Here is a 288,358-nt window from a genome sequence, read left to right on the forward strand (position 1 = left end):
ATTTACATTATTATTATTAAAAGGAGCCTGCAAGGAAGGAATTGCCAGGGATGTGTCCATGCGTCGCAGTTTAAGGGTGGAGTTTTATGGGAAACGGCGCTGTTTTGACTCTTGTAGGACTATAGCCCGCTTCTTCCCATGATGTTATAAATAGAACTCCATCTCTGTCTTCCTCCCTCCCTCCCTCCTTCCCTCCCTCCAAACCGCAGAGTGCATTCTTTGCAATTAACAGAGAACCAAACAACACACTGAAAGATACAGACATTTTGGCTGTCCTGCGATGTCTGCCTTCGACAAGAATGTAAACACAGGCAATGTACAAAAAAAAAAAAAACCCCTTTTGAAAATTTCAAAGCATTGTAGAAGAATGACCGTGGCAACATTGTTAGCAACATGAATATGAGTATCTTTGTGCCCTGTGAAAATGTTAATGCACACTGAAAAAGCTGTATTTTTTTTTTTTTAATCCGACAATGGGTATTTCAAAGATTTAACTCAGAAAGAAACACAACACAGTTTGTTGAGGTTATTATTGTTATTATCATTTGATATGACTTACGATGGTTATGATCATTTGGAAGGATTAGCTATGCACATTCTGTTTGCAGTCTTTTTTTTTTTTTTTTTAAATAGATTGTCTTTCAGTTTGTCCTTTTGTGGTCCTTGTAAAGTGCATCACATAAAGTTGATATCCAGACGTCATAGTTATACAGCATAGAATCCCCCCCATCTTTGTATAACTATGTTTTGTTCCCCCTAAGTTTTCTTCTTGGATTAAAAAATTATAATAAATAAATCAGCATTTACACAGAAGATTCCGGAATCCAGGCCTTCTTGTTGAACAGATGCAACACACATGATTACATGGACTAAACAGCTGAGTTACACCACAAAAATGCCACTAACGCACACACTCGCACCCCCTCATTCACACACACGCACGCACGCACGCGCACAGACACACCAAGTTTCAGGGCTCTGTTTTTGCGACAGAACCTCTCGCCCCACCCCCCCAAACACAGGATGGCCATGCCTTTTTGGGAGGGTCACTCCAGGGACCTGTCTGTAATGGTTGGGGGGGGGGGGGGGGGAAGTGGGGGCAGTTGTCCGGAGCGGCTCACAAATCAATACCGTCTCCTGGAAATAAATGGCTAGCCTGCTCCAGCCCCCTCTGCCCCAGAATCATTTACAGCCCCCACTACCCCCCCCCCCTCGCCCGGCAGCCCGGGAGACACTGACCATAACTGAGACCCTGGGCCGCTGAGAGATCGATATCTCCTCTGCATACCGAACACTTAAAAAAAACTAAAACAACAAAAACAAACACAGGCACACGCCTGCATCCCGTCTCCCTGCGTCCCTCTCTGAGTGAGAACGGGCACACGCATTCTGCCCCACTTCACTGATTACAGAATGGCCGAAAGTTCTCACCGTGACCGTGGCACGTTCAATGTGCTGTAATACTTATCGCTTGCCTTTCCTGCTTACAACTGCTTTTATGGGAGCAGCTCGCTAACTAGGCTTCAGTGCCTGTTTGTTATGTGATTACGCGCTAGCATGGTCTATGGGGAGAATGGTTACACAGAGTGGGCTCTCAGTCCTCTGCTCAGACCCTGGCAGTGTGAATTCAGGCAGGCCAGGCCAGCCCATGTAGCCTTTCAACAGAACCTCACTCACTTAATCCTGATTTTGTTTTCAGAGCTGAAACTTTTCAGTTGGTCCACGGCTGTAGCTCAGCAGAAGGCAGAGAGGTCAGCTGCGTCGGAAGGCAACATTTGAAGGCAGTATTTTTGACTATTTTGCACACTTGTCCTTTGTAGGCATGTCCCTAACCGAAATTGTCAAATAATAGTCCTACGGGGCATTATTTCAGTTAAACTCGAAGGCAGCATCGATGTACGCTTCATCTGATAGGCTATCCCATAGGTCTTTGTGCTTCTTCCTTCTGTTAAAACAATGGCGGCTGAAAACAGGAAAGCAGCAGCGCAGGCGCTTGTTTACAAGTGTGAGTACACGGTGAACTCCAATTTGTTGTAGTTGTATCTAAAATATACATTTAAATTATTTAATACACTGCAGTAATGTGTATGTAATGCGTTTAAGCCTTGGGAAGCATCCCATGAAGTAGCCAGCTTAACCTGCTAGTGATCGCGTTAATTTTCTGTGACGCTATCCTGCCTTCAAAGTGCGTTCCAGATTTGTGGTCCGTTGAGGCTCAGTTTCCGATAGGATGCTACCCTCAGAGGGAGCTCACTTTGGAGGGAGCTGCCTTTTCGATAGAGAACACCGGAAGTCTGTGTCTGATCTGCAGTGTCAGGTTTCAAATTGGACCTTTCGGTCTCCTGCGGAGGATATGATGGATACTTCTGCCGGTCCGGACACACACACACACACATACACACACATACGCATGCACACACACGCACACACATACACACGGCTGAAGAATAGAGAGCTGATAAATTTCTCCGTGGAGCCTCAGGTCATGCTGTACTCCTCCTCAGCACCAGCTCAGACTTCCGCTCAGTAACAGAGTCCCCCCGTACGCATGAGCAAGATCTGTGACCCCACAGAGATACCGAGGAAAGAACAGCTTCAGCCACACCAGAAGGTTGTCATTTTCCGGCCCACAAACTCTTGTGACATGTGACCGGGCTACGCTAAGCTAACCTAACCTAATCCTGAACCGGAGAGGCGAGTGGGCTTTATTGGCAGAGGACTAATGCTCAGCCCAGGCTCAACACAACGCACCGCTGAGCTTGCAGATCACTGCCCTTAAGGTCGTGCGGGCATAAACTCTAACACTCCGGGCCCCTGTGATAACGATGCTGCCTCCAGCTAAAACAAGCAGCAACAGTGCAGCACATTCCGGCAGAAGGTAACTTTCCCCAAAATTCAGCACTTGGGGTGCTGACCTCTTGGAAAATGTGTTTTTGTTATCGGATTTGAGCGGCATCTTGGGACAGAGATTATTATTTACACAGGAGGCAAAATCTTGGTCAAACTGGACTATTCTTGGGGCAACCCTACAATAACTCCACTCCTCATACATTTTGTTCCTGGGCAGTGAGTGTCAGGTTCTTTTGGCACTCTGTCCTCCTCCCCAAACCAAGGAAAATGAGCAACCTTCTCATGGACATTACCCAAAATCGGCCTACAGTATTAGTGTTCAAAATTATGATAAAGTAGCAAAACTTTTAGCACACTTAGTAACATAATATAAAAACACATTATTTCAATGCATGTTTGACTAAAAAAGGTATAGTATTCATAATTATTATTAGTTTTGTTTTTAACTGTTGTCATACTGAATTGCATGCTACAAGGATTGTTTTAGGCCATGCAGCAATAGATAGGTAGAATAGCTCCTACTAGTTGAAAATGGAGTTTCAGGGCAATCAATATTTCAGGTTTCACTGAAGTATGTACTGCACATGAAGATGAAACGAAATTTAAGAACAGTAATTTAGCATCGGATGGATATAAATAGAAATGACTCTCTCGAGTCAGTGTTTCTTAAACTATGGGTCGGGACCCAAAATGGGTGGTGGCAGTGTATGGGGACGGGGGGTCCTGGAATGAGCCCACTAGGCTATACTATACTAGCGCTATAGCTATACTAGTGTATTTGACGGGTCCCTTAAGGTACTAATCTTCTATTTTGGGTCCCGACTTTGAAAAGTATTTCTAATTTGGGTCCCGATATTAACAAGTTTAAGAAGCAGTGCTCTTGAGGGGGTTCGGTTGCATGTGTTGGCTGAGCCCGAGAAGTCAGGTGGCTATCTGATTCAAGGTCAAAGCAAGGTTTGAATAACGTGTCCACACAATTCCTGCCCCTGGTATCTAGAGCTAAGAACCAGCTGCATTACCACAACAGAACTCATATCAATGAGTTACCAACAAGCAGGAGGCAGGAAGACTACTTAGATAAGGGGAGGGGTGGAATTTGGGCATGGGTTTTCTTTTTTTTTGAGGGGGGGGGGCAAATGGAAGGTAGGCAGCATGTAATAAGTTCTGCGTGGTTGTGAAACACCTCCCTCCCCCCTCTTTCACGCAGACAAAGAGAGAGGAGGAGGAAGGATTACGTCCCAACTGGCTCGCATTTCTGAGCCCCACTAATTAAAATTAAATATAAATAAAATAAATAATAAATTAAATAGATATTCACTGATTTCAAAGCTCTGCAGCTGGTCTTGCGCGGGCAAAAAGAAGGGTTTGCACTGTAAATACATACAGGGCTCTTCCGACAGCAACAAAAATTCAGGATTGTGGTTAGGGCAGTAATACGCAGGTCTCATTCACGTACAATATAGTACATGGCGTCCATGTACATAATTAACTGACATTCTTCATATTTTTGATACGGCAGCTTTGGTGGGCTCAGTGTTTATTACGCTTATCAGGAGATGCCAGATTCTCCTCTGACCTCCTCTGAACGTGTAAAGACTGAGCTTTTGTCCCCATCCTAAAGAAAGAAGGCGAAAACTGAAGCACGGCATGGCCTTTGAAATTACAGGGAAATGGGGTGTGTCTACAACTGGGCGCAAGGAGACATGCAGGCAGGGTGGGGGGCGTCGGGGGTGGGCTTGGGGGGGGGGCGCATAGTGGAGGAGAGGAGAGGTGGGATCTTAAGCTGGAGTGAGAACCCCTTCATGCAGTTCATGTATGTTTTCCCTTTATATTTGTTAACTGCTTTGGCTACGGTCACAATCAGGACATTGACTATTGAACAGTCACACAGACAAGACTATCTCCATGCAGACACCAAAAAGGAATGTGGAATTGGATCCGTAAGGATAGAGAGCACAGGTGGGGGAGAGATTGGGGTTTGGGTTGGGAATGGGGGGGGGGGGGGGGGTTTAGAGGGCACAGGGTCTTTTCCTGGTTCTACCAACTTGGTTTCCAAGCCTGTCCAAATGGGAGAGTAAACCCTTACCTCTGACACCAGCTCACTAATGTCCCAGTCCCCACCCACTACCCCCATCCATGAGTATCCCAAGAGGTTATACATCCGTGAGCATCTTTGTGATGTTGACATAGTTGGTGTTAGCCAGTGTGCAGTTGGCTGTCTTGAGGTTCTCCTCCCGGAAGTCCTCAATGCTGTTGTTCACCCCTTCTTGGATCTCCATGTAGTCCGACTTGCTGAGAGTAGAACCGCTGCGGCTCTTCTTCAGATCCTCGTTTGAGTCCCCCTTAGGGACGCTGGTGACCTGAAGATACTGGGCTTGCTCCTCTCCCTCCGTCTCTCGGTGGTAGAAGTAGTTGAAGTTGGAGACTATGACGGGTACGGGCAGGGCGATGGTCAGCACGCCGGCGATGGCGCAGAGCGACCCCACAATCTTTCCGCCAATAGTGGTGGGGACCATGTCGCCGTAGCCAACTGTTGTCATGGAAACCACGGCCCACCAGAAGGCTTCGGGGATGCTCAAGAACTGGGACTCCGGCTCATCTGCTTCGGCGAAGTACACGGCGCTGGAGAAGAGGATGACTCCAATGAAGAGAAAGAAGATAAGCAGGCCCAGCTCGCGCATGCTGGCCTTCAGGGTCTGGCCCAGGATCTGGAGCCCCTTGGAATGCCGGGAGAGCTTGAAGATCCGGAATACGCGCACCAGCCGGATTACTCTGAGGATGGCCAGGGACATGGCCTGCTGTCCCTGTTGACCATCTTCTGGTTTCTCGGCCAGCTCGGTGCCCAAGGTGATGAAGTACGGGATGATGGCCACAATGTCAATGATGTTCATGATGTTGACGAAGAAGCCCGCTTTGCTGGGGCAGGCGAAAAAGCGCACCAGGAACTCAAAGGAGAACCAGATGATGCAGAGGGTCTCCAGGATGAAGAAGGGGTCGGTGAAGTAGGTGGACTGGTAGCTGGAGGTGGTGTTGGAGAAAGGCTGGTGGACCTTGTGCATCTCCTCTTCGTCATTACGAAACATGGGCAGGGTCTCCAGGCAGAAGCTTACGATGGAGATGAGGATGACCATCACGGATATGATGGCAATAATCCTGGCGGGTCCTGAGCTCTCGGGGTACTCAAAGAGCAGCCACACCTGTCTCTGGAACTCATTGTCTGGCAGAGGCCTTTCCTCTTCCTTTATAAAGCCCTCGTCCTCCCGAAAGATTTCGATAGCCTCTTCCCCCAGCTCGTAGAACCGTATCTCCTCCGAGAAAATGTCCAAGGTCACGTTGACCGGCCGCCGCAGCCTCCCGCCTGACTGGTAGTAGTAGAGGATGGCGTCGAAGCTGGGGCGGTTCCTGTCGAAGAAGTACTCGTTCCTCAGCGGGTCGAAGTAGCGCATGCGCTTTTTGGGGTCCCCCAGCAGGGTCTCGGGGAACTGGGACAGGGTCTTGAGCTGCGTCTCGAAGCGCAGGCCCGAGATGTTGATGACCACCCTCTCGCAGCACTCGTGGTCAACCTCCGGGTTGTAGGCATCGTGAGGGTTGCCAGGTTGTGCCGCCGCCTCGTCGGATGGATCCGCGGTGGCTACAGTCATTCTGAACAGGGGGGGGGCTGGATGGGGTCAGGGGGCGCGGCCTGCACCTTCCAGTGAAGCCTGGTGCTGTTGGAGACTTAGGCAGGGAAGATTCTCAACACCATAGAGAACTCAAGGCTGCTGGATTCTGCATAAATCAATCTGAAGGACATACAAAAAAAAGAAAAAAAAAAAGATTTGAATTATGTATTGCAATGTTTGACACAGCCAACTTATGCATTTAACTCTAGTTCAAATGATACCATCAGCATGTGGTTCAATACTGTATGTGGTCTTAAATATGGTTTCAAAAAATCATCCAAGGACATTTCATTGCACTCATATAATGTACATGCATTATACAAACATTGTGCCATTTAGCAGGTAGGCCTTTCGAGAGTGACTTGCACAGATCACATTTTTACATTCAGTCCATTTATACAGCTGGATGTGTTACTTAAGCTGCAAAGGTCATGTACTTTGCTCAAGGCTACACTGGCAGCAACCCAGCTGGGAATCACGCCAACAAACTTGGAGCTGCAAGACCAGTTCCCTAACCACTGTGCCACACTACCTCCCCAAATGTTTTGTTCAGACCAAAAATATATCAACACACAACGTCCATCAATCATGCTGTCTTCCGCAAACCGTAAACGTTTTGATTGCTCTGTGGTCATAGTCAGAGTCCATTTTCAGGCACACGCGTGTGTGTTTTAAAATGGGAGGCTTGCTGCGACAAGTTTTCCTGAAACTTGACCTCGCAAAATGAGCAGAAACACGGAAGTGGGGAGATGTTGAGCGAGTCACGTGTTGGTTGTCCTACCCTGCACCAGCCGGTATGATATGAATGCATACTGTACAAAACCATCATCAAACTCTGATGCAATCACATGTTCAGAGAGCACTAACACCGACCGAGTATGAGTGGTATCACTACACTCTGTAAAGATAGGTTAATTGTGCATTAGGCTCCCTGTATATGAGGTATAGCTATAGGCACGTATATATATCCCTCAGTGGCTGTGTGTCCTTAAAAAGGGGTTCACCCATCGCTACACAGGTCTGACAGCTCCACTGGCTGCATCATTGCTTTCTTATGAATGACTCCCAATTTGCTGGAGACACCCCGCATTATCGCTTGTTTTTATTTTATTATTTTTTTGTATTAGGTATGTCGGAATGCCTGCAGTCTGAAATGCAACTGCGTTTAAAATATTCAGGAGCATCATATAAAATATTAAACTGCAGACAAATAGATTTTAGTGCCATTATTAAGTGTAACTTCATCTGTCTTCCTCTGTACCTCCTCTCTCCACTTTGGTATTATTCAGATGCCTTCCAGTCTATCAATGGTTATTTAAAAAAATAAAAAAACCACACATTTTGATAAGCAGTTTGAATGCACTAAGTGTTATGAACATCAGCAGATCTACATATCTATCAAGGACAATCTCAATATCGCCTATTTTATTAAACATGTAAACATTTAATTATCGCAGTGTTATGGGCCTAGCTAGTATGTTAATTTAGATGGCCGAGCTGCCTAAATGAACGTAAAATTCTCGTCCTTGCTAATGCGATATGTCGTGAAAGTAATCAAATCACTTGCATGACACGACAATGTCTCCGGCGTGGGGAAGACTATTTGAGGACTATTTGTTTTTTTTCCAATCCTTTTCTGAACATAGTCTACTGTTGAATGATATATTCAACATATGAAATGTGGAGGTTTTATTTTCAGAACATAGATGTGAAACTTTACTTTGGCCCAATTCCACAATCCGCATAGCGACTAAAAAAAAAAAAAAGCGAAACGTAGCCTACCTGCAAATGGAGCGTCGCCTCCTTTACCTAAAAACAAGGGTGTGGGTGGCGGATGCCGCCGTTAACGTGGTTTCGGGCAGCCGGCAGTGCCGCGGATGATACTCCGGGGTCTCAGATCCCACGCCCCCCCTACGTCCGCGTCCTGAAATTCATTCAGGTGTCACTTCTTCTGTATGCAGCCACCGTTAGCTCCCCCGTAGCGCCGTGTTAAGGCGGGTGACCGATGTGGCTGAGCCGCTTCCGCACGGCTTGCCTCTCTCCCTCATCAATAGGTTGCCGTTTGGAATCAGAAGAGAAACAGCTGGGGGGAGGGGGGGCGGGGGGGGTATTGAAGAAGGTGATGCTGGCGGCGGGGACAGTGTTTTTCTTCAACCCCAAAGCTCCCTCTAAAATCCAGAGATGCTACCCTCAGCAAAATTGGACGTCCCCAGTGTCCTTAGCGTCTCCTGTAACAAACAGCAGCAAAAGGTAGTCCTCATAAACCACTGTACACTGAAGGAAGATCTGCAAATACATTAGCATGGGAGGTTGCGGGGAGGGGTTGCTGGCTGTATTTCGACATAAAATATGCAAATAACTTGTCATATATACGTATAGGATATGGAACCAGCGCCCTCTAAAAGCCCTTTATACATTCGCCCATTATAGTACTTAAAAAAAAAACAACAACGACAAATCCATCCATTGAAATTAACTCTTAATTACCCAATATTCTTCTGTGTGACAGGTGGACTCATTTGTGCATCCACGTTCATGCATCCGCAAACAAACCATCCCGGCATTATGCATGTCTTGATTTGTCGTGCTATACATTAAATTTTGTTTTATTGCTTTTTTGAGTGATGTTAGAGGACCCGGGTAAAACGCGCAGGGAGGTGACTGGCCGCCGTGACATGCTCAAGCCGTGGCTGTCTGCGCTGTCAAACTGGTCGTTCGACGTGTGTGGTTAACTCCATGCAATTTGAACAAGCACTAGACATTCGAATTCTCGCAATTACCAGGCATTGCATTTAAATGGCATGCATGTAAAAAATAAAAAATAAAAAAAATCACCCGTGTTTGACGGAACACATTGATGGATCCTCAGTTTCAATCGCCGTCTCAATTCTTGCATTCCAATCGTTAATTAGAGGAACGGCGCCGTATTTGGTTTGTAATTGTATCTGTGATTTCATTCGCAATTGCCACAAGTCCGTTTTTTTTTTTTTTTTTTTACTGCTTAGAGGCAAGTCTGCAGTCGGACATTGTTGTGCATACAAAGAGACCACGGAGACTGAGCGGGCAAGCGAACGCGCGCGTCCCCGTGCCACCACGGAGTACCACTCCTTACCTTTCTGCAGCGCGTGGGAAATTTAAAGGGGACGTGCCTCGTCCATGCGACTGTCGGTGGGTTGGGATTTTTATTCCCATGGTAATAAAAGGCAACTGTTACCACACGTTTTACAGCAGTATGTAAAAATAAAATCCGCACTGCAAAACCTTAGTGAAAATATTGTGAAGTTTAGCCTTTTTGACGGAGCTGGTGGCCTCCGTATGCTGGTTTTCGTTACAGTTGCAATCTCAGAATTTTGACAAGCTGTACATTTTTTAAAATAGGAGCTTTTCGTGTTTTGAGGAGCTATACATCATCTTCATCCTCGTTGTCAGCAATAGCTATGCATGCAATGAAGAATAAACGTCTAATTTACATTGCTTATTGGGCTATATTGCGCAATAGCAGTTCAAGCGGGGCTCCGAGTCCTAACAGGTGAACGTGAGTACACCAGACCACTAAAACTAACCACGTGGTTGATAATGAAGAATTCAAAGACAAAGCAATTGATGACAAGCCAAACTTGCACTGTGTTCATTTCAACTTTTGGGGAGACGCACTCTGCTGGATCGCCGATCCTCGTATAATTAAACATCAAAACTCCTAAGCGTACTAGCAAGTCTCGCAATTGATTCATACGAAAATAGTGGGGGTGGCATGAATGTGTTAAGTTTAAAAAAGAAACAATGTGAAATAACTTGCAACGCTATGGATTGCTAAAGGGAAATGTCTGGAGGGCACGGACGCAATACGAGCCCTTTAATGGTGCAAAATAAAACGGACGCGTTTTTTTTATTTCGAATCATTAAAGGGATCATATTGCATTCGTGTTCCCTACCTGACCTTTACCTCCTGCGATCTATAGTTTCGTCCTTCATAAGAGAAGCGCCGGATAACCCTTCGAGCAGGCCAATGTGCAGTGATTTCCTGGTTGACAACGTAGAGGGAATGTGTTGACTGTTGAACATCCTTAATTGCTCCTACAAAAGAAATCCACTAGCAAACTTTTTCAAGGAGGAAGTAGACTACTAAGTAACACATTTAGAACATAGCAGAGAAGTTCTGCTTTACAGTGCTGTATTTTTTGAGGGTTGGTGTCTTGATGGATCAAAACTAGTCGGGTTTCCTTTCTTTAAATTAAAAAAAAAAAAAAAAAAAAAAACAATTCAACGCTATGCTACCGCTTAAGTGGATGAGTCGTCGCCATGCCAACACGAGAGAGGGGAGGTGAGAAGTCTTAAGAACACTGGGTTTATTTTTTCTTGTTTTCTTCAATGCAATGTCCTGAAAGCCCAGCAGAGAACATGCAACAGATATAATGAAATTATTATTATTATTATTTTATGATGTCACTTGAAGAACAATGGCCTTTAGCACAGCTACAGGCTGGGATACTGCCGGTTCGAACCTGGACTATGTCACCACCGGTTCCCTGTAAGTGGAGTTCCACAGTGGCAGAATACACAGGAAACCCTATCACACGGGGAGGTAGCGCGAGTCTAAATTGGCCTGGTCTCCTGCAATTGGCCATACGCTGCATAGCTCCATGCTAGCAGCCTAGCGGGCTCCGACAGGTTAACAGATGGCTTCGGTTGTCGACCCACACCTTCTCCGATCAGCACAAGCTGCTCCGTAGTCCCGTATATAGCCTGCAGTGTGCAAAATGAGCACTGGCTCGCGGGCTAATGCACGGGAGGAGCTTCTGGCCGTGACTCGAGAGGCTACATTTCTGTTTCGAAAAAGGAAAATATGAGTACAGAATGGTGGCCTCGGTACTTTACCAAAAACCTTGATGCATTGAAAACAGTATGACGGTGAACTGTGAGGAAGACACAAGACAGAATATTTTGCATGCAGTCCGATTAGAATCTACCAGTTTCCAAAACCGGATATTTAGCATGCTATTACTGAACTTTTTTTTTTTAATGAACAAATTTAATACAAAGTTAAATGTAAACTGTTACATTGGGTCACCACGATCCGTTTGTAAATGTGATTTCCAGATCATTGAGTTATTCAACAGATAATATGTGCTCTGTTGGTGTTGAAGGGGCTCCCAGTGCAGTGGCAGAGGCTGGGCATGTGCAGTTATGTTATCCTCTACATAGTTACATTTCAGCAAGTTGCATTTCAGCGCCTTGCATTTCATAGGAAGCGGTTCACCACACCAGTGATTTCCATCAAGTCAAATTCTAGGGCATCGGTGCTTCCCTTCTTTTCAGTCGCGTGCGTTCATGAGTCACGTGCATTCTGCCTCCTGATAAAAACTCCTCGGCTTGCATGGTCCGGGACCCGATGCTGATGATGGAAACGCTCAATAATGTTTTCATATGGAGCCTTAGCAGTGCTTTGGAGCCTGGGTCCCCATCACATTAGCTGGCTCAGTTTTAATTAAACTCTTTTTGGATTGATTTGTGCTTCATGCCTGTAGGGACGTCCGTAAATGTGAGCTGAATGCCATTGATTTGGGTCACAAACGGTTAGGCTGAGGCAGTTAATTAATCATTATTTTCAGTCTGCTATGTGAGTTTGAAACTCTTGAAACTCCTGTCTGGTGAGAGAGAGAGTGTGCGATGGAACCCTACTCTTACCCCCTCAAATCAAAGCAAATCATTGTTTTTGTATATTGCCTTTTTTTCTTATTTTATTTAAAAAAAAATTTTTTTTTTACAGAAAACTCACAAAGATGCTTTACAGTGTAGCAGAAAAGAGCAAATAAAAAATATATTAAAAAAAAAACCAGGCCTGAACCCCCCTTATCACACAAGATAAAAAAATAAAATAAAAAATTTAAAGAATTCCCTGGTGGGGCCAAGAACCCTCATATGGTGACTAGAAAATACCCAACCACAGAGGGGGGAGCCCATCCTCCACTGCCCGGCCTGGTGTAAAGCAGCAGTAGAGTGGATGCAACAGAAATGTAATAAAGAATCTATCACGGCAAATGAAAAAGGGTCGAGCAGGTTACAGCTGGGGCAGTAAACTAGCTGGAGAAGTAGCTATGTCATCTGTGCACACAGGGAAGAAAATCACCTGAGAAACAGGAAGCAGGAGGCTGTGGCTGAAAGGCTGTAGTCCATACGACCTATAGCCTGTCATGTTTTTTTCGTTTTGGTTTTTTTTGGGACAGTGGTATCAGTGCAACACTAAAAGCAAAGAAGCGTGATAGGGTTCTGACTCTTGACTAGGGTTCTGAAATTATTTTATTTATTTTTTAAAGCCTTGCTGTGGTCCTGTTTACAATCAGACAAGTGACGACCTCTGGCTGATTTGTGTTAATGGTGAAATAACAGACATTTACCAGTCAGGCACTGTACAGATGTTTTACAGTAGCTGCCAGGGGGATGGATTCACAATTTGAAGCCGGTCTATGGCAAAGGATGTTGCAGTACCGCTCCTGTATGGCATTCTACTTTCTGGAATATTCTACTTCCTGGAATTTGGGGTGAAGGGATTTTTTTAATTTTTAATTTTTTTATTTTTGGGTGTGTGAAATGTTCTCCCTTTTACCCTCCCCAAAATAACCTATGTAATCAGCCTACCTAAAATTTCAAGCCTACTTGCGCTGATCAGGAGCTTGGTAAACAAATACGCCACTTGCTCGACACCGAATGTACGTTGTCGTACCTTTATTTTGTTGTAGGTTCATGGATACAATTCACAGACTTTCTGTTGGTCTTTTGAAAATACCAGGTGCTGTAAAAGTAGAGGAATTACACAACAATTTGGCTTTAAACAGCAAAAAATACTGTACCAATATGGCCCCTACGTTGCCTTTTGAGGCCTGTTCCACTAACTGCCATTTTCTACTTTCCGGCACCACTGATTCCCTGAGGGTGCCGGATAGCGGAGGCTCTGCCGTAGTGCTCAAAACAAATGGTCAGGGAAAGGAAAGCTGCCAGAAGCACTATTTAGAGTTTAGAGTGAGACCTTACTGGCAACGCCGGCAATAATGCCTTCATAATGCTGTACTAAAGTGAGATATAACGCCTGTCATAAGCCGTAGCTGTTTTTATGGCACGTGTAGTGCAAGTGCTACCCGCCTTATTCTTCATTTATGCTCTCCTGCTTTTGCCTTGTAATGCGTGCTCCTTATGCTCTGTCTTCACACAAGCGACGTGTAATATCTCTCATGCTGTAGACCCTGTCCGTGACCATTACATTGCATTACATTTGTACTGTAATGGTGTTACAATGGCATTAGACTTGCAATTTCCTTCAACTGCTTCTTCTTCACTCACTTCCGTGCAAAATGCTTGCTCAAGGGTACAACGGCACTGTCCTACCTGTGACCTTTAGGTCACACAGCCCCAGTTCCTTACCCATTATACTGCACTGCCGCCATTGTATACTTCAGCACCACTAAGCATACGTATAATGCACCAAAGAGCCTCACAAGACAAGAGTTGTCCTTCGCTTTATTGTAATTGTCGGTTATCTAATAATCATTTTTGGATATACAAACACCTGCAGATGCTTGACTTTATTTTAAATCTGACCTTATGGTAATTGTGTGTTGTTGCCTACACACGACATAAAATAGAATTCGAACTTGCACATAAATGCACACGCATGCACGCACGCACACACACCAGAAGTGTACATGGACAAACAAATATAAATGAATAGTATCAGTCCATGCTTGCTCTGACCGTGAACTTGAGGGGCATCGCTATCTTCTAAAATGGAATGGTGTACACACAGGAACAATGTTAAGAATAACATGTACATGTTTAAGGTATGCTATTTTTTCCCTGTGTGCCAGCTTGATCTCTGATTTGATTCCTGACATCCCGGATGTCATGTATACCTACAAGCATTTGTTAAATACTGCCAAAAACACATACTTTATATATGCAAGTATTCATGGCTTTAAGGTTCAATATGTAAGACGTTATGTAAATTTTACTAAATTACACCTTGGTGTGCCCTGAATCATGCTTTCATATCGCTCCTCAAATGTTCTGTTGAAATACACGAGACACAATGCCTCCCATTTTGTGACCTGCATTAGGCAGGATGGTGGTGCTGTAATTTCCCCTGAGAAAACAGTCCCTGGGAGACAGAGCAAAGCCTTCAACATGTTCCCTGCTCTGTGCACTATCATGTGCATCTGTGCACAGCAATTCATTCATCCTGCCGCCCTCGTCCTACTGAAACAGTGGGGGTATGTTTACACTGTTCTCCACAGTTAGTGGAAAAGTATGGAAGCCCAGATGGAATAAAAAGCCCACTGGGCACAGTCAGGTTTTGGTCCTGGACCATTGGGCCCATCCCTGCACTAGAACAGTGCCTTAACGGCGAGCCACTCAACAATCCCACAATGCCTGTCAGTTGTGCATTTCACATTTACATCGCATTTAGCTGGGCCCCTTATCCGGAGTGACTGAAGTGTTTACGTCTCCAGACCCGTTTTAGCCCTGTTAGCGTTGCAGGCGCTAATCCATTCCCCACAGTAGGCCTGCATGCGCACCCGCTGAACACAGCTCAGAAAAACATGGCCCGGGATACCTTCGGTCTCATTGGCTCCCATGCCACGTCACTGTTGCTTTTTACCTTGTTGCTATGGAAACGTCCTGCAGAAGTTCCCGGGCGGGTATGGAGGTGAATGCGGTTGATGACATCACTCGGGCAGGGGGGAAACACTGCTTACACACACACACACACACACACACACACACACACACATGCTGTGTAGAGGGATTCTCTCTGCCCTTGGCAAATGATCCTTGAATATAAGTTTTACATTAATGGCAGGAGTTTGAGTCCATTGTCAGTTTAGAAAGGACTCGGTGAACACAGATGGATTCTTTTCACCTTCTTGAATTTTATAATAGGCCATTAGGTGATATATGAAGCATGGAGACACAGCATTTTGCATGCAGAATCTCTCTGTTGCGCTATCTCCCTCTCTCTCGTGCACGCACACACGTGCACACACACCGTGCGCACGCACGCACACACGTATTTAATATAGATCCATGGATCCGTTTTCATTATTTGTGAATGTATTAAAGCTGCGCAGCTAATAAAAGCCTATTTAATGAAAACACATGTACACACACATTTTGCAATCTCTCTCTCTCTCTCTGGTTCTCTCCTTCCCCTCTTCATGCACACACTTTCCCCTCATCTTTCCGGGGGTGGGGGGGGGGGGGGCGTTTCCCGCACAGATGGCACACCATAGAAGCTGTGGTTTAAAGATCCCTGCGGTTTCCATTACAGACATGCCCGCCATTTGCAGCTTTGGTCGTGCTTAGCCTTCTGACAAAGCAAGCTTCGTGTTTTTTTTTTATTTTTATTTTTATTCCAATTTTTATTTTTATTTCGCAAGCCAAGCAGGGCGGGACCTTAAACGTTTCTTAAGATTGGTGGCCTGAGATTATTTGCCTCTGCTGACATTGTTTAGCAACTGCTGCATTCTTATTTCCCAATTCTAAAGATCAAATTGCGTCCGTCTTACCAACATACGTACACTGTCCAGCACAAAAACCAAGATGACCGGCTTTGCTCACAAAACAGTGTTTTACTTTCACTGCTAAAGGCTCATACAGAGGCTGGTAATAAGATCCAGAAAAGAGCTTAACTTACAGGAGCTCATGTCAATTAATGATTTTAAAGGAAGGATTAACGTTTTGGAGGAAAGTGAAATTTGTAAATGATTTGATCCTTAGTTGCACCATGTATTTAGACTGCTCTTGTGTAACCAGATCTGATACTTTTAACACAGTAGCAACAGCAGTGTTTGATATTGTCATTTTGTAGTGTCTGTAATCTATTGCTGCTCTCTTGGACAGGTCTCTCTTGAAAAAGGGATTTTTAATCTCAATGAGACTAACCAGTGTAGCCATTCTTGCAACGTTGCTGGAATGTTCTGTGGAACACTATGAGCATGAGCACTGGACCACCAAGGCTTCAGAAACCAGGCAGGTCATTACAGAGGGAAAATCCAATATGTATGTTTGAGCTAATGAAGTAGCTTACATTTACCAAGTTAAGGCAGTTACCACACCCGCTTTGTTGTGATTGCTACTGGCTTACTGAATTATTTGGAACAGGGTTAGCCTGCTCTGTGCTCCATATTGGGTGCTTTTCCGTATTTCCTTTACAGTATCAGTTATAGTTCTGAAGATGTGCACGGGTAGGGTCTACAGGACTGGTCCACTCTCCTGGTCCTGGAGAGCCACGGGGTCTGCTGGCTTTTTGCTGTTACTCAACACCTGAGTAGCACAGCAATTGATCGGTCAGAAGCCTTGTTGATTACAAGGCTAACTTGGGTCACCTGGTTCGTTGCTGTTGAATCTGGTGCCGATCTTAAGGCGAAAGCAGAAAGGAGCCGACTGTGTGGCTCTCCAGGCCCGGGACTGAGGGCGACTGGTCTACCGGCAGGATAAAAAATTCCTTTGCCCCTCTTCTTCCTTTCCCAGAAGGAGAGGGGACTCCCTCTTGGCGGACTGAACTAGAAGTGGGGGGGAGGAGAAAAACCCATTTAGCACCTCTGACAGCAACTGAAACAGGCTGCACATGAAGGGCAGTCAAGGTGTGACCAGAAAGATGGGGATTAATAGGTTGTGCTCTGTTCCTTTCTTGTTGTATAACTGCTCTATATGAGGGGGAGAAAACACATTTATCTCAGTATTTGGCTGACCGTAAATGTATCTTTCAGAGTCCCTCAATGTATTTTTTTTGCATGAAGGTGTCTTGTACAGAACGGTTAAAGAAAAAAAAAAAAAAAAAACATCTACAGTATATAAATGACTGTGCTCTGCTCGTACAGAGGGAACGTTGCACGTTTCCTAGGAAATAAAGCAGCTTTGGAGCTGTCTCCACAAAGCCGTCCAGCCTGGGTCAGAGTTCTCCTTTAACACTGAGATGTTTGTTTGTTTGTGAGTTAAGATCAGGAATACGTGAACTGATCTTTTCTTTCAGTCGGCTTCTTGAGGCAGGCAGAACACGACGAGTCTGTGTATGGACTTATTGGTAAATCTCTGAGCGGTATATTTTTACCCGTAATGATGTTAAACTAGGCGGTCGTCCATCCGTTAGTCGATTCATGGGACTGCTGGCGGCTCCCCAGTTTCTCTCCTTTCCGAGAGGTGGAGAAACCGTTGGTGTATTTTTAGAGAAATTTCAGCACACAAACCAATTCCCAAATGCAACACTTGCCGTCGAGTCATGACATCCCCAACAACACAACTCGAAGCACTTCCCTTAGGGTACAGTTCTCTGAGACTAAGGATAAGGGGGAAAAAGGATTCAAGATGCATTTCAGTAATAATAAACATACCCCAATAAATCAATGTGCATTTGCGCTATACATGTTTTGAAGAGGGGACTGGAAAAGGTCCTGTGGCAATTGAATTATGGTGGAGCTAAAGTATGCGATTTGAAACTTGAAACTGGAGCCATGATAATGCACTACAGTGGGCATTACGCATGGTGATTTGATGCTTCGCTCGGCTATAAGAAACCAAACCCTACGTGGTATTTTCAGTGGGTCTTTTTTTTTTTCTCTAACTGAATGTTTTTTGTGTAATTCGACAAGCTACATTGGGATGGTGAAATGACTCACTGACTCATTCACTCACTCGCTGATTCACTCACTCGCCAACCGACCGATATGTACGTGAATCTCCCACCCCGGGCCAGCCAAGGGCGGAGATTCACTTTAGCTAATGTCTTTAACATCTGTGGACACTGAAGAATCGTGGGATTCGGTCACGGGAGTCGAAGGCTGCCCAGTGTGGAACGGTGGGGCTCGTGTCCAGCAGCGCTCCCTTGGGAGAGAGGGCCTCGCGCTCACCTCCCTCTTAACGAGCTGATTAAAGCGAGCCCGTCCGCACAGAGAGAGCCTTTCCTGTTATTAGCTGCATATTTAAAATGGTGAGGCATCAAAGGAATATCGATAATGGCTCCTTCAGCCCAGCAGAATGTTAATGTGGAGGAAACTGAGGGAAGCAGGTGAGAACACACACACCATACACACACTCTCACACACACGCACACACACACACACTCTTGCGCACCACGCATGCGCATGCATGCACACCACACACACACTGTCACACACATGCGTAATCACACACACCACACATGCGCACGCATGCACACCACACACACACGCACACTGCACATGCACGTGTAGACCCACGTGTGCGCGCACAGAAGTTTCCTCTGTGGAATTTCTGGCAAGCTGTACATTAGCAGGAAGACGGCAGGCTGCCACCAGCTAGTCTGCATTAAGCAGGCATTGCTGCAGAAGGCACTAGAGCCTGGGCTCGGGACGTGCATCCCCGTGGAGTCTCTAATGCAGCTGGCAAAAGGCAGAATAGCCCAGATCTTCTGGGCCCATCAGCTTCCAGCAGCTCTTTCCAAATGGAATCTATGCCAGCAAGACATTAGTTTGGACATGTTTGGTATGCGAACATGTATGCGCATTGCATATACCATATTTTGTAAGTGGTGTGTGATGGGTTTAGAGGTGCATCGTAAATGACAATAACAAACAGAAACTGAGAATTTGTAGCTGTTGGAACTGTCAATTGTGTCTGTTCAGTGACTTCACAGCACAGAACGTATATTTAGCCCTTATAAAGAGTAGGTTTTTCTTTTTTTTTTGGAAAATTGTAAGTCTGTTCTGGAACTTCACTGCTTTCTTTGACTCGTAGTGATTGTTACATCAGCACTAGAATGTTCAGTTAAGAACATTCTAATCACATATTCCTAGACCTTAAAGGGTTTTACAAATCTTTCTATTTGTTTGCTTTGGCAGCTGGTAGTTTGAAGCTGAAGGGACTGCGTATGACATTTCAGGATAAGGGAGACAGAATATCAGTCTGAGATGATCTCTCATTTTGGTTTGCTAATGTAATAGATACTGTTTATTTCTCCTCTCAGGAACTCACAATTAATTAATTATTCTAATTTATTGAGATGAGGTTTTACTCTTGCAGATATCCAGCATTAACTACCTCAGAACCTTATATATAATATGCATTTGGTTGAGGTTAAGGCCCAAGACCAGATTCTTTCCCTGTCTAAGTGTCATTATGTTTGTAGTGCATACCAGTGTGTTCTCTCTAATAAGGCTTTTAGCACACCAGCCATGTGCTATTAATCTACTGCCACTGGAGGGCAGTGCTGAGCACAGTTAAGTAAATAAAACATCTGCTTCTCTTCATGCCTCCTTCTACCTGTATTTTCTGATCTGAAAACAGATGGACAGATCATACACTAATTATCTACAAAATCATGCACATTCTCATAAATACATATAGAAAATACATAAATGAAATCCATGCAGATCCTGCAAACTGGCCTTCTAAATGAGAGTAGACTGTAAAATGATCAAATTTAATATGCTTCTGCAAATGTTTTACATTTCATTGATGTATTCATTAGCAAGTATATGTGATGGAGAGAAATAGTGCATTTCAGATATTTGGTGTATTCATCCACAAAATAATACACTGTGTCAGCCTTATTAAAATTAGCCTTATTATTATTTTTCTGTGCAGGACTAGGATCCTTAAACCTGGGATCTATAAACCTGTAATCCATGTGTATTCATTGACAGCATTTCATAGCCTACATAATACCTCAAAACACTTAGGAAACACGATTATATTTGCAATAAAATACTTTTATTACTTATTCCACAATAAGCATAATGAAGTATTGCAAAACACAATCATTTTTGGTTGCTATTTTACAAAGCCCAAGTTACAACAGAGTGGAATCGCTGGTCCTGGGAAGGCCACAGGGGGGAGACTTTCATCCTGCCTGAAGACCAGATTGTTCGCTCTTCGCCCCTCTATGGCTAACTGGTTTAGAATGGCACGGTGGGGTATTAAAAGGATCTGCCAGGATGCTATACTGACAGCTCCCTGCAGGGGGCGCATGTGGTGAGGAAATCCTTTGGCTTCACTAATAAGGTTCAGGCAACATAAATGTATATGCGATATCAGCCTCACGGGAATGCCGTTCAATGAGTTACCAAACTGGTCATTCTGGGCTACGTGACAAGTAACAGTCTTAGAACTTAATTGTGAGACGCAAGTCTTTCTTATTAGACAGGACTCGTCACCTTACAGGGTTTAAGGTCATCATCCTGTTTGTCTGTTAAACAGAATTCCTCCGTTTTTACACACCCCCACAGACACATTCCTGTATATACGAGAGGGAGATATATAACGCTAGACAAAACCTCAGATAAACATTTATAACCCAGCTTTGCCAAGAGGCACAACATAGACAACTCCAAATTACAATTTATATTGATAGTATTATTATTAGTCATAGTAATATTAGTATTGTTATTAGCATCGTTAGTATTATTATACGCAAACTATGCTTCTTGCAATCATCTCTCTCTCTCTCAAAATCTCAAAAGTATTATTGCAGCAAATGGCACTGTTGTGTTTTATATTAGTACTCTAGATGTTGTACTACATACAACTAACTGTTGTATATAAAATGGCATGTTCCTTGTAGACTTAACCCGAGCCTAACTTGTTGTCCTCTCGACGCCATTCGAGATCCTCAGGAGGGTGTTCTGCTCGCATCCTGTCCTATTCTATCTCAGCGGGAAAGGGAAATGTAATCGCATCAAAAGCAGTCGCGGGGAGACACGGTGTCATCTGGCCTCCTGTTTATTTATAGCGGTAAAGGAAATTAATAATTTAGGCGGAATAAAGTCAAATGCACCTACTGAGAAACCCCCTCCGTCTTCTGCCGTTAAAAAAGCAGCTTTCTTGTGCTGCAATCGATGAAACGTTATGTCCCTGTCGTCGGTAATGAGGGCCCTACATAACGAAATCCCCGGAAATTACCGTGGGTATTGCGAGTTTGCATAGGACTTGGTGGTTTTTTAAAAGAGGCCTGATGACATTTACAGTGCTAATTACAGGCGGGACTCTCTTTCATCTCTAATCTATAATAAATCTAACCCCGTTCCCGAGTAAAACCACAACGGGGTGCCCACACGGACGAACGCGCGAGTTCGAGCCTAATCAGCTGTCATATCCGCCTGTTGTGGTAGACGGTGTACAGCGGTCGCTTGTTAGTGATGTAATGATAAACGTTATTTATATACCACGTAAACATTCACAAATTGCAGTGTTTTCCCATTTTGTGGACTGCGTCTTTTGCCTTAATGTGTCCTCTGCAAATATTGTCTGCAAAGTTACCTCCGTGTGTTTAATTTCCTTGGCCAACAAATCATTATGGAGCAAATACTTTAAGATATTTCATAGATAACGCGTATTTTTTTAGCGGTAGAAAATATTTTTATTACGCTTGTGCGTTTCTTTACATATATAGGCTATTTTTATATTTAACAGTCATGTAATTCTTAATTTTGATCCATTAATGCTGTTATGTCATTTATCTTAAATCCGGTTCATTATTAGTTTATTTTATCTATTTTTATTCTTTATTTTACTGGCCTTGCTAGCTCAACCATCTCTGGGGTTACTGTGGAAACGGAGAAGAATGCCATGGCAACATTACTGGGTTACCCAGGAAACCACCGTCACCATGGAGACTGCATCTCAAGGCGGGATTAGAAGCATCCTGTGAAAGACGTGCGCTTTTTTCTCGCTCAACCTCAGATGAGACCCGTTAGCGTGTCTTCGTGTTAGTATTGTTGCTTCGGGTTCAGATCCTTAAGCCAAATTCAGCTCGGAAACATCGACACACTGCCCATACTTTACATGCGTAGTCACTATAGCTTAATGAAAACATATCGCTTGCAATTCGAGAGAAATATCGATCAAATACGGTGATTGCAATGTTACGTTACGTACGCACAAAACATGTTTATTAAATGTGAGACAATTGAACTCCTAGGAAAATATACGGATATTATATTTTTTATTAATTTTTCCCACTTTTCAACCGAGGGAAACAACGCATCTTCGTAGTCTAGGCTACATTAACTTCAATTTATTTGAATTATTATTTAAACGTACAACCGACTTTTCGAATTTGTTTCACAAACACTTGTGAAAATGAATTACATACGATATATATATATATATGTGTGTGTTGAAGTTAATAATATATTTATATAATGACTGTATAAAGACACATTGAATACTAGGCAAATTTTAAGTAACATTTAAAATCCACACTAGGAGCTAACATCTTCGCTGCTTGATCCAAACAAAACAAACGACGGTTGGTGACTTCTGGCCTCAATTCAGCGAACGGAACAAGTGCGCGTGAAACTTGTCCTGACAGAGCGGAAATTAAACCTAGCTTATTTCGACTCGAGGCATCTCCACTGATTCCCAGGGGGCCTCCTGCGTAGCGTTGCCTCCATGCAATATATGCACTGACACACCACGATTAATACCAATAACTACAGTAGAGCGGACCTAACGCTCCTTGGCAGTTTCGTTTACACGTCTGTGAAAATCTTTGTGATATTTACGCAGTTCTGGTTGTTTTGAGTGGTGAAGTTTGGCTGTTTGAAAGCGCTGTTAATTCCTTCCTCAATCACCATATATTCCGATTTGCTGAGAGAGGATGTGCTACGTGTCCTTTTCAGTTCCTCCGTGGAGGACATGTGCTGGCAGCTACCGACGTGCAAGTATTGCGCGTGCTCTTCTCCCTCGGTCTCCCTGTGGTAAAAATAGTTGAAATTTGAAACAATTACTGGCACTGGCAAAGCGATGGTTAACACCCCTGCGATCGCGCACAAAGACCCGACGATTTTGCCTCCGATGGTAACTGGGTGCATGTCCCCGTAGCCAACAGTTGTCATGGTGACTACAGCCCACCAAAACGCGTCGGGGATGCTGCTAAAGCTGGAGGTAGGGTCGTCTGCTTCGGCGAAATAGACCGCGCTGGAGAAGAGGATGACTCCAATAAAGAGGAAGAAGATGAGCAGTCCCAGCTCGCGCATGCTGGCTTTTAATGTTTGCCCCAGAATCTGGAGCCCCTTGGAGTGCCGGGAGAGCTTAAATATGCGAAACACCCTCACGAGCCTGATCACCCGAAGGATGGCCAATGACATCGCCTGCTGCCCATTCCCCTGCCTCTCTGCCAACTCCGTCCCCAGTGTGATAAAGTACGGAATGATGGCCACTATATCGATAATGTTCATGATGTTTTTCGAGAACGTAGCTTTGCTGGGGCACGCGAAAAACCGCACGAGCAGCTCGAACGAGAACCAGATGATGCAGAGCGTCTCTATCACAAAGAAAGGGTCCGTAAAACTATTAGTAGGGTACGGGCCCGTCCCGTTTATAATAGGGGCTATAGTGCTTTGGTCTTTGTCGTCCCGAAACTCTGGTAAAGTTTCCAAACAGAATATAACTATAGAAATTAAAATGACCAGAACTGAGACAATTGCAATACCCCTGGCTGGCCCCGAACTCTCGGGGTACTCGAACAATAGCCAAACCTGCCTCTTAAATTCATTGCTGGGCAAAGGACGCTCCTCTTCTTTTATGAATCCTTCATCCTCGCGGAATTTCTCCATCGCCTCCTCCCCGAGTTGGTAAAACCGTATCTCCTCGGAGAAAATGTCGATGGGGACGTTAACAGGTCTCCGGATACGCCCACCTGATTGATAGTAGTATAGGATTGCATCGAAGCTGGGACGGTTCCTGTCGAAGAAGTACTCGTTTCTCAGCGGGTCGAAGTAGCGCATCCTCTTTTTAGGATCCCCGAGCAACGTGTCTGGAAACTGGTTGAAAGTTTTAAGTTGCGTCTCAAAGCGCAAACCAGATATATTGATGACCACTCTCTCGCAGCATTCGTGGTCGGGTTCGTAGCGGTCCAAGGAAAGGTGGCCGGGAAGCGCCGCCGTCTCCTCCAGCATGTTGTCACAAGCAGCGACTGTCATGACGTCCTGCTCTGTCTCCGTATAGCCGTTATTAATAATGTTGCCCCTCTGTTTGGTGGACGAAGGCGGAGGCGAGTCAAGGAGGCCGAAGTGGTCATCCATACAGGTGCTGGTGTGGAGGGGCAGGGAGAGCCGCGCCCCCTCCAACTAGCAACGGTGAGGCACAGACGCTTCTCTGCCGTCGCGTCCTCGCTCCTCTTCTCCCTTCTCTTTCCCCGTCTAGTTTCTCTATATAATATTACCGCCCCACGGAGCGCTCACTGTGGTTTATAAACACGTCTCTTCCCGCCCACGACGCGCGGACGCTTGACACACTTCCACGCTTCGCCCAATCGGAACCCAAACAGACACAAATAGAGACCCCCAGACGCGCGCCACCGGCTGTCGGTTTGGTTGCCACCCTCAGGGCGCGCGCACTTTGAATGCAAATAGATAACTGTTGAAAGAAAGGTCAATGCACATGTCGTCCAAAATCCTATGTAGTAGAGATTGCACATTCATTCCATTACACATATGCCACTGAATTTTATGTTACTTTTTTATTTACAGTATTTCTCCTCGGTACTTGTTTGATTCATTAAATTGAATTTAATCGCATTTATAGTGTACATTTACGTTCAGTTATTTACACACACGCATACACACACACACACACACACACACACACGCATACACACACACACACACACACACACACACACACACACAAATGTCCTTTTTATCGGGGTATCGTTCGGATTCCTTGAGGACAGTACTAAAAACCCAAAGACTGCACATTAAATGTAGCACGTCCGGAACGACGAATGCGCGCATCTCGAGTGTTTTCTAGAGCGGTGATCGGAATTTAAATGAAGAAAAATAAGGCTGGCACGTGTTGTATCATAGGAAATAGGTAGAGGGGAGAGGTATGCTAGTGCAAGATGCGGAAAGGTCTTCGTGGTCTACAAGAGTTTTTAAAAAAGGATACGCGTAATGCAGTGACAACACAGAAATAGTAAAACTACTCGCGGTCGCGCCCGATTTACTGGTGAAGTTGGGAAACGATTAGTTGCATAGCACGTGCGCTACGACGGCACAGGTTCCGCGCAAAGTGGCAGGCGAAATTACGCCAGAATGCACTGGACGCAGTGAGGCACATATAGGAGCTGTCCTCGGTGCTGAAACGAACACGGCCAGTTGCGAAAGCATGCAGGCAATACGCGTGCGTTTAGCCAGCGGCGATCTCACCCATGCATACATGAACCCGGGGCATAATCAAAGCATATTCTTAGCTGCATACCACGCCAGGCAAAACGGTATGGAAAATTGCTCTTAGGAAAAGACATGCTTTTTATGTTTTGGTAAAGTAAACAATAACAAATGTCACAAACGACAGTGGATGTCTGCTGAGTAGACGAACGGACATTTAGAGCGGTCACTTTGCTTTAGCCTCAGTGGCAAAGCAGTTCTGGGATCAAAGCGCGCACTCTTTGTGTTCGTTTATTGCTTTACCGGATCAAGGCTACCACACATTCTCCGTCAAACAACATAAGTGCATTATTTTAATCAAAAGTGTCCTTGTTTGTATTAGACGACGTTAGTTGATTGTGTGTTTTGATATAGAGGTTTTGTATACAAGGTTGAAAGGAAGTAAAAACTACCACACACTCGCATGTGTTCATTTTTATTTGCTTGTGAATTGTCTGAAGATAATTTAATATAGGCGATTGCCTTTTAAAATTGGGTAAAATAAACATGGTAATCAAATGCTATTCTGGAAATGAAAAGCAAATTCATATATACATTTTTTTTATTGCATCTACACCTTTAAAACTTTCCCATCGAGATGACATTAGTGTTAGCGGTTGTGTGGTTCAGGCCTTATCTGTGGATGTTGTAAGCTTTCCCTTATTTAACATTTATGTAACATTGTTCAATTGATTTCAATGTTCCTGAAATGTATTGTATTTTGCAAGAGTCAAAGCACAGGGTAATCTTAATCACTTTGTCCAAGGTTAAGAGCAAAGCATCACGGTGGTTAGACTGAATGAATGTGTCCGCTAAGAATTCGTGCATTTCCAAAGCCATCCGGAAGGAAAACTAATGCTGGGAGTGGGCAGTGTTTTTCATGATGTATAACTGCATGCCCCTCTGCTCAAGGTAACCGTTTCTTTTCATCAGGAGGATAAATAGGCTCTAAAGACGGCATTGAAATGAGACAGAATGAAAAACGGCCCTGGAGCTGAAGTGACAGCTCCTCCTTCCTTTCCATCCATCACTGGATGAACAAAGCAAAGTTTACAAGATCGGCCTGTGGAAAATCAACTTTCATTTACTTTACAGCTCTCTCTCTCTCTCTCTCACACACACACACTATCTCTCTCTCTCTGTCACTCTCTCTCTTTCTTTCTCACGCGCACGTGAACAGAGACCACAGACTAACAGTGACATTAGTATGAATGTGAGTGTGAGATTTCACACGTATTTTCTGTTTGGAATATATACTTTATGCTCGAGCCCCCTGGTCTCAGCCTAATCAAAATTATATTTCTGTTAAAGAAAAACAGAAAAGATTATTTCTCTCAGAGGAGGCTAAAACTTAGACTGCATTTAGTGATTTTTATTTATATTTTTTAGAAATATGCAGGCATAAATAGATAATGATCCTGTCAAGTATAAAAATAAAAATAATCTGTAACAGGCCTGATCACTACAGTCATACTGTTGGCATGGAGCCCAGTGTTGATGTATGCTTGGATAATATAATATTTCTCATATAGAGTGTATTACGCTCATGTAAAACATTATGATCAAACACCAAAGCTTAGGCAGAGTATTATAAACAAATACACACAAGACCAGGGGCCAGAACACTAGCCCTGTTGGCCTGAAGAATATTATTCCAACCAATGTGTTCACACAGTCAGGGCCACAAAGTTGTTCATTGTTTTTTGTTTTTTTTGGCCCCTGTCAGAAATGCACAGCAGAAGCAACAGTCAACTTAAAAAAATAATAATAGCTTTAATAGCTTTAGAAAAAAACTATTTATTTCAGTTCTATCACTAATATACTGTAAATAGTCCAGTTCAAAGTTCCTTATTGCCCTGCAAAAAAAATAAGGTGACCATGTACCTCAGACAGTCCCGTCCTACCAGAGCTTCCCCACAGTAAATTAACCACATTAAGAATAGAAAGCTTTAGTCTGACCGGATTAATTCCCCTGAAAGGGATCAGCTGGATCTACAGAGCCTTTATAGATGTGACATCATACCTGGCCTTAGTTTGTTTCAAATTGTGCCTTAAATTGTATCTTAAACTGTTAGATTGGTAACAGTGTGATCCATAACAATTTGTGTAATATAGTGGTTAGGGAACTGGGTCTGCAGCAGAGAGGTTGCAGGTTTAATTCTCACCTGGCACACTGCTATTGTAGCGAAGCTCTGAAATACTTTAGAAAAAATGTCGCAAACTTTAATAAAATGTCCAGCTGTACAAACAGAATGTTTCTAAAAAAAGAATGTAGTCTGTGTACGTTGTTCTGGACGAGAGCGTCTGCTGAAATATTTAAATGCAATCGAGTTTTTTAGACACGGGGTTATCCCTGTCTTTCAGCAAATCAATATGATAACAGCTGGCATATGCTTATTGATTAGAATAAGCCTGCTGTTGTGATCATTATGCACTGATCCCCCCCAGGACTCTGGTATGGTACAAGGTCAATGTCAAGGTCATCACAGAGCATATTTCCCAGCATGCCAATAGGGAAGTTGCTGACTTTTAGATGCTGCTGCATGCATGCATTCACTCACTCGCTCACTCCCTCACTCACTCACACCATAAGCACACATAGAACTGCCTGTGGGATCTAAGTGGGTGTCATTACTGTTCTATTATTACTATTATTATTTGATTTCTGTGGGTTTTAGCTGTGCAAACTTGTGTAATTTTCTGATTGCTTATTTTAGCTGTTTCACAGCATGAAAATGTTCTAGAAATAGTTTATTATTATTATTATGATTATTATTATTATTATATGATGCCTGAACGTCAGAGGGCAGACTGAACGCTACGGCTGATGACAGGCAGTCATGTGCGGAGTCATGCTGCTAATTAACACTCGGTTTCTCACCTCCTCCCTGATGTTGTCCTCGCCCCGAGTCTGAGTTCGTTCTGCGAAGAGAGACGCGCCTTCGGCTGCTCGCGCGACGGCTTCCGAAATTCCAAAAGAACACTCGCGCTCTTCAAAGCGCACGCGGCCAATGACTGGTAATGAAACGCTGGCATTTATAAAAGCCTTAAAATTAATTCTGAATTTGACGTGCAGCCAATGGAGTGAGGCCAGAGTGAAGTGGGCAGTATTGACATTTTATTTATTTTATCTTTTTATTCGATATATTGGAATAGACATTATTTTGGTTTTAGCTTTGAAGTTTGACTGAACTGATCAGCCCACGCAACAGGTTATGTAATGATTTGATGGAGACCGTGAGGAAGCTTAGTAAAATTGTAATAATGTATATTTATTGTCATTATTCTTAAGTCATGGACAGGCTCCGCAGAGTTCCCCACTATCAGTACTCAAAACTGTGATTTTCCAGAACATTAAGTTTTTATTTACATTATCTTTTTATCAACCTTTATTTATCATTATTGGTGACACATTGAGGGTGGAACTCTCGTTTGCAATGGTGCTGAGGTACAATGAAACCAAAAAAAGAAATAAAAATTTATAAGAATTTGGTGTAGAAATAATAACAGGCATTAGTTAAAACCGCTTATGTACTAAATAGTTGTTTGTATCCTTTTCACTCATTTGACACCAAGTAGTTTTTCCAATATTTTTATATGATTACATACATTTTAGGATTTCACAGATGCTCTCATCCAGTGTATCTTTAGCGCTGATTAAATTTTTTACACACAATCTATTTATGCGCCTTGATGATTTATACGCCTTGAAGCAATTCAGGGACTTGATTGTTGATCTTTACAAAGCATATTCAACTGATTGCTGTGCTTAAATGGGTTTTAATGAGTGATGCAATGTGTGCATCACTTAAAAATTTTTTAAAAAGCCCCTCAACTTCTAATGGAGCTCTGTACCAGTCCCACATCATTCAGAATGCAGCTTTTTAAGCGTTTAGCAGACGCTCTTATCCACGGTGGCTTGAACAGCTTACGTTCTTTAACGCACAAGCCATTCGTGCACCTTGATGAACTGTTTCCTGAAGCAGTTTAGGGTTAAGCATCTTGCTCAGGGGTTCGACGGCAGTAACCCAGCAGGGAATGAAGCCAGCAGCTTTTGGGGTAAAACCCCAGTTCCGTCCCCATTACCCTACCCTCCACACTCAGCTTGGACCACGCTGACGCCCGGGTTCTTTACCACACAATGAAACCGAACTGCTTGCTTTGTCTGGCTGTCTGTTAATCGCTCCTCTGTGCTCTGACGACCCGTCAGAGGTCGTCTTCAGCGTCTGCGATCTCGCGGAAAAGCCGCTGGGTCTTTGAGGCCCGTGGGAACCATCTGTTCACCCCGTGGACCGATAGGAGATACGAGTCTGAGCGCAGGGGAGAAACGAGGACAGCCAAACCATTTTTACGGCCGGCACCACCTCTCCTCGCGACCTCCACCTCTGGTTTTTACCACTGACCGTGCTCCGATGGAGGCCCGCGTGCGTCTTCAGCATCCATCAGTCGTCCATCCACAGCACCTCAGGGAATCAGCAGGGCTACTGATCGAGGATGTGAACCATGCTTAATTGGGGAGGGGGGGAGGGGGGGAGGGGGGGGGGGGGGTTGGGGGTGGTAACTGGGGCTTTAGGGCTTTAGGAGAGCAGGCACTGCAGTCTGGGGCAGGTGAGACAGGTGATGCTCGGATCCTTTCATTCCCACTGACGTTACATTACACGACTTGCACACCTTTTCTCATAGCGTTTACATTGCATCCATTTGTACAGCTGGATATATACACTTAAGCACTGCAGGTTTAAGTGCCTCGCTCAAGGGTACCTGTGATCTTGAGATGACAAGACCTGCTCCTTACCCATCATGCTACACTGCCCACATCAATGCCTCTGTGGCTTTGACCTGATGCAGCTGACAATGGCATCGCCAACAATCAGCGAAACCACAGGAGGAGGAGGAGGGTGGAGGTTTCCGGTCCCAGGGGGGAGGTGGTGCCATGGGGGGGGAGGGTGCCGGGGGGGAACCGGGGCTGAGCACAGCGATGCGCGGCTTCATACCGCGACCAGCGAGAATAGCGGACGGTCTGGGGACACGGGACGAGCGGAGGCACCGTTTGGGCTGCAGCTGTAATGAGCAGCGCTGGAGAAAGACCTTTTTTTTAAAATTTATTCTCTGCCCGCCAAAGTGCCGACCGATTCTCCTCCACCCAGTGCCCGTCACCAAGCCAAGGACGAGGCCACTCTCTCGCACCGACAGGTGATTTGAAGACTGCGGTTTTTAAATCACCAGATTGGACCCACAGCTCAAGACTTTCCCTTCCAATTTTCAAACCATAATTCCTCATTAACACAATGCATAGATTTCTGTGTCTTTATCTCAACACTTTACCCAACACACAAATGTGTGCGTTTTAGTTTTTACCTGAATATTTGATAGAACAGGTGTCTTTTACTTTCTCTTTACGTGAATGTTTTGCAAAAAAACAAAAAACCAATACAAACGCACGAGATCTGTCATCACATGAATATTTTACGCGAGTTTTTGATTTTCACATTTACATTTCACGATGTTTGTGGCTCCGTCAGTCAGTGCCTTAAAAAAAGGCTCTCGTCTCACTCACTGGCAGCCTCTTGTGTATGGATTTATTCGACATGGTAAAAATACTTTTGCACGGTCTTCAGTTTTAGTAGCGTGATGGAGAAAGATGAAGGGGAGAGGGAGGGAGGGAGGGAGGGAGAGAGACAAAAGGAAAGAGGGAGGGAGAGACAAAGAGGGAGAGACATGTCAGTGTTTCTCACCTCTTCACGGCTCTAAAGGACAGTCTGCGGCGTTCGCAGTGATGGGCTTTATTTTCAGAGGGTACGAGGCACACTGTAGGCTGTTAATTAGCACCTTCAAGTCCTGTTCTGTCATTTGGAGACGGGGGCAGCGGACGAGCCTCCTCTCTGTGGCGTGACTCTGGCTGTTCTGGGGAATATTTCAGGACCAGAGTCCCAGAGCCCAGCTGCCAACCACCAGCTTCTGGGAACAGCCACATCCGGACACAAAGCATGGGTGGGGGGGGGGTGCTGGGACAGGGGGCTTCAGATTCAGAGGCACACACGCATGCATACATAAACACACACACGTACACATGCATACATACACACACATGCACACGCACAGGCACACACACATGCACACACACACACGTACACATGCACACACGCATGCATACATACACACACACACACACATGCACAGGCGCGCACACACACACATGCACACGCACACACACACGCTTGCAGAGAGAGCGGTGGGGTGGGGTGGGGTGGGGGTGGGGGTGGGGGCGGGGGGGAGAGGTGGATGTTTGTGTGTGCAGGGAGACCCGGAGAAACCCCCTCTCCTCCACCGCGGCGTGTGGAGGGAATGCAGATTAGCCTGTGGCCAGATGGCCGTGCGCAGAAGCTCCTGCTTTATATCATATTATATCATGCATTATGCATTCCCCTGCTTTCCCCGACACGCTACGGCTCTCCTGAGTCACATGGACCAGAGGCAACCCACAGCGCTGTGGGAATCCCGCAGAAATACACAGAGCAGAGCCCATCGCTGCGATGCGCTGGCATCCCCCCTCTCTCTCTCTCTCTATCTCTCTATCTCTCTCTCAATCTCTCTCTCTGTTTCTCTCACTCTCTTTCCCTCTCTCTCTCTCTCTCCATCTCTCACACTCTCTCTCTCTCTCCATCTCTCACACTCTCTCTCTCTGTTTCTCTCTTAATGAGCCATAAATCATCCTGCTTTTTTTAACGCCACTCCCATAAGCTGCCTAATGACGGCCGTAATGAAGTTCACTTCAGGAAGACGAGCCCCGGTCGTCAGGGTAACGTCTCTGTCGTTCGCGGCCTGAACGTGTCCGGTTCCTCCTGCTGGTCTCAGGTTCCAGACGCTGGTGCAATTATTAGGGGTTTTTTTTTTTTTGTTTTGTTTTGTTTTTTTTTGTCCGTGCTTCCCTGTGATTTCTGACTCCCGCCCCCCCCCCCCCTCCGCTGAGCGAGAGGTTTCGGCTGAGATGAACAGGTGAAGACGGCGAGTGGCCGAGGTGTGCGCGGAGCGAAGCGGGGGAGGGGGGGGGCTGAGTGACGGGCAGGTACACCATGGTAACGCTCGACGAAGCGTGAGGACGGGGAAGGAGAAAGAGAAGGAGAAATAAACAGAAGGGGTGGCTTCTTTCCTGGGGAAAGCTGAACGAGCTCAGTGACGGTTAGACAAACAGGGATGGCATGCTGCTCGTGAAGCTGTGCTTTCCGGTAACAGCAGTGAAACCCATTCCGGTTCTTAGGAGGCAGCTGGGTACTGAACACCCCCCCCCCCCGATGTTTTAGGGGGCGTTTCCTCCTTAACTAGGTCACCCCCCCACCCCCAGCTTAGGCAGAAGACCCCATCTCGAGCTGAGCAGCTTTCCTCCATCCTCCCATTCCTCTACCCCTCTACTGCTCCCATCCCTCTCTTCCTGGTTTCTAGGGGTTCCCTTCTCTTCAGCATGAGTACGACCAGCCTGCCGCCCCCCCCCCCCCCGACAAACATACAAACACACACACACACACACACCTCTGTGCATCAATTAATTATGGCAGATTAATATTTCAGCGGGCGCTCCTGAGAACGCACTGCATTTGGAGTGCTAGTGTGTGGAGGCTGGATAGCCAGCGATTCAGTGGGAAGCTGGTGCTAAATAAATAACACAAAGGATGCAAATGGCTACAGTTACTGAGCCCAAGCTGAGGATCTGTACCTAGTGCAATATGTCATTATGATCCTGCTTATTAATAAACACCTTATTCTTTTGTATGTAGGTATTGGGCCCCAGAATCATTCCCTCTGGCTGTCTCTTTATAGGAGTCTGCGTTATCTAACGTATTGAAAATTTATAATTTACTTAATCATATAATTTCCACTTCCACTTTTGTCATTTTTGCTGTGTTGGGCTTTTTTTTTTTTTTTTTTTTGAAGAACTAAAATATATTTAATATTTAGATTCTTTTTATTTTTGAGACCACTGTTAAAAATGGACCAAAGATCCCATTTTCACATGCACGCACACAAGTAGACACAAATATACTGTACATAGGAATATTATACGAACTGATAACTGATATGAATGACATTAAGCCACTCAATATGAAAAAAACATTTCTTTATACACACTGCACATGACCATAACTGTCATGATAATGGCTTATGCTTCCAAATTCTGCCTATCATTACTGTGCCTATAAAATCCCCAGCTTCAAAGTCCTTGAATTTCTTCATTTATCTTCAAGAGATTAAAGCCTACAGTATGTCAGATTTTATCTTTGGATACAGAAAAGATAACTTATTCAACATTATATTGATATAATTTATGTAAGTCTGTCTGGATAAGAGCGTCTGCTAAATGCTGTAATGTAATAATAATTCTATTTTTCCATGAATAAACTCGTGACCTTCAACACGTCTGCATAAAGAGAAGTTAGGGAATAAAAACATGTCAAATGGAAATACTTCAGATTAAAACAACAAAGGAACCTGAGGTTGCACACACATTCATGCATGCACGCACGCACCCACACACGCACACCCACACACACTCATGCACTCTTAACTTCACTCATGAACGGTGATAAACAGGATTTCTGAGACTCAGAAATATTCTGATAAGTATGTTGTCTTTCTCGTGAATCAATTTTTCATCTTCTCTCTCAATCGACTTTAAGATTCAGCCACGGCCATTTCCCATAATGCCTGTTCTCGTCTAAGGGTCGGCCAGACGAATTCCCCCAGACTGCCGATTTGTGTTAAACTCAGAAAGACATTATTTAACTCTGCTGATTGATCACCTGCTTCTACATCTGAATGCTCTTTGATTAGAACTACAAAAATAGGGAAACTCAGTTACCTCTGTTTAAAAAAAAAAAAAAAAAAAAAAAGTGTTCACTTGCTCATATTCAATTATGAAAGGCCCAAGCTGCAACAATAGAGGTTTATTATTTCTGATATAATAATATTTGGAAGCTGATTGAGTAACCATAGGCACAGACGGGGCAGTGTGGGCATACCCATTTACCTGGGCTCAACCATTCACACACAGTTGTGAGTCGCCACCGAGGTAATTTTAGCCCACGTAGTAGTTCTACACAGGCCTACTTATGCAATTATCATAACATTGTATGTAACATGCTGTGAATTACTCATTACGTGTGCCACCATTTTCCTTTGTGTGCCACTATGCACTTCAGCAGTTTCTGACTTGCTCTTCCTTTCTGTTCATGAGTGGGGGAAACCTATGATTCCAGTTTCAGCTTAAAACAAAAATAAATTTTAAAAATCCAGCTTTTGAAAGCTCAAAGCCCAAATGTTCATTAATTAGCTCATGGAGTGCTCTGGAGGAACACTCGGAGTGAAAGGTTGAGTTATTCTGACTCATATTTCATAGTTCGTAGCTGTTTTTGTTAATGCTGCTCTGCTGATTTCTCAGGGCATGTACTATTCTTAGCTTGCTTTGAACCTGAACTGTTAATGTGACTGAGTCCATCGTAGCATGTGTAATATATTATTTTGTTAACCACTTCCAATTGTGTTTTTTTTTTTTTTTTTATAAAAATCTTTGTATATTGTGGTTGTTGTTGCTCGCCTCGCATAAAGAAGGTCGTGGGTTCGAATCCCGGCCTGGGCCTCTCTGTGTGGAGTTTGCATGTTCTTCACGTGTCCGCGTGGGTTTCCTCCAGGTACTCTGGTTCCCACCCCCACAGTCCAAAGACATGCAGGTTAGGCTAACTGGAGGCTCTAAATCGCCCACTGGTATGTATGTGTAAGTCAGTGGTGAGTGAGCCCTGCGATGGATTGGCGAACCATCCTGGGTGTATTCCTGCCTCTCGCCTCAATGCATGCTGGGATAGGCCCCAGCTCCCACGTGACCCTGATTAATTAAGGTTGCCTTTCACTTTATGGCACATCTATTGTTAAATTACTAATAGAGGAAGCGGCAGTCAACAACAGCCATTTTAGATAGAAATACAATGCAAAAATGCAGAAACAATGATGTGACTGATCTGTTAAAAGTAGGAATGACTTTCAGGCTGAAAACGTAAAGTTTTCCAGACTGTAGTGTTATTCAAATGTGCACAAGGGGAATCTGGGACGACTTCCAGGATCCTGGATTTGAATGAATATTTCATCCAGATTATGGAACCTCCTGCAGCTCAGTTTCCCCATCAAAAATCGCAGCGTAGCGATTCTGTCCAAAAATGGAGAGCTTTCATTTGAGCCACACGCCTCTCGTAGAAACGTTTTGTTTGAAAAAGGCTGTCATGATTAATTTCCTGTCTCTCCAGTGCTGATCCTACAGTGTGTGGGAAGGGGAGGTGTGTGTGTGTGTGTGTCTTTGAACAAACAGAGGGCTTCTCACCCTGAAGAAGCTCGAGTTTCCCTGCAGGCCTACAGATGGAGAGATGTAATCACTAGCACTGCCACACGACTTCTCCTGTCAGCTTCCAGAGTGTGAATGCCCCCTCTCACTTCATCTCTCTCTCCCTCCCTCCCTCTCTCTCGCTCTCTCCCTCCCTCTCTCTCACACTCTCTCTCTTTCTCTTCTAAGCTGTCTTGCACCACACTGACATATTCCTATCAACACCTCTTTCATTTTTCTCCTCCTCCTTGTACCAGTGCCTAAGCGTTCTGTAACATAACACAGGCTCATGTTACAGGCCAGCTTATTAATGTGGGCTGGACTAGTGGCAGTGATTTCACCTTGCCCTTAAAATGCCATTGTGGAGACAGATTGTTGATTGGATGCTGATTCACTTCGACATGCTTTTTCTATTCATTTTTTTTGTGGGGGGCGGGGGGGGGGGGGGGGGCTATTCACATTCTTTGATCAGCTTCTGCATATTTCATGCATGTTTCAGCCATGTTTCAAACCCCCACCTCCCCACCTCCCCTGACTATGTCCCTGATTTCAATACAGTAAATAACACTTTTTTTTTTAAACTCTGTATCTAAAAGTGTGCAAACACACGTACTGAAACATACATGAGCATTGTGTGTGTGATGCTGAACAGGGCCATTAAGTATTTACTTAATATAATCAAATATGCATGCTCAGACTCTTATGAACCTATTTAGAGGGCCGTTCTAAGTGTCTGCTCGGGCTGTTATGCTACTGGACCATGTGATCCCCTCATATTGGCGAATATGTGAAAGCAAAAACGTGAAAGTCCAAGGGTGAATTTTTTCATTGTTCAGAGGGCCGAAAAGAGTGCATTGAGGCATTCATCCGTAGTATTTCATGCTAAAGCGTAGCTATGAGCGCAAGTGGTCCGTTGGCATGTTGTTTCGCAGTATAAGGCATCGTACATGAGCTAAAAGATGCAGTCCAGTCACCAGGGCTGCCAGGTGAAATTCCCAGCCCTGGGACAGAATTATATTATTATACTTCAGTGCCACAAACACATGGAATATCTCACAAAATACACTGAAGGTGGACTCATGGCTGGCATTAAAACTACTCCAGAACTTGATTTTAAGTTCAAATGCATCTGTTTGTACTTGTTTTATGCAACGCTGTTCTGCCGTAACTCAACGCCATTGTAAAAGAGCTTCTTTTCCCCAACGCATCTCCGAGAACCGAGATTTAGATTCTGGCACATTCTCAATGAGGGTAACGTTGCAGAGACGCTTCTTCTAAGCCATTTTCTGTAATTTTTTGAACATATTAAATGGTTAAGGTTTTAAATGCATCTGGAGGGGTGCTTTAAATAAAAAATCTACTGTGTTTTTACAGAGACACCGTCACAAATACACTTTGAAGTGAAACGGGAAATATTAAAAAATTAAGCAAAACAGAATCAGAACCCCACAAAAATCCAGCAATAAAGGTTAAAATAATTAATGAATTAATTAATTAAACTTAAAAAATTACATTTGAGTATTGACTCAAAGTTTTTGTGTGGGAGAAGATTCAAACTCTTCTCCCACACAAGAGTCTTTCCTGCTTTAGTAAATTTCACAGTTCCGAAATCGAGGCTCCATTCCTTCAAAAGCATTTATTTCAGGGGTTGATGCGCTCCTGGCTTCATCGAACAATGCGAGAATTTAGAAATAAAAATGGTTTGATAATCATTCAAGAAATGTAAGCGGTTCCAAATAATTACTTTTTAATGACTTCTGCTTTCTGATAGTGGCTTGAATGTGCCATCCCTTTCAATTATTCCTCCATTTAATTTAAACTGGCAAAGGAAATGTAATTATCTACCGGAGTGAGGCAACACCTCCTAATAATCAAAAACTCTGTCCCAAAAGCACGCACGGAGATGAACCAGAATAATAACTCTTCCATTTTTTTTCCCCCATTTTCTCTGACAAAATGTCACCCATTTTTCTCACCATAAATGTCCTTAAAAAGCCTGGGACTGGGAATTAATGACGAAGAGAGGGCAGAACTTGGAGACGGGTGTGATGAATCACAGCGGTGCATGATGAATGTGCGGGACGGTGGAACCGGTGAAGGTCAAAGGTCGTGCCTCCTGGGTTCGTTTTTAACTACCGGGGCAGCTGGTTCGCGGCTTTAATGAAACAGCAGCCAAAATGGCGGCAACGGGCTGCTTGTGCTGAAATGAGCTGCTTGTGCACAATCTGCATTTTACCACCAAGCCCAACACTGCTGCAAGTGCACAATCCAGCAACATTCCTCCTAAATTGCCAGATCATTGAAGGCTCAAATCCCATCGATGGTACTACTGTTGTCACTTCAAGAAGTGCAGCAAATCTGAAGTGCTTGGGTAGGGAACAATTTCTGCTAAGAAATATGACAGTGACCATAGGAACTGAAGTGAATTGTATTTTCTCAGTTAGGTTATTTTTTGTGGGACAGTGTTGGCAGCTGGATGCCGTGTAGTCATGTGAATCCTGGACTGACAGTGATACAGTGTTTTTTTATGTGACTGAATCTTCTCAGAATGAATTCAAACCAAGAACACCAAAGTGGTAAACACGTGCAGCAGGTAGAAAAGTCTGTACCCGCAGTCCTATGATGAAGTAAAGCAATAAGCGGACATCTTGCCGCAGTTCGCTGTGGATGTTCGCTGTAGTCCGGAGCCGACCCTTGGGTTTTGCTGGCCCTTAACAAGAAAGCTGTTATGGCCCCAAAGAGCTCCAACATAAATCACACTCTGAACACTTAAACCTGAACTGTGTGGCCCAGGGACGCCTGTGGCCCTAAATGACTGTATAGAATGTTTTCGTCAGAGGCCCAGCTCTGCTGTAGTCAAACTGCTTTAAACTTTTACTAGAGAGGTTATAATCTGTTTATTAACCCTTTGAGTAGAGTAGGCTTTTTGGAATGCCTTTGTTCTTCCAATTCTAAGTCAGCGTTCTAGAACTCCGCAGCTTTAAGTCACCAGTAGTGACTGTGACATCAGCATTAGAATGTTCAGTTAAGAAGGGAGGAAACCCCCTTTCTCAGATAAGGCACAGACCCACGATCTCTGCAGCCACAGTGTAGCACTGCTAGGTAAATAAAAGTAAGGTAATTTCCCTGATGGTTACATGATATTTGAACAAAACAACGCAGCGGTTGCAGATAGAGGAGGGTTATTTTCGAAATTATTCTTTGTGCAGAATTTACCCTATAGAGAAACTCCTGATTCTCCTGATACATGAAATACACATGCTTTCACACACACACACACACACACACACACACACACACACACACACACACACACACACACACACAGGCATGCACATGCACACACAACACACCAGCAGCTGCATGAATAAAACGGATAGACCGCTGTGCCGTTATAATGCGCCTACAGTTCTATAAACACATTTTTATACTGCTGTTTCAAACGCTTCTGTTTATTGATATTTCTACTGCTGCTTTATGTCACGGCATTATATTATCTGATAGTTCTGCCACCTCGCACACAGAAACACGTGAGCGCTCTGTATGCATTAGGGTGTGAGAAACGGAACTTAGCCTTAAATCCCTTTTGTTTTTATTGATTCTGTCTGCAGAGCAGATTTCCCAGCGGGGTAATGAAGGTGGACTTGACTTAAAAAAGCGACGATGATTTACCGCCATGGTCATCCGGCGAAGCAGAAAAGACCGCCCCCCCCCACCCACCCCCCCCACCCCCCCCCCGTGCGATGGCGTTTGCACGCAGCATCTGGAAAGTTCCAACAAAGAAAAACTGGCTGGTTTTACATGCAGCTACCGGTTGGTTTCTCTCAAGGCTGTTGTGTGTAAAGCCTCTCCTGATAATGTATCTAACAGCAGTCAGACTGACAGGGCGACAGCTCTGAGATATGGCTCATCCTCAGTGACATGGAGCTGTGACACGCAGGTACGCATGCACACACACTCACGCACGCACGCACACACACACACACGCATGCACACATACACAGACACACACACACACACATGCAGGCATGCACACAGGCACACATGCACACACACACACGCACAGGAGCATGAGCAGCAGGATTACACTGGAGACCCATTAGCGAGTCTCACCCTCTCTCTGACGCATGCACACACACACAGAAATGCAAACACAATGTGTGAACACACATTTGTGCCCTAACATACACGATATCTCTTTCACCTCTGCTGAGGTCAGTGTTCATGACCCCACAATAAGCAACTTTGCTTGGTGCTGTGGTCCAAGCAAAGGAGGACACTCCTAATTTCAGACCAATCCCCCCCAGCTGCCATGGTAACTGTGTTATATCAGTCAGTCTGATGTGTGCAAGGAGAGGTGACTGGGCCAAATGGTTTTCGGTGATTGGTATTTAACTGCCATTACAAAATATATTGGTTTGTGAACCTTAAAGAAAAAAAAAAACTTCTGACATATTTTCTGGTACCTTTTTCATCCTGATCAGCTGCATACAAGGTACTGTCTGTTCAGCTTCCAGAGGCATTGTGTCCTGGACAGAATGGACCGGAATGAAAGGCAGGGACTCATTGCAGGTTCCACTTGACCGGGACCTTCTACAGGCAACAGAAGCGGTCGGGTTATTGCAGACGTTGTCGGGTCGGGGAGCCCACGGTCATGAAAGTCACACACTGTATGCATTCCCCACTGGATGCAGACAGAAGACTCCCTGATTCAGATTTCACCATGGATGACCTCACCCCCTGTCTTACTCTCTTTCTTTACCTGGATTTCCTTTCGTAAAATGTTATAGGTATATGTACTGTAGGTATATGTTATAGGTTGCATATCTAGTCATATCTTTTTTTTTTTTTTACAGTGCTAACTGTGGCTTGGGAGATTAATATTACACTTATTGATTATGAATGGGCCTCTGTGCCTTCTTGGTGATGCTGCAGTTTTATATTTCTGAGAATAACACTGATGTCCTCCACTGCTGTTCATCGCTGTGGATAAGAGCATCTGCCCAATGGCTGTGATGTAATGTTACACACTGAGAGTCCTGGGAAACAGGAAACACTCCAGCTCGCTATTTTTGGACAACAGAATCAGCAGATTGACAACTGAATGGGGGTGCGCGGCACTCTCGGGGGGGGGGGGGGGGGGGGGGGGGGGGTTCCGGGCCACCGGAGGGCCCCCTCTTTTGGGCCACGTCGTCCTCAGATCCCCACTGAGGTTGAGGGCCCTGCTGGGACCCTTGGCCAGGTGACAGTAATGCATTTATGCATTTGGGGTTTTGGCTCCTACCCATAATGCTCCCTGTGCGTCGCTCTCTCATTCCGCGAACACGCAAAGCGCTTTTCCCCTCCGGTTCTGACCGCTAACCTGTAGTGATACTGCAAAAAAAAAAAAAAAAAAAAAAAAAAAAACTGTTTACAGCAGTGATCAGTTTTCCATAATACATAAATGACAGGAACAGGCCATGCAGCCCAACGTGTGTCATAAACACCCCCCCACCCCATTTCAGAGTGTCGACTAATTGTGACAGTCGATGCTCTGAAACAAATGGAATGGAGGTGGGAGCTGAACAGGTAGTAGATCTTCCTCGCTCAGCAGACGAGCAAGCATGGAGGATGTTGAGACGCAACACCATCCCCCCACCCCCCACCCTCAGCGATTGTGCCTGTTAGGGATGGTAAAGGAGAAGCGAAGCATGGCTCTGAGAACAGATCCTCATGCACTGACCCAACATGCTTTATTCATTTGTAATGCTGGACTGAGACAACTGAGGTTAAACACTGCATTTCCTCAAAGGTACTGCAGCCAGTGCCTCGGTCGGGAATCAAACCACAAAAGAGCGAGAGAGAGAGAGAGAGAGAGGTGTGTGTGTGCAAATCTAACACAGGTTGGGTTTACAGCAAGGCTGATGGAGAGAGAGAGTGTGTGTGTGTGCGCGTGTGTGTTCTGTTGTGGGACTGATATAAACAGAATAATAATGCAAAAGGGATGGTTCGTTTCATAAGCGGATGAAAGCCTGGCCATCTATAACACGTGTGATTCTGTTTGATATGTATATCAGCTGAGGAGAAAAAGGCTTATTAATGCAGAATCTGACGACAATCAACAGCGAACACTAATTAAAAACACACAGCGGAGACTAATTAGTATTTCCGGTATTGCTTAAATTCTTCCCACGATTGTGCCCTCATCAGCGTGAGCCAGAACCACAGCTATCACCACGTGCTTGAGAGCGCAAGATCGAATAAAACTCGCCGATAATTTTTTTTTCCTTCTTTTTCATAGAAGCACTCTCATCAGAATATCAATCAAATCAATCAAATTTTATTTATATAGCGTATTTTACAACAGTTGTCACAATACGCTTTACAGACAACCCTAGCCTAAACCCCCACAGGAGCAAGCCTAAGGCAACAGTGGCAAGGAAAAACTCCCTGTGGCAGATGGGGAGAAACCTTGGAAGGAACCAGGCTCAAGGGGGAAACCCATCCTCCTCTGGTCGGCTCAGGGTGCCGACTGGTGACAAGCATGTCAGCCAGTTTATGCAGAAGATATGATATGTGATGTGGCTCAGATGATGGGTGGGGCCGGGTGGCGGTGATGGGGAACAGCAGGTGGCGGCAGATGTGGGCAGGGTGGAGGCAATGACGAAGGAGGGACTGGACCGCAGAGGTGGGGGAGACCAGACGACTCTCGAAGCACTCTCGAGGGTTGGGGCAAGAGCCCCGCCGGCAGCGTGGGGAAGAGGGTGGAAACAGCAGTTAAGGAATTTGCAATATAGCAGACAGTGAGTAAGTGCCAGTGGTATGTATTGGGAGACCCCGCCAGGAGTAGAATATGGCTGCATATCTACTAGGACAGGGATGGAGAGCCCATGCAGTCATGAGGGGTAGACAACCATACCCGCCTATCAAGAGCCAGCCCATGTAAAGTCGGGTCACAGCTGATTGACAGGTGACAGTAAGGAAAGGATTGCCACCTACAAAGCTCTATGACTACAGGCTTCTCGCACCCTGTCTCCAGACTACAACTGATTGTAAGCTTGAGCATAGAGGTGCATTTTTAATCTAGATTTAAATATTGAGACTGTGTCTGACTCCTTTATAAATATTTGAATATTGGAAGCTGGTTACACAGTAGTGGGGCCCTGTAGGAGAAAGCCCTACCACCTTTTAGGTTCTTGGAAATATATTTACAGTATATTTGCAACTGCAAGTTGGAAATATATAATCACAGCCACGTGTGCTGTTCAACTTGCGACATGGGAAAGGGGGGGGGGGGGCACGAACTTTTTTATTATTTGAAATATTTCACACAAAATAAATCCGGATCCTCTCGCGTGAGGAACCATTTCTGAATTTTCCACCAAGTTCCAAATAAAAACAACAGAGGACAGATGTCGTTTCAAAACCGAGCTGTTGCAAGTTTTTCTTCTTTTCTAATCTGTGAATAAATTTCCCCCCACACTCAGGGAACTGTGAAGAGAAACTCAACACCTAGTCTTGAAACCGGATTGGAGCAGTGTTACATAATCCAAAAAAAAAAAAAAAAAAAAACATTTAACTGTGACTGCAAAAACATATTTCGACGGATAGAGGCGAGATTAATAAACCGCACCCGCATGCTGTGTCCTCGCGCAAATCTTAGAGCAAGTGTTCTGTTATACTGCATGTCATCAGCCCACATCTCGAGAGCTGAAGTGTTTACTACCTCTATATATAGCCAACATTAGCATTAGCGACTGATCTGCGGGGAATCTGCATCAGACGCTAAGGCACGCGCACGTGTCTGCTCCTCAGTACTGTTTGTTCTTCCTAGATGTCGTTGTTTGTTTTTCTTCCCTGTAGGCTACCTGTCCTCGCTCTGGGAAGCCTATTGTGTCAGCCTCCATGATCTTCATTAAACACGCTCCTCTACCCCGGTAGATTATTTTTGGTGCTAGTGCGCCAATGGAATCGAGGTGGCTGGGCCATGTAGACGGAAGGTTTCCGAAATCGAATCCCCGTTAAGGGAGCATAAGTATCTATGCACCTTTGAGCAGGTCCCTTGCTCCAGTGAACATAGTAGCCGTATAAATTAATAATGTGTCAAATGAACGCTGTAGCTACAAGTCGCATGTCAAGTCTCTCGGTGTGGGCATTTGCTAAGTCAGTAAATAATGCATATAATGTAATGCAATAATCGAATGAACTACTTGCAACAGTATGGCTTGCCACCTGCCGCCCCTCTGTCAACAACAAATGCTACTCGGCAACAATAATAAAACTCTAAAACTTGGACAGCTTCTCCAAAAACGAGGTTCCAACTGACTCCCACATCTCCAAAACTCAATTTCATTTTACTTATTGAGCACTTAGCATGCTGATAGTACTCAACTGACACTGCCAGGTGATGAAGATTTAATCAGATCCTTTTTTTTTATTTTTATTTTTTTTGTTAACTCCCACTCTAGAGCCCTTTCTGTGTTTACACTGGGGTAGTGCGCATCCGCACGCGATCCTGGAGCGAGCCAGCCTTCGCTAGGAAGCGCATCTTAATTAAATGATTAATTAGTGGCGCCTCCAGCCAGCGAGCACATCTGCAGCGACGCGGGACTTCTGGCGCAGGAACCTTCGGAGAATTCCGTTTCCTGCCGCTAACGAGCCGACGTCCGGCCAACCGCTCTCCAGAGCTTCCACATTCCGCAAAAACAAAACCTTAACTCAATTCCCCTAAACTTGGATTCTTAACAAAGTTGTCATGATCAAAAAAACATTAAAATAAACAGCGCATTGAAATTAAGAAGTATTTCTCCTTGCACATGCTCCACATTTTCATTTTGGCCAGATTACAGCTGGCTTCTTTCATTAAAATCTGTGGACCAGTGCTTCAGAAGTAGCAATTCAACTCTACTACAGCCAATCTTCCTTATAATGGTTTTGCAGATACATATGATACACATTTTTTTTTTATATTGAAGTTAAATTAAAATAGCCTTTATGGGCTCCTGGAGCAGGAAGGATTTTTCCAGTCACTATGATTAGCCTGGTATCCTTAACATTTCAAACGGGAGCTTGTATCAGTGAAACAGCACCGGCAGACTTCTGGAGGAGGCATTCACTGCCCTCTAGAGGACATATGCAGTCATTTATAGAAATAAACGTACCTCTAATTTTAGAGGGCATTGGATATTAATACAGGTATTCACCGGTAAAGCAAATACTTACTGCGTGTTGATGTGGCTGTCTTCTCCCTGTGAAAAGCCATAAAGCTGCCTATAATATAACTTGCCAGCATATAACGACCTGATCAGCAAGGCAAGCGTGGCATCATGTGCCACCATTTTAGACGATGTCGCTGTGGTGGAAGGGCCATTTCAGATGACGGTGATGATGATGATGGAGGTGGTGATGATGATGATGATGGTGCAGGAGATGCGCAGCACCTATGTTGCATCAGAGCAAAAAGCTAAAATTTGAAAGTCACTCTGAATAAGAGTGTCTGCTAAATGTCTGTAATGTAAAGTAAAAAGATTCCCCTAACCTTCCCTTTGAGATAACGCTAGAGGTATAGTGTAAAGATAGGCTGTAACTGTAGAGTGAAATTTTGTTGAGAATACTAACTGTTTGTTTGGCTGACGTTATGCTTATTGATTATAAATGGGTCCTGCAGTGCCATCTTGGTGACATCACACTTTAGCACACGGCCGTTCTCCACTTGTGTGAGTGACTCTCGATAAGAGGGTGTGTTGAGTGGCTGTAATGCAGTGTAATTAGTGGATGTAATGCAGTGTAATTAGTGGCTGTAATGCTGTGTAATTAGTGGATGTAATGCAGTGTAATTAGTGGATGTAATGCTGTGTAATTAGTGGATGTAATGCAGTGTAATTAGTGGATGTAATGCTGTGTAATTAGTGGATGTAATGCTGTGTAATTAGTGGATGTAATGCAGTGTAATTAGTGGATGTAATGCAGTGTAATTAGTGGATGTAATGCAGTGTAATTAGTGGATGTAATGCACTGTAATGAGTTGGAAGTGGATGTAATGGTGGGGCCTCAAGGCAGAGATGGGCATTGATTAGATTCTCCCCAGACTCACGGGGAATGAAGACTTTTATTCCGCTCCTTGCTGAAAATGCCTGGACTAAAGCAACTGGCCTTGCGCACGAGAGCAGTTTTGCTGAACATTACTGTACAAGGCTAATTCCTATACTTTTTTTTACAGTTTACTGCATAGTATTAACACAAATGTGTGTATATGTATTGTGTGTGTGCTTGTACTACAATGAAATAATTTTCCCAAGAACCGGACGGTAAATAGTTAATGATTGCTTAATACATGGTTTATTAATATTTCATGCTAAAGGAAGATGTGGTTTTCAGATGGTAAAGAGAATATATCATTGTGTATGAGAGACCTGAAGGATCACAGTTGTGTTCTGTATGCAAGTCACTGAATACAGAAGAACATTTGGGGGGTGGGGGGGGGGGCATTAATATCCTGCTATCGGGGGGGCAATAAGATCCTGCTATCTAGAGGGCAGGGGGGGCACTTCTGAGCTACTGAGCTGAACTCCGAGATAAAAACAAAAATGTTATTCTCTCCTGTTTTAAACACTGAGCGATTCTAAGCTCAGTTTTCGCTGCCTGTTGTGTAGGTTATATTCCTGGCACACCGTTCCCATAAACCACGCCATTAGCCCCCTGAAACAAGATGTGCTTTTGTGTTGCTAATTAGCTCATATATATGAAGTCATCACTGGACAGAATGTTTTGTTGCACATTTACAAAGGCTCATTGTTTAAGGCTGAGCACGCTTGGGCCAAAAAACATTTTAATTTGCTGCAAGAACCGAGGCCCCTGTCGCGCTACGTATGTGTGCGCGTTTTACGGTGATCAGACGCGCGGCGTTCCCTGGAAAAGGGCGATCGTGGGATTTGCAGGACGGAGACAAACGTAGCCTCACAGAAAACAGAAGAAATCTGCTTGATGTCTGCTTGTCATCCTCCGTCCATACAATGAACAAGATCTATTCTCATCTTTATGCAAAGGCAAACCACAATTTAACATCATTTAATAAAAAATAATATTTCACTCTTCTGATAATTATGATATTTAAAAAAATGCAAAAATGGCATGTGGGAGTGTCCGTAGGGGGGCAACCTCCAGGCCATATTCGAGCCACCCCCCCCGCCCCCCCTCCCCCCCCTGCACAGTTGGGGGTTCGACCCCCCTCCCATGGCACCTTCTGAGCTGTGATTACTTCTGTCTGTTGCCCCCTCTTCTTTCTCCCTGTCTGAATAATGCCAAAAAATATGAGAAGTGGCTGGGACTGTCTGCTCTCCTTATAAATAGAAGAAATGACAAGATACACAGTAAAATTTCCAGTGTTATTTCAACTCTAACAGAGTGCAAATGAGTCCATTTGGAATCACACATACTCTGTAAGAGTTGATTTATCACTGAAGATTTTACTGTGTAATTTGTGTGTAACGGTGAAGGGAACATACTCTTCCTACTTTGTGTACGCATAGGTTACACAAGTGACAATGAAGGCTATATCACTGTGTACAATATCAAATACAACTACGCTCCGCACAGTTGTCAAATAAAGATTATATGGATGAGCATATGTAGTACTGGTTCTGTGCTGGACTAAACATGGTCCTAATATTGTACAGAATGGGGACAATACCTTATGAAAAGTATATGTGAAACTGATTTCTAAAAGTAACTTTTTTTTAGCCATTTTACTTTTTGTTTGTCTTCTAAAACCTTTGATTTCTGTATCACTGTTTTTCAATTCATTCAATTTCATCTTCTATTAACAAACATGAATTTCTTAAAATATCCACTGGGGGGCAGTAAAGCAATATCTTCTGCTTGATAGTCAGTCCATCAGAAAACACAAACTCAGTTCAAGCCCAGAGATTCTCCATACAAAACTCACTTTAATCCAAGACTATGCTTAACCTGTGTTCGTGAAACCAGCCGATTGTGTTTTAATTAAAATAACACAGACCTATTATTAATCAATCAATTATTAATCAAACGGTTTCTGATCATTAATTTGATCACTCATGTGGCTGTTACACAACCACATGATTCATTGATCAGAGAGGTGATTGGCCAGACTGGATGACATCATTTATCCTACTGAATATCAAACCTGGTGGAGATTCGACCACTGGTCCATTGATGCTACCGTCACCCTATTGTGTTTGGTGGCAAGAATTGTGCAATGCAGTTTTCTTTGACCAATTCAAACTACAAAAAAAATATACTGCCACATAACCTTAATTTTCCCATAACCCTTTATCCTGAGAGACACTGACATTTCGGACATTTTTCAGAAGCGTTTTCTGACATTTCAGTCACTGCTCCCAGCTCTAGAAGTGTAGATGTTGTAGAAGCGTGGGGGGGAGTTTGTTGATTTATAGTTCCCTGCTTTCAGGGAGTTCTAGCTGCACCACACTGAAAGCTTCCTCAGGCTTATTAATAAAATCAGTTTAAAAAAACTGCCATAATCATATTTGATATACTGCCCTACACTGAAGGAAAATCAGGCAGTCAAGGGATCAGCCCCAGCATACCTCCACAAGATATTCAAACCCTACATGCCAGCCAGATCCCTCCGTTCTGCTACCTCAGGACGCCTGGCACCTCCCCCTCTTTGCACCTGCACTTCCAGAACACGTCTCCTGTCTGTTCTGGCCCCACGATGGTGGAATGACCTCCCCGTGGAGGTCAGAACAGCTGAGACACTGACCCATTTCAAGCGACGACTGAAGACTCACCTCTTCAGGCTGCACCTCTCCCCATCCCTCCCTACCCCCCTGTAATCTCTAAATTGACTGTAAGCTTAGGGTTGTAGCTAGGTAGCTGTTTCGTAGATTACTTAGTTAATGCACCTGTCTTGACTACTGCTTGTATTTTTGCATAGACTGCGTTGTTGCTGTTCTCGTTGTGTTAGTGTTAATCAATTTAACCTTCAGGGTCCAAGCTGAACTATGCGGTTGTTCCCTGCACTTGGACCGGTGCTTCTCTCTAGGGTTTTCGTCATACTTGTTCCTGGTTATGGTTTGTTGTACGTCGCTCTGGATAAGAGCGTCTGCCAAATGCCTGTAATGTAATGTAAAATTGATTCTCAATGAGAGCATGGAACACGCATGGAACACACATGGAACACACATGGAACACGCATGGAACTGTGTGCAAGCAGTTGAATGTTAACTGCACTATCTCAGTAACATGAGTACCATGAGCAGTTTCAAAATGAGTGTTTTATTATCCCAATCAGAATTAGATTGGGATAATAAAATAAATTCTGCGATAAAGCTAAGGGAGTGCATAATCCGGTATTCCTGAAGAGTTGTGAGCCAGGCCTCTATTCAGGAACTGTGTAAGTCCCAGCGTGATATTTCCAAACAACGCCATTCTCAGGTCCAGGAATCATAAACTTTAAATGAATCACTGTTTAAAAGAATTCACTGCATATGGAATTAGTTAAGTTGTACTATTTATTAGCATTGGTTTATGACTGTGGTCCAATTTTATTCAGTTTGCCATTACTGTTAGAAGGCACCATAATGTTTTTTTTATGTTGTGTAATTATTTCCAATCAGGTTTCTGACGTTGATTTTCGGCTTAATCAACGTTTTTATTCTGCCTCATTGAATTCGAAACATTTAATTCACTGATCTCTGTCCCAAACAATCTCTGTTGGGCCAGCTTTCCAAATGTCTAAGTGGAGGAGAAAATCCCAAATTTGATCCAGGGTCAGCTTCGGTCACAGAATGTTTCGACTCTGAAAAGGGCAGAAATTAGGCAGCCAATCATTGCTCATTTACATATGAAATCAAGAGACTGTCTGGGTCCATCGCATAATCATTTAATTTAATATCCTACGGTGTTGTGCTTCTGGAGCTGGGCTAGCAAGCCAAAAGGGTTCAGCTTTAATTCATTCTGCAGGAAACCCAGTTCTGTACAAACTGTGCCACACTAATGAATACGGAAGTATAAATTCTGCACGTGATTCCGAGGTTCTTAAATGAGAGCATGTGCTAAGCAAAATAAATTTAAAAAAAACAAAGAAAAAAAAAACAAGAGCAATGTCATTCCCTCTGTATGGGTAAAATGTTCACTCCTTGTCTCTGAGATGAATAGTTTTTTTTAAGTTTGCAAAATAATTTTAAATGTAGTTTAAAAAGAACTCCTTTCATTTAATTAAATCAAAACGGTCTAAAAAAAAGTCAGAACATTTGACTGTACTTTTGGGAAGGATTAAAAAAATCTATGGTCCTAACGATATTGAACGTGCATATATTATGCCCCATGAAAACACATCCATCTATTTAGTGCACAGGTGCATGACTACAGTGACGTGTGGTATGAGTTAAGAAGCTGTCTGAGAGAGAGAGAGAAATCAGGCGCACTTCAGCGGGGACGTTTGATCGCATTCTGCATGTTTTCGGGAACGAGCCGTCACACTTCAGCAGAGCCCAGGCTGCGGATCAGAGCGATCTGCTGCACTAGCAGGGAAACTACAGAACCGTTTTAAAGCAGACGTCTTTGATCTATGGCCACCTTTCCTGCATAACCTGAAAAAAAAAAATAATAATAATGATTGCACCTAATTTTCTTAAAGGAATTAGGCAATGTCTGATGGCAGATGTTCAGCACAGTACGGATTTCTCTCTGTGTGTGTGTGTGTGTGTGTGTGTGTGTGCCTGCCTAGGTATCTACTCTTATGCCAGAGAATGTGTCCTGGGATGAAATGCCAAATACCGATGAGGCAAGCACACTTTCTGTTCTGTTGCTGTTATTTTGTATGCTGTATTGGTCATGACAAGCCACGGTGGGATGAATGCTCATCTGAAAAATTGGTCTGGCAATTTGTTGAAATTTCTCAACTTTAAATTATACAAAAACAAGCTTCACATCGACGCAGGGTGTAGCTGTTGAGGGTGCTGTGAGTTTTGGCCATCCTCGGTCTTTCCAGAACTTTCCCCTGTGATGGAAAGTGTGGTGTTGATGAAACTTTAGCCACTGTTCTGAGATCCAACACACACAGGATGTATGAAAAGTTCCTGCGTTTTGCAAGTGTTCTTTGGAGTGTTCTAAGGCATATCGGGTGGATCTCTTGTCTCTCAGTTAATACATACCTGTTTTTTGGGTCTCCCGGTCAGTCCTTTTCTCACAGAGTTTTTGTGTTTGCTCAGTAACTGCTCGCCTAACATGAATGATGTTCCGTGCCAGGTTTACCAATAAAAAATACATCCCCTCGTGACTGGAAAAAGCGTATGACAGACAAAAGCAGGAAAGCGCTTTACAGAAGGCCAGACCAGATTAATCAATCAACTCCCTGTCAAGTTTTTACAAAGAGACAAAATGAGCTCAGATCTTTATTGGAGGGATTTACTAGCGTCGGGCCACAACTCATGCTAGTTGGCAATACCACTTGGTTGTCTGCGGTCATAAATTTTATAACGATCCTTCTGAAGGCTAAAAGAAATAGAAACATCTCGGCAACTGCACCAGTCCACAGGTCCGCGCTCGAACTATGCCTCACCAAACGGAATGGTTTCTACGTAGATTTCAAAACGTTTGTTTTGAACTCCACAACGTGCACGAATACAACAAAAATATTTCCCTATCCAGTAAAAACCCGTTCATGACCTCATCTCATGTTTACATTTTTTAAACACCAACCGAAAAAGCAGCTTAGATACGATTCTAAGGAAATCCCAGAGCTGCGTCAATCGGATGCCCAAAGCTAGTGTCGCAGCTAGCTTAAATTTTTAATTGTTAAATTTAATTTCCTTCTGCTGTATCGACACGAAATCAACCCGATTGCTAAAATGCGATAGGGGATGTGTCCACGCCTGCCTGAACTCCATTAGAACGTTTGACTGAGAGACGACGTTCCGGATTTCGGTCGACGTTTATCCTTGACGTTGAGGCACGATTAGGCACAGGTGCTTTGTGTTCGGGGACTTGGCTCTACGATCTGTTAGCCAAGGAGAAAGCTGATCCCATGCTTTGGGTGAAGTCTGTGTTCCAGTCTGCCGCCGTCCTGTGATAAGACAGGGACTGTACTCCCTGGTTCAGAGAGGCGTGCGTGTCGAGGGAAATCCTGTTGAGCTGTCAATCGGCAAAATGACTCCGCCCACATGTTCACTCTCCTGAACACGCAGGTAACCCGAGGTGGGCGATTCCAGTCCTGGGAGCGCCAGTGTGTGCAGGTTGTTTTTTCCACCAATTACCCTGGCTAAGTGAGCTAATTGGCTGCACACGCCAGCGCTGGTTCACTCGTAGATTAGATCACAGTAAAGCGTTTCATACAGGGACACAAGACCTAGTCTTCAGCTGCCATTCATGCGCTTATCAAGAAATGTACCTAAAATGTTTTTGGGCTATTTAAGTAATTACAGGCGTATGTTGGCATGGAAACCAGAAATGAATAAGGCCCACTTCTGAGGTAACCGCTTTCCCTTTTGGACTGTCAGTCACCAATGTGACTCCGCCCACATGTTCACCTTCTCCTCAGCCACTCCCACTCCACCACTAACAGCTCTTCTACAGTGTCTACAGTGTAAAGCTACAAGACCACTCCTGTCACAGATGCAAAGATCAAATGAAATGAGCGTGATTTTCTATGAAGATGGTCTTAATACGCTTCTCGCCATATTCTCTTGCGCTACTATATTGCTAGAACAGACACGCAAATCCATTTATTTACTGGTGCTGTGACGTTCTTTGATCCTCAGCTGGTATTAAAGGGGCCTAATGTGTGCCAAGAAGACACTCAATTACATTACAGCTTGTTTGATCTGATCTTGCTTGCATCTGCGGCAGGATTAGTCTTTTAAGATGGCATTAAATTTCAGCATCTATCAGAGAGGGTTGTGTCCAGAGGCGCTTCCATAGCTTGCATGCTTTAGCAAACAGTCAGTTTTCCCAGCTGAACATCTTTGCTGAAGGAATTCAGGGTGAGTGTCTTGCTCCAGGGCAGAAGAACAGAGCCCCACCCTTTAAACGCAAACCTGACATTGTTCCAGGAAATGATTGTGGTACCCTCCTGCTTGTCTGACGATAATTTGAAACTTAATTAATCATTAAATTTTTAAATTATTCATTAAACTTATTATCAGTAATATTGTACAGAAAATGTGGGACAGGTCCGGACTTGTATAGGGCCCTGGTAACAACCGATGTCCACTATGAAATCCCCCCCCCCCCCCTCCCTGGGCTAAAACGTGTCAGACTGAGACACACCAGTCTCTCTGCACACTGCCCAAACACCCCAAACACACCAGTCTCTCCGCACACTGCCCAAACACCCCAAACACACCAGTCTCTCCGCACACTGCCCAGCCGCATTGCTCAATGTTGGGCAGAGCGTGCGCAGCTCTCCGCTCTGCCGCATGGTCTGCTGTACGATACCCAGGGCAGGAAACTGCCGTTTGGCACCGTTACCTGGGCGATGGGGCGCCGGGCCAGAGTGTGGACAGCGCACCTGGTACGCGGTGTTACTGATCCCCCTCCCAGATCCACCTGCGCACCCAAATCCCAAATATCTCCACTTCAGACAGAGACAGAGAATCTAACTTCCCAAGAGAGAAACATCACATCACCGTTAATGATTGAGGAAAAACGATGTTGGAGGTAATGCCGTGTTTGTCTTTGAGAGAAGGTGACTGTAAACTGATAAAACGGATAAAATTTTACCGTAACTCTGGGTCACAGCAACAGGGTTGTTGAAAAGGGTTTTTTATCTCAGGATTTTAAAAATTTACTTAAAAGGGCTTTTTGAACACCAATAAAACATCAGTCAGCAGCATTTTTTCTAACAGTGCTAATTTTTTTATTTAAATAGTGGCATGTGTGTATACACAGAAAATGAACAGAGCAGCTGTGAATGAGAAAGCATAGAGAACATTCCAGAGTTTGAGCGATGAACGCCCCCGATCTCACCTGCTACATAAACGAGCGGAAAGCCAGTCTATCAGATGTTGGGTATAAACCTACTCAGGCGAACATCAATCTTTTCGGCTACAGCAAGAAACAATGCAAACCCCTCTCTGTGTTAAACAAGCCGTTTAATTCATTACCGCTTACCACAGACTTAAAAAAAACCACACATTTAAAAAATTCGACCCCCTGTTAACATCTGAGTCCAATTAGTTCACTCTTGGCTTCGTCCGATATTAATCAGTTGGAAATTACAGGTTTGGTCGTAAACACGTTAAAAAGTGACTTCATGAAACGTGTCCTCACAGTTCCTGCACTTTGAAGAGCAGAGCCGACTCTGGGATTTTGGTGGCCCTAGACAAGATTTAACCGGGAGGAACCGACTGCGCACCGGAGGGGTTGGGGGGGGGTGGCGAGAGAAATCACAAATTGGGGGTGGAGACTGGGAAGCCGGGGCACGAATAGTACCATCGAAAAACCTATCCGCACCCTGTGAATAACGCACAATTAAATTGCCTTTAAATAAATAAATAAATAAATAAATTTAATAATGTGGCCCATGGGTGGTTATGACCCTAAATGTAGGAACATGATTTGGATTTTGGAAGATGAGGTCACTGTCAGAACGTACACAGGACTGAAGACTCTGGCTGCTTTCAGAAGCGCCATGATGGTCACCTGGATCCAGCAGCACCGCGCAGGTAAAGCAGGAGGCTCCCACCGTTCAGCCATTCCCACGACACCCTGGTAAAAATCCCACAGAAGTGGGAGGCCAGGTCATTTAAGGATCACGTAATAAAGCTGAACTTGACCCCGTACTATTCTGGGGTGTATCCTACACCGCGATAAAAGCCGAGGTTGCCATACACTGAAAAAAAAAAAATCCAACACTGCGTCCTTCGGGAAAACGAACCCGTGGCGGCTAGTGGGCGCGGCCTGGTCTCTTTCTCGCTTTTCGGACGTCTTTCAGCACGCAGGAATCTCCGCTGAACAGCGCGCGCCCTTCCTGTTGATCAAACGGAGGAAATAACTCATCTGCAAACAGGAGGGGACGCGCGAGCGAGCGAGCAGCAACGTCTTTCAGCTCGGCGGCCACCGCAAACAGAACACGCTCTCGCTACAATGAGCAGGAAAGCACGGGGAAGATGTGTAAACAGGAAGCGGCGCGTGAATGACGGTGACAGAAATGAGTGCTGTCGTTTTTTTTTTTTATTCGTCTCCCATCACGGCAGAGTACAATCTAGCACCTGCGCGTTCGATGTTTTCATTTTTCCGTCACCGCGCGGAAAAGATCAGGCCACGATGACCTCAGGAATGAGAGAGTAGCATATTTATTTCGTTGGGGAGGCACTCGCTGGGGCCTGTCTTCAGTAAAAACCCAGCTGTTTAAATGTGAATTATATGAGGGCGTAGATGGCGACGTCTGCCGAGAATGACTTATTTAAAGCCCGGGCCAGCGGATGTCGCAACGCTTGTCCGATTTTTATGGTTTCGTCTGAGGTAGACTCATCTGGCCAGAGTAAGACACACGGTCGCTATGGTAATTTATTCACATCACTTCTGTTTGTTTATGAGCATTTTATACAAGACTTGACATAACTGATCCAAATGTGATACTGTATGTCTTTTCATAATTTTCACTTAAATGGCTGATTGATAGCTAGACTACAAAGGTGGAAAATCCAGGCTCTGAAAGTACTGTAAGAGATAAATATGTGCTCTCCAGTATTTTGTTCCAGTCACTTGGATTTGCCAACTGGGACAGTTCTTCGGACAGGAGGTAGAACTAGTCCGTGAAATCAGCCGTTTGAGTTCACGGGCGGAAGAAACGCGTGGCAGGGCTTCTGGTTTGTGTGACGCATGCGCTGTCCGGTTTGCCTGCTGTTGACACATCTAAACAATACCAGGGTGTCCGAGCGCGCGCTGTCTGCTAGCTAAACATCATTCTGGCCACCTAGCTGCTGTATTCAGTCTCCATGTTGGACAATAAGAGACGTCTGTGGTTCCAACCGTGGCAGCAAACGCGTATTCTGATCTTCTGTCCCATTTTCCACACAGACTAGGAGATTTGTCGCCGTTTGTAGTCTGTTGTCTGTTGTTTGCAGTCGGCTGAAGTTGCTGGTTTTCACGCTCTTTTGGTTCCTCGTCCGTGTGCTCTTGAAACATCCAAAATAGACCGAATTTCCCATAAAAAACCATACATGGTACAGTCTGTGCTTCCTGGAACGTGGTCAAGCCAAGTGAGCTGATTGCATTAACCGTGTTCCTGCTCGCCAATAATGGAGAACACACAGGCTGGCCAGTGAGGCAGAGGATTTTTTGTGTGTGTCCTTGGCCTGTTCCCCTGGGCGAGGAGTACAGATCTGTGCCTGAGGGGGAGGGGGGCTATTTTAGGGGGGGGTGGGGGGGCGGCATCTTTGGCCTTTTCCTCTGGTCTAAGCCAGGAAATTGTGGACGTGAATGCGGGTTGCTTTTTAAGAGAATCGCTGGGTTATAAGAGTGGGTGTAGCTGGCCGGGTGATTTTAAAAAATCGGACGATACGTCGACAGATCGTTCTTGGATGGGACACCTGATATCTACAGTATTAATATGGTTTAAGAAACTAAGACTAATTTACCGTCAAAAACTGATTTTTAGGTTTACGGTCCCCTTACAGCACTGTGGTTTTCACTGTTTAAAAGCGATGCACTGTCGCCCGCAGTCTCCTTTTGCGTACAGCGGCAATTACCAGCGCTGGGAAGCTCCTCTGACTGCGGTTGTGTGTTTGCACAGCTGCCGCGAAGCAGCACCTAAACAAATTTTCTGAACTCCGGGACGCCGAAGCTCGGCGCGACCGCCGCTTCCGCTGATTCGGAGCGCGGCTTCGTCTTACGGGCTTTCGTTGAACTGCGCGGGCCCGAGAACGTCGCGGTCGGTAACGTGCCGCTCCAGAATAAATATTATATCAAGCGATACGCTCCAATAACAATCGCTACATCACTGACCACGACGCGCACCGCCTTGCGTGTTTATCGAGTTTTCTACGGACTGACACAAGTTCCGTGCCCTCGAGGGACCTCTGTTTACAGAAGTCGTTTAGAATTCCCGCTTTTTTAAACAGTTTAAAATAGCTTAAATGGATCTACTGCAAACACCGTGAATCCAGATATTATAAATCGTCAATAAATAACTGCGGATTTGTGGTTCGCGGGGCTTTAATCCTTTTTAAACGTAAAAGAATAACATCGCGTTGCTTAAGTGAAAAAGCAGTTGGGGAATTTTATCCAGGCCGTCGAGTCGTGTGTGGCACACAACCAAAACCGCAGGGCTCCCAGGGAAATACTGTACATGTGGCATTAAATATCGGTAATAAAAATACTGTATCATACAAATGCTCTGTGCTTTACATCAGTCATAATGACAAATGGGGGACAGTTATTTTAGTGCATGGAACACACTAGAAAAGTGGGTCATAGCAAATAAAAGCATCGGACTTCAGGCAGAGATATGCTATCCTTTCAGCAAGGAACAATATTTATACATCTCAGCTCTGTTTTTGTGGCTGAAGAAAAACCTACCTACCCTACAGCACAAGTGATGTGTCTCCTCTTTCTGTCCTTCCTCGCAGCTGAGCGATAGTTCACCATGAAACATTTGTTTAGCTTTTGAGCTGCTTTCTAATACTGAGGAAACGCTTCTATCGGTTACGTAAGCGCTTATGTTCCGTGGAAGGCTTTCCAGGTGTGCTTCGGGTGATGTGAATTCTGAAGAACCTGAGGCCAGCAGAGCTGCTTCCACCGTAGGACACTTCACAGACTCACAGTGAACATTAACGTGCCGCCGGTGTTTAAGTTTGTTTGTCCGAGATCGTAAGTGCATTTACTGTAATATGCCTGTTTTGTAAATCATCGAAATGGAAGCAATTACCTTGAGACTGGCGGAGGAGTTCCAGAGAAGTCAATGCCCCTACAATCACGCTTTTATCATTCTTGCAAGAATATGTAATTTCTTGAGAAGGCACTACCATACTGGCATCCATAAAAACATACTATATGGGAAATAGACATGACAACAACCGTGACCTATGCCCTCCAACGACTTACTTAAATTCTTACTTATTTGTAATGCGTACCTGGAAAATCCACTCTTCCAGCTGAGTCCACTAACCCATGTGGTGTTTTTGAAGTCTTCTTTAGGAGCTCATATTACCCACAATTCCACGCAGATTTTTAAAGAACACAATAAGCATCAGAACAATGGATAAAATCAGCATTGCACTCTAGACCAATCTTTGGGATTCAGGAGGGTGTGGCTTATTGACCTTTGATAAGGTCATTATCATGGCCAATTATGCCACAGACCCATTTGAGTTGATCAGAGAAGTATTAGTTTCACAGCGTACTTGGGGTTTTTTTTTTTTAAAGAAATGTACACACTTTCTTGTCAGCATTACGCCTGACACAAAAATTATGTATACAATGTTTTAAAAAATAGTTTTCAAGATAAACAAGTGTGGGATTGGAAGCTCAAATGGTGCTTAAATTAGCTTTTTAAGAGCTAGAATCCTCCTTTCCCTAAGACTAGCATAAGCTTGCCCAAATCTTTTTTGTTGTTCTTGTTGTTGTTAAACTGCAACTAAATGTACATTTCACAAAGAGAGAGAGAGAGAGAGGAAAAAGAATATAGCACATTACAGAACTGACACAATTTTCTGCTTTAACTTCGATGCGGGTGTGTGTGTGTGTGGCACTGGGTCGAGCTGATGGGTCGGGTGTGTGTGTGTGTGTGTGAGAGAGAGAGAGAGAGAGAGAAAGAGAGAGAGAGAGAGAGACGGCTCTCTGGCCTGACGTTGGGTCGAGCTGATGGGATGTGTGTGTGTGTTTGTGTGTGTGTGAGAGCGAGAGACCGCTCTCTGGCTTGACGCTGGGTCGAGGTGATGGGACAGGGGACCGGAAGCTTCCTGTCCTCCATCACCGACAGGATCCTCATCCTTCTGATAAGGAGGTGATGGCAGAACGGCTTCTCCTCACAGCAGGAAGCTGTCATCACCGGTGACGAGAGCATCCGCACATCAACGCCGCTTCATCGGAAAAGGCAAACGGTGAGGCCTGGAGTCTTTTTATTCATTTATTTACTTATTTAGCCATTATTTTCACCAGGAAATTCCCATTGACATGAATAACCCATATTTTGTGAGGAAGACTTGGTAAAATAGCATAGTGTAAGTAAAAACATCTCAAAAAGGAGCTTGCATACCAAATATGTTAGCACATTACAACACGTTACAACCACCGTGTGCTAACACATTACTACACGTTACAACTAATGTGTACTAGCACATTACATTACAACTAATGTGTGCAAGCACGACACATTACAACTGTGTGCTAGCACATTTCTACATGTTACAACTACTGTAATGTGTGTTGATACAACACATTACACCTGATGTACATATGTTAGTGCAGACAACACAACTGATTGCAACACGTAAAACAAGTGTATAGTACAATAGCTCCTTCAACCAGAATGAAGACAATTCTATTGAGAAACAGCGTGTGTGTGTGTATGTTTTGTTTTGTTTTTCTTTTTCCTACTGGGGGTTCTGGAAGACCTGCGATAACCGTTTGGAAGCACGGTGTTTAATTTACACAGTTTACACAGTCGTAAAGTTGAGGCAAACACTGTCTCGGGGAAGCTTTGCCAGAGTAACGAATTGGATCGGAACCTTTCAGCGTCTGTCAGGATCTTGGCCGCGTCACAGCGGGACGGAAAACTACGAACCCCTGCTGTGGAGTGACTGGACAGCACCGCCTGTCAGAAAACCTTTCAATACTCACGTATTTCATTCGGCGAAAAAACAAAAACGATACTAACTGCCGCTTTTAGAATGCAGCATTGTTAGCAAAGACACGTTTGTGGGTGGAAGTCGCGATGATTGGACTCATGACCCAGGCAAAAAATGGTGATCTCATATGGAAAGTAGGTTGTCTTTATAGAGAGTAGTCCTAAAGATTCCTCAGTGTAAAATGACTGTGTTTACATTGTCCCTGTGAAATGCCATCCGAGAAAGGCTTTGTCCATTTTCTTTGTTTGGCGTACGATACTAAATTATGTTTGACTGGTCTGTTAAATCATTAATCCTTCCAGGTATCAATGAATTCTTTCAGCAACCTAAATGCAACTGAAAGGGAATCTAGCTGTCTGAACCTATCCACACCACGACATATATCTCCACAGCTATGTTTTCACTTGTAAACTATTTATGTTATTTGAGTCCCAGAGTGCAGCAGCACATATAGACTATGCCTTGGGAAAAAAAAAAAGAAAAAAAATATATCTTTGCTTGGAATTAATTTATAATTTGTCACCCCAGGCTGTGTTTATTTTACAGACCGTCCACCCCTGCCTCTCTGAAGGCTTTAAAGCTCACGTGGTAATTTCAAACGGCTCTCTCAACTGTCGCCGTCTTCGCTACGGAAGAAGCGGCGTTCTGAGGTGGGGGTTGGCTGAAGTCTGTAATTAAAAGCGACACCTTAAAAGCCAAAACGATTTCAAGGCAGGAGCTGTCCAATGAAACGACAAGCCCGGCTCACGAAAAATAAGGGTACACAAAAACCCCAGATTAAAGAGACCGCTTACATCACAGACTTTGAAAAAACTTTAGACATGGGTGTAATTTATTATTATTTTTGCTATTATTATTATTATAATCATTATTGTTATTATTAGTATTATTAATAATAATAAGAAGAATCATATTTTTTCCTTTTGTTTTTGGTTCCAAGGTAAGATTTGGTGGCAGCAGCAGTAGTTAGTGCATGGCTTGGTTCTTGGTGGTGCAGCTTCTGAACATCAAAATGGGAACTTTTATTCTTAAATCAACTCTGTAATCGTTGAATTGTCTATTTCAGTAGTTTACATGGGTCCCAGGGGAAATAAGCAGGCTACACTCAAACCGGAGTCGAACGTATTCTTTGCACTGAAGGTTCTGCCGCGTGTGGGACACTTTAGACCCTTGTCCCGTCACGCTCGGAGCACCGCCTTTCAGCCCGAGCCTGTAAGATGACCTTTAATTGCGTCCTCTGTGTAGCCACGTGCATATCAGCTCGCCGCGGTTCATTATTTATGTGCTGCATGTCAGTGGCCCATCGTGCTCGGCTTTGCTCGGTGAATAGCCGCTGTAATCCTAGACCGTGCGGTTGTTCTTCGCTCGTCCTTGACGCAATTAATCTGGATCATCAAGGGGGTGGGGGGGGGGGGTGGGGGACGTGGCTATTACCACCTATTAAAGTCAATTACCTCTTACGCTTACATGCAGTACAACGGTGGTAACCAACCCAGCTCCTGCTGATCTACCGTCCTGTAGGTTTTCACTCCAACCCTAACATAGCACACCACATTCAACAGCTAGAGATCTACTGTCCTGTAGGTTTTCATTCCGACCCTAACAAAGCACACCTCATTCAACAGCTAGAGATCTACCGTTCTGTACGTTTTCACTCCAACTCTAACAAAGCACACCTCATTCAGCAGCTAGAGATCTACCCTCCTGTAGGTTTTCACTCCAACCCTAACAAAGCTCACCACATTCAACAGCTAGAGATCTACCGTCCAGTAGGTTTTCACTCCAACCCTAACATAGCACACCACATTCAACAGCTAGAGATCTACCGTCCAGTAGGTTTTCACTCCAACCCTAACAAAGCACACCTCATTCAACAGTTAGAGATCTACCGTCCTGTAGGTTTTCATTCCGACCCTAACAAAGCACACCTCATTCAACAGCTAGAGATCTACTCTCCTGTAGGTTTTCATTCCGATCCTAAGGAAGCACACCCAATTCGACAGCTAGAGATCTACCGTCCAGTAGGTTTTCATTCGAACCCTAAGAAAGCACACCTCATTCAACAGCTAGAGATCGAGGGGGTAAAAGCGAAACATTTAACAGGAACATTCACTTTTAGTTTCTTTGCACTTGCAAAATGTTAGATTAACTGCCAAGTGTAATATGCTGTGATGATTATTTAACTTGATACACGTGTGAAATTCCTTTTACACAGCTTGCATATCATTTAAATAAACTTACTAAGGATCATTATTAACTCTGGGAGATTTTTAGACAGCCTGATTTTTAATTAAAAAAAATACAAAAACAAATTCACATAAAAGGTTTGGTTTAGTAGCCTGATGTTCCCATTTCATGTTGCAAACCCCGTGGTCTCACATAAGGCGAGCGGCAAAATAAACACGTTCAACCGAGAGCTTTCGTTTTAGCTAGCGACGATCCTCCTTTCCCCTCTGCAGTTCCGCTCCACTGAGGAATGCTTGGCGATGCCTGTCTCGTGCGGACTGCAGATGAATAGCTCCGAACTGTCGTCTCCCGCGGCTGTGTTTACATCCGCGCGCGGGCCAGAGCTCTGCTCAGGATTGAGCGAGACCTCTGTGTACAGCGCGCCGCCTCAGACACCGATCTGGTTATATCGCCTGTGCAGGTGAACATTGACCCCGGCTCTCGACGTGAGAAACATGGTGCTTAGTCGAGGTTCGATGGTAAGAACTTACGATGTTTAGCACGTTTGGCCGTCAACACGGATGCCATCAAACTCTGGCAATTCGTGGAGCTGCCCTGACCTATCGGACGAAGGCCAGGTTTGCCGATGCACGTCACGCATTTATCGATAAAGCGAGACTGAATTTACTATCGACGTTCCTTTTCAACGTATCGTTTTCTAAGGTAGAAACTCGACTCGGTTTCTTAAGCACGAACGATTTCGTCCGCATACCGCGGAATTTCCACACGAGGCAGAGGACGCAGTTTCGGGGTGGCTTCCATCGTCCCAAACATAAATACAGACGAAGGAAAACCCTGCACTCCTAAACATGAATTACAATATTTCCGGAGTGGATTCATCTGAAAGCAGCTGCAGTTGACATGCTGCAAACCAGCCCGGTCTGGTGCTGTCCTTGCAAGGGCCTTCAAACCAACCAATCGCAGACAACCTTGGGGGTCGGGGGGAGGGGGTTAAATGGGAGAGGGCAGGTCCTGCTGAGAGTCAATATTTCATTCAAAGTCACAGATCTTGTTCAGCGCGTATACGCTTTCCAGGGAATTGTTTTTGTCGTTTTATTTCACTGTAATCACTGTTGCCTCAGACTTGAGGTACTGTTTCTACATAAAGCTTGTATTTCATGTCACGTTCAAAACTTTACACACTCATCTGTTATTTGTCATACTTTTTGCACCTTACATCTACTGTGTGTGTGTGTGTGTGTGTGTGTGTGTGTGTGTGTGAACTTTGACTTGCAATTTTAATTCAAGTCCTGCTTTCCTTCAGCGCAAATTACCACCAGTTAAATGTTGGTGTTTCCCGACCACACTAGACTGTTTGTAAAGAAAAACACAAGCCTGTATTTATTTAATTTTGGGCCAAATTTAAGGACAACGGTAAGTATAGCATGTCAGTCTCTCCAGTGGAAATGGCTGTATAGTATGTCTTTCCACTTTGCATAGCATGATAAAGGTTATACAAATATATTCATTTCTTTCAACTGAACTGACATTTCAGGGGAAAGGTTAATGGGTGTGAATTAACCTCCACTCTGGTTTAGTTGTGAAAACTCATTATTTTTCTGTATTCACTTTTAGCACTTCATCTTTATAGTTGGGTAAAACTGAAGCGAAGCGCTTGTGTCTCTTACCGATCATGTCTGCTTCTTACCCGGGGTTGTGGGGGGGGGGCGGGGGGATGTTGGGGGGGGGGATGGGGCGGGCAAAGATGAGATGACCTAGGGTTGGGAGTTCCACAGTAAAATGGGGGATTTAAATGTTAACAAAAAACAATGAGACAAATGTCCTCTGAGATTGTCTACTGTGATATCATTTATTTTTCAGTACTGCACAAAACACACACATACGCACACACACGCACGCACACACACATGCAGAAACACATACACACACACACGCACACATATGCAGACACACATACGCACACACACATGCACACATACATACACACATACACACGCACGCACACACACACACGCATATGCATACACACTCGCACACACACACATGCAGAATTCAATGTAAACTTCTGTTTCCTGATCTGCTACTCTCCAACTGGGTCAGTTTATCGGGCGATGCTTCTCATCTGAGGTAACTAACGATCAGCAGCTGTGGAGAGCGACCCCTCCCCTAACGCATGCATATGAACACACGCACACACATACACACACACTACACACACTCTGACACATACACACTACACATACTGCATGTGCACGCGCACACACACACACTACACATACTGCGTGTGCACGCACACACACACACACATTCATTCATTTGGTGTGTCAGACACTAGGGCTTGTCCTGGAGCTCGTGAGTTTCACTGAAACCCCCCCCCCCCCCCCCCCTTGTCTAGTTCAAATGTATGTATTTTATTTATTCCATTCCCCTGAGGGCTAGACTGTGCTATTGAAAGGCGTTGAGCAATATCTTCCTCGTGTTGACATTGTGCGATGTTTAAATTTACGGGTTTGATTCTTTTTTGTTTTGCTTTTTGTTGTTGTTTTGCTAGCAGTAAGGCAACCCCCAAATTACTTTTCTGGAAAAAAAAACGGCCGTTGAATTAAGGTTTCATTTCTCTGTGGTTGCCTGGGTAAACAGCACTTACATGTTTATCCACGGCTGCGTTGAGCAACAGTTTAACTTTTTATCTAAGGATCTATGAAACTATATATATATATATAACTATAGCTGTAGAGCTATGCCATGTAAAACCTAAGAAAATTTTTCTTGCATGCTCCAACATCAGTATATATATCAGTTTATTTCAGGTAACTGATTTCAAATCTTGCCATAATATATGTATTTTTTATAACTGTATAATTTTACCATTTTAAATCCAGTATATATATGCACATTAACCCAATAAACAGTTTCAAGTCCTGCCAGTATGAACTGGGAAAGAAACTTCTGGAATGAACGAATGGGTCCAACTGTGAGTCTGGTTTTCTGCAGCAACCCTTTTTCCCAAAAGCAAACAGAGACCCTTTTTCCAGAGATGAAATGTGGTTGCAGTTAGTTTGGTCAGTCTGGCTCGTCCGAGCAGTCATCGTTAGGGCCCAGATCGACGTCTTACTTAACGGACTCCAGAACCGGTGACTGCATACGGGAGGCGAACGAGTCTGCCATTTTGTGAATTGCAGCTCGTCAGGACACTGAATTTAGCAGAATCTAATTGTTCTTCTCCTGGTAGCAGTTCAGCATGAATGGAGAAAACCTATTCAGTTATTGTACGATGTTGTTGACTCGACTGGGCCGGCCCCTGGTGTATTGTACTGTATTATGTTGTTATTGCATTGTATTGTATTTTATTGTATTGTAAAGCAAACAGAGTACATGTTCCTGTTTGTCCTTGTTCATGTTCCCTGAACAGACTGTACTGGAGACTACATTGTGTGCCTCTTTGATGAATGGAGAGGTTGTACAAAATGGCAGCCCAGCTTTCTAAAGCCATGTTTATACCACGACTCCGAAATGTCCCCTTAAAACAAAAACGTGGGAAGAGAAACTGACAGAAGCATTTTTTTCCTCCACTACACCTCTTTTTTTTGCTCTCTTCCATCTCCATTCACCTCCATTCATCTGCAGTCATCCGGTCACATGCAGTTCTGTGTTCTTTAAGAAAGCGCTCCGTATTCAGAACGAGGTGCTCTGTTTTACATGAAGGGAGTCACCTGCAGTACTGCAGGGACGTACACTAAATGACCAAATGTATATGGACACCCCTTTGTCTGGGGCTGTTTTTCATGGTCTGGGCTAGACCCCTTAGTTCTACATCTTAATGCTACAGCATGCAATCACATTCTAGATGATTCTGTGCTTCCCCAACAGTTTGGGGAAGGCCCTTTCCTGTTTCAGCGTGACAATGCCCCTGGGTACACCGCAAGGTCTACAGAGAAATTGTTTTTTTTTGAGAACGGTGAGGACACCTCTGCACAGACCCCTGAGCTCAACCCCATCCAACACCTTGGGGATGAATTGGAAAGCCTACTGTGAGCCAGGCGTAATCGCCCAATCAGTGCCTGACCTCACTGTTGCTCTTCTGGCTGAACAGAAGCAAATACCTGCAGCAGTGCTCCAACATCTTGTATCAAGCCTTCCGAGAAGAGTGGAAGTTGTCATAGCAGCAAAGGGTGGACCAACTTCATATTAATGCCCATAGTTTTGGATGTCAGGTGTCCACATACTTTTGGCCATGTAGTGCATCTACACCATCTTGTGTTTACATTTCATCCTTTTTGGCAAACGCTATCCTCCACAGTGGCTTGCACAACTTGTGTTCTTCCACACAGTATCAATTTATACAGCTGGATATTTACTGAAGAAGTTGAGCTGCAGTACCTCACTCAAGAGTTAAGAACAGAACGCCAGAATGCCAAACCCACTTCAGCTTCAGCACGGGTAAAAAGGGTACACGTTTCCCAATAAAATATATTTTCCTTTGCTGTAAAAGCATAGTTTCTTTTACAGAGTTTTTATTTCCAGCATTATTAATTATTCACAGCTTAAAGTGTTTTTTCCCCGAATGAAATGGCTCATAGAACAGTAAATGTTGCTATATGGCAATGATTGTCCTCCAGTACAGCACATCTAGAGATGATGAATGAAGATAAAATGCCCAAAAAATCTTACTACTTAATTAGCTAATCATTTAATTCATTTAATATGTATATTGAATACATATACCTTTATTACAAGCTTACCAAAAAGCAAGGAAAGGGAGACTTTTTTTAAAATATGAAAGTGTTGTGCAAAGCATCATTACCTCATTTTCGGTAACGTTTAGGGAAAAAGATGAAAGACATTTGCATTTACAGTTGGCACTATAGACGCTATAATCCAGAGTGACTTACGTTAGTGCAAAAACAAACTACAAAGATCTGTTAATCTTTATCATTTAACCACTATGGTTGGACAGTGTAGTATAATGGGTAGGGAACTGGTCTCGTAACCTGAAGGACACAGGTTTGATTCCCCGCTCTTGTACCCTTGAGCAAGGTACTTAACCTGCATTGCTTCAGTACATATCCAGCTGTATAAAAAGATGTATAAAAGGATGCAATGTACATGCTATGTAAAAAGTGGTAAGTGCGTCTGCTAAAATGCCTGTAATGTGAAGTAATGTAGCGTTAAGACAGCAACCAACTGGCACAGACCGAGGAACTACAGCTGGCTTATACCAAAATGACTGTACTCAGGTCAGGCAAATTGCTAGCAAAGTTGGCCGTCCACTGCACACTAAACCAGGGATCTCAGACTGAAGTCCCAGAGGGCCGCAGTGTCTGCTGGTTTTCGATGTGTTCCTGATGTGATGTGTTTAATTTAAGTCGTTTATTGGCTGAAAGAGACTGCACACCTTGTTTCCAAAGCCGAAATTAGCTGCCGATTGAGAGGAAATCACAAAAACCTGCAGCCCTCGAGGACTGGAGTTTGAGACCCCTGCACTGGAGTGTGCACCAAGCACAGACAGGAGAGTGGCCAAGTCCCACAGCGCAAAATACACATGAGGAGGATATGAGGATTCATCCAGTCCTGCAGCCAGAAGGTTTTACAGTGAGAATTAAACTCGTTTTGCTGTGCTAATTTAGTATTTTAATATGTTTAAAAAATATTTTGTAATGTGATTGTTTCTTGAAAGGGTCAATTTACTTGACAGTTCTTGTGTTAATCTGCTATGGAAGTTATTTAGAATATGATTGCTTCAACAAACCGAATTAGCAGCATGAAGTAATCATTTATCCCAGCTGGGAAGAGTCTAGGAGATACAAGAAATGCATGTTTCAGTATTAACAGGGTGCAGGCTAGACCGTTAACCACAAAAAGAAAACATGAAGCGTAGCATGCTCTATTTTGCTCCACAGTTATGGGAACAACAAGAAAAGAGCCCCCCCCCCCCCCCAATTTAAAATCAGTAACCTATTCAGACCTTCCCGGAACATTCATGGAACATACCATGAATTTTATTTCAGCAACCCTAATCCACTAGCTGGAAATTGTTCTTTGTAGACAGTCACCAAGGGAAAGGGAATGGGGAAATGCCATTATTGGTGCCAATTTCAACATAAAAAATTGAATCACTCCAGGATTCCATTGGTTTCTCCATAACCAAAATGGCTCCATCAATATTTTCTGTTCACTTTGACAAATTACTATTTTTTAAAAAAGACAGTGTATCATCAGTACAAGTCTAAAATGAAAAAAAAGAAAGCATATATTCTGTTTAGGTATGAAGTGAGATGGGTCTATAGTACTTGTAAACGAACACGTCATTGAAACATAATGTTGTGCTCACAGTCAAGCTTATGACTGCCTTACGACTACTTAATAGCATTGTTATACAGCCTTAATAAATTAGTGAAAATATCCTTAAAGCATTATTTCACCAAGATGGTTCAATTATATTATAAATCCATGGTAGTAAAAAAAACGGCACTTATTGATATCGCAGCAGTGTTAATTCAACCCGTACATACGTTCAGAGCTCACAATAAGCTTTTGCCTTAAAACCTGGGAATTAAAATTCAAGCAAGGCATCCATGGGGGCGGACTGTGTAGACAAAGAGGGGGAACACGAACCCGCGTCCGCCCTGATATCCCCCCAAAAAAAGGGGCACTCGAAACAGCCAGGATCGCGGTGAATAAAGAATTTCCTTACCCAGGCAACTTGTCTCAAGGGTGAAGCTAGCTGAGCTTAAGCCTTTCAGCTCTCAGCACACACAGTGGCACGTACCAGGCTTAATTTAATACGACCGAACAGGCACACATAATCCAGACTGACTGCTTTGGCGCAACAAACGTCTTCCAGAGAATTTTGCCTTAGGAGACATTTCGTGTAAAGTTGATGGTGTGCTTAGCTCATACGATACCAAACAACACCCCCCCCCCCCCCCCCACATTTAGTGTTTTCTATTCCAGGCAGTGAGTACACTTAACTCTGGGGAGGTCAACAGAGGTCACAAGGCCAAGACTCCAAGGCTGTGTTTGAATTGGTGCGCTTGCCTACTTTTGAGTGCAGTTTTTGAGATCACTGGATGAGAGTTAAATAGGCAAAATTTTCCTCTAAATATAGAGTACTTAAAATGCCAGGATGATATACTTATTTTCCAGGGTTTCACTGAGTGTATTTAGGAGCATTCTTTTCAAGAAGTAAACAACCATGTTGGTTCCTGGAATATGACGTGTAGCTTCTCTTTAAAAAAAAAAACGAGGTGCAGATTCACTGATGTTCTCCTTCAACAACAACACGTGAGCATGACCACAAAAGGGTCTTATGACACTTCTACACTACGGTTGGAAAATAGTATGGAGGATATTTTTTTTACTAATATGTACACACTAAACAGTATGCGGGATGCATAGCAGTCAGTACGTATTTTGAGGATGCAGTAGTTAGGGGGCTGATTGGGACGTGGTGTTTGGAGTGAATGAGGGGGTCATAGGGGCCCTCCTTACAGTCTGGCCCAGGATGGGGTCTGTGGGGGGAGGTGGTCTGGGCATCGGTGGAGGTGCAGTGCACTGTCAGCTGATTTCAGTTTGTGACACTGCGATTTGTGGATGAGCGCAGCCAGAACTGCAACTACAGCCAGGTGTTCCCAAAATATTTACTGTCACATTCCATATCTCAGCTGCGATCGTGTGTGTGCGTGCGTGCATACGTGTGTGTGTGTGTGCGTGTGTGTGTGCATGAGTGTGTATGCATGCGTGTGTGTGCGAGTGTGAGTGCGAATGTGAGTGCGAGTGCGAGTGCGAGTGTGTGTGCGTGATCTGCACCCATTCTTTCTCTAATTCGCTCTGGCCTGGTAGCAGCTAGCACCCCCACTGGCAAACCCTACTGAATTACTGATAGAAGTGAAGATTAGCAGCACGTTGCACGTCAGCTACTGCATGCAGCTTGTGGAGAAAGGGTGTGAAAAAGACCATAAAAAATCCCCTAATTGTCTTTAACTCTCAGGAGCGAGGTTAGGTAGGGCAACGGATCACATTACCTCCCCCCCCCACCCCCCTACCCCACCCTCCCCCAATCACAAAATCTAAGGTCGCCATGACAATGACAGAATACAGTTCCAGGAATAATTTGAAAACATCCCGGATCGCAAGGGCACCGGCGGCTGCCAAGTTCAAGCCGCCTCACACACAGGCTGGATGTGCACTGCGTCTGCTAGATCAGAAACAGAAAACGACGAGAAAACCTGAGAAAAACAGTATCCGTGGCAACGCGGGGTTCCGTCATCCCATTAGCGCTACCTTCTGTGTCCAATGATCTTGCGCGTATGATTTCACATTTGGCGTAAACGTGATCTTTGAAACAGCTGGGTCGAAGCTGAACAGAGAATAGCCTTAAATCGCAACTGTCTTTAATTTCTCGTAAATTAAGACTGGATGGAATATATTTGTTCATCGGATGCTGTGTTTTCTGTGTAACATCATTATTGGCATAAAAACAGTCGGTTATTAAAAACATACAACCCCTCTGCCCGTTGAGCCACAGTCATTTGCTTTGCCTTCGACGTGGATGATCTGACAATTTCAGACTTTTGTTTTGTGTATCATATTTTTGATACGTTGTCTTTTTCAGTGGCAATACAGCACACAATGTCTTATCAACTCGAACCTCAATTTGATTTGACTAAAATGCGTCTGTCCAAAACAAACTGGTATCCAAAATGTGAAATGAAAAACAGACAGTTTCTACAGACGGGCAAATATCTTCTGATTTGATTTGGTGTTTGTTTGGATATGCTAGGTTCTGGCCCCAAGAAATATTTAGTCTATTCTGTAAACTAGATAAGAGAGGACATTTTTACGTCTACACTAGATTATTGTAGTTAAAATGATTTGCCATGCTTTTTACTAATATCCTTTTTTATATTTTATATTCCATAAATATATATATATATATATATATATATTTTTTTTAATTACAGTAAAAGCTGAACATGCCAAAGTAGATAGATTAGTTGTGACCTAAGTCATGGCAATGGAAAATTGAAATAGCCTGAAATAGCCTGCCTCACTCACTTATTCCTGGTCAGGTTATTAATATTATTTGTCCCTTTCTTTCGATTGTTTTTACATTTTTAATTCCTTGCGTATAATTTTTAATTTCTCAGATGAATGAATACAAGCATAAAATAATACATATTCTTCTCAATGTGTGCTGACAGTGTTGGCATGGTTACGTGAAGCAGACTGGCATGAGTTTTAAAGCAAAACCAGGTGATGTAATATATGTAATATATGTAATAGACTGTATGCACTGTTCTCTCTCTTAGCTCAAGCTGGCCTTCTTATTCCTCACTGATTCCAACAGCATTAAAACTCTGGGACCGTTTACCAGCAGTCGTGTTTAAAGTAGACATGTTAAGGTTGTAAAATGATCCGGTTATTCTGGAACCAATCAGCTCCTCAGAGATCCACTTACGGTCCTAAAGTTCTGACAGCTGTCGGGGCTGCTCTCCATATCGGACCCGGCATATGGGATTCTCCTTACTTACTCTACCACTGCTTCAATTCACAAACGCTTTCCCCCGTCCATTCATACAAACTCACAGGCAAAGAATCACTTGAGCAATTATCTGCATTTAGTAAGTAACTTTAGAAAGTTATCTTTCATTTTTATTGAAAACAAGAATGTTGAGTGCTGGAAGGGTTCATTTAAAATGTGATTTGAATGAATGTGAAAATGTTGTTAGGATACCCCAAACCCACTGTGTAACTAGGTCCTTCTTCTGGTCCTGTGTGTCAGCACACAAAGACAAATTCCAGTCTGTGTGGTATTCTGGAATACTGGCAAAGTTACAAGAAAAAAAAGTACTACAGTTCAGTCAAGAGACCATCTCCAAAACTAGTAAAGACCTTTCCTCACTGCTGCGCTGGACGTTATCTCAGTCCACCTAGATAGCAGACTGTGTGTGAGGTCTCACGTGCCAGGTAATCAGAAAACAAAAAATGTGGAAAAAACATTTGTGCTGTACTGGGCCAAGTGTACAAGAGGACATAGGGATGAGGGGAGAAAATGGACTGGGTTAATCTAACAGATTCAACTGAAAGAAAACAATTAATTTTTACACTGAAGAATATTCTGACGGTGCATGACATATGTGCCCTGTTTAAACAACACTTGTAGTATTAGTTCCAAAAAGTATGTGCAGTTGCTTTCCATATGTACAACAAACAAAAACCAAACGCTTCTCCTTGGAACTAACATTGGTTACAATCCAAATCAGGCAAATTACCACTATTTTCAGAGTGCTGCCAATAATAATTGCCTGGAATTTGTATACAGGGACAAAACACAGACCCACTAGTTTAACTTTTTTTTTCAAGGGAAAACAATAGGGTAACGCATCTCTTTTTGACCTCAATTGTTTTATTTATTTATTTTATTTTTATTTTTTTTAAAAGTATTTTCCTGTCCTGTTTTCTCTCCAGTTTGAACTGGCCAATCGTATACAGCCACGCTCTCCTCTGAAACACATGACGGCACTGGCTGCTTCTTTTCACACCGTAGCCCACAGTCCAAGCTCACACAGACACGAGTGGGAGGAAGACTCTTAATGGGCAGCTTTAGCCATCTGACTGCAGGCACCTAATTGACCAGCAGGGGTCACTGGAGAGCAATGAGATGCAGATCTTCACCTACTGAACCCTTCCTGACCTCAGCGAATTTATGGATTTTGGATTATCCCATGGACTAAATGTATAGTTGTGGTTATTTTACAAATTAAATTCTCAAATTAGTCCACTATACATTTGGGGCAGATGAACAGGCATCTAATTTCCCAAGACTATTAATAGTAAGACTCTTTGAACCAACTGATAGATGTAAGAAGGAAAAAAAATATTTGTATTTTGGCTAATGATCCAAACAGCAGTGTGGAGGCTAGGGGACCAAGATGTCTTGAATTATATGAGTGGATTATCTCATAGGACGATGGCGTGTGTTCATCTGCCTGCGATTGGACATATTCTCACTGGATTACACTTCCTGGAATGAGGGACAGAGGCCTGTCTCCTAAAGCCATAAATTTAAAGGTATTTTTCTCGACTGCTATTGTTCTGTTGCTTCTCCGAAAAAATCGATATCCAGCTGCTTTCTTGAGAAGGTCAACCACGAAACGGCCTTGGTATTCAATCTGTGTAAATTATAGCTATTAGGATCATTCCTAGCAATATATGTTCTTAAATATATTTAGATATATTTAAATATATTTATTAAAGGATCATTCCTAGCTATATATGTTCTTAAATATATTTAGATATATTTAAATATATTTATTAAAGGATAATTCCTAGCAATATATGTTCTTAAATATATTTTATTTTTTATTTTATATTTGCCTACAGTGAAGTAAATATTTTATGCTATTGAGTAATCTACGTCTGCACCAGATTAACCGTGTGTTGAAACAATGGGAATGTGATTGGGCACGTTCTGCAGTTTTTCTGCAGATGAGAAGTAATTAAGATCCAAGAGAAGAACCTTGATTGGCTGCTGTCAACCTTTGAAGCCTCAAAACCCCACCCATTCAAGTTTTCCATCTCCACAACATCATTTGCATGCACTTAACATTCCTGACTCATTCGTGCATCCGTGTTGTAGAATACAAAAGCATTGCAACATGTGTCACGTGTGACCGAGCATGTTCCTCTGTGTAAACATCTGTCATGTGTCTGGTAAGTAAGAGTTTATTTAGCGCATGAAACAATGTAGCGCATTCTCTTGGACGCAGACTCTAAACAGCTGCATATGGATGCTTTATTGAAAGATAACGTGCAGAGCTTTCTCGATGCACGAGGTCCAGGGGACTACACTTTGGGATAAACTGAAAGGTCACTAGTTTCATTCCGTTCAGCACAAGTCATCCAGAAAGAAAATATATTGTCGTCAGAGAATGTCTGAAAAAACCACTTCCTGCGATGAGCGTGCGCAGAAAGGATTTTAGGGAATCCAAAAATCGATGCATTGCCAAAAAAAAAGATGAGAGGAAGATGACTGACTAGTAACCAGCAAAGTAAAGAAAAACATATCTTGTTGGTTTTGGGAAATTTGATAAGTTTGACTCACACTCTTTGGAGCGCATTTGAGCCACTTTCAAACATTTTCCAAATCCGCCAGACAGTCGCTCTACGTCAGATCGGCGTGGTGCGTCAGCGGACGCGTGGAACGTGTTTATCACTCCGCGAGAAACGCATCGTGCCAACCGTGAGGCTTCTGACCATGCGTACCATATTACCAGATTTTATTGCTCATGGGTTGACTAACCAACCAAAACAGCACTCATATACCTATATATACTCATATATATTTATAAGTAATTGTGTTCAGTCACTGAATACTACATTGGATAACTGTCTCACAGGTAAGCACAGTTCTTCTTGCATTATTATCTTGCATTATTCATATGAAATATAGGAGAACCAGCCCTGTCTGATGTGACACTACATCAGGATGTTATACAAACGCGATACTGTTTGGTTTTATGTTTGGCATGTGGTTTGGCATGTGGCATGGCAGTGCAGAGGACTAGGCTTGTACACCGAAGGTTGTGGGTTCGTTTCCCAGATCACGTGATCTCGCTGTACCCTTGTGAAAGGTACTTAGCCTAAATTTCTTCAGTGAGGGGAAAAAAAAATCCCCTGTTGTATGAATAGACTGTATGCAGAGAAAAAAAATAAAAATAAAAATGTAATCTGTGGAAATTGCTTTGGGTTACAGTATCTGCTGAATGCCAAAATGTCAATCATGCCTTGTGTCCTTGGCAACGAGTGAGTTAACGCGATGGAAGGCACGCAGCTGGTTTGGGGGCAGATCGTGCAGTTCTGTGCAGGTAGTGGTTTCCATGGCACTGACACCACACCCAAGCCTTTTGTGCGGAGCGGCCTTTGAAGTGTGTGTTTTCCGGGGGGGAAACGTGATTGGATGATGGGCGATGAGCACCTCGCGCTGTACCCGGTTTCTAGCGTAGCATCCTCCGCGTACACCCAGGGCTCTGCGCGGAAGACGGCCAGAGCCACACCCGTCCACACTGAAGTTACACACTGTTATAAGAAAGGGAGGCTGAACTAACTAGTAACAAGTACGAGTAACAGCAAAAACAGAAGGAGAAAGAAAGTAAAAATAAAAAAAATTAAAAATAAAATAAACAGACCTCGATTCAAACGAGCAGTTGTCCTTAACTTTCGCTCATTTAAAGTCAAGTGTGGGCCTGAGGTCAGCGATTGCCTAACTGTTTTTTTTTTTTGAAGAATAAAAATAACACTGGCATTTATTAGAAAGGATAAATGGGCCTTGAATCAGCGCCTTTATTTTTTGTTCCAACTCTGATTTTCATTTCCTTTAAGAAATTAAATGTGGTTTCTGCATTTTTGCACTTATCAAGAATAGGTCCCGCAGGATCAAGAAAGCAAAGATCTTCCAGTCAAGTAATTTAAAAAAAACAAAAATAAAAAAATCTCTGTAGAATGAATCCAAGAAACCACTTGGATACAGGGTTTTGGTGTCAAACACAGTTCAGTAAATTTTCACATTCGAGACATCGGTCAGAGTGAAGGTCCACCAGCTGTGGAACGGTACTACAGTCCCGATGAACCAAACATCTGCCCAGATACTGCACTTATAAGCACCGTGAACTTTGACCTCCATTTTTAGGCCAGTGACAGTTCACACATTGTAAAAAAAAAAAAAAAAAAAAACACTCTTTCAGGTGGGCTCTTGTAAAGTGTGGAGCCAAGCATCAGCCCTCCAACACGATGAGTGCAGATTTCAGAAGTTATTTATTCATAAAATGTGAGGTGCAGTCCTCCCTCTCTCTCTCTCTCTTTCTCTCTCTACTTTTGTCCACAAGCTTACCAGCCAGTGCAGAAAGTTATTGTGGCTTTTTTTTGTTTAATGTTTCAAGTAAGATTGCGTACGGTTTTGATCCGTCTTATTTTAGAAACCTTTTTACAAACATTTCTTTATTGTGGAAAGTTATGGGAGCGTGATCTGAATCTCTGAATCTATTTACAGTGTAGCTTGACAGTTGTGGTTTGGGGACGGTGAAAAATAATAGGCACATTGTAAATACGTTGCTACAACATAGTTTTATCACCCTGCACAAACGTGCCACGATGCTGTAAAAGCTCGCAATAACATTTTGTGCTAGCGGGGTTGTTGTTTATGTTTCTCCTGAAACCGCACATCGCAAGCTTTTCTTCAGCTGATATGGCGGATGTAATCTAGAGGTTTTCTTTAGTTGCTTATTTCAGGAAAAAACATTAATCACAGTAACATAATTCGTCTCCTCCACAAGTAATCCTTGGCTTCTGAGATGTACTGATGTAACCCCGCGCATGGTCCAGGTTGGCACCTTTAATTCTTCCAGCGCACACTGTGGGTGAAATTCCTGTGCCGAATGCACAAATACTGAAATGAATGGAGGGTTTATGCACGGTAACCTAGTTTACGTTACTCATTTTGAGATCAGTCTGGTGGGATTGAACAGGATAAAAACCAGAACAAAAACAACCAGAGCGGAGGTGATGTGTCCAAACCAAAGAAACTGAAAAAAGAAACCCAAAGATTTAATTTCCTGTTTCAAACGGGAGAAGGAGACCTGACGGTTATATTTTGCTTATTAATACCATTGATTTGTTTGGGTGTGTCTGCAAAATATATGCTTGAAATTCTACAGAAGAATTCTACAGATCGAAAATAAATGGTAACAAGTTACTCAACAGGAAATAGGACATTGTCATTTCCAGAGAATTCACTTGGCTTCAGACATGGGTCTGGATCTCTGTTCATTCCTGGTCTTCACCACTATGAAAAACAACCACATGGTTTAATCAGATAGTTATTTCTGGACACAGTTAACACAACTTAACAAACAGACCAAGAAATTTAATTTAAAAAAAACTGATGTTGACTCTTTAGACAGCACTCGGACAATTGACTGTGCAGATTATAACAGAGTCATCAGCTGAGGTAGAAAAGTCCAGAAAGCAGAAAGTTCTCCCTGGTATTTTGTTCCAATCACCTGGATTTCTAATCACATCTCAATTCTTCAGCCAGGAAGTAGGAAAAATTAGTGAAATCAGTTGGCTGAGTTCATGGTGGAAGAAACACATGGCAGAACTTTTACTTCCTGACCCCTGGACTTTCCAGCTTTCGTTATTAGGAAATCATGTCCCATTTTTTCATGTGCATCATTTAGAGTCTGCAAATGACAGACTCATTGCGTGGTAATTCCTTTTTTTTATTTTTTTTTTGTTTGTTTGTTTGGCAAAGGCCCTTATCTAGAATGACTTTACTAGCTTGATATTCAAAATGTCCAGTCATACAGCTGGACCATGTCTGAAGTCATTTAGCCCACATACCCCCCCCCCCCCGTCCGCTTTTATTGCAGATGCCAGTTAATGAAAAACAAAAATATTCCAAGCCTTATTCATAAGCAGACTGTTGCGCAGCTGGTGTGTCAGAATCCAGGAATGCAGAGGGAAACCTTGTCGGGGTAGAGAAAGTTCGACCGGACCGTCTGACGACATGACGGTGAGTAACGCTACCCCATGACGGAGCGGGCAAAACGTGCGGGGGGAAACGTGCGGCATGTACACACAAGTGAATCACCCGCTCGCCATGCCGACGAGCGCCGATAAAGGGCCAGCGCAAAGCGGGGTGAGCGCGGCTAGCCGTGAGCTCTCGGCTCAGGAGAGGGAGCGTTGTTCTGGAGGCGGGGAGGGCGGGCGGACACTAGGACCTGGGGGACGCAGGGAGACACAGAGAGAGAGAGAGAGGGAGAGAGAGAGAGAGAGACCGCTCAGACTAACTTTCAGAGCAATCAATTTCCCAAAGACTGGAAGGGCTTGTGGAGCAGGAGTGAATAAGAAAAAGGGACCTGGCTTTTACAACTTTTTTTGTGCAACAACAAAAAAAAATTAAATAAATAAATAAAATTAAAATAACAACCTGTGGACTATCGTGTGAGGGGGAATATTCCTCAGGCTGTTGGGACTTCTCACCTGCGAGGAGCGGAGGACCAGAGGCGCAGCACAGGTAAGAGAGCTCGTTAATCCTTAAAACGTGCAGTCTGAGAGGGAGAGGAGAAGGTCCTCGGGTCTTGCCACTTGCTATCATAACACCTGCGCTCGATGGGCTGTTGTGAACACAGAGAGAAACTCTTTTTTTCCCCTTCTTATCGTTAAGACATTAAAGATTCTGCTCTGCGGAGGGAGCTCTAAATGGTCACATAATGAAATAAAAGTGTAGTCACCAGGTTTAAAGCCCTGTGGAGATGTACAGTGTGGCCCCACTCGCTAAATGGCTAATGAGTGATTTCCACAAGTGTAAAAACAGCCCTTTGTCTGCAACTGACTGCGAGAGTAAGTTTGGGGGCGGGGGGGGCTTCGGACTTTAATAGGAAAATGCACATAGCTCTGCTCCCCAGAGCCAACAGAGAACCCCACAAACTTCCCCCTTCAAAGGGGAACCAGGCTCATCGCGTTACAGTCGCTCAAAGCCCGTTCCCACTCTGGGCCACAGAGCACTGCTCTGAACCCTGTGCACACAACCGCTCCAGTTATTCAACTGGTGGCCCCACACACACACACGGAGAAGGCATCCAGTGCCTGGCACAGTTATCTGTCATCTGGAGTAACTGGTAGTCGCACACACACACACACACACACACACAGAAAAGATCTAGAGCCTGGCATAGTTATCTGTCATCTGGAGTAACTGGTAGTCGCACACACACACACACACACACAGAAAAGATCCAGAGCCTGGCATAGTTATTTGTCATCTGGAGTAACTGGTAGTCACACACACACACACACACACAGAAAAGATCCAGTGCCTGGCATAGTTATCTGTCATCTTTAGTAGCTGCTGGTCCCATACATATTCAAAAGTCATCCAGTGACTGTAAAGTTATCTGTAATCTGGAGTAACTGGTAGTTGCACACACAAACAGAAAGCGTCCAGTGACTGGCATATTTATCTGTCATCTGGAGTAGAGGGTGAGGCAGGGACTTTGTGCACATGACAGGTGGAGTGTTCACTTGATGCACTGACCATTTTTTAAAAATCAAGGCAAAAAATTACAGTTTTATGGTTTTTTCGATCGATTTGTGGAACCGGCGACTAAAGCGGTAAAATTGAATACCTGGCAGAGAGCTGACGTCTGACAGGAACTGCTTTTCCCAGAAGCCTTGATTTGAGAGGAAGGAATCTAACAGAACCTCTCTGGGCGTGTTGTCTGAACAAATCTAAAATTTGAAGCACAATAGACTCTTTTAATGCAGGTAGGAATATCTACCCCCCCCCCCCCCCCACCCCACCTCTCCCTCCTCCAACCATGTTCAAACTTCTCTAAAACATGTCTTGCTAATTACAGACGGCAATAAAGACACCCACCCTCCACCCCCCATCCTGCACTCCACCCCACCGCACCCCACCCCACCCCATGCAATGATGTGCGTGATTATTTATGACCTGGATCCAGTTTCCCATTGAGTCTGAATTAAAGCTTTGCCATTGTTGGGGGTCTCTTCTTGCGGGCCGGCATTGTAAAACCGCTCGTGTGCACCCACCCAGGACGGGTAATGAGGCACGCCGTGAGTGAGGGAGGGGCGACACTGCACCCCTACGCTTCACAGATGTTACCCCCCCCACCCCACCTGCCCCCGCCACCCTACCCTGTTTACTTCTTTATTCATTTAATTTTTTTCCCATTAATCAAATATTATTTTTATTTTTTAAATCTCACGCTCTGATCGTCTCTTCAGGTGTAAGAAGTGCTGTGTTTGGAGACTACCCCCCCAAACCCCCCCCCCCCCCCCCCTTCCAGCGTGGGGCTCTACTGTGTGCACAAGCCAGCTCATTACATGTGTGTTGACATGGCGTACATACAACTGTAGAGCCGCCAGGAAACAGTTTCAACAGCAAAATACGCTTCTGCTCTCAGACGCTGTAGCTAGACACTGAGACTGTCCAGCTTTGCAAAAGACGACGCTGTTTAGTATATTCTGTGTAATGATAGGCACAGGAAACTTTTTGACATGAAAGATTAGAGCCATTTAAGTAAGAAATGTTTGCAAAGCTCTCAATTTCAAACAATTTAAGGTTTTTGTGGTTTTTGAATTCCCTGCATCTCTTTTTACCAGCAAGGGTCACATTTTGAGGGCATGTCATGAGAAGAAAAAAGTTTCTTTATCTGCCAGTATTTTGGAAGACTTTTTTTTATTATTGTTGTTGTTATTGTTGTGGTTACTGTTGAATGAAAAGTTATGAGTCACTGAAGAAAGGTCCATCCGGACTGTGGGAGTGGAGGTGTGGTATGGAACACCAACCCCCCCCCCCCCCCCCCCCCCCAAATACTTTTATTACAGGACAGCCAAAGCCCCCCAGCCTGTTTCTGACTGATCCAGGGATTACTGTCAGGAGAGTTGGAGGGGGGGCGGAAGGGGGTAAAAAAAAAAGGGAAAATGTTGTAGCCTTCAAGGCAGAAAGATGAAAAGTCTGTTATTTTTTGCTTTGCTGTACATCATTTGATCACAGGTTCTGGGGTGTCATGTTCGTTTCATGACATTTGCCATTTATACATATACACATTTATAACAATTTAAATGTGTATTAAGCCAAAAAGTAGGCTTTCTCCATCACCTTGTGAAATCTTAAAGGTTAAGGGAAAGGGCTCTTAACTGTTACATGATTTTCCATTAATAGGTCATTAACTTATTCATTATTCAAATTCCTTAACCCAGTCCTAGACCCATAAGTCCTCAAGCTGTAAAGCCATAGTCTTAAAAGTCGTAAAAAATAACTTCTATTTATCAGGATTTTTATAGTTAATTTGTGTGGATGCTCACTGTGGAGGCAGTGCAGCATGTAAATCTGTTTAATTTTCATTGGTTTCAACTTTTTTTTTATGTAAACATTTTCAAAGTATTTACTTTCTTGTCTTTCTTTGGTAAAAAAAAAAGGTGTTCAGTGACACATGTACAGATAAGAGAGAGTTTGGTAAATTTTTGTGAATGGGTTCATGGGTAAATGGGATTGGGTTTATGAGTAAGTGTTTGGGATTTGGTTTATGTGTTAGTGTTCAGTAAGTGTTTGGGATTGTGTTTATTGGTTAGTGTTCAGTAAGTGTTTGGGATTGGGTTTGTGGGTGAGTGTTCAGTAAGTGTTTGGGCTTGGGTTTATAGGTGAGTATTCAGTAAGTGTTTGGGATTGGGTTTATGGGTAAGTGTTTGGAATTGGGTTTATGGGTAAGTGTTTGGAATTTGGTTTATAGGTGAGTGTTCAATAAGTGTTTGGGATTTGGTTTATGTGTTAGTGTTCAGTAAGTGTTTGGGATTGGGTTTAACAAGTTAGTGTTCAGTAAATGTTTGGGATTGGGTTTATGGGTGAGTCTTCAGTAGGTGTTTGGGATTGGGTTTATGGGTGAGTGTTTGGGATTGGGTTTATGTGTTAGTGCTCAGTAAGTGTTTGGAATTGGGTTAATGAGTCAGTGTTCAGTAAGTGTTTGGGATTGGGTTTATGGGTGAGTGTTCAATAAGTTTTTGGGATTTGGTTTATGTGTTAGTGTTCAGTAAGTGTTTGGGATTGGGTTAATGAGTTAGTGTTCAGTAAGTGTTTGGGATTGGGTTTATGGGTGAGTGTTCAGTAGGTGTTTGGGATTGGGTTTATGTGTTAGTGCTCAGTAAGTGTTTGAGATTGGGTTAATGAGTTGGTGTTCAGTGTTTGGGATTGGGTTTATGGGTGAGTGTTCAGTAAGTGTTTGGGACTGAGTTTATGGGTGAGTGTTCAGTAAGTGTTTGGGACTGAGTTTATGGGTGAGTGTTCAGTAAGTGTTTGGGATTGCAACATGGTGGACCCGGGGTTCATCCTCCACACACCCTTGACTTCTCCCTGCTCTCTAAAGCTCATCTTCCCCCGTGCTCGTGTCCCTGAGCGTGTGTACGTGTGTCCGTCGCCCGACAGCACGCTGCGTTGGCGGCGTTTAGCGCTGCTCTGTTCTCAACCAGCTGCTTCTGTTCACACGAGTCCAGTGACTGTGTGGCCTAAACCGCTGGACCCATTTGTATAAGAAGGGAGGATTCCACTCCACATTTGGCAAAATCATTTCTCCAGGAATTCAGGAGAAGACAGAGAGCCCTCTTGATTTTAAGTGGCGGCCCAGACAAATATATATTTCCGACATACTGGAAATCTTACACTGCCACAAAAAAAGATTTACATTTCAGAACTCAAGTGGTTAACAGTGAAATATTTCACCAAGTTCAGAAGTGTTTCTTACCGGCAAAGAGGAAAAAAGCATTCTGGGAAAATCAACATTCCATGGAATGCTGTCACTGGAACTAAAATTCCACAATATTTGCACAGAAATTACACTAACTACCATACAAGCCAAGACAGTAAAGCTGTCATTTTAGAATTACATTAATTAATTAATTTAATTTAATTAATTTAAAAAATAAGCTAAGTATATCTTCCATGTGCCCATTTTATCTGAAGTTGGCGTCAATAGATGGATTTTATGATTTGCTCAAAGAGTTTATATTGTACCTCGGTGAGAGTTTTAATGCATGTTTTTATGCGTTTTAGTGTGTTTTTACGTGTTTTAGTGCATTTTTATGTGTTTTAGTGTGTTTTATGCAATACCAATTTTGTTTAGCCCTATAAAATAATGAATTACTTCATGGTCCTTCTCTAAATGGCTTGCACATTATTTAATCTTGAAATTTGAATGCAAAGGTGCTATATTGCGTTGAGCCCTCTATGGTATAATTTTCTCATTTTTATATTTTTTCACTGCAAAAGAAAAAAAAAAACATTTTCTGAATTTTTTGAGATGTCATTTTGCTTCTCCTATCCCAACTTTTATCCTTGCCTGGCATTTATACAACACTTGTACTTCATGAGTCATAATCTACTGACTCTGTTACCCTGTTCTTCTGTTTCCCTGTTGAGTTTCAGTAAATCATCTGTTTGACTGATTTACAGTCTCAGTGCGAACCTTTGGATCAAACGTACTCCCACACTGCTTTTGTGTGCTGGGACAGAGCCAGTGCTATATCAATCACTCCAGAATTTCAGTGCATTTCAGAATGTGGACTAATAATCATAAAAAATGCAGGCTAATGCATATTTATTTATTGTCATTAGTTGCACCTCCAGAAATCTGGTTCTATTGACTTTGTATATTGCTGCCAGGACAATATTCCTGGCCTAAACAAAATACCATGTATTTAAATTTTTTATATATACATATTAGATTTATATTAGATATCAGATTAGATAAGGCCTCTTTAAAATGTTATTTTATTTTATTTATCTATTTATTCATTCATCCATTACGATTCCAATAAAGCAAAAAGGATAATCATTCTGGTTGCAGTTTCATATTCAGTAACAGTGCTACCTTGAAGAATAACTACAATTGAGAAAGGGGGGGAGGCAAACTCCATGTGAAACTCCATGTTTTTTTGCAAACATTTTTAAAAGATTCGAGAAATGGTACAGGATATTTTCATTTCATTCTATGTTCTGCTATCTTCTAGCAGCTGCTTAGTCCGAGAAAATTGGGGGGGAAAAAGCATAAAGAATTGGACCCATACGGAATGCAAAATACAATAGAAAAAATGGCCAGGCAATGAAGATCATTCATCCAACATTATCCTCGGAAATTTGGCTTCAACAGGTGATAGTCTCCTTAAGGGAAGAGATAGAAGCTTAAGACAGGCTGAAGAAAACTACAATAAACCTCTTAGGATCATTCCATTGAGTTTGGATTATCCAGAGGCAAGTGGACGAAACTTCACGGCCTCCTCCTTCAGGGCCTGGGGGACTTGGAGGGATTTTTTAAAGACTTAATTCTGCGATCTCTTTTAAGGAGCTGGCCCGCAGGCTTGTGGGACAGCAGGGGGACATTTCGAAGTCTCGGCTAATCTGCACCTCCCCTGGGTTGACCTGTAATGTAAGAAGGGGGACCAGGATCACTGGAGAGAGCATCACGGGTCAGCGAACAGGCAAAGCTGCCAAACATCACAAAGCCATTCGGGGCGATGACCCTCCGTGGGGGTGAAAGTGACGGACTGCGCAGCCTCGTTGGAATGCACCCGACACACAACTAACGGGAGATTTTATCTACGCTCGTCTTCCTCGTCTTTCACCGAACTGTGCAAGTCCTCCTATTATGGAGGCGTCTGATTGAGCGCTTGTGTCCGATACCTTTTAAGATAAAATTCTGCCCGCCGTCCCAGACTCATCAAAGTGGCAGTTTACTGAGGAGCGCTTTTCCTTTTATTTGGTTTTTTACTAGAACTTTGTGTGAACACTGCAGTAAGACTGCACTTTATATGGTAACAGCCGTAGGAGTACCCACACGTTTTGTGAACTCTGACCTCTCCCAGAATTCCCTTGCGAAGGATGTGCATTCGACTTCCACCCCATATCTTTGCTGTGTTGTCTTCATAGCAACAAAGCCACTTTATCGCAATGCCAAATGAAACAATTCCTATTCGGGAAAACTGAGGCTGAAACCAGTGCTCAAAACCTAGTACATACAGTCTGAGCAATTGCAATACTGCTGGGCAGTGCTCCTGGTGAGGCAGCCTGTTGCATGTGTCTCAGGCAGTCTAGCAGTCACACGCTCTCGCACCAAGGAGAGAAAAGAGAGAGAAAGAGAATGTTAAGTGAGCGTGCAGTGTCTAGCGGTCATCAGCTAAACCCTCCAAGTCAAAACAAGTGTTAAATAATAGCTAGCCAAAGAGACAATACTAGGCCCACCTGGACGGCTAGATTCCCGGAATGCCCCACAGGTATATCCAATGGCAGCTGCCTTTGAAGTGTCTTTCCTCTGAACAAAATATTTAAGGTATCTGGGTCTGTAACCACGTTTCTTTTTTTCTCCAGCCGTTGCCTACTGACCCTGGGATCACTTGTAACTGAACTAAGTGAACCGTATCTTAGGTCCAGCACCACCCTGCAATATTTCAGTATTAAATAAAGTTCCAGCTACAGCTGGCACAGAGCATTGGACTTCTGATTTCATGCTCTCGTTATAAACAAGATGTTTTTAAACTGGCGTAGTTTCTGCTGTGCACTGGCAACTAGCCCGGCTGAACCTGGACTGAATGGAAGAACTTCTTGTCACTGAGCCCAAATGGCTGCTAGCATCTGCACATTGCAAACCGCGCATGCCATCGTGGTGATCTGTCATCTTTTATCTGCGAATATTCAATATTCTGGTGTGATTTTGAACCACTTAATTGAATTCCATTCCTCAGTCTTCTATGCTTCAACGTTAACCACCATTTTTAATGCCATGAATGTCTGAAGATGAGTTGGTGTGAAATTTTCAACCAGGAATGGACACACACACGCACATTATGGTTCAATCCTAGAGGACCCCACACTTGGTCCCTGGGGGACCCACTTTTTGTTACAACCAACCTCTTGATCAATTAAAATTATTCAAAATCGACAGTAGTCGCCAAAAAAATTGAAAACTAATTTTCCCTAAACTTAATTTAACACAAGGCAGATTTGGACTTGTTGTGATTTGCTTTGTGTCTGAACTCATCCATTTACCACAAATGCTTAAGTCTCAGTGACCAGGTTTCCTCCCAGTCAGCAATTAGAATTAGGTGGTGCAGTGGGTAGCACTGCCGCCTCACAGCAAGTCGGTCAGGGATTCGAATCTGGGCCTTTCTGTATGCGTGTTCTCCTCGTGTCTGTGTGGGTGCTCCAGTTTCCTCACACAGTCCAAAGACATGAAGGTAGGCTAATTGGAGACTCTAAATTCCCGTAGTGAATGGTGGCCTGCGATAGATTGGCAGCCTGTCCAGAGTGTATTCCTGCCTCTTGCCCAATGCATGCTGGGATAAGCTCCCACAAACCCCCCATGACCCTGCCCAGGTATAGATAATGGACGATGGATGGATGATTTCACCTGCTGGTCTATTATTGAACCAATAAAAATGTGACCTTTTTACACAGGAGCCATTTCTCAGAAAGAATACTACAGAGAATGAAAGTATGAGAAATTATATCTGACTAATTGAATATGAATGTGTCACATTCCACTGGAATATGAATTGGAAACATTTAGGATCTCTCTTCATAGTGTGCATAGCCATTTCTGACATAATGTGGTCTAAAGGCCAGCTGGCATTAGTAAAATGTCTAGTTAACATCACTTAGAAGCTTAATGCAATTCAGAGGCCGCAGTAATGATTGGAATAAAAACCAGCAAACACAGTGGGTCCACAGGACCAAAGTTTGGAACTCTCATCCTATTTTTACAAACTCAGTCCAGATGAATCCTTAGACTCAAAGTGTGATGAAGCATTGCTGTCACTCCTAAGTAAATGTAAAACGTGCCTGGTTTCCTCAAGTCTCCTAAGTTAACATCCTTTTCGGTACCGCAGCAATTCATTCACGTTCCAAGAAAAGACCCGTATCTGTAATCGCAACACTAACAAAGCAAACAGTGTTTCTTTCAAATATTTTTTGTTTAATTATGAAATTATCCAGAACATTTTTTTTTTTTTACAGTTGCCAGAAAGTATATGAACCTCGCAGTGACCCAAAGGGATTAGGGTGTCACGGCTAATGAATTGGCTTTACTGGTTTAAGCACATTTCAAGATCTCTGTGCCTTTCATATGAGCGGGACGTATGGTGCTTCTCAAGCGATCCCTGCGCGAAGCAAGGTGAGCAACGGGGAAAAGGGGAAATGGCAGGGCGGAGACGTTGTATATCACCGCCGTACGTCAGGCGTGTGGAAAGGTAATCACCTTTGAAGTCCTGCAGTCAGAATTTAAGAGGCTCCGCGAGGCCACGGATCCAGTTTCCATATTTAAAGGAGACAAAGAAAGTTGTATACTGTACTTCAGGATGTAGCATAAATCTGCACATCTGCTGAGATGATTACCTGCTGCTGCTTACAGGCGGGCTGCGCTAAACGCAAAAGCGTGGTTTGCGTGCTCGCCGGAGTAAAAGTGTGCTTTTCGATCAACGCGTCAGCCGCGAATGTGACGCTGGTCATTTTGAATTAGAAATTCTTAAGCAACGTCACTGACCGGTAACGGCTGGTTATATAATGGCAAACTAGATCAATGGGCAAAAATCAGCATAATCCGATTGGCTCTGTACTTGAAATTGATCTGCAGAATGCACTGCACCAAATGTTTGCATAATGACAGATAGCCTGTCATTATGCAAAGATATGTTCAGAATGGGCTATAGCCTAATAAGACTACTTTATTCTGAGGGGTAAATAGAACATACTGCAAGAATGGCCTCTGTCAAAGCAAAAAGTTGCATGACGTACATCCTGTCCAGGTGTGCACACGTTCAAAAGCCCTCACATACAAGCATTAATTCACAGCACATGCACAAGTTAATTTAATTTCCATTGTTTCCAGCATATTTTCCTGTTGACACTAGCCAGTATTAGGCACGCTGATCACGACACGCACGTGAACATCATTTTCTGTGGTGACGGTAATAAGAAAAATACAGAGAAGTTATTTGAATAAATAATCAGCTTGAAAACATGGCTAACCACCTACATGCCATTAGACTTCTGGAAAGGTTTCCAGGGGGAAAAATACTTGTTTGAAGGCAATCAATAAAAAAATAGCATCTGGAGTTGGTTAAAAGGTTGGTCAAACCTGACTTCCTCCACCGCATCTCAATATGGCAAGAAAAACGCATTGTATAGTGATGTGGCACGAAATTAATCAGAAAGGGTTGTTTTTTATTTGATTAAACTGCTTATGCCTTAACTAATGCATAAGACTGAATCCTGCCCATTGTCTTAATTACGCATAACGAATGTCTGCGTGTCTACAGCTGGTTACCTTATAATTAGTTCTTGACTTAAATTTACTCAGAAAGGCGGAAGGCTTGTAGCCTTCATTTTTTCAACACATATTAAAAACAAGGGGCCCAAAGGAAAGCCTGTACTGCGCAATACTAATCGCATACCCCTGCAGGGCATGTTCACAAATGCTTAGCGCACTTACGTTCTCTTTAGTTTTGGCTTCTCACAGAATTACATCAGGTGACTTGAGTTTTTGGGTATGCGCGTAATTTCCAAAACCTGCTCCGGGCATTTAAAAATATCAAAATCGCCGCGTGGCTACAGACACGATGCTGTGCCACGTTGCTGAATGAGAAAGCGCGGTTCACCGATCAGTCACATTAAGGAATTGGTTGGAGAGCTTTCCACGCTGCGTCAGATGAATACCCAATGGCTGCTGTTTGCGATATTTTGCAACGTATCTAGGCCAGACAGGGCCGCGCAACATCTTGAATGGAAACAATTAAAGGTGAGCCATTCAGCTCCTTCCCTTCCCTCCCCCCCTACCCCACCCCCAGCCAGCGGTTTTGTTTATGCGCGCGCTGTCATCGTCCTGACAGCTCTTCCGCGGCGTTGTGACGTTGTGTATGGATTCCGCTCCAACTTTTTACTGCGCAGTGCGTGCATGCCAGGCGCGGTTCTTTTACCGGTGAATTTCGACTCGCTCTCGTTAAACATTAGCGGGGTACGGTTTTACAGCGTTTTGCAGTTAAAGTTTAAACACGAGTTTATTGTGTTTATGCACGGTATTTACAGCACAGTGAGTTAATGGTAGAACCTTCTCTCTTAGGTGTTTACTTAAGCAATTTATGGGACTTTGTCGTTATGCTTTACTGTTCTTGCCTGTGGTTTTATAGCTTTCTGTAGTTTCTTCTTTTTATTTTTTTTCGAACCTGAAGATACAAACAAAATTATTAAAATTCTTTCTATAGTCACCTCTGACTGATGCTATGTATTGTACTGCATACCGTTGGTTAGAGCAATTTTGATTTTAAGTAAGTGCACTCCCATAAACATCGGGTAGTTAGCAGCAATACACCTCTTTATTTGTCTTTTTCCCCCCTGTTTCCTGCATTGGTATGGGGGTATGTGCCTAAACTTTGGAACACCTACCAATCCAATGCATTTGGAATAAATGCAGAATAAGGGTAATCATAATGTCTTAGGAACACAAAGAAACAATAATAATCATCATCATCACTTGAGCTGTAATCATAATCAACATCATCATATCAGTAACAGGCCTGTGTATGATATGGCTAAGTGATTCCCCGAGCTGTGATTAGCGGTGCCTGGTCAGAGTGAACCCTGGACTCAGGTCCTACTCCAGCACACCTCTCTCATGCCAACATGACCCCCCCCCCCCACCTTTAAGTGTTAGTCATATTATCTCCGCACTGATGATTCAATAGCTGCCCAATTAGAGTAATGAGGCTTTTGCCTGAACTTGCTGAAAACAGACACGTTGTCAGGTGGAAAAAAGAAAAGAAAATTCACCCTTTAATTGCACGCAGTGACGTTTATTTAAAAGCCCAGCTGTAGTGATTGCCAAAGGAAATAATAAAAAAAAAAAAAAAAAAAAAAGTCACTTTTTTTTTCTCTCTCTCTCATCTGAAAGGTCCTGTTGGAGCTTGTATGAATATACTGTTCAAACAGTTTGGCTAATTTCATTCAGGGTAATTTCATCTGCCCTATTTAAGACTGGAGGCTGGGGATGTGGGGTGCAGGCTGACTCTTGGGCGGCATGCGGATGTTCCCCGTGCGGATGGGGGTTCGATCCCCTGCCAGGGCACTTGCAGATATGTATTTACACCCCAAATGTGCATCCGAATTATGGTTCCCTTAGTCTCTGTGTGTAGGGGAATATAGTCTCTGTATAGTGGGAAATAGTCTCTGTAGAAAGGAAAATTGTCTCTGTATAGTGGGAAATAGTCTGTGTAGAAAGGAAAATAGTCTCTGCATAGTGGGAAATAGTCTTTGTAGAGATGAAAATAGTCTCTGTATAGTGGGAAGTGGTCTTTGTAGAGATGAAAATGGTCTCTATACAGTGGGAAATAGTCTTTGCATACTGCTGTAAGCACACTACTCTGAGCTTGCTCCATGTTAGATGGCAGGTCCCATATACAGTGACTGGCATTGCTTGGTGGAATCTGACTCTGAATGACAGTACGGGACATGCTTCGTATGGCACGTAGCTGACTATAGCTTTACCATGGGCTTAATTGTGAAATATAATGAAATGGTGCAGGCACGAAAATAGTCAAGTATGATCGTCTCTTCATATTCCAAGGCCAAGTCCCCTAACCCCATTATCTGAGCCTGAATGTTATTGCTATCCCCAAACCTCACACCACTATTCCTTCTAGCTCGACCCATAAACCCGCCAAAAAAACCTCACACCACTTCCCGCAGGGCCTGCATATAAATGCAGAAGCTGTGTGTACAGTAATTGCTTCCCAGTCACACCACTCTCGCTTGTGGTAACACAGTAATCACATTGCGTGCAGACCTGCGTAAAAATATTGTCCAGCTGCTATAATGTAACAGATTGTGTTGCGCCAGCTCATTAGCCCTGGGGGCGGGGGGGGGGGGGGGGGGGGGTGCCTGTCTGTTGTCCATTTGGGAGTAAGACAGGCGGTACACATGCACGTGTGCGCAGTCAGACACAGTGGCTCAGTGTACAGCTCACCACCGTGGCTTTCCCATCAGTCTTTCTGTCAGCCAAGGCTTATTAACCCTTTGAAAAACTAGGTTTTTTTTTCTTTTCTTCAAAATTCTAGGTGGTCAGTGTTCTGGAACCCCATCGCTTAAAGTTACCAGTGGTGATTGTTACATCAGCATTAGAATGTTCCGTTAAGAGCGTTCTAATCACATATTTGTGATCTCACATCGTGAAGGGTTAACACAAGCACATCTGCTTACTGGGTACACCTTGGCTGACACACAAGGCCAAGGACGTGGAAGATCCTGCAGTGAACCCGACACAGGTTGCTTTCTGTACAAAAACATTTTCACGCTGACTTTCATATTATAATGCTAATTTATAATTTTGCATACAGTGTGAAACATTTTCAGTACGTTCAACAAGTTTTAAACAGAGTCAGGCGCAGATACGTGTTCAAAACTTGGGGACGAAACAGCTTGCAGTGTGAGCGCCTTTGTAAAATGCGATGTGGCAGCGTGTAAAAGAAAACCCGACAGCGGTTGCCGGCGTGAACACTCTATGCAGTCTTTTAAGGCCACATCCGTCCCTGGGCCACACAGTTCAGGTTTAAATGCTGAGTGTGATTTATGTTGGAGCTCTTTGGGGCCACAAGAATATTTTTGTTTAGGGCCCCCATCACATATTAATGAGGGGAAGTAAAGAATAAACAGGCCAATAGGGTAGCAATGCTGATCGGTGCCAGTGGCATGCACGCATGTTTAGGATATTACCTGTAAGGTGAAAAAAACTGGGATTATCATTCATTCATTTCTGTTCGTGTATCTAAAATTTAAACATCCTTTATCTGGGTCCAAATTATTTCATGTGATGTTTGTTGCAAATTTACCCTGGCGTCATGAAACATCTCCAAAATGGATGATGTTCCATAATGTGTTTGGTGTTTACTTCTGTTGAGTGAGCTCACTAAATGTTAAAATCACATTGCAATGGCCGTGGAATTTCTTGAAACCAGGTATAAATCTATATTTTTCATCTGAGACTTTCCATAAGTAGATTTACAACCGTGGTGTCCAAACAGAATGTACAGAAGACAGCGCAGAACAGATCTTCTGGGAGGGAGAGGCAGAACTAGTATTAAGACTCTGGATCCTGCTCCTCGTCAAGTCAACGTTAAAAAATGTCCTTCAGGAAGCGTGGATTTACCACGGAATCCCCGAGTGAAGTGGCTAAATCCAAAAAAATAAATAATATCTGCCCCTCAAGGCATTTTAGCTCAGGTAAATTTATGACGGGACACACTGAAGCAACGTGCGGGTTTGAACCCTTCCTGTGTTAGCCCAGCAGCGGGGCTGCATTCCTGGAAGAGTCACCTTCGATAAGGGGTTACTGCCCTGATTGTGCTGCAAAAATATAGCACTTTGGCACGTTATTTTTCACAACATTGGCTCATTAAAGGCTTAGTACTGATAACACAGTTAGTATTTTGAGATAATATCAAAGTGGGCTCCTAATCTCTGTGTAAAACAGGAAAGGCAACACTCTTTCAGTAGTAACAGGCTAAATTCCACATTAATAACAATCATATTTATTATTATTATTATTATTATTATTATTATTATTATTATGATTGATAAGAATAAGAAGAAGCAGAAGAAGAAGAAATGTATTTGTGTTTGTTTTCCACCTTTTTATATACAGTATATATCTGCATTTTTATGTGGATTACGGATCATTTTTTACAGAGATGAAAATGCTTTATTGTATAAAAACACTGTATTGCAGAACAGAACATTCTGTATGGTAAAAGCATTGAATCATAATAAATGGGATTTCAAATAGTGAAATAGAAATAGAAATTAAGTAAAATTAAATGATTTGACTAAAGAGCAACTAAAAGGTTGCAGGTGAGACTGACCTGCCATTTTGTTGTTAATTTACCGTGTATGTGCATAACACAGCTCTGTGAACATTTTCTCGTGCTTCATAAATACAAAGTTTACAAAATGTTCTGGAATAGTCATTTATTTAATACTATTTAATACCTTATTTAATACTAACAACATTGCACAGAGCTTGGATATTTATTTATTCAGAAATTTGTGGCTATTCAGAGCTTCCTGTTTGATTATTTCTATTCCTCTCGTGAAATGTCTCTGTTCATTCATATTTCTCTCTTAACTGCTCAATGTTCTGTTAGAGTGAGGGGTGGAGCCTGCACTGGCCAATCAGGAGCACTGAACATGTTTTTTGTTTTTTTAGCACAACCAAATTTGAGATTTTTTTTGTATTAGGAGGTTTTGCGACCAGGACACCAGGAACAAAAGTAAGATCTCAAGCAAAAAACCAAAACAAATCTTCAATATGGATTCCCTCCAAAATCTTCCTCTAGCCTTTGCTTTTGCTCACTGCTCTGCCCTCAAGTGGCCAAACGGTGATCCTGCAACACACGCGCGCGCGCACACACACACACACACACACACACACACAGACACTGGCAAGTCTGTAAGAGAATCAGCAGGTTTTCTTTGCCCCCCTATAGAGCAGCTTCATGTGAAGCTGTGAAATGTGCTTAATACTGTAGCTGACTCACACGGTCTTCAGTTCACGGATTCCCCAGCACTCTTCTTGGGAAGAATCTTGGGATGCAAGCCCATGACCATCCAATCACAAGCCTTTGTGATTATGACATCACAGATCTGTAGTGGCCAGTGACTGAAGCTGCTGCAGGTTGCCACCCCCTGCTGAACACACACGTACAGGTTACACTGCACTGCTGCACACCAATGCAGCAACAGAACGGCACGTGACTGCAGCAACATATTCACCAATGCAGAAACAGTACTACATGCAAATGCGGCATCATCTTCACAAATGCAGCAACAGACCTTCATGCAAATGCAGTAAAATCTTCTCAAATGCAGCAACAGAACTGCGCACAAGTTTATTACAAGACATTATGTAATCCCTAGTTTCTGTTACAACTTTAAAAAGTAAAAAAAACAACAACTAATCTTTAAAAAGTTCACACATACTTCACAGATTTGTTTTTTCTTCAAATACAGGGCTGTTTTAAGTTTCAGCAGCATATGAACTTGCCCTACAAACAGTTTTGCCCCTTTCTTCTACAAGCGAGCATGCTAGCTCAATTTATTTTTCCTGGTTCAAATTAAGCAACATCCATTTCACAAGAGGAATCTTGGGGGTTGGGGGTGGTGGTGAAAACAATTGGAAATTGCACATCTGAAACGACTATTGTCTGGCCCGACTTTCATGTCTTGAGAACTGATCCATGAAAGTACCCCACAGGAAAATATAAATAATATAATAATTTCTTTCTTTTCTTAATTTTATTATTATGAAGTGAAAAATGCGCTGTTGAAACACAGGGTGCACCTCCTGGATGAACTCAGATCCTCATTTTAACTCAGGACATGTGTGGATAGATGAGCTGGACCCACTCACCATTGTTATAAGTACTTCTAAGAGCTACTCCTGAGGACTGTGTTCTGTGCTCCTATCATTGCTTTCCTTGGGTGCATTTAAAAACTATAAACAGTATCCATTGTGGAATCTGGATGCAGCATAAAGCGATTGAGATTCCACTCAATAATTTCTTGCAGCCTAAAGAGAGACATCAACGCAGATCCGATTGGAGATTTCCCAGCTGTGCTCAGAGGTCACGCGTGGGAAATCCAGGGCACTTCTGCGACTTGACAGGTGGTCTCGGACGACACGGCAAAGACAAATCTCTTCCAGTCACGTGACGCGTAATCACAAGAGAAGTCGTAGGTCTGTGGGGTGTTTCTGACAACTGCTAACATGCTGATATTTACATCTGGAATAGTAACTTATTGGCCAGCAGGATTTTCGTGTCCCCACGGTAGAAAAGAAGAAAATGTTTATATGGCCCAACTACCATTTTAGGAGTTTTAGAGAGGCAGAAATGCATGCCGCTTAGAAGAAAATAATGGAATATTAGGACTTTTATACGGAATATCTGTCCGGTAAAAAGGCCATTGCTCTGTGTGTGCTTGAACTGGACTGAAACCCCATTGAATCTTCCCAAAGTATTGCTTTATGAATGCACCCTGTAAACTAACTGAAATTGTCAGGCTGTCAAAAGCTGAGATCAAACTGGATGACTGTGGTGATCCTGAGAGATATCATGATCACTGAGGCCTATATTAATTTTTTTTTTTAAAGACAGGTATGATTATTAGAGTGACACCAACATCAAACATTAGACTAATCTCTACTGAAACCGGTGTATTTCTCAGTGCGGAGTACGTGACGGTGCTACGCAGTTCACCTGAGGTGACCTTCGGCTGTCAGTGTTTTTGGAAAGAGCCTCTGTACGGGACTAAGCAGGACATGCACACCCCCTCTGCAGGAGCGGGAGGAACGTGTTTCGGACCTGAGTTACCTCCTCTGGCCCAGATGGACCCCTGCGGGGCGACTCTTTGACAGTTAAGGAGACACAGAGCTGCAGACGTGTCAGAGAGGGACTGTGCATCTGACATCCTCTAGTGTGTGAGAAAATTGCGTTGGCCACTGACCTGAATGGGAAAAAATGGCCAAAGCAGCCATGTTTGTCAAAAGCAAAGCAGATTTCAACACTTTGTCCTCCTTTTCTGGATTTGGGGTTCCCAATGAAAACAAACATAGGAAAGTGATTTTTCTTTGGTGATTAGGAAGTGTCTGAAGCTTCAATTTGCTGTTGCAGAGAAAGTAGTATTAACTTATGAAAAAAAAAATGTTTGGTGGAATGTAGACAAAAATCCCAGGGACAAATTTTTTTTAACTTTTTTTTTAAAAATCACACAGACTCCAGTGGACATCTGAATTCTTTTTCCTTGTTTGTTGTAAGAGAAAGTTTTTAAAAATGTGTCGTCTGTGTGGTGATTTCAGGTCTCTCGCCTGCATTTCATGTAAATTTAATTAATTAATTTAAATTTTCATTTAAGTGAAAGTTGTTAATGCAATAAATTATCACTTGAGACTGGAAATTATATTCAAATCACAAGAAAAAAATTGGTCAAACTGAAACTATTCCTGTGGGAAAATGATGAGTTGAAAATTACAGTCGGAGTTAATGACTCAGACATGATACATTTTGTTTGTATAGTTTTTATTTTATTTAAAGAGAAACTGCTTAACTGCTTTCTTTGTTCCCAGCAGCCTTGCAGGTTTGTAGGAGCTTAATTATGCGATGCTGGGAAATGTAGTGTCTTATCTCATGTGCTTGCGGTTTCATTATGCGGACTGGGCTGTCCCGTTGGGCTTCAGGGTCTGCCGGAGTATTGCTGGAGTTTTTATTCTTCAGCTGAATCATTCAGGAAGGACATTAATTCATCTGGAGTGAATTAAATGCTAATTGAAAGATGACTGCAATTTTCCCCTAATATCCCATGTGTTTGTGTGTGTGCGTGTGATTGTGTGTGCCTGCGTGTGTATATGTGTGTGTTTGTGTGCGCGTGCATCCATGTGTGCGTGCGGGTGTGTGTGTATATATGTGTGTATGTGTGTGTGTGTGTGTGTGTGTGTGTGTGTATATGGGTGTGTGTGTGTGTTCTCTCACAGGGGGCAGCAGTGTGTGAGGGGGGCCAGGTGGCAGAAGTGTGTGAGGGGGGCAGTCCCAATGGCAGGTGCTTGGGACGTGGGCTGCTCTGGACAGTTTCTCTAGGAGCCCAACAGGGGGCATCACTTCACCTGGAGGCATTCCACAGGTAAGCGAGGCAGGTGTTGAGCTGTAATATATCTTATTTATTTATTTCTGGGTAGGAGCAGCTTGCTCATCCTTTAATCACTGGAACAGGCAGGCAGTGCACACTTATGACAGGACTGCCAGATCCATATAACGGCCAGTGGATCTGTGCAGCGTCAACTGTAAAGCGATGGCCATGAATAATGTGTTTTTTTATGTCTGAGGATCGATCAGGTATTGCAATGCAAAAGGCAGATCCTACAGAATCAGCTGCTAGCCTTGCTGCTAACATCTTCACAACGGCCCTTATTCACAAAGCCTTTCTAAAATTATTGTTACTTTGTTCCTACCAAGAACCAATATGGGATTCATGACACATGTGCAGACCTTTGTTTTTGTGCGTATCCCAGGTGTATGAGATGATGAGTACTGACTGTCTGAAAATTTTATGCGCAATCCCGTTCACAGGAAATAGCCACGAACAAGTACGGGTTAAGAAAAAAACGTATGAATGCAGAAATGTACTTGGAAACGTTCCTGCACGCAGTTTACGATCAAATGCGATCGTGCAGATTTGGTGAATGAGGCCCAGTGTTCTTTGTTTAGTATAGTTCCATCGTGGTGGACGTCTGCTTATGTCTTCCCGTTTGTTGGATAACAAACAAAATAGAAAATCTAGATTTTTTAGGTGTTAAGAGGCTCACATCGTCCCTTTTCTCGGTCAAAGGGTCCGTTCGCCGTGCTTATCATCGTTAGCAGAGACAAACGCATCTCCTTTCCAACCGAAAGAAATGAGCCCAATCCAGAAGTCGTGTTTGTTTAGTTCATCATCATCATTTACAATAAGGATCGTTTTTGTGTACTTTACACTGCAATAAACCGCAGCTCGTGTGTGATCTGATAGCAGAAACAGACAGAAGAGCGAAAGGGCAGAGAGAGAGGCTTCCTCTCGGCGCAGTCATTCAGACACCTGGGCGAACGAGGAAAACACAGCTGGATCACATACAGCGCGCTGGCGATGATGCGATGCTTTCCCCCACGGGATTCACGTACAGTACACGTACGGAAAACGACATCTCCAGGCAACCGTAGAGAGCTCCGAGCCTATGGTCTCATCGCCAAGGCCTTCCCATAATGCTCTGCTTTCGGCCTGTTCTGTCATTGCCCTGTCCGTCATTCAGAAACAAAATTAAAACGGACACTTTGCAGTGGACACAGATTTTTTTCTGTTCGTATTTTGTGCTTTTTTATGCACAAACTTTTTTTTTTTGGGGGGGGGGGTACATTAGGGTGCTCAATGTCCTTGATTTCTTTGTTTTGGGACCAAAACTATTAGTTTGGCGGTATTATAATTAGCATAGTATTACAATTGTACTGCCTGCCCAACCCCTGTCCTCTATTTTTAAATCCAATGTATGGTCACCCTATTTGAAAGAAAGGACAACTAACTGTGGTGAAATAATGAGAAATAAATGCACACACACAACAAATCACATATATGGTCAATTTTGAATTTGAATGAGAATTGCTGATTAATACCAATTCGGTCCTTAAAGGAACTGAATATGGTGACAGGATTTGATACATTTTTATTGTTTAATCACAGAATATCAGATTTCAAGGGCAGATGTAGAATTTTAATGTAAAGTAAAGGAAATTGAATTGCTTTAAGTTCAGTTGAGACTAAAAGATTCAAATGCTTTAACACTGCCTTCAGTGAAATGGTGTCGTGTGCTGTCAATCTTTGGATTTGCTGCCAGGCGTTAAGTGCTTGTTCATGGCCTACCTGAAAATAGGGATTCTAATTGATAGCTCCTCTCTAATTAGCTTGTACACCTGTGGTGAGGCTGCGGAGTTTGGTATAAGACTCTCATCAGTATATAACTCCATTTCACTGATGAAGGTGATATACCTCATTTTAACTGGAATTGTTGAGTGTGGACCTTTCCAGAATTTAATTAACTGAATTTTTTTGTTTCCTTAACCAAATTGCAGATAGATTGCAATCTATTTATATTTAAAATATATACTACTTTTGCTGCCATGCGTTAAGTGCTTGTTCATGGCCTACTTGCAATTAGAGGATCTGATTGGTAGATCCCCACTAATTAGCCTGTACACCTGTGGCAATGCTGTAGAGTCAGGGATATAAGACTGCCATCAACATATAACACCTTTTCACTAATGAGGGAAGGCAGCATGCTGAAACTTTAACTTTTAGCTGAAGTTCAACTCAACTAAAACTATTGAGTGCAGATCTTTCCTAAATGTAGTTACTGAATCCTTTATATTTAAGGATTGTTTTTTTTGTTGTTGTTTGCACTAAGAGCTAAAGAGTATGCATCTATATTTAAGATGCATTAAAAAATATTTAAATATTTTTTCCTAAATGCACACCATTCAGTGTATTTTTCAGAAATTCTGTAGTTTACTCATTTGTAAAAATACATGTGTATCTATTCTATATTTCATTTCCATTTTAATAAATATTTGGGGAAAAAATACATTTTCCCAGATCGCATTATTTAATAAATCACTGAAGAAAAACAATTGATTATGGACTATTTTCACAAAACTCAGTCACCTAAGGTTGTATTTGAAATGATTTCAGCACAAATAAGATCTAAAAATGGTTGCGAAGGAAATATGGTTGATGTAGACCATACGAGGCTAAGGCTACTTTATGCACAATGTTTTGATTGAACAAGTACACAGAATGCTGACAAAATAATTTGGTGTTATTTTCGGTTTACCTTATGACATGGAATATAAGAATAAGCAAAATGTGTGCTTATGACCCTTTTGAAATTCTTTGTTCATCCAAGCAAATTCCTGACCTATATTTTCTCTTTGAACAACCTGAGATGTGATTTTTAAAATTGTCATTATTTCTGAGATCGATGATCTGACAGCACATAATTACAAGCTGTATGTATGTTTGCATGTGGTGTATAAACAGAATTATGACACAAAATTTAAATTGTCTGCTAGAGCAAAGCAGTCGACCACATTTTGATTTATGAGCCATCTTGCTGGAAAAAAACCTTTGAGAAATATTCTCTTGGAATGAAGCCTAATTGACCACATAATAGATGGTTACCAGCTGCCATGTGCTGTCAACCGTGGACTTGATCAGTCAGTAATCAATTTTGCTGTCCATGGCACAGCGATACGTTTGGCTCAAATAAGAGTCACTGGTGAAATATGATTGGCCCAAATAAGAGTCTCTGATGAAATATGATTTGTGAAGTATGGCATCCATGCCACTGTCACTTCAACAGCATCTCAAACCAGTGCGTAAAGTTTTAAAATACTGGGGGGAAATTCCATAGCAAAAGAGCAAAAAACTCCTGGTGTCCCTGTAAAGGGCCTTACACTCAGAAACATAGTATTAAATGTGAAGTTCATCAGGGGCATGGTTTGCAGGGACTGTTTTCTCCATTAATGCAGACATATTCACTGCCTGGGGTCCTTGCTGTGTACAGGAAACGGTTTCTGTTTTTTCCCCCTGCACCAGAGGGGGAAACTCCAGGGGTCAGAAAGTAAAAGTCCTGCCATGTGTTTCTTCCACCCAGCAGGTTTCACTCATTAGTTCTACCTCCTGGCAGAGTTAATAAATCCAGGTGATTGGAACAAAATACTGGGGAGGACTTTTACTTTCTGGACCTGGATTTTGCATCCCCCTCCCTTGCTCTGCTCTGACTTCCTGTGTTTTGTGGACAGGAAGCGAGCTGATGAGGTCGACCACGCTGGGACTGCTCTTCCTGTTCAGTGTTCGAGCGGTCTTCAACATGGGAGGGGGGGTCCAGGGTGGGGGGGCCAGCCGCCAACGCCGCGCCCAGTCCGGCTTGGGAGGGGGCCGAGGCACCCCATCGGGAGGCGGGACCCCCCACAGCACGACCAACCTCTCTGTTTCGACGACGGACCCCGAACTCCTCGCGGGGAAACTCCAATCAGCGCACGGCACTGCTGCTAAACTTCATAACGCAGCCTCAAGCTCCAGCTCAACTCTTCACCCGAAACTCTTCCCCAAACCCCCCACGTCTGTCCCCGCTCCGCATCCGAATCCCCCCGACGCGAGCCCCTTCTCGAACCCGGCAGCGGGCCCGGAACTTTCCGACGAGCCGCTGAGGAACGTTCCTGGCGCTAACCCCAAACTCTTCGTGGAGTCTCCGGACGGCATCCCCACCGTGGACCCCAAACTCTTCAACAAGCGGCGCTACCGCTCGCCCCGGGTGCTCTTCAGCGCCCACCCGCCCGACGCGGAGGGGGGCGGGGCCAGGGTGAGGCGGCGCGCCGCTCAGCCCCGCCACCGGGGGGTGTACTCCGTCTGCGACAGCGTCAGCAACTGGGTGGGCAACAAGACCACGGCCATCGACATCACGGGCAACGAGGTGACGGTACTGCCGGACGTGCGCGTCAACAACATCGTGAAGAAGCAGTACTTCTTCGAGACCACGTGCCACGCGATGCGCGGCGGGGGCGGGGGAGGGGGCGGGGGCGGGGGCGGGCGGGCAGGGGCGGGGGCGGGCAGCTGCCTGGGCATCGACAGCCGCCACTGGAACTCGTACTGCACAAACACGCACACCTTCGTGCTCGCCATGACCTCCTTCAAGAGCCTGGTGGCCTGGCGGCTGGTGCGCATCAACGCCGCCTGCGTCTGCGTGCTCAGCCGCAAGTCCTGGAGGCAGTGACCCCCGCACCGTGCCAACAGCGCCCCCTGCTGCCCCCCGCTGAACCTGCAGCCTGATCATCTAAACACCAGCCAGACATTCACCACCACACACACACATGCGCACACATACGCATATATATACATACACACACACAAACACACTCTCTCACACGCGCACACACACACACACATGCACACATACACATATATGCATACACACATATGCACATGCACCTACACGCACACACACACACACACACACACATACACACATGCACATGCACCTACACGCACACACATGCACATATGCACACACACACACACACACACCATTCTTCACTCTGTAAATTATTGTTTAAGTTATGAAAACTGCATGTTATGTTATATATATATATATATATGAAGCATTTATTGTTGTGCTGCTGTTAACATTGTTATTTATTAAACACTTCAATAGACGGCCAGAGCACAGATGTGCTTTCTGAGTGGAGTTACCGTCTGTCGTCTGTACACGCTGTACCAAGGAGGCTGTTCTCACAACGTAATCTTCAGCACGATATTTCTCGCAAAGCAAAGAGCAGAGTAGATCCCAGCCACACTGAGCAGCTCTATGACCCGGTCGCCATGGCGATAACCTTTGAACTGCACGTGTCAAAGGTCAGGTGTATTTGTGGTCAGCAGCTGTGAGGTCACAGCTCATAATAGCCAAATTGCCCAAGCTCTGTCATTGTCATCGCAGGGACGGGTTATAAGGTCCAGTCCCTTCTGCCTTGAAGGAGCAATCCTGTCTGTAACCTCCAACCCAAAGGTCACAGTTCATAGCAGCTCAGAACGCTGCTTCCTTCATCTTATTTAGCGTATATGTCAGCCCATATCTGTCCCAAATCCGGTGCTTGAAATTAACACAGTTTTCAAATGGCTGGAACTTGCTAGAAATCAACCTGACATTCAATAATCAATGTACTGAAGATGACTGAATATCCTGTTCCTCTGCAGTTGAACACAGAGGCAGCTTTGAAGTTGTTCGTTAAAATGTTTTTGTCTTCATCTAAAATTAATTCTTGTGTCGTTTTGCACCCGGATGCCGTTGATCCTCTGTAGGTTTTGTGTTCTGATGTCATTGAGCGTGTCAGAAAAGCACCGCTCCAAGCTATTTTCGGTTTAAAAATTTTTTTTTTAAAAACCACCCATGGGTAGACCATCAGTCCATGCCAGGACCTGTCAGTCTCTCTGTCTGTCTGTCGGTAACTACCTTCAGCTACAACGCTCATCCAAAACGCATTTCTAGTGTTGGAGATGATCCAACTCAGCTCCAGCTGCATCGAGGGCATTTTGCAGATCCATGCGCAAAGGGAAAAGCCCCCAATTACATCATTATCTCCTGATGTTGTGGGATTATATGTTTGTGGCCTAGACATGCTTTTCCCTTCAGTTCCGTGCATTAATGCACATTCCCCTCACGTTGCAATGAGGGGCTGGAGATAAAGGATGTTTTTGTTGTTTTGTTTTGTGTGTGTGTGTGTGTTGCTAATTAACATCAACGTATGCCTAGAGCAGCAGCTGAGGATCCTCGTTCGATCACTTGGGGGGAGAAAAAAGAAGGGAAAAAAACATTTTTAATTATTGCTGCTATGCGGGGGAAGTGATTCTGAAAGGAGGAAAGGCGAAGAACCGCTGAAAGAAAGTCGAGTTGTATCTCCCTTTTTTCCGGTTTTCTTGATAGATGTGCACGGGAAACTGGGGCAGCGCTTGAAGCTTGGCCGATCGAGAGAGCGTGGATTCACAAGGGGGTTCCCCCCCACCCTCCCAGTACTGTAATGTTTTTCTGCCAATAAAGCAGCAGGAAAGCCCCTGGATTACCTTTCCCGTGGGGTTCTTGTCCCCGGTGAACAGTCTTGACCGATTCAAGGTTAAGACTATACAGCGATGTTTCGCAGCCAGGGCGAAGCACGCCTAAACTCCACTGACATGTTTGTACAATGGGATTATCTTTTAGAAGTCACGCAAAACTGTATCCACAGGATTGATATGAATATGGTGGAGCAATGTGCAGCATAAATCATCATCAACAATAAATGCCGTATAATAGCCTAGTTAAATTTGAACGTCAGAGCCATTGCTCACAACGTTCTGTTTAACAGAGCTTCATTACAGAGAACTGCAGTGACCGACTTCCAGCGGGAATCAGAAAGTGCGTGCTGGCAAACTACAATGCGGTGTAATACTGCCCTCTAGCGGTCAGGAGTTGGAACTTTTCTTACACGTTCCTAGTCACTGAATATCCTGGAATGTCAGATACAAACACTACGTAGGTAGTCCGAGGCCAGAAGATAGAGGCGCCATGAAATTTCAGCACTGTCTATGCACTGCACCAGCCCCACATGACATTACACCAACGGTAAATTTCAGCATCATGAATTGTACAGCACAGAGAGAAAGCATTTATTTACTCTTGCAGGAGCTGGTCATTTTCACAATGATGCGAAACAGTCATTTATGGGTTTACACCCAAGAGCTTTCTGAGAGGAGATAATGCAATCTCTAGCGCTTTTACAAACGAGACTGTGTATATAAAACCTCGTCCTTTACACCCTGCCAAAGGCTACTAATCACCTTGCCAGCTTACACTGGCTTAAACTCAAGTAAAAGGTTAAAGAGAACAAACATGAAGTAGATTATTAAATCAATCCATCCATTCTCTATACCTGCTTATTCCTGGTTAGGATCACAGGAGGTGTTGGAGCCCATCCCAGCATGCACTGGGCGTGAGGCAGGAATACCCCCTGGAAAATTTGGCAGTCCATCGCAGATTTGCAGGGCTCACACACTATTCTCTCACACGCTCGTACCGTAACAAAGACCTTCTTGCTGTGAGGCAACAGTGCTACGCATCCTGCCCTTAAATCAACTGTTCCCTGAATAAATAAATAAATATCAACATGCGCACTTAACAACTCTAAGTGTTAATGATCATTTTTGTAGCTTCTTTTTATTTTTATCACTATAAATGATAGTATGTGGTTAATGGATGCGATATAATGCAATATAAATTCTGCCTACAGTTCAGAACATCAAATTCTATTTGTTCCTGGGTTTCCCAGTGAAGACATTACATTACATTACATTAAGGCTGAAGAACAGCCTTCAGGACATTATTGGCTATTCTTTTGTCATTACAGGTTAGAACCTCAACGATGTATAAACAAAGCACGTGGCAGCCATGTTAACAATGTACACACAGTTTTTTCCGCTCATCTTCGACTGACTACATTCAGTCAGAAGGGAAACAGTTTATTCCCTCCACCACTAGATGACAGTATGGATATATCAAAAGATATATTTAAGAAAATGCTGCCACCTAGTGTCTATTAAAATAAAAGCAGCTCAGGATTCTTTTATTGGTTTTAGAGTGAATAGACGTGAACGTCAGCGTTCAAGTTCTTGAAGTCAGTAACTGGCCAGAAATATGGACGACAAAAATACTGATGTGAACTTCACAGGAAAAATACGTACGAGAAAATAAATAGGCGAACTGTGGAATGACACATGCTAGATATCTGCTGATTAAAACACACTCACACACGCCCAAGCACACACATACAAACACACACACAAATTAGCATGCAGTGACATGTCTCACTCAGATCTAAAGACAATAAAGTTAATGAACTTAAAGTCGCGTATGATACTGATTAAATGTGTTTCCGAATATCACACACACCTTGGCACGTGGTTTGTGTTGTTGTTGTTTGGAGTAGTTACGTCAGCTATGATGGCTGCAATGGGAGTCATCCAGTGAACTGTACTGGTCAGAAAGATGATGAGTTCATACCCTGGTGGTACGGTGTCACTGTCCTCGTGTTTATTTTAGCTGGACAGTCTCCAACAAATCCACAGTGCGATCTCTCAAACAAGGCTTCCAAAAGGCTCCTCTGTGTCTCCATATGCAGGAACCATAATCCAGTTCAAGGGCTCTTTGTTTAGGCAAAAAGCTCCCAGAGCTTTCACACTTTTAATTCCTACCATGGAGGTTTCCTTACAGAAATGAAAAAGGTTCTCCTGTGAAGACAAGCCCAAGAAACCTTTTCTTCTGAGAGGGTGTAAGTGGTTTAAAAATAGATTTGCTTGATTTATTTGTTCATTGATATATTTAGTTATGAACTTTTGACAGCGTGTTACTTGAGGAGTTTAGATTTTTATTTCCGAAGGATCTGACCTCTGCTTTGCAGGTCATTTCGTTTCTCAGAGACCCGAGGTCAGAGGTCACAGTGCATTCCACGGTGCCCTAACAACACACCGTCTGTCCACAGCCAAGGACACACACACACACACACATACTCGCACCCCCCACCTACACACACACACACACACACACCCAGACACACACACTCACACCCCCCACCTACACACACACACACACACACACACCCAGACACACACACTCACACCCCCCACCTACACACACACACACACACACCCAGACACACACACTCACACCCCCCACCTACACACACACACACACACACACACACACACACACCCAGACACACACACTCACACCCCCACCTACACACACACACGCACGCACACACACACTCACACCCCCCACCTACACACACACACACGCACACCCAGACACACACACTCACACCCCCTACCTACACACACACACCCAGACACACACACTCACACACACACCCCCCCCCTACACACACACACACACATGCACACAACCCCCCCCTACACACACACACACACACACCAGACCCCCCCCTACACATACACACACACACACACACACATACACACACACCAGACCCCAGCGGAACAGCAGAAGTCACCATGCAAGTAACCATGCAACCCTTTTGCAAGCGTTGGTAACCAGGCAACCGATATATAATCAGTAATTGATGCTCTATAATTACGGCAATTATAATTGAAGAAAGAGCAAGCGAAACTTCACTTTGATGGCGATCTCATTCGGGAAACCTGAGGGAATTCCCACAATTCAACCACCAGGAAACAGTATACGCAGTTACACACACACGGACACAAACACACACTCACAGGCACACACACATAGCCTACACACACCAGACCCCAGCGGAACAGCAGGAGTCCAGTTTCTGTCCACACCCCGTAAGGAACAGGTTTACAGTTTTTGACCTCCGTGCGGATATATTCCCAGGAGCTCCGAAAAGACTTTCGGGCATAGCGTGTGGTCTCTCTCGGGTCTCAGGAGAGCAACCGGACAAAGAGCTGTCGGAGGCAGGGCCCTTAGGCAACACAGGACGCGGTCGCAATACGGCCGGTATTGGGACACCCGGAATGAAAGAGAAATACGGTTAAACCGCACCACTGTCCATTCGGTGAATCCCATAAACACCCTCCTCGCCTTTAGTGTGGCTCTCAGGTGTCTCCTGGAGAAAAGGACAGCGGTGAATTAGAGAGTCACAGTGTTTAGAGTTGACATTCATCTGCTTACGCAAAGGTATTCTTCAAGGGAACTTGCCTGACTCCAAGTCTTTTTTCACTCCTTCAGTGGGTGTAAAATAACACTAATAACATTAACTAGCAGTCATGCTTACATGAGTAACTGCTGCCATTCAGTATCGGTTCAGCTATATTTAAAAAAGAAATGTGCTGAATGATTGCATGGAGAGCGCTTTGATTCCCTTGTTAGCCTCGGAAAAAGAAGTCATTGTGCAAGTTTTACAAGCAACCATGCAACCCTTTGGCAAGCGTTGGTAACCAGGCAACCGATATATAATCAGTAATTGATGCACAATGATTACGGCATTGAAGAAAGAGCAAGCGAAACTTCACTTTGATGGCGATCTCATTCGGGAAATCTGAGGGAATTCCCACAATTCAACCACCAGGAAACATTATACGCGATTACACACACACACACACACAAACATGAGCTCACACGCGCACACACGCACACTCACAGACCTACTCACGCATAAAAAATATGGGGCAGGTGAACCTGTTCTGAACTCCAGGATATTCACACATCTGGTGTCTCCAGTGTGAATCAGTGGGCTGCTGAAAGCTATAAGGAAAACCAGCAAGTGCTGCAGCCCTTAAACACCAGATCTAATCACCTCTGATCTTACAATCTCACATTAAATTTTCCAATTTAAGATGGTGTAGTATTTCGCTAGATATCTGTGTTGTGAGTTATCAAGCACCTGAATGACATACTTTAGTTAAATAGAACTTTATGACCCAAATATTGAAATTAATAGTTACGTTTGGTACTGAGAACTGAGTTCATGTAAAATTAGAAAAGGGAAAACCTGAAGCAACACCAACCCAGCCTGCACATTTTATCAATAAACGACCCTTTGAGTTTCACTCCGCCAATTTCCATTACGTGTCCGGAGCGCCCCCTGGGGTTCCCCCTTAGTACTGAAATGGGCGGTCTGCGGAGAAGCTAAAAACGCTCAGCTCGTTTCATTTCACAACTTGGCTGTGTTGCCTTCCGTTGCGGAGTAAATTTGGTCCAACCCGGGAAAAATAAGAAGAACGCTTTTTGTTTTAAATCAAGACAGTGCAAAGTGAAAGAGTCAACATGGGCAAAGTCCAGGGCGGAATGAAGTGTGTCAAATATCTTCTGTTCATATTCAACTTTATTTTCTGGGTAAGTGTTATCTCTGGGGATACTAGCTCGCTTGCATTCCCTTCTAATGTCATTCATTATTTTGTAAAAAAAAAAAAAAAAGAAAAGAAAAACTACCCAGTGTGCAACATACGTAATCCGCGTGGCTATCAAAATATTTTGCGGTCGGCGTGTGTATTCTACATTAACTCTAGTTGTATGGATACTGAATCATCTCAGTGTGCGTTCTGAAAACGATGCCTTGTCTGGCTGTTCTCCGCTGCACGAGTTGTGAAATGTGTTACAGCATTACGGTTCAGTTCAGATAACAGTTTCGCTAAAGGAAAATACGCCCAATTTACTTGATGGAGCCGAGCATATTTTTCCACAGAAAGCTTATCTTGGTCTGTAACTTGGTAAAAACACGGACTGAGAATTAAGCTAAGGATTAATTCCATGGCAAAAAGTAATGTTTCATCAGTATACCAAACTAAATATCTCTGTGTGTTTTTGCTGTTGCCCTTAACCACAACTACTTAAGTATGAGTGTGTGTGTGTGTGTATTAGGGAGGGAGAGGGAAAGGGAGAGGGAGAGGGAGAGGGAGAGGGAGAGGGAGAGGGAGAGGGAGAGAGAGAGAGAGAGAGAGAGAGAGAGAGAGAGAGAGAGAGAGAGAGAGAGAGAGAGAGAGAGAGAGAGAGAGAGAGAGAGAGAGAGAGAGAGAGAGAGAGAGAGAGAGAGAGAGAGAGAGAGAGAGAGAGAGAGAGAGAGAGAGAGAGAGAGCTTGATTCTTCTGAAACACACGAGAAGTAGAGGTTCTTGGTCAAGAGCAACACAGCAGCGCTCCAATTCCTGGGACTTGAACCTGCAACCCCTCGACTGCGGTTCAGGATTCTGAGGCACCAGCGGAACAGCTGATTTAACGTCTGCGTCAACACTGAGCGGACCTCAGCGACCCCCCTGCTTTCTTAGCCACATCCGATCACTGCTAGCGGAGTCCTATAGGCCTGTCTATTGTCAAGTATCAGACTGTATGTGTAGTATACGTGCTCCCATGGGTGACCGCTCACGGGTTCCCCGGTCTGGTGCATTGTGTTTAGCCCTTTACCAGAAGACGTGTATGCGTGCTAGTTTTGCGGCTTCCCACTCTGCAGTCTCTGACAGAATCATGGAAATTACCCACACGGCTTGTGCAAGAACGCACAGTATGTGTGTGTGTGTGTGTAACCCATGACGAGCGTGCTTTTTCACATGTAGCATGCCGATATCATGTGTTTCCATGTCAAAGTTTAACCCCAAGCTGCTTTCCACCGGAACAAAGCGCGGTATTGCGTAACGCATGATAAGACTGTCGGTACCCAATAACTGGAACATCGTGACACGCGGACCAAAAAACCTCAACATCTCTTTCAAGTAAATCTGTACAGTGGGAAAGAATGTCATCAGAATTAGTTTGCCTTCTACAAACATGCAACAAACTTCCAATAAGTGTTTGGTTTATTCAAGATACTTTGTAATCTTTCTTTTTTATTATTTTGAACTTGCATATTTGATTATTTGGATAAACATTCTTTTTTTCTGAGCTAATTGTTTTGACACACACTTTTGAAAACATTTGAAACTGAAAAAATGTACATCTCAGTTTTTTTTTTAATTATTATTCTGTGACTGCAGTGGATGCAACAAAGAGGAATTCTTGAGTCACATGACTTCAAGCAAGAGTGATGTACCCTTTGAACTGGGGACTGGTCACAGAAATACTGACTCGCAGTATCAGGGTTTGGGGAGGGTGTGGTTAGGGAACTGAAATAGTGCTCGTTTGATTCCCAGATAGGTCACTGCTGTTGTACCTCTTGAGCGAGGTGCTTAACCTGCACTGCTTCAGTAAATATCCAGCTGTGTGAAATTATTGCACGTAAATTATATTCTCTGTAAGTCAATACAAGAGTGTCTGCAAAATGTATGAAATGTATTCTGATGGAGGTGATGATGGTGCTGTGCTGTTCAGTGTTCCAGAGCCGGTCTTGTACAGCGCCACCTTGTGGCGTGGCAGTCCGCCCTTTACAGACAAGGGGCCAGTTGCAGAAAAGCTGGCTGTAAGACCGGCCCTTAAGCCCAGCGTTTGCTTTGTGTCTGATGTTAATAGTCTCCACTTAGCACGGATGAACGTCCAACATAAGCCCGATGCTAACGATGGCCGCACCTGCTAGACATTGGCAGGTACTAATTGCAGCAGATGTTCACATTCAGAGTCAGTGGCGTAAAAGTGTGAACTCTAAATTTGCCTACTGCAGAACCACTTCTATTTCTAGTAAATTGGCTGTGGTTAAGCTGATAACAAAACCATGTTTTTCAAACGGAGAAATTTGTTTGCTCAGAACAATACATATTGTCCTATTGTAATAATTCAAACACAAATCACGAGAAGAAGTCTTGGACTGTGATGAATTACTGCAGCAGTCATTGTTACAACCATTTCAGGCATACCCTGTATTAGGTGTGTCTTTTAGCCCTGAGAAACGTCTGACATTTGTTAACACCCAAAATTGTGCAGCCAAATGTCAAATTTATGGCTTGATGTCGGCACTTAGTCGCGGGCGTGAAGTTTATACGCAGCCAGCTCCAGATGAGTGGAGACACAGGTACCAGGCCCTGTGGGTTTCACACACACACACACACACACACACACACACACAGACACACACACACACACACACACTGTCTGTGTAATTTCTCACCCTCTTTCCCTGTGAGGTTTTAAGCGGTAGGGCCTCAGTTAATTTAGCTGTGCATTGATATATATATATAATTGAACTACCTATAAATAGAATTTATGAGTCTGTTTATCAGAAAGCTGGCAAAGATCCAGCGGCAGATGGGCTCCCCCCCCCCCCCACCTCTGAGTCAGGTTCTGCTCGGGGTTTGTTCCTGTTACCAGCCAGGGAGTTTTCCCCTGCCCCTGTCACCCCTAGACCTGCCCTTGGGGGGGATTCAGGCCCAGATCTCTTTAGAGCTGCTTTGTGACAAGGCTCTTTGTATAAAAAAAAAAAGTGCTAAACAAATTGAATTGAATTGAACTGAACTATCAGGCCATGGTAATTATAATTCAGAGTGTGTCCTTCAATATTCAGTTCCAGGTTCCAGGGCGAGTTGTAATACTCTAGCTGAGACGGTGTCTGCAGTGGCCCCCGTTCTGCGGTGGAAACGGAACTAGAATCTGTCTTATTTGAGCGGGACTTTTACTTGATGTGTCATGTAGTGGGCGACCACTCCAGCTGCGCTTGTGAACTAAATTTAATGACTAACGATCAGCGATGGCCCAAGACCTCGTTCTTCACAGCTTATGGTGTATAAATAAATAAAATTGTCAAAAATTTTCCCCAGGGTTTAGTGTTTTTAAGTCAAACGGTCAACTACAATCCATTTTTAAGTCAGTGAAGGGTATCAAAATGGGTTTTATTAGTGGGATGCATTTAATTAGGGTGTGCAGTTTTTTTTTTTAAATCATTAACGTAATGATTTTTAAGAAATGATAAGCTCCTGCAAAGTAACCTGACTATGGGCATGGATTATCTTTTAACTGAGAACTCGAATCTTTATCTTGTCAACCATAACATTTTGTGCATGGTCTCTTATCTGTTCTGCGCATGGTCTCTCATCAGTTTTGGAACAAAAAAGAAAAAAGAAATAACCAAGATGGTTAACCGCAGCCATTGTCTTGTTTATGGGGCAACCCTAACACTAGCCGCGATTACACTGAAGTGTGATATGATAAGAAAGCGGTTTTTGCGTTCATAGCCCGCTCTCCCAGGCCACCCTCTTAGGCCGATAGGAGCGCAGGCTTCAGTGCTGTTTTCACCGCGGGTCTCTGAATTCAGAAGTTCCCCTCGGTCGGGCGCCACAGCACGCTGCTGTTCCTTTCGCTTTCGGGATGAATCGCCGAGCGCTGTGTGGGTCTGTGGACCACTACAGCTGTCTTCGACAACACTTCTGCTTTCCTTCCGATCATTTAAATACCCCACCTCTTGTAATTACCCCCACATCATTTAAATACCCCCATCTTATTTAAATGCCCCCACCTCTTTTAAATATCCCCACCTTTGTGTGTTAGGTCCAGCCATATACTAGGTTTTAACCTGGTCTTGTTTAAAATACAGATGGTTCTTTTAAAAAAAAATCTATTCAATTATACTTGTGTGGCACTTTTTACAGATAACTGCCACAAAGGCTTTACAGAGTAGCAAAGCACGACAGATAGCGAGCAGGAAAATGCCCCCACCTCTTTTCACACACTTTCTTTTTTGAGAGTGAAAGACCGTTAAAGCCGGCAGAGAGTCGACTTGCCGCACAGTTTGCCTGCTTCCTGTTTTAAACGGCGTTGCGGTCATACCGCAGTGTGACACATCAAAAGCAGTAGGAAGCCCGCTTCAGTTTTCTGTTACATTTCCTGCAATTTTACCTGGAACTGGCTAGAGTTACTGTGCAGAAGGATGCAGTAAAACAGGGGTCCTCAATCGTATCCAGAAAGGGCCGGTGTGGGTGTAGGTTTTTGTTCCAACTGAGCAATTACATACATGATCCTACTAATCAAGGCCCTTAGCAAAGACTTTAGTGGTTGATCAGTAGAAGCAGGTGTGCGTAACTGCTTAGTTGGAACCAAAGCCTGCGCCCACACCGGCCCTTTCTGGGTAAGATTGAGGACACCTGCGCCAGAGAGAGCTTGACAGAGTACACGAGTGCAATTCATTTTACTGTTATTTTTATGTTGATTCCAAGAGTCTTAGAAAAGCCCCTTTTTTTCTCGCTCCATGAGCCCCAGATCCAGTTTTGTTCTCACGTTTCGTTATTTAAATGAATTTTAAAGAGCGGATTCCCTCATACCCGGGGTGATTTCACACCGTTTTGTCCGTTTGCGCAGCGGGAAGTCTATTGAAGCCGATCGGGCTAAGTGGCGCAATCGGGGGTACGGTGGCGGCTCCTCATCTGTATCCCAAACCCGTCATTTTCGACGCGCTGAGCGTCGTTCCCGCTGAGCTGTTCCAGGGAACTGACCGCACTCAGCTACGCTTTCCCACAGACATGTTTTGGCTGGATCACAGAAAAGAATCTCAAATATTGCTGTTTTCCACAGTAATGCTGAAGGACACTCTAGTTGATCTGAGGTGATTTACAGCATGTTTCTCTAAGCAGTACCACCTGTACGTTTGTTCAAGGAGTTAAACCTGAAATGTCTTCAGTAAGATCCAGCTATACATAAATGAACTGCATGTAAAGGGTAAACTGTGTACAGTGCTCTGGATGAGATTGTGTGCCAGTGGCTGAAACAAAAGAAAACATAAAAATGTAATTGTTAGTTTTGACTAATAATAAAAAAAGATTCTAATTCATGTGGATGGTGGTGGATGCCATCATAAAGGGCCAATTTAGGACAGATTAGTGATGGAGTACGTCCTCCCCAAACACTCAGAGTCACTGCATAGATAACCCAGTGCTCTACCCTCTGGGGTTCTTAATGCATAAATATTGTGCCAGGCCCAACGCAGAAATTTATGAAAATCACTGCAGGGGAAATTCTTATCTCCGTACACAGTTTACAATTTTTAAGATAAGCCTGTACAGTACTTAGACCAGCATGTTGTCTGAGCCTAGGCCAGTGGACTTAGTAGCTCTTTGTGCGTAAACAAGCTAAATTTTAATGGTAAACATTGATAAATGTTTTATTGTCTGCAGAAATAATTTTTAAGGATGTTCACCTTCTGAAAGTGAAAAATAAACGGGGAAGTTTCTCTTCCAAGAGAAAGAAAGTGAGAAAGTTTGCAGATCCTAAGGGTGTCTGTGCAAGCGAAGAGAAGTTCTATCCAGACTCTCCGAAAAGGTGTTTCCATGGCTACAACGTGATTAAAAATTGATCCGTGATTTGCTCGGTCTGTTATAAATGTATGGCTGCAAAGTGTACGTTCAAGAACTCATTATTAAGACAGTCCAGTGGAGATGCTCACACTGCAGCTTTGAATCCAGTTAGACACCCACCTATAGCCCCAGAAATAAAATTCAAGTCATTATTTCTTGCCCCACCCCCATTGCCGGACCTGTTCATGCCCCCCCCCCCCCCCCCCCCCGAGGTGGCCTGATGACCATGGGCTGTCCTGCCTGTGGTCTCGCCCCATCCAGCCAGCAGACAGTGGTTCTTTGTCCCGGGAGAAGAATCGGATAGTGAGGGATTTCGGGGCAGAAGGAGGCAGGCCAGGGTCCTATTGTACCGCAGTGTCTACTGTACAGGGCTGTAGCATTACACCATTTACTGCAGAGCTGGGCTGTCCATGTCTACTTCATTCAACAGCTAGAGATCTACTGTCCTGTAGGTTTTCACTCCAGCCCTAACAAAGCACACCTCATTCAACAGCTAGAGATCTCATTGAGTTGCTAATTAGTAGAATCAGGTGTGCCAAATTAGGGTTGAAATGAAAACCCACAGGATGGTATATTTCCAGGAACAGGGCTAGGCAGCCATGGGATAAGGGATGTATCTGATGGAGAAACTAAGCAACGAGTTTCAGTCAGCCCCACCCCCCCCCCCCTCGAAAATTCTGTTCGGGATGCAATCTCAGTCCCACCCAATGGCTCAGAGTGGGGGGGGGGGGGGGCATTAGTAAGGGAGAACAGAAAAGGGAGCTTGGAGCATAAGCACGTCTGCTGCTTCAGTCTCCAGTGAGACCGTCGCTCGCTGGCTCCCACCTCCCCAGTGCCACAATGCCATCCTTTGTAGCGCCGCTGCTGCGGCTGCATGCATCACGCCCTCGTGTCCTGCTTCCCGCAGCCCCCCGCAGCCCCCCGCAGCGCATGCACAGGGGTGGCCATGCGGCGGGTTGGGCCCGTGATGTCATCCGCTCGGCGTCGGACGCGCGCCACCCCACTCTCACATCACACTTACAGTAAATCGGGTTTTGCTCTGAGCCGTCGCAGTAAATGAATGAGCTTTGGAAGGGGGAGAAAGACCGCAGGAGCGTTGCTAACGTGTTAGCGATGACATCCAGTGTAAATGATTAATTATCAGCTGTTCCTTCCTTAAGGTTGCCCAACATCACAGCTAATAAGCTTTTTTTTTATTAGCCTGCTGTGCCCGTGTCAGACTGGACTGGCATGCCGCACGCATGCTGCAGTGTGAACTTGTTCTGAGTGTTTATTCCAAACTGGGGCTTTTCTGTCAGTGACTCTTCTGAAGCCTCTTTAGTGAAAATTGGTACCCAGAAGGCATAGCTGCTAGGGCTTCCGTGCCCTAAAAAAAAAAAAAAAACTATTTTCCCACAAACCCCCGTTTTTGCTGATTAATTATGGAAAGATCCCAATGTGATGACATTATTTTGGCCAAGACAACGCAATCTGTCCTGTCAGTGAAAAATGTAAACCGAAAGACAGATGAATAATTATGCTCGCGATATGGACGTGTGAAGCCGCGCTGTTTTTTTCGCAGCTTCGCACGGCGAAACGCAGCTGTTACTGGGACTCGGAAAATCCGTTCTTCACCCTAACTCGAGAAATGGCGAGTCACCAAGACAAACATGAAAAGCACTCCGCTATACTGTAAACACTTAACGACGTCTGTTGCGTTCTTGGAACGGCTTCTACAAGGGCGTACGTCTCTGCTCGCAGTGAAACGAACTGTGTTGTTATTACGCCTATTTCAGGCCAGGGGTTTCGATTGGTTGAGTCTTATCTGTCCTGCAGTTGTGCTGGTTTGGGGGTGTTTATAGGTGTAAAACGCAACCCTGTTGATCTGCACGCCCATGGTCCAGTGCTCTGATTGCATAATCTAAATATTAAACTCTCAGTGATCCCGGTGAGACATTGCAGAAAGTTATTCTAAAAATCGGACACGTTTGCTTTTATTTGATTGTTATTTTTTTTGTCAAAGCCGTGACAAAGAGCTGTTTGTGTCTCTGGCAGCTGGTGGGTTCGCTGGTGCTGGCCGTGGGACTGTGGCTCCGATTCGACCCGGCCATCGTGTCCCTCCTCAACGAGGAAGGAGCTCCTGATACGTTTTTCATGGGTGAGTGCCCCCCCCCCCCCCCCCAAAAAAAACCACACTCCACCACCTCCCCCCCCCCCACCCCACACCCCTTCAGTAAACCAGTGAATCAATGAGCAGTGGAGCCCGGACTTTAAATCTTAATGTGAGAGTGTAACAGATTGGGCCTCCGTGCGCAGGGACAGAGATATTAATGCAATTTGTTACGGTGACAGAAACTACACGCCATACATAATCGTAGCCATAAAGAATGCTTCTGACTGTGTCCCGGAGGTTCATTAACTATATAATGAACCATTGTAATGCACAAAAAAAACCAGGATAGGCTTCTATGTGAAACCCACCAACCCATCGAGTAGCACTAACGTTTCTGCTTCTCAGGGAAATAAAAGGGTTAATGAATGAATCTCTGCTAGTGTCCTTCTGTAAGAAATCCCCCCCTGGCCCATGGGCCCTGAAGGTGCGAATCAGCTTCTGCTGCAGCACTCATCCCCCTAGTATCGGAATAATCATAAATCACATGGTTTTGTTTTTTTTTTTTTTTACTGCAGTTAAATGTATTATACTCGAGAAGCGTAAAAGATTATCAGCCTCTCCTGGAGCGAAGCAGCAGATGTCCTCTCACCACAGGGTTCATAAAAACGATGAAGGACGAGGGCCTGCGTGAAAATGATTCAGTCATGACTCCCTGAGCATATTTCCCCGAGGAGAACTTCGGGCCTATTGACCGGCTGCTGGTGAGGTGTACGCTCATGGAAATTTGGGGGGGGGGGGGGGGGTTGCTTCCTCCCCAACCCCCCCCCCATCGTAACCTCAGCAAAACCGTTGAGGGGTCACAATCGCAAGGCTGAACCAACATTCCTGCTCTCTGACCGTGTCTGCTGGACATCGAGGGATTCTTCTTCCACGATGCTAAGTAACCTCAATACTGGACTTGGGGCTCTGCGTATGTCTCGCAGTCTGAGAGCGTGCTGGAGCAGCAGACCCCGTAGTCACTTGAGGAAAAGAGAGAGGGTGGCATCTGCCTTGTGTGGGCAGGATATGATGTCACAGTAGCTTAGCGTGTGACTGTCCATTTTTGTCTCCCATTTCTGGAACAGCACGATGAACCTGTCAGAGTGCGGTCTCTCTGTGGTGTCGACATCGCCAGCGTTGACTTCCTGTTTCTCAGAACGCGTAGGCCCAGTTGCTGGGCAAGGCCCAAGGGAGGACCGCAATAACAACCACCCACCCACGGACAGTTCCCCATCACAGCCCCCCACCCCACCCCTGAAAAAATTTTGTTTAGTGCCCTAAAACATTTCAGGGGTGGTCCTGCACGTAGGTGCTACAGCAAGCTGCACTGAAAGGTGGCAGCATGATGGCCTTCAGGAAAGCTCATCTGACACCACACTGTGAGACACCGCTGGTGCACCAGCAGCCTGGGCACGAGGCACTCACGTCTAAGTGAACGTAAAACTGTGACCTGCTCAAGCTGGCAATCCATGGAAAAGTAAACAGTGTAGAACGTCGTATTTGTGTTTCTTAGGTAGAATTCTTTTTGGTGTCGGTCTATGCTTTAGGGGATAGATGTTGCTAAAAAAGCCTTCTTCTGTTCTTCTTCTTCTTCTGCATTGTAAGGAGATCGCAGTGGTGCAGCCGGTTGTGTGCATGACATCAGAGTCAGCACATCTCCCTTTATGACATCATCACATCGCACAACGGCTCCATTCTTCTGGTTCCGGCCAATAAGGAGGCTTAAAACCATTAAACGAGTCTTAAGCGATTCTCACGCCAGCCGCGCTTACAACATAGCGGCCCCTTGAAGTGCAGTCATAGTGTCGTGGCGCGAGCTTACCGACTCGGATCGCTCCAGCGATTAAAGCTGTTAGAATTCCACATTATAGCCGGTTAGTTCCCTTTGAAATGCACCAGGCAAAATGTCATGTGGTCTTGGGCCCAGTCTACTAGGTTTTCTGTGCCTGGTTCACTGGTGTTGCCACAAGGCACAGCCCTGCGATCGAAACTTGTTGCTGCTCCACGATGACCTGTGTAGACCAAGGTCAGGAGGGAGGTGGGGGAAAGTAGCACCAGAATGGCGCTATTTATTTAAAGACACGGTTAAGTTCAGATTGAGCACTGCAATAATGGCGATGTTTTGCAGGGTATGTGTGTGGAGGATCACAGCTGGCGCTTCTCCAAGGCCCTGGGGGGGGGGGGGGGTGGCGGGGTGGCAGGGTGGTAGTTTGGCTGAATTCCACCCCCGAGATACGATATGATGTATGCATGAGGACCTGGCACCGACATTTTAGCACCTTGAAGGCGGGGATATCTATCCTGGCTGCAGCGCTGCTGTAGGCCAAAGTAACACTTGCCAAGGGAGTGACATATTAGACAGCCATATTTAATTTTTATGCGGTCATGAAACATAGCTGACAGTATGTATACTCTAACCGTAATACTTCCAGCATGCCGGGAAGGTCTGTTGGCTAGCCACCCAGAGGCCAGCGTCCAGGACGGAGCCATCAGTAAACAGTGCGACTGAAATGTTCTTGGGAACGTCGTCCAAGTCTTGACTGATCCCGACAAATCTAGAACGCTAACCCTAACCCTGACTTAACCCTAACTCTAACCCTAACCCCTGAAGTGTTCCACAGCTGCATCCCCACAACAGGTTATCCAGTTGATGTATGTGATTGCCTGTAACTGTTAGCAAACAGTGAGTTACTGCTGGCCACACAGTCACTCAGCCAAAGCTCTGTTACTTGGGAATGTGACACTGTTTGTACACGTAGAGATCGTACCGTAGCAAATATAGAGGGCCTGGCGAATACTCATGTGCTGACAGCACGGGTTAGGTGGCCTGTCACAATAAGGCTGTGAGAAATTACGGAGAATAGAAATCTTATGGGTTGCTAGGGGCGACCTGATAAATATTGTCCGGGCCTGGCGGGGCTGCGAGACGCGAGCGGGTGATGCAAGCGGCCCTCGCCGCGTCCTGTTTTGGTTTTTTTTCCGTCTTTCGCGCGTCGCTCTCGTGCCGGGAGAACGGCTCGAGTGACAAAACCGGGGCCGCTGCTCAGGGGAGCTGCTTCGCGGAACGGAAACGTTGACGAAGCGTTGCCGCGTCTCTTATCGAACGCTAACCTGCAGCACCCCAGGGTATTCGCATGCTCCCCCCCTCCCCCTTCAAAAAAAAACACCTCTGTGTTCTTGGGTGAAGAAGTCTGTACTCCCAGGTCAATGGCTTTGGGGCTTCAAAAGAACTCATGCCCCTTCTAACTTTAAGGCAAACGTAGCACTCTCCTTGTTATTTATTGGCATATTAGCCTTGTGTGACCTTCCAGAGAGCCAGAGTTCCTTCCACAGGAAACCAATGATGTCCATTCAGCACTTGACCCTCAGGTCCAATCAACCAATCAGGGCCCGTAGCACATTTGACATATTCCCCGCCTCCTTTTAGCATTCTGAGTGAGGGATAGCTGGATAGCTTCCTCTTGCTGCAATAAACCTGCAGATCTTTCTCTCCTTTAACGTAGTTCCACTGGGAGAGTATGTACCAGACCAACAAACAAGTGTCCTACTGGGGTTTAATTAAGATCCAGCATTAGAAACTGCCCCCTCCCCCCCTCATACAGCACCAGGGAAAGGGACCCCCCCAGGGTGGATACCAATTAAAATGCACTGCACTGGGGGGCAGGGAGGGGGCTCTACTATAGCAGTACTCCTGTCTTGCTCTTTCCTCATTAGACTGAGTCGGGTGCCATGGCGATGCGACTGCAGCTTTCATTGTGTTGTGAATCTGACTTGCAGGTGGTACCCGCCCCAAAAAACCCGACAGTGTTTGGCATGCTGCCCCCTGCAGGCACTGGTGCACACTGCACATAAACCCAGAAAATGCATCCAGCCCACTCTGAGGAAAAGCAGCTCTAAAGTCTGTTTCTATGATACTGCTTGGGGAACCTAAGCAAAGAAAATGAATGTGTTGCACAAGATAATGAATTAAACTGTTTTAAAGAGGTTTTAAATCAACCCTTATGGTGAGATTGTACTCTGGAGCCGCTTGCTATTTGTCCCCATTATCAGCTGCTTCTCTCCTATCTGCAGTAAACAGGCACAGATCTCCTGCTAATGGAGAGCTGTTAAACTGTGGCGGAAGCCCATCTGTCCCCATCAGAGTTCCACGCTAATTGAGGAACAAGTGTGTGGGAATCGCTCCTCATCTCTCATTGGTCCTGCAGGTCCGATCAATAATGATGTCACCGCAGCAAACAGTTGCAGCTCCGGTGAGCGGTAACACTGCAGAATCATCGCCACTCTCCGCGTGCAGAGGGATCTATTAAATATGAATGGTGTACAAGGCTCTTCTGTGAAGACACTTAGCCCCCTGGTAAAGGCTTTTGCTGGAGATACAAACTGAAGGTTTTATAACATTTGAAGGGTCACTGATGCGTTCCAGGGGTTGGTTCATAGCTCTTGTTGTATCCTTGAGGTGCTGTCGCCCCTCATTTCATTAAATTAAAAAAAAAAAAAACCTGAAAAAACTTGTGGGCTGTATGCAATAGAGATACGGACACAATATAAAAATGTGCTTGTGCCAGAAACTGACCGCATCAGGGAAGTTTTTTGGAGCTCTGTCATGCGTAGTATTTGAAAATGGGGGGGTGGGGTGGGGGGGGGTTCTGACTGGCTATGAGTCAGTAGCACGGTAATACCAGTCCAGTATCACGTATCGTCGTTATGTCACTGTTAAGTCTCGTCAAAAAAAAGTCCCAGCATTCCTGGTTTCATCACTCAGTGTCATGTTCAAGTGAGTTCAGTGTATCCAGCGCACGGAGTAGTTCAGGTGACAAGCTCTGTGAAGTGTGATTGGGAGAAGTGAAACACCCTTAGGAGTTCCCCCTCCACCCCCACCTTTTAAAAAAACGGATTTATGTATTTATTTTTAGCTCTGCCACCTGTGCAGACCCATAATTGAAAGTCTGTGATTTTCTGTAAAACATGTGATGTATGCTTTTGGGGAATTTTGGCTTGTCTGTCATACAGAAAAATTCTGTTCATGTGTTCTGGTTTCGCTTTTCCATGTCACAGTTCCAGTGTGATGCTGCCCTCTGCTGGTTTGTCTTGGAGTTTGCATAACCACACAGGGCGAAGGAATTCATCCATTCTTACATTTCTCCATTTTAATAATTTTGTGGTAACGAGAATGTGCTGATTTCGTTTTTGTTGTTGTAAAATTCAAAGGCATTGCTGGTTAAATGTGGCGCATTAGGTCAGCACAAACCACAAAAAGCTAGCATCACAAAACGACATCAGTTAAAATAGCACCCAATTTCAATTTTTCAATTCAATTTACTTTATTGGCATGAAATACATACAGTAAATATTGCCAAAGCATTACATTAAAAAAAAAACACAAATACAGAAATTCCAAATAGAAGGAGAAAAGAGAGAGAAAAAATAAATAGACTATTTATACTAGGATTTCATTAACTAATTATATGTACAAGTTGAACAGGTAACACATTGTACCTTTTACATGGGTAGTTTCTCACTGTCCCTCAGGTTGTGACAGGCTGAAACATATTCTGCAATATATACAGCAATATACAACAATAGCGCCCATTCACTGCGACTGAACAGCAATTAGCCGGCCCACAGTTCCTGTGATGTGCCGTCCTCCCGGTGATTCAGAGACTCTGTATCGGTTTCCGCACGATCTTCCCGCTCACCTGCCTGCCCTCCCCAGGTGTGTACATCCTGATCGGCGCGGGGGGGCTGATGATGCTGGTGGGGTTCTTCGGCTGCTGCGGGGCCGTGCGGGAGTCCCAGTGCCTTCTGGGATCGGTGAGTCAGCGCCTGACTGGAACGGGCTGCCCCCCCGTCACCACACTCCCCCTGTGAACCGTTCCCAAATACGAAAGGAAAAACAGTGATCCAATCGTTCAAAGGAAGAAGTTGTACAGTGGTTGGCCTGTCTAATCTCTTTCTCTCTCTCTCTCTCTCTCTCTCTCTGCAGTTTTTTGCCTGCCTTGTGATTATCTTTGGTGCTGAGATTGCAGCGGGTGTGTTTGGATTCCTAAACAAAGATAAGGTACAAAAAAAGGTCCCTGAAGCTCCACGTGCCATCTGGCATTTATAAGGGATGCGTCTGGTGTTGCCACAAATATAAATAGGCCTCCTTGTTCGTGTAAAATGTCTTGTTTTCTCCTTTTCTCCTTCAGATCATAGAAGAGGTACAACAGTTCTACAAGCAGTCCATCGAAGACAAGACCAACAGCACCGTAGCGTTAGCCTACGAGGAAGTTGTGAGTTTGTGACTGTTCTCTCTGAAACTCGTGTGCTTTTCTGCACTCCACTGAGGACACATCATTACATTTACGTTTCGGGATTTATCAGACACTGTTATCCAGTGCGAGGCTGTGAATATTTGAAATCTAATCAGTTTATACATCAGGCTATTTATTGAGGCAATTGAGGTAAGGGAACCTTGCTCAAAGGGCACAATGGCAGTGCCCCAACTGTGAATCAAACCCGCAACCTTTGACTTATAAGTGCATTTCCGGAGTCAATTTGCTAGTACGCTGCACACTAAACGTGGGGAAAAACTTGGGGTGTAGGTCTGTGACAGACATCTGAAACAGGGTGACCCCCTCCTCTCTCTGATTCTGTCCTGTCATAGCTGAACTGCTGTGGGGTGAGCACGCCAGACCCCGTCCTCTGCCCCGGAGACACAAAGGTAATGTCGCCCGTTCGCCTGGTGCCTCAACAGTTCTCGTGTTGTGCCTTGTGCCAGTCTATTTAAGATGACACGCAGTATAACATCCGTGTCGTGACGGCGTTTATATTGCTCGCTGAATGAGGAAGACATTGCTGAAGCTATAGGACAATCTCGCTTTGTGTGTTCTCAGGATTGTAACACAGCGATATCGGAGTTCTTCAACGACAAGCTCTACATCATTGGATATGTGGGGATTGGCATTGCAGGAGCAATGGTAGGTTTCTCTGCAATGACATCTCACCAGAGACAGATATATTTATGTGAGCTGTTGTGCATTGTGTCGGATTTCAAATATTGGATATGTTTTTATGTTAAATACATGTCCATAATGCATAATGTTTGTAGCGGTGTTTAATGTTAGATTGTATGTGTGGGAGTGTAATGTTAGACTGTGTGTAGACGTGTGTAATGATAGACTGTGTAGGTGAGTTCAATGTTAGACTGTGTAGGTGAGTTTAATGGTAGACTGTGTGTAGGTGAGTTTAATGTTAGACTGTGTGTAGGTGAGTTTAATGTTAGACTGTGTAGGTGAGTTTAATGGTAGACTGTGTGTAGGTGAGTTTAATGTTAGACTGTGTGTAGGTGAGTTTAATGTTAGACTGTGTAGGTGAGTTTAATGTTAGACTGTGTGTAGGTGAGTTTAATGTTAGACTGTGTGTAGACGTGTGTAATGATAGACTGTGTAGGTGAGTTCAATGTTAGACTGTGTAGGTGAGTTTAATGTTAGACTGTGTAGGTGAGTTTAATGGTAGACTGTGTGTAGGTGAGTTTAATGTTAGACTGTGTAGGTGAGTTTAATGGTAGACTGTGTGTAGGTGAGTTTAATGTTAGACTGTGTGTAGGTGAGTTTAATGTTAGACTGTGTGTAGGTGAGTTTAATGTTAGACTGTGTAGGTGAGTTTAATGGTAGACTGTGTGTAGGTGAGTTTAATGTTAGACTGTGTGTAGGTGAGTTCAATGTTAGACTGTGTAGGTGAGTTTAATGGTAGACTGTGTGTAGGTGAGTTTAATGTTAGACTGTGTAGGTGAGTTTAATGGTAGACTGTGTGTAGGTGAGTTTAATGTTAGACTGTGTGTAGGTGAGTTTAATGTTAGACTGTGTGTAGGTGAGTTTAATGGTAGACTGTGTGTAGGTGAGTTTAATGTTAGACTGTGTGTAGGTGAGTTTAATGTTAGACTGTGTGTAGGTGAGTTTAATGGTAGACTGTGTGTAGGTGAGTTTAATGTTAGACTGTGTGTAGGTGAGTTTAATGTTAGACTGTGTGTAGGTGAGTTTAATGGTAGACTGTGTGTAGGGGTGTTTAATGGTAGACTCTGTAACGGTAGACTGCATTGTCTCTCTCTACAGATCATCGGCATGATCTTCAGTATGGTGCTTTGCTGTGCGATAAGGAACAGCAGAGACGTCATCTAGACACCTTAAAGCCCTCTGACTCCCCCATTTCACCCACCCTCATCCTCACCCTCTTCCTCATCCTCATCCTCTTCCTCTTCCCTCCCTGACAGCCTGATCTGGGCCTTTGTGGACTCCGTAGCCATAGTAACAGTACTGTTCTTCCCTGGCTGGCAGCTCAACAGGCCCGCTGTCTCACCCCTATGTACGGCACACACACCGCTACACCGAGCCACGGGTTTGAGTTTTCTGATGTCATTGTGAAACACCATTACCCACAATTCCCTGAATCTCTGGTCTGGGTGGCTGTTTTTACACACAAAGGTGAGACGGCTTTACTTTTGGAAAAAAAAAGGCAAAGAAAGCCGTTGGCACCTGTCACAAAGGCATTTTGTTCTATAACCTGCAGCACACCCCACTCCTCCTTGAGGAGGAACTTTATGATGTAATGTCAGGAACACAGATTGTGCAAGTCTGCGGGCTTCAGCTGGCCCCGCCCACCCCCACTCTGATTGGCCATGGCATTCCCATTCCAGCTATATGTGTATGCGTGTAGACCACAGGCGTTAGACTCCAGTCCTGGAGTGCCACAGCAGCTGCTGGCTTTCACTTAAGCCACAGATTGGCTTAAAAGTCCATGTGCCTTTTACTCAAGGCCTTAATTGGCTGCTGATTGAAAGGAAACCACAAATACCTGTAGATGCTGTGGCCATCCAGGCAGCAGTGTAGCCATTTTTAAAACAATATTTTAGTCATATTTTACATGTATTTCCACCATTTTTGGTGGGGAGGGTGGCAAACCCAAACTCTCCTCTCCCTTGGCTACATCTCTACCTCCAAGATTGGAGTTAAACCTGTGGACACAGCGCCCCCTCCAGGACTGGAGTTAAACCTGTGGACACAGCGCCCCCTCCAGGACTGGAGTTAAACCTGCAGACACCGCGGCCCTCCAGGACTAGAGTTAAACCTGCAGACACCGCGGCCCTCCAGGACTAGAGTTAAACCTGCAGGCACTTTGGACCTCCAGGACCAGAGTTAAACCTGCAGGCACTGTGGTCCTCCAGGACTGGAGTTAAACCTGCAGACACTGTGGTCCTCCAGGACTGGAGTTAAACCAGCAGACACAGCGCCCCCTCCAGGACTGGAGTGAAACCTGCAGGTGCGGTGGCCCTTTAGGGCCCTGTTGTAAACCATTACGCAGGAAGACTGTGTGTACCAAAGACATGAGAATGACCTAAATACAGCAGTCAAATCCAGACTGAGCCGCGGTCCATGAAGCCGGGACAAGATCTGCCTTGACTATTCTCTCCGAATAATGTGACAGGAGCACATCAACACTGATTTGATTGACAGCACTGTGACATATTCTTTTGGGTCCGTGTATTCACGGACAGGTGATGAGTAGTTTCAGTCTTTAACCGTAGTCATAGGTGTGTTAGCACTGGTGTGGTTACCATTCTCATGGTTATAGGCCTTGTGTCTGCTGTTTATGTTTCCCATGTACAGTCACAACTTGACAGGGTGTTCCTTGGTTTTGCACATATTGTGTGAATTTATAACTTCTCTATTATTTTAAAATGTGCTGTCGAGGTGTGAATATTTTGCAGGCAACTTGTTTGTGGGTACTCAATGTTTGTTGCTATTAATAAATAGGACTGAATATTAATGAGCCAGTGTGATTTCATAAGATATCCTCGTGTAACGTTTTAAATTATTGTAGTGTCACGGAAATACTGTTTTGTCGGCTGTAATTACATGATTAAATGCAGAAAGATGTTTTTTTTTTTAGTGCTCATTAGCAGATTACTTTTTTTAAATGCAGGATAGAACTTTCTGCAACTCCAGAATATTGACATGGAAGTTTATTGATTTCTAGCAAGGCACTCTAATTTAGCATCAAATTGTTTGATTTCTGTATTATTATTATCATTATTATTATTATTTGAAGTAACAGTTATATGAAGACTTTAATGGTGCACTTCATTTGGAAGTTAAAATGGCATTCACTCTTGACATGCAGGAAAAAGGCAACCTTGGTAAATTTTTCTTATCATATCCACAGTAGGCTAGCTTGGTGTTCCTTCACCGTATTGGCTCCTGTTTGTCTCCAGTTCAACATGTTAAAGGAGGCCTCACGCTTGTCTGTTAATATAAACGTTTTACATAAAAAGTAAAAAAATAAATACCTGTCTTATTTATTGTTTCATTGCATTTAATCCCCTCTCAAGATTTCTGTGAATTCCTCCATTTTGTGAATTCTGTGTGCTGTCATCGACGTGGAAACAGCAGATCGGAAAGACCAATGTGTTAGGACGGCAGCTTTGATTAGCACGTTAGCGCATGTGAATGCTGCCGTATGGGTACAGCTTCACGAAAAGCTTATTTACACCAGTGATTGCCTGTGATGCATGTCTTTATGTACAAAGACTGCAGAGCCCAGGTAGACCAGAGTTATTGCATTTAGTTTCGGGCTTCTGCCAAGCTAACTTCAGCACATGGTCCTTTTCGTTTTTCACCAAGCTCAAAGAAAATTTCACTCAATTTCACCCAGTAAAATGATAACCAACAAGGAAACAATACGTTTGTATAGAATAAGCTTTTCACTGTAATAAAAGTATAATGACAGTCAACCGTGTGTGCGTCCTCATTAAGAAAGAACGTGTTTTCAAGTGAATATCATAATTCTGGAATGTCAAGTTAGCTTAATACATCAACCCTGTTACTTTAATTATAAAAAAAATGTTTTCTTAAACTAAAATTATGTTCAAATGCAATGCCCTTCTTCATGTCAAATATTTGCTTGCATGAGTTCACATACTATCAAGTTTACCTCAATATACATTGTTAGGAGGTAATGAGCGTAAAATAAAGCCCTTAACATCATTTTATATGAACAGATTTTGTACCAACAAAACCGTCAGTGCTGTCAACAAAGTTCCCTGTGTCTGCCTTGATAGTACCACCTTGTAAATATTCAATAAATGCTTCATATTTTTATTCTTGTATGCACAGAATTATAGCTCATAACATGTCGAGCAGTGGCAGAACTGACCGGGCCTCATGTTATTGATAAGTACTGACAGGTATATTTGTACACGCCCGTCAGTACTGACACCAGTGATACGTAATCAAGGTATGCTCTCACAAACAAAAAAAATATTTCAACACATTTTGCCTTTCCAATTTCCTCTTGAATCAGTGCAGTTAACTTTTAAATCAACAGACAAACTTGTTTCGAAAATATTTTATTAAAATGTACAAAGTCATGAAGACAATAAGGTTCTTTAAAAATACACATATATATGTATATTTATTTAAAAAATTTTGTTTTGTCTCTCAGCTGCATGTTCTGTGTTCGCAGTATGAAATGCAGTAACTATTAAGCAGCACAGTCAGATTCTCATTTCTGTAACAGCAAGTTCTTCCGAAATATTCTCCGGAATATACAGTACCAATAAAAATAATAAAGCATTTCTGTCTTTGAACTTAGCCTTCATTCTGATTGTATTAAACTGTTTTACTCATATCACATTTGTAAAAATGTAGTACTTCAGCTCTCGTGCTGCCAATTATAGGCACCTAGTAAACAATACAACTTAGACTTGGCAGCTGAATCGCTTGACGCCTGAATAAATCGAGCACGCTCACAACTGGAAATTGTACATTGCAGGGATGAATTGTGTGGACACATTACAGACATCAGTCACTAAAGAAACCTTGGTCCCTATTTCAAAAGCCAAACCATCTTGTAAACTGATCCATTTTACCCCCAAAGGTTTAGCTCTCACTATCCCCAAAAGACCAACTGGCCTGCGTAACCCCCATCAGAGGAGGACAATCTAGCTGCAGAAAGTAAAAAGTCCTCCCCAGTACTCCGTTCCAATTGCCTGGATTTGCTAATTAGCACAATTCTTCGGCCAGGAGGTGGCGCTAATGAGTTAAATCAGCTGGCTCGAAACTCATGGGTGTTACAAATACACGGCAGGACTTCATTTTCTAACAGCTAAACTTTCCACCTCTGATCTGCATACAAGTGAGTCCATTAGTCTTTTTTGCACCTACATATATATTTGATAAAAATAACACACACATATATATATATATATAATATATACACACACATTTTGCAGTAACATGAAATGTTTTTTTTTTTGTTAAGTGTTAAGAATTCAAGCATCATTCCAATGTTCACCAATTATCTCCCAAAACATTGATTGAGTTCACTAGTGCCAAATCATACCGTCCTTTTGAACAGGCAAAACCAGTGTTTTGGTAGGATCAACAATGTTCCCACAACGCCCACAAAACCAACACAATCACGAAACCAACAAAAAAAACCGACACAATCACGAAACCAACAAAAAAAAAAACAACACAATCACGAAACCAACAAAACAGAATCGAGTCAAAAACCCTTTTTGGTCGTTTCTTTTTTTGTGTGAACGTAAACAACTGCATGGAGAGTCGTATCCCTCACAGAGGGGAAGTTTCAGAAGAATGTTCTAGAGAAGGGGGCGGAGCCAGACCGCTCCTCAACAGTGTCTCAAGGTCTGTGGTGCAATAGTCAACGGGCCATCACGCCCAGGTAAACGTGTAAAACGTAGAGAGCGAGGCCATGGCTGACGCGTACAGCCCTCCAGCTGCGACGGCTGTCACATCCATCGCGTCAGGGTGGCGGTTCAGCCGAGCTGTAGCCGCCACCATGACTCACCGTCTGCTACTCCGGGTGTTTTTAGTGAAGGGCCCGGTGTAGAAATGACAAACACGTGGGGATCGATGGGGAGTACATTATTTTACATCAGAAGACGCTCTTATTCACTTTCACATTATTACAGTGGAGGTATTTACAGAAGTGCCATGCTGTGCCCCCCCCCCCCCCCGCCGGGACTGGAACCCGCAGCCTCTGGGCCTCGAGCGCAGGCCGCGGGCCCTTAAACCACGCTGCGGGAGCAGAGGCGGAAGGGGTTGTGGTCCAGGATGAATTCTCCCGCGCCCACGAAGTACATGACCTGGGCAATGCCGAAGAGCGGAGCGATGACCAGCGCTCGGCACCCCGCCCCCTTCAGGAAGGCGGCCGGCCCCTCCCTCCGCAGGATCTTTCTGCAGGGAGAGCGAGCGTTAGCGACACGCCCAGCAAACTGGCTAGCGTTAGCAACATTACATTACATTACATTACAGGCATTTGGCAGACGCTCTTATCCAGAGCGACGTACAACAAAGTGTATAACCATAACCAGGAACAAGTATGACGAAACAGGCAGCCCACTGCATGCTCTAGGCTTCGTGTCAACACTCTGTCTCTTACTCAATACGCAGGAATCAAGCTTACGAACGTACCGCTGCAAGCCCAGTCCCCTAACCACGGCACTACAGCGACGTACCTGAAGCAGTCTACGATGCCACTGTAGCTCTCCTCATTGGCTCCTTTGCTCAGAGACTGGAGCCTGGTCTTTATCACTGTGGGGAAGAACACATTTACGGGTCAGAACCAAGGCTTCTGAGCAGAGGGGGGGAAATCCAGAACCATGCCTTCTTACCAGAGCTGGAAAATCCAGGTTCAGAAACTGAAAGTCCAGCCCCCAGTATTTCAATCCAAACACCCATATTTGCTAATTAGCACAATTCTCCAGCCAGGGGGCAGAACTAATGAGTGAAACCAGCTGGATCAGACGTCATGGGTGGAAGAAACACATGGCGGGACTTTTACTTTCTGACCCCTGGACCTCCCACCTCCGCTTCCTACCAACCGCACGAGGGCCAATAGGAGACGTCTTAGCGGCGTCTCGGGGGCTCACCGTCGCAGGGGTTGACGGCGATGGCGGCGATGGATCCCGCAGCGCAGCCGGACAGGAAGGACCAGTAGAAGGGGGCGGAGCCTTCCGGGGCGTCCTTAGCCAGGGCGTTCAGGTTGGCGAAGAGCGGGAAATACACGACGGAGAACGGGATGTCTCTGGAGAATCAAGACAGGCGGCGCACGTTAGCATTAGCACGTTAGCGCACATCAGCGCACGTAAGAGCTAGCGCACAGTCTCACGTCCCGGCGCCCATCTAAACCTCTTGCATCCACAGCGTTTATTTTGATATTTACTAAATAAATTCATGTTGAGAACCCTGCTCAAGGGTACAGCAGCAGCACCCACAGCAGAATCCAAAGCCCTGGAAGTTGCCAGCCCAGTTCTCCAGGCACACACACACACACAGACACACAGACACACACACACACGCACACACACACACACACACACACACACACACACACACACACACACACAGACACACACGCGCACACACACCAGACCCGCTCACCTCATGAGCGTGGCCCCCAGGCCCCGGTACAGGCCCGACACGCCCTGGGCACGCAGCAGCTGGCGGGCGATCTGCGTCGCTGACTCCGCCCTCGCCGCGGGCGCCGGCGCCAGCCCCACGTTGTAGGACCTGCGCAGCACGGCGTTCCCCGCGCCCAGTTTGGAAGAGGCCACCACCGCCGGCGTCCTCTGCTGATTCTGATTGGCTGCTGGGTTAAAAGAAAATGAATACAATCGTTAAAAAAGATCTGAATGGGGAGAAAACAGCACTGGAATAGCAGTACAATTACAAAATACAGTGGACCGGCAAAACCTCTGGGTTCATTACATTACATTGCATTACAGGCATTTGGCAGACGCTCTTATCCAGAGCGACGTACAAAAAAGTGTATAACCACAACCAGGAACAAGTATGTTGAAAACCCTAGAGGGCAGTACCGTTCCAAGTGCAGGGAACAACCGCATAGTTCAACTTGGGCCCTGAAGGTTAAACTGTTTAACATTAACACAAACAAGAACAGCAACAACGCAGTCTAAGGTGTCATCTGGACGTATGGACTCCTTGTTGGATACGAGGCTATCACATTTGTTGCACGTGCATGGGTACAGGTTACTGGTATGTCAGTTAACTTAGTAGCCTTATATGTAGCTTTCTTAGCAATGAAGGTGGCTAACAACGATCTGTAGCTGACTCGAAAGTTGGCTAGCAAGCTAGCTAGCTGTGTATTTGCCAGGTGATACAGTCACGTTAAATTTTGTTCAATTCATATCGTGAAAATGTCGCACTTTGTAGCTGAATGAAGTCAGCACTGCTGGGCCAGAACTGGTGCAGATCCGGCATGGGGTCGCTGGCTATCTGGCTAAGGGAGTAGCTATTTATATGTTCACTCTCTTTAGCAAGCAGGCTAACTACTTAGCATGCAGTGCTTTAGCCAGCAGGCTAACTACTTAGCATGCAGTGCTTTAGCCAGCAGGCTAACTACTTAGCATGCAGTGCTTTAGCAAGCAGGCTAACTACTTAGCATGCAGTGCTTTAGCCAGCAGGCTAACTACTTAGCATGCAGTGCTTTAGCCAGCAGGCTAATTACTTAGCATGCAGTGCTTTAGCCAGCAGGCTAATAATGGGTAACGATGTCAATAAGCAGCTCCAACGTGAAACAGCACACAGCTATGCCTGCTTAGCCTTGTATCCAATAAAGCGATCGATCCGTCCAAATGATGACAGCGGAACTGGGAGCAGGCCGACGTGCGGCTCGCGGCACTCTCTCACCGAGCCTCCCGGCGTCCTGCAGCTGGATCTTCAGCATCTCCATGGGCGTGGTGATGACGACCTGACACATGCCCGCGCCACACCCCGCCAACATCTCCTTATACACCGTCAGCCCCTTCCTGCAGGACACATTTAAAACTTCAACGGGACCCCAATGTGCACTTAAACACCTCTGGGGTTTTATAGAATGGACAGAACATGAGACTAAATTAACGCCTTTATAAAACTACTTAAACGTTTATCTTTATTCCAATTGATAATAGATTGTCATATATATTTTTAAAATCAAATATAAATGTATTTATATCATGCATTCTACAAAGAATTTGCCACAGTGCGATTCCCAATACATCCGATCCCATGCCCACACAAAGCAAGCCAAAGGCCAAGAAAACTCCTTTGTGCGAAGCACAATTAGCAGGTCATTCTGGTTTGCTTTTTTTATCCCTGTTTTTACTCATAGACGGTGAAATATCACACCCTATACAAAAATCTATGTGGTTTGACATAAGACATCATAAGGGCTTAAGTAATGCTTACGACGCGAACAGGTGCTTATGACGCGTTAATAATGGCATTCACGCGTCAGACCCCCCGCGGAACGTCCTCGTCTCTCCCGTAAAATAACTCACCCGGATCGGCCGAGATGGTGGCGGAAGAAGTCGTTAGCGGCCAGTTTGATGGCCTTCTCAGGGGTGACCAATGTCAGGTTCACCGCCGCGCCTAAAAAGAAGACTCAGAATCAGCCGACGCCCCGAAACACGGCGAAACTTTATTAAAATACACAGCTTGCAAAGACACTATAAAAAAAATAACAAATAAAAAACTACATTCCCCGCCACCATCAAACCAAACAAAAAATAAAAAATGTATGTTTTTAGACAAAGACGAATGCTTTTTTATCTACAGTATGACATCTCAACAACAGAGTTCAGCGGACCCACGGCGGGATCGCGTGTTCCGTGCTGGCGTGATCATGGAGGGGGATTTCATACGTGTCACATGACATCATCACATGACAAAGGAAAATCAAGCAAAAAAAATTTTATAAAAAAAAAATAAAACATCTAAAAAGACAGGAGGAGGAGATGAGCAGGGTAAACAGAGATTAGGAAGAACACAGAGATGGGAAAGATGCAGTCAAGCAGACCAATTTAGAGCAGCGCCTACCAACCCTGTTGTGGGCGGTCTACTGTCCTGTAGGTTTTCATCTCAACCCTAACAACACACACATGATTCTGCAGCTCTGCAAGATCTGTAGCTGTTGGGAGTGAAAACCTACAGGACGGCAGATCTCCAGGAGCAGGGTTGATTACTTCTGATCTGGAGAAACCAGAATATGCCACATGGAAACAGATTAGTGAGAGTGACCCTCTCTCCTCAGAATTTAAGGTGTGTTAAACAGTGTAAGGAACACAGAAATGAGAAATTACATCCAAAAGAACTCACAACAGATCAGTTACATCAGAAGTGTTAGTGGACACAGAGGAAATACAACTGGTCTTTGGCTATGGAGAGGTCGAAGAGCAAAAACTGAAAACAAAAAACAAACAAAACAAACAAAAAAGATATGACATCAACAGTTGGTGCCTAATTGTAATAGAGCGGTAGTGTAGTAAGAACCATGTAAGGACTTTGCCTCCAGCGTGGCTGCGCCTTATCGGCTAGCCTTCAAAATCCACCGGGGACGCACGTCTGCAACATGAAAAACACAGATGCAAACAACAGCATTCCTCACCCAGCCTACACACAGGAACCTGAACACTGCAGGCACCTGAACACTATATCACCTGCAGGCACCTGAACACTATATCACCTGCAGGCACCTGAACACTATATCACCTGCAGGCACCTGAACACTATATCACCTGCAGGCACCTGAACACTACATCACCTGCAGGCACCTGAACACTATATCACCTGCAGGTACCTGAACACTATATCACCTGCAGGCACCTGAACACTATATCACCTGCAGATACCTAAACACTCTATCACCTGCAGGCACCTGAACACTATATCACCTGCAGATACCTAAACACTATATAACCTGCAGGAACCTGAACACTATATCACCTGCAGGTACCTGAACACTATCACCTGCCAGTGGCACTGATTAGTTACACAGTTCCCACATTGTTTGTGGTACACAAGTACCTACTCACAGAAGGCGACCCGTTAAAAGATTCTCACGTGATCGATGCCTCATCACAACCTTCTCTCATGGTTCAGCAAAAACAGTTCAGCTTCAAATACATTTCTAAGACAGTGAATACAGATACATCATCATACACGCAACACAGTTTCAGTTTGCAGTTTCTAAATACATGTGAGCTTCAAAGCAGATTAATACAGATAATGTAAGAGACCTTTTTTTTGCTGCCTTTGCAGAGGGTAGTAACGGAACTTTCTTACCTCTATACATTCCGAAGTATCCCTCAGAACGCACTGTCCTGATGAGGCAGTCCATCCTGCAGAACGAGGGGGAAAAGGATGGGTTGCTAAGTCGCACTTTTTTTTTCGTTTTTCATAAATTTGAAGCACAACTTTTTTCTAAATGGCAGAAGGGTGAGAGAGGGGTTCACTGGCCCCACAATTCAGTTTTACTCCCGACGTCACGTCAACGTGAAACCACGCGAGGGCCACTCCCCCGGGCAACGGTGACCGTTCTGGTCTTTGATGGACCTGCTGAGTCACGGACAAAGCAGCAGCAGCAGCAGCGGCAGCTATTTTCGAACCCTCACGCGCACAGAAGGAATGCGTCTGCAGGCTGAACTAGTGTCCCAGTGGAGGACAGCCTAATCCCTACTGTATCCACAAGCAAGGCCGTTTCCAAGCACAGACCCGGTCAGGGGGGTATTTAAAAAGGGGATTTAACCTTGGAAGCTGAATGTGTGCATGCCAGGACATACAGTCCCCCCTTCACCCCCCATACATTCCACACATACTACTCACACCAAGGGGGACGAACAGGGCAGCTCAGTAGATACTAACACCACCAGCACATTCACATGGGACTTCAGTCATCCTGAAAGCTGTTGTTTTTTTAATGGAGATCTGCCTTTGGTTTGCTTTTAAGTTAAGGCTAGCGTTAATAAAAGTTCAATGCCAGTCCACACATTGAAACAAAAGGAAGAGGAGAGCACCCTCCCTAAATATTTGGTGACCTACTTTTTAGGACTGGGTGTTCTGTGCAAACTACAGCTTTGCAAACTGTAGCTGTGCGGTGTTGAAATTTTCCATTACATTGCAGGCATTTAGCAGGCGCTCTTATCCAGAGCGACTTACACAACTTTTTCCCCACATTGATATTTGCCTGGCAAATGAGAGACACGCCCAAAAAACAAAGCGTTGCTTCAAGCTTGGCTTCAGTACAAAGCACTAGCCCACGTGACCAAAGCCTCATAGATGCCCTGAAACGAAAGGCATGCTAAAGTCTTTATCGTTATGGGAAAACTCAGCAGAATCCAGCCATTCCAGCATCTCTCCGTGCCTCTCCGGATCACTGTAAAATGTATCTTTATTTGGTTTTTTACATTCTACATTTTTAAAACATTATTCCTTTAAAATATCAAAAAGGAACAAAAAATACATTTAAACATAGACATTCACAAAATTTCAAGAAAAATAAAAACACAGATAAAGGACACCTAATCCTACTTCCACACACTGTAAGGCGTTTCATTGCAGTAATAATGATCTTCCTGAGCAATCCTTGCTTTCACCTAAAAGATTCAGGGTTAGCGAAAGGAGCAGACCACCCGTGGGGGGTTCCACGCGGGGTATTTAATGCCAGAGAGACACAGTGACGTCGAACACTTACATGCTCTTGTAGACCTGTTGGCCCTGCCTCTGGTTCTGAAGCCGGGTTTTGGCCAAGTCAATGGGGAACACGCAGGTCACACCCACAATCCCAGCAATGCCGCCATTAATGAGCTTAGCGGGGAGGCTGGAAAAATAACATAATTGACATATTAATGCTATTAGCCTATGTCATTTGGCCTCTTCGTGTGCATTTTTTTAAATTTTATTTATTTATTTTTTTAATACAAAAATGGCAAGTCTAAAACATAATTTTGGCGTCCTGTGCGTGTGCAGCGATTGGACCATAAATAACGGGAACTTTGACAAATTTTTGAAACATACCAAAAGGGTCCACGTCACAAAATTTACTTCACTTTACACGTAATGTACGATTAATTCCACGACAAATTAAAGCAATAAAAGAAACATCAAAAGAACATCGTTCAACTAAGAAAAATCCGAGTATGCATACCTGATCTGCTGCTGTGACATGATTGCTTTATGGACAGATGTCAGATTAGTAGAACAGATGAGAAATTGTTCTGGTAGGCGGAGTCACTGTGGGTAAAAGGGTGGCACGATTAGCTAAATTCCGTAGCACAGCCGTCTGCTGTCCAGCCTTGACCGAAAGCAATCTAGAACTTACACAACCCTTTTTTGGCAATTTTTTTGCACTGTAAGCCACACCAATATAGAGAATTCGGTTTTACGAGTATTCAAGAAATCTATCCAGCCATATCACACAAAATGGCGCATAAAAACGCAACGCGCGTTTCCTTTTTCTTATGTGCCGTACTTCCTCTCAAAAAAAGCGTTATCTTTATCCTTATGATCACAAGCACATATCTGGGTATCGTTACTCTTTGATGTGAAACTATGGTACGTCGTTTATCCACACCCTGATCGCAAGTTCCGACGCAGTTCAGAAAAATCGTTCAAAGATTTGGTTAGAATTTGGCAGGTTTGGCCAAATTCTTATAGCCTATAATTTGGCCAGTTATCAAAAAAAAAAAAAAAAAATGGAATCGTCTGGAAAAAAAAAAAATTAACAGAAGTCATTCTTCTGAGTCATAATGTTCACTCTACCGTCATTGCGATGACCAGCAGCCAAACACATAAAATGAGTTAGCCAGACTGCTCTCAGATTTGTAGCCACCAAGATAAATTTAAACATTTTGCAACTGCAACAATTATATTTGATGGACTTAGAACGGTGACACAATATCTTACCAACAACGAAAAATCACAATATTTATAATAATAGGAACTAGCCACATTACAGCAAGACAGCTACAGTACACATTGGAGATGCAGGCCGTATCTGGCAACAGCAGTCAGCATCGCGAAGAAACCTTCCGACCATCATTCGATAGGTGCAAATACACAACCATCTTCCCTTCCTAACGCTGAATACTAATCCAAAACGAACTTTATTTTAATTTTATGAGATTTATAACACTTACCTGAATCGGGAATTAATAAATACAATATATAACGGATTATAGCTACTGCGAACGACGCCCACTTGCCTTCAACGTCCACGTTTTACTGGAAAATTCCGTTCACTAACATATATTTCAGAAGGTGGGACCAAATTTCACAAGGACTCCAAGTGCATCCAATCATGGCGCCTTATTTTGCATACTGACGTTTCTTTAGCCAATGACTGGGTACTTTTTTTTACCCCTTGAATGAATGAATGTTTAACTAGACTCATGGTGTCAGATATCCGTTACTTGCGACGAGTCATGAAGCTCAGAAAGAAACGACTATTATAATTTGTGCAGCTGCAACTTAAGTCATTTCATTGTTATTTACTTTAAATTAAAAAATAGTTTCAGAACAGAAGGTTGTGTCTGTTCACACTAAAACGGCAGCGGTTTTGTGGTAGCCTAGGGCAGCCTATTTTGGTCACGTGACGCCTTTAAGCCTGTATAGGCTACGTGCCATCGCAAGAATAGTAGATTTATTGTATTTAGGAATGTTTGACAGTGGTTCAATTTATGATAAGAACAGTTGCATTTAATAAATAAGATATACAAGTGTAGCCGACATATGACTCCGTTTCACTCAAAGGTTCTAGCAAATGTATATATTGTTTCTTATTTGTTTAACCTCAGAACAAGTCACGGCCCCCTGTCACTGCCAGTGCTCACTGCAAAACCTGTTACCCCACACCCCAGCTACCCCCACCGCAGACATGAACTAGACAGGGAGGCACGACTTCGGCTGATCTAAACTTGTGAAGTCCCGGAAGTAAGCCCGTGCTGTGCATGCCGAGGGCAAAACATTGGAGCTCATATTAAAATGAAAGGGGAATATGAGATTAGTAGCTAAATAAGCTTGGGTTTCAATATTGAATTCAAATCGAGCTCTTTTGCCCTCGACGTGCGCAGTAGAGGCTGTTTCCTAGGCACCGCCTGGCCCCTCCTACCCTCTGCATGCCCACCACCCTCTTTGCGATCGTGAGTGCCATTTCCTTTTGAGTGTAAAACATGTTAATTTGCCATACCCTGTTTTCCCACCAAATCTAGTCCCTGTATTCAATATCCTCAGTTAAGCAAAGATCAGCCAGACAATGGCAATTGTCATGCAACCCCTTGCAACTGCAAAATTAAAATGGAAAAGTAAATGTAAATGTGCAAAATGTAGCCTACTTCAGGCGTGATCTAGAATGAGACTGGGGATAGTTTCAGCCTTCTTGTAAACCGAGAGAAAAAAAACCGATCACTTGTCGACAAGTCCTCGTTGTAGAGGAACTCAGAAAATAATAGTAACCCGCTTCCCATGGTACAGTATTGCACTAAAAATCATCACAAATTACTGTAGTAAACACCGAATTAGACTATATTCTCTCCTGGATAAAGTGGTAAAAATCACAAATGTGAAAGTCAAATGTGATATGAAGTGGCAATGTAATGAAGTCGGCGGGACAAGTAATTAATTTGGAACTGTAATAACAATAGCAATAATTTATGATTCAAATTACAATGAGAAAAAAAAAAAAAAAAACTACCCGACTACGGTAACCTGCTGTGAAGAGCTGGTACTGTACAGCCAGCCCCAAATAAAATGACTGTGTTGCTAGGGGCATGTTCAGACGGCAACAGTGAATACTTCCATAGGGTTTGTGGCTTACTTAAAGACATGCGTTATGAAAACGCTGCTATGTCCTCGGGCAGAGTTTCTAAAATCCAGTTTGTAAATTGTTTTCTGGGTTATGTGAGGCAATTTGCCAGGAGGGTTATTTGACTCAACTGCAGATGTAGCCATGTTTGGAATTTGTATCCAAACGCAGCCTGGGCTAAGTCAGAGGGGTTTCCCTGATAGTATTCACAATTTTGCAGAGCATTCAGGCCTAGCAGAAGTCAATAAATCAATCAAGGGCTAGGTGGAGCCTACTGTAAAGTTTAAATCCATTCAGGATCTCCTGTTTATATTTTGGTTTTGGAGAGTTTGACTGCAAGGTCGGGCACAGCTTGTCACTTCATAATAAATTCTGCAATACAGTGTGGTGTTTCTTTTTTCATTTTCCTCATCCTCTGTTATGTCAACCAGTGAGATATCATGTGACCTGTATTGCTGCATATTTATATTACTGGCTGAAGATATTGCATTGTTTTTACATTTCTAATGTGGTCATTCCCCAGATGTGCTGGGACATGCTGTGGTGTTTCAGTCAAACACACAGCTGGTCCAGTTTTGACATTTCTACAGTTAGCACTGAAAGTAACAAACAAAAAAAAGGAAGCTATCTTTCTTTCAGTGAATATCAATATTTCAAATGGCATAAACAAAGGCAGTCACCTCTGAAGAAAGGCAGTATTTCAGAGTGCAGGAACAGAAAGGCAGGTCAGGGAGCATTCCCGTCAGATTAACTGTGCCCAACTGGGTCACACGACAGCCGTCTTCTCTTCCATCATCCTTTGTTTTATTCCCTTTCTGAACACGTCTGCTCAATCCAATAGAGCAATTTCTTGGGAGGAGGTGGAACGGGACGAACGCAGAATTGAACGTCTGGCCGAAAAATCTGCAGGAACCGTGTGATACTATCGAGTCCCGGCTAGCATGTGTGACAAGCAAGGTTGATCTCTGCTGTATTTATGCAGACCAGATATGGAATGCACACCAACACTGTGGGGTCCTCACACACAAAATACATTTACAGAAAGAGTGGGAAACAAATATTTCAGGCAAGGGTAGGATAGAGAATATTATATAAATATAAATATATAACTGTATAACAATAATTATATGTACTTTGTAGCCAAATAGACATTTTATTTAGAAATAAATGAATAAAAAACATATTTGTACCCCTATGCACATAGATCAAGTTTATGCAAAGTAATATTTAGCTTTTTATGCCAGTTTTTTCTGTTCTTTTATTATAATGTCTTATGTAAAGCACTTTGAATTGCATTTTGAATGAAATTTGCTATACAAATGAACTTGCATTGCCTTACCAACTAGCACAACAATTACAGGTAGCTGACTGCCCAGAGGAAGAGGAGGTTAAGCAGGACAGGGAGGAGGGGGAGGTAACACAGGACCAGCCGGGCTGGCCGGTGGGAGGAAGAGGAGGTTAAGTGGGACTAGCAGGAGGGAGGAGGGGGAGGTTAAACAGGACCAGCCGGGCTGCAGGAGGGAGGAAGAGGAGGTTAAGCGGGTCCAGCAGGAGGGAGGAGGGTAAGGTTAAACTGGACCAGCCGGGCTGCAGGAGGGAGGAGGGGGAGGTTAAACAGGACCAGCCGGCCCAGCAGAAGGGTCTGAGCTCCAGGCCCGTGGGTCTCAGAGGGTCTGGATGTAGTTGCTCTGTCCCGGGTAGGCGTGCATGTGCAGGAGGAGGGGCTTGGAGCAGCGGTCCCCGTCGGCGCTGGCCCTGTGCGTGCACTCGTCCCGCGCCGGATCGCAGGCCCGGCAGGTGCAGTGCAGGGCCACGGGGTACGAGAAGCGGGGGTCCACGTGCGGGGGGCACCCCGGGAGCTCCGCCGTCCGGTACTCCACCGCCTGGTACGTGCACCCCCGCTGGACCACCAGGCGCTTCACCGCCGGGCCCACCACATTGGGGTCCTGCCAGCGGGAATCAATACATTACATCACAATGCGCTACATTACGTTACGTTATATTACAATACATTACGCTACGTTACATTACATTACATCACAATACGCTACATTACGTTATGTTATATTACAATACATTACGTTACATTACTTTACATCACAATATGTTTTGTTACTTTTCGTTATGTTTCATTTCATTACGTTTTGTTACTTTTCGTTATGTTTCATTTCGTTACGTTTTGTTTTCGTTACGTTACATTACATTGGAATACATTACTTTACGTTATGTTACGTTTGATTACATTACAATACAACATATTGCATCACATTTCGTAACATTACATAACGCTAAATTACAATACATTACATTACATCACATTTACACACATTTTTAGGTCCTGTCAAAAGGAAGAAATGCTATAAAAGAGAAAAACTCTGAACATTAGAGACAGAGTCATTTGTTAAATCTCTTCAGAGGTGATGTGTGACAAAAAATAAAATCGGTGGGTCTGTAAATTGGCCGGTGTAACACAGTGAAATGGCAAAAATAAGGAGAGCGCACTCATGAGGTGGTGACTCAGGTATACTACTGAAACGTGCCGATGCCAGAGCAGCCTGGCCCGCAGACTGGAGGCTCTCACCAGGGAATAGCAGAAGCCCATGCAGATGGTGGTGTTGATGGCCACGCAGAAGTCACACTCCGGTTTCTCCACGTACAGCGTGTAGTCCACAGGACTGCAGATGGAGAGAACCTGTCCTGCTAACAGGCAGAGGACGCCGCTGGCCAACAGGACCACTCTCATCTTGGAGGGCTGGAGGTTTGGTGGATGCCTGCTTCGTTCACTGCACCGAAAACAAAATAAATACGTCTTACATTTTTCAATCGACGATTTTTTGGCTTGACGCGTGCAAAAAAAGTTGAGCCAAATCTGTGCGATTTTTACTGTTTAAAGTTTCTGTATTATAACAAATTATAATGGTGAATGTTTAAAACTGATCAACGTTTATAAATTTGAAAAGATATTTGGAAGAATTTCAGAAATTAATTTATGAGTCAAAATCCACTTGTTTTTTTATGTTTAAGTTGAGGCATTGCAACTATTCAACTTTCTTATTCTTATTCTGATTACTGGTCAAATACAAAAATTCCTAAGTCTACTCTTGCCTCAATTAATGTGGTTCAAAGTCTTTCGAATTTCCGAAACATTGCAAGAATAAATTGCGGAGGTTAACCAAAGTCATGGGCCTTGGTACACAGAAAGCAGCAGCAGCAGCAGGTATTTTCAAACCTTCGGTCCAGTGTATGAAACAAGGCCCTCGCTCACCTGGTGTTCTTTAGACCGTGTAGAATTTCCTCCGAGTGTCGCCCAGAGGAACCCACAGCCTCACACTCTTTTTATACGCAGCCCGATCCACACAGTGTGCCTCTCCTCTCCAATCACAAGCAAAGACGATCAGCTGAGCTCTCTAGTGCACCCTGCTGGTTACCTTGCAGCATTGCTATAAGTAAGATACAAAAACTGCAGTCCTTGCTGACGGTTTTGATTTGGGCTGTAAATAAAAATGAACAGGAATATATCTGTGTGCCGTTTTCTAATGGTTAATGAAGAGGAATTTATTGGGAAATACTAGTTTAGCACAGCTTATTATAGGAGAAGTAATTAATATCAAACCTTTTCGAAAATATGCGATTCTGGTCATTTTTGTGTAGATTTGGTAAATGGTAAATGGACTGCATTTATATAGCGCTTTTATCCAAAGCGCTTTTACAATTGATGCCTCTCATTCGCCAGAGCAGTTAGGGGTTAGGTGTCTTGCTCAAGGACACTTCGACACTCCCAGGGCGGGGTTTTGAACCGGCAACCCTCTGACTGCCAGACAATCGGTCTTACCTCCTGAGCTATGTCGCCCCTAGATTTGTGATGTGGAGATCTAACAGACTTCAACTAAAGCAGAATTTTATATAAATGGGGAGTGGATGCCATCCATATTTCAAAATATACTTATGAATCAGTGAGTACAACTAGCAAAGTCTTTTTAATTTCTTTTATGTAAATATGTCACTCACAAGTCATGAAATTACTGCTGTCCATAAACAGAACTTGTGATCCAGAATACTGCGTATGGTGATATATTGCATTATCTTTACAAACTTATAAAAAATGCATTATGCATCGCAATATTGCTTTAAAAAAAAAGTTCCTTGGATGTCCTGTCTTTGTAGGACACATCAAAGTCCACTTATTGAAGCTGTTCATCCACAGACACACACTCACTCGCACGCACCAACTCACGTGCATCCGGCCACACACCCACATAAACACACACACATAATCACAGACACATTCACACACATAAATACACACACACACACGCATGCACACAAATATATAAACACTCACACGCACTCACAGGCATACACACACAAAAACATACACATTCCAAGATAGGGTGCTCTTCCGAAAACAGCACTTAACCTGAATTTCCTCAGGGCTATATTAATGATAAATGGATCACAGGGATCCTCCCGTGGCATCAGGGTGTGTGCTAAGCTAACAGCGTTGTATATAAGCACCAATGACACCAATCAGCCCATGATGACCCAGCTTCAGCGCGTAGGTTCTGATGTTTTTCCATCGGTTTGTGGTCAACTGAATTAGGAACTACCCCCCCCCCCCCCTCCCCTCCCCTCCCACCCCCCATATTATGATTTTGGTCAGTCTAATTATCTTTGTTCGTCTTCCCCTATGTCCTAGCACACTATGTGGAATATTCAGGGTTAAAACGTCTATGAAGAAGCGGATTTCAGGAACACTTGTTTCCTTCAGTCCTGTATGAGGCATATTTTTGCTGTACCTGCTTTTACCTGGAGCCAGGTGGAACATTTTAATGTGAATCAATATTCATTTTATGGGGAACATGAATTTCTGTCCCCTTTGATAAGCAGTAAAAATGTGCAATTCCCTCAATGTACAGTCCAAGTGCCGAAGGGTCATTTACCTTTCCTTTAGTGTGGGTGAAACAAACTGAATACTGTATGTGGCTTTAAACTGAAAACCTGTGTTCTTCTTTTTAATGAGTAATTAACAGTTTATTAGTTTTTGTGGTCTGAATCAAAAATGTTTGGCTTCAGCATTGCACATATAAGTGCTATAAACAAGTGCAAAACGCACAATTAAATTTACAATATTTAAACGATAATTAAACTTACAATAAGAATATGCTGTATTGAAATGTATCTTAAAATGGATCTTGCAAATGCCAAAATGTATTTATGCAGGTAGGACATCATTGTAAAATAATGTATAGTTTTTCTGTACGTAATTTATAACTGTCACAGGTGGACAGTTATCAGGTAATCCAGGTGTACTGTGTAAAGCAAGCCATATGTACCAGCCGCTATGACCAGTTGAAATTATAATAAACATCGCTCTTGGAAAATAAGCCGATGTGATCATCTGCTATTCCATGAAGAGGAGTAAACCAGATGAACTTTAGTGATAAAGAGCTTAGCTTTGGAAAAGCAAAACCTGTTCACCTACGTAAAAGCGATATGTTGATGAAAACTGCACATGAATCTTTGAAACTGTAAGTGAATTCAAACCTGTCTCTTCTACCACTGACCTTCTACTGACCTTCCTGCCTTTTCGATCCCAGCCGGGGTGTGTGTCTGATACGGTCTTTGTCAAAAGGATGGGGCGACGTTAAATAAGATCACTGCCCTAACTCCTGATCCTTCGGAACTTCCTAAACAAGAACGGCTCGTTTTTGTGTCAATCTTAGGATGATTCAGAATGGTAACGATCTCGTCTTTTCGTAAGGATTTCATTCGAGGCTATAATGCCCTCCAGGAGCCGTGTAGTTAGTTCCGTGTGGGTGTCCGGGCCCACTTTTGCGGTGGTTAATGGTACACCACGCAATAAAAGCTAGCGACGGTTACAGTAAAACAAGGCGAACGGATTTCGGTCGCGTGCGTTCTACGGCGCAGCGGACTGCATTCCCCGTGTTTTCATTGCAGGTTAATGATTCCACGGTTTCCTCTCACAGACAGCAGGTCCGTTCTGACACAATCGAGTGGAATGCCCGGGAGCGTTTCCCCATTTAATCACACTTTACGTTTATATTTAAACGACGAGGAACATCCAGGAATCGAGTGTCAACCAAGGCCGCAGCTCTGGCCTGCTCCTGACCGCAGTTAAATTTAAATTAATGTCACGATGAAATGGCCCTAGCTACATCCATCTGCAAGCACTGATTTTCTATCCATGAGAACTATCACATTATGCACAGGATGTAGTATTTCGTTTAGAATTTATGGGAATTTCAAATAATCTTCTCACAATGTCCCATAGACTGTAAGTCATATTTTTCATGTAAACAATTTGATTGTTCAGTTCTGAGGAAAACAGTTGTAGGATAGCTGTGATGTTAATTGCAGAAGGTACCAGGCCAGATAGAGTGACTGGAGGAACTCGTCCATGCCAGCCCATGTTTCGACACAACCGACAAATCAATTGGGAGCTAGTAGCCTCCTCACCTGTAGCGCTTGCATGGTCTGTATTAACGTCTTTAGATGCTTGTCATCCTTCAGTGGGAATTTTATTACCTTTAGCTACGGTCCAACAGGAAACACAAACAGCTTACAGAAAGTAGATGCGATAGGTTGCCACATTTTGTTATCTAATGGTTATTTTTCTCTGTAAAAAAAAATTATTTCAAAACTGCTTGTTGATATTCATTTATCACACTGAGCTGCAGTAAACCAGGAAACAAACCAATCTTAAGATCTGATTAGGTTGGGGCTGGAATTGCTCTGACATGATAAGGAGTCCATGCACACACTTTGAAGATGTTTTACTCTCTTACCTGTCTCTCCTCCCTCTGTCTTGGAGGATGATTAACTAAAGAGTTTTGATAGTCAACCCAAGCCCTCAGGTGATTTCTATCTGTTTGCGCCTGGGGAACATCCACCTAGCCTGGCTTCGGCAACCTTTCAAACGTTTGTTTTCTCAGAACTACAGCAGCGGAATTTGTTAGAATTAAAAGAAAGCAAAATCCCAACACTTAGCAAAAGCTATAGAGGTGTCAGTGTGTCTATGGAGACAGCTTTTCACCCTTTTTTAAAAACCTATTTAATTTTTTCAGTCTGAATCATAAAACCAACATGAACTGTTTTTTACAGGTAATGGTGAGGTATGTATTTTGGTTTGTTCATTAATAGAGATCTGTTTGCCAGTACCTGCGCTGATAAAGCTTCGACAAAGAACGAGTTGACTTCATTCACTTTGAAATTCTTTAAGGAACCATTTGTTTCGTGATGGCACCTCCAAACGGCATTTAAGGGTAATATTAAAACAGGGCACATATTTTGATTTATTATTTTATTTAATTTTATTTTGCAGTAACAGAAGCATATAATACTGTCGCGGATTGGGAAACATAAAAATACGATAGCTTACTGCACATCATAAAGTGGGACTGAGACGTTTTTTGGGGTGAGTTCTTGGATTGGCGCGAGGTGACTTTTTTGGGAGGGGGCACCATGGTTGGCACGGGGGGGCCTGTGCCCTCGTTCTCAGTGTGGGACTACGTGGTTTTCGTGGGCACGATCTTGGCGGCGGCAGCCGTCGGGCTGTTCCAGGCCATCCGCGGGCGAAGGGATACCAGCAGCGCCGAGTTTCTGCTCGGGGGACGGCGGATGACGGCGGTGCCCGTGGCAATGTCCCTTACCGCCAGCTTCATGTCGGGTATCACCGTGATCGGCACCCCGGCCGAAGCCTATCGCTACGGAACCCCCTTCTGGCTCTTCGGCTTCTCCTACGCCATCATGTCCACGCTCACGGCGGAGGTCTTCGTCCCGCTCTTCTACCGCTTGGGGATCACCAGCACCTACGAGGTGAAGTCCCGGAACCGCGGCCGTCACGTTTTCATTTTGGGCATGTAGCGCCCGGTCTTATCCAGAGCGACTTCCACAGACCGACTCACACAGCCCTGGCTTCTACATACAGTGCAGCTCGATATTTCACTGAAGCCATTTGGATTATGGGCCTTCTTCATGTCCGGTAAATAAATATTAAAATTAAAATAAATGAAGTCTATGTGGCACAGGGCATTCAGAATTGACAGTGTCATTCTTCATATTTGTTATTACCAGTCCTGGAAAACAGTACCTTGCCAAAGCAAGATAAAGGATGTGGAGGTTTTATTAGCATTTTCCCACGGCTCAAGGACAGGTAGTCAATATTCTCTTTCCAAAGCAGGAATATTGAGATTAAGATTTTATGTTTGTAGTGTTGCATAAATCAATAAATTAGTTATTGCTGATACTAAGGTGCAGATTGTTACTGATCCGATATGCATTTATAGCTTTTATCTTTTAAAAGGTGTTTTTGTGCATAATGGTTATTTGGCAGTGGTTCACTGAGATCAGAATCACCTTATGAAGATATGTGTTTCAATTGTTTAAAAAAAAAAAAAAAAACCCTTTTTCCTGTCACTTGTTGCATGTTGCCCCATCCCTGCACTTCTTGGTAAATTGTATTTGTCCTAATACTCTAGCTTAATCTTCTGCCTAGTTTGGCTTTGCAGATGTTAGACCAGGATAGTGTTTGTTGTTCTCGGCTAGAAATAGCTGTACAAAATAAGTAATTGTACCTTACTGAACCCGTGTTCAGCAGTTGTCTACGATCATGAAAATGCACTTCTTGTACGTCGCTCTGGATAAAAGCGTCTGCCAAATGAATGTAATGTAATTGGTCTGGTACTCAGTCATGATGCTGGTGAATCTTCAGGATGAATCCCACTTCTAATACTTCATAAAGCACATGATTGCTGTCTGCACAAAGCCCCACCCGGGAGAGGGCGTAGACATAATTGATCCCTCAGCATGATAGACCATATTCCGTAATGCATAATTGTATTTAAATAGGTTTCATTTAAAAATATTCCTTTGCATTTACATTGTATTTAGGGATTGAGCCGGTGCTCTTTGCCTGAGTGACTTCCGTAGATCACATTTTTACATTAAATCAGTTTATACAGCTGGATATATACTGAAGCAGCTCAGGTTAAGTACCTTTGCTCAAGGGTACACTGGCTGTGCCCCACCTGGGAATCAAACCTGCAACCTTTGAGTCATAATGTACATTTCAGTTATATTTATGTTGTCCTTAGCTAAGCAGTATATAAACCATTAAGTGCTAGAGCAAATACAAGTTATTTTCCCATAGAAAGACCAAAAGTATCCCTTAAAACATTTCAACACCTTTTTTTTCCCATTTCTGAGGTATGGAATGAATATTTGACTGAACGCATATCATTCTTTTGCAGTATTTGGAGATGCGCTTCAACAAACTAATTCGGACGGTTGGAACGACTATGTACATCATACAGACAGTAAGTGGACCAAACACTTCAAGCCTATGTGCTTTGACATTTTCCTCAACGTGTGACTGCTTGATTTTACCCTGTACTGGCAAAAACATCTCAAAAAAACGTACTTCATAATTGTACACTGCAAAATGCAGCTTTTTTCCCTTCACGGAATTGTATAACTTTTTCTTTCCTTGTTCCTTGGCTGTTTTTCGTGTTTTATTAACCGGACACGCACATGGGGGCTGGACCGCTCCGAAATGCCTTTCCTCTGACTGTTGGCTGAACTCGGCTGATTGTTTTTTTTTTTTTTTTTTTGACTGACTGAAAGATGATGAGGGCGGGTGCTCTGCGTCCTGTTGAATGTGAAAGCGGCGGAGGTTTCCGTTCGGTCGCGTAAATGCCGCTGTTTTGTCTTCCAGGCCTTGTACACGGGAATGGTGATTTACGCTCCCGCGCTCGCCCTCAATCAGAGTGAGTAGCGCCCTACAGAGCGCTTTCATATTGATCAGAAACGCCATTAGCTAACTGCCTTCTTCAGGCACTGAAATGCCAAACGCTTTACCCATCTAATTTAGGCCACTGGCACTAGGTTTTGTTGATTACGTGTGTCTTATGAATCTACCAGCTGCTGACATTAAATAATTTCTGGGTTGGTACTTACTGACGATTATTTAATAAGTAGGGGTAGAAAATCGGTTGTTTGGTTTTTAAACACGCAGTTCGGGGGGGGGGGGGGGGGGGGGGGGTCTTATATGCACAGCCGTCAAGATGCTACCGAACTCTCTCTTCTCTCTGTGTTGCAGTTACTGGCCTCAACCTGTGGGGGGTGCTGGTGGCTACGGGAGCCGTGTGCATTATCTACTGCACCCTGGTCAGTGCCATAGAGACGGAACACCTGTTGAGTGCTTCACCTCACTGCCATAGCAACAAACAGACAGAATAATCAAAGGTCACAGAAACCAACTTCCATTTCAGACAGTGGAATCAAACTGCGTGCTCACATTAGTAGAGCATAGAACTGGCATGTAATATAATGTGGTGATCTGAATTCACATCACAGTGAATGTAGTCTGGACTAGCCCCCCCAAAAAAGAAACACCTTCACACATACAGACTAGCCAGCTCAAGGGCTTGCATCAGTTGTACTGCATTTCCACCAAAAAAACCTTGAAAGCTTTCAATAAGTATAAATCTGAACTAACTCCCACAATGCCCCTCTTTGTTTTGCCTGTGTTTATATAACAGTCAAATGTCAGGTAGATTTCGGGGCTTGGCAGATGCTCTTATGGAGAGTGACTTGTGCAGATATATATTTAAATACTGAGCATGGGTGGCAGTGTCGCAGTGTAACCTGAAGGTAACCGGTTAAATTCCCAGGTAGGACACAGCCGTTGTACCCGTGAGCAAGGTACTTAACCTGCATTGCGTCAGCATATATCCAGCTGTATAAATGGATGCGATGTAAATGTGATGTAGAAATTGTGTAAGTCGCTCTGGATAATAGCGTCTGCTAAATGGCTGTAATACAATGTGATGTTATGTGATGTCGCGTCAGCGTCAGCGTGGGTGTGGTTGTGCTCCGTTCTCCAGGGGGGCCTGAAGGCGGTTATTTGGACGGACGTGTTCCAGATGGTGATCATGCTGGCGGGGTTCGTGGCCGTCATCGCCCAGGGCGCGGTGCTCCGGGGGGGCCTGACCACCATCTGGGAGGACGCCTACCGGGGGGGTCGCCTCGAAGCCTTTGAGTGAGCTCACCAACTTGGGTTGTGGGGGGGGGGGGGGGGGGGGGGGGGGGGGGGTTTGATTCCTGGGTAGGACACTGCCGTTGTACCCTTGGGCAAGGTGCTCGACCTGCATTGCTGCATTGCGTATATATCCTGCTGATAAATGGATGCAATGTAAATGAAATGATATGCTATAGAACACTGTCTCCTCAATATGTACAATGTATCACTGCCAGAGCTCTAAAGGCCTGTTTTTCAGAATTACAGTAGGGCTTTGGCCTTCGATGCTGGGTCTGCGAGCTGGCCCATCGCTCTGTGAACAAAACATTAGAAGACATTTCAGGCATTCCGCAAAATGCTCTTTCCAGATAGCTGTATACAGCTGTACATTTACTGAAGCAGCTCAGGTTAAGTACCTTACTCTTGGGTACAATGACTGTGCCCCACCTGGGACTCAAACCTCCTGCCTCTAAGTTACAAGCCCAGTTCCCTGTGCCTTTAGCTTTGATCCCGACCCCTGAGGTTCTATCCTGTGCCTTTAGCTTTGATCCCGACCCCTGAGGTTCTATCCCCTACCTTTAGCTTTGATCCCGACCCCTTGAAGCGACACACATTCTGGACCATCGTGGTGGGCGGCAGCTTGATGTGGGCATCAATCTACGCGATCAACCAATCACAGGTGCAGCGGTACATTTCCTGCCGCACTCTGACCCAGGCGAAGCTGTGAGTTTGAGACGATATGAACGCCGTTTTTTCTTTTTTTTTTTTTGTGAAGCCAGAAATGAGAAGAGAGTCCGAACCCCACAGAGCCTGACTCCACCCCCTCCCCGTGTGTCCCACAGGTCTCTGTACTTCAATATGGTGGGGCTGTGGGTGACCGTCAGCTTGGCCGTCTTCACCGGCCTCACCATGTACTCCATCTTCAGGAACTGCGACCCGCTGGCCAACGGCGACATCGGGGCGCTCGATCAGGTACCCCAAACTCCCAACCCACACCCGAGGAGAGGTGGGCCTTTTTCATCTGTTCAGATCAAACAGTTGTGGGAGTGTGGAATTGTAAAACCTAATTCAGTGTGTACGTATCTGTGCGTGTGTGTATGCGTGTGTGTATGACTCTGTGTGTGTGTGTGTGTATGTATGTGTCTGTATCAGATGCTTCCGTACCTGGTGATGGCCATTCTGTCAGACTTCCCAGGAGTCCCTGGGCTGTTTGTCGCGGCTGCGTACAGCGGCACTTTGAGGTGAGAGCAGCATGAGACGCCGATAGCGGTGAAGCAAAGTGCACCCTGCGTTTCCCAGAGTTCCCAGATACAGGCGAGCCACAGACTACGTCGGGATTGGCTGTTACTCAACACTTTATTGACCAATTGAAGCAGCTGTCTGCTAGCTTAGCTCACCTCCCCAGTGTTTCAGCTCTGTTTCAGTCACTGCTTTTAAAAGGTTGACGGAAACAGCTCCTCTCCAGCACCAGTCTTATCCGCCTTGTGTTAAGCAATAAAATACACCTCAAGTACGTCCAGAGCGCCTTGTGCAGTGATGTCATGTTTCCAGTAGCTGCACATATGAACAGATTCATTTTATAGCATTTCTTCACAATCATAAACATGAATTTCCTCTTTTGTATCATACCAGTGCTTATTTCCCTGCACCATTGGGAAACAGCTCCGACCGTAATACCCAATACAAAGCGAAAAGTATTTAGAAGAGTAATTGAGGTATATACATACGTACAACCACTGGAGGTATAAGATCAATGCACAAGCTGCTTTTGAGCTTCCTGAACAGTATTTTCTAGAGATAATGAACCCCCAAATGCCCCTCAGAAACAAAGGTGCGGTGGAGGTATGTTTTTGTTCCTTAGGGAACAAATTTCCCAAATGTACCCTGAAAGTGCACTAATGTTCTATTTGGGGAATAATAATAAGTACCTTTTACAAGCAAAAGAAAGTGCAAATGAATTATGTTTTGCTGGCTAACCATATAATTTTATATACTTATAGGGTACCACCGCAGTGAGAAGCATCTGTACCTATTTAGGCAGTTTTTTCGTACCTGTTTTCCTAAGAGTGTGTACACCTGCCATTGTAATTCTGGCAGGTTGACAGAAAATTCCGCAAGCGTATGAATTATCCTTCATCACACACGGCCTGGGCCAAATAACGACATACACTAAAACGGAAATACTTAAAAAAAATAAAATAAAATAAAAAATGTTTAACATAACGTAAATTTAATATATCAATCATGGGGGCATATAAGGAACAAACACCAGGAGGCATAGGAGACCCCAAACAGGGTTCTGGTTGCAGGGGCTATCAAAAAATATTAGAACACAGGGTACATTCTGAGGTGGGGGGGCCCAATGTGAGACTTTTCACGGGGCCTAAAATCTCTGGGGGTAGCTTATCCTTACCTCAGCTCTGTGTTATTAAGAGTGAGAGGGAGAAGGCGAGTGAGGCTGGACTGTCGTGGCTGAATAAAGTATTGCTCTTGTTTTTGAAGCATAAGTGTGCAAGGTTCCATTCCAGATGATCTACAGTGACACTCGGACTCTGGACCTTATGGCAGTCATCTTTACGAGAGTCTATTGTTATTTGTCCTCACAGTCAACCTAGACTGTACTCACGTGTGTGTGTGTCTGTGTGTGTGTGTGTGTGTGTTTGTCTGTCTTTCTGCATTTTCAGCACCGTTTCCTCGAGCATCAATGCCCTGGTGGCTGTAACGGTGGAGGACTTTGTGAAGCCCATTTGGCCGAACCTCAGTGAGCGAAAGGTCTCCTGGATTAACATGGGCCTCAGTGAGTCTCCCGCCTTAACACAGTCACTCATTTTAAAACTGAAGTCTTTCATGATTTCTATATAATGCAGTCCGTTTGTGTGGTACAGTTTTCAAACATTTGTGAGATTCAAATGGGAATCGAGAGAATGGACGAGAATCCGTTAGCAAGTTAGTGTAGCCCAGCATCCGTTAAAAACTGAACCGAAAGGTAGCCGTGCGGCGGACGATGAATAAAGTATAATGTATAAAGTGAGGAGCACTTCAGTCCCTCAGAGCTGCAGAGCAAGTGTATGTGCTGAAGAGCCTGTTTTAATGTTAGTGTAATGCAGTCATTATTGTGAAGATAAATAGCAGACACCCGGGCCCATGGTCTCACAATGCAGGTGTGTTTTCAGGTGTGTTCTTTGGGGCGCTCTGCATAGGCATGGCAGGTGTGGCGTCCATGATGGGAAGCATTCTACAGGTACGAACAGTCACCTGTTCAGCCCTTCCGTGACTGCACAAATACACAGCGTTTTAGTGTGCCAGTATCTTTCGTGTTAAGAAAACATTTTTATCGCAAGTTTATACCATAATAAATATAACATTTTATGATAGGCTTTTCACATTTTTATTAAAATGGGAGAATATAGCCAGTTTCTACCACATCAATTATTAACGTAGCAATATTGCAGTCCGTAAAACACAAACGCAGTTAAAACGCGGCGGTGCTATCACGAACAGACAAATTTAGGTTAGTGTTTGTGCCGCATTTTAAAATGTGGGTTTTCAGCGCCCTCTGTTGGTTCATCGGTGTCATGACCAGATTATTTTCACTTTCTTTTCCTGATGAATTTTCTAGGCAGCCCTGTCCATATTCGGCATGATCAGCGGTCCTTTGCTTGGACTGTACTTCCTTGGCATGTTCTTCCGATGTGGAAATTCAACTGTAAGTTCTTTTAAAAAATATATATTTTACAATATTTTTATTACTACTCTCAAGTCCACATACTGTATTATTGTTATTCATATTAAGGCAGTGCAAAAGTGTTCAAGAGAACATTTAATGTGGTTATTATTTTACATGTCTAGACAAATGATTTAATTAAATTATTTTTTCAGTTGATGAAGATAAATGACTTGAGAAAAACTGTTAAAAATTCTTGCAACAAAGGGGGATTTACATTCAATTTTTTTGCTATAAATTATTGTCAGTGTTGAGAAAAATATGTTCAGGTTGTTGATTTAGTGGGATATTACCTTAATTACCAAATACAAATAGCGATAAAGATGAAATGTGAAATTTCTAAGGTGAATGACAGTGATAAATTCAGGCTACTGCATGCTACTGAAGGCTTGTGTCGTGTGTCATGTTGAGCACTACTGTGTGGTAAAATCTCACTTGCTGTGTGTGTGCGTGTGTGTGTGTGCATGTGTGTGTGTGTGTGTGTGTCATTGCAGGGAGGACTGGTGGGTCTGTGTGCAGGTCTGCTGCTGACCCTCTGGGTGGGGATAGGGGCGCAGGTGTACCCCCCTCTGCCCGAAAAGACCCTCCCCCTCAATGTCAGTGTCGCGGGCTGCAACCACTCTCAAGACCTCAACTTCACCACCGCGACACCGTGGAGCAGCGCGGTGACGTTAGCGCCACTGCCGACTCCGTAAGGCCCACCGTGACTCACCAGCAGGGGGCGCACTGCCGCTGCCGCACACGTTACTGTGGAAAAGTGTACACCGAGAGAGAGAGGCAAAGACATACTCATGCTCAGGATCTGTCACATTAAAAGAATATAAAAATTAGTATGAGCCATATAACATTCACATTCACACACACACACACACACACACACTCATGCACACACACACACACACACACAAACACGCAGACACACATGCACACACACACACACAAACACACAGACACACATGCACCCAGGTCACTCACACACACATTCACACACAACAGGCACATGCATGCAAACACACATACACACACAGTTACACACACACACACAGAGCTCACTCACTCACGCACACATACACACAAACACACACAGACACACACAGGCACACTCACGCACACACACACACACACACACACACACATACGCAGGTTTAGTTGGCTCTGACTGAGGAGAGCTCTGCTCTTGTTTGTGTCCTGCAGAGACAGGCCGGTTCTGGCAGACACCTGGTACTCCCTGTCATACCTCTACCTTTGCCCGCTGGGCACCCTGATGACCCTCATCCTTGGCTTAGCGGTCAGCGCTGCCACAGGTAAGGCCAGCTGTGTGACCCTTTGTGGGGGGGTGGGATGGAGGGATGTTAAAACTTCTGCTGACCTGTACCAAAATGCAGGGTAGATGTGTTCTTTCAAGAATGTCACTATTTCCCATCAATGAAAGGAAAATATTTTTCCCCATTTCTATTGTACGTATTCTACTGTATTCTGTTTTCTATTGTATTGTACTGTATGATTCTTCATCCACTGAACAGCACCTTTTATACATGTATATACAGTATGTAAATGGAATTTATTAGAGGTGGACATATAGTCCATATAAATTTACACAAAGGTAAAAAAAAGTATTTAATACCTATTGCTCCAAGTCATTTCATCATTGTCTGTCCTTCTCTTATCCTGTCGGCTTTCCTTGTCATGTCTGTTGAAATTTGAGCTGATTCTCCTCAGTGACCGTTCACCTGTAAATATCACATCTGGCAGATTCCTGATTCTCAGAGACAGGCAGTCAGGAAATCTGCATTTACGCTGTGTGCTGTATGCGTGCCCATTCAGGCGGCTGCAAGCAGAGGAAGATTCGACCCGAGCTGTTTGTACAGAAGAGCGATTTGTTCTGCTTCAGCTGCGGAGCGGATTCATCCGAGGTAAGGTCTCTCAGACCGCTCGCATCTTCAGCAAGGCTAGCACAGCGTTCAGTTTACAGAGAGCGGCCGTTCCTGCGTGACACATCCTCTCTGATCAGACATAACCAATGGCGGGCTGCTCCTGCTTATGACATCACGTCCGGGCCTGCCGCTCTTCAGAGCTTGCTCGATTACTTCTGTCTGTATCCTCCACAGGCCTCAGAGTCCGCAGGGGAGAAGCTGGGTAAGACGAATCCAGCGTTCACCGACGCCGTGGCAGACGTCACGATGAAGGAGAGGGAGAAGGTCACCAGGTTCTGAAACAGGCCAGGCTGAGGCCTTAAAAAATTTAGAAAAAGATTTATGCCCCGTCAGCTTTTATTTTCAGTGGACATTGGTGTGTGTGTATTATAGGTCTGTTTATCAACAGCGCTGCGTTGTGCAGGCCTTTTTTGATCGAGGTACTATCAGTGGACTCAGATATTTGCACTGTGAGTGAACTGGTCCCGGTGCAGATGTGGATAATTAGCATCCACTGAGTGAACGGGTCAGTGACTCGCGGAGCTGAGCACACAGCGCATATCCACTGCAGGAAAAGCGCGGTAGCTTTCACAGTGTGCGTGCCACTGTTAATGCACTGATAAAGCAGGACTCCATGTGCTCTTGCGTGCCATGTTATGAACAATATAGGTGAACCGTGATCTGAACCCGACCAAAGCCTAATTAATTTATAATCTTGTGCGTATTTTGACCTTTTTCTTGTACAATGGCATTAAATATTTATGATGTTTTTTTCCTCCCACAAAATAAAGAACCCTTCATTATTATGCCGAGTTCTTGCTTGAGTTTGTTTAAACAGAATTGTTTTTAATAAATTCAACCTTTTTTTTGTAGATAGGAACAAGACACCATTGACTATTCAGGGGAAATAATAATACGTATTGTTTGTCCATTGCTATTCTCTGCATCATATAGGGGACCTCTCCATCAGAGTGTGGAGTATGAAGTCTCTTTTCACCTGTGTTGCATTATTAATAAACGCACTCTGAGTAAGATTTATAGAGACAGATAAACTGAACAGTTCATAAACAGCTCAGATAACAAACGAGCAGGGTCCGCAGCTGAGGGTGCAGTGGAGCTCGGTGAAAACAAACACTGCCAGAGTTGATCTGGCCAATAAACCTCCGTCTCCTTGGCGACCGGCCGACTCCAAAGGAACTGAGCGGAGCTCCTCCCACTTCACCTGCTGGTGCGACCGGGGACCAATCGCTTATTCCCGGCAGGGCTCGGGGAGGGGGGGAGAAAGCCGAGAGGAGCGAGAGAGGGGAGGGAAAAAAACAGAGGAGCAGCGAAGACTTTGTTCCCGATTCCCCCTCTGAGGTGCCGACTCAGACTCAGGTGAGCTAAAAATACATGCTTCAGAGTTCCTCCTCTGTACCAAACCTGTGCTTCTTCTCCCTTTGACCCTTTGAAGGAACAGCAGACCGGGTGGATGTTACAGTGCAGTTTATTAATACGTACAGTAGGAACTTCAGCCTGTTTGTGTGACACTGAAGCGCATTCTAAGACTTATTAAAATTATCTGTAATGTCGGACAAGGTGTGATTTGAACAGACGCACATGCAAGTCACCCACCTGAGCAGGGAAAAGTATCTGAATCTGTTGTTGTTGGGACGTGTGCCAACGCTGTTAGGGTTGTTTTGTTCATAGCGCGCTGTTGAACGGGTCCCTGTTATAATCTTAATGGGCAGCGGGGCTTTGAATTTTTACGAGGTTTCTGGGTTTTTTTTACGAGCTTTTTATTGAGATGATAAACAGGCGAGGAGAGATGATTTTCGCCCCGTCACACCAGCCGCTCTGAAACGGGATCCTGGAGCAGCACCAGCGCTCGGGTTACATCTGCGCACCACACATTTAACATTCATTCAAAGTGCAGGCCAACGGGGCCCAAAAGCAGCAGCAGGACAGGATGTCATTTCACGCACAGATAATTAACTCTTTGACGGCGGCTCAGGTGGAAGTGAGACGAAGACTCTCCCCCCCAGCAGCACACAGCGGCGTGTCAGAGACGTTTCAGGGAAAGACGGGGGGAGCCTGAGTCCTGAGAGTGTGTTAGCGGCTTTAGCGCCTCGCTGGCTTTGCTCTCACCACTCATGAATATCTCACGGTTGGCACGGTAATGGGACGGCGACTCAAGTTCAGATGTCAGAAGTGTTTCAGGAGGTGGAATACAGCATTTGAGATGCACTTAGCTTCTCTCTGCTGGTATACACCGGCCACTAGACCATCATGTGACTAAAATACCTGATGTTTTTTTTTGTTTTTTTTTCATTTTTAGGTCGGCTGTGGAAATGAAAATGATTCACGAACGAAGTCTCGGCCGGCTTCTGTCTTTACTGAGTTTCTTCTTGGCTATTCATTTGGGATCCACCTCGACGAGGCCTCCTGACCCAGCTGACAATCCCCACAACACCACAGGTCTCACAAGTGCAACCACGCCTGCTTCCAAACCCAACTGGAAGGGTACCACGGCAACCGCAGTTATCCACAGGCCCAACCAAAGCACGTCTGCCACCACCACCACAATGTCTCTGGACTCTGAACAGAACGGTGTCTCCCACAATCACACCCAGAACGAAACGGTCTCCAAATGGAATGCCACGATCGCCACAACAGGTTCCACACACATCAGTGCCGGCACCACTTCTTCAAACTCCACTGAGGACACGGAGGTGCCAGTGGACTCCGAGCTCTCACTGGGTCTCACCACCTCGTCTCCGGTTACTAAAGCGACTACAGCCACGACTCCTCCGGTCAACGCTGCTTCATCGTCTGTGGCTACAGTCAAGGCCACTAATCCTCCACCTATGACTCCCACAACCCAAAGAGCCAGAGTGCCAGGAATGGTTTCTCCTCGTAACAACCCTGTATTAGCATCTACACCTGAGTCCACCACTCTGGGTAAGAGGCTCTTTGTTTACTCCCGCACACTCAACATACGAAACATTAGATCCTGTATGAGTTAGTCCTTCTTGAAGAGCAAATACCTCCAAAAGTAAAGCTATATAGTACAGTCAAACCTTCAACAATAAATATGATTTTAAAAGTTTTTAACTGCTTGTATGTGGAAAATATTCTCATGAATCTTTCATTCCCATTGCAGGTGAACCTTTCAACCTGAAGCATTCGAAAAAGACCATGACCATAATCTTCAGTTCTTTAGTGGGAGTCGCAGCTCTTGTGATACTCTTGTACACCCTGGACAGATGCAAGCAGAAGAAGACCCAATACCTACACCGACCCCTCTACAACAACTCAGAGGAAACAGGTCAACAATCACTTGGAAACACTTCTAATACATTCTGCTGAGGCTGATTACATTTTTCAAGCACACGCTATTTGTTGGGGCAGTTGATAATAGAATAGGTCCATCCTTTCTCAAATAATGATGAATTTACCTTTTTATTGTGTAGCAAACCAGCACAATGCAAATGGGAGACGAATTGGAAAAATTATCAAATCAGTTTCAGGTTATCACGTCTTCATGTTCACTGTCTGCATGCTTACTAAGAAAGACTGCTGCCATTGGCCTTGGTTCTATACTCTAACGCCATTTTTAATGTTGTTGCAGTGGAAAGATTTGTGCCTGCAGACGACACGCTGGTCATCTCCGGAGGCCTCTACGATGGACCTCGGGTCTACAACCCCACTATGACAACAGCCAATGAGGACGAAGACTTCCACTGTGACCAGCCTCCATTTCCCTCCAGATCCACACAGTTCCAGTTGAAGCTACTGAAGGAGGAGGGAGAGCGGCCGCCATCTTATGAGGCCTCTACCTGTCAATCATCTCCGCGAATGGACCAAGATGCGTAGACCGTTAAACCAAACCCTCCTTCTGCAGGATGAGGTTTTTTATTTATATATAAAACTCTTTCTTATATGTTTAAAACATTGCTAACCCCCTTTCTTTTGTTGGATAGAAAGTGTTAGCACACTTATGGTGCACTCTGCTGTGTACAATGAAATATATATATATATATATATATATATATATATATATATATATATATATATTCACCAGCCAGGCCAACATCTGACTCGACTCAATATCTAAACTACTATGATGAATAACAATAGGTTGTTCCTCTTTAAAGAAAAAGCCATGACTTCAGATTATGGAGAATAAATGAACATTTCCTAATAATAATATTAGAAATAAATGGCTTGGATGGTGTTCCAGGTCAGTGTATCCAGCTATAGCACTTAATCTCAATGCAGTGAGATGTAATCCAGGCTGTCCCAGGGACACATAATCTGAATGAAAAGACATGATTAGGATTTGAACATGTGTGAGAATTTTATTAGAATACAGTATGCTTTAAATACACTGTAGATTACACCAATAGCTAACACATTTTCCAACATGTGGAAATTGCATCTAGGAACAAGAACTAGTAAAAGGGCACAAAAATAATTTGTGTGCACACAGAACATAGTCTTAAACGTGTAATGAGACCTAAAAGATCCTTTTTCATTTAAATATCCTGGGAAAACTGTTAAAAGTAACATGAGGATCATATTAAATACAATACTCATCATAAACGTTAAACAAACCATTGCTTTTAGAGATAAAATCAACATTTTGTTCTCAGCATGCTAAATTGTGTGCTGTCCTGTCAAATTCATTACTCCCTCCCTGTCACAGTCAGATTTAAATTACAGCATGAACGCTAGTCAAATAAAACATGAACAATGAACAAATAAAATTAATGTCAGAACTCGTCCAATAAAAGTACCGGTAACGTGTGTTGCTTAAAAAGTCCAGATTGTGCTTACTGCCATTTAACCACTGGGTTAGGATATCCTCATCAGAATCTGAAACAGCTGTTTAAAACAATCGGGTAAAAGGTTAAGCGAAACCCGGTTAACAGAAAAGCTACGCAAAGATCTTCTCAGTGACTTTCTTCTTCCTCTTGTCGGAGTTGGTGACGGCCGTCCAGCCGGCGTCCCGCATCCGCTTAACCGCGGCCAGCTTCAGAGCCGCGCCTGGGGACCGGAACTCGGCCGGGCTCTCAAACTGAACGCCACAGAAGGGTTAGGTTTAGGGTTAGGGAACTCGGCCGGGCTCTCAAACTGAACGCCACAGAAGGGTTAGGGTTAGGGTTAGGGAACTCGGCCGGGCTCTCAAACTGAACGCCACAGAAGGGTTAGGTTTAGGGTTAGGGAACTCGGCCGGGCTCTCAAACTGAACGCCACAGAAGGGTTAGGGTTAGGGTTAGGGAACTCGGCCGGGCTCTCAAACTGAACGCCACAGAAGGGTTAGGGTTAGGGAACTCGGCCGGGCTCTCAAACTGAACGCCACAGAAGGGTTAGGGTTAGGGTTAGGGAACTCGGCCGGGCTCTCAAACTGAACGCCACAGAAGGGTTAGGGTTAGGGAACTCGGCCGGGCTCTCAAACTGAACGCCACAGAAGGGTTAGGGTTAGGGTTAGGGAACTCGGCCGGGCTCTCAAACTGAACGCCACAGAAGGGTTAGGGTTAGGGTTAGGGAACTCGGCCGGGCTCTCAAACTGAACGCCACAGAAGGGTTAGGGTTAGGGTTAGGGAACTCGGCCGGGCTCTCAAACTGAACGCCACAGAAGGAAATTCACCAATGAAGCGTTTCATTCAGAGACTGGAACATGAGCGGCCCGGCCAATGCATGTTCGATTATTAATGACACTGTGCAGCTCTGCAATAACGATCTGGCATGTTTTTACGCAGAGCTGAAACTGCTTTGTACAGCCTCATTCTAGAAGCTCTCGGCTACGTGGAGTTGCGTGATTTAATGTGAGCTGTGTTGTTGAATCCACTGTAGCAGATCGACATTGCAGTGCTGTGATATTCATGGGTTGTGTACTGGGTTATGCTGGGTAATCAGTCGAACATACGAGCATACCTTCTTCTGCAGGTGCCCAAGCTGACGAAGAGGACCACAACCACCTGGATACAGGTTTCTTTTGAACGGCCCAGACTGAACAGAAAAGCTCTACCGTAGAAACAGAGAGAGAACATTTCAGTTGTACGCTTGTCTTGAAAGTGAAACTGGTTTCTTCTCAGGCAGTTATAAAATCTAGTTTTTTATGTAACTTGCCATAAAACTAACTATAAGAAGGGGAGTAGAGGGATTATATGGAATCACATTTAATCTCACCATGTCGTAAGGGTCAGTATTAAATGCTCAAATGCGGCTAGAAATGGAAATGGCTGATAATGTGAATACAGTGGGGCAGAGCAGAGAAATCTAGAGTGCAGTGCTGTAACTGTGACAATAAACACTTCCGTCTGCAGGAGAGTTTCACCAGTGAGTCATTTGGCTCTGAGCTGTCGGATTTGGGGTCCAGCTCCAAGGTGCTTCTCCCCAACAGCACAGATTTCCCAGGGGACGGGGGCGTGCGTATTCTGTAGGACTGAATCATAAGACTGCACTCACACCCTGCAAACACAGCTCTTATCATAGCGGACATGCAAAGCAATCATAAAGTAACAGCTACATTATAACCACTTATAGTTACGCCTTACAATAAATCAGCTGTAAAGTAAATTATGATATTTCACCAAGATTCCCCTTTTACCAAACAGGCTTATATGTACATAGTTAACTAGTATTAATTCAAAAGATGGATATTTGCTCAAACCACTAACTTTAGTTACTCAAGGTTTTACATTTTAAACTGAAATGGACTGGATTGCACTCTCATTTCATTCCTTTGGTTTTAAAAAACAGAGCGATAGAGTTCAGTAACTAGAGTCAGGAAAGATCAGCACTCAGTATCAGCTAAAAAAAGATAAGGCAAAAGATTTCAGCATACTGCCTTCAGTGATATTCAATATGCTTAGACATTAGAATCTTTTAGCCTCAGCTGAACCAAAAACGTTGTGAGTGTGGATCATTCCTGAATGAGGTTACTGAACTCTTTAGGTCTAAAACCCTCTGTTTTCCAGGCAAAGGGCAGAACTAAACGCACAGTCCATTTCTGTTTAAAATGTATGTTACTATTTTGGCTTTGCTGCTATGAGTTAAGCACTCACTAATTGCCTGATTGGTCTCTAATTAGCATGTACACCTGTGCTATTGCTGTAGCGTCAGGTACATAGCGCTGCAATCAGCATCCAGCACAGTTGTGCTGATGAAGGCAATAAGCTGACACGTTTGAATGTGTCCTGAACGAAGCTCCTGAGCTCTTTAGATTTGTGCACCTGCATTTTTGACCAAACGTGCTGAATGAAAGCGCTGTCTAGTCCTGATTAAAATTTATATTTCTTTTTGGACTCGCTCCCAAGAGTTAAGCACTGGTTAATGGACTGCAATTAGCACACAACGCCATTCTGCTGATTAAGACAATCTGCTCAAATGTTTGTATCTCTCAGAATCAGTGTGCCTAAAAACACTGAGTGTGGATCTTTCCTGAATGTACTTACTGAACTCTTTAGATCTATATTTTTAACACTAAAGGCTCATAGAGTGCAGTACATTTTGAAATGTATATTACACTGGAATTGCTGCCACACGCTAAGCACTTGTTAATGGCCTAATTGAGGCTCTGATTGGTCTGGTTGGTAGTTACTCTAATTGGCCTGCACACCTGTGAAGTTGGGTATAAAAGGCTGCTTCAGCATACAGCACCAGTTCATGAATGGGGGTAGTAAGCTGTAGTGTTTTAATGGCAGTGCATGCAGATCATTCCTGAATGTAACTGCTCCAGGGCTGAAGAAGTTGATTTTAATAGGAGATTTTAAAAATGCTGTAAGTGCACTTTCATACCAGGCCTCCCCTACTCCACTGACAGCAAAATTGAGCTGCAGAATGTAGAGAGCAAGGGCATAAAGTTTGATTCATTTTTTTTTACTTTGGAGCTTGACATGTCAATCATCCAAATCCCTTCAAACCACCGGTTATTCATTTGGAACTTTTGTCAGAAGGCAGGACTTTCCAAGTGTCTGGGGCAAAATGTATACTTGCCTACCTGTCAGAATTGTGGCTGTTTGGATTTGAGGAGTTTAAGAGTTGTTTGTATACTTGACTGTACCATCAAGTATAAATAATACTACTCTACTGTGGTCATGTGCTTTCAGTACTGATGGGATGTTACTATTATTCTTTATGGAACGTTGGGGGGAAAAAAAGTTTGTTTTAGTATCACACATCTGTCACTTTTTTTTTTTTTTTTAAGGACCATTTTAGTCCACAGAAGGTTTATGTAGGTTTAAAATACTATTTTATTCACAATATTTGTTTATTTACAGATACGTTTTTAGTTACCTTGCCTAACCCTACCTTAACACAGATGACAGATTCCTCAGCCTACCTTAATTCGTGGTGTCACCACAGCTTTGTTGCCTGAACTCCAAGATGTTTTTAAGGTTCCACTTTCTGACACCTTTAGAGATCAAACAGACCAATTTACAGCTGTGGGATGAAACTGAGAATTCCCCACGACTGTACTCATCCAGGAGTGCTTGCGATTGCCAGCAGGTTTTTAAAAAAATGGGATTGAGAGTTCATATTTCTTCTCAATGTAGCAAGAAGTGCTCTTCAGTATAGTGTGAAGAATTCCAGTCTACACAAATTAAAATTTAGTTCGTCTGGAATTCAAGACTGACTGAATCCTCCTGATTTCACATTTATGTACATTTTACAAAAAAGTAGGCAACCTGAAAACATTTATGACCACTGATGTCTTAGAAACCTAGAAGTGGAATTCTATATACAGTACCTCTATAACAAGCTCTGCAACATTTTGAAAATTAAAACCCTAATATGGCAGTAGGAGGGGGGGAGAGAAAGCACTGTTGCCTTGCATCTGCAGCCAAATCAACAGGCGTGGCACTTTTTGTGCTGTAGAGGTGCTCCAGGGCCACTCTTGACATTCTTTTAGTAGAATCTGCTACATATAGAGGCCAAGCATGTGTGAATCCAAATGGAATAAAATGAATGGGCATTCACACTGAAACTACAGTAATGTATGAACAAGCGAGCAGAATGTAAAATATTATGGATATATAAATTTTAAATATTCAAATTATTAAATTCTTTAAATGTTACTTTTTCAGGGTTTGCAGGATTAAATGACATATTAGCTGGTTGGGATTTGCATTGACAGGTTGCAGTAAGTTATAACATCACCTGAGAATGGACCTTACCTTGAGCTGTGGTGTCACCATCACCTTTCTCTCTATACTCAAAGATTCACAACTTTCATTCTCCTGTTCATTTGTGAAGTCAAAAATGGCCCGTCTGGACTTGCCAGAAGAAGCTTTCGAGCTTGCAGTATCCTTGATCCCCCTGGAGCTTGCCACAGGGGTCTAGGAAGTTTGTACATGTACAGTAAAACAGTTAAACATGGACTCTGTAACACTGCCAGGAATTAGTTGTTAAAATACAATTTTAGAATAATTTGATTTACATCAACTGTGCCCCAAGGGTCATCATCAATATTCAACTGGCTGCCAAGAGCCAAGAAGCGGTATTGGTCTGCATCTGAATACACCGTAAATATATGTACATCCAAGCTCACAGAACCTGCCTGTGAAAGGGAAGATCAGCTGACCTCATGGGGGGGGGGGGGGGGTGCGCTATAACCAGAAAATGCTCATAACTTCAAAACCAATTCCTAAATTTCTGCCAAGATCAGGAGACTGCGGTTGGAAGATATCCAGCATCAGCACAGTAACTGCGGGATTGATTTTCCATGTCGGGGCTCTGCAGACTCACTGTGCATCACTGGCTTGACTGTGACCGATTGCTTGCCCCCGTAATTACTGCTTGGAGCTGTATTTTTTCAGTCAATTCTGAGTGCTGCTTTAGTCCCCCACTCCCCCTCCCCCCCGCATGATCTGGATAAGCATCAAACTTAACTTAAAACTCTGAAATACTGTTGCCATCATTTCTGTAGAAAAATAAAAGAACAAAGAATAAAATATTGAACACGAACCATGTTATAATTCGGACAACGTACCAGCGTTCGCTGCATCTTGTGCTTACAGTCTTCTTTCAGAGTCTTAATTTTCTTATTCAATGACGCAACTTCTTGTTTCATGTTCTCCTAAAACCCAGAAGAATGGAATGAAATTCACTAATACTTTTTCGTAGTTCAATGCAAAGGTTAAAAAAGTGTAATCTTGCCTTTTCTTTAATTTCATTTTCAAGCTGTTTCTTCAAGTCTGAATTGTGTATTTTCAGTTCTGACATCTCCAGCTCCTAAAACCAACAGTTTCATAAAAAACAGTCAGCTATTTTTACTTAATTACTGCTAATTCATTTGCATTGCATTGCTCTGGCTGCAGAAAAAAGCTTTTTTTTCTTCTTCATTTTTTAAGGAGAATGTTTTCCACTGATCAAAACAAAAATTACTGGAACATTCCAATTTGGTTTAAAGAAAACAAATGTATTTGTGGATTGAATAAATCCCTTGATTATACAGTGTTTTGAATTTTAAGGGCATAGTAAGTATTAGTGCAAAATGATAACGTCTGGCAGACCAAGGAGGTTTTTGCAGCATTAATTTCCACTTCTCTCTTCCTCTTCTCATCCAGCTCTGCATCTTTCTCCTCAAACATCTTGTCATACTGATTCTAAGATAAAGACGGGAAAACGGCAGAAGGATTATCAGAACCAGCCGACGCTTTCCGAAGCGCTGCCCTGACTCGAGCGAAAGTGATTTTGCCCTGTTTTGCGGAGCTGTGGCTCTACCTTGTGCTTGTCCATCAAAGCCACCATGTCAGAGATTTTGTGCTGACACTTCATTTCTGTCTCCTCCTTGCTCTTGGCGGCTTCCGCTGCCGTCAGCTGTAGCTTGTGAACCTGAGGAAATGAAAGTTATTGAGTGACCCTGAGCAGCGATGGCCTGCGTCCTGTGTTAGAGCTGTGGTCTGGAGGGACTGCGCTCGGGTGAGAGACCTTCTCCTGGAGCTGGGCCCCAGAGCTGCGCTGCGTCTCCACGGCCTGGCGCAGAGTCTCCAGCTCCTCAGCATAGCGCAGGCTAGCGGCTTTCAGCTCCCCTCTCAGCTCACTCACCTGCAGTGGGAAATAAACCGCATGCTGTTATAGTCTTAAAGTGTCTGTCCTCCATTTTCTAGTTTTGGTGGATTTGGCGACATCTGTGGTGACTGCTGGTCATAAAAGTTTGTTTTCACACTTCAAATACCAGAGTTCCATTTGAAATGAAACCATTACTAGGAGCACATCAACCGCTTGTTTTTCTCAGAAGATAATCCAGCGGCAGTGTATTTCGGAGAAAGAAAGCTGCCTAAAGACAACCAACAATGTTGTCTGACAGAGTAATATTGAGCAACACATCAGACCTCATTTTAAAGATGCTTTTTGGATCTTAGGCGCTTGCTGTCTTGCATTCGGCATGCAAGTTAAACAGCATATAGCGGAGCAATTACAGCATGCAAACACACTGAGTGAAAAAACTGATACAAAAATGCCACCGTGAAGCGGTATAAAAAAGGCATTTTAAAAAAATGAATAAATAAATAAATTCACTTTGAAGTGAAATTCAGAAACCAAACATCATTAAAGGGCATTACTTAAAATACTCAGGATAATGTGTAGATAGACACTGAAAAACAAGAAAAACACATATTTCAGTCATGCAATATGACACACCATACCTCCATTTCAAATTGACTGCACTTGTCATTCTCTGTTGCAACATGCCTCTTCAAATTCTTATTCTAGAAACAATTACATTCAAGAAAGTTAACTTTCCATATATGTATATATGAAAGAACTGAAACAAAACTAAAATGTATTATAATTACTTACCTCTTTCAGGCATTCTTCATGAGCTTTAGTCTTAGTTTCAATTTTTGTTTTTAAGGTATTCATCTAAATAAAAGGAGTACAGTAGTCTTTAGAAATCATTAAATAATAAAAAATAAACTCTTAGGCACAAAACAACCAAAGGGTAGTACAATAGTACACCCATGACCAATTATCAAGCACAGCAATGGAAATTACCTTCACTTCAAGCGCTTTTATTTGTTTTTCCTTTTTTGCCAGTTCATTCTGCAGGCTTTTATTCTACGAAAACAATAAGGAATGGATATCAAGACAAAAAGAAAGTAAGCTCTCCCAAAATCTCGTTTCCATGTAAGAGGCATTCTATGGCTGTATACAGCCTAGAGATCAGTGCACTCAGGATGATTACATTTATAAACAAACTAATAGCAATAGCAAGATAATTGTTTAAATAACTGGATTCAAAAGCCATTTCATTCAACTGTTTAATTGTATGGACAATTGGCAATATTGCCATTCTTTATTGATGCCAAAATATTTTGCAGTAAATTGTAGACTAAGGTTATTTTCTTTAACATAGCTGCAACATCATTTTACTGAACAGAATTTCCTCAGCCAACAGCAAGTAAACATACAGTATTACAAAAAAAAAACTGAGCCACTTACACTATCTTCTTGTCTCTTATTCACAGTCTCTGACTCTCTACCGTGCTCTTCCACTGTGGCCTTCAAATATTCCAGCTCATGTCTGGGGGGGAAATGGACAGAATTTAGAACAATCCAAACAAAGAGTAGATTGGCTAAAATGCAGGCTACATTACACTCTTATTTATTTTATTTTCTACATGTATTTCTGGGTAGTCAGGATATGAGCCGATACTGTCACATGAACTGGCCTGATTAATAAAGCAAACGTTCCCAACCTCACCTCAGCTGTTGTTTTTCCTCCTCTGCTCTCTTCATTTCCTGTGCGATCTTCTTCTCACTTTCCTTACCCTCCTAGTCCATGTAAAACATGTTACAAAGGCTTATATTTGCTCATGTGCAATGAGTGCATTAATCTCCTTCCTTCTGCAGCACTGAATTTACTGCTAAAGGGGTCTTTCTGCATGTACACTTACTGTATCTTCATTATAAACGTTATACAGGTTTTCTGGATGGTGTGTCCAACTAAATCACTAGCTTGCCATACATCTATGGGCCCTGCAGTCTGGAATTAAATCCTGGCTGTCTCATGTGCTGAGCCCCATGATGCAATGTGTAATGTATCTCTGTACCTCCCAGGGAGGGAGGGTTTCAGTTCATAGGCAATAGTGTCTGCTGTGGCTGATCTCTGTCTGCACCAACTGTGTATGACGTACAGTCCTCAGGTGCAAAGCACTGCTCAGCTGGTGGACTAGAGAGACAAAGTAGCATGCTAGCGACAGGCTGCATGCTTTTTGGAGGCTGCCCACGGCAGCCTGTACCCTCCACGACTGTCAGAATATTCTGCAGCAATAAGACTGGCTTACAGTAAATTTTGTCATTCCATTACTTGGGAATAAAGGGTAATTAATAAATTTGATCACAAAAAAATAAAAAAATAACCACTGATTGAGCTGAGATCTAGCGCACACCTTTAAATGAGCTTCTAGCTTCCTTATATCAGCAGCGGCACCCTGTGCCTGCAGAGAGAGAGCCTCCTTCTGAAGCTGAAGCTCTGTGAAGCTTGCCCTCAGCTCCTCGTACTCTTTCCTGTGTGGAAAAGGGGTAAAACTGACTGCTAACAAAAGGCTAACCAATACATCTGTAGAGTCTGATACTGCGTCATTCATGACTGGTACATGTCAAGAGGATTTCTTCTTCAAAATGTATCTAAACCTGTATTAGGCTGTACCTGTTGGGAACAGCCTAATATTGGACTTCACATTTATAAAACTGCATTTATAATTAAGTTACTTGCATGTAAAGAATATAGTAACCAAAGCATCTCACTTGTGCTGTTCAGTATCCCTCTTTAACCTTTCTATTTCCTCTGTGGATGTTCTTTCATTCGCTAAAGCAGCAGCCAGCTGCTCCTCAGCCTCACACAGCTTACTCTGTGAAAACACAACTGTGAATCAGATCAATCCTGAAGGCATACTGTGCAGGATTCTTTAAAGATATATGTCAAATGTGTTGCTACAAAAAAACACTAGGGATGGTGGGGTATACACAATATCATGTCCTTCAGATTAAATTTTTGGATGAATCCAAGATTTGCTATGCAAATGACCCTTTATTACAGGCCTCAGAAGTATACCTATAATTAAATTAATCATTATACCTATAATTAATTGTACTAATTGGGTGTTAACTTTTAACAAATCAAACAGATTTATATAATCTCTGTACAACAGACATACTAAATGATGCATAAAAAACCTGATTAACACTTAAAATACTATTGTACCGCCAATTCCATTAATCTGAACCTGGTAAAGAGTGAACAAATCACTATTATGGATGCTTCAGACCACCACTATTTTGTGGACTATCAAACAGCCATGCCCCAGAATACAAGGGACTACCAATAAGTAAAAAGGTTCTTTTTTTTTTTGGCTGTGGATGAGTGTGATTTGGTTGCAAAGAAGGACCTCTTTCATTTGAGCAATTTCCTTCAAATTCTCTTGTTCTTTCTGCAGAGTTTCAAGGGCTTCCTCCGCAAATCTCTTTTCAACCGACAATATGTCCGTTCTATGCTGGAGGAATTGAAACATGAAGAGAAGTGACATGAGAAAAAGACCACCACAGGTTTAAAAAATAAAACAAAATTTAAAAAGACATAACAAAGATGTGTGACAGCGAAGCACTTCCAAATAATGAAAAAGAGGAAACAGTGAGAAGTCATTAAATTCTAATGCTAACCCGTCTTGTTTCAACATTTTGTTTCAGCACTTTAGATATTTTAAGTAATTTTAAAAAAAGTAATCCCACTGCATATTCAGTTCCTGCTTTATAACATATTTGAACAGATAATAGTCCAATACAGCAGCAGCAAGATAGACAGTCTAATGTCATTTGATCAGGCAGTCAGAACCTGAAGTAACCTGAACTCACCATTAACTGCTGAATTTCTGAATTTTTACTCTCAAGTCGCTTGGTGAGCTGCAGAACCTTTGTCTCCTCCATTTGTAACTTCTCTGATAACACAGAAACAAATATTTATTTACAAAAACTGTTAAGTTTAGACTCAAATGAGTTGTTCCATATTTCTTAAGAAAGGGTATTACCTAATTCACTAGTTTTCTGCTTTAATTCCTCAGTTACTGCACCGAGTGCTTCTTCAAGTCCTTTCACCCTTGTAAAAACATGGCATGTGGTTCTCAACAAGTCAAATTAATGCTGCTTAACTTTGTATTTAAAGGCAGTAAATAGAACATGCTGATCACATTTACTTACCTCTGCACCTGAAATGTTAGAGTAACCTGTAGTTCCTCAGCAGTAGCCAGGATGCCCTGCAGTTTTTTAGCCTGTTCATCTCCAATTTTTTTCAGTTCTTCCAAGCTGTTGTCTTTTTCCACAAGGGCCTTTGTGTATTCCTCAGTTTTTTCTGTTAAGGTTGTTTCAAGGCCCTTCCTATATTCCTACATATAAGCATTGGAATAATGTTTAATGTTGCACTATTTGCTATCGGCATATTCTCGATTTCTTAGGACAGGAGAAATAAAATTTGACCTCAGATTCACATTTCAACTCACTTAAAAACTCGCTGTAAGATTGACAAGATACACTGTGCACCTATTTTTTAAGTATATTTCATGAATACTTACTATGTATGAACAGCAATAAAGGGTAATTGGGAATAAAGAAACCAACCTCACTCTCTTTGTTGGCCTGTTCTGCTATCTGTAGTTTTTCTAAAAGCACTTCCTGTTCTTGCTTTGATACTTCAAGCATTTCCTGATGTTGCTCTATCGGATAAAAGTTTAATTCATAAAGTCAGTAAAACTACAACTCAATACATTTAAAGGTTAAAATATGAATAAATGCTTTTTGAAGGGAAATTAATTAGGATTAAAAAGTGAACCATACTTGCTGCCTCGTGTAATTGATCGCAACTCTGTCGTGCCTCTTGGAGTGTCCGTAGTAAGTCTTGAAGTTCATTTTCTTTTTCATTCAGTTTCACGTGGAGCGATATTACCTTAAAAATAAAGACTATTGAGTATTTTAAACCAACAATATTTAGGTATTCAACTGTCACTCATAACTGAAAAATACAACTCAAACTACAAAAAGTAGCTACGACTATAAATGACTGACCTCCTCATGTTTGTTCGTGAATTCTGTCTGAAACTTCTCCTTGATACGATCACATTCTTTCAGTTCCTCTTGCACTAGATAAAACAAATTTTAATCCAAACAAATTTTGGGCATTTTCAATAAAATGTATTGTTGTATCATTACTGAAAATAAATGCTCACTAGATTAAATCATAACTCGCGGTACATTACACTGTAATTGAAACGGTATACAAGTAGAGCGTGGAAAAAATAAAAGACAGAATTTGCACTAATTATTTCAGGCTTGACGAAAAGTGGGTATGTGATTAAACGGTAGGATTGTTCACAGTGTAATGTTCAGTCTTCAATTGACTCTTACAGTGTACATGTGGACCCTACTGGACTCACGCAGAGTCTGTTAGAGTTTAATTAACACTGGGTATTTTACTCTGTACCTACTCCATTACAGTTATGCACTTCATGAAGGTGCATTGTTCAGCACACTCCTCTGACCTAAAACATCATTTTTAATCCTGAACCCTTTATCACTTGAACATGACGGATTTAATCCTGAAATGGTATCAGTGCACCAAGGCTAAACATGCAGATTCCTATTTCCTCCCCTCGCTCACATTTTAACAGATCGTGCCTGTCAGTCTCTGCTTGAACACGAAGCTCCTCAAATGCGCTGATCATCCTCTGAAATTATAAGTGAAACTTATGCACGACACTGCATTTGAAAATGACATTCCATTTAATTTTGATTTGTGGATATTAATAATCTACCTGAATGTTTTCACTGTTTTGCATGAAGAGGTGTTGGGTCTCTTCTCTTTCTGATTCATCTATAAAATATAAATGCATTAACAGATGTCAATACAACATAATACATACAACAAACCCTGCACAAATTTGTGCACTGTCATTTATAACTGAAAATAAATATTTCTCTGAAAGAATATAAAGATATACTTCATACTCACATAAATGCATCTTCTCTGCTGACCTTTCAAAGGTTTCTTTTAGCAGATTACACATATTTCGTGTAGAATTGATTCTGTAAGCCAATAGAATATATAACTCATATTTATTTACTTTTTTTAAAAGGATGTCTACAACACAACACTGCAGTAAACGAATCACTCACAAACAGTTGCTGATGAACTTTTTCAAATTTCAACAGTTTAACATATTTGAGTGTAATGTGCTGAAACACTGATGCACTCCAATGCAAATTGTCCATCTATATCACTTTGGGTGTTTGTATCCACCTTTTATTACTTGCATACTATAACAGTGATACAGTAGAACATAATTAATTGTATAAACCACATACTTATTCTTCAGGTCCGTATTTTTGCTCATCTCTTCCTCCAGCTTCATACTAAGACTTTCATTTCCAAACTGAAATACAAAAACAGAGTTGCTGTCTAAAGCTCCTTAAACAATTGTCAGTCACTGTGTGAAACCAAATGTAAAAATTAAGTATTTAAGGTAGAATTTTCTAAAAAAATATATTTGCATGGAAATATAGTAGCTGCAAATTATGACTGTATTGATTTTTTTACCTGTAATTCCTGAATGGCTTTACGTTGGTTTTCAATTGTTCTTTTGTTATCCTGCAGTTTTCTATCCTTTTGGACAATCTCCATGTCCATTTTTGTCTTCCAACATTTTATTTTCTCGGCCTCCTCAAACAGCTTTGAATACAGTTGACTGGATCTAAACGTTGGCTGAAGAAAGTAATGAAAGCAAATCAATCCCAGCGTGTACAGACTTAATCTGCATATGTACGCTTCACTCTGACACTGTAAAATTAGCAACGTATCAATATAATCACAGAACACATACACACAAGTACACACAAGTACACAAAAGTACACGCAAACACCGTGACACTAAAATACCTCTTCTTTTTCCATTGGCATCACAGCAATCTTCTTTGCTGTATCTTTGAAGAAAAATAATATTTAGTCAGTTACAAATTGATTTCAACACACAATTATCTCACATATCTTGTTAAGACTTATGTTATGCTGGATAATTTACGGACTTCAAATATTTGAATCTCTCATGCTGTTGTATCTTCTGAGTCATACTGTTAATTATAACTTACTAATGTTACATAACAGTACATGATTGCAAGACTACTTGCACAGAAAGACCACGTGTGTAAATTAGGAGCAGGAAAACAGTTGCTGGAGGTGCGTCTACCTTGTCTGGTAGATTTTGAAGGCGCAACCATGCTGGCAGCTGGAAAGGGCATGTTTGACTCCTTTTCAAAGGGTTTATTAAAAGACTACAGACAGAAGCCATGAAACAAAAGGGTTACACATGAAGAACTGAACTAACAGCATAACTGGTCATGATCATAATGTCCATTATTCTACTATTGTTAAATAATGCTTAAACTAAAAACAGGGTTTATATTATTGTAACATACAGTATGTAAAGCACAATCTAATGAATATCAATTAAGATGAAAGACTACGAAGTGTCACAGGTTTTTTTTTTTTTTTGGTGAATTTGGCACGGGATGAAGTACTGTATAAATGCAGCCACCTGAACTGGCTGCATAAAAGCACCGCTGTCTTCGGTAATTTCCTGTGGTTTAACTGCAGATACTTGTCCCGGGCTTATCCTAGGCGGTACCAACAGCTTGAAGTTGAACGCTCTGTCCCTCTCCATTCTGAAAGACAGTGCAGGCGGTTGCTAACAGAAACGGAAAGAGATCGTAGCTACGGCTATTTTATTTGATTTTATTTTAATCAAACGTTGAGTGAACTTACCCTGGACCTGTCACTGCCGGTGAGAAACGGAGTACACTGTTGTGAAAAAATCAAAGTACAATATTTAACTTTAGCAACAACGAACGTTAGCTGGCCCTGACAGAGCATAGCGAAGGTAGCTAGACTCGCGTTAGTTAGCTAACGTGGCGCGACGTAAAATTTGCTCTAAAGTGAACTGCTCAAGTTAGTAAATCCTAGATGATCCTCATACTTATCTGAACATTTTTTAAAAATCTAATTTATTAATTTGTCCAAATAGGTACTGACCCTCAGTTCAGAAACTACAATATATGAGGGATTTGATCCATTCTTCGTGTCGAAAACCAAACTGCCAACTGCCAGGTAGAAGACGAACGGCCTCGAGCCATTGGGTCTTATCACGCGACAGTGATTTTGAACAGGATGAGTCTGTGGTAAGTGATGTGATCACTAGCCGGTCCGTTAAATTATGTTCCATGCAATTAGTTACTTGCGTTAACTATCAAACGTTACCTCGTTCTGTGATGCAACGATAGCTCCATGAATTTAACCCAACAGACCACTTTGTTATGAAGTCCTTTCACTACCAATTCGGACTAGATAGCAATCTAGCCTAGCTACGTTCACTCCAAAGACACGCTGCATACAATACTATAGTCTAGTATAAATGGCTAACATTTTAAAAGCTTCATTTTTCATATCATTTAAGAAATGTAGTCATTCTTGGTAGCTGTCCAATTAACGTTAATGTTGAATTTGGACCTACATCAGCATTAACGTTAATCATTTGCTTGCTAAAAATTAGTTTACTGCAAGCAAATGATTTTACTGCGGAAATAGACAAGCTGAACGCAGTGGGAAACCGAACAACTAAGGTACGTTAGGTTACCCGCAATATTACTGTTAATTTTATTTAAAACAACGACGCTACACAGATAGCCAGCGACGTAATACTTTTAGTTCGATACACCAGTGCATGACTATTATAGTGTTGGCCTATTATGCCCGAGTGTGCAAGAGACCCGCTGTAAGAACGGCTGACTTTTGCACTGTATGAAATTGTCAGAACTGTAGCTAATCGATTTCACACTCGGGTGCATTTCAGATCTCAATAAACAGCATGGGATTGTACATTTATTCAGTTAACTTCTTGTCTCCGAGGACTTCCCAGTCTATTGTCTTTATTAAATCCGGAGTACATTGGACAAATAATGGTTAAAACATAGGCTACAGGCTGTGCCATAATGCATGCACGCACACGCACACGCCCCTTCGCACACAAACACACACCCACTATTGATGCGGTAAACATAAGTGAATAAAGTAATGTGCACATGTCAGCATCTTGTGTTGATAAGAATTGAGTGCAGTTATTTAAGTTAGTTTAGAGTGTATCTGCACCAAACCAACGTTTTAGCTTCAGCCAAACAAGAGACAATAAGCATGTTTAACAGTTTATTCATTCACTCATTCGGAGTACATACATACAGGTACATACAAGTAAAAACTCAAACATCACAGCTGACTCTATATTAAAATCCTTCATATTTTTTTATTTGCTACTGTATTTTGGCACTACAGTGGTCTCACAGCTATACATGGGAACTAGCACACCAATCAACGTTCATACCAAGAAAGTTTGTAATGATATTATGTATTCACTTTTTATTTACTAATTTTTAAAAATTAATTGTGAATAAAACAATGTACTCTAGCTCTCATTAAAAAAAATAAGTTGTACAGTTCAACACACAAATCTAAGGCTCAGCTTGTTTATGCAGTAGTATTTTTTTAAAAAACCCCACTGGCTGTCACCTTTCCTACAGAAATCTGAGATAAATATCAATAATGTTAAGTGTTCTGTAAGTGCCTACATTATTTTCACACATTTCTCATAAAATATGTTAGTACATGAGTAAACTTGTCTTTGTGAGAGACATACTACAGATCATGAAAAAAAAATACATCTGTGGCTAATAACAAACAATCCAGCTCATCAAATCATATGCTGTCATGGGTTGACATCCTATAACATTTAAATGCACATTAAAAGAATAGCATCAAAATGTGTCCGTACAAATGTACACACAAATACTGCTTTTGCTACACATAAATGTACATAAACCTATTCTTAGATATTAAAATGTTTGAATTGTCATTGTTATAAACATTGCTATGTGCACAAAACTCAGAGACACGTTCACCTCAAAGGCTGGTTCAAGAAAAAACGTGTTCAATTTGTTTCTGAGTTTCAGCAAATATATTCCATGGTGTACATTCAAAGGCACTTATTTAAATGAACCCAGCTCTTGGTCCCGTTTTGATCTTGTGCACCTGAGACAGGTAAAAGGAAGCCTACATGGTAGCCAATCACATCACCAGTAGCTAAGTGCAGCAGATAATGTTACTCGACTCAGCGCAATGAAAAATAGGGGTGGCCAATCAAATTCCAAAGGTGCCATTGTTTATAACATACTAGAAATGACAGCAAGATACTTCCGCTTACATTTGAAGAGCATTTTGCATGTAGCATGTTGTCTACTAAGCTTTAAATACAAAACTCAAAAGCGGTTCCGGCAAGATAAAAGACAGGACCGTGATTGGGGCTGGGGGGGGGGGGGGGGGGGGGGTGGATGGGGGACACAGTGGAACACAGACTGAGAAACCAGACAAAATTGCCCTTTTCATAAAAACTGCATGCCCAGGCACTTGCAAATTGTAAGCTACAAATAGGATAAGTGGAGAACTTATCTTGAGAACACACACTGATCCATAGCCTGCTTTCCAAGATGAACAGTTTTGAACATTTTAGCAAAGACCAGCTATCAGCAGATGACTCACTGATTCTACTTTAATGCATCTAATGTGGTGCTTTCACAACCACATTAAATTATTTATTTTTAACAAGAGGACCAGCTTACATTAAATTATTTTGGCTATAGCTGGAGGTCAGTTTTATTTAAAACCAAACAATATTTTTAAATTAAACCTTTAGTTATTTCCAAATGGAAATGTTTGTGTAGTTAACACAAATGGGTACAGTGGATCTACAGTAATCAAGACCAACATGGTTTTGTGTACAAATCCAGCACTACACACTGGCTTGCACTATGATGATTTAGCATTCCACTACTGTAACTTAACATTTATACTTTTGTGATTAGTCTGAAAATCAGTTGAATAGATTCCAATTAGAGTATTGTCATCATATTTCCACTTCCTAAGGAGAAAATAATTTGAAGGGATGTTTCTGTATTTACAGTCAAACAGGAATGTGACGTTGCCAAATTAAAATAGCAAATGTGAAAAGTGCATAAAAAGTGCCTAAGAAGTATGTGAAAAAATTTGAAACAATATAGCCTACCTATGATTACCCATTTACCCACACATGCACACAAAACACACACAACACTTCATATTGAGTAGACACATGTGCAAAGACACTTTTTTGTGTAGTCATATCAAAGTGCTTTACAGGCAATATATCTGTAAAGAGAATCATCAGTATACATGCCCAGCTAATGTGACATCCATTTAAAAAGTCGGAGAACATTGCAGTCAGATTGTTATTTGGTTGTAAGGTCACATTGTGAGAAGAGCAGTCCCCATACAATCTTGGAACATATTTATTATGTTCCAAAACAAATTCAAAACTAACAGAAAAGTGTTCCAGGCAACATCTGGATAGTTATCATTTAGTCATGAAAATACAGAATGATAACTGTAATTTGACGTGCTCTGATTGAAAATGTTGAAATGGTAAAATTGTATGACTAACATTCCTGGAAAAAAAAAAGAACCTGAATTACCACCCCCGATTCTATTATTTTAATGTTTTTCAGGAAAAAACAACGAGTGTTCCCACAATGCTCTTTTGACTTAAAGATATTGTTTTCAGAGAATGTTCCGAGAATGTTAATTTCTAGCTGGGTAAAATGAATCCTCATAGTCCTCATATGTGTATGCAATATTTTAAATCATTAAATATATACAGTATTTTATAGACACATTTTTGGGGGGGGGGGGGGGGGGGGGTAGGGGGCAAGCAAAAATAATTGGAGAACATATGAGGACCTCGAGTATTCAAACAGTTCAGCTGGTTAGCTGAGGCCCTGTGCAAAACAAATGCAAAAACTAAATGTAAAGAGTATGCAGGCAGGAACAAAGCATAGTTCAAAGCAACCTCAGCCTGCGAATAGAAGCTAATTTCTCATGTTTTCCAAAAAAAGTGCTACACTGCAAGGTGTGAATCATGTTCTGTCACTGCATAATGTGACGTATGCATAGTATCCTTTGGAGCTCTAAAGTGTTCTTTGTAATGAAAGTCCAGCTATTTGCCTTCAGTCTTTGCCAACATAGTAAATCTGTTGGTGTTGAAGACCAGAATCCCTGTAGCCTAGCAGACTTTAAAAGTATTTTGCTTGATCTCTTCTTTATTTTTGAAAATACAATTTAACATGTGTAAATAAAAACACATATTGTCCTCTCGACTTTGATGTTATAGCAAATTTGTCTCAACCAACCTGTATTGAAGGATATTTAAGCAAATGATTATTCATATCATATTCAGAAAGTTATTATTGGCGATACAGCATGTTTCAATAAGTTTAATAGGCATGTGTTTAAGGTCATGCGTTAGGTAGGTGCTACTACGTTAAGTATACGTTAGAAAAGTAAATGCTTTGCTTTCTATCTCTCACAAAGGCAGCCCTGTGTCCTACGTTGTTATTCACTTCTTTCTCAGTGCATTGTTTGAAATTGCCCTTGTCTTCCTGCTTCTGAATGTCTAAGTAAAAGTGGGACTGTGCCAATACAAAAGATGATACTGATAATGTTTTCATAGTACTTCACAGGGCAATGGAACAAGCTAACGAGACGTTCTCGTTCCCGATTCCGCCACTCAACACATTCCGTTCGTTTTCTAGGTAGCGGCTGCGCAGTGCATGACAGATGCAGTCCGGCAAGTGGCGTGGTACCTTCGTCGGTTCTATATTTGCGTAGGATGTACTCCACCCTTATTCTATGCAAATGAGTCCGTCCAGCCCAGTGTGCCTGGCTCGAGAAACTCGGTTGAAACTTTCAAACTAGGTGTTGCAAATCATATATGAATCAAGATTCTGCATTGCCTATTTCTCACCACAGATGTTTTCAGAAACATGTTTTCGAGAATTGTTTTGGTCAAATAAGAAAGTTGTTGAACGGTCTGCCATATTGTCCCAGTTTTGAAAACGGAGAGCCAATACCAAGGACGCAGTGCATCTATCCAATCAATTGCTGGCACTGTTCCATGGTAGGCTATGTCACTTGTTTGTTTTGATCCCATCTATTTCACGGAACCCGCCTTAAATAATGTACATATTACAGCTCATCAAATGGACAGTTTGGGGGTCGGGTGCGTCCTCATGCGTCCTCGCTGGAATCGGTGAGAACGCAGCTTACGCATGTTAATGCTGCTGGGTCATGAGGTCACAGGCCAGCCTTAAATACTCTCTAAGATAAAAGCTATCAGTGTCCAAAATGCTGAGCAGGGATAATGCTTCTCAGAAAGGGCTTGCTGACAGCACATCATAGATTTTCAAGAGACCTTTTATGGAAGTCACTCAAAAGGATTTTTTTTCTTCAGTTCAGAACCCATACAATGAGGGGCTTGGACCTCAGCTCGAAGCGGTGGTTAGGAAGATGAGGCCCATGCACTACTACAGCATCAGTGGGAAAGGGGCATGAAGCCGGGGTCAAAAGGTCAGGTAAACACAAGAGGAGTAAGGGGAAAAATTTGACTCCATAAACTCTACTGCCTGCCGGACCTGTGGGGGAGTTGGTCTTCAGCTTGTTATTCTTGAAATGTACTGGACGTTCATCACAGGTTGACTGAGCATGGATTGCACAGAAGACCTCTGGGGGAGCTTTCCCGCGTGAGAGAGAGGTGCTAGACCACGTCTTCGGCGGTTTTTGGGTCCTCGTCTGCTCTCAGGGCCGTCAGTACGTCCGCGTCGTTCTCTCTCTCCTTGAACGCATTGTCCACGTTGGATTCTGCCTCCTTGGCCTCCAGCTTGGCCCTCCTCTCCTCCTCTTTCTTCTCCTTCTCCAACAGCCGGTAGTTGATTCCCATCCCCACAAAAAGGAAGACGCTGGCAACCATAAGGATAATCCCACAGGCGTAGTAGGTGTACTTGTAGTCATGGTAGATGTCGTTGAACTTGCCTGTGAAGACAGAGGGAAATGCATTTGTTTCAGTCTACCTCCTCATTATTTGTTGACTTTGGCGAAGCATTAGCGCATGTGAATTAAGCATCTACCATATTCTCCACAGCAGCAGTGGCAGTCCATGTCTCAAACCCCTGGCCCTCGCAATCTTTGCTAGCCCTGCCCTGATCACTGCTCCACACTGTCATCACATCAATTGATTTAAGAACTAACCAGGAGTTTTTAACAAAAAAAAAAAAAAAAACCTAAATCTTTGTAGTGAATGGTGCCGCACCTGTGATGCATATAAATATGGCACAAGGAGAATGCAGGTATTGAAGGCATTGACTCACCAAGCAGAGGGGGCCCCAGCAGCACGGGCCCACATTCCACTATGGTGACCAGGCCCACGGCGCTGGAGAACCTCTGCGCCCCCACCAGGTCCATGAGCGTCTCGAACAGCACCGAGCTGAGCCAGCCGAAGGCGAAGCCGAAGAAGACGGCGTAGATGATGAAGCTGGTGTAGTCTTCTGATAACGGCGCTAGCACGTGACACACCCCGTTGTACAGGACAGACGCGGCAAAAAAGTACTGCACCCGAGGTCGCACCAACGCGGTGTTGGCCACCAGACCCATGGAGGGCCGTGCCACCATGTCCACGAAGGCCAGGATAGACAGCAGGAAAGCTGCCTTGTCCTTGGAAATGTCCTTGCTCTTGGCGTAGTTGCTGAGGAAAACTAGGGGAGAGAAGAGGCCGAAGAACATGATGCAGTTGCCCAGGAGGTAGAGGAGGAATCCGCGGTGGGTGAAGAGGGTGAGGTCGATGAAGCTGTTTATCTTCTGCAGAACGGTCCTCTTGTCTTTGACTTTGCCCACTGGTTTGGGCTTGTTCGTATTGTCCCTCAGTGCTGGCTGTGGTTTGGGCCCAATGGGTCGCATTAGTGACCCTGCCACACAGCAGTTCAGCAGAAGCCCCCCCAGGATGAGGAAACTACCCCTCCAGCCAAAATGATCAAAGAACCAGCTGTTGAGGGGTGCCAGGGTGGACAGGAAGACGGGGCTGCCCGCCATGGCAATGCCATTGGCGATTGGACGCTTCTTGTAGAAGTACTTTCCAATCATGGTCAGTGCAGGGTTGAGGTTGAAAGCCAGTCCCAAGCCTGAAACGAATCCACCAAAACACTGAAATAGTGAAGCTTTTACATTTGAATATATCAATTACATGCTTTTAAAAAACATGCTTAAACATACAGAGAATGTATATCAGCATCTTGCATAAGAAAGAAGCTGGGTTTTTGGCTTATTCTTCTCTTAATGTTTCTCTTTAATCTTAAACTAAAAAAAAAAACATATTTCCTACAAACTTTGAACCCTAAATGGATGGAAGTCCCATCAGATTCCTCAGACTGAGCTCCTTGCAGACTCATAACTGATGGAGTGAAGAGGAAGACACACCTCCCACTACTCCCACACAGAAGTAGAGCTCCTGTACTGTGTTGCAGAAGGATGCAGCAATCAGTCCACAGCCAGACAAGCAGCCACCGAGCATCATGATTGGACGGCTGCCGTACTTATTCACCAGGATACTGCTGACCGGACCTGAGGAAACATGAGAAGGCATCAAAAGATTTAGTTATCCTTTATCGGCTGCTATCACAGACTTGTCTTCCACAAATAGTTGAATATACTGAACAAGTTGACGTTATACATTTGTAAGCTCCTGAATGGATTCTGTTATTTACCAAAAGTCTGTGACTAATATATTTGGAGCTAGTTTTTATAGTCTTATAAGCTATATTTGAACAAACAATTAAATGAATCAAAATAAAATCTCAAAAATGACGGAAGTTTTGTCGTATATTCTGAATTTCTCGATTGTACGGTGTTGACTTATGTAAGTGTGACTAATTCCTTACTTAGTATTATTTATATCAGTTCAGATTCAAATTCACATACATATTCAAGTATTTACACAGCATAGATTTAAGCCTTGATCTTCAAAATTAACACAATAAGATATTGAATTGGGATTCTTCAATAAAATTGGGTAAAAATGATTTTCTTAAGTTTATACAAGATGGAAAAACAGAATTCAGTAAGGTCAAACACAAAGTAATAATTGATTTTGTGCTGGCCTTTGTAATAGATACTTTTTATACAAATTTATGTGTGGAAGCTAGTTAAAGCAACCATTGTGGTTTCTGATTATTCAATTTGTAAGCATTTTCCACACCAGCATTTCAAACAAGTCATCAAGCTTCTTGTAATGAGCAACGAGGATGGTTGCAAAATACACTAATATCAAATGAAAAAAAAAAAAAAACTCCCACATGTAACCACTAGGTGGATCCCTAACTACAGGCCTGGGGAGGCATAGGTTCCATTGCACTGTAATTTGCCATTTCTTTAAGCACTGCGCATTAGTCCTTCTTAATTTAAATGACATTTCCATAAATGGTCATTTCAACTCAAACAAAAGCTAGGACAGGGACAGAGACAAAGACTGGAACATGGGACACGGACATTAAAAATAATTTGCATATTCAGAGAAAAAATCCAGGTGAAATCAGAAACTTGATCAGCACTCACTGCTTTCCCCTATAGGTGGACCTGGATACTATCATACAGCACTCAGCCACCCTGGTACCAGACTGTCAAGAAACAGTCGTGCTTTATTTTTCACAGTGTTGGAAAAGAAGCAGCGCCAGATGGCACGGGTAGTAAGAGAATAAAGATACATTCCAATAAGCCCTGGCGCGAAGTGCAAAGAGTCAGAGTCACACAGTAATAGGAAGCACAGAATTAGAGCTTGTGCTCTTATGCTTCAAAGAAAAGAGGTTTTCGAAAGGCTAGGGCTGAACTCTCAGGCAAGGCTGAGCTTGGTTCCCAGCCAGTTTAATGAAATAACACAAATCCACAGCCACCAATTTACATTTTTGAAATTTACTGTAAGCACTATATAATGAGAATTGCTGGATTTTTGGTGAAAAGAAACAAGATCCACAGCTATTACTGTCTGATAATAGGGCATTCTGGAGCTGCAGCACATGCTGTATTGTTATTCTTGTGTTGGAGTGCATTCTCTGAGGAAACATTTGCCTGAAGAAAAACCTAATGGTTTGATTGGATCCCCATTACTGAATCATAATGCATTTGCGTGCTCGACAGCAGTGTCTGGGGCTTGGAAGGAACAGCATATCAGAGGCTTTTCCTGTGAGGGTGTGAAGAATGTGAGATTCCTCATTCGTTGTATTCCTCAGAAGGACAACATGGACGTTTTGGGGGGGCAGGCCCTCTGTTCACCAGGGGGAAGTGGTGACTGAGGGGCGGTCAGCTAATGCTGAACCCAGCAGATTGGGCCATGTCTTCCTGAACAGAGCTGTCACTTTTCATCCAGGATTAGATTTCTGAGCGGAAGCTTCCGAGGGGGGGTTGGCTGGGTGCCAGAGCAGCCGGCAGCTCCAGTGAGTGGCAGCGAGAGGTCGAAGGTCAGGTTGAAATGTGGTGGCTGTGTGACGGGAGACTGAGGCTTCGCAAACCCCAAAAGGGGAGGGCTCTTGTGTGCCGTTACTGACTACTGAACCAAATCAAGAGCTCTCCCGCTACAGCAAGCCAGTATGATTGTCTGTTGGCTCAAAGCCCTGATATTCACACAGTATGCGTGCTCATTTTGTGGTCTGTGAAGCCTCACTGTCAAATCATAACTGTATGTAATAAACAGACCAGAGAAGCCGAGGACATGGACGAGAGTAGCACACAGAACTTCACTAACAGACTACAACTGAAATTCACTTCAGTTACTGCTTTTAAAAATGTAATTCATGACTCAGTGAGCGAAGTATGCTCCTGCTTTTGAACTCTGCTCTGCTCTTTAATTTCCGTTATACTACCTTTTCATTCCCCATTTGAAGTTTGTAACTTGATTGCCAACTGTCTTGTTGTATAACTTTCATGTAAGGTCCCCCTTGCAAAAGATATTTAAATCTCAGTGGGGTATTCCTGGTTAAATAAAGGTTAAATAAATATAAAATTAAAAATCATCTAATTTCTTAGTTTTCAGGTCTTCCTGTTCCAGACACACTTGGACCTGCAAGTACAGATGGGTGACTCTTGTCTCCTTAAACATGAGGTTGAATGAGAATCAAAATTCCAACTTTCAAGGACAAGGATTATTTTACCAAAATATCATATGTCTAGTTCAGTCCAGTTAAACGTTGTTAATAGTGATTCAACATCAGAGGCCTAGTGATGTAAAAATATGATAGAATTCATGTAGTAATAAGTACTGATGCAGATAATTCATACAGCAGCAAGAGGGAGATGTTTTGTCCTGGCAACGTAAAATCAGGTCCAGTGTCCAGGCCGGACTGAGTGGTCCTCTTCCTGGACACCCTAGCAGCTTTTGTTCACTATGTGCCTACTTCACAGTAGCTCCCCTCTTTAAAATCCAATGAGCACAGCTAAAGCTAGTCTTTTTGAGAGCGGGGGGGAGGGGGGGACAGCAGTCTAGTCTATTTCTCCATCATTGACAACAAAGACCAGGCTTGTTCGCCTCATAGTGGTTGAGAGGGTAGGTGGGCATATGTGGGAACAATGCGCACATGTAGTCGCCGTGTTGACGTGATGCTAACGATGATCGGTTCTGCTAATGAGCTTATTTATGCATTCACCAATTGCAGCACTACAATGTCCTTGTTCTGGAGACCAGCTAGCTTGATTATGCAGTGCATATCAGTTTTATACAACTGGTTACTTGCCCACAGTTTCGATGTAGGCTACATTGAGGCAACGGTTGCTTTTTTCAGGATGTACCTGTGGTAGAGTTAGAGCCGCATGCTGTTCAGAGCTCAGACAGGATGCCTGCTGTCTCAACTTCCCTGTCTCCTAGTTTACAGGTTACGCCTGACCCCATAAACAGCTGCAATCCCAATACTAAGGGCAATCTGGTAGTTCTAGTGGACATCAAAGGAAAATCTCCCCATTACATAACCTGGGATGGCCAAGACAATGAAATCCTGTGAAGACATGCATTTAGTTAAGGCATGCATGCTGCCCTCTGAATCCAAATGGGGGTAACAGATAAATGGATTTGGTAACGTGTCTAATGAGCTTTCACTGTATTCATCAGCCTTGTAGAATAGAATGCTATGAAGTCTTTTTTTTTCCTCAAAGAGTCTAGTGTTCCTGTCTTCAAACATGTCCTCTTACCTTTCAGTCCCGTTCATTTCCTTCAAAAGGCTTTTTGTCTTTATTCAACCAAATACTTTTGGAAACCGCATGCGCTTTTTTTTAAAGAACCAACTACTAGCTACATGGCTTTGTGCAGTACAAAAGCCATTTAATTTTGAAAAGGTTCTGTCCCTCTTCTTGAAAAATGGGCATTTGTTGGCTTGGCTGCCTGCCATGTTTTAAAATACAAAAGTCTCACTGTTTTCAAGTTAGCAAAGTCAGGCCCATGGGAGCTCAACTCAAAACCTGTGTGATTTATCATAACACAGGTAAAAGCCGCCATTTATTCAGGATTGCTTTGACTAAGGCTCTTTCCCAGTGATTCGGTGTACTGACCTCCATGGAGAGAATGGCTTTAAGATTACCGTCTCCATCCCTCCAGCCTGCCTGAGTCCTCTTAAAACAAATGGGTCCAAATGAGAGTGGCTACCTTCTCATGAAGGATGACTCGGCTTCCTTGCCAAACACCAGCATTATTAAGCAAAAAGCAATGGACTCTGACAGCTTTTGTTTCGAAACCCTCCAGACTCATTTGTCAGCTAAGAATGGGACAAAGCGGTTTAAGATTCACAGAAGAGGAAGAAGAGAGAAATAAGGATAAAGTGTGATTGCAGTGCTGGCACCCCCCCCCCCCCCCCCCCCCCCCCCCTTGCAAACGGAAGAGGATGAAGCAGGAGAGACGTGGGAGTTGGGAGGTCCCATTGCAGGGGCACTGGTTACATTCCCAGGAGATGCCACTGAAATTGAGCACTCGCAAGCCGCCAACAAATTAGCAACACTTTAATGTTACCATAACTGATTATCGCGCCTTGAAGATACATGACAGAATAAAGGTGATTTGCTTGGGGCTGGCGGTAAATGTTATTGTGGCTATGACCGCTGAGCTTGCTGCTTCTTGCCAGGGACTGTGTGACTGGTTGCCATGGAAACTCAAAAAACCACTATGTCATCAATGTCAAGGCTTTTTACGGCATGGAGGCGTGAAGTTAAAGTCTGGATCGGCTCCTTTCTCTGTTTGAAGGGTTCTTAGACGTTTCACAAAATTTGGTGCCACAGACGCACCTCCTGCACTGCTCAGCAGAATGTAAAGCCTTCACACCTTGCATGAGGACTAAAGTAATCTGGGAGAAGAGTCTACACTTTGAACACAGAAAGTGTAAAATCCTGGGTTTGCCCCAAAATGTTCTTCCATGCTTACATCTGCCTGCTTCATACAAAGCTGTGATGTGTTTGGACGCTCTATGAAACGTCAGCTTCAAACAAGGTCAAATGTGAACTTTGAGGGTTGCACCTTGGCATTATTTTGAGCTGTACACTATGCCAGGCTAAGTGTTGCTCCTGAGTTGAGCATCCACGCTCCCTCCATAGGAGTTTAATGGTTTGATGCCGTGTTGAGCGTTTTGGTGCTGATCATGTGACGCACACCACGCCTCCTGTCACGCGCACTGTCGTTGAGGCATGAGGTGCACTGCCAGTGGGTGCCAGCCTGAACAGAGGGAATGATGGGACCAGCCCACACATCCTGCCCCTTCGCCCATGTGGGCCCTGCTCCTGTCCCCACCTTCTCGGTCATCGCACACAGGGACAATGCGCCATTGTTCCACCTCTGAGTCTCCATTCACAAAGCTTCAGGCTTAACCCACTATCTGGCTTTGTGGGCAAAATGCTACATGCCTTCTTATGTGGATCTCAGTTACAAATGGCTGCCAAATCTTTCAAGCTTTGGCTGAATTATTAGTGTTTGCATAATTAGTAAACCTCAGCATCCAGAAATTACGCAGGCAAACTCCCGCTTTCCCCTGAATACAGGCAGGGTGCAAGCGGCATCGCAAGCTACAGCTTATGTTCATTCATGAGGAATTAATTACCAGCATAGTTCACTACCCGTAATTTTAAATACAGCCAAGATAACTGTGATTCTGTTTCAGCCGCTTCACAGTGGCTCTGTGGAGTGTCTGAAGCACACCAGGGTCCACAGCACATTGAGAAAAGGAAAGGATATTCACACTTCCCCCGGGGAATGGCTGCTCTCCACAAGCCCAACCCAAACGAAGTGGAGGCGTTGAAGCGGCTCAGAACACCCTTGTGCGGTGTCTTGATGAGCTCAGGTTGGGCTGAGAATGAGGCAGACCGCCCACCGCCAGCCCAAAGAGTGACTGACACCTGGGGCAGGTAAAGCAGAGCCCAGCTCCTGGTGAAAAGGAGCCGGTCTGTCGCTGACAGGGCTAGGCTTTGTTCTCAGGTCAGAGATTGAATTTCCAGAGTACAGGAAGTGTGAAGCGCTTTGAGAGAGGCGTTCTGTTCCTGGTGGTGCGCGCATGGGATCCCTGTACGTGCAGAACAGCACGTTGGTGGAAAAAGCCTGGAGGAGGGGGTGGGGGTGGGCGGACTCTCGCTTAATGACACAACCTGTCTGACATCACCAACCACCTCTTTCACCGCATCCACTTTATCTCACCTATCACATGGCCTGCAGCTACCGGATTCACTTTGCACGGTTTTCAAAGGGAAACCACACACACACACACACATTCTCTCTCTCTCTCTCTCACACACACACACACACACACACACACACACAAGAAGGGGCTTCAGTCAGACAAAGCCCTACAACAGACAAACTATCCCTGAGGACGACAGTGTCACAGACAATGTTTCCACCGAGGACGGCCCTGATCTTTTTAATAAGCGGCTATCTGACTCGACCCGAGGGCCAAGATCTGCGTAATCCGCCGCTCAACGGGGGGTTTTTACCCACGAGGAAACATCATCGCTTTCTGTTCGGGGACACAGATGTGAGCTTGTCTTGTGTGACAACCAGCTCCTCTTGTCTCCTGTGACCTCACTTCACACGACTCCAGGCACTGAAAAGTTTTAATTTGGGACGTGAGGTAATGCCACCGACATCACACTGAAAGGGGTGGAATTAATTCTTCCTGTATGCCGCAAATTAAATCAACTCTGTGTACAGACAGCAGGTAGCAATGCATTTTCCGTACGCACACAGCAGGCTGGGAAAAAATCTGTCTTTAGAGAATATATGATGGTGGAACCTCCTGCCAGTAGCCTATCTGCTCACCTATTGTCCTTGAGCAAAGTTTATTTCCCAGTGTTTTACCATCATTTCTGACTGTAATTACATATTGAAGTTATTAAACGTTGAAGACAGACATGTCACAATAGCACACCTGAATGACAGAATGCACATACTGTGCGTTGGTATGGGTGAATGTAGATGGGTAGAAGAGGGGCAGGGTCCAGGTAATGTAAACCCTGCTTACAAAAGGTTTCTAAAGAAGGTTGTTTTTGGTCGGCCAAGGTGGCTAGTCCTGCTCGATGGTTTTGCCATTTTTTACACGCTGTCTCTTTGATCAGTTAAATGTGTAATTTTTAAATAAAAGAAAGCGTGTGCACTATTTGGAAGTTGCTCCAGTGTATTGCTTATGTATTTTTTTCAGGATTTAAATTTTTGTGATTGTCCCCGTAAATATTCAGTCCCTCCGCCAGCACTTCTCTTCTAAATAAAAAGCTTCTTTGAAAAGCATGTTTCCGTGCACAGCCCCTTGGCTGCACGTACTTCGTACAACAGGCTGAAAGCATATGTGCTTATATCCACCGTATTTACAGTACGGATTATCAATGATTACAGTATGATTACAGTCCATAGTAATTCCTCATGAGGCTGTGGTAGATCCACACGTAGCGTTATTTTAATCCTCACATGGGCTTACTCTTCCGGCTGCATTAACCGGCAAACTGCCACTGCACACGCTGTGTATTACACAAATCTCATTCAGGATTTTAGTCAAAAAGACCTACAAATTAATATGTGATACGTGCATGGTATCAACCATAAATTATCATTATCATTATCTGCAGCCATGGCATCTAATCTCTTTACACTATGTCTTTTTTTGTCTTTTTTGTTTTGCTTGTACATGATAAGAGGTTTGTGCAAAAAGTTGGAAAACCCTGGTAAAACGACGCACCTATTTCAACCTACTAACAGCAACAGTTCCTTAAGTCCACTATAATATATTCTTGTCTTGTTTTGCAGCAGTGCTTTGAGCACACACTCATTCTGCCTAAGGGTGCCAAGAAAATATAAACAATTACGTGGCTCAACATCTAAAATGCACACCGGATTTATTAGTTCAGAGACCAAACACGGTTTAATGCTCGTGTGGTCATTTAAAATCCACTGCGTGCACAGTTTCGTTTGACCTTGTAGTAACAGCTCTGGCAGGTTTATGTGCCCCTGTGCCCCTCTTATTCAACGTGGGGACGCTGTAGGAAAATAGAGCTGGCCCGCAAGCAAACCACCTTTAGCTTCAACAGACACTGTAATTACACCCTCCTGCTCATAACTGGTCTCAAACCAACGAATACAACATTGTATAGAAGTGGCTATTTTTACAAAACAACTTTTCGAAAATAAGAAAAAAATTATTTGTATTCAACCCTGTCACGTTCCTCTGCAACATTTCTCATTGGTAGAGAGAACCATTCTTTTATATGACTGTCATAAGATCATTTACACAATATGACCAAAAGTATCTCGACACCCCTTGGTCTAGGGCTGTTTTTCATGGTTTGGGGGGAATGGGGGAATCTACAGCATACATTGACATTCTAGATGATTCTGTGCTTCCCCAATAGTCTAGGGAAGGCCTGTCATGTTTTAGCATAACAATGACCCCAGTCACACAGCGAGGTCCATATAGAAATGGTTTTGTTGAAATCCGCGTGGAAGAACTTGACTGGCCTGCACAGAGCCCTGACCTCAACCCCATGCTACACCTTTGGGATCAATTGGAAAGCCAACTGTGAGCCAGGCCTAACTGCCCAATCAGTGCCCAACTCCACTAATGCTCGTCTGACTGAATGGAATCAAATCCCTGCAGCAATTTTCCAATATCTAGTATAAAACATTCTCAGAAGAATGGAGGTTCTTATAGCAGTGGGTGGTCCATATTAATGCCCATAATTTTTGGTGGGATGTTGGATTCAGGTGTCCACATACATTTGGCCATGTAGTGTATTTCCTGTGACTTGGGTAGATATTGGGTAGGCAATGCCAGAGAGTCAGAGTCTTTTTAGCTTATTTGTCATGCTGAAAAGAGAAGGCGATATAAAGGATTACATGGTATTAATACATTTTGCATTCTGCAAATATTTTGCATTTTTGACATGATTTATTGAGTTTACAGAGTGCTTTATGATTACACAGAGTATTTAAACAGCACTCGAAAAGAACCAATAAAATTCTGTGGATTGTCTTATCTACATCCAGGTTAGTCCTGCGTCCAATGAGCTTACAAGTGGGTACTACTGTATTTGTAACTCTTGACCTTCTAAAAAGTATTGAATTAATTATTATATTACTACTAGTAGTACTGCTACTAATAATAATAATTATAATAGGGTAGCTGTGCTCAGTCTCCTAAATATTACCTTCAGAGAGCATCTTATTTCTACTGTGAAACTGCTGTGCTGTTAGTTTGATATGAAAGTCCCAAAGTGCCCTCCTGCAGCAGGGATGACTCAGCAGGCTGGGGCCTCTGATTACTGCAGGACTGCTGGGTAGCTGAGTGACAGCAGCCCTGCTGTTGGGCCAACACCACTGACACGGCTAATGACTGCCAAGCACGGTCCACACACTGCCCCATACTGAGGAATTTCAGGAGCATCAGCCACGTGTCTCACAGGCTAATGGGCTGGAGATTAGAGAAGAGAAACCCCATCTGTCTCTACGATGGCCAGTGATAGGTCGCTAGACGTTTGTGGGCTCAAAGTGCTGTGCGATTGCTGTCTCCCCACCGCACCCCTCCCCACCCCTCCCAGTCTTGTGTTCACTTCCAGTCGGGCTCCAAAGCTCTGCCTCCAACATGGTGTGAAATCTCCTGTCTAGACTTTAGCTTGCCATTTCCAGCATTGTCTGATGCACTGTTCCTAATGCTGCTCTGGTTAACCCTGGTGTATCATACCCTTTCCTCAAACTCAGTGGTGCCACACGAAGGCCAAATAAACCTGTACAAACAATATAAAAACCAGACATTCTGGTTGAAAACCAGACATCTGGCAACCCTACATGTCCCTCTTACTACCACTAGTCTTCTGAGATTCTGAAAGCTCATGACAGACAGACAGACAGGCAGACAGACGGACAGCCCTGGACAGACATCCCTCTCACCTCCTCCGTACGTCACCGCCAACATGATGGACGAGATCCAGGACACCTCGCTGCTGGTGGCGTTGAAGATGACCTCGATCTCCTTGAAGAAGACGGTGATGGATTTTGGGAAGGCGTAGGAGAAGCCGATGGAGATGAAGGCTCCCGCCACCACCGCCCAGCCCCACCCGCCCTCCGGGGGTGTGTACCCCACGGGACCCCCCAAAGCAGGAGGCATAGCCGCTACACAAGCTGCTGTCTGTGAAAAAGAGGGAGCAGGAGAAGGATCAGTCAAATGATTATTTCGCTGCACAACAACCATACACTGCTCAACTCAGGAAAATGAGCACAGTAGAAGACACTGCTTGCTTCCTGAATCAGCAACTACAGCTGCACACCATCACCCGTGGGACTGGGAATAAGCAGCTCGTGCTGAAAACCAGCCACCATCCTTAAAGAAAATGTCCTGTCTTTGCTTTGATAAATAAGATCACCTGCTATTGTTTTTCTGTTTGTTACACAAATTATTATTATTATCTACTTCATATGATTACTTGGATTATCCTGTTTGGAAATACATTGTGTTTTTCGTACTAACAGGTACAAAGCTAATTTGAATTAGGGAGATGAAGGGAGGATGCCAGGGAGAGAATGAAAAAAGATCTTGAGAGAGAGGGAAAGGAGAGAGGTGCAGAGGGAGAGCGGGGGGGGGGGGGGCAGAGAGAGAGATACAGAGAGAGAGAGTGTGTCACACATCACAAACACTGGCAACCTAGTGAACAATGAGCCAAAAGTCTATAGTTCTGTTAAATTTTAAATAAACTGGGTCTGCCCTGTGTGTGTGCGTGTGCGTGTCTATTGTGTATGCCTGGTAATTGGTGATTGTCAAACAAAACACAAGAGCAGAGACTAAAAACAGCCTTGTTTCTCGTTCGTCTCTGCTATTCTCCAGTAACTGTTTAACTGGCAGCGCTGCACTGCATTCTGGGAGGACTCGGATAGGGAACGCTTCATGCACATGACCGAGCCTCAGTTTACAAAGCAATACGAGAACCCTGCACCTGCAACACGCACACATTAATACTTCAGCATCTCTCACAGAACAGGGATCTCATCAGAGCCTCCTTCTATATCCACTACTTTAGAATATGTCTGTGTAGGAGCGGGGTAATAAGGCAGACCTGGTTTGGGCCCAAGGGCACAGAAGTGCGCCCTTAAGTTAACAGCCACCCTTCGGGGTTTTCACTCTTGATACCGGTCATTAAGTGGTTCGCATTTAGTGGGAGCTCAAAATCCATTGGGCTGCCCTCAGAAAACATAATCAAATGGGGATGAGAGAAAAAGGATCCCCACCTTTACCACCTAGCTTACACACATAATCTCACCACAGTGAAATACCACTGTGCTATTTGTTAATAATCGGGACGTGATGTTCTAGGACTGAGTGCCAAGTTGTACAATGCTGCTACACAAACAAGTGTGGCACGCTGCTCGAACTGCTTCAGCAAATATTCACCAGAGTAAATGGATAATCCAGGCAAAGTACAGCATCCAAGACAAGGGCATTACGCTAAGTAAATAAATAAAGTAAGCTGCGGTATGAGCTGTGGAATTGCAACACTTTTCGCCTCCGAATAAACGCCTGCTGGTTGTGGCCCTCTACAGGCCCTGGGGTCAGAGGTCGCTCATCTTAAGGGGCACTCAAGACGTTCCAAGGACAGTGCTGACCATTAAGGCTACTGCCAGTTAACCCTCAGCTTCCATCATGGACCTCCAGATCGCTGGGCAGCAGAAGTGATGGCTTATGGGTAACATGCAATGGGAAGTCCCCACCTCTGCACTAGAGGGAAGCTTGATCTGATGACTAAGGGAGGCTCTACAGCACCAGCTGAGAGGCTTCGTGGCTATGCTAAAGATACGTGAAGGACACAGACTGAGCACAGTCATGGTGTCTGGTTTCCTGCAGGAGATGAGACGGGTGCAGCATGCATGACTGAGTACCATTTAACAGGAGCAGAGAGGAACCTCTGGTCAACTTTTTTCTAGCAGAAAACATCTCAGCACCACAGTAGATTGGCAGTGAGACAGAGCTGGGAGCTCAACCATGGAGGGACAACAGGCTTTCATACTGTAGTCAGACTGAGGGTGGAACATACATTCTATTGTTTTTTTTTTTTTACTACTGAAATACTGAAGTAGATATTGACCAATAGGGGACTGTAGCATTTCAGAAGAAGCTCAAAATAATCCAGTTTTGGAGTTATGGTAAATGGACTGCATTTATATAGCACTTCTATCCAAAGCGCTTTACGTGAGAGGAGCCATGCAAGGTACCAATCAGCTCATTGGGAGCAATTAGGGGTTAAGTGTCTTGCTCAGGGACACTTGGACACACCCAGGGTGGGGGATCGAACCGGCAACCCTCCGACTGCCAGACAACCGCTCTTACCTCCTGAGCTATGTCGCCCCAGTTTTTTTATTGTGTGGCTGTGTGAAACGCCATCTGAATTCTGTTTGTTCACATGAGGCCAAAGGGTGCAGAAGGGAATGCCTGTTATATCTGTGGTTTCCACAGGAAACTCAGACTGCGGGTGGAACACACATTATCTGGGTTCATCTTTATTAGAGTAGATATTGACCAATAGGGTGAATGAGCAAATATGAGACATTTCTAAGCATTTCACAGGTCCCTGAAAGGCACTACATTCAAAATCTGTCCGGACATTAAAAACAATTTCTAATTTGGGTCTCGACATTAAAAAGTTTAACACCATGCCACGCTTGCACATGGAATCTCGACCTGAATACCAGGTGTGGGATTAACTCTCTCATTGTCCACTGAGTTTATCTGCCTGTACCTGTAAGGTCACTCAGACTGTCAACATGGTGAGTGACTGAAAGACACACGGGGACAGCTGTCACAGGCACAACCCAAGATGCCGAGAAGTCTCAGAGCTCCGTTGAAATGTCTGGGTCAAGATTGGATGAAGCACACCTTTCAGAACTCACCCAAAGCTTTTCTCAGAGCTGAATCACACTCTTCCTCCCTCCTCTGTTTTCCACCGTTCTGCAGTAGTCTTATTCTGTGGAAAAAAGAAATGGGCAGACAGAGGGAAAAATCAGACATATGGTAGGTGCTGCAGGGTTTAAGATTAGGAAAAATCTTCTCCACTACTTGATGATTCACATTTAACGCTGAAACCGTCTGGACTCCATCCCTGTGCGACAGTGCCTTGGGTACGGCATGCTTTCTAAATAAAGCATTGCATTCTGCACAGTTCTTTTGCACTCCTCTTAACACAAGGTTATTTGCAGTGATAATAGATTAACTTTTCCATCACTGAGAATCGTTAGCAGGATAATACTTTATTGATTCCCCTTCCCCACCCCCCACCCCCCCACCCAGTGTCCTGCACCCATCACTAAAGTGGATGAGTGTTATTCACACTGCAAACCCTACATATTAGTCAAGCTTGACAACATAAAAATGCCTCAAATTATGGAGACAAGAACAGCCAACTGCCTAGTTTTAATCAAGAAAAGTCTTTTAATTGCCCTTGACTGAGATGCTTTTCTAAGCTTTTTATGGTGGTCTTTGATGTGAAATCATGCCAGTTGCAAAAAAAAAAAAAAAAATTCTATATATATATATTTTTCAAGTTGATTTTCTTTCGGATTTCACACGTGTAAGGAAATTTGGTTGATCTAATCTGCCTTTAGCATGCTACAGTGAACTAATTGAACTAGGATAGACTTGCTGGAGATTGGTCAAAGTGAGGCGGTTGATGTCTGACCAGAACCAAATGTGAGGCATACAGACACACACTCACAGAGGTGACCATGACCACTTGGTTAATGCATTCAGCCTCAGTATGCATGAATGTTGATTTTGGATAGACTTGCCAGACAGGACCAGTTTGACAGTCAATCAGAAGGGGAGCAGGCATGCATACAGAGGCAACAAATGGCCTTTTGGATACCTGTCACCTTATTGGTACAGTATATTTAGGTCTGGAAAGGGGTCTAAAGCTGGTACTTGAACAACACTGTATTGTAATTGACCTGCCTTGCTTTCACCCAGTATGTTTCATACAGTAAAGGAGACTAGTTCTGCTTTTTAAGAAATTGTTATTGATCTAATGTTTTGAACTACAAGTTTTACTTTAGAAAAGATCAAATTCTGACAGATGTTTTTTCAGAATACCAGTACAGAGTAACACCACAATTTTATCTGGGTTACAAAATAAAATCCCAAAGTAAATGTTTAACCAATAAAAAAAATCTATGAAATACAACGCTAAAAACCCTAATCATTAACTATGAGAAAAATAAGGGACATAGCATTACTATGATTGAGAAATACAAACAACAGGATGCAGACAGTTGTAATGTTTTAAGTGTGGCAAGGGTCAGATCAAAGTTTGATTCAAGCAGGTGGAATATTTTGTATAAATCAGTAAAAGCTGGTCTTTGCCAAGTGCTCTTCTGGAGTGTTCCATTACACAAATTGCATGGTTTAATTACAAGTTCAGGTAACCAACCGTACACTAACAAGTTTAGTGATTGCTTATGGAAAGACAGGTGGAATAAAATTGTTAAAATTCTTTCAATGTACCCCAAGTAGACCTGAAAAAAATATTTGTTTGGGATAGTGGTATGGCAGGATCGATCAGCCCTTTAGAATTCTATAATACCACATTTTTATAGATATAAAAGGACCATGTTTACCTCTCAAGACATTGTTAGGTCATGGTAGATATCTACCTTGAAACACAAATTCCTGGCAAACATGCATCCAATAACTGATTTATTTATGCATAGGTTTAAACAAGGCAAACTAACTGCTGCATTTACATTGACCATTCCTATTCCCATGTGGAGAAACAGCAAGGATGTGCAATGATAAAAAACAATTGGCTATGCAGTTACAGCAAGGACATGGGACCTGTTCAATTGTGAGGTGTAACACAATTTAACAGGTCTGGTAATAAACATAGCACAACATGACATGACATAACATAACATAACGATGTGAGCAGGCCATTCAGCCCACAAATGTATGCTGGTCACTGAAGCCTGTGGACACCTGTCAAACACTGCAATGCACACAGGAAAGGATATCCTGAAAGGACAGCTCTAATGCTGTCACCATTACAAGGCTATGCCCCGAATATTGACCTGGTCCTCAATAAGAAATTTAAGAAATTTTGTTTTCAAGTTCCGGTACTGGCCATTTCAGGGTAAAAGTGCTTTCCTAAGGGAAATAACTTCAGATGTCAGGTTTCACTACAACGTTTTGAGGACCCAAACCTGTATATGAAAGCTGTATTTTTTGTTTTCTGTCTGCTGAGTCTGCTAAGGCGCCGCAGGAGCACCTATACCTGTGTCACTGGCCAGGTTCAGGTGATCTGAAGATTGTGCAGCCTGCCTGGTACACATCCTCAAAGCGCTCAGAAGGAGCCTATGAGCACGCTCATTTTAATGGAGGCAATACGTCTCTCGCAAAACCGACAGCTTCTTTCACATCCTGCCCATACACATTAAGGCTTTCCTGGAAATGGACAGAGCAGATTATAAATCTGAGCCGGCTGGAGCATGCAGTTTCATATATATGCATGGGCATGCTAAATGGGTTTTAAATCAGACGCCGCACTGGGAATCCCATCTACATGCACTTTTATCTCATCTATGACCTGAAGTTATACCTGCCATAAAATGGGGACTATAAGCTACACTTGTGTATTTAATGCATCCCTCTTATTACGACAGCGAATTCATTGTGATTTACATCCCGCTCGCCCATTTGGAGCTGTGACTTACGAGCCAGCCAGCACGCTACATTGACCTTGTCGCAACAAACAGGTTTCAGTGTGAGTTGCCTACCGTTCCGCTGGCTGTCTGTCTGTCTGTCTGTCAGTCTGTGCTGGGTTGTTGTCTGTGAATCTGAAGGAAGGCACTCAGAGGACCAGCCAGTGCAGGCAGCAAAAGCTCAAGGTAAAAACAGCAGGTTGGGACGGTCTCAGGATCTGTGACACACACGCACCCCTCGCAGGAGACTAAATCGTCCAGGTCCAGCCAGGTCTTCCTGTTAAGTGCTAACGCCCCCCCCCGACCCCCTCCAATGCACAGAGTGTGAAGGGTACTCCTGTCCACTGACGCAAAACAAACACACACAACGTCACTCACCGAGCAAATAAAGTTCACCGAGGCTGACTCACCTTTCATACGGTTACCCAGATCAAACAGTCCTGTGCCCTCCTGCTATAATGGCAGCGTGAATCCACCACACAAAGTCCAGCATCCTGTTTTTTTGGCTGCTGGCCGGCTGTAGCCAAACCCCTCCAGAGAACCGTCCCCACCACAGCTCTCTGTGGCTCCTCCCACATGCACAGCAAGTGCCCCGGAGATAACAAGTGTCACAACACTGGCCACTGAGCGCCTTATTAATTTCATAAGCAATAAACATCACAGGCCATTAAGTGTGGTGACGTTATCTGGCACAGCGGAGTGGGCCGCTTTGTTCCGCTCCGTCTCCTGTGAGAGAAACAAACGCTCTGTCTTCTAAGAGAGGAAAAAATGCTGGGCTGTTTCTCTGTCTTCTAAAAGAGGGGAAAAAATTCTATACTATGTTTCTCTATCTCCTGGGAGAGGAACAGGCCAGGTTCGGTTTCGCTAATGGACCCTGACTGAGGGGCACTATTGAGAGCCCCTGTCCTAGCCTGATAAAGGCTTGCTTGGCAGTCAGCAGTTATTCAAAAAGGCAATGCCGCTAACCCCTTTGTGCTAATGCCAAATCTGGCCAATCCTCACCCCTTTAGGGGTTATAATAATAATAATAAACTTTATTTGTATAGCACCTTTCATACCATAAAATTCAGATCAAAGTGCTTTACAAGAGAAACAATAGAACTCAGTACCACAGGTATTAAGATAAGATAAAAAATAGTAATAAAATAAGTGTTCTACTTCAGGCTTTATAAACTGATGTGTGCATCGCAGAGACTTGGAAAATGGCTTAAATAAAGCAAGACACTTGTACTGTTTACAATGCTATCTTACATTAGTTTATAATTTAGGTGGACATAAAGTACCACAAATGCAATTATATTGGTGAAAATGCAAAAATGAAGCGTTGTAACTTGCCTACAAAGGCTGGTGCACAACTTGCATATGCCCTCCTGTCTACAACACACGGGCACACACCAACATGCATAAAAATATCAAGATTACAATATGAAAGATTAATATTTTGTTTATCAAACTGCACAGTAAAAATACGTCATAATGGATGGTCATTCAGTAATATGAATCTGACTATTCATATTAATCGCAGGAATGACATAAAATTTGTCGCGATGATGGCGTGATGGTGAAATGCATGTCTAAAGTAATTAATGAAGCGAATTGCACCAGCAGAATCAGCTGGCAAGAGAACTGCATTTACAGCCTGGTGAGCAGACGGAATGGCCTGTTTGATTTGGATTGTTTGGTTGGTTTGTTTGACTGAATAAAATCACCTTATTGCATTGCAGTTCTTTTCAAACTGGATTCACTGTGCTTGACAGGTTTTTTTTTTTTACATCTCAATATGACTCAGTGAACAAAGATGAATTAAAATTTCACCATTTTATCATTTTTAACCATATTCATTTTTATTTTTTAAAATTAGAGACCAGATTTAATTACTTTCAGCAATTAAAACCATAACTCAACAAAGAAATTTTAAAGTGAACAAAAAGCCTTATTAAGAAAATTAAACCTTTTTAAAAAAATTGGAAACAGAAACAAATTTGCACCACATTATGTACTACTGTACGCACACACCTGTCAATGGTCCTCACTGGGAAGAGTTCATAAATATGCACTAGGTACAGTAAAACCTTGAATATCTGGAATTCTGCTTTCTGGAATGTTCTACGTCCCAGGATATGAGAGTGCAGTTTTTCCTCAACCCAGAGTGACAGTAATCAGCCTACCGCAAGCCCCTTCCACAGACTCACAGGTGGGGCAAGGGGATGATTACTAATATGTAATTTAAAAATACAATTTTTAAACATCCCACACTGATCGAGAGCTAAACAAACAAACACACCACTAGCTCAACACTGTATATACTGTACATTGTGGTACCAGATTTGTGAAGACAATTCACAAAAGAATCTATTTTATTTTAAAATAGCAGGTGCTGTGTCGTTTGGCCAGCAGGTGGGGCCCTAGAGCACAACATTAAATCATTAATTAACTGGCTTCAAACAACAAAAATGCTGCATTAATACAGCTCTGAATTCATCTTCGGGGTGTGTCCTACTATCTGGAATTTGCTACTTTCCAGCACCACTGATTCACAGAGGAAGCCGGATAGTACAGGTTCTGCTGTCCAATCAAGCACTTTTCCTGGGTTTAATGATGTCACAGTGCCATTTTAGGTGGCTCTAATAGAGTTAATTCATAGTTCAGGGGAAACTTAAAAGCTACAAAGCCTTCAACAGATGTTCATGCCCATGGTGCAGCTTTCCTTAGCATTGTGGCGCTCCTTACCAACATAAGCAGACACCATAGATGCTTCTACAGAGCTGACTTCATTCCCTCTGAAGAACCATGAAACGTATAAAGTGCATCAGATAGCACTAGTGGAATCTGCCTGAAGGTGCTATACATGTTTATTCATTTACTCTTTCAGGCCAGTTTTAACTCAGCTGAGTGTGCACCATTGGCAACAGCAAGTTGCACTGAAGTCCACATAATTTGTAAAGCGCTCATAAAGCTGTGATTTATTTGCAGCACCTACTGTACCTCCACCATGGAAATTTGTCCCTGTCAGTCTCTGAAGTAACCAATGGTCTACCACCCCTTCACAACGCAAGTTTATATAAGATTTATGCCGCTGAAATGCAGGCATCAACTTTAATCCCACCTAGAGTCGTGACAACAGAATGCCTCTATTTCAGAAAGCACAGGAATCTTAGCTTCATAGATTAGCCTGTTGTGCTAACTCATGAATCTGGTGAATGCAGTTTATAATAAATTGTTTTCTGTTCATTCTGCTAAAACTCATTACACATAAAACACAACTCTACAAATCTGTGACATCAGTTCACTTTCTTAATTCTCAAGCTACTAATCAATATGCATTGAGCAATCAAACAGTCCTTCTGGGTACTGGAATTCATGCACACTGCAAGAAGTGCTTATTCTAATGAGGTGAGGACACAGGAAGTGGTTAGACGTGAACAGGAAGAGGACTGCGGTGCGGTGGAAGTTTCCTAAATAACAGTCTGTGTGATTCTCCCTATGATACATGGCTTGTAGAGGTTGTGCAACATGCCATTCAGACAACAGAAAAATACACAGGAAAAGGCTTAAGAGTGCAACAGGAAGTGTGAATTCCTGCACGGTCAAATAAAATATTAACAGTACAATCAACTGACTCAAGTCACTTATTTCATTCCACTTAAGCTGAGATCTTGAAATCAAGTGGTTAACCAAGTTGCTCACCACACCAGACTGTACCATAAACATTTTGTTTTGTTCAATCAATGATGAATTGAATTTCTGACGTCGCTATGACTACTAGGCTTCAATGAAGCGTCATTCAGTTGGTTAATTGACCTAATTTTTCCTCTTTGTGGCATTTAGCTCATTGCAGCTACCATAAGCTATTCACAGACTGCCTTTGTTTAAACACATTTTGTGCACAGGGCTAGCGCAGTCTAGCCTTGGCCTGTACAGACTCTCGTTCCGACCGCAGTCACAGATATTGACCCTTTGCAGCCACAGGGCATAGGACTTTAACCTTCTGTTCCGGGAGCAGTGACACACAGATAATACAAACAGTCCTCTCATTCACTACACGATTTACCTCAGAAAATTTGGCAAATCTGTAAAGAACGGGTCTAAATTTCCAGATCAGCTTCCTTTGATCTTTATTCTTCATCATGCTCTATTAACGTTATTCCATTTAAAAAAAAAAATCATTTCTTGTTCAAACAAAAAAAAAGTCACCTTACGTTAAAAAAAAAAGTGTTAAAATATTGGATATTTAAAGTAATGGCCCTGCAAGAAAACACAAAGCTTTTCAGACTGAAGGGGGTTATAGGCAGTACACATGCTCTGGACCTATCATTTCCATTATCGGCCTTTACAGCGTAATTAAATGTTCCAGTGGCACAGTTGTTCTCATAAATCCACCTGTTGAGCAGTAATGAAAAATCACTAATTTTTGTGTCTGAATCATTGCAAATGGTCACTTAATACTTGTTATTCACAATCACAAGCTTATTTACAGAAGAACGACCAGAGTCCCTAGACCTATATTTATCAGTTTTATTAAGCATTATTCAACATAATGTCCTAACAGCACATTCATTTTTACCAACTGTCTCACTTTCCAAGAGTTCGAGAGAGAAAGACTGCATGATTGCTTTTCAGAACTTTGTTCTTTAATTGCCAGGAAGCACTTGAGCTATTCTGGCCTTTCCCCCGAGACCCCATCAACCAATAGGGTAGAACCATTTACCAGACTAATAAATCCACATGGTAACCAGTGGAAGCATCTTTCCATGATTTAACATCACTGTTCGTGGCTCTTACCCAGTGCAACAAACAGTAGCGCGGTAGTACAGCTTCAAAGGCAACCTCTGTGACCCGAATTCTCAACTGCTCCAATTATCTGACACAATCTGTACCAGACTGGTCGCACTTCAGAAACAAATCTTAATTAAATACACATCATTTGTGTTCAAACTGTGTTCAAACAGAGAAGCTGCAGAAGCAGACGGCAAATTTAAATGACTACCAAGCTCGGCCACGGAGAACACAGGGCCTGGTTTGACTGGAGCACAATAGAACCCCGCCGATCATCGGCCTAATTCAGTATTCTATTCAGGTTTTCACAAAGTTGGCTTTTCCAGCTTATTTTCAGCAGGTGTGATTCATTTCTGTTTGCGCAATATGTCAAGCATAAGTACATATTCAGCATGAATATCCACAGTTAACAGTATGGAGGCCGTGCTGAGCCAATGAGAGCTTTATTGTCAAAGCAGACAAGTACATTAGGCTGTTTTCCTTCCAGGTGTGTTTTTCAGTGGGAACTGTTGCCTTTGCTTTCAAGTGCATTCTGGGTAACATTTACATGTTTGGTATTTGGCAGACAAGTCTTATCCAAGCGACACTCTACACACGCACAGTCCATTTAAACAGCTGGATATTTGGGAACCGAACCCACAGCCTCAGAGTTTCAAGCTCAGTTTGCGATACATAACCACCTACTTGTTTTTTTCATACAAGTTACTGATAGAAGTTGCTCATAAAACCTGTACATGTGATAGCCATTCATAAATACATAAATTCTCCCCTGTTGAGCTTTTTAAGACAGGAGCTAGTAGGAATCACATCCGAGTTATCATTCAGGAAACAATTACAATTTGCACAGCGCTTAAAACCACAACATCAAAAACGGAACGCACAAAATTAGCAAGACTCGGTATTTTGTTGGGTCAGGAGACATTTTAAAATTCAGGACTGCGTTTACCCCCACAGAAACAGCCCAGCAGTGAGCCAGAGAGCCCCAGCTGAGCCTGTTCCAACAGGCTAAAGGTTTTACAGTAGGATTATGCCTGTGTGGGGGGAAAAAAACCTTAAATAGGCCTCTTTTATTTCAGTGGCCAAGCTTTAGTGCCCAAGTCGTAAAATGCGATTTACCTTAAGTTATAAAATGTCTTGATAATCTGCCAAAACGCTAGGTTTTTTGTTTTTTTTTTGCTCTTATTAGGCAGATGCCTGACCAAACACCATGGCTATGGATGCTTGTTGCAGGAACAGCATGTTTCACACCCAAACCGGTCAGGGCCAAGTAGATTGTACACTAACCCCTTCTTTACATTCTGGGGAAGCACAAAAAAACCTTTTTAGCATAATGCTGATTGCTCAATATCCTAGCTGTTAACAATCCTCTTCCACACTGTAGTTTTCCCTAATGATTCGTGATCTGATTTCACACAGTTTCCTCCCATTGCTTCTGAGGCATTCTATATTCGCTGCCAAGCAACTACCCAGAATCCTGTTCTACCACCCTTTGACCTCCTTCATGGAATGTTAACCATGCCGTCTGCTCATTGGATGTGCTTAATGTCCAGTGTCAGGTGACATCTACCAGAGCTACTACTCAACTCTTTCTGTGTGCGACCGCAATGCCAACCAAGCTCCACGCCACTAGATTACACTCATCCCTGGCTTAATTTAAAGCAATGAAGCTGCCTCCTCCATGCTCTGAGAGAGAAAGAGAGTGGTTTTGTTTATTTTATTTGTTCTATTGATAGGGTGGTGCAGTGGGTAGCACTGTCTCAGCAAGAAGGTCCTGGGTTTGAATCCCGGCCTGGGCCCTTTCTGTGTAGAGTTTGTATGCTCTCCCCGTGTCCGCGTGGGTTTCCTCCGGGTACTCTGGTTTCCTCCCACAGTCCCAAAGGCGTGCAGGTAGGCTAACTGGAGACCTTAAATTGCCTATACGTATGATTGTGTGAGTGAATGGTGTGTGTGCCCTGAGACAGATTGGCGACCTGTCCCGGGTGTATTCCTGCCTCTCGCCCAATGCACGCTGGGATAGGCTCCATACACCCCCCCTACGACCCTGCCCATAGGACAAGCGGGCACAGATAATGGATGGATGGAGCACGCAGCCAAATTGCTGTCCCGGAATGTGTCGCCAAGTTAAATTTCGTGTTGTCCCCGAGCAGGCAACAGAGCGGTTATGAAGCGCACCTGAGCCGCGCGGAGTCGCAGCGGGAGCAGCGCAGACAGCTGTTCCCCCGCGGCTGCTCATTAAGCCGTCAGCGGGAGATGGAAACGGCGTCTGACGGCTCGGCCGCGTGCAGAAGGACTGGCCTTCGGCTGAGAGCCCGCGCCTCTCGTCGGGTGCTCCGCCTCGTGCTCCTGTCATCCCCAGCCACTGACCTCACTGACATTATCAGGTCAAACCTGGACACTGACATTCATTACATCTTCCGCTGCTAAACAGCACCAGGCCTACGGGATGAGCACTGTCACGGTAACAGAAACAGCTGTGGTGGCGATGTATTAAAAAGGCGGCCATTTTACTCAACTCCAGCGTGAATCACCAAGTGCCAAAGCGAAAATGCAACACACTAGCACCTCTAACAACTCTTTAGAGGTGCTGACTCATCGCCTCATAGGTGAGGTCCCCACTGAACGAGTGGATCTTAGCGCCTCTTCCGTACGGTACAGGGATGAAGTTACATCTACCGACAGCGGAATTAACAGTCACGTTGAAAAAATATTCAAAGTGCAGTGAGGCAGTGGTGTGTATGTGCATGCATTGTGTGTGTACGTGTGTGTGTGTGTGTACATCAGTGTGTACGTGTGTGTGTGTGTGTGTGTGTGTGTGTGTGTACATCCGTGTCGGTGTATATGTGCGTGTGTGTGTGTTTGTGCGTGTGTGTGAGAGTTTGTACTTGTGCGTGTGTACATGCGTGTCAGTGTGTGTGTGCGAGAGTCTGTACTTGTGTGTGTGTGTACATGTGTGTCAGTGTGTGTGTGTGTGTGTGTGTGTGTGTGTGAGAGAGTCTGTACTTGTGTGTGTGTACATGCGTGTCAGTGTGTGTGTGTGTGTGTGTGCGCGAGAGTTTGTTCTTGTGTGAGTGTGTGTGTGTGTGTACATGCGTGTCAGTGTGTGTGTGAGAGAGTTTGTACTTGTGTGAGTGTACACGTGTTCGTGTGCATGTGCGTTTGCGTACAGTGTGCCAGCGAGGGGAGGGCAGTTCGTTAAGTGGTCTGACGGTTATGTAACCCCGTCACAGCGCGAGCCTTTGAATGGCTGCCAGCAGGATGCCACATGGATCCTGGCCCCAGGTCACACAGACCCGCTCGGCCTTTCTCCTCTCGCTAAAGGGGAACTCGCTAAAGCTTCGGTGCCCGCCATCGTGATTCAACGAGTCCGAGTGTCCATGGAAACATGCATGCAGAGCACTGGAGCGCTAACCGGCACTGCCCTGCCCTGGATTAGCTTCCATTGCACCAGGCGCTATGGAAATGCACTCGCCACGCTGAGGAACTTCTCGAGAGTCCGCACAAATATGGTCAAATGGAAGCAGTCACTCAGTTAAGAAATAATTTATTCTCGCCCACATGGGTTCAACTGAAAACCAGATTTTTTAAAAACCATTAAAAAAAAAAAAAATGCTTTACACTTTAAAATGTTGGCGTGGGCTTCTCAAGTCTTAAAAATTTTGACATCCAAACTAACCTACTCCAAAGTTCTCAGGTCTTTTGCTTTTTACAGTATAACTTTCCAACAAGAAAAATTGCATATGCACACCTGTAACAGAAAATAACTGCAATATTCCGATGGGACCAGAAGATAAGGACTAATATCCCATGTGAGGTTAAATACAGGCACTGCTGGGCCACCTCTCAGGTCCTAAATAGAGTACACTGCTGAGGTCTAAGGCTGCAAATCTCTGTACAGTTTACAGAAAGATGGGAAGACACAGGCCTGAAATTGTGTTAGAATCTGTAACAACGCAATATGATTGCATTCCTTGCTTTTTCAGAGATCACGATAACAGGTAAAGCATGCATATTGTGACACATCATCCAAGATGATGTATACATACAGTACGTCCTGATATTTTTAGAGCACGTCCCCCTTTCCCCCTAGCAGCTGGACACAGGCCCAGCAGAGGAGCGGCTCCAGGCCCTGACCCGCAGAGAGTGACGTTTGCTGGACCGCCAGACCAAGGTCAGAGAACAGCGCAAACAGCCTGTGGAGCGCCCAGGTGCTAAATACGGGAAACCTGTTTTTCCCCCCCCTGCTTCTCCCGTTCACCGTGTTCTGAAACGGGTGCGCCCAACAAGACTTACAGATCAGTCTCCGATGACCAGCCCCCCCGCCCCCCCAATATGATCACTGGAGATATTTAGAAATGCCCTGCGATGCCCCGGGGGTGGATGTGTGGGCACGGGTGGCACACAGATAGGCCGGGTTCCCGGAACTGCCCACTGGCGCAGCGCCACCCACAGACTCACAGGCTGCCAGCTCTCGTAATGGATAAACAGGCCTCTATTCCGATTGGTGCAGCGTCTCCATGGTAGCACTGCGCAGGCTGTGGAGTACACACAGTAACTGGCCCGGTGACAGGTGCTCGGGAGGAGTACGCGCACCTCCCCTGCGCAGACCCTTCAATGGACGGTGGCAGCACCAGTGGGACGTCATACAAACAGAAACAAGGACGGGAATTGAAAGAGAAAGAAAAAAAAAAACACAGACAACAGCAACAACAACAAAAAAGTAACTGACGCATTCTGAGGTTGGGCAGCAGTGTGGCATAATGGGTAAGGAGCTGGTCTTGTAACATTAAGGTCACAGGTTCGATTCCCGGGTAGGACACGGCCATTGTACCCCTGAGCAAGGTACTTGGTACCTGCTTTGCTTCAGTGTACATCCAGCTGTATAAATAGATGTAATGTAATGGGATACGATGATCAAAACAACAGAGGGGAAGTGGAGGAGGGATGAGAGAGAGGCTAATGTGACACGCCTAAACTCTCTATGGTGCTTGATGTGGTCACATGTCACATAGCAACAGTAAGCAGTGGGAGCCAATGTAGCACAATGGCTGAGGAACTGGGCCTGTACCCTAAAGGCCATGGGGTTGAGGACACTACCGTTTGAGCTCTGAGCAAAATACTTAAACCTGAATTGCTTCAATATATAGCCAGCAGTGCAAAATGGGCACCGTGTGAAAATATTAAAGTTGCGTAAGTTGCTCTGGATAAGACTGTCTGCTAAATTCCAATAATGCAATGTACTGTAAGTTAAGACATTTTGTTTTCTTTTAAATTCTGAAGAATCACCCAGATGTGAAGCATCTTCCTGTTTGACAGGGAAGAGCAGCTGACTCATAGTGTGGTGAAACAGGTCCAGGGAAATAGGCGCTCATGACCGAAGACTGTAACCTCTCCCACGGCCTTTTCAAGAACGCAACGAATGACGTTCACCAAAACCACTTGCAAGCTTCTATCTTTTCAAGCAGGGAAAGGCTTGACAACGTTCCTCAAAACTCAGAGGAGAATTATATTGTTCAATTAGTACACAATGAATGTCCTCTACATGAGAGAAAATTCAGCAACAAACCTCCCTGTAATTAGGGGAAGTCTGACTCTGTTCATAGATGTCCTATTAAAGGACTGGAGTTCAAAATTAGCTTTGGCTCATTTTCAACACCCGTTACCTCTGTACGCACACACAGAGCATCATGTTCTGTCTTTGCATTGGCATCAGTGTTATCTTGGCTTGTGCCCCTCTCAAATAAACGTACAAATAAAGAAAAGTGTCACCAGACATGCAGAAGACCAGCTCAATGAGGAGGGATGTTGATAACCAGGGCTACTTAGCCGTCACCACACCACAGGCAGTACAACATTACTGCTCTGTAGGCCTAGTAATCATCTATTGAGCTCCTGTGAGCTAAACAGATGAGTGGCTTTCACTCCCAGAGTCTACAATGGCGACTCGTACAATGTTTACATCATAAAGCCATTCCACGGACCCTACTGCATTCCCTCTGTGGGTAACCCAATCTGGCTCTGTACGCAGTCGGCCTCGACAGTCCATTTAGATAACAGCCCTAATATTTTAAAATTGGGAAAGGAGAATAAGTAGATTCCAGAAAAGGCTTTGGTTACAAAGGGAGGCTCTAAACTATAAACATTCCACACTCTAGCCAAATTGCCTCAATCACGCGAGGTACTCCTCTCTCACTTAATTCAATATTTACACCACGCAGGCAGATTTCACACTGCAGTGGATGGGAAAGGAGGTATCAAGGCTGGGATCAGATTCCTCAGCCACACAGGGTGGGATTTCTAAGCGGGTTAAGAGCTGGCCACCCAGACTATACCCTGTAGTCTCCCCCCAAGTTCCATCCATCCATTATCTGTACCCGCTTATCCTGAGCAGGGTCACGGGGGGGTGCCTGAGCCTATCCCAGCATGCATTGGGCGAGAGGCAGGAATACACCCTAGACAGGCCCCCAATCTATTGCAGGGCTCCCCCCGAGTTAAAGTTCAAAAGTCTGGAGTACTGTACTTTGGTGCTAACTTGCTCAACTGACAAGCATTAAAGACGAGAGAGCTGCAAGTGACAAAGCCAATGACAAGTCACCAACAGCACAAATAGTTTTATCTATGTTGCAAAACTATAGCAGGATTTTCTGTTTGATGAGTTTTTACTTAATCTGTTAAGAGAGAAAAAAAAAAAATAACACAAGCCTATTCCTCAGGGTTCCCACATGTCCTGGAAAACCAGGAATTTTTTAATGCTGTTCTCCAGCCATGGAAAAGTCTGGGAAAATTAGAAAATTTCCTAAATGTCCTAGAAAGGAATGTGTTCCCCTGGTAAATATTTTTAGTGCAACGTTATAGCCCAAAACCTTAGGTGCCCCCAGCTGTGATTCAGTAAATGTAACTCCCCTCTCCCCCCGCTCCCACACACACTCACATAAAATGTCCTGGACAATAATGTCTCTAAAACAGTGGGAACCCTGTTCTTGCTGCAGAGAATTTGACCCCTGAAATCTACACGCTTGACTTCAGAAAAAACATCACAGGCGCAACACGTCAATATTCACCTTTCCTTTGATTCCAACGCTGCGGGATTTCTTTGAACACTTTCGTGAACGATCGAACATTTGTCTTTTATTCGTGCATTAAGACAATTACTGCAGAAACGTGTTCTTTCTAGACATGTGATTAAACTTGATTTAGGAGGAAGACGCACAGACTAGATACTGTTGCTAGGCGAGGTTACACTAACCGAAGACGCTGGTTATCGGTCCACAATACCGACTGTTACAAACGCTGTCACTACTACTACGCAAATGGAGGAGTATGCAAACACAATGGGCTTTGTTCAATCAGTTTACGTAAGTGCAAAGCACGTCCTCCCAATACAAGAGATTCTTGTCACACGCTCCGGTTATCATCTCTGACCCGCAATAAGGACTCTAAAAACCGAGAAGACTTATCTCGCTGCACTATAAACAAATTTTAGTTAATTACTTGAGAAGTATTATGAAATTATGTACATTCACAACGAAATCCCACTGGTAATCGGCTGTTTAGGCATAATGCACCTTTGAGTGGGTTTTCAGCCTCTGAGAAAACAGTAGGCATGCACAGGTGCATTATCCACAGAAGCGAAATAAATAAATTAATTAATTAATTAATTAATTAATTAATTAAAAAAAAAAAAACCAGTTAATGTTAAACAAGTTAACGCTTCTTAGGGAATGTTGCATGACCATAATAAAAACACAAGGTATATATACCATTACAAGACACAACGCTAATGTTAATCAGTGTCCCAGTTGGTACAGTAGGCTATCGGCGTTTTGTGCTGCCAAGTGTGTTTATAATTACCTCAGGTCTGCTGTCAACGGCACAAAACAAGAAGTGATGCTGACTAAAGACAGAGATAGGTGGATCATGGGAACTTTAATGTTAACCGCGCTGTTCCATCTGTGTCAATGACAATTTACTCACCTTAGAACGGGTACCTGTCGAGCACGATACACGCGAATCCGCTTCTAGACAAAATGACAGTTGGAGGAACACATTCAAGAAGAAGTTGTTCTGGGCAATGAGAAACTTTCTCAGCAGTAACTGATAAAACGTGGTATCGGATGTCACACTGCGCGTGCGCACGGCACTGTGCTCCGTGCAGTTTTAACCGTAAATTTGGGGCGTGTAGGGTTTGTGGCTACCACTCGTGTCAGCCTGGGGAGATTAAACATTAGGATTATGAAACATTAGCATTCTTATATGATTTAAATCTGTTATTGCAGACTACGGGCGCTTTTTTTTTTGCATTTTAACTTCTTATGATAATGTATATATGATAATGATAATTTATTATGTATATCGGAATTAGCCAACTCATTTGTTCATTGGTGTTACCAAAAATAAATAAATAAATAAATAAATAAATAAATAAATAAATAAATAAATAAATAAATCTAATCCAACATCACAACGTCGTAAGATTACATTTTAAATCTGCGTGCTTTGTGATTACAGAACAGGTCTTACAGATTACAGAATCCGGGTTTCCGGTCTGATTCCACTGTGGAACCTGCTCTGCTTGCAATACATATTTTTTCAGGGAAAACATTTTTTTTTTTAAGGCCTCAAATATATTTTTTAGCATTTGTACTATGGAATTCACAGTCTTGACTTAGTTTTTCCACAATTTCAAATGAGTAATCACATGTTTTCAAAAGTTCCTATGGCTTCAATTACGTTTTAGGGCTCAATTTAGGGTTAGGGTTATGAAAACGATAAGTCTGAGGGTCGAGGCAAGTTTAAGGCTGTGTTCAGCAGGTTAAAGAAAGGTTAGGACATTGGTTCTTTTTTGATTTTGGACGAGCCAAAAATTTTCTATATACTAGTATAGGTACCCATGACCATAACAAGATATGGAATATATACATATTTTTTCAGCGAAAACATTTTTTTTTAAGGCCTCAAATATATTTTTTAGCATTTGTACTATGGAATTCACAGTCTTGACTTAGTTTTTCCACAATTTCAAATGAGTAATCACATGTTTTCAAAAGTTCCAAAGGCTTCAATTACGTTTTAGGGCTCAACTTAGGGTTAGGGCAGTGGTTCTTAACCTGGGTTCGGTCGAACCCTAGGGGTTCGGTGAGTCGGTCTCAGGGGTTCGGTGGAGCCTCCGCCGCAGAGGTCCACCCCTCAGTCTAGTCTGCAGTCATATTTTATTTTTTACTAAAGAAGGGTTCGGTGAATGAGCATATGAAACTGGTGGGGTTCGGTGCCTCCAACAAGGTTAAGAACCACTGGGTTAGGGTTATGAAAACGATAAGTCTGAGGGTCGAGGCAAGTTTAAGGCTGTGTTCAGCAGGTTAAAGAAAGGTTAGGACATTGGTTCTTTTTTGATTATGGACGAGCCAACAATTTTCTATATACTAGTACAGATTCCTATGGCCATAACAAGATATGGAATATATACATATTTGTTCAGGGAAAACATTTTTTTTTTAAGGCCTCAAATATATTTTTTAGCATTTGTACTATGGAATTCACAGTCTTGACTTAGTTTTTCCACAATTTCAAATGAGTAATCACATGTTTTCAAAAGTTCCTATGGCTTCAATTACGTTTTAGGGCTCAACTTAGGGTTAGGGTTATGAAAACGATAAGTCTGAGGGTCGAGGCAAGTTTAAGGCTGTGTTCAGCAGGTTAAAGAAAGGTTAGGACATTGGTTCTTTTTTGATTTTGGACGAGCCAAAAATTTTCTATATACTAGTATAGGTACCCATGACCATAACAATATATGGAATATATACATATTTTTTCAGGGAAAACATTTTTTTTAAGGCCTCAAATATATTTTTTAGCATTTGTACTATGGAATTCACAGTCTTGACATAGTTTTTCCACAATTTCAAATGAGTAATCACATGTTTTCAAAAGTTCCAAAGGCTTCAATTACGTTTTAGGGCTCAACTTAGGGTTAGGGTTATGAAAATGATAAGTCTGAGGGTCGAGGCAAGTTTACGGCTGTGTTCAGCAGGTTAAAGAAAGGTTAGGACATTGGTTCTTTTTTGATTATGGACGAGCCAACAATTTTCTATATACTAGTACAGATTCCTATGGCCATAACAAGATATGGAATATATACATATTTTTTCAGGGAAAACATTTTTTTTTAAGCCCTCAAATATATTTTTTAGCATTTGTACTATGGAATTCACAGTCTTGACTTAGTTTTTCCACAATTTTAAATGAGTAATCACATGTTTTAAAAAGTTCCTATGGCTTCAATTACGTTTTAGGGCTCAACTTAGGGTTAGGGTTATGAAAACGATAAGTCTGAGGGTCGAGGCAAGTTTAAGGCTGTGTTCAGCAGGTTAAAGAAAGGTTAGGACATTGGTTCTTTTTTGATTTTGGACGAGCCAAAAATTTTCTATATACTAGTATAGGTACCCATGACCATAACAATATATGGAATATATACATATTTTTTCAGGGAAAACATTTTTTTTTTAAGGCCTCAAATATATTTTTTAGCATTTGTACTATGGAATTCACAGTCTTGACTTAGTTTTTCCACAATTTCAAATGAGTAATCACATGTTTTCAAAAGTTCCGATGGCTTCAATTACGTTTTAGGGCTCAACTTAGGGTTAGGGTTATGAAAACGATAAGTCTGAGGGTCGAGGCAAGTTTACGGCTGTGTTCAGCAGATTAAAGAAAGGTTAGGACATTGGTTCTTTTTTGATTATGGACGAGCCAACAATTTTCTATATACTAGTACAGATTCCTATGGCCATAACAAGATATGGAATATATACATATTTTTTCAGGGAAAACATTTTTTTTTAAGCCCTCAAATATATTTTTTAGCATTTGTACTATGGAATTCACAGTCTTGACTTAGTTTTTCCACAATTTTAAATGAGTAATCACATGTTTTAAAAAGTTCCTATGGCTTCAATTACGTTTTAGGGCTCAACTTAGGGTTAGGGTTATGAAAACGATAAGTCTGAGGGTCGAGGCAAGTTTAAGGCTGTGTTCAGCAGGTTAAAGAAAGGTTAGGACATTGGTTCTTTTTTGATTTTGGACGAGCCAAAAATTTTCTATATACTAGTATAGGTACCCATGACCATAACAATATATGGAATATATACATATTTTTTCAGGGAAAAAATTTTTTTTTTAAGGCCTCAAATATATTTTTTAGCATTTGTACTATGGAATTCACAGTCTTGACTTAGTTTTTCCACAATTTCAAATGAGTAATCACATGTTTTCAAAAGTTCCGATGGCTTCAATTACGTTTTAGGGCTCAACTTAGGGTTAGGGTTATGAAAACGATAAGTCTGAGGCTCAAGGCAAGTTTACGGCTGTGTTCAGCAGATTAAAGAAAGGTTAGGACATTGGTTCTTTTTTGATTTTGGACGAGCCAAAAATTTTCTATATACTAGTATAGGTACCTATGACCATAACAAGATATGGAATATATACATATTTTTTCTGGGAAAACATTTTTTTTTTAAGGCCTCAAATATATTTTTTAGCATTTGTACTATGGAATTCACAGTTTTGACTTAGTTTTTCCACAATTTCAAATGAGTAATCACATGTTTTCAAAAGTTCCTATGGCTTCAATTACATTTTAGGGCTCAACTTAGGGTTAGGGTTATGAAAACGATAAGTCTGAGGGTCAAGGCAAGTTTACGGCTGTGTTCAGCAGGTTAAAGAAAGGTTAGGACATTGGTTCTTTTTTGATTTTGGACGAGCCAAAAATTTTCTATATACTAGTATAGGTACCTATGACCATAACAATAAATGGAATATATACATATTTTTTCAGGGAAAACATTTTTTTTAGGGCCTCAAATATATTTTTTAGCATTTGTACTATGGAATTCACAGTCTTGACTTAGTTTTTCCACAATTTCAAATGAGTAATCACATGTTTTCAAAAGTTCCTAAGGCTTCAATTACGTTTTAGGGCTCAACTTAGGGTTAGGGTTATGAAAACGATAAGTCTGAGGCTCGAGGCAAGTTTACGGCTGTGTTCAGCAGGTTAAAGAAAGGTTAGGACAGTGGTTCTTTTTTGATTTTGGACGAGCCAAAAATTTTGTATATACTAGTATAGGTACCTATGACCATAAGAAGATATGGAATATATACATATTTTTTCAGGGAAAACATTTTTTTTTTAAGGCCTCAAATATATTTTTTAGCATTTGTACTATGGAATTCACAGTCTTGACTTAGTTTTTCCACAATTTTAAATGAGTAATCACATGTTTTCAAAAGTTCCTATGGCTTCAATTACGTTTTAGGGCTCAACTTAGGGTTAGGGTTATGAAAACGATAAGTCTGAGGTTCGAGGCAAGTTTACGGCTGTGTTCAGCAGGTTAAAGAAAGGTTAGGACAGTGGTTCTTTTTTTATTTTGGACGAGCCAAAATTTTTGTATATACTAGTATAGGTACCTATGACCATAAGAAGATATGGAATATATACATATTTTTTCAGGGAAAACATTTTTTTTTTAAGGCCTCAGATATATTTTTTAGCATTTGTACTATGGAATTCACAGTCTTGACTTAGTTTTTCCACAATTTCAAATGAGTAATCACATGTTTTCAAAAGTTCCTATGGCTTCAATTACGTTTTAGGGCTCAACTTAGGGTTAGGGTTATGAAAACGATAAGTCTGAGGGTCGAGGCAAGTTTACGGCTGTGTTCAGCAGGTTAAAGAAAGATTAGGACATTGGTTCTTTTTTGATTTTGGACGAGCCAAAAATTTTCTATATACTAGTATAGGTACCTATGACCATAACAAGATATGGAATATATACATATTTTTTCAGGGAAAACATTTTTTTTAAGGCCTCAAATATATTTTTTAGCATTTGTACTATGGAATTCACAGTCTTGACTTAGTTTTTCCACAATTTTAAATGAGTAATCACATGTTTTCAAAAGTTCCTATGGCTTCAATTACGTTTTAGGGCTCAACTTAGGGTTAGGGTTATGAAAACGATAAGTCTGAGGCTCGAGGCAAGTTTACGGCTGTGTTCAGCAGGTTAAAGAAAGGTTAGGACATTGGTTCTTTTTTGATTTTGTACAAGCCAAAAATTTTGTATGTACTAGTATAGGTACCTATGACCATAACAATAAATGGAATATATACATAATTTTTCAGGGAAAACATTTTTTTTTTTAAGGCCTCAAATATATTTTTTAGCATTTGTACTATGGAATTCACAGTCTTGACTTAGTTTTTCCACAATTTTAAATGAGTAATCACATGTTTTCAAAAGTTCCTATGGCTTCAATTACGTTTTAGGGCTCAACTTAGGGTTAGGGTTATGAAAACGATAAGTCTGAGGGTCGAGGCAAGTTTACGGCTGTGTTCAGCAGGTTAAAGAAAGGTTAGGACATTGGTTCTTTTTTGATTTTGGACAAGCCAAAAATTTTGTATGTACTAGTATAGGTACCTATGACCATAACAATAAATGGAATATATACATATTTTTTCAGGGAAAACATTTTTTTTTTTAAGGCCTCAAATATATTTTTTAGCATTTGTACTATGGAATTCACAGTCTTGACTTAGTTTTTCCACAATTTCAAATGAGTAATCACATGTTTTCAAAAGTTCCTATGGCTTCAATTATGTTTTAGGGCTCAACTTAGGGTTAGGGTTATGAAAACGATAAGTCTGAGGGTCGAGGCAAGTTTAAGGCTGTGTTCAGCAGGTTAAAGAAAGGTTAGGACATTGGTTCTTTTTTGATTTTGGACGAGCCAAAAATTTTCTATATACTAGTATAGGTACCCATGACCATAACAATATATGGAATATATACATATTTTTTCAGGGAAAACATTTTTTTTTAAGGCCTCAAATATATTTTTTAGCATTTGTACTATGGAATTCACAGTCTTGACTTAGTTTTTCCACAATTTCAAATGAGTAATCACATGTTTTCAAAAGTTCCAAAGGCTTCAATTACGTTTTAGGGCTCAACTTAGGGTTAGGGTTATGAAAACAATAAGTCTGAGGGTCGAGGCAAGTTTACGGCTGTGTTCAGCAGGTTAAAGAAAGGTTAGGACATTGGTTCTTTTTTGATTATGGACGAGCCAACAATTTTCTATATACTAGTACAGATTCCTATGGCCATAACAAGATATGGAATATATACATATTTTTTCAGGGAAAACATTTTTTTTTAAGCCCTCAAATATATTTTTTAGCATTTGTACTTTGGAATTCACAGTCTTGACTTAGTTTTTCCACAATTTCAAATGAGTAATCACATGTTTTCAAAAGTTCCTATGGCTTCAATTACGTTTTAGGGCTCAACTTAGGGTTAGGGTTATGAAAACGATAAGTCTGAGGGTCGAGGCAAGTTTAAGGCTGTGTTCAGCAGGTTAAAGAAAGGTTAGGACATTGGTTCTTTTTTGATTTTGGACGAGCCAAAAATTTTCTATATACTAGTATAGGTACCTATGACCATACCAAGATATGGAATATATACATATTTTTTCAGGGAAAACATTTTTTTTTAAGGCCTCAAATATATTTTTTAGCATTTGTACTATGGAATTCACAGTCTTGACTTAGTTTTTCCACAATTTCAAATGAGTAATCACATGTTTTCAAAAGTTCCAAAGGCTTCAATTACGTTTTAGGGCTCAACTTAGGGTTAGGGTTATGAAAACGATAAGTCTGAGGCTCAAGGCAAGTTTACGGCTGTGTTCAGCAGGTTAAAGAAAGGTTAGGACATTGGTTCTTTTTTGATTTTGGACGAGCCAAAAATTTTCTATATACTAGTATAGGTACCTATGACCATACCAAGATATGGAATATATACATATTTTTTCAGGGAAAACATTTTTTTTTAAGGCCTCAAATATATTTTTTAGCATTTGTACTATGGAATTCACAGTCTTGACTTAGTTTTTCCACAATTTCAAATGAGTAATCACATGTTTTCAAAAGTTCCTATGGCTTCAATTACGTTTTAGGGCTCAACTTAGGGTTAGGGTTATGAAAACGATAAGTCTGAGGCTCGAGGCAAGTTTACGGCTGTGTTCAGCAGGTTAAAGAAAGGTTAGGACAGTTGTTCTTTTTTGATTTTGGACGAGCCAAAAATTTTGTATATACTAGTATAGGTACCTATGACCATAAGAAGATATGGAATATATACATATTTTTTCAGGGAAAACATTTTTTTTTTAAGGCCTCAAATATATTTTTTAGCATTTGTACTATGGAATTCACAGTCTTGACTTAGTTTTTCCACAATTTTAAATGAGTAATCACATGTTTTCAAAAGTTCCTATGGCTTCAATTACGTTTTAGGGCTCAACTTAGGGTTAGGGTTATGAAAACGATAAGTCTGAGGTTCGAGGCAAGTTTACGGCTGTGTTCAGCAGGTTAAAGAAAGGTTAGGACAGTGGTTCTTTTTTTATTTTGGACGAGCCAAAATTTTTGTATATACTAGTATAGGTACCTATGACCATAAGAAGATATGGAATATATACATATTTTTTCAGGGAAAACATTTTTTTTTTAAGGCCTCAGATATATTTTTTAGCATTTGTACTATGGAATTCACAGTCTTGACTTAGTTTTTCCACAATTTCAAATGAGTAATCACATGTTTTCAAAAGTTCCTATGGCTTCAATTACGTTTTAGGGCTCAACTTAGGGTTAGGGTTATGAAAACGATAAGTCTGAGGGTCGAGGCAAGTTTACGGCTGTGTTCAGCAGGTTAAAGAAAGATTAGGACATTGGTTCTTTTTTGATTTTGGACGAGCCAAAAATTTTCTATATACTAGTATAGGTACCTATGACCATAACAAGATATGGAATATATACATATTTTTTCAGGGAAAACATTTTTTTTAAGGCCTCAAATATATTTTTTAGCATTTGTACTATGGAATTCACAGTCTTGACTTAGTTTTTCCACAATTTTAAATGAGTAATCACATGTTTTCAAAAGTTCCTATGGCTTCAATTACGTTTTAGGGCTCAACTTAGGGTTAGGGTTATGAAAACGATAAGTCTGAGGCTCGAGGCAAGTTTACGGCTGTGTTCAGCAGGTTAAAGAAAGGTTAGGACATTGGTTCTTTTTTGATTTTGTACAAGCCAAAAATTTTGTATGTACTAGTATAGGTACCTATGACCATAACAATAAATGGAATATATACATAATTTTTCAGGGAAAACATTTTTTTTTTTAAGGCCTCAAATATATTTTTTAGCATTTGTACTATGGAATTCACAGTCTTGACTTAGTTTTTCCACAATTTTAAATGAGTAATCACATGTTTTCAAAAGTTCCTATGGCTTCAATTACGTTTTAGGGCTCAACTTAGGGTTAGGGTTATGAAAACGATAAGTCTGAGGGTCGAGGCAAGTTTACGGCTGTGTTCAGCAGGTTAAAGAAAGGTTAGGACATTGGTTCTTTTTTGATTTTGGACAAGCCAAAAATTTTGTATGTACTAGTATAGGTACCTATGACCATAACAATAAATGGAATATATACATATTTTTTCAGGGAAAACATTTTTTTTTTTAAGGCCTCAAATATATTTTTTAGCATTTGTACTATGGAATTCACAGTCTTGACTTAGTTTTTCCACAATTTCAAATGAGTAATCACATGTTTTCAAAAGTTCCTATGGCTTCAATTATGTTTTAGGGCTCAACTTCGGGTTAGGGTTATGAAAACGATAAGTCTGAGGGTCGAGGCAAGTTTAAGGCTGTGTTCAGCAGGTTAAAGAAAGGTTAGGACATTGGTTCTTTTTTGATTTTGGACGAGCCAAAAATTTTCTATATACTAGTATAGGTACCCATGACCATAACAATATATGGAATATATACATATTTTTTCAGGGAAAACATTTTTTTTTAAGGCCTCAAATATATTTTTTAGCATTTGTACTATGGAATTCACAGTCTTGACTTAGTTTTTCCACAATTTCAAATGAGTAATCACATGTTTTCAAAAGTTCCAAAGGCTTCAATTACGTTTTAGGGCTCAACTTAGGGTTAGGGTTATGAAAACAATAAGTCTGAGGGTCGAGGCAAGTTTACGGCTGTGTTCAGCAGGTTAAAGAAAGGTTAGGACATTGGTTCTTTTTTGATTATGGACGAGCCAACAATTTTCTATATACTAGTACAGATTCCTATGGCCATAACAAGATATGGAATATATACATATTTTTTCAGGGAAAACATTTTTTTTTAAGGCCTCAAATATATTTTTTAGCATTTGTACTATGGAATTCACAGTCTTGACTTAGTTTTTCCACAATTTCAAATGAGTAATCACATGTTTTCAAAAGTTCCAAAGGCTTCAATTACGTTTTAGGGCTCAACTTAGGGTTAGGGTTATGAAAACGATAAGTCTGAGGCTCAAGGCAAGTTTACGGCTGTGTTCAGCAGGTTAAAGAAAGGTTAGGACATTGGTTCTTTTTTGATTTTGGACGAGCCAAAAATTTTCTATATACTAGTATAGGTACCTATGACCATACCAAGATATGGAATATATACATATTTTTTCAGGGAAAACATTTTTTTTTAAGCCCTCAAATATATTTTTTAGCATTTGTACTATGGAATTCACAGTCTTGACTTAGTTTTTCCACAATTTCAAATGAGTAATCACATGTTTTCAAAAGTTCCTATGGCTTCAATTACGTTTTAGGGCTCAACTTAGGGTTAGGGTTATGAAAACGATAAGTCTGAGGCTCGAGGCAAGTTTACGGCTGTGTTCAGCAGGTTAAAGAAAGGTTAGGACATTGGTTCTTTTTTGATTTTGGACAAGCCAAAAATTTTGTATGTACTAGTATAGGTACCTATGACCATAACAATATATGGAGTATATACATATTTTTTCAGTTAAAACATTTTTTTTTTAAGGCCTCAAATATATTTTTTAGCATTTGTACTATGGAATTCACAGTCTTGACTTAGTTTTTCCACAATTTTAAATGAGTAATCACATGTTTTCAAAAGTTCCTATGGCTTCAATTACGTTTTAGGGCTCAACTTAGGGTTAGGTTTATGAAAACGATAAGTCTGAGGCTCGAGGCAAGTTTACGGCTGTGTTCAGCAGGTTAAAGAAAGGTTAGGACATTGGTTCTTTTTTGATTTTGGACGAGCCAAAAATTTTCTATATACTAGTATAGGTACCCATGACCATAACAAGATATGGAATATATACATATTTTTTCAGCGAAAACATTTTTTTTTAAGGCCTCAAATATATTTTTTAGCATTTGTACTATGTAATTCACAGTCTTGACTTAGTTTTTCCACAATTTTAAATGAGTAATCACATGTTTTCAAAAGTTCCTATGGCTTCAATTACGTTTTAGGGCTCAGCTTAGGGTTAGGGTTATGAAAACGATAAGTCTGAGACTCAAGGCAAGTTTACGGCTGTGTTCAGCAGGTTAAAGAAAGGTTAGGACAATGGTTCTTTTTTGATTTTGGACGAGCCAAAAATTTTCTATATACTAGTATAGGTACCTATGACCATAACAAGATATGGAATATTAATCAGGGATCTGAAACTGAAAGTTGGCAGAGACAAGTTCCTTCAGCATCCCACCAATGAAAATATGTTTGGAATATTTTAAAAAGTATGGAAATCTATTCTTGGTATTTTTGATTATCTTGGCTATGTTTTCTTTATTATTTTTTTCAAACTGGCATACAAGAGGTATAAGATCATACATATTTACTATACCACAGTATGAAGCTGTGATGTGGTCCACAATTCCCAAGAAAAAGATAATACTAAGTTATATGTCCTTTTTTGAAGAATATACCCAGAACTTATACCTAATTGATCGGCAGGTTGAGGACAGATAGTAGCTTAGTATTCGCCTGCTGTCTTTTGCTGTTAAAACCAAGACGTATTATGTTGCACAAATTACATTTTTGAACATTCATAGCGGGCATATGTGTATGCATTTTTTTGTGGCACTTTCAATAAAAAAAGGGGTTAAGATTATCTCCAAACATGACGTCACTTTACTAGTTACTTTTGCGTTTGGAGAAATATTCTGTAAGTAAAACTGTAAGGACAGTAAGTACAAGGAGATGGCAAGAGCGGTCAGTCAGAACAGACCCTGAAACAAAGTTGGGCCTCAGATCTGGCTGATGGGGGTAGCAGTGAGAGGTTATTTGAAGAGAGGCCTCACACACACTGCTGGAGCAGTTGTATGGTAGTATAGTGGTCAGAGAACTGGGCTTATTACCCAAAGGTTCTTGGTCCATTTAGCTGCCACTGTCACCCCCGAGCAAGGAATGTGACCTGATCAGCTTCAGTAAAACATCCAGCTATGTTAAATTGATTGTATATAAAACTGTCACCTGTGTAAGTCTCTCTGTATATTTTTACTAATAAAGTTATCGTAAGGCTGACATCATTTGGATGAATCAAAATGTCATGTGCAATCATCCACCTATATCTCCATCCATCACTTAAATTGCACTTGAATCATTATCTTGATATTGTAGCTCATCGTCATGCCTCCTAGTTTGACTTACCATAACTGTCTGACCTAGCCTATGCTTACTGCGTGAACTGGACTTTAATGTGTTCATGGCTATGAATAACTGTTACACAATGAGTATTCTACCTTATCGGACCGGTGTTTTGTAGCTGTTCCAATGACCTTCGGTATACATTTATTGTATGTCGCTTTGGATAAAAGCGTCTGCCAAATAAATGTAATGTACTGTAATCCAACATCAATAACTTAAATGAGTGTGGAGGTAATCAAATTGTGTGACTTGGTACTGGTGAAATTAACACAATGAAATGAATGCAATAGCAATGAACTTTCATCACGATTCCAACGCAACACACATACCAAGTCGAGAATATCTGCAGTGCACTGAAATTAATCTTGTGGCGTGCATAAAATTTGTTTTAGAAAGCCATGCATTATAAATGGTGTACTGTCAGGCTTTTCCTCCGTATATAAATGCATTTTTAGGCCGTTAGTCAGGAGCTATTAAATATTTCAGATCTGAGATGGGAACCGGCATACTGAGTACAGAGGGGGGCTGCACCTGTTTGTACTCTGGACTCAAAAAAAAAAAATAAATAAATAAATAAAATAAAAAGACTTTCATTTAGTATTTTTCTGGCATGCTTTCTGGGCGGAAAAATACAAGCTGAAGTTGTGCGAAAGTTGTGGGCTGGGCGGGTTGGCGATATCCTGCGCTTGGTTCTGAAAGATAACGGGAACTGTGCCGCTCGAATGCGGAGCCGAAGCCGCAGAGTTCGCGTATTTTAACAAATATTCGCCGCGAACGGACGGAGGCTCTAAATCGTCCGCTGGCAATGTTACCTCAGCTCACGTCGCCAGGCTAAAGACAACGTCACCGCCTTATTATTGTGCATGTACAGTATTAGAAAGCATTATACAGTGGATTTCTGTCAGAGGCGAATGGACATTATTAGGCCTGTTCAGACACAGCATCCCTTATTTTCAGTGCAGTACAAAACAGTCCAGTGGGCGTTTCTCTAAAAATAAACCCACCAGTATACCTCAGGGTGTCTGTCTGTTCATTGGATAAGGGAAATAATTCCTTGCCTAACAGCAGCAAGTAGGTTCCAACCTCGGAGTGTACTTGTGGGCTCTCGGGTGTCATCACCATCATCATCATCATCATCATCATCATCAAACTGTTATTTTCTTTCATATTCTTCTGAAACGTACAAGCTCACATTTTATATATTGGCCGACATGCACAGAACAGATGGGATTTACTCCACCACATAGTAGCTACACACACACACACATGCCACACACACACACACACACCCACATCACACATACACACACACTCACACACATGCAAATATACACAGAAAGGCACTTATACGCACTTACACACGGCAGCTAAGCACGCATACACACGCAACGCCACGTACACATAGTTGCACACTGTGGCTGGGCAATGAAATGTGTTTGCCTGATGTGGAACAGAGGGGGCGGAGCCAAATTAGGTAACAGTAAAGAAAGAGCCTCTTTCTTTCTGACCTAATACACCATTTGAAAAATAATTCTGTACATGCATTACAAGTCTATGCACTCTCTCCAGGTGCTCTTTGTTCCTTTTGAAGCTACTCATCCCCAAGCTGGTGAGGAAGCCCTTCACTGATTTCATAATCTGTTTTTTAGGGGTAATACTCATTAAAATGTTTATGGTAAGTAAGTACTGAGTATTCTGGAAGTCTTTTAAGCTTATGAATCTCTTAGAAAGGCATTTGTCCTTTTTGCTGTGTGTACATATTAGCACCTGTGATTAGCACCTGATCCAGTTTTTTCCACCAGCGGGATTTAATGTCATAATACGATATGTCTGGATATTTTTTCAGTGATATACATTTTTCAAAACAAAATGATGGTAAACATATTTGTATTTCTTATATCAAATAGATGGCATTTCAGTTGTTTTTCGTTTATTTAAAAGTCACTCATTTAAGTGAACTCCTAGGGCTGTAATTTGGTTTGAGTTAGGGTCCAGCTAGGGTCTGAGTCAGAGTTGCTGTTACGGAAACAGCAAGTGTTAGAGTTCAGGCAACATCAGGGCTGTGTTCAGGGCTTAGGAAAAGGTTAGGTTCAGGTTAAACACAAAGCTTAATCTTTGATTTTCAGAGATCTAAATTTTTTCATTTTATTCAAATATACGCTATGGCATAGGATGTAACGCTATAGCGTATATCTGAATATTTTTTTCAGTGAAATACATTTTGAAAAGTGCATTTATCCAGAAAAATATATTATCTGCAAATATACTATTTGCATTTCTTTTAATGAATTTGCGATATTTCTTTAACTTTTCATCAATTTTAATAGAAAAATTTGATATTTAAGACAACTCCTCAGGCTAGAATGAGGTTATAGGGTTCAAATTAAGGTTGGGCTAAGGTTGCACTTCGAGATAGGGTCAGCAAAATGATAAGTGTTACTGGTGAGGCACGATTAGGGTTGTGTTTTCCGAAGCAGGGGAAAAGGTTAGGACAAGTGTTACTCATTGATTTTTTTATAATCCAAATTTTTTCTCTAGTGGGATGTGATGCCATATTATATATTTGGATATTTGTTCAGTGAAATACGCTTATCAAAATAAATGACTGCAAAACATTTTTTGTATTCTTTCATTGAGTGTAGGATATTTCAGTTATTTTTCATCCATTTAATTTGACAAATCGCACGTTGGCGAAAACTCTCTCTCTCTCTCTCTCTCTCTCTCTCTCACACACACACACACACACAGACACACAAACACACACACACAAAACACAAACAATACTTACAAACACACATATATACAAAAACACACCAACAACAACTCCCAAATACACTCAAGCACAAACACACACACACACATTTGTAAAATAACACAAAAAATACAAACACACACAACACACATATACACAAAAAACACCAACAACACTATCAAACACACTCAAGCACAAACACACACACACACACACACACGTAAAATAACACAAAAAATACACACAAAAACAAACACAATACTCTCAAACAAAATACTCCCAAACACACTGAAGCACACACACAAAACACAATAAAGAAACAGGCAACAAAGCTCACTTGCACACGCGCACACACACACACACTAGGGCTGCACATTATATTGAATTACTATCCTTTTAAGCATATGAATAACCGTCACCATGGGGTGTGCAAGTGATCTGTCTCCCTCTTTTTCTCTTTAATCATCCCTGGAGTGGTAGTAAACAACCAGACGTCAGAGGCCATGCGCAATGGCCTTGAGGGAAAGAAAAAAAAAAAAAAAAAACAACACATCACTGATATCTATTAGATACTGATAAGACAGCCAATCAGCAGCAAGGCCTTGCAGTTTCCGAGTGACTGAAAAAGCAAATTATATGATCACATAGAAACTGTACGACCTTGCTGCTGATTGGCTGTCTTATCAACACCCAATAGATATCAGAGATGAGTGTGGGGGGGTTTTTTCCCCCCCAAAAGTATTTCACACGTCCTTTGACATTTGGTTGTTCACTGCCACATCAGGTATGATTACAAAAAAGGAAGCCTGCAAATAAATAAATAAATAAATAAATGAAAATTGGTTTCCACATCTTTGATTAATAAGAACCCATTACACTTGGTTAATATGAGGAAACAAATGAAAGAAAATGTGTTTGAAAACATTTAAGGTGGACCGACTTCACTAGAATAATATCAAAATAGAAAAAAATAGGCAGACTATAGTTTCTCATACAAAGTGAAATGAAGGGACAGTCCTACATTTGTGGTTTATGTATTCCTTTTTCAACCTACGCATGTTTCCCTAGACAGCTAGTAACATTAAACCAAAAAAATTAAATTCATTTTTCAGTCACAGAGGCCATTGACACTGGTCTTACAGTTGGCATAGCATTGCTTCCCATCAGTAGCTATCCACGGAAGCTAGAACAGATCCTGAGGCAGCATTGTAGTATAATGCGTAAGGAGGGAGTCCTGTAAGCTAAAGGTAACAAAATACCCATGTAGGAGTATGTACTCTTAAGCAAGCTACATAACCTGCATTGCTTCAGTATATATCCAGCTGTATACATGGATGGAATGTAAATGCTATGTAAATGGAATGTATGTTGCTTTGGATAAGAGCGTCTGAAAAATCCATTTCTCTGCTCAACATCTTTGGCCCATGTTTGATGCCCCACAACATCATCAGACCAGCCACAGCCATCAGACCTAACCCTAACCCATAGTCCCAGATACACTGCCCGTCCTCTGTAACACTGGCCATCATTCATGATCATGCAATAATTCAGTGGCTCCGGAAGCCTGTGTCAGGTGTGTGAATAATCCTGGAATAACAGGATGGGGGGGAAATGGAACGAGCCTTAAACTTGAGAGCAGAGGATGAAGCGTTCTTACTGTGCACCTGCCAAGCGGCCCTAGCATGCTCATAGCATCAATCACAGCGGCTGGCCTTCATAAAACACCTGCCCACTGCCCCGAACGGGGAGACACCACTGCCCCAAATGGGGATAAACCACTGCCCCATATGGGGATAAACCACTGCCCCATATGGGGATAAACTACTGCCCCAAACGAGGATAAACCACTGCCCCAAACGGGATAAACCACTGCCCAAAAACAAGGATAAACCACTGCCCCAAACGGGGAGACACCACTGCCCCAAACGGGGATAAACCAGTGCACACAAAAGTGCACTTCCTCCAGCCCACTGCCCCAGATGGGGAGGAACCAGAGCACACATAAGTGCACCTCCTCACCAGACGATGAGACTTTTGAGCAGCTTATTGGGCCCTGTGGAAGAAGCTGAGGGTCCAGGACAGTTTATATTGTTTACTATCTTAATTATGACTTTATTATGGCTGTGCCCCTTTACAGCATAAAAATAAACGCAGGTTTAATGTTTCACACAGGTGGATTGAAGCTGCTGAATATGTATGAGAAATAAATTGACTTGTAGAAGTGAATAAAGCTGAGAAGGACTCCACAGAAACGCACTGTAACATCAGAGCTTACAGTTCTGGTTCTACATCTGGCAAGACAAAACTTCAAACAATGCATATTTCTTATTTGCATAAGCATCATCAGTTGGGTGGCAAATGCTTTGAATAGTTGGTTCTTTGGAATGCTTTTCAAAATTCTAACTGTTCTAAAACTCCACCGCTTTCAATTACCCGTAGTAATTCTTACATCAGCATTAGAATGTTCAGTTAAGAACACTAATTATATATTTGTGATCTCACGCATTAAAGGGTTAGCAGTTGCCAGTTTTTTGTTTTTTTTATTTGTAGGGGAAAAAAGGCTGACGAAGCTATATTCAGCTTCACTCCATTTTGCTATACTACGATACTGCAGAAAAACTACGGGATGAACAGTCTTCATAAGGTCTGGGAAACACAGAATCCCAGGACTGACATAAAAACACTGCTGCATGTACTTCGGAGCTCACTGCATAACAATTAGTTATTTTCATACATTTTCATATTTTAATTAACTGCAGGTTTAACACTTTAACTTCAGCTTCACTGCTGTAAAAATCAAAGCTGGAGCCCCATGGTACAGTGGTTAATGATTTTACAGTGACACCTAGTGGACAAGAGACACACCGCCGTGACATTGAACATACAAAGGGCGGATTTAAAGGCGACCCAAAACTGATCAACTCCCGTCAAAAAGGTCCTGGCAAACACTGCGACTAAAATGTGTTTCTGTAGGCCATTGCACTTATGCTCATGCAAAACCCGCTGACCCACTTTCTCTGTAAGTCGGAATAAACACAAATTAACAAATCAGTGACACGTTGAAATCCGTGTCCAAAATGATCTGTTTAAGATGTAAGCACGGCAAGAATGAGGAATGTTTAGAAAGGCCAGCTGTCTCTGCGCAGGGAACTATCCAATATAGGAACTACTGAAATGGATACATTTCATATTCATATTTATAAACGCAGGAGGAGTCTGGCTTGCCTAGAAGCCCCCCGTAGTGGAACTTTAAACATTTATGCGACTGTGAAAACCAAATTTCCTGTTTTTTTTTTCTATTGAGAAAACAAAACCGCTGTGAACAAATGCTCCATCTGAATATTTTATTCACTCTGTTAATTTCTGACAAACCAAAGGAAATAGAGCCACAGCTTAACAAAATGTTCTGAATATGTAGCACAAGCGGACAGATGCTTTGCTGTAAATATATTTATGCAGTCCCATAGGGTACTTGTAAAACTGTAAATAGCATCTGGTTGGGGACAAGGTCACAGCATTGGGGTTCTTTTCTAAGCTGCGTTCGCCTTTCGCTATCAGCTAATTAATTAGCATTTTGCGCCAGTGGGCAACTCCAGCCTTTGAAGGCCGGTGTGGTTATTTTCCCTGGGGATGCCCGCTAGGTCATCGCAAACGTGCACACAACCGGCAGCCTCTGTGCATGCGCAGTCAAAAAGGTGGGGGGGGGAAGGGGTGATCAGTAACACCTTGGGTTTCCATGGAAATCCTGCATGTGTGAATACCGGTCACGTACTCTTAACCGACTGCATGTCCTGCTGTGGAGGCCAAAGGCTGGAGTGTTCCAGAGATCCGCCATCGATAGAAACGCCAGCTTGCCGTGGTAAATGGTAAATGGACTGCATTTATATAGCGCTTTTATCCAAAGCGCTTTACAAGTGATGCCTCTCATTTGCCAGAGCAGTTAGGGGTTAGGTGTCTTGCTCAAGGACACTTCGACACGCCCAGGGCGGGGTTTGAACCGGCAACCCTCCGACTGCCAGACAATCGGTCTTACCTCCTGAGCTGTGTCGCCCCGCGCCGTCCCCTGCTCAGAGGGGCGAGGTTGTTCTCCCGTTTGCGCGTTCGGGTGAGCGTTAGCGCTAGCGCTAGCCCCGCCCCGACGGGTCGCGGGCGTGTGGGCCCCGCCCCCCGCCTTAGTCTCTCCGCCCCGCGGTGCGCCCCAGTTAAGTTTATGCATATTCGTGCGGCGCCACGGCGACCGTGGCGAAAGCCCGCCCGAGGTGATTGGTTAGCTGCTCTTGGACTTGTCCCGTTCCTCGGCAGCACTCCCCGCCGCCCGCGGCCAGCAGCAGCGCCCCGTTAGCTGCGGCCCAAATGAATCCAGTCACTCCGGTGCTTATTTTTAGGCCTCCGTCTGCAAGCTGTCAGAGGAGGAATTGGGCCAACTTTCAGTTTATTTATTTATTTATTTATTTATCTACTTTATCTTTTTAGTGCCGGGGACTAAAGCGAAGGGGACATGTTTTTGGATCGGCCTCTCGGTACAGGCTGGGGGGAACGTCGTCGGGCTCTTTGACGTGATTCGTCGCCGGTGATTTCGCGCACGGTGAGCGGCGTGACGCCAACCCTGGCCGGGGGTTCAAGCGGCGGCGGCGGCGGCGGCGGCGGCGGGGTTCTCTCGCGCCTCTCGACATAAAAGAAGAGGACGTGAAGTTGGCGCGGTTCGCCCCCGGCTCATCTGCCGCTTTTCCCATTTTCCGCCAGGCTAAGTCGGGGAAATTGACTCGGAGAAGCCAGACCATGCGAGACCCGGTTTTTATTTCGCGTTTTGCAGGGGGCGCGGGATGAGAGCCGTTAAACAGCGCCGCAGGTGCGGGTCCCGGCTCCCTCCGCACTGCGCAGCGCAAGGGCTGCTGAGCAGCCGAACCACTAACGCAAATGCCATTCTCACCAGCCATTCACCGTCTGAGATTTAGGGGACAGATGCTCTCTACAGTAGATTAATGGACCACGCATACACTGCACGTGTGTGTGCGCACGTTAGTGTGTTATTAATACAGCGCGGATAAGAATGATGATGAAGATGGCACTTCTTTTCTGTGCGCGTAGAAGCCTTTAAATGAATCTGCAGAATGGCGCAGCTGTTCACCATGCACTGTGACCATATAAAACATCGAGTGTCTAAGAGCGGTGGCTGTAGGGAAGTCATCCGGCGCTCAGTACTCAACGGAACACTCTGTTTGATTTCCACTGCACTGTCATTCATCAAAATGATCTGGTCTTATGCGCAGAGGCATTCAATTACTGGCGTTTAGCAGACGCTCTTAGTGTGTCCTACACGCAGGGTGCTCAGTAGAGAGCGCACACTTTGGGGACACAGTACACAGGAGGAGGCTGACTCAGACACAGCCCTCGTAACGGCCGTAAAATGGCCACCGGATTTAAATGGCTAAATATAGGGGTGAGGGCGGGGCTAATGATAAACTTGATTTCGCTACATCTGTCCCAGTGAAAAGGGCAAAAGATAAAGGCCCTTCCTGTCTCTAATCTCTAATCCCAGCTGCCCTGTCTCAGTCTTTGCTGGCACTGGTTTATATTTTTCGCTCAAGTCCTCTAAAGGTGGTAATTAATTACGACTTGACGCGGCCCATTGTGTTAGATCATTTATCCCCGTGTTTCTCAGTGATTTCCTGTGTTTCTCAGTGATTTCCTGTTTCTCAGTGATTTCCTTATGGGCTGAACGGACACTCAGACAGGATCCAACACAATATTCATCCCACAGGATGTAAAGGTCTACTTCTGAACCCAGAACATTAGACCAGGGACCACCAGGAACAACCACTCTCGTCCCATGTAAAAGCAGTGAGGTGATAAGAGCCACCCGCTGTGGCCAGAGTCTGGGAGGAGGGAAGCTTTGTACTTACAGGACACCCGTGGACTAGAGCTGTGGAGGAGGAGCTAAGGGCCCGGGATTCCGGGGGTGGGGGGGTGAGAAAGCACCGCTTCCCTGAGTGGGACACAGACAGTGGGGTGGGGGGGGCAGGGGTGAGAAAGCACACCCCCACCCCCCCTCCCCTGGGTGGGACACAGACAGTGGGGTGGGGGGGCAGGGGTGAGAAAGCACACCCCCACCCCCCCTCCCCTGGGTGGGACACAGACAGTGGGCTGAGTGTGAGGTTGGGGGGGGGGGGGGGGTCTGGGGTGAGAAAGAACCCCCCCCACCTCCCCTCCCCTGGGCGGGGGGCAGACAGCAGTCTGAGCAGCAGGGCTGCAGGAAGGGTTCACGGCGCTGTTTGACAGGCGCGGCAGACGCATTGAGAGGGCTCGTCATGTCAGAACCCGGGCCGCTCAGTGTGAGGAGCGTCCCCCAGCACCCCCCGCCCCCTCCCCCCCCCCAGCACCCCCAGCCCCCCAGCCCACAGCGGCCCTCAGCCCGACACGCGTGACATGTCTGTTATTTTAAGATGCATTACACTCGAGGGGCCCGAGATGAAGTGATGCAAGCCGGCCTGACACCAGGATGGGGGGGTGAGGGGGGGTGGCTGGAGGAGAGAAGAATAGCCCCCCCTCGCCAGCAGCCCAGAGCAGAGAGTGTGACACGATCACAAAGATTGACCGCAAGCCGCACAGCATGGCACCTTCCCGCCTCTCCCGCTCAGTACACTGCTTCCTCTACCGCCAACTTGTTATTTCAACCCCTCCCTTGCCCCCCCCCCTCCCCCCGCTCCACTCCTTACCCCCTGCTCCCCCCCTTGTAGAAATTGGTAAACTTTGCACAGGCCGAACGCTGGCACATCAGCCAAACAGATGTGATAATTTAATCAGGGCAATGGCAGAGCAAACTGAACAGAATGGGACGTCTACTGATTCCCCCTGAAAGGGGTGATTCTGGGTGATTCTGTGCTGCAGTGCCTATGAATATGCCCTCTAATTCACAACCCCGTCAAAGCCATTCAGTGCGCTTGTTCACTTCAACCCCCCCCCCAATGCTCAATCTCATCTCTCAGCAAGTTTCAATATTCATGCGTCTGAAAGCCGAGAAGCATTGAGAATCAATAGAGCTGCTGTCCGCGATCCACACCTTTTTCAGAAACGTTTAAAATGGAGGAGTGCCTCCTTCCCCTCTGCTTTTCTGATGGCTCATTTTACAAATGCAGTTTGTACGTTCGCCAGTGAACCGTCTCAGCAGCCTGGATGGGTATAGATGTCATGTATCCTGGCCTGAGGGTCAATAGATTTAGAGTTTTAGGAAGATGGAGGATTGGCTGTTGACCTACGCCAGGGACACCCTGTCAAATCCTGCGTAGGAAGACACTCATCCTTTTCCCTTCCCTGCTCCATCTAAATTATTAGCAAAAATTCAATGTAAAAAAAAAATTCAGTGCTGTTGTGACAAGTTTAGCCAACGATTAAGAAGAAAAACAAACAGTTAAAATGAGAGCGACGCGTTTAGTGACTGTCACAACTGGGATTAAGCTTCGGCAAAAAAAAACATTAAAAAAAATCCACTTCTCAATTTCTGTGACTGGGCACACACTGCATCTTGCGAAGCAGCCCCACCACCCCACCCCCCCACCTTCCTGAAAGAGAGTCACCTTCAGACAGCATGTTATCCAGCCGTGACAAAGAAAAAGGGGGGGAAGGGGAGGGATATTTTATCAGATACCCTCTGCAGGATTAGTGCCTTTTTCATATTAAATGCCAGAGAGGAGCATCGTGCTGCTGTGTAAAGGACACTGACACAGACAGCCGACGGAGTCACGACGGTCCTGGACGCAGGGCTGCTTGAAACGAGGCAGGAAGCCGCGTTCAGTTCAGGCTCAGACGGACCCGCTGACGATGACGCCATCGTGGCTTACAGCTCAGAGAACTCTGAACTGCTCAGTACGCACCACGCGTCGCACAATCCATCGCTCGACCACCACTCCCACGTTCCATCATACACACACCCCGTTCGCCCGCTAATTCGTCTGTTAGTCCATTATCTGCCGATCATCCATTACCCCTCCATTTGTCTTCCCCGTGTACATTATTTCATCTGTTCATCCATTATTCATCCATTTATTTTTTCATCCATCTTTCCAGCTTTATATAAATAATTTGTTATCAGTCCATCAACTTCACGTCCTCTTCATTTCGTCGTTATCCATCTAACCCCATAATGTCCTCCATTTATTTTTGTCCGACGTTAGACCCGGGCAATAAAACCTCACCACGAATGTTTTAGAAATGCATACATATCCAGTATTCAAATTTAGACGTGCTTCTGGCCAAGCACAGAATTTTCCCTCTTTAAGTTTAATTGCACGGCATCTCTCCTCCATAAGATGAATCGCAGCACATGAGAGCGAAAGAAATGGAGCAGTCTACAGTGCAATAAAAGAAGGATAAACAAAGCCAAAATATATATATGGACATAAAATAAATATAATGTGAGAGATAAAGAATATATAATGAAAATAAAATGGTATTGATAAAGGACAATTAAATTTAAAGAATTAAGAGTACCATAAAAGTTTTATTTATTTAATACAATGATTAGTTGGGTAAAAGCCTCAGTAAAAAAAAAACAAAGTCTTAAGATGAGATTTAAAAACATTGCAGGATTGAGGGTCTCTAGTGTGCTGTAGTATGAAGTACACTGTGGCATGTTCCCAGCTGGGAAATCTCTGAGTCACTCACTGAGATTCAATAGCAAGAAAAATAAATGCATTAGACCTAGAACAGAAGAAAGATTACCTTTTATAAAATGGATACTTCTGGTCCATTGTTCCTATTGCACAGTTTGTGTTTGTGTATATAAGAAGAGTGTCTTAGATTTCTTCTTTATTTCGTGCAGGCAAAATTGCAGCTTTTCACAGACGCTGACATCTCATTGAAGTACTTGAGGGTGGTTATCTCTGTCTATATACGAATATAGTATTCATTCTTTATTTCACCATGTGGGTCCCATTGAGATTTCCATCTCTTTTTCAAGAGCCAAATAGATATGTTGATAGACAGATACTACAATATATACTTTACAGTATAATTATATTGTATTATATTTTATCAATCTGTCTATATAGATTCATATTTATAGTAGGTTTAGATAACCAGCCACAAGTACTTCAATGAGATGTCAGCTTCCATGAAAAACTGAATGTTTAGCCTGCACAAAAAATAAAAAACCTTATTTACAATGAAGGCACTCTAATGTTAAAGCAGAATTAAGCACAATACAGAAAGAATTGTTGAAAAAATTACGAGAATGCAGTTTATGATCTAATCAGTTCTTAAAATCAAATATTGATATAAAAAAATAAGGATGACTAGTCGGCCTATTGAGATGAATTCAAGGCCTTCCAGTCCCAGGCTGCTGTCAGTAACCGATGGCAGGGGTAAATTTAGGGGGGGGGGGGTAGATTTAAGAAGTGAGGGGGAGGGTTTAGGGTAAGATGGGGACAGGACGTGGTGATTAGTCAGCTGAAAGGTACAAACAAGGGGTGTCAGACTGAATCCCAAGGGGGCCGCAGTGTCTGTGGGGTTTTCTGTGGCTTCCTTTCGATCAGCTGCCAGTTTAAGGCTTTGAGAACACGGCGTGTGGATTCCTCAGCCAATCAGTGATTCAATACAGCTTTGGCACCTGCGGTTTAAACAGCATCCAGGGATTACCATGGTAATTGGAACTGGCCGCACAAGCGCAGGTTCGGTTATGAACCGACGGACCTGCGATTGACTGAAGGAGAAACAGAGCATCATGGGAAGGAGCTAGCCTAAAGGGATGCTGGGAAGGCACATTGATTAAAATTGACTAAAATCGATCGCTACATTCATAAGGCTTTCACAGAGCATATAACCCTACAATTACATAACATGTTTATGAAGCTGCATAATTCTGGGAATCTGTGATACACAATAAATACATTCATAATGAGTCACAAGGCAGTCATGTCACTGCATGAGCACAGTTGCACGCTCTTCAAAAATGGGATTTAGAACAATTGATTCATCATATTCTTTCATTTTATCTCTCCTATATATAAGAGAACAGATATATTTTAATGGTGACAGTGAAGGATCTCTCCTGCGAATAGAGCGCTCGGGGTCTAGCGACGACATTGCTGTGATAAATGCCAGCCCTCTGTCTCCCTGATTATGCTGATTAATGACCCAGCTTAAGCACAAATGAAACAATGACCTCGGTGGCACAAAACACAACACCGCTCCTCAGATGCTTGTGTCTGATCAGTGGATTAGACGTTTCCAGCGTCAGCTCCCCCTCTGAATCGGCTCGTTCAAAAAGCGCTAGGCGGGAACAAACCGAGCCGCTGATGCCGTTGTTCCCCTGGGACCAGTTAGAATGCTGCACCTGTGCGGGCGAGTCGGAGGAAATCAATTTATTGTTGTGGAGACCCTGCGTTCCGTGTTCTTTCCAGGGTTGGGTGAAGGCTTTTGATCGTTAAACAGGCGACCGTTACTCTCCTGTGCCTCCATATGAGTGTTCTGGCTGGTGACCGGAAGTTTTCGTGCTCTCTTCATTGAACCCCAGTGTCAGCCTCCGGGCGCTTGTGGAACACTGGAAAATGCCCAGGTGTGTTCCCAGGTGTGCTCTTGAGTCGAAGGTTGCAGGTTCAAATCCCACGTAGAACACTGCTGCGGTTGTACCCTTGAGCGATGTGTTGCTTAACCTGAATTGCTTCTGTATATATACAGTTGTACAAATGGATGCTATGTAAAAAAAAAAATAAAAAAAAAATAAAAAAATGCAAGAGTGTCTGTAATGACATGTGAATTGGAACCTTTTGTGAATAGTAAAAATCAAAGGGCAGCCCCTAGTTATGCAAAGAGCTTTTTGCTGGGATGTCCTCTATTGCCGTGGGTGACCTTGTGGGTGACCTTGGCCATTTGGCAAGTGGCTGACTGCCAGAAAGCCCTGATCTGAGGTTTGTCCCGCTAAAAAACCAAGATGTCCTCTGCAAGAGAGACGTCTGACAGGGTCATCCAGCAGCTGGACGATATCATTTATAACAATTTCATCGCTCCGCGTTTGTATTCGTGGCCAGATTCGGCTTTTTATCGTCTTTTGGAAACGTGCTCCCCTGCACATTTAAATTTCGTAAACAATTGCTTTGACCTTCTCTCTGGCGGAGAGCGGTGCGGCCAATCGAAGCGCGGGCAGGCGCGCGCGTTTCTCTTCGGGATTTCTGGACGCGTCTCATTTCCTCTCCGCGCTGCAGGAAGTGGAATTAATCGCCAGCGCTAGCAGGAGCGTTCCCGCGCTGGCGGCCGCGGCGGGATCGGTCGCGGCTCGATCGGTTTGAGACCCGTTTGTTCCACAGCGGCCGTGCTCGCAGGACGGAATTAGAGAGCCCGAACACCGTGGTGCACTGTGGGATACGTTCGGGGCCTCGTTTACCACCCCTCCAAACAGGCAGTAATAGTGGAGTGAGTATAGCATTAGAGTATAGCATTACAGTGTAGTATTACAGTGTAGCATTAGAGTGTAGCATTAGAGTGTAGCATTAGAGTATAGCATTACAGTGTAGCATTAGAGTGTAGCATTTGCGCAGCATCACGTGGAAACTGGTGAATATAACGATGTCTCGAAAACACCTGACAGTCAGAGTTGAAAAACAGCTTTTTATCCTCCCCCCCACACTTCCTGTTTTTCTGCATGAGGGGAACGTGTGATGTGTCCAATGTGTGACATTGAACACACACACACACACACACACACATTTACCATGGTGTTTGGTGAGAGAATATATGGAGACAAAATCTAAAACATTTTTGTCATGCTTTATAAGATGAACAAAATAATAATAATGATAATAATTGCCAGAAAACAAGTATGTACACAATGTGAACATTTTTTTAATTGAGGCCCATGGGGAAAAAAACCAGGGAGAAAAACAAATGGGAGACAGTGGAGTGGAGTGAACCCGGCAGCGGGAAGAACATCTGTGCCTTGGATTCTGAAAACAGCAGGACCCCCCGACAGGTTACAGACGCGGCTCTTTGGCCCATTCCCCACCCCTCCAGCATGTCAGCGTCACACCACATACTGCTGCTGGACCAGAACCAATAACCGAGAACCAGAACCAAGGCCAAGAACCAGATCCAGAACCAGAACCAGAAGCAAGAACCCAGAATCAGAACCAAGGCCAAGAACCAGATCCAGAACCAGAAGCAAGAACCAAAAACCAGAACCAAGAATCAAAACCAGAAACAGAACTGAGAACTAGAAGAACCAAGAACCAGAACCAAAATCAAGGCCAAGAACCAGAACCAAAAACCAAAACCAGGATTCAGGCCTATCCATTCACACTGTTTCTGCACTGCTGGCTTGGTGGTGAAAGCATCGCAGTCTGACTGACTGTGTTTTAATAACCACGTATCTGGGGTTAGTCACCCACGTAACAATCACAATACAGATATTCCTTCTAGTGGCTGCGGTTATGATCACAGCTTCATATTGAATTTATATATCAACATAATGTACCACAAGCAATCAGTACTTGTAATTAACTTCTAGTGCAGCAAGAGAAGCAAAATAATGATTATGACACTGACGAAAAAAAAAAAAGAATTCAATCAGGTTCGCTCTCCCATGCAAGCACTATCAAAAAGTCACTGAGGATCACCGCCCCCACCTCCTCCCCAAGCACAATAAAAAAGAAAAAAAGGTGAAATACTAGATGAAAGCATGACATCTTCAGTAACCTCACACCTCACATATTTCAGCTTAATAAGTGGCAGACACCTCATTATTGAATAACATTATTAAATTAAATAACTCCATTTCTGCAAAGTCCGTAGGGCATTTCACAATTTTTTAAGCTAGGGTTTCATTGTTTGCAACATAATAATCCACTTCTTCTCCAACCGCATCCCGATTAGTCATTTGACTAATGAATTCCTGAGCACCCCTCTGACACCCCTCCCTCTCACCCAACCCCCCCCCCCAAGCCTTACAAACTCGTCAGCAAAACAGAGGCTGCTTAAGAAATGACTTCTGTACAATAGGACATAATGTACTTACTTCGCTCATTATTTCTTTTCTGTTATGCCTATCTGGGCTTGCTTCACAGGAAGAAGGGTAATAATCATGTTGGCACGCAATTGTGAACAAATGCCTTCTGCTGCATTTAAAATATTGAAGACCCAGAGCTTCATTCTGGAGCACAATAACATAAATTGTTCCTTATTTTAACAGCTCCTGGTGTTTTATGTTCTAGCAAAATGTATTTATTTTTCATAACTGGGGTTGTGAGGAAGGTGTGTGTATGTTTGTGTGTGTGTGTTTGTACGTCTGTGCATGTGCGTGGTTGCGTGTGTGTGCAAATCCATCTGTGCATGTATGCATGTGTGTGCTTGTGTGTGTTTGTGTGTGTCTGAAAAGGGGGGGGGCTTACATGGGTCTCCCCAACTCGCTCACATCAAGTTTAAAATCGTGTCTAACCTATGAGGCAGTTAATGGAACAGCTCCAGCATGGACCAGCTCCATCAATCCCCAAACCCTGCATCCACAGCCTGCTCTCTCTGCTTGATAGCCTTGGGGCATCCCCTTCAATTCCACCTGAACTAGTCACAATACTTGTCTGTACTGACCACCCACCCCCCCCCACCACCCCCCCAGCATTGGAACAAACCACCAACAGTAGTCATGACAACAGCCCACTTCTTCAGACTGAATCTTGGTCCCCCCCCCCGTCCCCCCCGTCCCAGTTGTTTTGGGTAAAGTTTTTATGGTTTCTCGTTTTTAGGGCTTTTTTTGTATGGATGTAATCTGTATGTTCTGGGGCAGGGGGGGGGCTGCAGCCCCGGTTCTGGAGAGTCACGCACTCCGCTGGTTTTTGTCTCCTCTTTAAAATCAGCACCCGAGTAACCGGGCGAAGCCAGCTGTGTAATCAACTGCCCTCATTTTAATTAAGTGCAGAAGTAACAACAAGGGGTTGCAGACCCCCGCGTTAAAGATTTGTATTTTGGCTGGAGCTTGGCACAGTTTATTTTCATTAGCGCTGAATTATGTTACGCATGCATACACTCACCAGCCTGGGAATAGCATTAGCCCGATGTAGCGCAGTTACCGGTATAAATCAGACAAATGCACCTCTGTTCTCTTCCACCGTACGTCGCTTTGGATAAGAGCATCTGTGAATGAATGTAATATCATCTGCTAAATGAATGCAATGCAGCACACTGGCCAGAATATTGTACTGAGAAGTACACCATTAGCCTCCCAGTGTGTGCGAAGTTTAATTAGCATCAGTATTCTGTGAGCATTAAAAACATAATTTAATATTTATCCTTTATTTTACCAGGAAAACTCTGTTGAGATTAATATAACTTTTTTTGAGTAGGAGCTGGCATATACACACAATACACATGATTACAATATCACAATGACAGGTGACATTAACAGGTGACAATACAGGCTGTGGTAATACACAATGGTTACAAATATAAATAAATAAATATAAATATACAATGGTTAAAAGCAGGTGCACTGCTTAGTTACAGTATTAAAATGTGAACATTTAAAATCAGACAAAGGTATTTAGCATGGTCAAATCAAGTTGATTCTGATAGCTCCAGATTTATGATGCAAAATAATAAAAATCTGATTTCCCCCAAATACTGTACAAGGTTGAGTTGAATTCTTAAAAGCAAAATTTTAAAAGCAGAAAAATTGCTGGATCAGTGGCTTTTGATAGCTTTATAAATGAAGACATTGGGTGGACCTGCACAGATCTATTGAAGTTAAAACAGACCATTCACGGAGAAGACATTGGCACACCGTGTAGTTCTGAGACATACATTTAAAGCTTCAGTGTAACTTTTGTTAACCTGCTAATAGTTTTATGTGTAATGGCATCGCTGAAACGGCCATCACTGCTTTGAGGTTGGGGAACAGAGTCACAGAAAAATGCCCGGCGGTTAATTCAACTCTGACAGAGTACAGAGGAGTCCAACTGGTTCCATTATGTACTCTGTTAGAGTTCATTTAACATTGAATGTTTCAGTGTGTATTTTTTGTACAGTCTACAGTACATTCACGCTGGAAGAGGGAAAGCCTCACAAACCTGAAAAAAAGGACGGGGCTACATGCAGCTAGCATCGACTCTTTGACTGGAACCAGTCATACAGTGTCAGAAAAAAAAAATGCTCAAAAATTGTACCTGTAGGGGCACAATGGCTTGTCACTGGTGCAGTACCCTCAAAGGTACACCCATTTCACCCTATACCCGTACCTCAGAGAACAAAAACGGACCCCCCACCGTACCCCTCTTTTTGAAAGTGTAGTGTTCCATTATGGGCCGCTAAGCCTTTTGATTGGATAATGGGTGTGCAAAGCCCCGCCCTCCAGTCAGTACTACATGGCAGTGTTTTTTTTTTTTTTTGGGAGGGGGTGGGGGGGCATTCTGCAACCCTTTTTTTTTGCAGTCACAGGGGAAGCAAGAGCCTTCGGTGAAGCCGCCCCCCCCCCCCCCCCACTCCACCCCCACAACATCCCCCGCCCCCCCCCCCCCCGCCCCCCCAAGTACATTCCAACAACCGTCGGGGGCTCCTGGCTTCCCCTACAGATCTCTGATGGAGTTCATTATGCAAATGAATGGCTCCATTAAATCCGGACCCGAGCGCTGTGGTCTGCCCTGAGGCGTGTGGAAGCGCGGCGGAGGAACATCTGCGTGCGGGAGGAAGGAACACCTTTATTCCACACAGGCGTGAAAAAGCGCTGCTTCCCCCCTAAAATCCCGGGGCGGCCAGGAAGGCAAATGGAACGCAATGCAGGTTTTAATCCAGAGGGTTCAAAAACATAAAATTTATTATCTACTCGCAGGACATCTGCAATATGTCAGAAACTATTTCCCCTACTTCCTATTTTTGGGCTTATTTACTCACATGTTTAAACAATGTGACATTAATAAATGTTGATATGTTGATATTTGAAGTACAGAAACTGACAAAAGCGTAGCCATGTGTTCTGTTGTACATGACGGCGCTAAACGTGCTCTGAAAAACTCCAGTGCGAAAGTTCAGATGGTGGAACATGGAGCTAAAGATTTGGTATCGATCAAGGGCGATACCTTTAAATTTCTTATTTTTTTTTATTTGTGTTTCACAGAGGGCTGTCACAAAGACACTTTGCAGAACAGCCGAAAATAAATGGCAAGAAACGGAGCAAGCGGAGCAAACGCCGGGCCTGAACCCCCTAAAAGCGACCGCAAGAGGTCAAAAACTCCCAGCGGGGAGAAAAACCCTCAAACGGTGGCGAGTAAAATAAAAAAAAACTCCCCGATGGGAATAAATCTCAGGAGGAATCCGGGCTATGGAGGGCGAGCCCGTCCTCCGCTGACCGGCCATGAATACCGTGATCAATACCGAAAACACAATATCACTGTCGGGTTCGTTTTGTGAGCTCACAATAGAGTTTATTCGGCAGCGAATGTTTGCGGAGCGCGTACGCCGAAGCAGTTTGATTGCACAATAAAAATGCCTATTGCCTCAATACCCTGTTGATCCTGCTTCCCCCCCCCCCCCCCCAATCTGGTGTTCTGCACCGGTCCTGACAGAGAGAGCTGCTGGGAGTATGTTCAACAGCTCTCTCTCTCTTTCTCTCACACACGGCCCAGCGAGAGAGAGAGAGAGAGAGAGAGAGAGGCCCTCGCTTTCCCAGACAAAGAGAGTACAAGACGCGGCCCGGGGAATTTTAAGAGTCTCCTGCAACCTCCGGCAAATGTGATCTTAATTACTGCGGTAAAAAAAAGTAAATGAATAAAAAAGAAGCAGAAAATGTTCGGCATCGCCGTAACCGCACCTCACATCGCCCTGCGATAAAGAAGCCTTCGGTCTACCGAGGCGGCCATTAATCTTACCTCAGACGCGCTAATTAGCATTAATTTCCCACCCTCGGCTGTGACTGCTTCCTTCATCTCTGACGATTCGCACAAACGCACGGGGCCATTGCTTGATAGGTGCCGGAATTTCGTTTTAATGGGTTTGGAAACAAAGAGCTGTTTTTCTATGCGTTCAATCATCTTTGAAACGACACGTGCGTTTCGGGGGGGGGGGGGGGGAATGGCGGACTAGCGCTAGGGAGGGTGGCGTAATCATTAGGGGAAAAAACAGAGTTAATAACAGAGAGGTAGCGGGTTCGATTCAGACGTGGGGCACTGTCATTGTACCCCTTGAACAAGGTACTTCATCTGAATTGCTCCAATACAAAAGGCCCAGCTGTATTAAATGGATCGTATGTAAAAAAAAAAAAAAAAAAAAAAATTTAAATTAAAAAAAAAAGTCTTTTGTGTAAATCACTCCGGAGTGTCTAAAGAGCATCTGCCAAAACTTTGAAATGTAAAATGAAATATGGAGGAATATGGTGATGGGGGTTAAGAGGAATGAACGGTGCGGATATGGGGGTGGGGTGGGGGGACTTTCGGTTTGTTCGATGTGCAGATGGAGTCGCTTTGAGGGCTCTTTGTAGTCGGTTCTCCTTTCTCCTGCAGCGGGGCATTGTGGACCTGTTCCTCCGGGCCCAAGTCTCTCTCTCTGTCCTCTCTGTAAAGGTCCTGCCCCACTGTACTACAAAGCAGGTCTGCAACCGGAGGCCTTATTTTCAGTTATTTCAAAATTTCAAATACGCCTCCAGATGTGTTCCTTCCCCCCCCCGCCCAGAATAGCTCTGGGAACAATTGCCACACACACACACACACACCCACACACTGAAAGTGTATGTGCATAAGCTGTTTTTTTTTTTTTTTTAAAGCTGTGGTTCTTTCATTATTCAGATATGAACTGTATAAACACAATCTCTTGCTATGCCCTTGATTAGCATTGCTCCGAGCTCTAAGTGAACTACACAAATTCCATTAGCTGTGGCTCAGGTTCTTTCAGTGAGGACAGTTAGCAGCGCCTGCGAAGCATCAGAATTAAGTGATGAAATAAATAAATAAGAAAGAAGCAAGGAGTGAAACAACAGAAACTGTGATTACGAGTCTGATCATTTCTTGCAGAACATGAAATTGCAGAAAAAGTAATTTAGAGCCACTCAGGGGCGCTGTGTGTGTGTGTGTGTGTGTGTGTGTGTGTGTGTGCGTGCGCGCGTATTCACAAATTAAATTTTTTTTTTGTGCGAACATGATCTAGTTCGCTACTCTGCATGACTCCAAAATGAACTCCCAATCACATTTTTTAGGGAACATCATTACCCACAACTGAGATGTGCTCCTCTGATTCCAGGATTTTTTCATATTTTTTAAAACTGAAAGAAAGGTTATCTGAATCAGGGGAGTCAGGGGAGCCACAGAGCTTTATGGAGAGGTGGGTGTTTGGTCTGCGTCGGAGGATGGGCACGGTTTCTGCTGTTCTGACTGCAGTGGGGGGGGGGGGGCAGGAGAGGCAGGACACATGACCTGGAAGAGGCATGCGCTCAGGGGTAGCAGAACGGAGGCGTCTGGTAGGCGTGTAGGGTAAGGTGACAATATCCTGTGAAAGTCCGATTTATTGGTCGCTAGAAAATGTGCGTCCGCAAAAACCACTTTCCCTGGGTTTAACTGCCACATAGAAGCACCCAAGGTACCTTTTAAAAAAAAATGTCGGTTGGGAATCCCCAGCTCCTATGTGTTACTAATACAGATTTATGATTAACAAGGGGGCTTTTAAAATAATTCAGTAGCGCCTGATCTCGCCACCTGCTCCCGAACTCGCCATTCCCCTCGAGAGGCCATTTCCCCGTCCCCCAGCCTGTCGTACACCGAGTGCCACTCAGAAGCCTAAGCTCTTATAAAGCTCAGGCTTCTAACGGTTATATCCGTGAACGTCGTGACGATCGACTCAACTTTGATGTTATGATCACGTAAATGCTAATGTTTGTCATCCTCTGTCCAAGTAAATTTACTCTCTGCCTCCAATTGTAATAGTTCCACGCAGGGGTGGTCACAGTGGGGTCGGGGGGATAGTGGAACTGACTGCCCCCCCAAGGCCCAAAGTGAGTGGGGGGGGGCGGGGGGGGGGGGGGGCTGATCTGGCCTCGGAGTCTCACAAGGCCTGAATGAAAAAAACACCCCTGGAAAAATATTCATGTAAAATTACTGGAATATTCTGTATAGGTCTGGTCATTTCAAACAGGTAGACAGTGTTCAAAGAGTTTTTCTGTGGTGTAAAATGTCACATTTTTGTTTTATCAATTACGTGGTGAATTTGGGCTTCTGAATGGCGAGAGTGTGACCATCTCAGGTGGAGTCAATATGGAGGTGGAACAGACGGTCTATGTGTTCAATTTAAATATGCTAATTAGCATAAATACAGCATTGGTTTCTAATGGCCAGTAAGTGCCGTTTTAAAATGAGACGCACAACTGTGCCTTTACTTTCTTTTAAAATGTGTTTTTAAAGTCACAAGTTCTGAAAAAGTGGCAAGATTAGGCACACCTACGCTAGCTGAATTAATTAGTCAATATTGGAAAAAAAGACTTAAAATTTAATCAGATATTAAGACACCACGCACCATACTGACCTTATATTCCACACCACTGCATGGTGTAAACAGAAACGCCTCAACCAGAAATTAAGGAGGCGCCAAGTGAATGGTAAATGGACTGCATTTATATAGCGCATTTTCCAGCAACAACTACACAAAATGCGTTACAAAGAATGCCTCTCATTCACCCAATCTCACACACACACACACACACACACACACACACACACACACACACACACACACACACACACACACACACACAACGGTGATCAAGGCAGCCATGTAAGGCACCGATTAGTTCGTTGTCTCGGTGTCTTGCTCAAAGACTCTTGGACACACCCAGAAGACCAGGGATCGAACCAGTCGCCCCCCCCATATTAGGAAATGGTGAGGGGGACCCCATCCACGATGCTGGGCTGTCCCACCTCCGCTGAGGAAACCTGACACCTGAAGAAGGGAGGAACTCTCCTTCTTGGCCTGACCCCTGAAAATAGGACAGTCACAGACGAGCCAATTAATGCGAAGCATCCCGAGTCTAACTGGAGGGGCGGAGCAGAGCTGTCACTTCCTGTGGCTGCTCAGCGGTGCGAGGAGCGAGGCAGCCTGGGAATGAAATTTCATTTTTTTTCTAAACATAATTTGACAACTGAGGCTATCTGAGATATAGATCTGCTCCAAAAGCACTTTTTAAAGTCGTATAGATCCGTGGAGAAATCCAGCAAATATTGCCTTCAGCCTTGTTTGCTTCCAGTCACCGAAGAGAAGCCAGCTAATGAGACACAGGGCATTGTGCTGAAATTACATTCCAAAGCACCGCAGCCCAGAATGTTTCTACTTTCTGTTTCTTTTTTTTTCTTTCTTTCTTTTTTTTTGGTTAATGATTAAAAAAAACGAAGAAGACAAATTGTTCTGGCACAACTTTCATGCTTTTTTTATATATTTGTTCTGAACTGTGCGTCAGAGGGTAAGGTGATTAATCATTGAACACTGTGCTCTCAGTCCTTTGCTTTATGGCTTTCCTGTACCTGTGTCACTGCCTGTTACATCCCAGGGGAAACGGTAGCATTTCAAGCCATTAATTATACACTATATTTAAATTATCTTTCTCTTTCTTTCTCTCTCTTCCCCCCCCTCTCTCTCTCTCTCTCTCTCTCTCGAAAAAAGGTGTGTGGACATTGAAAGACTACATCATATCATTCCATGGCACGCTACGGCCCCACACACCACTCACCTGAACAACAGTTCTCACACCTGTTATTTACCTGAACAGCACTGCTTACACCTGTCATGTACCTGAATACCACTGCTTACACCTGTCATGTACCTGAACACCTGCTCTGCTCTCACCTGTCATGTACCTGAACACCTGCACTGCTCACATCTGCCATTTACCTGAACACCTCCTCTGCTCTCACCTGTCATGTACCTGAACACCACTGCTTACACCTGTCATGCACCTGAACAGCCCTGCTCACACCTGTCATGTACCTGATCACCACTGCTCACACCTGTCATGTACCTGAACACCTGCACTGCTCACATCTGCCATTTACCTGAACACCTGCTCTGCTCTCACCTGTCATGTACCTGATCACCACTGCTCTCACCTGTCATGTACCTGATCACCACTGCTCACACCTGTCATGTACCTGAACACCACTGCTCACACCTATCATGTACCTGAACACCTGCACTGCTCACACCTGCCATGTACCTGAACACCACTGCTCACACCTTCATGTACCTGAACACCTGCACTGCTCACAGCCGTCATGTACCTGAACACCAATGCTTATACCTGTCATGCACTTGAACAGCCCTGCTCACAGCCGTCATGTACCTGTACACCACTGCTCACACCTGTCATGTACCTGATCACCACTGCTCGCACCTGTCATGTACCTGATCAGTGAAAGCACTCAGGGTGGAACCCTGTCTGTTTTTTTCATTGCCACTCTGAGGTCACCACACCTGGGGAAGCCAGGGCGTCAGAGATCCAAGGGAGCTGGACCGCTCGGCTGCTACCTGCCTACCTGCACAGACGCGATGTCCTCCTCTACACTTCCTGCAAGCAGATAAAAGTTCACTAAAAGTTGCAGCATCTTTTTCTCTCTCTATCCATTACCCTGCCCACCGCCGTGTGTGTAAAGAGGAAATGTTCAGTCGCTGTGCCGTTCTTCACAGTGTATGATTTCGCTAAGCACGCTGCTAGCGGGAAGTGCTGGTTCAGGGGGACGAATAAAGAAAAGCAATCTAACGCAAAATAAAATATTCATCACATTTATTCGCGCTGGACCGTCACCATCATTCGTTGACGTGGCAACCCGACGCAGTTTCGAGCCGTTAGTTACCCTCGGATGTGGGTTTAACAGCTGAATCAGTCTGCAACATCAGCAGAACGAAACAGAAGTAAAAGCGCAGCCGCACCTGCTGGGACCTGAGAAAAACTGTAGAAATACAGTCAGCAGGTTTTTTAAGATTTTCTTATTTCCCAATGCCATAATTTAGCAGGGAGCGAAGATATAGCTAGCCTCAATCATGTACCATCATCTTCCGTTTCAATAGACCCAAGCCACCTGTTTGCACTTTTTCTGCTCACCTGTAGTTCTCCCTCATTGGACATTTAAATAACAACTGGCCAATAAGAGTCAATCATTCATTTGTTACGGGAATAACTGTTTTTTTTCGTTTCTTTCGAGCTTCCCGTATGTCCAGTTCTCAGGCACCCCGGCTCCTTATTTCCCTCTGCATCTGCAACTCTACACCAGTCCACGGGCTTCACACACACAAAGCATTTTAAATAGCAAATGACCAATGGCAGCTGTGTACTGTAGTTTAACTGTTATGGAAGTGTGCTTGAAACCGAGAATTTGCAGGCTCGATTCCTGGGTTGGACGCCCTGCTGTAGTACCCTTGAGCAAGGTCCTTAACTTGAATTGCTTCAGTATATATCCACCAGTGTAAATGGATGCTGTTTTTTTTTTTTTTTTTTTTTTTTTAAGGGTCGCCCTGGAGAAGGCCATCTCCCAAATGTCTCTAATATTACGGGATAGAATTCATTCAACAATCAGTCTTTTCTCCCCATTTATGAAAGGGTAATTGTATGTCCGTCCCAAAGCAGAAAAGGGCTAACCGCAATCCTCGTAATATCAACAGAGTGACCCCCCGTTGCAGAATGCGCGCGTCTGCTTGGCTGAAACCCAGAGGAGACACCTCACGTCGCGGTTCGTGAAGGGTTTACAAGTTCAAGCGCTAAAAGAGATTTGCTGTTAAGCACCTCCTGTTCCTGTCATTTGCGGGAGATGCTATCGGCGGTTCGTGTCCCTTCACAGCTAGCTTGCCCTTGCGCTGAACACCACGCTTTTTAAATTGATCTGTTCGCTACGGTCGGTTCGTCATTAGACGGCGATTGAGACGGCTAGAACAGAGTGCGTAGATAGTTAGCGCCGAACACGCTAACCTTCCCCCGCTCGCCCAATGGTCGATTTTTTTCCACACGGTCTGTTTTTCACGCGCAGAATTAGCTGCCGGGGTCAACGGGAAGTTGTGCCGTGACTTTAGAGCAAGGACACGAGGCTGCGCTTACGCAAATTGTTCGCAAAAAGGGGAAGCCAGGTGTCTGCGAATGGAGGCAACGATGAATCACTTTGTGTCGTCTACACCCTTAGCTCAAGGGCGTGAGAGTGAGTTGGTCGTTGGGGGTTGACTTTATTATAGGGAACATCCGACAGCTTTTAAGTCCCCTGGCAAAATAATTGTAGTATCATTGAGGGTGATGGTTTTCTTGATTCAATCACTGGGTTGGCAGATGTTCCTCCTGTCTTCTCCACTTCCTACACTTCCTACATCCCAGAGCTTGTTATTGGTCAGGACTTGGGTCTTGATTATTTACCAAATGTTTTCCCGATCAATGAAGTTAATTCAATGAGTCTGTAAGTCATTCAGGGCTGTGGTTTTGCCCTTTATGAAACAGGGACGATTGTTGCTTTTGTATTTTTGTACGGTTGTGATTTTCAGAGTTTCAGAAAAGCTGTAGATGAATGTCACTTAGTTGGCCACCTATTTTTAAAAATAAGTGAAATGCAAAAACTGCACGTTGTTAAATACGAATTCCTGCCAATGAAAGGCCCTTGTTTCGATGGTATGGATACAAGGACTTATTTTTATGAATTACAACATATTCCAATTTACATTCTTATCTCCTTAACTGCATATACTCAAAAGGACATTATGTGCACATCACTGCTGGATAATATTTATGAGATTCTGATCTCATATTTGTGCTAAATAATAAACGTCGGTGCCATGCAGATAATCATGATAAATGTGTTCATTTTTAGACAAGTATAAAATGCAGTATGAAAGAAAATGGCGGCAGACGCTTGAGCATGTACGCATGATATATTGCATGCATGTCATGTTTCATTTTTGAGAAAAAGACCCTCGTATTTGGTATCGCACCCACAATTGTGAATCACTTACACACACACATATATATATATATATATATTCCCCTCCGGGCCATGCCTGTTTATCTGCATTATAAGTCACTGGAATCTCACAATACTGTTCATGCTTCTTTCCTGTCACAACAGGGGAAGTTACAGCACTTGATTAATGAGACACTAAAATGCAGAAATCTGTATGCCACCAGTAACTCCCCTTGCAGCTAACCTCCCCCTGCCACCTCCCCCCCCCCCCATGTGTCCTGCACCCCCCCACCCACTCCAAATCCCCCCCCCCCCTCCACACCCCCCACCCACATGGGAGTTATTTACAGTCATGTTGCAGCTTTACATTCCAATGACACACAAAGATATCCAGTGCTCCCCTCAGCATAAAGCCACATCTGACACCCTCACAATGCACACCAGATGGCTGATTGTATTTACGTACACTTATATGCTGCTGGATGTTTGTAAAAAATGACCCAGTTGCAAACACATCTAATGATTTTTAATGATGTTTTTTTTTTTCTGTTATTTTGCCAGGGAGATTAATTGAGTGTTAATGAATGAGATTAATGTCTCTTTTGCAATGGTGTCCTGGAATGAATGTGAATGCTTATAAATGTGTAATAACCATCACTATAACACATTAACAGATGTTTAATAAAACATTATTAAACGCTTGTAAATGCCATAAAGGAAGATATTTAGGTAATTCCAAAGCTTTGGACGCAAAAATTGTAACTACATAAAGTATACACAAGATATGTAATGTATACACAATTATATAACTGCTACATATAGCATGTATAAAACTGTGTTAATGATACACAATACATTAGCACACATGGCAGGAAACATAACGGAAACAGGTTGTGTGCGTTAAGACTTACAGGCTATGCGAGGATGTCAAGACAGCAGAATTTGTTTGGGAAGAGCTATTTATGTAACATTTTAATTAAATAAATTAAGTCATACCCTCCTCTGAGAAGTCATGAGTATTAATTATTTTTGGGGATTCTCAAAAAAGGAATTGCTCCCCTCCCCCTAAACCCATTACACATCACTGCATTTCAGAGCCTGAAATTTTAAACCTCCAGTATTTACTTATTTAAACTAGTTCTATTATAATGGAGGTTTTGAATACTGTCGATAGTTAGCTAGGTAGCTCCAGTGGCTTATATAAATGGTAAATGGACTGCATTTATATAGCGCTTTTATCCAAAGCGCTTTACAATTGATGCCTCTCATTTGCCAGAGCAGTTAGGGGTTAGGTGTCTTGCTCAAGGACACTTTGACATGCCCAGGGCTGGGTTTGAACCGGCAACCCTCCGATTGCCAGACAATCGGTCTTACCTCCTGAGCTATGTCGCCCCGTATTATATTTAAATATACTGTATTTAAATGCCCAGGATGTAAAAAGGATAGAGTATAACATATTTGATGTGCAAATAATTTTAAATAATAACTTTTTTGTGTCTTTTCATTTCTACAGCAGCAATAATATACATTATTTTACATTTAGACTGAGCACATAGCTAGACTGATTTGCACAGAATATACAGTTGGACATTTACTGCAGCAATTCAAGTTATGCACCTTGCCCATGGGTACAACGGAAACATTCTAGTTTAGAATCAAACCTACAACGTTGGATCTCCAAGCCCAGTTCCCTTCAGCATTATGTTACACTGCCAACAGCCCAAGTCAATCCAAGCCAATGCACGCTATAGTGTAATACCAAGCTGAACCACTGGGGGGTATCATGCCATCATATTCCAGTTTTTTTTTTTTTTTCCAACACCTGAGCCCATTATGGTTTATGCTTCATGTATAACAGGTTTTCTCTGGTTCTGAGCCAGGGACTGACCCCAAGTAAGTAATTAAGGGGAAACAAATCCCAGACACCACTGGGGCGCGCCGTAATGAAAGCAATTTCTCCGTTTGTTATGATACTGTACTCCGTGTTCTTCGTCTCTCCCCCGAGGGAACGCACCGTCATCTTCAAACAGCGCGCTCGCGCATTAACGCCGCCTCCCGTGTGCTCCTCTTCGCTCTCGCATATAGGAATTTAGCATTTAAGAACATTTCCTTAATTTGCATCCAAACTGCACTTATAAAAACATCAAAGCCTTTGTGAAATCTCTGTAAAGAAACAGTATTTTACTTTTTTCATTTTTTCTTTCTTTCTTTTTTTCTCTTGTTTCAAATAAATTACTGACAATAATTGAGCCTGTAGTTCTTTTCAAATTAAACCAGTTCCACGGGGACGCCATTATTTTGATATCAGAAACAATGTCACGCACTTCAGAGAACAATGTAATGGGGGGGGGGGGAGTAAAAAAGTAAATAAATAAATAAATTCAGAGTAAAAGACATATTTCACGTTAATGATGGGGTAATGCCAGCTGGTGTCAGGCCCTGCAGGTTTTTGGGAAAGACGGAGTACCAACACCTTTCTGACGAGCGATCCATCCCGAATCTCGGCTTCCTGCGTGAGGCTGCTCAGCCTCCGGCCTGCAGTCCATCTGGGCTGCAGATCTCAGCGGAGAGGAGCTCATACGTTTTGTTGTTTTTTTGCGGCTTTTTATGTCAGCGTCTGATTCGTCAAGTTCGCAAAAAGCATCGATATGTACACTGGAAGTACACCTGCACTCACGGTAAAACTTAAGCACTGCGACAGGTTTTTTTGAAGGGAAAATGTCAAGAGCATCGGCCGTATTGGTGACCACTCCCCGTGTCTCCATAGGGCCACCGTCACTCACAGCAGAGCACGACGCGGCTCGATCTCACGCTCACGGCGGCCATTTTGTGTCCTCATTGGCCATTTACGCAACACAAAGTGAAATGAGAAGCAGGGCTATTGAGCGAAATTGCTCAGGTCTCTGTGCAGGTTTGTATTCCGCAAGGCACACTTAGCAAGGCAGTGAATCAATGTGTTATTTCTTTCCCCGCCACTGGATATTTATTTATTCAGCTCTGATACATTTGTTTTCTAAACAATGCCATATTACTATACATCATTCAGGTCGCAAAGGGATTGTGACACATCCCTCTATTACGGTGGTTATAAGGAAAATCGACCTGAACAGGAAGCCATGCTTTCTTAATCTGTCACCGGGTTTGTGTTATCTCCAGAATGGTCCATCTGAAGGAAAGAGGGAAATAAACAAAACAACAACAAAAAAAAAAAAAAAAGAAGAAAAGTGTGACGGTTGCAAACCATCCAATAATGCAAACAGCACATATAATAGTAAGTCACTTCTGCAATCAATACTCCATCTGCTTGAACATGGCCTTCGGTAAACAGAGACTGCGCTTCGGCCTGCTCTGTGGAAACGGGGGTTGTCGCGCGCGGCTCGTTGAGGTTTGAAGACAGTGGTCAGCACGGTTGGGTGTGAACTGACATTAAGGTCATTAAATTTTAACGCGGTGAATGCAACCTCCCGTGTATTATTCATGAGCGCGATTAATTATTAACGGTGAGAATCTGTCAGGCTTGCATTAGCAAATGGTACACACACACGCGCACACACACGCACACACAACTGCAGTTGAAGGAGAAAGGAGATAAGAGCTGCCCATCTACATATTTATGAAATCGAGGAAGTTTACAGGTCGGCCATTTTGAGCAGTCCTTAGTCATGCATTACACACACACACATCAGCAGGAGCCCCTTAATCCAGTGTTTCATGGATTTAACAGAGGACAACGATCACTACCGGGCATACTGCTGAAACTGCAGGACACTTAATTAACTGACAGCCTTTCACACAATATTGTATGATACCGGAAAAGGGGGCTTAATAAAAATAAAAAAGGGTAATTTGAGTCGTTTGTAGTTTACATTCTTAAACTTGTCATGTAGTGTATTACATCTGAGCTTTAGCGGCCGGCATGGCTAAAACTTCAGCTTGACTCCACGGCAACAGGCTAATTACTACCGCTAATCCCACAGCATGTAGCCAGGCACAGTCTCACTCCTATCCCCAAAATATCAGGGACAAAAATTGGGACATGACCGCATTAGTTAATTACTTTATTCCTGCAATTTTTGAATACTGTAAATCAATTATGATGCCATTCCACATTCCACAACTGGAATTTATCACACATTCCTATCTAGAGTAACTTACATACAACTTTGTTTTTTCCTTTTTTTTTACATAGATTCTATTTTATACAGCTGTATGTGTACCACAGCAGTGTTCTACCTGAGAAACAAACCTGTGACCTTCATCTTTCCAGGCCAGTTCCTAACCCATTATATCACCCTCACTATACTGTATTGTAGTTAAATTGATTGTATTGAAACAGTCTGTATTGTAAATTCCAAAAATTTTAAGCCACACCCTTTTCTGTTTATTTATTTATTTATTTATGTATTTTAGATTTTCATTCTAGTTTCATTGTAAAATCACCCTCAAAGATTGTTTGTGTGAATCTGCCACACTGTCTGAATTGTCTGCATTAAAATTGTGAGGTTAGTTCCAGCTTAAATTGAATCAAACTCGGCTCCTCCTTCTTGTAGCCTATAGGTCACGGGTTCGATTCCCAGGTAGAACACTGCCATCGTACCCCTTGAACGAGGTACTTAACCCTGCATACCTTCAGTATATATCCAGCTGTAAAAATGTATGTAATGTAAATGTAAAAAAAATGGAACAGCTGGTCTTCCGTGAGAGGGGAAAAGCGGCTCATCCCGGTTCAGAAGGACGGACTCATATTTAATAGCGTGGCGGCGCGAGTGAGTGAGTGAGTGAGTGAGTGAGTGAGTGAGTGAGGAGCACAGCATCAAACCGCTCTGCCACCGCAGGGCCCTCTTCATAATGAGGAGCGCGAGGGGCCCCTCCGGGGAAGGCCTCTGATTGGACGGCTGTGGCACGGGCTGGGGCCGCTGGGGAAATGGGAAAGTCAGCGGGAAACGGCCTCGGATCGATCGGCAGGTAATAACGACGCCCTGCGGAGATTTGCAGCCAGCGGGCTAGCAGCAGTGGCGGCGGCGGCGGCGGCGGCCAATCGAGTCGATCCGTTTTACACGAGACGCGCACGGGCGAGACGCCCGAAAAACGCGAGAGGGGTTTCCGTCACGGTCGGGAGTCGAGAGGCTCGCACTCAGGGGTGAAGACATTTTCTTTTCGCCCCTTAAGTGCGATGCACTCATTAATGCCAGAAACAACGGCTAATATGCAGCATAAACAGAACAGAATGAGCGTGTGAAATGCGTGGCTGAATCCACTCACACACACACACTCACACACACTCACGCACGCACGCACGCACGCACACACACACACACACACTCACACTCGCACGCACGCACGCACGCACGCACACACGCACACGCACACACAGACACACATACACACACACACGCATGCACACACACGCACGCACGCACACACAGACACACACACACACACACAGCGCAGAACGCATTGTGTTATGACAGGACTTCTGAGGGTCTGACTAGACAGAGACAATTTCCATGATCCAATTTAAATCCCGGAGTCGTCTTAATTTGTATTCACAAGGAAAATCGTCTTTTAGAAACTTACGAATAAGGGTATGAGGGGCCATGCAGTGGGTATTTAATGTTGATTGCATCCATCCTTCTGTTACCAGCATGCCTGGCCTGTGAAAACACGCAAGAGCTGGTCTGCCCTACCCTGTTCCTGGAGAGTTACAGTCCTGTAGATTTTCATTTCAACCCTAATTTGACCACACCTGATTCAATTAATTAGCAGCTCTGCAAGATCTCTAGCTGTTGAATGAGGTGCACTTTGTTAGGGTTGGAGTGAAAACCTACAGGACGGTAGATCTCCAGCTGTTGAGTGAGATGTGCTTTGTTAGGGTTGGAGTGAAAACCTACAGGACGGTAGATCTCTAGCTGTTGAATGAGGTGTGCTTTGTTAGGGTTGGAGTGAAAACCTTCAGGATGGTAGATCTCTAGCTGTTGAATGAGGTGTGCTTTGTTAGGGTTGGAGTGAAAACCTACAGGACGGTAGATCTCTAGCTGTTGAATGAGGTGTGCTTTGTTAGGGTTGGAGTGAAAACCTACAGGACAGTAGATCTCTAGCTGTTGAATGAGGTGTGCTTTGTTAGGGTTGGAGTGAAAACCTACAGGACGGTAGATCTCTAGCTGTTGAATGAGGTGCGCTTTGTTAGGGTTGGAGTGAAAACCTACAGGACGGTAGATCTCTAGCTGTTGAGTGAGGTGTGCTTTGTTAGGGTTGGTGTGAAAACCTACAGGACGGTAGATCTCTAGCTGTTGAACGAGATGCGCTTTGTTAGGGTTGGAATGAAAACCTACAGGAGGGTCGATCTCTGGGAACAGGGTTGGGCAGCCCCTGCTCAAGACGATTAGCGCTTAGCTTCAGCTCCAATCGCGGGAGAGAAATACTCCCTCAGTTCTGTTGATGATGCATGGTCCTGATGGCGATGGTAATACCGGCGAATTAAATTAAACACACAGCAGCCACATTTATTAGCGTACCATGCAGACAGCTAATTAAATCACAGCACAGCGCACAAACGTGTCATCCCTATGTTTTTTTTTTTTCCCTTTCCGTGTCACACAAATGGATGTTAAATCAGCACACACGTGCGTGGCTGTTTATTTCTGCTGCTCCTGATTCAGATTCATCACCATCAGTCATCTCCCCTGTAGCCTAAATGCCAGTCGTGACAGCCTGTGTCTAATAATGAAAGCTAAAAATAAAAATAAACGTATTTTTGATAAGCCGCAGTAATGACTGTTTTTCATTAATCTGACTGTGGAGGGTGAGTACTGGTATTAGACTTGGATTAGGCTCTGCGGAAGTGCCTTTGGGTGATAATTAGAACACAAGGATATTGGTGTCCTTCACTAATTTGAGGCCCTTCGACTTACAAATAATTATGCAGGGTGGTCCTCCCCTTCTGTGGGAAATGAGAGGACTTTGAGGGTCTAAAAAAAACACAGAGCCGAAATAATCCTCGATCCGATCAAAATTCGTATTTAATGTAATATGACGCTGGGTTACTACAGAACAGCTTCATCGTCGGTGCATTCCCGCATTCGCAAGCTGACTTGGGTGAACAGTGACGAGGCAAGTCAGTTCCAAGCAGACCTGGGTCAAATACGTATTTGTTTTGGATTCAAATACTTTTCTGTGCTCTATCGATCTTGCCTGGAGTAATAGAGCCTGCCAATGTGACCAGAAGGTGAGTGTTGCACTTTTTGAGAGTATTTCATTGGTTCCAGTACACCAGACAAGATCAGTAAAGCGTAGAGAAGTATTTGAACCCAACACACTTGTTTAACCCCGGCCTGGTTCCAAATCTACTAGTGTGTGCTGGACACAAACAACACAAACAAGAGTACTTACTGTCTTCTCCAAAGGACAATCTTTAAGGCCCTATTCTGCTCTTCTAGTTAACCTCTCTTAGGAAAGCAGACATTTTAATTTCCTGGCGAAACCACTGGGGGGGGGGGGGGGGGGTTGGAAGTGATGGGAGTCCAAGCCAGCTTTCCAAACCAGCCAAGCGTGAACGGCTAACGTTCTGACCTCGGTTCACAGGAGAAAACAAAAAGCAGAACCACCGGAAATTGAGCTTTTCTGTACAGCCAGGGCTTATAGGGGCAAAGAGAGCTATTAGAGATGGAGCAGAGTAAAAAAAATAATCACACAGAAAATAATCATAATCAGTACAAATCTGCACAGATGCACAAAACGATTAAACTTAAAGAAATTGGTTAGGTTGTGGATCTGGACATGTAGGATTTTTTAAAAGATTATTTAAATAGCTGATATTAATGGTTTCAAAAAGTGTGTACCATTAATGTTTCAGTTTCATGTTCAGATGTTGAATATGACGTGTTGAATATGACGCGTTGGTGTCCATAGACTGTGACATGGTTGAACAGATCTGGACTTGCAGAAAGAATTTCCAAGATTGAAATCACTGGAATACACAGTTGTCAATGTTTAGTCCTTCACAATAAAATGGATGCATTTCACTGCAGATGAGATCGTTTCCTAAACAAACAGAATTTAATGACACGAGCCTGTATTCAAGTGACAACAAATTTTGTCCTTGCATTGACTTACAAGTAAACCAAAGCGGTGTGTTTTCATAAACTCAGTTTGGTGAGTTTTAATGATCTAGCCAATCTCACCACACTATGTTTGCCTAAGAAAAAAAAAATCTGATTTGCATTTAATTGTTAGTCAAAGTTAAAGACGGATGTTGGTTGAATCCAGGCCTTGATTTTAACACCATTAATTTGATGACAGTAAAGAATATTTGAGATGAAAACGACCTTTTCCTCGTGAGGAGCGAGTGAAATGATCAGACCAGGCTGTATTAAAGGAAATGCTGAGATGATTCATCAGCTCAGTCACTCAGTCAGGGTCAATGTGACCACAGCCTGGTCTGTCTGTTCATTTGAAAAAAAACATATTTTTCCAATACATCCTTTGGCAATTTCTAATATAAACAGACAAAATGCATGAAAATAGGAAAAAAAAAAACATCAACAACCCATTGCTCAATGTTAAAAGCAAATTTTTTTTTTCTTTTTTTTGCATAGATTGAATCAAAACCCTCAAAAAAAAAAAAAGTTGGTGGTGTAATTAGAGTTTTATTACAGCCAGGAATCTGTGGAACACATGGTCACATTAATCAACTGAAAAAAAATAATACTTAAAAAAAACAAAACTAGTGTGTCCCAGTTTTATTTCACAAGGGGAGGGGGTTGGGAGGGTGGGGGGGGGGGGGGGGGGGGGGGGGGGACTTGAGCTTAAAATGGATTCTGATTGGACGCTGAAGCACTCTGAGACACGGGGCACTCGTCAGGTGTCAAGCGATGCACGTGCACACTGTGGAACCCGAGGCCGGTGGCTATTAATGGCAACGCAAGGCTGGGTACATCCACAGCAGATAGCATCAGCCGCTGCTGCCAGTGTGATTTACGACCCGATAGGCCCAGGGCTGACCAGCACCGGCAGAGAGAACGCAGGGCAAACAGCCATCACGCCCACATACCTTAATGGGATCAGCTAAAAGGCTGTTACAACAGATAGCAAAATTGAGTTCTACTTTTTTTTTTTTTTTTTTTGAAAATCACTTTAAATCATAGGCTGCGTTTATCATGAGCAAAAACCCGTATTTTGCCACCTGAAACATTACTCCAGCCGCTACCCTGTTCGCCGCCTGCCCCCACCACCCTGAGCTCTCGATTACTTACGCAACAGGCTGTCTGCGTGCACGCAATCGTTTACGCGTTTTTATCGTGCATAAAGGTGAACTCCAAGCCCCTTTTCGCCTTATTGAAACAGACAGCGCGTTTAACGCGTGCGATCCAGAATCCCTCTGCTCCCGGGTGCTGGCTGGTATGACGTGTTCCTTCCTGTAGAAATTAATGCATTTTTGAGCCAGCAGCCCTGTAACGTTTTTTTTTTTTTTTTTGCTTTTTTTTTTTTTAACAAATGAGAAAATGTATTTAAATAAATAAACACATAGGTGCCGCTGCTGTAGCATATGGTGACTGGGTACCATATGTCATTATCGGTTTGTTACCATCTGAAAATATCATGGAAATACTGCTCTGTATGTTTTTTTTAATTTGTTTTTGTTTCCTTAAAGGACTAATGATTAACACAGTGCGTCCCTTTTTTAATGTGGAATTAAAAGAAGCAATTAGAAATACAAGATTAAAATAATTAGAAGTTTGAGAAAAACCACAGTACGCTACAGCATGACTTATTGTGATATGATTTGTCTCATCTGATTTCACTGTCAGTGATATTCAATCCCCAATGCTTCTGCAAGTAATTAAAGCCCCACTATCACTTGTCTATTATATGTGCTTTCTAGGCAAATTTACTGTGATAAGAGGTTTCAAGTCATGTGCAGTGTCTAGAACATAGAGGGTAATATGTGCTCATGCATGTGCATGCATGTACTCATGCACTCATGCACTCACACACTCATGCACATAGGGGTGTAGCTTAGAATTCTGGGACCCCTGAAAGAACATTCGTCTGCCCCACCCCCCCTTTTTAATAAAACTGAATGTTTTTCAGTTTCAAACTGTGGGACCCTAGAATCATCACCACCTTTCAACCCAGTAGCGATGGCCCTGCACACACACACACACACATGGACACACATACATGTAACGCATGCACGTACACACACACCAACACACACACACACACACACACACACACACACACTCACAGTCACACTCACTCTCACACTTCTGAAGTCTCAGTATCTGGGCACAGGGACATTCTAGCTGCTAAAAGGTCACTGAGGCTGTTTCTTCTAATGCTGATTCTGTGTCTCATTCTCGCCGCTCGTAATGGTCTTTCCCCACCACCTTACGGGACGTGCGGGACCCTGCGGAGAAAATGTCCAGGTCGCATTTGTAGTTCAGCTCGTCGTTCGGCCTTTCATTCTGAAAGGTGTACCCATAATGGCGCGGCTGAACGGAGCGGGTGTGTCTGATGGGGGAAAGAATTGCCCCAGGGGCAGGGGCTGCGCTGGTAGTTTCCGTGTGGAAACGTGTCTCTTGTTGCCGTACGTCTCTTAGTCTTTGGGCTCATGTGGTTTTCTGAGTGGTCTTTGGCTCGGGGGAACGATGGAATAATTTATTTAAACTTCACCGGCACTGCAAAGTCAAATCATTGCATTTGATCCACACGACCAAGGTAATATTGAGCGTGACTCCTTTTATGTAACCTCATTCAGGGTACGTCTGAACGCCGTAATCGGGTCAGACTTGGGCGAAAATTGCAAACTGAGCTCCCGACCGTGTGAAATTGATTGATGTGGACAGCTTGCCGTTTGGGGGGGGGGGGCGGGGGGGGGGGGGGGTGTGGGCGGGGGGGGTGCTGTGGCATCTGCAAATTTAAATTTTATTTCCTGCTTTTTGGTGGGGGGGAGGGGGGTCTTATCAAAACATGAATTTACCTGGAGCTGCCAGAGTCCATATTCAGTTGCACTTTGTAATTTTTTTCCCCTCCCCCCCTATGCTGGACCTGCATTCATAACAGGAAGGAAGTTAAATTTACAGCATAAAGGAATAAAAAAATATGTCCTCAGGTAACTGGGGAATGCATAGAGGCAGCACAATTTCTGTCTGTAAGCACAATAGGAGACAAGGTGCTGGTCCAGCTGCTGTCCCAGCATAGACAACGCCCCCCCCCCCCACACACCCCCGCCCTGCCCCCCCCTCCCCATCCTGCCATCCCCAGAGCAGATCAATATCCAATTCAGCAGCCATAACATTCCTCCCATAACTTCGGCTCGGCCAAAATTACCCGTCCCAAAAATCTGTCACAACCCCATTGCATCTGTCGCTTTCCACTCCTTATTCTAATACGGAGAAGAGGCCCGAATCGCTGCTGAAGAAGGAGAAACTGGTCCAGCCGGGAGTCAGGAAGGAACTGGCAAAGCCGCAGACAGCCACAGAGTCTCCGTAACTTACATAAAAACAAAAGCAAAAATAAAAACAAAAGCACAGACAGGATGGCCCGTGTTTGAATATTCCACAGGTTTTTACATTTCACTTATGCATTTATCCCCATATAGTATTTCATTCACAAGTTAAATGAAAGTATTAAATTTTATTTTATGTTGTAAAAAAAATTGTCTTCTTTATCATTAATCTGAATTTGTAAACATATTTGTTCAATAAGTCAAACAAATAGAATCTAGCTGTGTGATTACGGAGAGTTTGATTGGAGGCCATCACCTCAACAGTATGTACATTCGGAGGGCAACACCCACACACGTACACACACACACACACACATACACACACACATGTACACACACAAACACACACACACACACACACACACATACACACACACACGTACACACACACACACACACCCACACACGTACACACACGTACACACACACACACACACACACACACACACATACACGACCTGAAATTGCAGCAGAGGACCACCGAACTTTAAAACATAAAGGAAGAAGAAGAAGAAGAAGAAGATGTACCGAGGTAACTGGAGGTAATCTGTGTGTGCGAGCGCAGCAGGAGACGCGTGTCATCCTCGAGGTGTCATCCTCATGCCCGGCTGCCGTCACAGCGTCTCCGACGCGTCTCCCAGGCGAGGTGTTAGCCCCGCCGGCTCTGGAGGAGGCCTCTAACATCCTGTCAGTCGCACGCCGCCGCCCCTCGAAAAAAAAACACTCATCCCAGCGGCCAATTGGCTGGGGGGTGGGGGGGTGGGGGGGGTGGGGGGGTGGGGGGGGGGGGGGGGGAGCTCGTCGTCCTGACAGCGGGCGTTTCGTCGGGCGGCACCGGCGATGATCGGCGGGAGAGGCGTCGTCGCCTCAGATCTCCGGCGCGGCGTCGCGCGGAGGGAGAGCGGGGCGGCGGCGGGATTGACGGGCTCTGACACCCGAGGGGACCGCGAATGAGACGCTCTCGATTCGATTGCGTTCGGAGGGGCGTGTGTGTGTGTGTGTGTGTGTGCGCGTGGGAGCCGAACTGGCCTCGATGCCTTCTGACGTATCACTGGCTTATGATTAGCATGTTTATATGCCCATAAATAACCAGAGACGGTGCGATCAGAAATGAACGCAGGGCCGTAGTACTGCTATTAAATAATGCCTCTCAACGGATGACTGAACCCTAAGGGGTTTGAAATAACCATCACATTTAAAATAAAATAAAAAAATGATACAATTTATGATTCCCTAATTGGGCCATTAAAGAGATGGATAAATTACTAGAATAGGAGCGGAGCAATGGACAGAAAATATTTTAAATTACGAGCAACGCTGAGCGGTTCGGAGGTAATATCTCTTCTTCATGAGGGAGAGCGAGCTCGGGAGGATCTGTAATTCGAGGCATTTGGCAGTTGACGGCAGTTGGTCACATGACGGATACGGTTGTGGATTCGTGGATACGGATGGGTTCTGAGGAAGAGCTCCCTGGGCCTACAGGACTCACGTTTGTTCCGCACTAGCACTTGGCTCTTCCTCAGTAGTACAGCCAGATCCGCCCTTCTGCAGAGACAAACCTCACAGCTGGAGCACGGTCGCCAACTTGCGGCCACCGTGCCGGCAGCAGTGAGTAGCACCGTTGCCTCACAGCAAGAAGGTCCTGGGTTCGAGCCCCCGCCCGGGCCTTTCTGTGTGGAGTTTGCATGCTCTCCCCGCGTCCGCGTGGGTTTCCTCCGGGTACTCCGGTTTCCTCCCACAGTCCAAAGACATGCAGGTTAGGTTAATTGGAGAGCCTAAATTACCCCTGGGTGTACTCCTGCAGTTGCCCTTGACCAAGCCACTGGCCTCGGAACTGGACTTGGTCCCCGGGCGCCGCACTGTGGCTGCCCCACTGCTCCTAAGTAAATAGGATGGTTTAAATGCAGAGGACGAATTTCACTGTTTGTACATGTACATGCACGTGGCAAATAAAGAGCCTTCTTCTTTTTGAGACCAGAACAGAACATTTGCAGCACGTTCATTTATTAATCAGTGGAATTCTCCGGAAGGTTTGTGATCCTATCAGCCCAGTCAAATGGAAGACCTTCCTTCCATTTTTCTTTCGCTTATCAGTTTGTTTCATTTCAGTGCATATTTTGTAAGAGTGGTGCCGCACTGTACTGCATGTCTTTAACAATGAGATTTGCTTAATCCATCTCCCCACTGGCAGCAGGCAAGAATTATCTCAGCCTGATCGCAATATCATTGAAATATGTCATAGTGATCGCATTAAAATAAAGTAATCTACCCATAAGTAACCTACCCACTGTGAAGATGGGATGGCGTCTTGTGTTTATTCTATCATGGGCAAACAATACATAATCCTCATGCTAATTGCTGGTTGTATTCTACTGCACATCTTCTGCAACCTCAGACACAAGGTTCAAAACCAGCTAAAAATAAACAAAGCACCTTTATCACCTTCAGTGGTTACTCACATATATTCATTTACATTTAAAACATTTAGCAGCCGCTCATACAGACTGACTTATGCTGCAGACATTCTTTGTAAAAACAATCTATTTTTACAGCTGGGCATTTATTGAAGCAATTCAGTTTTAGTACCTTGGTCAAGGGTACAAAAGCAGTACCCCCACCTGGGAATTTAAATCTCCTGTCTTTGAGTTTCAAGTCCAATTCCTTGCTTCCCTAGCCATCTAGCTGCACTACCTTCTTCTATGGTGCCCTTGTTTTTGCTCATGCATAGAATAGCTGCAGTGGAAACGTTTGGGGGGATTCATTTTTATTTGAGCGGAGATTGGAAGGGGACATTCAGCAGACTACACGAGGGAACCTGTGGCTAATGTACGAGAAGGTTGTGATACAGGATAAAGCGATTTCTGTTTGCTCTGTTCCATACAGAATTTACGTCTTGTAAATTACCAGGGAATGTGAGAAACGTTACACGCATTGCATTTAAAACTTGCTTTAGAAAAGGCACTGAAATGAAAGGCTCATTGTTTATCGTGTTTGGACGGAATGAGAAACACGGTCATTTCACCCAGTCTGGGGAGAAGGGGTGGATGTGGCCAATTATATAATTTATTTCCAGTAAAGACAAATGACAAAAAGGAAAAAGAGTTGAGAGAGAAAGGGGGGAGAGACAGAGAGAGAGAGAGAGAGAGAGAGAGACAGAGAGAGAGAGAGCGCCAACTGACACCAAGGACAGTGGCACCTTGCTGAATGTGGATTTCAATACATATTTTTTTCAACGTTCACCATCCCAAAATAAGAAAATATGGCAAAAAAATAGTGATACATTCTCCATATTGTGCCTAAATCTGTTGGAGGCATTATGTTATGGTCCTTATTTTCAGCAGCGTAGGCTTACCCACGACAGGCCTCAGAGGAGAGGGAAAGAAAGACGCTCTTCCGTGGAGAGCGATTGTGACAGAAGCACGGCTTTTTTCCCTTCCCCTCCCAACGCTTTTACAGACACAAATAAAAATGAAGCCGTCTGAACGCTCATCCATTTCTCCATTTTCCCCGGGAGTTTAATCTTCGCGACCGGAGAAGCGGCATCCATCTGTTTTTATTTTTTTTTTTGTTTTTTTTCTTTTGGGGAGGTACCGCTGCTGTCCGGGCGTCGCCTCGAGCTCCAAACGTCGCCATGGCGTCGTCGTTCAGTCACGGAGAGAGAGAGAGAGCACGCGCACCAAAATAAAAAATCCAGACCGTAATACAGCCGTCCCGTCTCGGGCTGGCGTGACTGAGCGCGTGCGGGCCACGGAAGACCGTGGATTGATGATGTCACAGTCACTGGGATTAATCGCGTTTGTCTTGTGCCCTCCGCAGGCGGCCATTTTAGGAAAAAGTGTTGCGGCTGCCAAAATGTGGAACACCCGTAGTAGCTACAGAGGGGGAGGAGTGGGAGTGCTGCCTGGGAGAAATTTGGCTTGTATGATCACCAATGTCAAGATTGCTTTATTAGATTAACAAAGATATCCATCTACACTGTTTAATGCATGTGAAAGTTACGTGAGTCGCTCTGGGTAAGAGCCATCTGCCTGTAATGTAATGCCTCAAATGTAATGTAATGCATAAATCATTACAGATTATTCTTTAATCCTGGTTGCACATTTGTCATGCAGCAAATCCCATAACACGGAATTTAATGCAGTCAGTTTGGGCAATAAGCCTACGGGATGAGTAGAAGCTTTTGATTTTATCTACTTATCTACTGTGAACACCCCACTGATTTGTTCGAAGCTGTATGATATTGATCCAATTTCATGAACAATTATTAGCGGTGTGAGCTGTGTAACACCTTGTGCAACAAAGGGGAGAACCTACCTGTATTCCAAAAATGTGTCCATCAGAACTGGCTGCATTGTTAGGCGTTTCAGATGAATGCATCTAAATGCAATTAAGAGAAATGCAATATTCAGAATAGCGTGATCTGTTAGCATGCAATGGAGCCATCGCCATCGGTTTCATTTCAAATGAGGGGGAGACAGATTGCTACACCACTTAGTCATGAGAAGTCAAGTGTCATGTCTCGCAAGACTATTTTGCCAGCGAGTCAAGTAAATAATTCATATGAAAACATTGGGGGTGACTTGTCTCCCCGCCTTCCCCCAAACCTGCGCGTATGACCGTACCAGGAGGATTTTGTTTTGCCCTGTCATCAGACTTGATCAGTCTTGTGGGGTTAGGCTTCACTTCCTCCACACTTCTCTGTTACAGAGTCATTATATTGCACTGATGAACACCTTATGATTGGTCCTCAGTTCCGTAATTAGTCACATGGCTGTGGTGAATCGTCAAACGTTTGCTGTGGACTGCCACCTGGAGGAAACCTACGGAACTGCAGGCTGGCAGCCCAAGTCACGTGATCAAGACTGTCTGCGTGCTCAAGACGTTCATAGGATTTGCATTATTTAAAAGCACTAGCGCAGTTATCACCAGTGTGGCTGAAAGCTTTGAAGTCGAACACCAGCAGGTGTCAAAACACAGAGAAATGCGCCGTGTAGAAATACAAAAAAAAAAACGTCAAATATAATGCATGCGATTCTAGTCCCCCTGGTTTTCCAGTGCATATAATCACACCAGAATGACTTATTTGTTTTGAATTACATCTTTCTGCATGGGTGAAAGTCCTCTCAATTTCAATGCAATTATTCTCCCATTTGTGATTTTACAACTCCCTTAAAATTGCCGCCGGGCCCTGCCAAAATATGCAGATATATTTCGCCGAATAAATGAGCTGCAAACATTTGAAAATGAAAATTGATCAACACCAGATGATTAATTTTAGCATGAATTTCCCAAGAGCTCTTGCTGCCCTTCTTGTTGTAATTGTTTTATTGCACAACTGACTCCCAAACCTCCACCGTTATGATAGCGTATGATAGTTATGATGACACGGGACATGTCGTATTCGTAAAGTGGATCCACGATCCAGACAAACTACAAAACTGTATGGCCAAACATATTTGTCAGGGGGAAAAAGAGTTTCTGCATATTAATCCAGGTGTATTTATGAACATGTCTTTTAGTTTTTTGTTTTTTTTTAGTTTACCGTGAAAGTGCTACAGGTTTAATAATGAAAATAGTCAGTGGTACATTCCATTCCGCATTTGTGTTTCTCACAGTTTCATCGCCACTGTAGATGACTGATGAGTTTTGCCGGTACGTTTGAAATATGAATCAAACTAATCAATTTAAAAAATGACTCTTCTAAAAATACTCTCACAAGCCAAACTCATTTTTCTCATAATGAGTCTGCCGTGTCCTGTCCTTCCTGCTCTCCGGTGGTTTCCCGCTTCATTAAAATTCAGAAAACGCACATCAGAGTTCTTAATTCTTACGCATTTCCCTGCTCCCTATCTCTGGGAATACAGGTCAGACGGTGGCCGAGGTAAATTTATCACCCGTACGCATAAATCCCGACACACACGCGTGTCACGTTTCTACATTACCGCGCGTGTAATATGCACGAATGTGACACGTGTGTGGGATGCTGCCAATTATAGGGTGTGCCAAAACACTTCTGTCACCTGAGGATTTAAAAGAAACTATTGTGGGCTTCTTGAACACTGCATAGTTCGACACATAGATCCTGCTCATGCATGCATACATGTTGCCATCGTACTTAGTATAGCCTGTGACAAACAGACATGAATAAAAAAGAAAATTAGTGGGGAGCATAAACAATACAAGCAAACAGCATCAATAAGAGATAAACTATAAACGCAAAGACGTCATATTGGATTGTTTAGAGTTATGCGCTCGTGTATTGAATCTTGGCTCGGCATGCGAAGGTGATCAATCAAACAACAGGTTATGTTCGGGCTGTAGCCAAACATGATGTCGTTAGCCGACTTTCACCGGGATTCCACGACAAAGCAGGACAACACAAGGAGCTCTCCAACATGGCTGTGCTTCTGTATATCTGTATATCCCAGAGCGCAGTAATAGGATGATTACATGTGAACATCCGTGGGGGAGAGGGTTAGCCTGGCTCCGCTGGGGGTGTGTGGGTAAAATCAGGTTGTGGTAGCGTGACCCCAGCTACCCCGGCTACCCGGGGTACTCTGTCGAACCCAGGGGTGTCAAACTCCGTTCTGAGAGGAGCTGCAGCGTCTGCTGGTGTTCGGTGTGTTTCAGCGCAGGTGATTAATTTGTCATTGATTGGCTAAAGGGACCACACATCTAGTTTGCAAGTCCTTAATTGCCTACTGATAAAGAAAAACAACAACAACAAAAAAAAAAACTAAAAAACCAGCAGACACTGCAGCCCCTCCAGGACTGGAGTTTGACCCCCCCCCCCCCCCCCCGCCCCCAGGTCTGACCCCAGCTGGGGGCCCCTGGACTGACTGCTCTGTGGCTAGTGTATGACATTTACTGCGCGGCTAACGTGTGTTCATGAAATAAATCCCGCTGGGCGGTGCGGGGGGGGGGCGGGGGGGGGGGGTGCACAGGGGGGAACCGGCGCAAGCGGGACGCGTCACAACATCAGAAGTGCCGTTTTGGCGGAATGAACGGCCGTGTGAGCGTGGTGGAGCTGAAGATGCTGACTCCCTCTCCTTCGCCGATCGATTTTAAGAAATGAAACGGAGCAAAAAAAAAGGCAGTAAAAACCGGGTCCTGGGGGACGAGGGGGGGGGGGGGGGGGCTGCACCATCTGCAGGCCTGGGTCCTGGGGGGGCGGGGGCTGCACCAGCTGCAGCTGCAGGACTCCTTTAACCCCTCTAGTCTCCTCAGCTCTTTGCACAAAGGGATTTAGCGCTGCTCAGTAGCGACCCTGGAGGGACGCACTGACTGCACTGACCCCCATTGGTCTGTTTTTATAAGGACTAAGGGATGTGCTCCCCTCTCCCCTCCCCCCCTCCCTGCCCCCCTCCCTCTCCACCCCCACCCCTCCGCAGCCCCCCACCCCCCTCCCTCTCCCCTCTTCACCTCCCCTCATATAACACCCTTATCTTAAGGGTCTGCTATAAGATAGAAGGTAGGCATAGGTGTGAGAAAATGTAATCACCATATGGCACGCTGGAACAGATTGTCGCTTGTCTGCTTTTAGACTCGAAGCAGACTTCATGTGACGCGCGACACCCACGCTGTGTTCCCATCGTCGGTCACATGACCGTTTGAGCGTCATCAACATGGCGTTACATTAACATTACATCACAGGCGTTTAGCACAGCGACTTACCCAACTTTCTTCCACATGAACACCCGTGCACCCATTTATACAGCTGGATATATATATACTGAAGCAGTGCAGGTTTAAGTACCTACCTGGGAACTGAACATGCGACCTTTAGGTTACAAGACCAGTTCCTCGCCCATTATACTGCACTCAAATAACGCAAGAGAAGGCAGCGGTAACTGTGGGATATAATAATGGGGCTGAGGGATTTAGGGTAAAGAGAGAAGAGGAGAGGGTCCTGTGGGAAGGAGGCGGTGTGCTCTGGGGGAAGCTGTTATTAGACAGGTCCAGTGCAGTGTGCATGGGGGGTGAGGTGGTAGCTGTTATTAGCCAGGTCCAGTGCAGTGTGCATGGGGGGGTGAGGTGGTAGCTGTTGTTAGCCAGGTCCAGTGCAGTGCATGGGGGTGAGGTGGTAGCTGTTGTTAGCCAGGTCCAGTGCAGTGTGCATGGGGGGTGAGGTGGTTGCAATTATTAGCCAGGTCCAGTGCAGTGTGCATGGGGGTGAGGTGGTTGCTGTTGTTAGACAGGTCCAGTGCAGTGTGCATGGGCGTGAGGTGGTAGCTGTTGTTAGCCAGGTCCAGTGCAGTGTGCATGGGGGTGAGGTGGTAGCTGTTGTTAGCCAGGTCCAGTGCAGTGTGCATGGGGGTGAGGTGGTTGCTGTTGTTAGCCGGGTCCAGGGCAGGGCATGGGGGTGTTTAAAATGAGAAAATGAAGGGGCAGGATGGAAAAGGGGCTCATTAACACCAGGGCTCAACAGTGCTCCCCGTTTTAGGAGCATTTACCCTGGAAAACTGATGTGCGTTAACTGGAAAAGAAATTCAGGAGCATCTACTAATTAGGATGCATTAGTGTGCTCCCAAATTTTTCGCCTTAGGAGCACAAGTGCTCCTGGGAAACCATATTAGCGTAGAGAACTCATTAATTAAGACTTGTGTTAGAGAACCAGTCGCATTATTTTCTTTTTTTTTTAATCGTGTGCATAGCATGCCATTGTAGTGTTTTGGAGAGAATACATCTTGACTCAAACCTTTGAAAATGATCAGTGTTTCATTATGCATTCTTGCGCAGTATTCATAATACTTCAGTTCACCACCATCATACCAGCTACAGCTTGTTGTTGTGAAGAGTGTTTATATTTGTCTTCTCTTAAACACATTTTCTTGTGTCCATGTAAATCCAAATTATGCTCCAGGCTTTGATGTTTTATTCAGTGTTTTTTTTTTTAAGAGCACAGTGATGTGTAAATTGCTAGCAGCATTTTAAATATTGCCTGGCGTGATTTCACTTTTTTATTTTTTACCACATTTCTAGAATTTGTTTATCACTACTTGAGGTCTCAAATGTTCATAATGTCTGGCTGCAGTTTTGTTCATTAAAAAATAAATAAAGTATAAAATTGCTAACAGAGTAAAAATATATGTCAATAAAATATTTTTTTAAAATAGCATTGGTTGCGCGATTATCACGCTGTTAAAATGTTTTATCACCCCAACCTATTGGGGGTGAAACTTTAAAGTTATAATTAAAACTCACCACGATATATAAATGCAGTGTCAGTGATGGGCAGTGATTAGGGTAGGCGTGGCCCCCTAGGACTGGCATGCAGAGGGAGCGTAATGTCAATTGGATAAGTGACAATCATAATCAATAAAGAATGAAAGTCATTGATCCCACATATGACATATGAGTGATCTGGTGGTTAGACAGAGCCTGGCTTGTAACTCTTCATTGTCTGGTACTGACAACACTCATCAGGGTGGGAAAACACAGTGGAGGTCCAAAGCGGGGGGGTGGGTGTTTCTGGTTCTGAGCGGCTTCAGATCCAGGAAGCCAAGGCAAAACCTGACCGATAAAACTGGGACAGCAAACGGTCCAGCTAAGATTTAAAGAGCAGGTTTGGCGTGCCTTTACAGAAGTGTGCCCCTTATCAGACTGCCAAAGGAAAACAGACTCTTCACTGTGCTGAGAGGGAGTCAGATAAAGAGACAGTTTGATGGCAGTTGCTAAACATTCTACTGGATCAGCATTATTTGAACCTTAAGTTGGTGCCTTTGATGGTGTGGTACAGTGGGCGCTGACTAATGATCTTGTAAAACTATCCCAAAGTGAACTATGGGTAATGCAAGTTACCTGTGAGTCAGCACCCAGGTGTACTACAAAGGTTAACCCGGTGTGATAGGCTTGCAGAGATTAGACAAGCAAGATCAATAATGTCACAGTTCCGTTGTGATTGTGTCTTTATTTGATGACTTGGGGGTTTCCTTTGATTCCTGGGTACGTAAGGGGAAAAGTGGATTAATTTGAGGAGACTTGTCAACATGGTCTCCTGCGCGCCATTCACCCATAGCCATTCCACTACACACACATTTTTCACCAGTGTATATCGCCATTACTGAACACACTGTAAAATAAACAGCATTCACTTTAACCAGCCATTCCTCTTTGACTCTTACCACTGCACACCCAGCAGTTCTAAGGTCCTACCATACACATAGAACTCAGCATATCTGCACCCCGTAGTCACTCGCCTATACACTGGTGCCAGAGCAGGATACACAAGAGTATCTATGCAGGCTACACACACCAGAGGCACGTCCGCATCTACCAAGATAGACAGCGATCCGTGCAGAGCCACACTACTGGCAGATCATTTGCAGTCCCCTTCTGGGTATAGCTGTTAGCACAGAGGAAAGGCTAAGGCATTATTTTGGAGTCAAATCTCCAGGACGTCATTAAATTAATCCCGTTCCTGTATCACCGGGTAAGACGACACGCTTTCCTTCGCCACTCAGATACTTTCTCCGTTCGGTGATTCTGAGGGGGGTTCTTACGCAGGTAAAGCTGCACGATTCCAGGAAAGTAGCATCCAAGGTGTGAACCTGACTGAAGCTTGACTGGCATTTGAGGGAAATGAATGTTTAAAAATAAACCCCAGAGAACTTGAGCGGCTCTCAACATTCAAAGCAAACACACACACACACACACACACACACACACTCACACTCACACACACACACACACACACACACACACACTCGCACACACGCACACTCGCACACACATACAGTATATATCTAAACTTTTAAAAATTCTTTTCATGTCTGAAAAAAAAGCCCTTTCCCTGAGTTTTTAATTTCCCCACACATGCACCCGGGAGACACTTTGACATGACAGGTGAAAACAGTTTTTCATCATGTGGACGTGAAGACGGCGCGGGACCGCCGGCCTCCTCATTCTCCCTCTCCCTGTAAAATCCTGCGGGATCGAGAGGTCGCACAGGGACCCAGAACTGCAAATTAATTTATTTCCACTTTCCAATTTTTTTCATTCTTTCTTTCGGTGATCTATTATTTTTACCACCACCCCCAGCCTGCCTGCCTGCCTGCCTGCCTCCGCACCCCCCCCTTCTATAAAAATGTATATTTCATTTGAAACAAAAGGCAGATTGTAAAAAAAAAAAAAAATTGTTCTGGGAGAGACGGAGAGAAGTCGCCATTTAAAAAATAAAAAAAAAACATAACAAAACATCTCCATACATTGTGGTTAGCAGAGGGGAATGTGCGGTATCTTGTGGTGTACAGACCCTAATGGGACATATTCATCAACTGGAGCCAAACTGTGTGACTCATTGATGTGAAATAGTGTTCTGTTCCAAATTTATCATGTTTCTATCCATAACATAGACAAAATAATGCAGAAAACACAATCTATAACAGTGGTACTGAAACCAGGTCCAGAGGACCTCAGTGTATTCTTGTTTTTTTTTTTTTTTTTCGTTTTTTTTGTTATATATCTCTTGCTAAATTCAAATTGTCGAAACAGGTGTTTTAGTTCTTTCATAATATATTCCTGCACCTTTTTAACACAGTTTTGGCTCATTATCATTTTCCTTGTCATTATCGAGTAAGTGATTAATTTTAGTGGCCAGGTGTTCACACTTCAGGAGCCTGTTAATTCTCTTCAGTATTTAATGTGATATGCTGAAAAAAAAAAAGAGTCTTACCTCTTATTACTGTAAGCAGTCATTTGCAAAACAGGACTTTTATTCTTCATGACATGGTTATTTTTGTAATGTGAATTAAGAGGGCAAATAATCGCTCAAGCCATGAAAAGCGTCTAATTAAGTAAAATAAGCAGCTTGTCAAAAAAAGCTGCCATTGCAGTCGTGGTTGGTATGAAAACCACAGCAAGCACAGTGGTCCTATAGGGACTGGGACTGACAGCACGCTGACGTTTCGACAGCAACTGTCAAACTATGCGCTAAAACATTCCCCTAGACCTGGAAATTCATATTTGTCCCCTGTAGGGGACATGAGTCTCTGGTGTTAATCTTATAAACCGTATATTCTACTATGCTGAAAGCAACACTACAAGGGACAGTCAATGAAAACACCTAATGTTTTTGAAAACAGCTGCAGTCGAACATCTTTGTCCATTCATGTATGCATGAATGCTTGCATCTATGTATTTATACTATGTGTGTGAGTGTGTGTGTGCGTGTGTGCAATTGTGTGTGTGTGTGTGTGTGTGGTGTGTGTGTGGTCATTCAGGCATATGAGGCAAAGCAGATAAGCTTTTCAGAGGCTCAAAAGTGTAAGAAGTAAAAAGAAATTGAAAAACATGTTTTTATGTTTAAGTAGGCTAATACACCTATGCGCCATAAAGCCTATGGGAAACACGAGTCTCTGATCTTAATCTCAAAAAACGTGCATTCTACTCTGCTGAAACATACGCTACAAGGGACATTCAATGAAAATAAAATGAATTATATTTTTGCAAATATTTTCACTGCAACATGTTTCTGCCATCCAAGACACTTGTATTATGTCCAAAAAATATATATAAATACTTAAAACTTTTTTATGCAGGGTTTCAGAAGGATATAAGTGTACAACGGCAAAAACACAGCCCCTAAAAAATATCCACAAGAGCGGCACAAGAGAACTTAAAGGTCAACAATGTTTGTTACCATTAGTGTTGTACTGCGCTGGTAAGCATCCTTTGTCAAGGACAGATATGTGTGCATAACATAAATTATGGGATCCAAAATAAAAACATCCTTTTTAATACATGTTAAAAATATGGCGTATGCAATACAACTATTTTGACTATTGACTATTTTGAAATATTGTACAATGTGTTTTACAGCGAAACTTTATTTCACAGAGCAGATCTGCGGAGGGAAAGTCAGGTCCTGGAGGACTGGTGTGTGTGTGCAGGTTTTCGTTTCCACCAATTACCCAGGCTAAATGAGCTAATTAGCTGTGTACAGAAACACTGGTTCACTCATAGATTAGATCACAGCACAACGTTTCGTACAGGGACACGGTCTTCAGCTGTCATGCGCTGATCAAGAAACGTCACTAAAAGGTCAGATGGCATAAGTCCATCCATCCATTATCTATACCCGCTTATCCTGGGCAGGGTCCATCCATTATGTATATCGTGCTTATCCTGGGCAGGGTCCATCCATTATCTATACCTGCTTATCCTGGGCAGGGTCCATCCATTATCTATACCCACTTATCCTGGGCAGGGTCCATCCATTGTCTATACCCGCTTATCCTGGGCAGGGTCCATCCATTATCTATACCCGCTTATCCTGGGCAGGGTCTATCCATTGTCTATACCCCCTTATCCTGAGCCGGGTCCACTATTATCTATACCCACTTATCCCAGGCAGGGTCCATCCATTATCTATACCCGCTTATCCTGGGCAGGGTCCATCCATTGTCTATACCCGCTTATCCTGGGCAGGGTCATGGGGGTTGCATGGTAAGAGGCAGGAATACACCCTGGACAAGTCACCAATCTATCGCAGGAGACGGCATGAGGGCTAATTAAGTAACTACGGCCAAAGGTTGGCATGAAAACCAGAAACAGATACAGCCCTCGTTGCCCACCTCTGCCATAGATGCACAAAGTTACATATGTATATGGCAGTCATATACCATTTCTATTGTAAAAGTCATTCATTTTCCCTGTATTTATAAATGCAATGTTTTTTTTATATAGTTTGTACAACTAGACAACAAATAGGACTGGCCAGGAGGTGTCAGTCAGGTTACTGGAATTTGTCTAGTTATATCTGAACGTCTGAGCAGCTGGAGCCTCTCCCAGCATCTGACTGGGGTTTAGAAATGGAGGACGAACGCTGGCTCAGAATGCAGAGACGGCCCAACGGACGAGCTGTGAACCCGTTCCCTCACAAACAGGCTAAGCGGCCAAAAGTGAAGACGCTCTAAACCAACGCTGTCTGTTCTACGCTAAATTATTTCCGTGGCACAGCTGTGGTGGAACATCTCTCTGTTCAATCTGAGAAACACTGGCTGGTAGAGGACCAGGTGACCGGAAAATGACACGCCCAATCATGTGTACAGTCATGTGTGCATGAATGCATGCATCTATCTATGTACTGTATTTATGCTATGTGTGTGTGTGCAGGTGTACATATGGGTGTGTGTATGTGTTTGCGTGTGTGTGTGTGTGTGCATATGTGTGCTTGTGTGTGTGCGTGCATGTGTGTGCGCGTGTGTTTATGCATGTGTGCGTATGTGTGTGTGTGTGTGTGTGTGTGTGTGTGTGCATGTGTGTGTCTGTGTGTGCATGTCTGCACAAATATGTGTGTCCACATATGCTAAACACAACCCACTCAGTCATATGGGGCAAAGCAGATAAGCTTCTCAGAGGTTCAAACATGTAAAAAATAAGAAGTAATTGAAAAAGCCATTATGTTTAAATAATACGCCTGTAAGCCATAAAGTCCTTAAAAGGTACATAAGGGTATGTAACTGATATTGCCTTTCCAAAGCAGGTCCCACAGATGACAGGACAGTAGAGGCCTTTTAAAGTGTCACTGATTACTTCGGTGTTCATCGTTAAAATTATTGGATGTGCTTGGCTGGCCATTTCAGGAGCTCTGTGCACCCGTTTAATGTAAATTCTGAATTAAGGTGCATCTTTTTATTTTTATTTTTATAATGTTCTTCCAGAGCTTAATAGGGTTGGGGAAATGTTTAGAAAATTGGATGCAAGTACTGAATTAGCATTAAAATCGGCACTGAGAATGTCATATAATGCAATTCAAATGTAAGAAACATTAACTCTGCAGAACCGTTAAACCAGTGATTCGGCATGACTTTAATGAACAAAGTGACCCTGGATTGTCACCAAATTTCCCGGGTGAGTCCGTGTCTTTGGTTTGCCTTTGATCACTCCACGAAAACCCCACGGGACTCCTGCTGTTGCCCGCCTGACGTCCCGTTCACAGGTTTTCATCAAAGGTGATTATTTTGGAGTTTTGGAATCAAAAAGTTTGGCCAGGTAGGCAGAGAGGCACGGGTGGGATTCTCCACCACGGTATCTGCGTGACGGCAGTCATAGACGTCGACACGTCAGTGCCTACCCTGTTCATTAAAACAGCCCTGAGCGAAGGGTGCTCCAGTGTTCCTTTTTTGGGCCAGTGCCCATGAAGTTGTCCGGGTCTGGAGTTTTTTTTATGGTAAATGGTAAATGGACTGCATTTATATAGCGCTTTTATCCAAAACGCTTTACAATTGATGCCTCTCATTCGCCAGAGCAGTTAGGGGTTAGGGGTTAGGTGTCTTGCTCAAGGACACTTTGACATGCCCAGGGCGGGGTTTGAACCGGCAACCCTCCGACTGCCAGACAATCGGTCTTACCTCCTGAGCTATGTCGCCCCATTTTACTCTAGTCTAGTTTGACCATCCTGGCTGTTGAGCACCTCTCCAGTCCTCTTTCGTTTAGCTGGCTTGAAGCACATAGGACAGGGCTGCCCAATCCTGTTCCTAGAGGTCTACCCTCCTGTAGGTTTTCACTGCGACCCTAACAAAGCACTCCTCATTCAACAGCTAGAGATCTACCGTCCTGTAGGTTTTCACTCCAACCCTAACAAAGCACTCCTCATTCAACAGCTAGAGATCTACCATCCTGAAGGTTTTCACTCCAACCCTAACAAAGCGCACCTCATTCAACAGCTAGAGATCTACCCTCCTGTAGGTTTTCACTCCAACCCTAACAAAGCACACCTCCTCATTCAACAGCTAGAGATCTACCGTCCTGTAGGTTTTCGCTCTAACCCTAACAAAGCACACCTCATTCAACAGCTAGAGATCTACCGTCCTGTAGGTTTTCGCTCCAACCCTAACAAAGCGCACCTCATTCAACAGCTAGAGATCTACCATCCTGTAGGTTTTCACTCCAACCCTAACAAAGCACACCTCATTCAACAGCTAGAGATCTACCGTCCTGTAGGTTTTCACTCCAACCCTAACAAAGTGCACCTCATTCAACAGCTAGAGATCTACCCTCCTGTAGGTTTTCACTCCAACCCTAACAAAGCACTCCTCATTCAACAGCTAGAGATCTACCCTCCTGTAGGTTTTCACTCCAACCCTAACAAAGCACACCTCATTCAACAGCTAGAGATCTACCCTCCTGTAGGTTTTCACTCCAACCCTAACAAAGCACTCCTCATTCAACAGCTAGAGATCTACCGTCCTGTAGGTTTTCACTCCAACCCTAACAAAGCACACCTCACATTCAACAGCTAGAGATCTACCGTCCTGTAGGTTTTCACTCCAACCCTAACAAAGCACACCTCACATTCAACAGCTAGAGATCTCTTTCACCTGCTATTAGTAGAATCAGGTGAGCCAAGTTAAGGTTGGTATGAAAACCTGCAGTACAGTAGATCTCCAGGAACATGATTGGGCAGCCCTGGCGTAGGGCATCTTATAGAAGATGAACTCTTTCTCCTCTTCCTCCTCTTTACGTCCATCACATGACGTTGAGGGATAACTGTGTCAAAGCCGGTGAGCTCCAAAAGATGCAGAGAATTTTAACTCCAGTACATCTGGGCCTGATCGATAATCCAACAGGGACATCGCGGAGAAGATTAATTTCTGTCAATAAGTATTGGATTGAAGGACAGACTTTGAAAAAGGGGGACATAAATTGAAGTCATTCTGAAGGTCTTTACTCTCCTCTCCCAGACTATTGTGAGGTAAAGCTGTCGCTTTTATTCTTTTCTGAAGAACTGTGGTGTATTTTGACACACCCAGTATTTTAGTATTCTTTACTGCCTCAGACTCTAGGCCCGTAGTCAAATGCACAGTAACTTCCACTGGTTTATTCTTTATTCCAAACTCTTATCTATGCTAAACAAGACGGCATATAAAAATGACACATAAATTAGATTTTCTATTTATGGTGTTATGCAGAATGTTTCATTTCGTTGTGACAGATGGCCAAATCCGATGTTTTCATAAAGCTAGATTTATTTTCCATTTTTAAAAATGGATGCTTTCTCCCCCTATTTTATAAACAGTGAGTCACATCCTGTATTTGATACTTACCACTAAGTATCAGATTTAATCTAACAGGAAATAATGAATGATTAAGCTTGTCATTAAAAAAATAAAAAATCACTCCTTGGCTATAATAGAATTAGTTCCTGAGTTAGTCAGTGCAAGAAAACTATAAAGTCCTTCAAGCAAATGATTGAGATTAACCTTTCTGAAAAATTGGCCTGAACAATCTTAATCATCATGCATATCATTATGAAAAAGCTGAAGGTTCTGGAATGCGAATAAATAAATAAAACTGCTGCCATTTGCACTTGGACGGTGGGGTTCTTGGAGATCATAAACTCAAATTTGCCATCAACTTTAATGTGATCATTTGCTCAACAAATCTGTGAGCCCAACAGCTCTCCTAATCAAAACTCGGAAAATGTCCTTCTGTTCAAGCGTTCATATTGTAAATATAGTCTCCCCCTGGGAATAAATGGCGAGAGAGAGAGAGAGAGAGAGGGAGAGAGAAAAGAAATAGACAGAGAGAGGGGGGAAAGAGTGAGAGAAAACTGAAAAGCACAACTTCAGTTCTGCTTATTAACAGTTATGTTGTTGAAGTATGAGAAGAAGCCACTGCACTCCTCTCCCTCCGCTCCCCCTCCCACCACTTACCATCACCCACTTAACTGAGGTTTAATCTCGGTATATAACTCACCCCCCCCCCCCAACCCCCCACCCCTCCATTTCCATCGCCCACTTCACTGAGGTTGAATCTCAGTATATAACCCACCCCCTCCCCAACCCCCCACTTCCATCACCCACTTAAATGAGGTTGAATCTCAGTATATACCTCACTCCCCCCTCCGCAACCCCCTATTTCCATCACCCACTTAACTGAGGTTGCTGGTTGATTCTCAGTCTATGCCCCTCGCTCCCCCCCACCCCACCCACCCCCCCACCCAGGATAAATAAAAAAATGTAAAGCAGAAGAGGACTTCAGGGCCCCCCCTCACCGAAACGGCCCTGTTGTCCCGCCCCTCTCTCCGTCCAGCCGAGCAGGCCTTCCGTGTGGCCCGGAATCCAATTACACAAATGCAGGAAATCTGATCACGAAGACCTCCATCTTACAAAATGGAGATTTATGACAAGCCCCAGTACATCACCTGCATTTCAATATCCGCTAACAGCGTAAAGCTCTCTTCCAATGGAAGCCCGCTCTTTAAATTCTCTGAGACGGAGTTAAAGCGTTTGGGGGTCTGTCACGGGTCAATCTCCAGCGTCGGATTACCGTCCTATTTAATCGAGCCTTGCTTAGATGCTTTTTTTAAACGCCCCCCCCCCCCCCCCCCCCCCCCGGTTTGGATATGAGATATTCTTCTCACTCCAGACATCTGTCAGTCAAAGCAATGGACACCTATGGTTCCAGGAATTTCACCAGATTAAATAGCATTAGCTGTCCAGGTTCAATGAACAATTCAGCCTTGAATCGGACAGAGGAGGGGGAAAAAAAAACAACATTTTAATAAGTACCAACATAGAGCAGCGCAACTAGATTTTAGACATTTAGCAGATGCTATTAACCAGAGCAGCTAACGCATATACAGACCATTTATAGAACCTGATATTTACTGAAGCAATTCAGGGACGTATTTCCCAAAGCAGGACTCCAGAGTTAGCTGTGTAACTGCACTGAGCACAGCTTGGAACAGCTCTTTTTACTTCAGTCCATGTTCCAGATTTGGGAGGATTCCAGACCTTACTAAGGGCAGTTATCCAGGGCAGGTTTCCAGCAAACTCAGTTAGTTTCTTTATTCAGCTTATTCAACCCCCTTCCAACTGGGAATCGAACCAATACATTGCAACCAACCAACCGTTACATTGCAAGATCAGTTGCCTAACCATTGTGCTACACTTCAATCCCAGGAACACAGGACCCTCAAAGGCTGAAGGACCTATTCTCTAGCAGATAACTATTCATACACAAGGTTCTCCAAGGTTCCGAAGAGTCAACAGCTTAATTTGTGTTCGTCACATCTGAGCAAAGTAATCTATGCAAATAATGTGAGAAAAATACATACAAAATCAATTAAACTTGACTCCGTGGTGAGTCTCAAAACTGATCAGCTTCAAATGTTTTTATGACCTTGCAGACTTGCTCCAGGTCTGTTCATGGCAGGGCAAGGGAGGGTTGGGGTCATGGATGCGAAAGACACACACACAAACCAACCGGCAAAAAGAAACGGTCCAGTTTCAATGAATTAAAAACGATAATAACAACAACAACAACTCAAACTGTATTACTGGAGGCAGAGACGGATACAGAAATTATCTGTGCAGGGAAAAGAAATGAGAAAGACACCCCATGCGGGTTTTTGCATTTGAGTTTGTTTATCATCGGTCTCTGTGACTAGCTGTCTAATGTGTGTTCAAGCACTCCTTAGAAATCCAGCCACTGTGCAGTCCGTTTTATTTTATATAAACATTCCACACTCTTTCTCACAAACTGAAGGAACAGGCACTGCCTGGCGTTGGCTGTTATGTTAAACATCACGGTATTGCGAGTGTAATCGAACACAGGGTGCTGTGGCTCTCTGGGTAACTTACCTATTGGCTGTTTGGGCCTGCATCACTGCTTAAAATGGCAGAGATTGAGTTTTTGATGTTTTTTTTATTTTTATTCATATCAAACGGCCCAACTGAAATGCATGATTTGCCATTCCAAAAAGAGAATCTGGCTATTTATTCCCCGGGTCATTGACAGCTTGAAGACTGCAGAAACACAGAGCCCTTTTGAAAAAGAGCTCTTTTTCTGATATTTTTGCTCAGAATTTCAGCCAGCTTGTTTAAGTGCAGTTCATGAAATGAGCCATCTTTTAATAATCTAATATAAAGTCACCAAGTTTTACACATCATTTGGGGAAGAAGACCTGTAACTGTTTAAAAGCTATTTGGAAGGTGTTTAAAATAATGAACTAGCAGTTCAAACCAAAAACAAAGGATTCGCTTAATTAAATCATTTGTAAGTCTAACAGTATGAACTGCGAACTCCCAGCCTTTTGTACAATCCGCACAAGTTGCTCATTCCATTTTTTGTAAGACATCAACGCAAAGCAGACTACGCAACATAAAAAACCTTGGACTGGCAGTCGCAATAAAAGCTGATAAGCAACACCGTGAAGAGACACAGTTTTTTTCTGCCAAATTAACTTGAAATCAATTCTGTTGGAACTGAAGAGCGGTATAAAAAAGAGCAGAGTGTGACGAAAAAAGAGATTTAAAAACTCTCTTAATGAAATGCGCGGCACCTGGAGCAAAAACAACCCTCGCAGCTTCCATTTTGTTTCTAGGAAAGGAAAGGTAAACAAATTAGCCAAATTTCGTCCACAGCTGAACTCAGGGCAAGCTGTCCATTTATAGTTTAAACTTTCCATTTATAGCTGGCCTCATCATGGCAGAGAGGAGCTCTTGGGATGAGTGAGCGCTCAGCTGTGCTTGCCTGTAAATAAGGCTGCCCCCTAGTGGCCTGGAGGTCTCTTTGGCTTTTAAATAGCCAGAATAACTGACACCAACCTGAACTCCACGAACAGCCCTCCCTGCTGTTGCATCTGTCCATCCATCTTTAACACGTTGGATGTACTGTAGTACTGCATCATATTGAGGTGGCAGTGTAGTATAATGGGTAAGGAGCTGGTCTTGTAACCTAAAGGTTGCAGGTTCGATTCCCGAGTAGGACACTGCTGTTGCTGCACCCTTAAGCAAGGTACTTAACCTGCAGTGCTTCAGAGTAAATCCAGTACTATAAATGGATGCAATGAAAAATGCTATGTAAAACAAAATATAATAAAGTTGTGCAAGTTGCTCTGGATAAGAGCATCTGCTGAATGCCTGTAATGTAATGCATTGGCACACATTCAAAGAAAAGCACCGTTAATAATGCAGATAATCAGAATAGTGGTCACCCCAGATAGCGCTTCCTTTCCTGATCTTTCATCATCAATGCTACAGGCAAGAATAGCATCTATGTAGATACAGCGATAGCTTTGCTAATCATTAATTTTAGTACCATTTCAGAAATCAAAATTAAAAACAAACATCCATCCATCCATTATCTATACCCACTCATCCTGGGCAGGGTGGGTGCGGGGGGTGCTGGAGCCTATCCCAGCGTGCACTGGGAGATAGACAGGCTGCCAATCTATCGCAGGGCAAATGCACCATTCACTCACACACTCACACCTATAGGCAATTCAGAGTCTCCAATCGGCCTATCTGCATGTCTTTGGAACAAACATGCCTCCCTTTACCCTCATTGTTAGAGTGCAGGACTAAAATAATAATAACAGATTACTGTCATATGCATAACACTCAAACCCGAATCTCTGGAGGAAATTAAAAACAATAATAGCCATTCTTGGCAACTCCTGGAAATAAACAAAAACTATGTAAGATTCCCTCTTCAACTTAATATTCTGTGTGATTGTGTTGTACAGCCTAAAAATCATATCCTAGGGACCTTGCTTATCTGAATATAGTTTGTCCTAGTGTCTAATTCCTTAGGAATTATTTTAAAACATACACCACACCCATTTATAAACGGCTTGCAAATGCTTACTGAAAAAAAATTCTACAGTGTCTGTATCTTTTCAGCGAATGCACAAAAGAATTTGTAAGCAGTGAAAGTCTGCTTTTGACTGAAGTGGCAATACATTTACAGAATGTTTTAATAAGGAATGCATTTGATCGAACTATAAAGGTTTACTCGGTTGTTACTAAAAGACAGTATAAAAGGAACAGGAACACACCAAAAAGGAATAGAACTCTTCTTCACTGAGATAGATGCGTTTTTTTTTTTGTTAAATTGATCCCCATGGACTTTCAGTCTCTGAATTTCCCAGCTAGCTCCAGGGTAACAGAAGGAGCCTGCATCTATTGTTTGCTTAAATCGGCATCCTCTTTCTCGGCAGTTTGTCTTCCGCGTGTTCCTCCCAGGCCTGACGGTTCCGGCACAGAAAATCTGATGCCCCCGACATTTCGGCAGGTTATTAACCTTTGGAGAGAAGCCGAGTGACATCATGGTTGACAACAACGGGGGGTTGTGGGGGGGGGGGGGGGAGGGGGGGGCAAGGCAGAGAAGAAGTAGCCTAGTGCTGCTTCAGAATTGTGGGGGGGGGGGGGGGGAGGGGGGGGGGGCGAGGCAGAGAAGAAGTAGCCTAGTGCTGCTTCAGAATTCCGGCAGAAATTAAATTAAATTAAATTAACGCCACAGATCTGTGAACTGAGTTCACGGTGCCCACGCCAGAAAGATATTTGTAACGAGGTGCTTTTGTCCTTTTTGGCTGCAGGACAGGAGACGGTGAGACGGTGAGACGGTGAGAAGCAGGGGTCCACATTATGCCTAATGTGTGCAGCAAAAAAAGTCTTGTTTCACGCCCTTCTTTTTTTTATGAACTTCACTACTGGGCTAACACTGTGGAACGTGTAAAAACGCAGCTGGGTGATACGTACCAGTGACAGGCATTACTTCGAAGCTCCCCGTTCACATCAAAAGCCACGCCAAAGCGCAAGCAATTTGCTGGAGGCAGCAGCTGGTTGAACAGAGTGACGGACTGAAGTTAAGAAGATGGGGGAGGGGGCGGGCACGGGGCCGGTGATGGCTTCAGCCCGTATTGAGTGACACCCACTCTGCTGACCGTCCCGTTGATGAGAGTGCAATTGTGAATGATGCCCGCTGTCCGTTCGGCTCTTGCGTTGAAACCTCCCAAATGAAGCAAATTCATCACCGTTAATTACAAAGCGCAGGCAGAGGAATTCGCCATCGATCTGCGCCTGAAGGACAATCTAACTTCTTTAACCTTCACGGGCTGTTTTCAGCTCTGCCAAAAGACACGGAGAGAGAGAGAGAGAGAGAGAGAGAGAGAGGGAGAAAGAGGGAGAGAAGAAAAAAAAACAAAAAAACAAGAACACCAGTCTCTCTCTCTCTCTTCTCTCCTTTGACTTACCCTGGTGTGCCACAGGCATATCGGTCCTGCAGGGCACGAGGGAACAACAAAGAAGAGTTCCGTGTTTAATGAAAATGGAGCCGGGGTGGGGTGGGGAGGGTTCGTTACATTCACAGCACGCCCGTGCGCTCAGCTCTCCTTTCCCCCCGCGGAAACCGCTGCGAAATTTCAATTGGCGCCGTCCTACGTGCTGACTCCTAATGTCAATATCGCGCGCGCCGTTCGCCGGCCTCGCGGTCTCCCTCCTGACTCCGAACAAGAAACTTCAAAGAAACACTTCACAGAATCTCTCAGTCTTGCATTACAAATGTTAACCTTGGAGACGTGTCGACTACCCGGGAGGACGTGCCGTGGAATTCTAATGAATTTTCCGGAAATGAAAGGCAAAGGGGGGAAAAAGGGAATTAATTGTGCTTTTTGTATATCTTTTTTTTATTTTACGTAATTCCCATTTATTCATTCCTCTGTAAAATTATTTTAAATTATAATGGTGCTGAGTGCGTCCTTCACTGCTTTACATTACATTCTGAACGCTTGACAATGCTGACAAGAATGGACTCAGCTGGAGACACTATTCGTCTTGACTGACAATCGTTCCAAAACTTTTTGTGGAAAAATATAATAGACAGATAAAAGATTACATCTGTCAAAACAAATTGCTTTTTTGTGATTTTATTTGTTTACATTTATTATAGTCAGACAGCTTCAATCATACTGCGCTGTTCATATTTTAGAAAAGTTCGTAAAATCTTAGTATAATGAGGGCTTTATTCTCAACCCTCAAAGGGGTCTCTGACTGGTGTCTCTGAAAGGTTAATATTACATGTGTATTGTCTCAGTGATAGGCTGCTGTCTTGGGTTCAGTCTCTCTCTCTTTCCCTCTCTCTCTCTCTCTCTCTTTCTCTCTTTTATTTCTGTTTCCAGCTGAGCTAAACATTGCCTGTTGCAATTTTTTGTTTCAGTGTTATTTCCCACGCATGCGGTCCGACGCTTGGTGTTCAGTCCTGACAGAATGTGTAGAGGGGACGGAAGGCAGGCTATGGACAGCTCAACTTCAAGCTGACAGCGATCTCTGCTCGGCTGCAGAGAAACTGCTGAGATTCTTTTTTATTTTTTGAACGCAGATTGGAGAACTCCGTCGAGCCACGGTCCCAGCCTCTCTGCTGGCAAATTGACCTTACGAACGGCACATTAGCCTCTTTACCGCTGCCATTAAAATGCCTGATGTGATCTGCAGCTATTTTTCTCCTTGCGTCATAAAATAATAATGACAAAGATTATGCAGGAGGGAAAAAAGAAAAGAAAAAAAAAGAAAAAAAGAAAGAAAAAAATCGCATTAGCGCAGGATTGGGCGTCCGAAAAGGAAGTTTGGAATGAAGGAGCTCTTTTAGCCTAATTAGCCTTATCTAGCACGCAGAGCAGCATGCCTTGCACGCCGTGAGGCCGAGACAGATGGACACTCCCCCCCGCCCCCCTTCCCCCCCGGCTCCCAAAACTTCCCCTCTACCGCCTCACCCCCCCACCATTTGGGGAATGAGTGCTAATGCGAAGGTCAGGAATATTTATCCCATTCACTAGCGTCGAAACCTGTTGGCACGGCGACCATCAATCAGAGCGGTGGGGAGCGTTTGTAAAATGAAGTACAGGGAGAGAGACGCCCCCTTCTCGGGCTCACAGGACAGCACCAGTGTACTTCTACAGCACTGTCCCGCGCAGGCGTAGGGCCAAAACTCTCTCACCTGCGCAGTGAGAACGTGCGACGCCATCCAGGGCGGGGCTGAGATGGAGAGATTCGGGGTTCTACTGAACGACGGGCATTGATTCCGGGTAAAGAAAGCCAAAGGGCTGTGGGGGGGCTCTAGTGCAGTTTACATGGCTGTGGAGAGGAGGAGGTGCTGTGAAGAGGAGCTGCCATGGTGAGGTGGTGCAGTAGGGAGGAGGTGTAGCCGAGAGGAGGTGCAGTGGGGAGGATGTGCAGCGGGGAGCAGCTGACATGTTGAGGAGGTGCAGTGGATAGGAGATTTAGCAAAGAAGAGGTGCAGTGAGGAGGTGGTGCTGTGAAGAGGAGCTGCCATGGTGAGGTGGTGCAGTAGGGAGGAGGTGTAGCCGAAAGGAGGTGCAGTGGGGAGGATGTGCAGCGGGGAGCAGCTGACATGTTGAGGAGGTGCAGTGGGTAGGAGATTTAGCAGAGAGGAGGTACAGTGGGGAGTACGTGCTGTGGAGAGGAGGTGCCACGGTGAGGTGGTGCAGTAGGGAGGAGGTGTAGCAGAGAGGAGGTACAGTGGGGAGGAGGTGCAGGTGCCTCCACCACTGAAAGTTCAGATAATATTCTCTGTGAGTGTAGGGGCAGCTTGCGTACAGAGTGCTTATTGGGCCTCCAGAAGATTAGAGGAAACCAGCCATTTTCCCCTTGACCGGTGAACCAACACCATTAAGCACAATGTTCTGTGATGTGATGCAACTTTCTCTGGCTAACGATTAGCAAAGCCCTACACAGAAAAATCGTTAGTGTTAATTTAACTCTGGGGTCTTCGGTCTTATCCTGAAAGGGCCAATGTGGGCACAGGCGTCGGTTTCAACCAAGCAGTAAGACACCTGATTCTACTAATCAAGGTCCTTAGCAAAGACTCAAGGGGTTTATTAGTCGAATCCAGGGGTGTTCCGCGCTCGGTTGGAAAGAAAGCCTGCATCCACACAACTCTAATTGAGATTACATGAGTCCGAAAGGGATAAAATTAACTTTGCCAGAGTCAATTTAACACTGAAAGTTTTACTGTGCAACATTCAGTATCTACAGAAGTGGTGCATCTACCTTTAGCAGTTGTTAAATGAGTTAAACACAGCAATGGCCGTGTTGCATTTTTCTTCTTAATAACATCGCTGGAATTTAGCAGATGCTCTTATCCAGAGTGACTTACACAACTTTTTTTTTGTTTTTGCATCCTCCATTTATACAGATGAATATATACTGAAGCAATTCAGGTTAAGCACCAGGGGTAAAACAGCAGTGTCCTGCCTGGGAATCAAACCCGCGGAATTTAGCTTAGAAGCCTAGTTCCTTCCTTCCTAGAATCATTCCACCCTGCTGTCTGAGTTCAACATGTGTGACCGTAAACACTTAAGAGGGGAGGATGTAAATCAAGCACACCCACTCCGTGCGACTTTTCAAGGTTGGTGACAATCGCACCTTAACTGATTGCACCTATTATTCAGTGCCAGGTATAGGTGAACATATGTTTCCTTCAGGTACGAAGCTGACACTGCAGTTGTCATCGGTGTCAGGAGATCATCATCTCTGGGTAGAGTAGTGATGGAAGACTTCTCAATGTAAATCAGAATTTTGGACAAGTGTTGATTAATTGATTGATTGATCGATCGATTGATAAATTGATTGATTGATTGATTGATTGATTGATTGATTGAAGCATGGTAACAGGTAACAAAAACCAGAAGCAGAACTGGAGAGATGACTGCATTTGGGAATGTAATGATTACATTTGGGAATGTAATGACTGCATTTGGGAATGTAATGACTACATTTTGGAATGTAATGACTGCATTTGGGAATGTAATGACTACATTAGGGAATGTAATGACTGCATTTGGGAATGGAATGACTGCATTTGGGAATGAAATGACTACATTTGGGAATGTAATGACTGCATTTGGGAATGTAATGACTACATTTGGGAATGTAATGACTACATTTGGAATGGAATTTTCCTCTGTCCCCAAGGGAAAGTCCAGTATAGCAGGGGAGGGAAATTCCGGTCCTGGAGCGCCGGTGTGTTTGCAGGTCTTTGCTTCCACACCAGTCACCCTGGCCAAATGAGCTGATTGGCTGTATACAGCTACGCTGGTTCACTCTTACATTAGATCGCAGTGAAACATGTCATACAGGGACACAAGAACAGTCTTTGGCTGTCATTCACACGCTTATCAATAAACGGCGGGTGGCGTGAACGTTAGGGCTAATTAAGGCTGCAGAAGTTGGCACGAAAACCAGAAACAGACCCGGGCCTCCTTGCCCACCTCTGTCTCACAGGCTTCAGTGTTTATATCAGTGGTCTCAAGCTCGTTGCCGTGGAGGGCCGTGTGTATGCAGGTTTTCATTCCAACCAATTAATGCTGCCTTAATTGAGTCCAATTACTCATTCAGCCATATGCATTTAACTGCATTGAAGCACAGAATATACGCAAGTTTTTATTTAGACAATGCGGGTCACCAGAGACGTCGGGTCACCATTATGTGCAAACCTGCATCCCTAATTCAGCAAATAATTGAACTAATTATATAATCAAGATCTGAGGCTGGAATAAAAACCAGCATACACACGGCCATCCATGGCACTGAGTTTGAGACCACTGCTTTATATGTACTGAATTGCAAACATTATGAAATGACTTCGCTTTGTTTTTATACATTCATTGTTTTGCTAATTATATTTGCTATCAAATCTCATTTTAATTAAGCATACCTTTTTCTTCCACTGCCTGTGATTAAGTATGCTGCACCAGCTCAATGACATAATATGTGGGCGGACAATGCGAAACAAGTCAAAATCCTCTTCACATTTCATATTCATATTCATAAGGCTTTACAGAGCCTTTTTCTTTTTTTGCGGATGCACTTAATTGTCTTAGAAGACAATATATTAACGTTATCAACAGTCACTGATGAGACCTGTGATGCGAGCCTTTTAATCTCAGCAACTGTTGTACATTTTTTTTTTAAATGCAGATTTTCTGGTTACTCCCTTATCAGGGGTGTAGAACCCTCTTGGGTCCGCCTGTCATTTTTCCTGAACAAACCATAGAGGTAATAATGCTAAGGTAACGTGGGTGTGGAAATGTATGTGGGAGATTAAAAATGCATGGGATGAATACATTAAAATAACTTCCAATTACAAAAGTAGAGGCTGTCTCAGGGATTCAGCTTGAATGAGCAAAATATGAACCACAGAATTTAATTAAGAAAATATCAAGCATTTGATCTACATGGGTTCGATTTAAGGACTAACTTGTATTCATTTGAACTCGAATTAGGCAATTTATCTACAAACACGTCTCTCTATAAATCAAGCAGAATATTTAATGCTTGGGGATTTCAGCGTCAATATTTCCAAAAAAAAAGAAGACTTTCTGAAATATGCTGTGCAGATAGTAAAACGTCAGCTTTTGAAATCATTTAAACCAAAAGATGTTTTGGTTCATGAAAACTGCCACACTGTTTAATTTGCCACCACTGTTGTGCAGCTTGTCCATTCAACAAGCGTCCCAACCCAGTTTCACCAGTTTCAAAGTGAGCTTTACGAGTCAAAGCAGTTCATTTCTAGTAAATTATATGAATATATGTTATGATGTACAGCAATCTGAAATTTAGACATCTTGGATAGATTTGGGAACACCAGGGCACACTGCTTGCCTTTTGCTTCAGAGATTCCTAGCAGTTCTGCACGCTTGTGGTCAAACAGCTTGTGAACCAGGACATGTATAGTTTTATCTGATTTATTTAGCTCATCTCTCAGTACTTCACTTCAAACTAAAAGAGAAACAACTTCATTTGCACATTTTTTTTGCCAAGATAATTGCATTTGTGGCACTTTATTACGACCTAAATTATGAATATATACTACTCCAGTCTAGTGTCTTGCTTCATTTAAGCCATTTTGATGCCCACATCAGGAGTTATAAAGCCTTAAATACTACCTAAATGGGGGAAGATTGGCCAGATTCGGCATCCGCATGAAGGAGTTAAACTAATTTAAACCACATTCAGTCTGTATCTGTATGTGTATTTACAAATATTTTAATGCCATACCGCAATTTTACCTGCTTCG

At 43.4% G+C, this 288,358-nt stretch overlaps 10 protein-coding genes and 1 long non-coding RNA gene across 22 annotated transcripts; 5 read left to right on the forward strand and 6 right to left on the reverse strand.

The window, feature by feature from the left end:
- Positions 1 to 520: 520 nt before the first annotated feature.
- Positions 521 to 10,100, reverse strand: LOC118211907 (potassium voltage-gated channel subfamily A member 2-like). Of its 2 annotated transcripts, none has more exons than XM_035389488.1 (3): positions 9,348 to 10,100; positions 8,295 to 8,740; positions 521 to 6,632 (listed from the first exon to the last, which is right to left on the reverse strand). In XM_035389488.1, exon 3 carries the CDS (start codon positions 6,489 to 6,491, stop codon positions 5,004 to 5,006), a length of 1,488 nt encoding a protein of 495 aa, XP_035245379.1. In that variant the 5' UTR covers positions 6,492 to 6,632; positions 8,295 to 8,740; positions 9,348 to 10,100; the 3' UTR covers positions 521 to 5,003. The 2 variants fall into 2 exon arrangements, with proteins under 2 accessions (XP_035245379.1, XP_035245380.1); XM_035389489.1 differs by lacking the exon at positions 9,348 to 10,100 and adding an exon at positions 9,000 to 9,341.
- A 10,568-nt stretch (positions 10,101 to 20,668) lies between these two features.
- On the reverse strand, positions 20,669 to 24,849 carry LOC118210690 (potassium voltage-gated channel subfamily A member 3). The gene has a single exon (XM_035387072.1). It carries the CDS (start codon positions 24,560 to 24,562, stop codon positions 23,009 to 23,011), a length of 1,554 nt encoding a protein of 517 aa, XP_035242963.1. The 5' UTR covers positions 24,563 to 24,849; the 3' UTR covers positions 20,669 to 23,008.
- A 53,012-nt stretch (positions 24,850 to 77,861) lies between these two features.
- On the forward strand, positions 77,862 to 101,103 carry LOC118211653 (beta-nerve growth factor-like). 2 transcript variants are annotated; one of them, XM_035389023.1, is made up of 3 exons: positions 77,862 to 78,086; positions 96,151 to 96,296; positions 99,998 to 101,103. In XM_035389023.1, exon 3 carries the CDS (start codon positions 100,009 to 100,011, stop codon positions 100,966 to 100,968), a length of 960 nt encoding a protein of 319 aa, XP_035244914.1. In that variant the 5' UTR covers positions 77,862 to 78,086; positions 96,151 to 96,296; positions 99,998 to 100,008; the 3' UTR covers positions 100,969 to 101,103. The 2 variants fall into 2 exon arrangements, with proteins under 2 accessions (XP_035244914.1, XP_035244915.1); XM_035389024.1 differs by lacking the exons at positions 77,862 to 78,086; positions 96,151 to 96,296 and adding an exon at positions 98,478 to 98,543.
- A 6,296-nt stretch (positions 101,104 to 107,399) lies between these two features.
- Positions 107,400 to 124,071, forward strand: LOC118210727 (CD9 antigen-like). The gene is made up of 8 exons (XM_035387129.1): positions 107,400 to 107,598; positions 115,499 to 115,601; positions 121,309 to 121,406; positions 121,579 to 121,653; positions 121,784 to 121,867; positions 122,242 to 122,298; positions 122,471 to 122,554; positions 123,689 to 124,071. Exons 1-8 carry the CDS (start codon positions 107,530 to 107,532, stop codon positions 123,752 to 123,754), a joined length of 636 nt encoding a protein of 211 aa, XP_035243020.1. The 5' UTR covers positions 107,400 to 107,529; the 3' UTR covers positions 123,755 to 124,071.
- Positions 124,072 to 124,769: 698 nt separating this feature from the next.
- LOC118210729 lies at positions 124,770 to 126,363 on the forward strand. The gene is made up of 2 exons (XR_004761901.1): positions 124,770 to 126,009; positions 126,045 to 126,363. It is a non-coding gene; the product is annotated as an uncharacterized LOC118210729 (long non-coding RNA).
- Positions 126,364 to 127,823: 1,460 nt separating this feature from the next.
- Positions 127,824 to 136,726, reverse strand: LOC118210726 (mitochondrial glutamate carrier 1-like). Of its 3 annotated transcripts, none has more exons than XM_035387128.1 (10): positions 136,576 to 136,726; positions 135,585 to 135,670; positions 135,132 to 135,257; positions 133,724 to 133,779; positions 131,941 to 132,031; positions 131,309 to 131,427; positions 130,040 to 130,244; positions 129,529 to 129,683; positions 129,115 to 129,190; positions 127,824 to 128,833 (listed from the first exon to the last, which is right to left on the reverse strand). In XM_035387128.1, the coding sequence occupies exons 2-10, from the start codon at positions 135,602 to 135,604 to the stop codon at positions 128,665 to 128,667; spliced, it is 1,017 nt and encodes a 338-aa protein (XP_035243019.1). In that variant the 5' UTR covers positions 135,605 to 135,670; positions 136,576 to 136,726; the 3' UTR covers positions 127,824 to 128,664. The 3 variants fall into 3 exon arrangements, with proteins under 3 accessions (XP_035243019.1, XP_035243017.1, XP_035243018.1); XM_035387126.1 differs by having other exon boundaries at positions 130,040 to 130,247; XM_035387127.1 differs by having other exon boundaries at positions 130,040 to 130,247; positions 136,642 to 136,697.
- Positions 136,727 to 139,434: 2,708 nt separating this feature from the next.
- On the reverse strand, positions 139,435 to 144,321 carry tshba (thyroid stimulating hormone subunit beta a). Of its 4 annotated transcripts, none has more exons than XM_035387134.1 (4): positions 143,815 to 144,321; positions 141,505 to 141,730; positions 140,821 to 141,022; positions 139,435 to 140,185 (listed from the first exon to the last, which is right to left on the reverse strand). In XM_035387134.1, exons 3-4 carry the CDS (start codon positions 140,980 to 140,982, stop codon positions 139,904 to 139,906), a joined length of 444 nt encoding a protein of 147 aa, XP_035243025.1. In that variant the 5' UTR covers positions 140,983 to 141,022; positions 141,505 to 141,730; positions 143,815 to 144,321; the 3' UTR covers positions 139,435 to 139,903. The 4 variants fall into 4 exon arrangements, with proteins under 4 accessions (XP_035243025.1, XP_035243023.1, XP_035243026.1 ...); XM_035387132.1 differs by having other exon boundaries at positions 143,804 to 144,321; XM_035387135.1 differs by lacking the exon at positions 141,505 to 141,730.
- A 751-nt stretch (positions 144,322 to 145,072) lies between these two features.
- Positions 145,073 to 155,720, forward strand: slc5a8l (solute carrier family 5 member 8, like). The gene is made up of 15 exons (XM_035387283.1): positions 145,073 to 146,075; positions 147,509 to 147,574; positions 147,973 to 148,024; positions 148,357 to 148,424; positions 149,144 to 149,298; positions 149,860 to 150,000; positions 150,120 to 150,249; positions 150,430 to 150,518; positions 151,962 to 152,074; positions 152,451 to 152,518; positions 152,897 to 152,983; positions 153,496 to 153,692; positions 154,196 to 154,305; positions 154,826 to 154,914; positions 155,110 to 155,720. The coding sequence occupies exons 1-15, from the start codon at positions 145,722 to 145,724 to the stop codon at positions 155,212 to 155,214; spliced, it is 1,824 nt and encodes a 607-aa protein (XP_035243174.1). The 5' UTR covers positions 145,073 to 145,721; the 3' UTR covers positions 155,215 to 155,720.
- Positions 155,721 to 156,339: 619 nt separating this feature from the next.
- On the forward strand, positions 156,340 to 161,224 carry LOC118210562 (A-agglutinin anchorage subunit-like). Its single transcript, XM_035386835.1, has 5 exons — positions 156,340 to 157,069; positions 157,232 to 157,854; positions 158,057 to 158,221; positions 158,525 to 158,803; positions 160,846 to 161,224. Exons 1-4 carry the CDS (start codon positions 157,047 to 157,049, stop codon positions 158,767 to 158,769), a joined length of 1,056 nt encoding a protein of 351 aa, XP_035242726.1. The 5' UTR covers positions 156,340 to 157,046; the 3' UTR covers positions 158,770 to 158,803; positions 160,846 to 161,224.
- sycp1 (synaptonemal complex protein 1) lies at positions 159,332 to 174,329 on the reverse strand. 3 transcript variants are annotated; one of them, XM_035386831.1, is made up of 34 exons: positions 174,206 to 174,329; positions 173,714 to 173,749; positions 173,487 to 173,613; positions 173,139 to 173,223; positions 172,832 to 172,875; positions 172,493 to 172,657; positions 172,261 to 172,328; positions 171,908 to 171,981; positions 171,711 to 171,769; positions 171,557 to 171,623; positions 170,965 to 171,038; positions 170,737 to 170,845; positions 170,521 to 170,615; positions 170,104 to 170,288; positions 169,935 to 170,002; positions 169,762 to 169,844; positions 169,299 to 169,403; positions 168,658 to 168,761; positions 168,300 to 168,417; positions 167,612 to 167,682; positions 167,350 to 167,431; positions 166,903 to 166,965; positions 166,708 to 166,770; positions 166,554 to 166,616; positions 165,835 to 165,951; positions 165,628 to 165,738; positions 165,417 to 165,509; positions 165,061 to 165,135; positions 164,894 to 164,980; positions 164,079 to 164,240; positions 163,244 to 163,315; positions 161,237 to 161,344; positions 160,834 to 160,923; positions 159,332 to 159,973 (listed from the first exon to the last, which is right to left on the reverse strand). In XM_035386831.1, exons 1-34 carry the CDS (start codon positions 174,232 to 174,234, stop codon positions 159,833 to 159,835), a joined length of 3,093 nt encoding a protein of 1,030 aa, XP_035242722.1. In that variant the 5' UTR covers positions 174,235 to 174,329; the 3' UTR covers positions 159,332 to 159,832. The 3 variants fall into 3 exon arrangements, with proteins under 3 accessions (XP_035242722.1, XP_035242725.1, XP_035242724.1); XM_035386834.1 differs by lacking the exon at positions 174,206 to 174,329 and adding an exon at positions 173,981 to 174,178; XM_035386833.1 differs by lacking the exon at positions 159,332 to 159,973 and adding an exon at positions 160,001 to 160,521.
- Positions 174,330 to 175,134: 805 nt separating this feature from the next.
- LOC118211082 (monocarboxylate transporter 1-like) lies at positions 175,135 to 209,990 on the reverse strand. Of its 3 annotated transcripts, XM_035387889.1 has the most exons (7): positions 209,832 to 209,937; positions 197,160 to 197,428; positions 194,286 to 194,359; positions 191,298 to 191,535; positions 181,331 to 181,474; positions 180,229 to 181,035; positions 175,135 to 179,893 (listed from the first exon to the last, which is right to left on the reverse strand). In XM_035387889.1, the coding sequence occupies exons 4-7, from the start codon at positions 191,512 to 191,514 to the stop codon at positions 179,619 to 179,621; spliced, it is 1,443 nt and encodes a 480-aa protein (XP_035243780.1). In that variant the 5' UTR covers positions 191,515 to 191,535; positions 194,286 to 194,359; positions 197,160 to 197,428; positions 209,832 to 209,937; the 3' UTR covers positions 175,135 to 179,618. The 3 variants fall into 3 exon arrangements, with proteins under 3 accessions (XP_035243780.1, XP_035243778.1, XP_035243781.1); XM_035387887.1 differs by lacking the exon at positions 197,160 to 197,428 and having other exon boundaries at positions 209,832 to 209,990; XM_035387890.1 differs by lacking the exons at positions 197,160 to 197,428; positions 209,832 to 209,937 and adding an exon at positions 197,495 to 197,732.
- Positions 209,991 to 288,358: the final 78,368 nt, after the last annotated feature.

This window comes from Anguilla anguilla, chromosome 13 (assembly GCF_013347855.1).
Source record: "Anguilla anguilla isolate fAngAng1 chromosome 13, fAngAng1.pri, whole genome shotgun sequence".
Lineage (NCBI taxonomy): Eukaryota > Metazoa > Chordata > Actinopteri > Anguilliformes > Anguillidae > Anguilla > Anguilla anguilla.

Excerpts from the sequence above, each read along its gene's own strand:
- LOC118211907 (XM_035389488.1), bottom strand. The coding sequence starts at position 6,491 with ATGACTGTAGCCACCGCGGATCCATCCGACGAGGCGGCGGCACAACCT.
- LOC118210690 (XM_035387072.1), bottom strand. The coding sequence starts at position 24,562 with ATGGATGACCACTTCGGCCTCCTTGACTCGCCTCCGCCTTCGTCCACC.
- LOC118211653 (XM_035389023.1), top strand. The coding sequence starts at position 100,009 with ATGAGGTCGACCACGCTGGGACTGCTCTTCCTGTTCAGTGTTCGAGCG.
- LOC118210727 (XM_035387129.1), top strand. The coding sequence starts at position 107,530 with ATGGGCAAAGTCCAGGGCGGAATGAAGTGTGTCAAATATCTTCTGTTC. Across the intron at positions 121,868-122,241 it reads CGTTAGCCTACGAGGAAGTT|CTGAACTGCTGTGGGGTGAG; the intron begins GTGAGTTTGTGA and ends GTCCTGTCATAG. Across the intron at positions 122,299-122,470 it reads TCTGCCCCGGAGACACAAAG|GATTGTAACACAGCGATATC; the intron begins GTAATGTCGCCC and ends GTGTGTTCTCAG.
- LOC118210726 (XM_035387126.1), bottom strand. The coding sequence starts at position 135,604 with ATGTCACAGCAGCAGATCAG. Across the intron at positions 135,258-135,584 it reads ATGTCACAGCAGCAGATCAG|CCTCCCCGCTAAGCTCATTA; the intron begins GTATGCATACTC and ends TTATTTTTCCAG. Across the intron at positions 131,428-131,940 it reads CACCATCTCGGCCGATCCGG|GAAGGGGCTGACGGTGTATA; the intron begins GTGAGTTATTTT and ends TGTGTCCTGCAG.
- tshba (XM_035387135.1), bottom strand. The coding sequence starts at position 140,982 with ATGAGAGTGGTCCTGTTGGCCAGCGGCGTCCTCTGCCTGTTAGCAGGA. Across the intron at positions 140,186-140,820 it reads TGGGCTTCTGCTATTCCCTG|GACCCCAATGTGGTGGGCCC; the intron begins GTGAGAGCCTCC and ends TCCCGCTGGCAG.
- slc5a8l (XM_035387283.1), top strand. The coding sequence starts at position 145,722 with ATGGTTGGCACGGGGGGGCCTGTGCCCTCGTTCTCAGTGTGGGACTAC. Across the intron at positions 146,076-147,508 it reads GGATCACCAGCACCTACGAG|TATTTGGAGATGCGCTTCAA; the intron begins GTGAAGTCCCGG and ends ATTCTTTTGCAG. Across the intron at positions 153,693-154,195 it reads TTAGCGCCACTGCCGACTCC|AGACAGGCCGGTTCTGGCAG; the intron begins GTAAGGCCCACC and ends TGTGTCCTGCAG.
- LOC118210562 (XM_035386835.1), top strand. The coding sequence starts at position 157,047 with ATGAATATCTCACGGTTGGCACG. Across the intron at positions 157,855-158,056 it reads ACCTGAGTCCACCACTCTGG|GTGAACCTTTCAACCTGAAG; the intron begins GTAAGAGGCTCT and ends TTCCCATTGCAG. Across the intron at positions 158,222-158,524 it reads CAACAACTCAGAGGAAACAG|TGGAAAGATTTGTGCCTGCA; the intron begins GTCAACAATCAC and ends ATGTTGTTGCAG.
- sycp1 (XM_035386831.1), bottom strand. The coding sequence starts at position 174,234 with ATGGAGCTATCGTTGCATCACAGAACGAG. Across the intron at positions 165,739-165,834 it reads GGGCCCAGCTCCAGGAGAAG|GTTCACAAGCTACAGCTGAC; the intron begins GTCTCTCACCCG and ends TCATTTCCTCAG. Across the intron at positions 160,924-161,236 it reads CAGAGCCAAATGACTCACTG|AGCTTTTCTGTTCAGTCTGG; the intron begins GTGAAACTCTCC and ends TTTCTACGGTAG.
- LOC118211082 (XM_035387887.1), bottom strand. The coding sequence starts at position 191,514 with ATGCCTCCTGCTTTGGGGGGTCCCGTGGGGTACACACCCCCGGAGGGC. Across the intron at positions 181,036-181,330 it reads CTGTGTGGGAGTAGTGGGAG|GCTTGGGACTGGCTTTCAAC; the intron begins GTGTGTCTTCCT and ends GATTCGTTTCAG. Across the intron at positions 179,894-180,228 it reads GCTGGGGCCCCCTCTGCTTG|GCAAGTTCAACGACATCTAC; the intron begins GTGAGTCAATGC and ends CTGTCTTCACAG.